The 214,518-nt window shown below is 39.0% G+C and overlaps 2 protein-coding genes across 2 annotated transcripts; both read left to right on the plus strand.

The window, feature by feature from the left end:
- Positions 1 to 2,407: 2,407 nt before the first annotated feature.
- LAMC1 (laminin subunit gamma 1) lies at positions 2,408 to 132,775 on the plus strand. Its single transcript, XM_070940950.1, has 28 exons — positions 2,408 to 2,783; positions 73,072 to 73,376; positions 79,352 to 79,482; positions 81,215 to 81,381; positions 87,089 to 87,277; positions 91,611 to 91,728; positions 91,898 to 91,996; positions 92,891 to 93,027; positions 98,414 to 98,536; positions 98,646 to 98,835; positions 100,723 to 100,835; positions 103,455 to 103,676; positions 104,099 to 104,287; positions 107,657 to 107,902; positions 108,911 to 109,064; positions 110,948 to 111,090; positions 113,946 to 114,124; positions 114,454 to 114,610; positions 115,981 to 116,186; positions 117,680 to 117,759; positions 119,060 to 119,197; positions 123,004 to 123,148; positions 124,509 to 124,658; positions 125,314 to 125,428; positions 127,317 to 127,516; positions 128,757 to 128,915; positions 129,316 to 129,415; positions 131,624 to 132,775. The coding sequence occupies exons 1-28, from the start codon at positions 2,408 to 2,410 to the stop codon at positions 131,878 to 131,880; spliced, it is 4,788 nt and encodes a 1,595-aa protein (XP_070797051.1). The 3' UTR covers positions 131,881 to 132,775.
- Positions 132,776 to 153,812: 21,037 nt separating this feature from the next.
- Positions 153,813 to 209,285, plus strand: LAMC2 (laminin subunit gamma 2). The gene is made up of 23 exons (XM_070939274.1): positions 153,813 to 153,894; positions 168,357 to 168,545; positions 171,237 to 171,372; positions 174,239 to 174,337; positions 181,255 to 181,391; positions 183,488 to 183,607; positions 185,886 to 186,075; positions 187,840 to 187,949; positions 188,603 to 188,824; positions 189,993 to 190,175; positions 192,222 to 192,425; positions 194,614 to 194,750; positions 195,474 to 195,630; positions 197,005 to 197,210; positions 198,051 to 198,133; positions 198,404 to 198,541; positions 201,247 to 201,391; positions 202,627 to 202,776; positions 203,159 to 203,273; positions 204,812 to 205,011; positions 206,569 to 206,727; positions 206,838 to 206,937; positions 209,035 to 209,285. The coding sequence occupies exons 1-23, from the start codon at positions 153,813 to 153,815 to the stop codon at positions 209,283 to 209,285; spliced, it is 3,513 nt and encodes a 1,170-aa protein (XP_070795375.1).
- The last annotated feature ends 5,233 nt before the right edge of the window (positions 209,286 to 214,518 follow it).

Genomic DNA, 214,518 nt, shown 5'->3' on the forward strand with positions numbered 1-214,518 from the left:
CAGAAGGAACTACAGTTCCATGATCACTTTGGTTCATTTAAAATAACTGATAGGCAGAGTTGCCTATCAGAGATATCAAAGTTGACTTACAGTTTGATTTGTTATATATGAAGTATGAATTGAATTTAATATTTTCCCTAACTAAATATAAGCCCAATTGCAGGTAATTTACATGTGTTCATTTTAACCCATGATTAGCCAAACTATTCTTTTCTTCATTTCCTTTTTCCTGTGTTGAAATAGAAATAGTTGGCCATTTGGGACAGGATCTTCACATTTGTCTTTAAATGTTGGAATGGTGGTACATAAGTGATATCCAAAATGTATGTATATCCAAAATGTATCTAGCAATATGTGTTATTTATTTATTAAATGTTTATGCTGCCTGACTCCAGTGACTTGGAGGTTCACAGTTAAAAAGAACAATTTAAAAAATAAAATGACAAAAAACAAAGGACAAACATGGCACAAACTTGACAGCAATGAATACATAGCTATATTATCCAGAAGGGGGCTTCAATCACCCACACCAAAAACCTATATTATATGCTATAATCAGTATCACAATAATTAACTGTGATCCCAGAACCTTCAAATCTCTTGAAAATTTATACCAAATCAGAGCTAGCTTGGTGTGGAGGTTAAGACATCAGGCTAGAAACCAGGAGACTGTGAGTTCTAATCCCACTTTAGGCATGAAACCTAATCTTTCTCTCTCAGCCCAGCCCACCTCACAGGGTTGTTGGGGGGAAAATAGAATTACTATTAGATATCTTCACTAATTTGAGTTACTTATAAGGTAATAATGGAGAGATAAAAATCTAATAGTGTATTTTTAATATGAATGTACAACGGCTTGAGGGTTTATATCTCAAAAGACTGAAATGTAAGGACATACCTTTTAAAAGATGTACTATTGTATGTTTGAATATTTGGCAGATCACTCCATAGGAACTTTTGTCAACTGTGTATTTCTCTAAATGATTGAATTATGAGTGATTTGAAACATTTTTAGAGTACTATCGATTTATCTTTTTTTCCCAATAGGATGACTTTAACATTTAAGAAAGCATGATTAGATTACTGTACTCGGCCAAGATACTTAGAGCAAGTGTGATTCAACTATTGGCTGTTTCACCTTCAAATCTGAATGCAAGCCTGAAAAGATTGGCGACTATGTAGTCATGCTTTATTTATTTGTACTAGGTAATCAGAGCCGGTTCCTATCTAACAGAGACCGACTAAATGTAGATTGATCTGAGGGACATGGGACTGAAGTCGAATTGACTCATATCCGAATAAACACTGAACATCTTGTTGTGACTACTTATCCTCAGACAGCAAATTTAATCAAAAGGGGTTTCTGCTTTAACTTCCGCCAAGTCTTAATTTGGGTATCTTTTAAATGAAAAAACAAAACAAAACGAAACGAAACTCAAGTTCACATCTTCCCAGAGAGCTGTAGTGTATCTTTTTTCTTCGCCCGCCGAGACATCCAACTATTTATTTATTTTTAGTAAAGCCGTTTATAAAACCAACGTAGTTTAGAAATCAGAGCCGGCGGGGTTTGCAAAAGGCGGCGGCGGCGGCTGAATCGGACCGTACTGTACTTCCAAGTTAGACCACAACTTCAACTGCTGCGCTTTTCCTTACTTGGAAATAAGTTCCCCCCGGGATTCTGCAGGACTTCCTTCCGCGTAAAAACGCGCAGCGAAGGCAGAAGCTACATTCCTGCAGCGAGGGGGCCGGGACTCAAGTCGCCGCGCTGCTCCTTTGCAGCGCTTCCGACAGCTTTGGATTAATTTAGAATCAATAAATTAAATAATAAAATAAATAATAAAAAGTAATAAAATAATCAAACAAATAAACCTGGCCTGGTGGTGGGGTAGAAAGTTGAAGGCTTTGCTGCTATCTCTTCCTTTCTTTCCCTTACGGGCTCTTTTTTTCTGTTTGGCAAAAAGTTCCCACGCGGGAATCCTTCCCCATTCAGGACATTCCAAGAGGGAGAGGCGGCGGCGGCGGGGGGGGGGGGGGAACGAGGCCGCGCCTGGAAGGACCCTGGTCAAGCCCTATTTCGCCCCCCCACCTCACCCCACGCCTCCACTCACCCTCACCCTCACCCTCCGCCTCTGCTGGAGGGCTGCGTATCCCAGCGTGCAACGCGGTGCCCCCACCCTTTAGCAAAGAGAGCCGAGAGAGGCTGCGTGCGTGCGTGTGTGTGTGTGTGTGTTTGCGCGCTACAACTTTCTATGCACACTCGGTGGATGTGAGAGCGGTGCTGCAGCGAGCCGGGGCCCTCTTTTCCTCGGGAGACAGCGGAGAGCAAGGGGCGGGCGGGCAGGCAGGCGAGCCGCTTTTGCGGGAAGTGGCGCTTCTGGGCTTCGGAGAGGGAAGGGAAGCCGCGGGGATGGACGTCCGCTTGAACCTTGGGCTGCTCTTGCTGCTGCTGATCGGGCCGTGCGGCGGCGCCATGGACGAGTGCGCGGATGAGCAGAGCGGGCGGCCCCAGCGCTGCATGCCCGAGTTCGTCAACGCTGCTTTTAACGCCACCGTGGTGGCCACGAACACGTGCGGCAGCCCGGCCGAGGAATACTGCGTGCAGACCGGCGTCACCGGGGTCACCAAGTCTTGCCACCTGTGCGACGCCTCCCAGCCTCACCTGCAGCACGGCGCTGCCTTCCTCACCGACTACAACAACCAGGCCGACACCACCTGGTGGCAGAGCCAGACCATGCTGGCCGGCGTCCAGTACCCCAGTACCATTAATCTTACTCTCCATCTCGGTGAGTGGTACCAGCTGGGCGGGGTCGGGGTGGACTAGAAGCTCTCGGAGGTGCCCTTGATCCAGCCAATGTAGCTGCTGCATTGCAGGCTACCAAGTTCGGCAAGGCATCGGTGTGCTTTTTTTCCCCTCTTTTTCTTTGATGTCTCGGCTCTCTGCCCACAACTTGGATTTTGTAGCATCTCCTGGGCAGGAATTTGGGAAGGGTTAGGCCTCTGAACAGCGATCATCCTCTATGAAACTCGGGGGATGCCGTTGAAGTTTTATTGAGGATTCTAGTAAGCAGATGTTGGGAGACAGTTTCCTCTTTGATCTGCGATGTGGTGGATTTCCTTTTTCACTGGAACAGGAAATGAAATGCCTTTCTGCTCCCACTCTCTTTAACTGACCTATAGTTAGGTCCCAGGAAGTTGTGTTCTAAGTGGTGGGATTTTAAGCATGGAGTGGAAAAAAGACTCCGAATAAATGCAGGATCTCTGTACTGCACTTAGTCCAGAGTAATACTGTGGGAAAGAGAGTCAAATAGCACAATTGGCAGTTTCTTCTAACCATGTACATTATTTCTTTTCAAGAGCCTGCCAAAATATCTTGAGGTTTTTTTTTTTCTCTTTACTTTTCCCACTACGGTTGTAAAAAATGAATTATCACAAAATAAAGGCTCTGGGTGCATTGTGTGTAGAAGTTGTTTGGCATACTTTTTGAATGAGTGGGTGTCTGCACAGCATCTTTCTTGATTTCTTTATGGTTTGGGGTTTTTTTAACCAAAAGGGTGATGGAAGAAACGTCTGTATTATTGGCTTTGGTTGCTGCTTACTAAAACAGGTGTGTAGAAGACAAAGAAACTTTATTTTACAAATTAGAGAAATCCAAATGTACTGAGATAGCAGCCACACCCAAGATTAAGAGAGGCATATAGTACTTTCACTTGTTTCGTCCAGTGGCAGCAATTAGTAGTGTAAATAGCCATTGTGTTCACTGTCAGATCTGGAAAACTACCAGGTATAAATAAGTCAGTGGCTGTAGTTTACATACTAATTATATAGTTTATAATTAATATAGTTTTAAATTGCTAGATTTCCATGCCTTGGGCAGTAGCTGGGGGAGCCTATGGAAAAGCACAACTTCTGGATGCCTTTCAGAACGGGAGCAATTATATAATTTGCAGGAGTACCACAAGTAATAGTTACTTATCAAAAGCCATTTGTAGGTGTTTTTTTAAGGCATGAAGATGAACATTCTTTACTTTAAAATTAGAGAGTAATTTCCATTCTTGCTGTTTGTTCAGTAAAGTCTTCTCCAGCCTTGTGGATTCCAGTGCATTACCCTAGCTAGGGAAAAGTAGTTGAGGTCCATAAGTGTGAGGGATACTAGGTTGAGAAAGTTTGCTTCGAACTATTGAAAATGAGCCTCACTGGCATATGAGATGGCATGTTGGGCACACTGTGATGCTTCCTTATTATTCATATTGATATCCCACTCTTTCTCCACTGAATTCATGGTCAAATGCATGAATGAGAACTTTCCTACCATATCCTTATAATCTGCAAAGAAGGATGAGCTTAGACAGAGCTTGGTTCACAATTTAGCTAAACTATGGCTTGCGAGATCCAGTCTGGGTTGGTCACCCGGACCAGAGATTTAGTCTTCTGAGCTTTCAGACTCATGTTGGAGCCCATCCTCAGGGAACTTCTGCCTACCAGAGTGTTTAACAAACTATGATCTGTTAAATCACAGTTTGGTGGAAAATGCTGAGCTGAAAATAAAGGTACACTATGCTAAGTATGATACATGAACCTGGTTACCGATTTGTCCTTAGCCAGTGAATTTCATGGACAGTCAGCATTGGTAATTCAACACCCATTGTTAGATCACTGTTCTGTGATTGCATTGGCACTCCACTCTGCTAATCCTAATGAACTTAATTTAATTCTGTGAACTCTCCCAACCTGGCGTCCTCTGGGTATATTGGGTTTAATTGATTTTTAATTAAAAGATTCTCAAAAGTAAATAACCTGACATCTGACATCTAGCTCGTCAGGTGTCCATATATTTTTGCCTGGGGACTCTTGCTGTGTATCATTATAGTCCTCCTGAACTCTAACCCTCTGTCATTTTATCAATTCCTTTCTGAAACTTGTGGTCCTTTCCCTTCTTACATTTAGGGAAGAAGGCATTAATGAGCCTAAATGGTCTTGCATCTTTTTTTGGCTAAAAGACAAACAATAGGCAAGATTTCTTTTGCTGTCTGTATACATATGTAGCTAGTTGGACCTTAGTTGCTAAACTTTGACATTGTGGATTCCCCTAGCTATGCAAACTATTTAGCTTTTGCCCTCTCATTTATTAATTCTTACAAGTTTCTTTCACATCAGTCCTGAGCACTTTTGCCTGAAAGCAGATTTATTTATTTTTTCTGTATCTTTTATAAAGTGGCAGTTTTCTCCTCTTTTCATTTCCTGTGCTGGTTGAACATGAATTCTTCATTTTCCTATACAATTTCCTTTTCTTAATTCTTCCACCATAATTCCTTGCCATTGTGGCAGGAATCTTAATTTTCCTGTCCCTTAACCTAATTCCTTTCTGCTTTCTTCAAAATACTGAAGGGTTACTTGTACAGAAACTTGTTCAGTTTTACAAATATGTCTTCCTTGGGAAGATAATTTGGGGTAAGGGAATACTTTCAGGTTAAAGATTGACTTGAGGCAGCAACATAAATGTAGAAAAGTTAAAACAATCACCACACAAAGACTTGTTGCTTTAGGGAAATTGGTGGAGGGGAACACTTCCATGTCACCTTTGTACATCTGAATAGACTAAATACTTCAAAGAAGTATTCTGTCTCAAAGGTTAAATTGTAGCTTTGTGCTACTAAAATGGAATTTAAAATGGGTAACAAAGCAGTTCCACAGTTTATCCCATCATAGGGAAAATACAAAGGTAATGAGTTGTCTGAAAGAAATAATAAATTGTTGAGGCAGTATCTTAGCAGTTTATTCCATTTGCTTTGAACAATGTGTGTGGTGGAGAGAGATTTTGAAGTCTTGAATATAGGGTTTAAAAAATGAACTTTTTTTTAACGACAAAAGTAATCATTTTAAAAGGATGCTTTTGACACTTCCTGACTGCAAACATTCAAATGTTTGCACACCTGTGATGCAGTAAGTGTTCTTGGATGGACTTTTATTCAAATATTATGATCAGTAGAAAGAAACAAGAGAGAACAATTGTTCATTTAGCAATTGCCTTGAATTTTGCCTGCATGCATTTCACATTTTGAAGAAGGATGTTTGAGTTTCTGTTATCTGGATGGTAAACAGGGAGGTGGGGAATGGAACAGTGACTTATTCATTTTGACTATATTAAAAATTATTTTCTACTTTGTTACCATTTCTCAGGGCAGGCTCAGTTCCCAATGCTCAACGACAGCATTGGGTTAATTGTAAAACTTGTTTCAAAAGTCAATATTACTAAAACTTTCTTAATATTAATGGAGAATTGGTTATTTCTAACTCACAAAATTTGCAGACACCAAAAGAATTGTACCCTGGAATACTACTTAACTTATTTCTTTTTATCAGTCAATATAAAATGAATTAATAAAATGAATGAGTTAAAAATGCTCTAATAAGCTTTAATGAAAAACTATAGTTTTTTTTCCCCTTGTACCTTTAAGTCGGTGTTGGTGGACTGCATAAGTTCCTGCAGTTTGCTTGGCAAGACTTCAAAACTTCATAAATTCCTGCAGTTTGCCATTGCCTACTTCCTGGGGTTGAGAGAAGGTGACTGGTCAAAGGTTACCCAGCTAGATTCGTACAGAAGGCAGGACTTGAACTCACAGTTTCTTGATTGCTAGCCTAATGCTTTAACTGCTACACCAAACTGGCTCTCAGTGAAGAGGGTACAGGTATTCCTTACTTATTGACTGTCTTTAACAACTGTTTCAAGTTACACAATGTAATGTTGCAGTTTTCTGCAGTCATATGATCACCACTTGTGGACTTTGTAACCAACTTGTGACAAGCAGAATTAAAAGAGAAGGTATAAGAAAATAAGAAATTGGGGGTCACATGGTTTGATGCTTAGCAGCTGTGCCACTTAACAACCAAGCTGCCATTCCCAGTTATTGTCACTGAGCAAGGACTAGCTATAAGGAATCTTTTCTTCCCCCAGAATATTCACATAAAAATTTTCTTGGAAACCATACAGAAGTGGTTTGCCACTGCTTTTTTGTGGATTGGAAAGTCTAGTTCACAACCTAGAGATCTTCATATATAGGTAGTCTACTCCTAGACTTAAAACTATTTGTTTAGTAACTGTTAAAAGTTATGGCAGTACTGAAAAAAGTGACTTGTAACCGATTCATTGCAACGTCCCCATGGTCACATGATTGCAATTCTAGTGCTTGGCGATTGGATGTATTTACCATGGTTGCAGCATCCCTGGATCATGAGATCTTCTTTTGCAACCTTCTCAACTGGCTTCTGTCAAGCAATGTCAGTGGGGGAAGCCGGATTTCCTAACTGGCTGCATGATTTGCATAATGGCCACAGCAAAAAAGGTTGTAAAATTAGATTCGGTCATGTGATAACTCATTTAATGGCTGCATTGCTTAGTAACAACTTCTGATCCCAATTGTGATCATAAATCAAGGACTACCTGTAATATCTTCAAGTGCTTTGCAGGTAATTAAAATGCATGCAGAAGAAGGGAGTAAAGAACTGGTTTGAAGTACATACAGTTCGTTTTTAAAATTTCAATTTAATGTAGTTGAGCCCATGAATAGTCATTGCAATTAGCTGCACAGCTTTTGTTAGTACAGATTATAATTACTGATGTGTTGCCTGGGAACTGTTAGAATTGTTGTTCCATCATATCTGGAAGGCATCAGCTTAAGGAGAGGCCATATTCCAAATTCCATCAGTTTCCATCATTTGTGACAGTAAAGATTGGGCTATCTATTCTTGAGATTTTTACTGATTAAAGGCAGTTTATGTTCTTACTACTTTAGATGGATTGATGTTGTTATCCTTATTTATTACTTTAATTTTTCCATGTGTATTTTCATTGTTATTTTTTTCTGGCCTATGTATTGCCTTTGATGTTGGGGGAAAAAAAAGAAAGTTAATATAAATATTCTGCAATTGTGTTTGGGGATCTTGGTAATTTCTATAAACTGTTAGTGAAACAAGACAAGCTGTCTTTATTGAAGATGGAAGGGTATATAAATGAGGACTGCTTTTAGCAATGAAATAGTACATCAGCACTGAGTATTTTTGTGTTTTGGTCATATTTGACATCTACGGTATTAGCAAATCTTATTCATTTTCTTTAAATGAACAATCAGAGTAAAAATAACACAGCTCTATGTATTTCAAATCTATCTTTTTGTGGTTAAAATGCACAAAGAAAGTAAATTTGTCTTAAATCAGCTTAGTGGTGTTTGGAAATAGCTTTCTATCAGTGTAATTATAAAGCCAGATTAGAAAGAAAGACAATTTAAATCACCCAACTACTTCAGGTAGCCCTCACTTAATAATGGTAATTGGGACCAGAATTTCCATTGTTAAACAACGTGGTACGATGCTACCTGACTGCTTCATGACAGAAATTCTGGCACCTCCAGTTGCTAAGCGAATCATTGTGGGTCATTAAGCAAGAAGGTCATGTGATCTCCATTTGCATACCTTTGCCTGCTTCCTCACTGACTTCCGCTTGTAGGAAGCCAGCAAAGAAGGTGGTAAATAGTGATCACAAGACTGCAGGGACGCTGCAACAGCTGGAATTTTGAGGACCAGTTTTAAATACCATTCATCCAGCACTGTTGTAAGTTTGAACAGTCTTGACCAAGTGATGGTTAAGTGAGGACCAACTGTAATTTCTTCCAATTGCTCATAAGAGGCCTATTCCATGACCTGTTTTTTCACATTCTTGCACCACTTCCATTTCTTCTTCTTTGTTGCCAAGGTTTTTGTAGACTCCAGTGGAGTGCATGTGTCTTATGTAGACAAATGACCCAGCTGATTATGCAGCTGTCTGTCAAAGTGGGTAGAAAAAACACACCAAGAGACCTGTTGACACTGACAGCATTAAAGCTTTTTCCTTAGTCCAACACATTATCTCTCTCTCTCTAGCCATTCTCCTTGGATTAATTTATTACAAGTCTGGAATGAGTGACGTGGCTGGGTCTGTATTTATTACAATTAGAGAAAATTTAAAAGGAAAAAAATCTATTTCACTAGGTTAGTTTGACAAGGGTGTGTTGGTTGCATATTGTCAGTTTGTTTCTTTTTAAAATTCAATAGATGCTATGACACGGTAAGTAAGAATTCTCCATTATAATTATCCTTACAAGTGATACCTTCTGACCCTTATTTGTTCTTCTTGAAGCGTGACCCACTCTTCCCCATTCCCACTAGCTTATTTCAAGAGAAACAGATTGTAGCCAATCTTTTGGGGAGAACAGTCCATGGTTTGAGAGCTGTGGTCAGTAGGAAGGGAAGCCAGTAATTGCGTTATCATAGCCTGCACCATTATAGTGCTCAAACTGCAGGTAGGGCAGACTTGGGAAATGTGGCATCTTGTTTGATTCTTTTTGTAGTATGGGAATAATATTGATGGGTGACATAACCACTACGATATGAACAGCACATTCTACCTTTACATGAAGGTTTCTTCTATGAACTCTCAGATATGGCGTGAGAGGTCAAAAGTTCACTTATGTCTTTTATTAGATTTATATCCCGCCTTTCTTCCAGAAACTCAAGGCAGCAGACATAGCACTCCCTACCTCTACTTTACCATCCCCTCAACAACTTTATGAAGCAGGTTGTGCTGAGGGAGTGCAACTAGTCAAAATCACTTAGTGAACGTTTTATAGTTGAGAATGAACCGGGTCTCCCTATTCCTAATCCATCACTTTAACCTCTATGCTACCCTGGCTGTCTTGTTGAAGGTGTTAATGTTTCTCAAAAGTTTCTGAATTTGTAACTCTCATTCAAATGTACTCCATTTCTAGTTCCTTCCCTAGAGAAAAGCTGTAATATAAAAGATTGTTCTGTTAGTCTGCAGGGAGGACTAACTATTACTATAGTTCAGGGCAGGGGTGGGTTCTATTTATCTTTACTACCGATTCGCAATGGGGCCATGTGCGCTCTTCTGCGCATGCGCAGAAGCGTTTAAATAATGTCAGGGTCAGTGGGTGGAGCCTCCCGCCGGTTTTATTACCGGTTCTATAGAACCGGTGCGAACCAGGGGCAACCCACCACTGGTTCAGGGTTGCCATGTTCTCCATTGGACTGCTCTAATTCTGCTTTGCTGTGTTGTATTGAGTGTCAGACATTGCTAGAGGGAGCAGTAAGGAACAGACAAAGACAGTGGTCTGTCTGGCTCCTCAGCTGGAAATCCTCATGCATTTTGGGAGTCATTTGGTAGAGAACATCCAAGCTGAACAACCTTCATGTCTTGTGCCCAGTAAGTAGATTCCTGATTTGATTCAGAGTTCTACTATTTAAATATAAATTTGGCTGAACTCTGTCTCTTCTGGTGAAGATAAATCAGATAAATTTACTGCTCTATCAGTAAATAGAGCAGTGATCCAGAATACTTGAAAGCAATTCAATTTTAAAGTTACTAATTGGTAATCTGGTGTTGACATTAGTATTTATGGAATTCAGAAACAGATTTAGTAATTTTGCCTTACAGCTTCTTTGCAAGTTGGTTTTTTTATTACGATAGTTCAGGGTAGTAGTATTGTAATTACATTTCTGGAGTAGAGCTGAGGGCAGCATACATAGTTTCTTTCTCATAATTTACCTCTCTTTTTAATGCTTACTCTAAAGAGGTGAATGTCTCTAAATTTCTAATTGACAAATTGAATGCTGATTTGTCCTGGTTAATCTAGATCAAATTCAGCACATTTGACCACATTGGGTGGCCTCAGTAATTCTCCAGTTCTCGTTTCTGTTATAGATGTGGCTGTTTCTTACTCCGTGGCTGTATCACATGGTCCCAATAATGGGTACCAGTGCCTAGTTCGGAGGTACTCCTGGAGTCATAATTGTCTTTAGAAGGCAAGTTGGCTTCTTCTGCTGGGAGCACTTCTTCCCAGCTTCAGTTTGTATACACATACCAACTGTGCATGGGATGATTTAGCAACATTTGTTCAGATATTGGTAGTCTCCCTTCTTGCTTAGTGTAAGAGAATCAAAACAAACTTAATGTAAGTTATATGGTTTGGCGAAAAGATTGGAAGAAGCAAACTCTTGGTTGGACAGCTAATCTCAGCCAAAAGATTCAGTCCATAAGCATCAATTTGCTAGCCCATTTTAAGTTGTTATTGTGAGGATTATATAGTTACGGTATGTTATTTTTAATCCCAAAATTATTTTATAAATGTGGGATATCATTGTGTTCCACTTACACAAATCTCCCCTCTTATTTAAATTTGAAGGGAAAGAAGTAAACCAGGACTCATAATTGTTGTGTATATATACAATCTCCTTTTAGAAGTTATCCTTTTTGAATTGCAGATCTAGCAGGGTTGTTTTTTTAAATTATACTTGTTTCCATCTTAAAGTAATAAACAAGCCCAGCCATGAAGAGTTAGGATACTTAGAATCATACTAGATTAGGAAATAACGGTTAATGCTTATGTAGATATAGATTTTTGTTTTGTTTTAAAGTAACATAGTGGTACAACAGTGAAAATAACTTTAAACTGGATTGCAATCTATTCACTGCTTTACTGTACACAGTATGTGTCTCTTTTGAACTGCATGGGAACTTATTTTTGTTTCCTGCATTGAAAATAAACCATAGGCTTGCAGCCAAAGATTTGGCTTGTTTTTTCCAATCTGTGAACTTTAGTTTTCTTTAGGTTCTGACTATCCACCCACATATTCTCTCCCTCTTTGCCTGTGTCCTCTCTTTAGCCCTCTTCTGGCTCGATCTTCCAATCATTAGATCTTCCACTGGAGACGACCTCCTCCTCCTCCTCCTCCTCCTCCTCCTCCTCTTCCTCTGCCACCATTAAATTGCTAGCACTAGTCTTTCAGCTATACATTTATTTCAATTGGGCTATAGCATAGTTGGGGGAAGAAAGAGGAACAGACAGACTAATTTAAGAGAAAATATTGGTGGAATTCCCAAGTGAGGAACACATTAACCACACTTGGTATCCCAACCTATACATTTATCCATGGCGATTATTTTGAAAGTTGCACCTACCTTTGCTATTTAAAAAACGATGAGTCCTCTTTAACTAAAATTGTTGTTCTGTATTGTAGTGATAGAAGATCCCAGTAAAGCAACAGGTTGTATATTAGATAAATGGAAGTGAGACTCCTAGGCTGTGATCAAATAGAAGATCCACTCTCATTGAAGAGAGTGGACTTGTTCCTGAATATGTGTCTGTTAGAGTGTCATCTTAGCTGAAATTTCAATTGTGTGCTTATTTAATCTTTCTTAGAATATGTACATAATTTGGAAGAAATCTGAGAAAGATCTCTAACTGTACATTTTGTCAGGAAATCCTTTGGAGACTTTGTTAAGATCTAGGAATAGCTTTAGTGATTTCACTGAGGTATTTGTGGAGCCCTAAGGGGACACTATTTTAGTTAGACTCACAAAGGCTTGATTTACACATTGCAGGTTTCAACTTGAGTGCTTAAGGGATCATTTTTTAAAAAGAAAAATGGCCAGCAGTTGTTCAGTTCAGTTATATAAAGTTGCTGTACAGCTCTTGATCTCTGCCCTGAACCTCCATTTTTCCCCCCTCCACACCTCTCTCCCTTCATCCTCACATCACTAGTGCCTCTGAGACACCAAGAGACACTTGATAATACTAAGCATGGCTGAGAATTTATTTTCAGGAATAGAATGAGTGGGAAATTATTTAAGGAGAAGGAGGTGACTGTGTGGCATTTTGCTATACAAAATAGCTGCTATTTGTGGTCTTGGACAGACTTGTGACAGAGGGATTTATCACTAGTGCAGGCACTTCTAGCTGTCCCCTGGCATTTTTAATGTTACCTTTTATCTGCTCTTAATACTTTTACACTTACGTTAAAGGGTTTGTGAAGAAGTACTTTAAATAGAATGAATGTCCATGCCTTGGCCATTATTTTGTGCTGTTGCTACCAGGGGTGGTTTGCAAATCTACTGAAAAGCAGGCAGTGACTAACTGAAAGCCATGATATATCAGTCCAAACATCAGACCACATGGGATATTTAGAGGAGCCACAGTGATGATTTCTTCATTATAATTAAGAGATTTATGCTGCTCTATGGCTGTAATAGCTTTGATTCGATAGTTAAAAGATTATATTTTCTTTGTCCAATCTCTCCTGTTGATTATATCAAGTATAGTTAACATTTATGTGAGGACAGTGTTTACTAGGGTCTTCAAAACACTTTCTTACTGGTTAGCATATAAATCCAGAACAGTTTCTAGGACATAAATATTTTTCTAGCCTGCTTATTTACACATTCCCATACCAGTCATTTGTATGTATTGGTATCCTAAATAGGAGTAGAATGAGGTCTTATAATTCTTTTCGGGTTTATGAAACATTCACTCACTGTTTGTAAGGGTTGTTATTTGTTAGAGATGAGTTGCTGTTGGTAGCATGAGAAGTAAGAAATTGAAAAATGCTTGTTTATGTAATTGGAACATAACACACTTAATACAAGATGCTGAGTTGAATAGATGGGCTGTTTATAGGGAATGGAGGAAGATGAAAAATATGCTTCCTTGGTATTCTGCTGAATTTTAAATAGTGATAAAATGTTACTTAGAAGCCTGCAGTGTAAGCAGTAAAAGGCTTGGTTTGTGTTACTATGGCTTTTGTTACACCACAGTTCTAAAAACTGAATTTTGCAATGCAGCCCAATTTCTCTTTTCAGTTTATCTTTACTGTGCATACTACAATACTATAAATAGAAGATGGAAATGTTTTAGCGAGGCCAGGATACATCACAGTATGTATTATTTCAGCAATCCTGAAATCACCATGTAAGTATTTAAAACAATTTTCTCTATGCCCCAGAAATAGGCAGTATTTTTTTGTGATGAATGAAAGGCAAATATAGGTGTCCCATGATAATGTTGCAAGATCCAAACTGGGTCAGTCACCAGGACCACAAGTTTAGTCTTCAAAAGCTTTGCTGGAGCCTATCTTCAGGGAACATCTCTCTACCAAATATGTGTTTTGGACTGTTCTATGCTTCGTATTTATATGGTGCCTTACTTTTGGTTCATTGATGTGTTGGTGGCTAGCGATTGGCTGTTGTTTCCTTGTGCTGCCAAGTCCTCGGATCCTAAGTACTTGATAAGCTGGTGGTAAATCAGCACTCCTGCTGATTGACAAGGGGCCCGTTTCTCAGGCTTCAATCATTTCCCTGGTTATCTTTGTACCTACATGACCAACAATCTTAGTAGGTACAAAATTGAATGTATGTCCTTGTTCATTGCAATGTGAGGCTACCAATAAGTTGGGTCTCCTTGTCTGACTGCTCACTTGTGTTCTTGCAGTCTGGTGGTTAGCTTCCACCCCGTCTGTCCTACATAGTCACAGGGGGCAATCCCTGCAGGGGATCTGATAGGTTACATTAGAAATATCTCCCACCTCCAAGAGATCTTTGCAATGCATGATTTGTCCTTGTACGGCATTCTCTGGTATGCGATCTTGCAGATCTTGCAGATCTTTTGTCTGGAAACATGGGCTTTAATACAACTCTTCCTTTCTACTTTCAAGGGCTTCAGGAAAGTATGATGCTGATTCTCTAAAGGGGTAGGATGATTTTTTTTTTTTACTTTTTTATTTTGGGGAGGTGGAATACATTCAGAAGAGGTACAGGAAGCTTATATGTGCCTCCATACAGGAAGCCTTCAACTTATAACTAAAATTGGGACTGGAATTTCAGGCACTAAGTGATGCAGTCATAAAGTAAGATGTCATATGACTGTATTGCTTAGTAATGGCAATCCTGGCAATCCCCATAGTTATTGTTAAGTGATTTTTTCCAGTCATTAGCTGAAGACCCTTCTGGGCTTGGTTCCTCCTAACCATAAGCCGCAATAAGATAAGGAACTTCTTCTAACTCCTCCTCCCCCCACGTGTTTCTCCCCCCCTTTTTTTTTGCATTGCAAAGCCAGCTATGTGGCCCAGTAACCAGGCCAGTCGTGCCTTGTTAGCAAGGAGATGGTGACAGATTTCAGCTGGGACAGTGGAGGTAGGGGTCCAAAAGGATATCGTTGGCTGGAGATAAGCGGGTTGGCTGGAGATAAGCGGGTGGGTGGAGTTGAGAGCATCCCTGCAATCTTAAGTGTGAGTGGGATGCCAATTTTGATCACATGACTTAAGGGGTGATACCACAGTGTAACTTCGGATATGGGTCGTAAGTCCATTCAGCACCATCCTACCTTTGAATGGTCACTGAATGAATGGTGATAAATCAAGGATTTCCTATAGTTTAGCAATTTATTTTACAGTTTCAGACAACTGTGTGTTGAAAATGGAAGATTTTATCACAGGTTATGATTCCATGGTGGAAAAAGTTGCTTAAGCTTTTGCTACCTTCACGGTAGAGCAAACCTTGGCAACTTAGGTTATGTGAACTTTGACTCCCAGAATTCCCCAGCCAGCATGGGAATTCTGGGAGTTGAAGTCCACACACATCTTAAGAGTTGCCAAAGTTGAGGAACACTTGCCCTGAAGAGCAATAAAGGTCACCAGGTTAGAGACCAGGAGATTGTGAATTGTAATCCTGCCTTTGACACAAAGCCACTTAGGTGGCTTTGGGCCAGTCATTCTCTTTCAGATGTAGGAGGAAGGCAGTAGTAAACCACATCCGAAAACTTTGCCAAGAAAACTGCAGGGACTCGTCCAGGCACAGTTGTCAGGAGATTCGACAGCAGCAAAAAAAGCACTTTAACTTAAAAAATCCCAATACAGTATTCTTCCTAGGAATGGCTGGGAATCGTTTTGAAGGCAGGCCTGCAGAGGCACATTTTTTTGTTCTTCTGTTTCAATTATGAAGTATCTACGGACCTCAGATGCACTGATTATTGTGTAGGGTTCCCTTCCACAATGTGTTTGTTGTGCTAATCAAACACAGTGAGAAGAACAAAGGGATTTAAGCCCTTGTACAGAACCCTGGCAGTAAATAAAGTCACTACTTATCAAGTCAATCAGGAATAATGGGGCAGGGCAGCTCTGGCATCCTGCATGTTGCATCTGTGGGGAGGAAGTATAATTGCAGCAGTTTGTGACTGACCAATTACTTGTCTTCAGTTGAATGTCACTTAGATAAGTTTGCAATATATATATGCATAATGACTTTTCTTTTTGCTGAAGTTGTAATCTGATTATGATTTATTTGAACAGATTTGCAAGCAAATAGGAAGTAAGAAGGTATTATTTCTTTGTGAGTTTTCTGAAATGTACACAGTCAACACAACATTTAGGTGAAACGGAAGGAATCATAATTCAAATGGGTATTTAAAACTGTATTGCATGCATTTTAATTCTAATTAAGTAATAGCTAATTGTTTTAATGAGTTAATTAAACATTCGTGTGTGTATATAACTGCATTTGAATCAAATAAAAGTGATAATATAATTAAGGCAAATAATAAAGTTGATCAATTTTGTTTCAACTGTTAAAGAAGTTATATATCTAAAAAAAATACAACTGATGCAAACTAAAAAAAAACAAAATGTGTACATAAATTGTAAGCTTTTTAAACTAATTAACTAAACATAGCTTAGTTCTTGCTTAGTCTGCATGTATCTGTTTCTGTTTGTTATCAGAAAGGATATAAAAATCCCAACAACAGGAAGGACATGAAAATCCTTACAACAGGAAATCTTGTGTACTGTTTGACTTCAAAGATTCATATGGCATTGCCAACACTACTCATAACTTTCTCTCTAATCACAAGACTAGAAATCTTTCTGTGCTCAGTATTTTATTTTTTGTTTGTTCTATGCTTTCAGAAATTGTGGAATAGGTGACTAGCCCTGCCTATTGATAGTCTCCCTTGAAAGTTAGGTGAAAATCCATTAAGGACATTGCCAAATGAGAAACCCTAACAAAAATATTAAATAATATTTAATGTTTTTTTTCTTTTTAATGTTTGTTTTTTCTTTTGTCAACTAGGTTGCTAGGTTGGAGCATAATTTAGAGTAAATCTTAATTTGGCTAATGACAAAATAGATAATCCTAAATAGTGAAATAGTACATCTTTAGCTAACATGTTATTTTAAATTATTTTTTGCAGTATAATTTGTTTTACAAATATTTTTTTGTAAATATAATACACATAGTCCTCGATTTACAACTATTTTTTTAATGGCCTCAGAAAAAGTGACTTATGACTATTCTCTCAAGGTTACAATTATCACACCATCTCCACAGTTCTGTGATTGCAATTCAGGTACTTGGTAACCGACATTTATTGTGGTTGCAGCATTTTGTCATGTGATCATGATTTGCCATCTTCCCAGCCAGCTACCTATGAGCAAAGTCAATTGGGGAAATCAGATTTTCTTAATGACTGTGTGATTTGCTTAACAACTATGATAAAAATGTTCATAAAGTGAATATCAGGTGACAAAACTTGATTTTGAGGGAAATTCCAGTCCCAATTGTGACTCTTAAGTCGAGGATTACCTGTAGTTTATTAAACACTAGCACTTTTATGCTCCATAGACAATTTTAAAATTATGTAAGATGTCTTGTTTACCACAATGATATAAAATACAGGTAGTCCTCAACTTACAATAATTCATTTAGTGGCCATTCAAAGTTAACAATGGCACTGAAAAAAGTGACTTATGACCATTTTTCACACAACCTTTGTAGCATCTCCAAGATCATATGTTCAAAATTCAGATGTTTGGCAACTGGTTCACACATATGACTGTTGCTGTTTCCCAAGGCCCTGTGATCACCTTTTGCGAGCTTCTGACATGCAAAAGTCAAGGGGGAATCCAGATTCACTTAACAATCATGTTACCAACTTATCAGCTGCACTTAACATCTGTGGCCAGGAAGGTTGAAAAATGGGGCAAAATTCTCTTAACAAATGTCTCACTTAACAACAGAAATTTTGGGTTTAAAATTGTGGTTGTAAGTCGAGGACTACCTGTAGTTAAAAATCACTTGAGTTTTGTTTAGCTCTTGGTGGAGCGATATACTTGATCAAATATTTCCTATTACCATAGCAGCAACAAATAATTATCTTTGTCCATCTCATCATATCATGCAATTAAAATGATGAAAATTTGATGACTCTCAAGTGGAATTGTATGTGAGGAGTTGAGCTTAGTTGTTATACAGCAAAACAGATTTCTGGCTTAAACTTGTTCTCAAAAATGTGTTTGCTCCATAAGTCCAGAAATTTATTTGCATCATTTGCAAGTTATCTTCAGTAATCATAGATATCCATGAATAGCCAAGGAATACACAATGGAAAATCTGTATTGGCCATGATTTGTTGGTTCCCATCCTGCCCAGCTGCTATGCTAGCAACCTTTGCAGTGTCTGGTATCTTGAACTTTGAAATGGAAAAAGCAGATCCACTGTGCTCTGTCAGATATCAGAGTCATTACATACCAAGGTAGGGAAGGGTAATCCTCTCTTCATTTCCTTTGCTCTGACAACCCTCCCCACATCACTAGTTTATGTAACAGTAAAAAGAAAGAGTAGGGGTACTCTTGAATTTTGCCTTGTTTTGCTGGAAGACGCTTCACCCTATTCACACATGGTTAGATCAGGTACGCCAAGAACAAAGAATGCTTTTGTTTAAGGGTGTGTAAATGTTCCAAGTGTGCAGTTGCTTCTACTTTATGTATCTTGGTGTTCTAATTAAAAGAACACAGTTGTATATATCTGGCCTAACCATCTTATTATATAGTACTAGGTACTGAATTTATACCAGATCAGAATATACTCGATTCTAGCCCTGTTTATTTACTTTGATAATCACTCAGCCTTATGCAGCTCCTAAAATCATATACAAGTTTAGTCTAATCTGGGACCAAAGACTTCCTGATTCATATTGATGTTGTTGATTCCACAATAGTCAGGTGTCCACTTATTATTTTAGTACAGCATGATCTTGGTATACTATTAAAAAGACAGACCCTTTGGCAGGAAAAGCAGAAATAAGACTTTTATGTCAGATCAAATCCCTGTAGGGGTTTTCAGGGTTGTCTGGAACAGCCTCCTGACATTTTTATTAATTTTTGAGAGATTAGATAGTTGGCATCTTTTGCAGACAGGGCAAATTCTCTGTTGTACCAAAATATGCTTCCATATTCACTATTCAGCATTAGGGAGAGCTCAAAAAAAAAAAAAAAGGTGGGTAGAATTTATATGGGAATCATTTGGTTAATTTCTGAGGGCTTTGCAGAATATCACTAAAGGTTCTAATTCCTCATTAACTAATGTCAACAGCATTTTCTCCCTGCTTGAAATGAAGAGAATGTAAGTAATCTCAGCAAAGGGATTAGAAATATTCTGTACTTTGATCTTAACTCTTGATTTAGGTTTCTTGGGTCTATTATTTTTATTCAGCTTAAGCAAATCTATGTAACCTGGTTGCATTATTAACATTGCCGCTTTTTATTAGAAGGAAAGTAAAGGAAGGAAGGAAGGAAATCAATGCTGTTTTTTTTAGAGATTATGGGGGATGACCATACGTAGGGCTGGGAATTTTAGAAAAGTTTCTTTTCTCCCACTCCCTCTTAATGTTCCCTCCAGGCAGGAGTTAACTGATTAAATTGCATTACACGACTCACTGCTCTTCTGCTTTTTAAGCAGCCTAGTTATACATACATCTGCACATACAGCTAGTTTCTCACACCCTGGATTTTTTTTTTTCTTTTCTATTCACGGTCTCAACCATCTCCTTTGCTTTTTCCTCTTGGAAGAAAACATTGATAGTTAGCATATAGGTTTTCTTCTGGTGGGTTCAATAATCTGGCATCTTCAAATTAACTATGTATACAGGAAGTAGATTCTTACTTTCTTCAAACTATGTACTATATTTAATCCACGAACCTCTTTCTAACTGTGTGAGACATCATGGCTTGTTTGTACTGCCTTAATATATGCTTATATGTTAAAGTTTAGCTAATGCAAAATAAAATCACTAGTAATCTACCCTCCTATTCCCCCCTCCTCCTTTTTCCCACCCCATCCACATGCACATGTACTTTCCTCAGCAGAATTCTTGGCAAATTGAATGCCTCTTCTCTCATACAGTCCCCCACAGACCTGAAATTTGCCTTTGAAATTTGAGGAACCCTCTGAAGCAGGTTTCAGGGGACAGGGCTTCAAAGGGAGGGAAGGGGATTTTTTTTTTTTTTTTTTTTTTGCAAAATCACTGGATTTCTTTCATGTGCTGATGCAGTGTTACAGAAGCATGGCATCATTTTAAATTTACCATGAACTTAATAGGTAACCTTAGCATGTGTAGGAATATTGATCAGAAGAATTGTTGAAAACTTTGTTGCTTTTCCAAAAGGCCCTGAAGATATGGTTTTGTCAGCAGGCCTGGGGACCATGAATGGAGTGATCAAATGGTTGGTTTGATTGTACAGCATTGCTGCTGTTTGAGTAATGATGGGTTGATGGCTTTTATGTTACCGATTTTTAAAGCTGCCCAGAGTCACCTGTGTTTGAGTTGGGCAATCATATCAATTTCTTCAATAAATAAACAAAAACAAATCTGGGCTCAGCATGTTTTATGTATAGTACACCATGATGGTTGTGTGGACTGTTTTGAGATATTCAGAAAGATTAAATGAAAATGAAAGAGTAAGTTAAAAATGGAGTTCAGTTTGAGAGATCAGTTCAGTTATGCCCGGGGAATTTATCTTAGAGTTTTCCATATGATGACTTATTTAATAATAAATTGAATATCCCAAAATAAATGGTGAGTTGTGAACGGGTGTGTGTGTTAAGTTCATTCTGTATCAAACTTAGCTCATCTTGCTAGGATGCAAGTGAAGGAGAAAGACCCAGTAACCTTGGTCCTTTGGACATTTGTGCTTGGTGCTGTGCACAGATTCATAGGGCAATTAACCATTGTCAGAAGAAGGACCACACAAATACTCCTTTACCAGCTGAAGCTTTTATTAGTAACATAGAGAGTTCAGGGCAGGTACTGGTGATGTATAGAGCCAGTGAACAATCACTTAGAAAAAGAGGATGGGATTCCAGGCTAGGCTAGGGTAGTCCATTCAGAGCAGAAAGGTTGGGCACAGTACGGGTAGTCCTCAACTTACAACCATAATTGAGCCCAAACTTTCTGTGCCTAAGTGAGTCATTTGTTAAGTGAGTTTTGCCCCATTTTATGACCTTTCTTGCCACAGTTGTTAAGTGAATCACTGCAGTTGGACTTTCTGACAGGATAGGGGTTATCAGAGCTGAAGAAGCTTCTTGGATGAGAAGCAAAATGTCTTCCAAAAAAAAAAAAAAAAAAACAAAGTCCAGTTGCCTCCTGAAAAAGCACCTTTAGGACAACCATGGTCTGGATGACTGAGAATCTACAGACAATTACTGCAGTTGTTAAGTTAATAACATGATTGTTAAGTGAATTTGGCTTTCCCATTGACTTTGCATGTCAGAAGGACTCAAAAGGTGACCCCATGACCCTGGGACACTGCAACCGTCATAAACATGAACCAATTGTCAAGTGTCTGAATTTTGATCACGTGACCATAAGGATGCCACAATGGTTGTGTGAAAAATAGTCATTGGTCACTATTTTCAATGCCGTTGTAACTTTGAATGTCACGAAACAAACTATAATAAGTCAAGGACTACCTGTATCTTCTTAAAAGTTGATAATTTGCAAGGAAATATTTTCCCTCTTAATTGAAAAGGTAAACTTGCCTGTTTAGTATTGCAAATAGAGGCTTATGTGATGGAGCCATCAAATCCTTCCACTTAGAAAACTGAATTGACTGAGAAAACTACATTATAATTCTTTTGCTTGCCATTGGAAAATTCTCTGGTGGTTTATGAATGGATTTGTACTCTATTCACAAACTCAAACTAAGAATTACCACACCCATTACAATGTGGAGAAAATGTGGAGAAAAGCTGATGAACGTGAGTGTTATTACTTCATAGAAAGTTATCTTGGCAGAGGCTGAAAAATAGAGGAGATTTGTAGTGGAACACATTGAATGCTAGCTGATCCTGTGTTTAAAAATCTTTTGTAATGGAACGTATTGAGTGCTACCTGATCCTGTGTTTCAAACAGAATAATTTCTGTGTTACAGTTTTGGAGACGCATAGAAGAAGAGGAAAAAATATGCATTGATTACGTCATTTACTCAGTTTATACCCCAGTGTTTTCTCCAGAAGGCACAGGGTGATGAGCATAGATTTTAGGATTTTGAGAATCTTTCTAACAGGTTTCCTTTAAAGTATAGGGAGTGAATTTCTAGGAATCACTTGATTTGAATGACAAGAAATAATAAATCCCATATAATGGACTTGAGTGTTTTTATATCTTTTTACTCCTTTGTATAGTTGATTATAAAATTGAACATTTTTATTTAAGCAGACATAAATCAGTTGTCAGAAATGTTTTGCAAATCATTTTCTGCATTTGGTGGGGATTTCAGTAAATGATTTTTGATATCACTTTCTAATATTTTTCTTTTTCTGATTTGATTCTGTTGAAAGGAATGGTGGAATTATCCATAATTTGCATGAGTTTCTTAGTGAACCAGTTGCAAAAGTGCCTCTTATTTATTTTTCCTGGTGAGTTGCTTCTTATGATAGAGAAATATATTAAGCCACAAAAATGATTTTGTGTAAAAGCAGTGGCAAAAGGCATTTTCTGCAGAGCTGTTTTCTTGCTGTTCTTTTAGCAACTATGCTATTTCAAGTTATAACAGTATGTCGGAAAAGAGCTGTTGGAATATTAACTTATTAGAGTTTTTCTTCCTGTTTGCACTGAGTAGAATAACACAACAGTTAGTGATTTTGCCACTGTATTCCAATAATTCACTGAATCATAAGGCTATCAACTGCTTTTTAATAGAGAGGGTTGTGAATGTGTTTAGTTCAAGATTCACTGTATTGTTTAAAACAAGAATATTAGACTAGATAAACTGTGGGTCTATTAACAAAGGGTAAAGGTATGCGCTCAGTTTATTTGTAATTTGTGCTTATGTTTACATGGTCATATCCCAGCATAGTAGCGAAGGAGCAGTTGATCACTAATGTCTGTACTTTCTTTTGATTGATTGATTTCTGTGCTAATCTTGCTGAAAAGGCTATCATATTCACCGGATGAACAGGAAGCAGGCTGGGACTTACCTACACTGAGCAATTTACAAGATCCTTTTTTTGTTTGGAGGAAATTTGTGTTCTTGTTTATAACACATAGGGATTAACAGAAGAATCTCAAAGATGTTTTGACCAGCTGTGCTGCAGCTGCAGTAGGATTTGTTTATGGCTTTGCAATTGCTGTTGGAAACTTAATGTTTGTTTACAAGTCTTTCAGAAGTATTGTGCAAGTTGTCGCTGGCTCATTGGTGCAGATCTGAAAGATTGCAAGAGGATATTGACAGAATGTATCTCTATTAAGCATTTTTATTCTGGTTGAATGCATTTGCCCTTAAATACCCCGATATGTTGCTTTCATGATGTCAGTCATATTGGGCAGCTGGAATGCCATTTCTATCATCAAACTTGTACTTAAGGTTTTTTTCCCCTTGATCCTTGTCCCTAATATGGGATACATGTATGTGACTGCGTATGCATTTAGAGATTTTTTATTAATTGTATACCTTCAATGCATTCATGATTTTTCTTAAAGTAATTAGGGAAATGTATGTTATTCAGTTGTGTACATCTGAAAATAGTTCCAAGCATTCTAATATACAATTCTACGTAATATTTTGGATTTTTTTGGGGGGCCAGGACAATCCCATAATATCTACTATTTAGAACTATACATCCTATTGAATGCCTTCCCAGTTTAATAACAGGTAAATAAATACAGATTGCAGCCTAAATTTATTTTTTATGGGGAGTATTTGAATTCAGCCATTAACTTTGGGGGTGACATACATACCATAATGGAATCTTCCCCACCAAGCTATGCAATCTTTTCAACAGTGTTTATGCTGACTAGGAAGTCTGAAGTGGAAGACCACACATGTAGGAGGTGCCAAAGTTGAAAAGGTTTGCTGTACAGCATGTGAAATTAACCCCCAAGTTAGTGGGGTTTGCAAGAAATGGCAAAGATGCCAAAATGCCATGCCTATGACTATGCAATCACATAAATGCCATAATTATGTCCTTGCATCAGAGATTCTGATATAAACACCTAAGTTGTGGTACTGTAGGAATTACCTTGTACCTTGCAAGCAGTATAAGGAAAACAATGCCCAGATACTGTAGATAGTATAATAAGAAATTACCAGTGAACTCTGAACTCTACAAACAAATTGCAGGGCAGGAAACAGCCATAATGACATTTGAACTCTTCCCAAAATGTCACTCTTAAGGACAAACATGGAGCATTACATACCTGGAGTAGAGATCAGGAGCAATAGGTGGTACAAGCACCCCTTTTCAAGACTTCCATAATATAGTGTTTAAAATGGCATACAGTATTTAGCAGTCACGTGTTGTACTGTAAAGTTTCTTGATTTAGGGCAGTGAAAGATCCCTACAGTAGTGCCTGCTTTAAAGCTATTCAAAGAATATATTCTGGGCTGCCATCCCAGCATGTGGATGCTGTGGCATGTTAAATATTGCAGAGCTCCAGAATCCTAGTGTCTTCATCATGGTCTGGTTGATTGGGTACTGGCAACACCTGGCACTCTGGTTGCTGTTCCTCTGCTACCTGCTGATAGACCATTTAGATTACGGGTGTCAAACTCAATCGTGTCTCGTGACGTATTACGACTTTTTTGCCTTTGCGGAGCTGGGATGGGCGTGGCCTGCACATGATGCATCCGACCCATGGGCCGCCAGTTTGACAGGCCTGATTTAGATGTTTTGGTCATTTAACATCCAGGTTCAAGAGGTTCCTGTGATTGAGACTCTGATTTAAGAGCCACAAATATGTTCCTTGGCTTGTTATCTTTGTTAGACTTTTTCATCAACTGGTATCAGAAAAACTGTAGTGGTTTAAGGAAAACATCTCAGGAAGTTTATCCAATGCTCCTGTTTTCTTGATAAGCTTCCACAAAGCTTTCTACAAACCATAGAAGCAAAACAATGACTCCAATGTGGTTTTATGTTGCAGGGTTGATTGGAAAGGCAGAAGGTCTCTTGAATCTGTTTCTAAATGTACATTACAGTGTTATGGATCTTAATCTCATTTGAAGCCTTCTAACTGCTGCTGAGTGGTAGACAAGAGGTAATAATTTAAATCTGTCACATTGGAATTCAAATACTGCCTGGCTTCTGTTGAGGATTATATAAACAATTGCTACTAAATTGCTCATAGAATGGCTTATAAAACTGCCTTTCCCAATCTGGACTTTTCCATGGTTGGGTGTTTCCTTTTTTTGCAATACAACTCATGTCAGTCCCAGCAACATGGTTGTAGTTGAGGAATGATGGGAGATCTCCAAAACATCTGGGCAATTTATGGCTTTAGTACAATCTAAGCCACTATAGCTAATTTAGCAAATTATAGTTAAAATAATCTTTAATACAAGACATCGCTTAGCATGATGTATAATATAGCACACCTGTATTGTGCTAGTCTTCTGTTTTTTAAAGAAGCTTGTTGAAATTGTTAATTGCACTCTTAAATAGCATGCATGTTATATGAAAGCGTAAGATTATAACACTTAAACTATATTAATCAAGCCATTTAAAATATTAAGATTTTTTTTCAAATTTGGATAAAAGGAAACTCAAGTTTGAAGACTACTGGTAGTAAAAAAAAGGGTTGTTTTTCAAAATGAGGTGCAGCAATGGAATCACAAGGCATTAAGCCTTTTTAAAGGATAATGGATAAGGATTGATTTGTGGTATCTTAACTGAGAAACTAACAATAAATAATAAGTAATAATCAATAAATGAAAAAGTGATTTTGTTAGGTGCCGTCTGATACATACAATTAAGTAGCTTCTAAATTAAAGTGGAAAGTACCTGAAACCCCAATGTAATATTTATATTTTTGTATAAAAACTAATAGGAAAGTCTTGAGAAATTTGGCCTCTTTGCAAAGCCTTTGTTGTCCTTTTATTGTGGTAGCTGTTGCTCTGTTTAGTAGGAAATAGAGGAATGTACTTTCTTATCTAATCTCTGTGTGATTCATTGCTCTGGCTTTGACTTCTTCCAGTCAACCTCTTTAGGGAATAGGTAAGCATGACATAGCTTTGTGACTCTTAATTCCACTGGACTTGATTTAATTAGGAGTGCCATGGAATCATTTGCCTTGCTTGTCCATTATCTTGGTCAATATGTCACTTGACTAGACTTGCTTCCTTTCCATAGGCAACATGCCCAAAATGATGATTCATTCAAAATCATAAATTACCTTTTAAAATATAACATTGAAATTGTCTCCACTTTGAGTTACCCACAGTCTATGCCTGCACTGAGCCAATTGAATGTATGTAGTCTGGGATGAAGCGGCTCAAAATCAACATATATTAGATGCAGGCAGATGCAGGACAACGTAGTCCCTGTTTCTGATGCCCAGCAGTCAGATTTACTTAGTTATTTTCTTCTGGGTGAGAATTTTGTTTGGGTTGTCCATTCGTAGCAGTTTGTAGCAATTCTAATGAAACATGTATTTTCTATTCTCTCTCTATTTTATTAGCTTTAGGAATAGTTTGAAGGAATTTGTGAATCATCTATTGGTTGCTCTTGAGAAATATGTTAACAGGTGAAATGTACAATGAAACGCTGCAGCACTTGCCTACAACCTGAGGAATGTGGTTATTAATCATTACAGTCAGCCTGGATCAGGAATCTTCTGTAATTGTTAAGCTCTTTACTGGGCAAGTGAGTAAGTTTCGAGAACCTATTTCAAAGAATTGAAGATTACATTTCAATGGATGGATACTGTATATTGCTATCCATACAGCTGCATACATGAAACTACATCTAGATTCTGCATCACTGCCAAGTCATACAAGTGGTTATGGGAGAGAAGAGGATGACATTCAGATTCACAGATTTCATACGGCATCTCTCTGAAACAAAGCAAAACTAGGCAAGTATAGTCGAACATATTCCATATGGAGTTCTCAAGGGATAAACATATTCAGAAACAGAATCAAAACAAACAATACACAGATGTAGGCAAAACTAAGATGCAGAGGACACCAACAGTATACTAAAGTTTCTGAGAAACAATCTCCCTTGTTGGCTGGAGTCACACATAATGCTTAATCTTAAACCATGGAACACTAGCCACATTATTTTTAGTGCAAATGTGTGAACAATCAATACATAGCTTAGTGTGGTTCATTTGCTTACAGCTTAGGATAATGCATGAACCTGTATCCTTTGTGTTAATTAGGCTTGTTAAACAAATCATGGTTTAAGCAAATCACAATACATATGTCAACCTAACCAGCAAACACTGGCACTAGGGAGACCCAGGTTCTAGTTTACCTTCAACCACGGAAGCTCTTTTTTTCTGTCACTCTCCCTTTCAGTCCAACCTATTTCATAGGCTTGTTTTTGTGGACAAAAACTGGATTATAACTGACACCTTGAGCTCCGGAACAAAAGGCAGGTGATACATTCATAAGAAAATAAGGGGTTAGTTCTCCATAGTGTAGAAATGGGAGGTGCCAGGCTGGGATATTCTATGCTTTAGCTCTATGTCCTGAGTTGAAAACTTCTGAAGATCCGCCTCCCTGGTGACGTCTCTTCAGTTTTTTTCAACTCAGCCTATGCTCATGGTTGCAACTTTTTCAGCTCCTGAGCTGTGAGTTGAGCTTAGTTATATTCCCCTGGACTTATTTTATTTTATTTTATTTTTTTCTCTGGAGTAATAGTTCTTTTTCTGTTTCTTCTTCTCTCTGCGTGTTTGTGATGAGTGGATTGCACGCTGGGGAGGGTTCTCTGTTTGCGGATTGATCTTGGGGGGGGGGATGCTGGGTCAGCTCCCTCCACCCTACCCTGTCCCTTTAGGGGGCTGTTTGGGGGGCTAGCCGGCTGGCTTTCGCCCTGGTCCCCTTGGAAAGTCAGGAAGTGACTGGGAGCCTCGTTTACAGCTGCCGGAGCCACGCCTGCTCTTCTTAGCTTTGGTGCGGTGTTCCTTTGATCCCTGCCTATCAGCTGTGAGGCGGAGTGGCTTTTTTTTTTTTTTACTATTTTTGCTGCCTTTTCAGACCGCTGCGGCCGCGCCAGCCTTGTGCAGCCTGGGCACCGGCCGTTTGCCTGCGGAGGTCGGGAGGCACCTTCTGAGGTGCAGAAGCGGTCAGTGCCAGCCGCCAGGGCCCGCTACTGGACTGTTTATACAGCGTGGGCCCATCGTTAATATTGTAAGTTGCGGCGGCCTTGTTTCCTGCACAATCTGTGGTGGCCATCAATCTGGGCGGCTTTGCTCCCCCGGCATTCCTGGTGGCACAGAGCTGGTGGGCTCTCCGCTGGAGCGGATGGGAGCCTAGGACTATTGACCAGCTTTGGATAGTCTGCGGGCTTGCTTGGCGGCCTGACCTGACTCTGATTGTGGCCATCAGCATCGATTCCAATTTGAACTGTGTTGGTTAAGAACGGCCATTTTGGATCACCAGCGGCCATTTTGTCTTCTGACTCAGGCCAGTATATTTGTTCCTTTCCCTTCAGGCCTTACCTTTGGGACTTTGCCTTCCATTCAGGGGACCTTTGTTTTGTATTATTGGCCTGGGGAGCTAATTCTAAGGCTTCTAGACAACCATCCTTTTCTGCTGAGGGTTCTTGGTCGCCTCAGCCTGACAGAGGCAGGGCACCATCCAGGCCACAAACTGCCAGCATTGCAGCAGCTACTAAGCTTAAGGCCAAGGCTAAGGCTCGCTCTGGCCTATCCAAGGCAGAGGGCCTTGGACAAAGAATTTGCAAAGGCCTCGGTCAATACATTGACTCAAGACCCTCCTCCTGCCCCTATGTCTGGCCAACAGCTTCCTGCTCCGTGTGCGGAGGTAGCAGCTCAACAGATCCTGCCCACTCCTACCATGGCAGGGCCTTCCAGACCGTGGTCCCCAGAGGTTCCTGCAGATTCTCAGCTGCCCCCGGGGCCTTCAGGAGTGCCAAGAGTGCCGGAGGCCACTTTCACCCCCACGGCAGCGGGGCTCTGCCAAGGGGAGATGGGGAAACAAGATGTCCCGAACTTTATGAAGTCCTGGATTGATCAGGCAATTAGACGGGGCATTGCGGAGGGTATGCAACTGCAGTCCCAGACTTACGCCCAAATGTATGCCTTCCGTCAGGAAGTGGAACCTCAAAGGTTCAGGGTGGCTCCTGTGGAGTACCAGGACCTAGAATCCCCTTCCCCGTCAGAATTGAGCTATTACGATGAGGACTATCAAGGGGAGGGAGAGTTCTCTGATTTGGACCAGGAAACACTCCCTAGGCCTTCCTTTAAGGGTTTGTTCAATCCGGCCCTCCTGAAGCTGTTACTAGCCAAGGCTAAGGCTATGGCACGTTTGGGTCCGAACCCATCGCTCTCAGGTGCCGATTTGGGTAGTGGAGAGCAGGATGATTTCCTGTTCACGGAACAGGCAGTGGAGGCAGATACCATTCCCATCCCGGGAATGTTCCTGGACATGATACGTAGACAGTGGGCGGCCCCAGCTGTAACTTCCACGGCCTCTGGTCTGGATAATCAACTGTTTACAGTAGATGCTTAGCTTGTTGGAGGTCCCCAAGGTGGACGCTCCGGTGGCGGCACTCACATCTTCTTCTGTTTTACCACCTGATGCAGAGGATACCTTGAAGGCAGAGGATAGGAGGGAGGAGACGGCACTTCGTCGGGCTCACCAGGCCGATGCTTGGGCTGTGAGAGCGTCATCAGCAGCATCCTTCCTCACCAGAGCGTCGGTTCGATGGCTTCGCCAGCTGCAGGGCCACTTAGCACCTGATGATGTTCGGGCCCATCAGGATCTCTCTAAAATTTTGGCAGCTGCGGAGTACACGGCAGATGTGACCTTGGCGGCCGCCAGGTTCTCAGCCAGGGCCATGGCCTCGTCCGTGACTGCTAGGCACATGCTTTGGCTGCGCCATTGGCGCATGGATGAGGAGAACAAATGGAAGTTGGCTTCAGCTCCATTTGAAGAGGGTTACCTGTTCGGTCAGGCCTTAGACCCTTTGCTTATAGAGAAAAGGGATAAGTGAAAGATACTCCCTTCCCAAGGCAGGCGGACAGATTTCCGTCCCTCGCCCTACTACAGACGGCCCTCCTTCCGCCAGGGGGGAGCTGGGGCAGGCTTTCCCCGTCAGCAGCGGCCCTTTCATTACTCTAGACTGAGCTTCCAGGCCGATAGATCGACCTTTGGCAGGAGTTGGCAACAGCCGTCCAACAAGCCCTTCAGAGGCAATGGAAGCAGAGGGGCTAGGAGATCTAAGTGACAGCCTGCCTCAGGCACCTATTGGGGGCAGGCTCGCCCTGTTTGCGGACCACTGGGACGACCTGACAACAGACCATTGGGTGAGGGAGACAGTAAGAGCAGGGCTCTCCCTCAAATTCCTTTCCACTCCTCCAAGGCGTTTCCTTCGTTGCCCCATTTCGGAGACTGACCAAGCGGGGACTTATGGAGGCGGCCATCCAGCATTTGCTGGATATTCGGACATTCAGCCGGTTCCATCGGGGCAACGGGGGCGCGGGTTCTATTCTGTCCTCTTTGTCATCCCAAAGGCCTTGAGGGTGTGTGTGTGGAGAGCAATCCTAAATTTAAAGGGACTCTGATTACATCCTTTACAGGAGGTTCAAAATGCACTCCCTGCATTCCATCTTAGCGGGGATCAGGGAGGCAGATTTCCTAGCTTCCATAGATCTAACCGAAGCTTACCTCCATGTCCCTATTTGGCCAGAGCATCGCCAGTACCTGAGGTTTTGTTACGCCAGCCACCACTACCAATATCTCGCCCTGCCGTTCGGGCTGGCCTCCGCCCTCCGAACTTTTACCAAGATCCTTTCTGTCCTGGCGGCATACCTCAGGTCTATCCCCATCAGGATCCAGTGCTGTTTGGATGATCTGCTCCTGCAGGTGTCATCACAGCGGCGAGCGGAACAGGACTTGGCTACAACAATAGGTGCGCTGAGGGACCATGGATTCTCTGTGAATCTGGACAAGTGCCAGCTTTTGCCTTCAACAAGGCTAGTCCACTTGGGGGCCCTGATAGATACTCTAACGGGGCAGGTATTCTTGTCCCACGACCGGCAGGACAGTATAAGGGCACTGATTCAGTTTCTACGAAAGTGCCAGACAGTGCAAATGGCCCAGTTGTCCCAATTGTTAGGGAAAATGATATCTTGTCTGAACATAGTTCCCTGGGCCAGGTATCATGCAAGACCACTACAGCGGTTCTTGCTCCCGTTTCAAAGGGCGGGCACAAGCTCATCCAAAATCAGGGTTCGGGTGCCGCCACAGGTGCTGCGCTCCCTGGATTGGTGGACTTCAGAGGCCATCCAGAGGGGTTGCTTCTTCAGGGAGCCCTGAAGGGTGGTAGTAACATCGGATGCCAGTTTGTTGGGCTGGGGAGGCCATTGCGGGTCTCAGGTGGCCCAGGGATGCTGGTCTCAGCCGGAACTTTCCCAGCAGATCAGTTTGTTGGAGCTGCGAGCTGCCTTTCTCTTCAGGCATTTCTTCCGCAGGTGAGAGGGCAGCATGTGCTCTTTCTCACAGACAACACGACTACGAAGGCCCATATAAACAGCAAGGGGGGACTCGTTCACGGTCTCTAATGTTAGAGGTGGACACCCTTGTCACTGGGCAGAGACTCACCTTTTGTCCCTGACAGCAGACCACATCGCCAGGACGGACAATGTCGAGGCCGACTGGCTGAGTCGGGCCACCATGGACCCATTGGAGTGGAGGCTCCATCTCAGCCTGTTTGCAGACATAGTCGACCAGTTCAGTCGCCTGGTGATGGACCTCTTTGCCACTTCAACCAACACCCACCTTCCCTGTTTCTTCTCCCGTTTCCCTGCCCCGGGGGTGGAGGGGGTGGACGCTCTGAGAACCCCGTGGCCCAGGGCAGGAGAACTTCTCTGCCAAGGTCATCCGGATGATGCAGGCGGCCAGGCGCCCTTCCCACCATGCGCATTTACGAGGCCACGTGGAACAAGTTCACTGGTTGGTGTGCCTCAAGACGATTGGACCCTACTTCAGCATTGGTGGTGGAGGTACTGATGTTTTTACAGGAGGGCTTGGAAATGGGGCTTTCCACTAATACTCTGCAATGACAGGTAGCTGTGCTGGGCTCTGTATTGACATTTGGGGACTGGGGCTCCCTCGCTAACCATCTGAGGGTAAGGACCTTTCTGCATGGAGCGGCTAATTTAAGACCACCTCCGCTTCATCGTTATCCCACTTGGGACCTGTCTAAGGTTTTACAGGCTTTGACCAAGGCACCTTTTGAACCATTGAAGGAAGCTAGTCTTTGTCTCCTCTCGTGTAAGGTTGCTTTCCTTGTGGCCGTCACGTCTGCCAGACAGATTTTGGAGTTGGCAGCATTATCAGTGCGGAAAGACCTGTGTATTTTTCACTCCAACAGGGTGGTCCTACGGCTGGACCCTACCTTCCTTCCTAAGGTCAACTCCTTGTTTCATCGAGGGCAGGAGTTGGTCCTGCCAGACTTCTGCCCAAGGCCTCGGCACACCTTGGAGCAGACCTGGCATACATTGGATGTTAGGAGGGCCCTCCGTATTTATATATCTCGGACCTCTTCTTTCCGGAAGACGGAGACACTCTTTGTGTCCTTCCAGCCGTCAACTTTTGGCCACAGGGTGACCTCTTCCACGGTGGGGCGTTGGCTTAGGACATGTATATCGTCTGCAGACGAGCTTCAAGCTCTCCCGGTGCCTCAGGGGATAACGGCTCACTCTACCCGCAGTGCGGCCAGAACGGCGGCCTGGGCTACTCAGGCTTCTGTCGAAGACATCTGTAGGGTGGCCACATGGACTTCTCCCTCTCCCTTCAACCGCCACTACAAACTTGACTCCTACGCTTTGGCAGAGGCAGCTATTGGGAGAAGAGTGTTGCAGAGGGTCCATGAAGATCCAGGGCCGTCGGCCCAGGACATCTCCCACCTGTAGTGCTGGCCGATCTTTGGTATATCCCAGCCTGGCACCTCCCATTTCTACACTATGGAGAAGGGACGTTGGTCTTACTGTGATACGTTCCTTCTCGTAGTAGAAAATGGGAGGTGCCAGCCCCACCCTGTCTGTGTCTGCCTGGGCCGGCTCCCATTGGTGGGGCGTGTCTCTTTATGTCTTTCAGACAATTTAACATTCGCTTCGGCTTCGTTGGCAAAACTGAAGAGACGTCACCAGGGAGGCGGATCTTCAGAAGTTTTCAACTCAGGACATAGCGCTAGAGCATAGAATATCCCAGCCTGGCACCTCCCATTTTACACTATGAGAAGGAACGTATCACAGTAAGACCAACGTCCCTTCTAGAACAGTTAAGTTTCACGCAAAGCCACTTAATGTTTATAGAGGTGAACACATGCAATATTTAATAATGTATATTCTGACAGAGAAAAAAGGCCCAGCAATCATTAAAAAAGTAAGTGCTTTTCCTAAGTAATTCCTTACTGTTAGATGGTTCATTTTAGCAATCACAAAATTTCCCATATTTATAGTCACGGAACTCTTGGCATTTTATTGAAAAAATTAATGCAATGGTTCCATACTTTGCAATATACACAGCAGCATGTAAAAGCTACATTTATACTTTTGCAGATTCCTCATAACAACTTTATTCATGATATATTAAACAAATTGCAGTTTAAACTCCTGCCAAAAAGATGGACATTAATTATGCCAGATTTCTTTGCTAATTTTTGCATTACGGTGGTAATTTCATGAAAGGAACAAATTTCTGTTTCAGTAAACAGCATTTTTTGTAATGTTGATCCCTGTGATCTCTTTAAGGAAAATGAATCCCATGGCAGCCTGATTCTCATGACTCAAACCAAGAATTCCCTATTCCCTTCAATTTATGTTCCATATTCCATCTACCCTTGAAAGGTTCCCTCTTCACAAAGCCAAGCAATATAAAACTATACAAGATACCTACCTTCCAGTGCTGGGATTCAAAAATTTTTACTACCAGTTCTGTGAGCGTGACATGACTTGGTAGGCGTGGCAGGGGAAGGGTACTGTGAAATCTCCATTCCCTCCCCACTCCAGGGGAAGGTTACTGCAAAATCCCCATTTTTTCCCAATCAACTGGAACTCAGGAGGCAGAGAATAGATGGCGGTGGGGCCAGTCAGAGGTGGCATTTACTAGTTCTCCAAACTACTCAAAATTTCTGCTACCGGTTCTCCAGAACTGATCAGAACCTGCTGAATACCACCTCTGCTGCCTTCCAAATATCTTGTGGCTTTAGTTATTTCTCACACATTGCTGTAACTAGCTTGGAATCAGCACCAAATATAGTGATAGAAAGACAGTTACATTCTTCCTTGCAAGCAACCTACAAAAGCAAAACAAGTATTTTAGGAGAGAGAGAAATTGAATGGATTTAAGGATAAAGAAATCCTTATCCTTATCCTGGCATTTTTCTTCTCACATCTTAAGATTGTAGAAAAACCAAATGAACTGATATCAAGTTATCAAAATATATACAATAAAAACTCTGGTGTTGATATCAACATTAGAATGCCACTATGGATGCATGCACGACTTATTCAGCTTGAGCAACAAAATCTTTAGAAAATGTGTGGGGGTTTTGTGTGTATTTACAATTGAATAGGGCAGGCATACAAAATTTAGTAATAAATAAAACACTAAGTTGCCTTCTGTCATACTCCTACAAACTAAAGTAAAGTAATTTTTCTTGGTGGGATGGGAGAAAGTAATTTCTTCTATCTCTAGCAGCTCTTTGCCAATCCTCAAGATTTCCTGTGAAACAGATTTTGAGATTGCTTAGGGCAGTGTTTCTCATACCTGGATAAATGTACCGAAAAGTGGTAAAAATGGTTTTTCTTTAGATAAGAACACATAAATGCATTATCCGATCACAATAAGAGACATTTAAATAAGGATTGATAATAAAGGAAAAAATTTGGGAAGCACTGGCTTGGGGGAATCGCACGAGAAGTTCCCATTATTTTGGCACCCCACCTCTTCCTCATGATATTGCTCAAAAAGGTTTTGAGAAAGTTAATTAGTAAGCTTTAAAATTAAATCAGTATGTGTATTCATACATATATCTGCTGCTTTTTGCCCATAACATAGGGTTTAGAGTAATTCACAACATATTTTCTTCAATTGGATGTAGAGCAAGACTGAACAAATCCTTTGAAAGAGATGCTTTGGAACATATGGAAGAAAAATGAAGTGGGGTGGATGTGCATGAGCACATTTTTGATGCAACTACGCAAATATGGGGGGGGAGGGGAAATGCTGCTTTAATGTTTGAAAAAAGCCATGCTTTGGATTCTGGCCAATTTAGCTTCTTTAAGAATATTCAAGTCATTCTGTATTATTTAAGAATGGAGGTAAAAGCTAGTATCCTTAAATGCTCTTCAAATAGTAAACTAGCCTAAGTCAGAAGAAATAATTCAATTTAAGTGAGTATGCATTTAAATAGATTAAGTGCTCCAAATCATGCTTGAATGGGAATCATTATCTTGCAAAATGATACTATTCTTTTTGTACCCAGTGAACCCAAACCTAAAACTAGGCCATATCAGTGGAAAAACACTGTGCAGTGCAGAACACCAGAGACCTGTTTGTAATGCCACCTTCTTAGGCAATGCAGTAGAGCAGTGATTGAGGAAGAATAATTTTTATGTGAATTAATAAATAAACAACAGGTGGGTTATATAGAATAGACCAGGGGTTCCCAACCCCCAGATTGTGGCCCACTACCTGGCTAGCCTGTTCAGAACCAGGCTGCGCAAGCGGTGGGTGAGTGCATGCGCTTGCGTGCAAAACTCCCATCACACGAGTAGTGGCCATCTTGTGCTTGCGTGCGAAGTTCCCCTCGTGCGAGCGGCAGCCATCTTGCACTTACCCCCCTCTTGCCACTCGCAAGGAACTATCCCTTCTCCCTCCCCACCAGGCTGCCAAACCCGAAAGATTAGGGACCCGCTGGAATAGACTTAAGAATCTTCATCCATTTTTTAAAAAATTTATGGATATTTTTCTGTATTAACTGGACTCTTTGTACTGTAGCACCAATGATTAAGGACTAGCATTGTTTGTGAACTTCCAGAGCTTGCAAACAGCGGGGTGAAGTCTGCTGCACCAAGAAGAACATTTCTTTGGGGAGTACACTTCCTTTGTAACTTAATGAGTGTTCAGATATGGTGATCAACGTGCGTTCCATTGGTCCCTGCTACTGGGTTTAGAATCATGGGTTATATATTTGGCAGTGTAATATTGCAACAAAAATGTTCATCTGAAGTAGCAGCTTGAAATACTTAAAGCATGTGTGAGGGCGGGTAACATTACAGGAGCGATGTCATTCACTTTAAGTAAATACAGTATTAGAAACAAAGAATTTCTAAAAATTGCTTGCTAATTTTGTCCTGTTCTGTAGGCCTTCTGTAGATCACAATGTCAGTTGGCCACATGCTAATACGCTCCAAGTACTACTCACAACATATTTGTTATATTAGCTTTTTATTGCTTAGATTTATGTAAAAATGAAATTTTAGCATTTTACTCATAGATATGGGCAATGGTGGGATTCAAATTTTTTAACAACCAGTTTTTTAACAACCAGTGGGCGTGGCTTGGGGGTGTGGCTTGGTGGTCATGTGATTGGGTGGGCATGGCCAGGTGGTCATGTGACTGGGTGGGTGTGGCCAACTCGACATCAATCATGTCAAGGGGCGCTTTGCCCAGCCACTCTTTGTCACCCCCGGCCTCAACATATCTATAGTTCTGTAAAATGATGTTCACTTTTTTCGACTTTATTATCTGCATCTACATACTATAGAGGTACTTTCATGGACCACTGAAAGGAGGAAATGGCTCATATGCTTTGCCCAAGAGTGTGATAGGCAACAGGCTTTTAAGGGGCTGCCACAAAGAAGGGGGGGGCAATGTATTTTCCAAAGCAGCAGAAGGCAAAACAAGAAGCAATGGATGGAAACTGAACAAAGAGAGAAGCAACCTAAAACTAAGAAGAAATTTCCTGACAGTGAAAACAATTAACCAATGGAATGCTTGTCTTCAGAAGTTCTGGGCGCTCCAATGCTGGAGGTTTTCAAGAAGAGACTGGACAGCCATTTCTCTGAAATGGTATAGGGTCCCCTCCAAGCCACATCTCTCTCCCTCTCTCTCTCTCTCTCTCTCTCTCTCTCTCTCTCTCTCTCACACACACACACACACACACACGGGTTGGATTGGATATCTCTCTCCCACCCTCCTTCGCTCTCTGCTTTAGGCTTAGAAAGTCTGCCAGTGCTGCTCCTCATTTGGCAATGCTTAAGGAGAATTAGGGGCTAGAGACAGTTGACATTCTCATCTCTGCTACAGGTGAGGCTCTCAAAGATTTTTTGGCAGGCACACAATGCTCTACTGCCCAGGGGAGGCAAAGCATCCCATTTTGTACAAACCATTTGCTGCCGGCGGATACGTGCTATGGGTGACATGGGCGGGTCCATCCAGGGCATGGAAGTTCTGCTGCTAGCCTGGCAGCCTGGCTCGAGCCATGGGGTTTTTTTAAAAAAATATTTTCCCTATGGGGGGCTACCGAAATGGGAAGCTTGCCTCTGCCTGCATAACTAGGGGGAGACTCTCCAAAGACTCTCCACTTCGCAAAAACCAATGCCTTGAAAGCGGCTCCTCTGCCACCCCCCATTCCCCCGCTGCCTTCCCCAAACACCTCTAGGATAAGGCTGGAAGGCAATAAAGCCCACCAATTCACTTCCTGCTGGCAGGCTGGCTAATGGGGTGAGAGGAGAGGCGGGAGAGCCGATCGGAGCCCTCCGAAAGAAGGGGGCTGAGGGAAAGTGCATGTGCTACAGCATGCTGCGGATGCCCTCGCTCGCCCTTTGCCTGCCTTCCCTCCTCCCAAGGTCTCCTCAGTGCTCGCTCGTGTTCCCCCTCCCTACTCTAGCTTGATTGCAGGTGGAGCCACATTGCCTTTTGCAAGCCTGCTGTCGGAGAAGCTGGGTGTCAGTGAGAGCTGGCTTTTTGCCTAGCTTTGTCCAGCTGTCGGGGGGGTATGGCTTCCTCCCCAGGCCCCCATCCGTCCCCCACGCAACAGCCAGACAAAGCTAAGCAAAAAACCAGCCCTCACCAGCACCCAGCTTCACTGACAGCAGGCTTGGAAAGGTCAATGTGATCTTCTCCCTGCGTCAACCTAGACTGGGGAGGGAGAGAGCGCGAGCGAGCCAGAGGCCCTTCGCTCCAGCCTTTGTCCAAAGCCCTGCGCCGCACCAGGAGGCTGAAGTTTGCATTTCTTCCCCACTCCATCCCACGCATACCTTGGCAATGGGGCTGTTTCTCTCTGCCCCCTTTTCCAGCTGCTGGATCAGAGGAACTAACCTAGCTTTGCTGCCCATTGCAGCTAGGAATCTCAAAGCCTAGCTTTGAGAATGAACATTTGTGCTACAACCACCCCCTAGATTGGCCTCCTGCAAATTCTGTCTCTCGAGGAGCCCGGCTGAACTTTTGCGCACCACTTGCTGAGGCAGAGGGTGGGGCTGGAGCTAATAGGTAGCCAAACTAAGTGCCCAAAGGACCCCATCCCGTCATCAGGAGTCCTGGTGCCTCACTGCCTCGGCCGGGCTCCTCGGAAGACCACGGAGTTTGCAGGCTACCTGCCTAGCTAGCGCCCAGATTGGCTACAATACAAGCATTCATTCTCGGCTTTATTTGAGATTCCTAGCTGCGATGGATAGAAAAGCTAGGACTGACCCCGGTCAGCTTTCTCATTTGGGAGCCTCTGCTGATTAGGAGGGCCACGCGGCAAGAGAAAAAGCATTACATATCAGCCTCATCTGAGGCGAGGAGGGGCAAGGGGCGTGGCCGGGTGTGGTTAGCTACCAGTTCGGGCGAACTGGCTGAATCCCACCACTGGATATGGGTGGCCATATAACGGTCCCAGGAGACAAAGGTTAGTGATTCCATTATTTTTCCAGATCTCCGTTTCTATCCACATTTACTTTTGGTTCTGTGTTCATTCAGTATTTGAAAATAATAAGTAATTCATAGCTCTTTCAAGGACATTCTTTGATCTCATCCACTCTTCTTATCCATTGTTTTCCACTTCCTTTAGTCTTGCTAAACATATACTGTAATCCTTTTCTCTGGTACATTATCTGGAACATTATCTGCTTGCATTAGGCCTCTAAAGTAGCAATTTTTGTTTACTAAGCAAACAAGAAGAAAAAATCAGCCTTGATTTGGCCCAGGACTCACAAATTGGCCCTTCTTGAAGCGCCTGGTGTTTATAGTTATTGTCTTCAAATCTGTAATTGGACAGCATCTGTCTTATTTCAAGGGTTTTTTATTTTTTAGTGGCCAGCTTTCCCAGCCATACATTACTGAGAAAATATTGAATTAAGCATTCAGATTTTTTACTGACATGGAAATAGCCTTACCCTTTATGATCCGAAGTACCGGTATGTCATTGCTTTCCTTCCAAGGCTTAATTTCTTGATTAAGTTCTCCATTGTTCTCTAATTTTAATTGTTGTTAAACCTAAGAAAACAAAACTATCTTCCATTTCCTTTTCTTCTCTATCAAGTAAGGAAAGATATTATTTTTGAGTTCTTAATATTGTGCTTAAAGTTTATTTTTCACTTTCCAGTTTGTCTTCATAACAAGCTCTTCGAAATCTTTACTCTTGGCTTGAAAAATGCTGTTGTCTGCATGTCTCACATGGTTAGAGCTTTCACCTCCACTTTTCTTTTGATGTCATCTCTTCCAGTCCTGCAATTCTTATGTTGTGTTCATTCCAGATGTAAACAGGTATCAGGACAACCCTATCTTCTTTCCCTACCCTGAACTTCAGTTTCTCTAAATTTGGTTCTGACAAATCATAAAGGTTTGTCCAGAGAAGATCAGTAGTGCAGACTAACAGATTTTGTTAAAAGGCACAGGTTTTCATGAACTACATAAAAAATTATGCCTTTTCAGAAAATACGTTGGTCTGAAAAATTGCTTCCAAACTCCTGGTTGCCACCACAGGTTAATAAGGTCCTCCTCCTATAATGTCCCCAAAGCAGCAGCAGTTATGAATAGTTTTGGCACTCAATTTTCCTATTATGGAGTTTGTATGAGAAAGAGATAGCAAAGAATTAAAAACTCTTGGCAGAATTAGGTCTGGCATGTTAAAAAAAAAACCCAGATGAAATAAATATTTATTCAAATAGTAACTGAGAAAATCAAACAAACTTCAATTACTTCCAGAATTCTATTCTCTCCTTTTCACAAAAAATTGGCACAGTGAGTAGCAGCTTGTAAGGAATGATTAGAGAAGAAGAAACAGAAGGTCTAAGCTGACTGAAGAGAGCCAGTTTGGTATAGTGATTAGAAATGGGGAGGCCATAAGCTCCAGTCCTGCCTTAAGAGACAAAGCCAGCTGGGTGACCTTGGGCCAGTCACTCTCTCACTCATCCCTAGGTAGAAGGAAAAGGCAAATCACTTCTGAAATGCGGCCGATAAAACTGCATTTGGCCATACAGTTGCCAGGAGTCAACCCTGATTCAGAGATACCCTACACACACACCCCAAACACAAAAAGCACTGCCTGAAAGTTGATGAAGTTTGACACTTGCCCGTATTTGTGTTTTGAACTCATGTAAAATTGGATCAAACTCCTGCTTCCATTATCCAATTCCACTAGGCATGCTTTGAGGTTGCATTTTCTTGTTTATGGATCATATAGGAAGAGGAAAATAAAAGACTCCATAGGTAGTTCTCACTTAATGATCACAATTGGGACCAGCAACTCTGTTGTGAAGTGACAGAGTTGTTAAACGAAACATCATGTGATTGTGTTGGACTCATGGCCTCACTTCTGCTTTGGTCATTGAGTAAATCACCCACAGCCATTAAAAATGATGTCACATGATTGCAACTTGCAGTTTTTCTGCTGACTTCTTCATAGACTCTACTTGTTTTGAAGCCTACTTCACTACTTGTGATCACATAACCATGGAGTGCTCTGACAGTCATAAATGCCCATGGTTGCAAACCCCACATGGCTGCGGGGACTGTGGCAGTCATGTGTGCGAGGACCGGTTGCAAAATTACTTTTACAGCGGCATCATAACTTTGAATGGTTTCTAAACAGGGAAGTAAATTATACCTGTATAGAACTGCATTCTCCAGTCCATCCAAGTGGTCAGCCTCAGAGAAACAGGACTGACCGCTAGATGGGCTGGAGAGCAAGTAGCTTCATCTCCTGCATTGCAGTTTAAAAGGTCAGCTGTTGCATCTCTAAAAATATTTTAAACTTCAACGGGTAGTTGATAAATTTGGCCCACACAGTCAGATAATCTGGGCTGTTGCTTAAGTGCTTTAGGAAAGAAAGACTAAAGCATTTAAATTTGTTTCATTAATTTGTTCAGTACATTTTCAGAAATCTGGGTTTTGTTACTTCCCACAACCCGAATGATGGAGTTGACCCTTCCACTTAAGTTTGCTCTGCTTCAGGCTTGGATAGATCCTGCCCAGATATCATCTTGCCACTTAAATGCAGTGGGTTTTTGTTTTTTGTTTTTGCTGGAGACATTATCCCATAACGTTCTGCTGAGTAGTGAGAAAGTGATCATGAGATAGTTTTGCATCTTATATACATCCTAATTTAAAGGTTAGGCTGTGAATGTGCCTGTTTATCTTTAAAATGAATCCAGAATGCTTTGTTTGGGAAATGTCTGCTAAAGACAGGATGCTTAAAAGATGTTGTTTGCATCAGTCTGAATGCCACAAATTGTTTAATAAAGTGACTTCATTCATTGCTCAAATATAATCATTATGTCTAATTAATAAAAAAAGAGAGCTCTGCTAGCATTTGTAATAATCTGTACTTACCAGCACACGATTATAGTATCTTCCACTATATCTACATCCAGAGGCAGATGCTCCTAAAATTACATTTCATAGTAAACTGTTTCAGTTGCTTCTGTTAAAATGGTAGTATTCATTATGTGGTACATGAAATGTGTTATGCAATCTGTTGAACATTGCCTTGTGGTTTGTGGCCTGCATAATGAATATATTCATGGTTTGGGAAGAAAGAGGAAGCTGAAATGAAGAGGTCCTAACTGGGAAGTAAAGCAGATGGTTAGAATGAAGATGCTTCCAGGTAAAAGTCCTTTGCCTGTCATGAAAGCGATCCTAAGTATTAGGATTGCAGAATGATCTGTCCTGGACATATGCAGAGCAAATATTGCTGATTTCTGTGTAATATCCCCAGGAAACAGAAAGCCTCTAAACATGGATCCCAAACATGGCTATGATGAAGAGAAAGACTGGGATCCTGTAAGAAAGCTGCCAGAATCAGGAATAGGAAACATATTACTATGGAAAATAAGTCTGCATTAGGAATCTCCATTGGAAGAGACCCTTATTATAATTTCTAGGTTCTACCATATCTCATGACCTAAAATGGACACCTAACATTAAAAACATTATCAAAAAAGCAAAAAGCAAAAAAGCAAAACAAAGAATGTTCTTTCTGCGCCAACTCAGAAAGCTCAAACTGCCCAAGGAGCTATTGAGTTTGTCATCTGCACCTCTATAACTGTCTGGTTTGGTTCTGCAACCCAACAATTCAGATCTTCAGAGGATAATTAGAATTGCAGAAAAAACAATTGCTACCAACCTGGCTTCCATTGAGGACCTGTATACTGCACGAGTCAAAAAAAGGGCTGTGAAAATATTTACAGACCCCTTGCATCCTGGACATAAACTGTTTCAACTCCTACCCTCAAAACGATGCTATAGAGCACTGCACCCCACAAATAGACACAAGAACAGTTTTTTCCTGAACGCCATCACTCTGCTAAACAATTCCCTCAACACTATCAAACTAGTTACTAAGTCTGCATTACTATTAATCTTCTCATCGTTCCTATCACCCATCTCCTCACACTTATGACTGTATGACTGTAACCTTGTTGCTGGTATCCTTAAGATTTATATTGATTGTATCCTAATATGATTTTATTGCTTATTTGTTCCCTATGACTATCATTAAGTGTTGTACCTTATGATTCTTAACAAATGTATCTTTTCTTTTATGTACACCGAGAGCGTATGCACTAAGACAAATTCTTTGTGTGTCCAATCACACTTGGCTAATAAAGAATTCTATTCTATTCTATTCTATTCTATTCTATTCTATTCTATTCTATTCTATTCTATTCTATTGAAGTGGATCAGTGACTCAACACTCTCTTCTTCAAAGAAATGGCTGGAGTAAAGTTTCATTAAATTTCATCTTAAAGTAAACATCTTTTAGGGCTGTTGAGGTAACAGACGTAATAGGATGAGCTGTTATGACATTGCTCATTCCAGAGGGAAAGATCATCCTAACTTTGAGGTTGGTTCTCAGAGACTGCTGGCACATAAGGTTTATATCTAGTCTGCCTTTTTTTGGTCCTTGTTTGGAACAAGACCCAGTTCTGTTTTATTTGTGGTTCTCTATGGTTTTCTGCTTGCAAAAATATTAGTCCTGGACAAACTATTCTGCAGCTGGACGTGTATTCACATCTTTAATTGTTTTGCATTATTCTTTAATTGCTGGTTACGTTTCTCAGTTCCTCCCCCTTAATATTTTGTTCTCGAGGGTAGCAGCAAAGACTACAGTGATGCTTTAACTGCAGTTTTAAATATGTTTAATCAGGTTCAATCATATAAATTAAATGGAGCTTCTTGATTTGGTTTGCATACATATGTGTAATTTAAGTATTTGTTTAGAAAGTTGGGCTGTTAAGAAGTACAACTGGGATAAAAACTAGACATTCTACCTCATTCCCTATTATGTCTAAACTGAATTTGCTTAAACTTTATAACACAAGGTAGCAATTTTTAAAATGTTTTTAAAACTGTTAGGTGTTTGTTTAAATGGACACATGTTTTTCTTGTCTGGTAAATGGCCTGCTGACTTTGGAATCTGAATTAATACTTCCATGCCAAGAGGTAGCTTCCTCTCTCCTTCCCTTCCCTGCAGTGTTCCTTGGGAGTTCAGATCTTCTTTGATTTAGGATATTTGAGTTCAGGAGTAGAGATCTGTACTGTTTTGCAATATGGACATGTGGCCATTTATTTGAGTTATGGAGGACAATGATCCATACTTTCCATGGTGTTCTGCAGCCCAGTTACCCATTGGGATTTCTACAGAGATTGTTTTTTAGCTGCAGCTGTGGTATTTTAAAAAACAGAGGAAAATAAACCACACCAAAGAAGCAAAGTAAAATAACAGGACAAAATGTGCTTTGTCAAATGTTTAGACACTGGGCCAGTGAACAGATGTAGCAGATCTACTAAAAGTATGAAGTTGGCAGTCCTCCTGGTGACCATTCCCACCTGCAAAGATGAAGGATGTATCGTTTTCAAGATCATTGTTCAATGATCTTGGCTGGAATTTCAGCCTTAACTTTGCAGACCCTTTTGCTATCTTGAATATTTTGAGTTAGTAAAGGTTTCCTTTTCAACCTTACTAAAATTTGTAGCTTTAATTCAGATGTAAAGGGTTGGTATAAACTGTCCATCTGAATGGGCTACTTCTTGAACTAGGTATAATTTTTGAGGAAAGTGGGAGCAAGCCAGGAGCTGCCTTTGAGATATGAATGTTCGCATACATTTTTTCCTCTTAAATTCAACTCCTGAAGCATCTGGGAAGCTCCACAAACCCAGTGTCTTCCATCCTTCTCCATTGATGATGTTCCTAGCTAGAATTCACCCTTGAGGATAAAAATCAAAGTTACGAACCAACCAAATGCTTATTACTTAATGCAATCCTGAGTTCTGCTTCTTGGTCATACTTGATGGACAAAACCTGGAGAGGGTTTGTTTGTTTGTTTGTTTTGCTTTCTTTGATTTTAATTATATGAAATGTTCCTCAGACTAATATCTGTTTGCAAGTAGAAAAATAGGGACCACCTTTGGTGGGAAGGTAACAGTGTTCTGTGCGCCTTTGGCGTTTAGTCATGGCGGCCATATGACCATGGAGACGTCTTCGGACAGTGCTGGCTCCTCGGCTTTGAAACGGAGATGAGCACCGCCCCCTAGAATCGGGAATGACTAGCACATATGTGCAAAGGGAACCTTTACCTTTTACCTTTACCTGCCTTATAAATGAGATAGACAGCCTAGTCTTGAAGGATTTGAATTAACAGGAGCTGCAGCATATTTTCAAAATATATTTAAACTCATTCAAATTGGTAGGATAATTTCTGTCATATATCATCATCATCATCATCCCACCACAATAAAAAAAAACCTATTCTAACCTAGCCATTGGCCAGGGTTCACAAACATTGCTTACTGCCCAGATTCTTTGTGTTTGTCAAGAAAATTTCTTCAACTCTCTTGACACATTTATGGACCTAGGAAAAGCCAGGTTTTCTAATTTGTACAATCTGTCCTGCTATTTTTAACCACCTCCAAAGTTAAGAACAAACAATGTGAGTTTCACTAAAGGCCAAGAGAGCATTTGCTCCTTGCAAGCTGGTGAATATTTGGATGCCTGCCAGCAAATCTGGTCTAGTGAATGACTAACAAAAGTGAAGAATAAGTAGAGACTTTCTTCTAAAAAGTCATCAGAACTAAGCATCAGTTATAAACTGAAATTGCTTGCCAAGAATATAATATAGGAGATTCTTGGATATTTTTGTCTTGGGAAAAGAATTATACATTTAAAAAATGGTCTTGGATGAAAATGGCTATAATTCATATTTTTGTATGGGAAAAAATATAGTATCACATCAGCTGCATGACATTACAAGCTATTATTTTGTTGGCAGCATTCTGATTGCCCAATTCCTTTAAGTCACTTAAATTGTTAAAATTGTTTATCAGTTGTGATTGACAAACAGTTGTCCAGATATTGAACCATTGATGTGATTAGAATCAGGTTTTTTGTTTCATAGTATCTCTTGTACTAGGAATTATCTGCTTTTGGCATATAGCTCAGATTGATAAATTGAATACTCTTTTTGAAGGCTATTTAACAGGTATATGTTAGCATCTAGGGAAATAATTTACTGAATATTTATACCTAATATATTGTTGATATCACTGTGTCTGTGATTACATTTGTGGCCAAGAACAATGCAAAAGAAAATTTTGTAGGCTTAGTAGAGAAGAAAAATATGTCAGACTGTATGTAATAATTCTTAATACTTGCATGCAGCATTGCATAAACCACTTGCATAAACCCACATTCTAAAATAATGTAGAAAAATACGCGAAGTTTAATAAGGCTAGAGAAAAATGATTCCCAAAACGTCCTAAGTGAAACAAATAAACCTTGAAAAATTCACTTAAGTATTGTGGAAGATTCAGTAGTTCAAACATTGAAGGGCAGTATTTCCAGTGAAAGAAAAGCAGAGGCTGGAAATAGATGGGAACCAGGTGAAAATGTAAGCAAAAAGAAATAAAGCCAAATAATAGAAAATAAGTCATCTTGTATTTAAATGAAAGAGATCTCATTTGAGGCTACAGAAGGCATACTATAAAGCATGGATGGCAAAAAGCTGATCTACAAACTGGCTATCAAACCAAAAAGCAATTTTGGCAGTTCTCTCAATTTTAATTAGTGATTGTAAAAACATCTGTAGATAATGTCTATAATACTTTGGCCCTTGGTTGAATATAGACACATGCATTTGTGGTAAGACACTATTCTACGTTGAATCCTATGTTCAGTTGATCAGAGATAATCAGTTTTTCTGGGCAATCCTGAGAAAAATTTATCAGTCTTGGGTAATCCATTCAATGTGAATGATTCAGGATATTTGTTTTTGGCAATTATTTAGTCAGTGTATGGAAAACATAATCTGTATACTCCAGATTTTAAACATCAAGATTTTTGAACTGCAAAGGACACTTATTTGTATAAATACCCTCTATTTCTGAAACTGCAGTACTGTTGTGACTCATAGTTGCCAAAATGGTGTAGCAATAACTTCTCTTTTAGCAGAAGTTATTCTAGAACAGTCATAGACTTTTCCCAGGTGACATATTAGGATGGGGTTATTTCAGTGCACTGTATTGTGGCTGCTGGCCAACGACTCTGTCAGGAGTTGGAAGAGTGTAAAGATGTGGCAGCTTGTGCAGCTTTGAGACATGCAAGCTCTCTCTAAATTCAGTCAAGATAGCATAGCCCTTTTACCTGCTTCCCCAGAGGCAAACTCTTAAACACAGCTGAGTTTAAAATAAAAAGAAGTACCTGTGGGTCGTTGGTCTTCAACTTTAACTCAGGATTGTAGCCAAGAGGGTTTTCTAACATTTGCTATTGATGACCTCATATCATTTCCAATAACGCTGTTTTTATTTCAGGTGTGGTCAGCAACCAAGTAGGGTGCCTTTCAACTAAATCTCATTGTGTTTGCATTAGAATAGCATAATTGTTTCCTTATCTTTCAGGAAAAGTTTACCTTGAATTGCAGCAGTCTCCAGCTGCATTAAACAAGGCTTAGATAATGTAAATGCCACCAGTACTGGGAAACCCATCAAAGGAAGGAATTGCAATATTTATTTCCCTGCTCACTGGAACATCAGTGGTGAACAGGCTGGCTGATTAAAGTTTGCATCTACTTTTCAAAACTTACAGGGCTCTCTCGCCATCTGCAATGTTTGGCTTTGCAGGAGCCTGATAACATGTCTTGTAATAGATAAAATTAGCAGTTTTAAGTTTTGTTGTCCCAGCTGAAATTATGATCCTTTCATTATTGAGGTGTTCATCTAATACCATGCACTCCGTGTTTCTCTCAGTTAATTGCCTTCAATATATGTGCACAGGTAGTCCTTGCCTTACAACGGTTCATTCAGTTTGAAGTTACAACAGCACTGAAAAAAGTGACTTATGACCATTTTTCACACTTATGAACATTGCAGCATCCCCATGGTCGCATGATTTATATCTGGATGCTTGAGAACTGACTCGCATTTATGATGGTTGCATTTCCTGGGGTCATGTGATCATCTTTTGCAACCTTCTGACCAGTAAAGTCAATGGGGAAACCAGATTCACTTTAACAACTGTGTGACTAATTTAACAGCTGCAGTTAACAAATGTGGCAAGAAAAGTCGTAAAATGGAGCAAAACTTAGTTAACAAATTTCTCACTTAGCAATATAAATTTTGGGCTCAAGAGCTATGTACAGTTAGGTCCCCAAAATGGTGCCAGTGATGTTGGCATGCCACAAAATCTTCCTGTTCTCATATTTTCTTCCCCACTTGCATTTCTATCGATTAAAAATGTCCTCAAAAACTCAATACAACAACAGAAGAGGAGAAGCTGGCATGTTCTGAAGCTAGGCAACAATCTTAAGCATCATCTTTGTTTTCTGAAATGTATTTATATTCCCAAATAAGTCCATAAGCTTTTTTTAGGAAATAAAGCTGAAGAGCTCAATACCTTGTTTGGAGGTCACCCACCTATATGGAAAAGTGGCAAGGATAAGTATAAAGAATGCAGCAGGGGATAGAGAAAATAAAAGTTGGTCTTTTGGTAAATTGGTACTTGGTAACTGCTCACTACAGCATCTACTTTGAATGAGCAGCCTGCCGTTAAAGAGCTAAACATATGCTCATTCTTCCAGGTTGTTGTTGTTGTTGTTAGTTGTGAAGTTGTGTCCGACCCATCGCGACTCCATGGAAACAGGCCTTCCTGCCCTCTAACATCTTCTGGAGTCCATTTAAGCTCACGCCTACTTTAGTGACTCCTTCCAGCCACCTCATTCTCTATTGTCCCCTTCTTCTTTTGCCCTCAATCTTTCCCATCTCTAAAAGAGCCAGCATTAGGCTCTTTTCCAGTGAGTCCTTCCTTCTCATCTATGAAGAGCCTTGGTGGCGCAGCAGACTAAACTGCTGTTAAGTAGCACCAGCTGCCTGCAATTACTGCAAGTTCAAATCTCATCAGGCTCAAGGCTCAGCCTTCCATCCTTTTGAGGTAGGTAAAATGAGGACCTGGATTGTGGGGGCAATAAGCTGACTTCGTATAAAAAAGAACACCGCCTAGGGGCCCCCGAAAGCCCTACTAAACAAGTATATACAAAAGTATGAAGGCTATTGCTTAAAGCATTGTAAGCCGCCCTGAGTCTCCGGAGAAGGGCGGCATATAAATCGAACCAATAAATAAATAAATTAGGTGGCCAAAGTATTTTGAGTTTCATCTTCAGGCTCTGACTTTCTAAAGAGCAGTCAGGGTTGATCTCCTCTAGGACTGACCGCTTTGATTGCCTTGCAGTCCAGGGGACTCGCAGGAGTCTTCTCCAGCACCATAGTTCAAAGACCTCAATTCTTTGGCACTCAGCCTTTCTTATGGTCCAGCTTTCGCAGCCATACATTGCAACTGGAACACCATAGCACACTTTTGTTGGCAGGGTGATATCTCTGCGCTTTAGAATACTGTCTATATTTCCTATATTTCCATAGTTTTCTGTCCCAGGAACAAGCATCTTTTAATTTCTTGGCTGCAGTCCCCATCTGCAGTGATCTTGGAGCCCAGGAAAATAAAATCTGTCACTACCTTCATTTCTTCGCCATCTATTTGACAGGAATTGAGTGGGCCAGATACCATGATCTTAATTTTCTTAATGTTGAGTTTCAACCCAAATTTTGCACTCTCCTTCTTCACCTGCATCAGGAGGCTCTTTAGTTCCTCTTCACTTTCTGCCGTTAGAGTGGTATCATCTGCATATCTGAGGTTGTTGATATTTCCTGGCAATCTTAACTCCAACTTTCGATTCATCTAAATGAATTTCATGATCTGCTCTGCATATAAGTTAAATAGGCAAGGTGACAATATTCTTCCAGGTAAAATCCCCCAATCCAAAAGAGGTTGGAGAACCTGATATAGAATTCTCAGTTAGGCTAGTGGACAGCCATGTGGCATGACAACAGTTTTTGTATTGTTAATTCATTTGGCAAATGGTTTAACTCTTCCAGGCTTCCAAAGATCAAAAATATGTTCTCTATCAGTCACATGAAGCCCCTAAAGCCAGAATGGTAAAACAAGTCTAAATCCTGATTCTAACCCTGATTTGGATGGCCTTGTGCAAATAACAAGTTTCCTCTTGGATTTATTTGATGTATATCATGTCTTTTCATTCAGGAGCTTAAAGCAGCATATGCAGCTTTCCCATCTATTTTTCCCCACAACAATCCTATGTGGGTTGGCTGAGGAGAAGGATCTGAGTGAATTTTCATGGTTGAGGGTAGCCTAAATCCTCAGTTTCTGGGCTTTTATCCCAGCACTTTAACTGTACCATCACACTGGCTTATAATGTTGGATGTAAAAATAAAACATCCTCAATAAAATCAGAAAGTAACCTTACTAAATAAACAGAACATCAAACGGGAAGTGATAAGGCATCCCCACACAGGCATTTGTTCTTTGTGTTCCAAGCAATTGTCGGGGGCTGATTTTATGCTGCATTTGATCTACGGAATTATTTTTCTATTTGACTTTCTTTTCTCTTGCAAGTAGCTTTACTGTTACTGAGTGGCATGTAACATTTATTTCTGGTCTGATTGTTTTAAGTGTAAGCAATAGGGCTGTGCAGCACTCCGGGTTCAAAGGCAAAAATGTGTTTCAGGGAGTTTCAAGGAGTTTCAAACAGGAATCCCTGTTTGAAACTCCTTGAACTAATTGTGCCTTTTTCTGGAATCACACAGTAGCAGTAGAGACCGGTTTTGTGATACCCAGGAAAAGACTAAGCTGCTTTAAAGACATGCAAACATGTGCTATATTCACACCACCATTTACCCCAACCACTCTTTTACTTCTGAATCATTTGCAAAGAAGTTTAGAATCTGGTGCTGGTTCTTCCCTTTGTATTCCTGCCTTCAAGACTACTTCAAAGGTACCAGGTATTTTTTTGGGGGGGGGAAGACAATCAACATATAAAAGCTTGTAAGCTGTAGTTAAAAGAATATACATCTATGGGCGGTCCTCGACTTACGACCACAATTGAGCCCAAAACTTCTGTTGCTAAGTGAGACACTTGTTAAGTGAATTTTGCCCCATTTTATGACCTTTCTTGCCACAGTTGTTAAGTGAATCACTGCAGTTGTTAAGTTAGTAACACAGTTGTTACGGGAATTTGGCTTCCCCATTGGCTTTGCTTGTCAGAAGGTTGCAAAAGGTGATCACTGGGATACTGCAACCATCATCAATATGAGTCATTTGCCAAGCATCTGAATTTTGATCGCATGACCATGGGGATGCTGCAACGGTCATAAGAGTGAAAAAAAATTAATGAGTCACTTTTTTCAGTGCTGTAGCTTCAAATGGTCACTAAATGAACTGTTGTAAGTTGAGGACTACCTGTATTGTTTTCCAGAGACACATGTTGCAAAGTAGATTTGATACTTGTCTGACTTTATTCTCATTAAATGTATAGCTTTGGAAATAAATTTCCATTATCCTCTCCTCTCTTTTCCCCCACCACACCCCATATTCCAGATTTCTGATTGATTTCCATCAAGTTATGGGCCCAATAACTTATGGATCCCTGTTTATTAAGAATATCCTGTGTTGCTTTCCTAAGCATGAGTAGCTTGTAGTTTCCTCTCCTCTGAATTGGATTTTAAGATTTTAGAAGCAAAATGCGTAAGAAAATTTTTTTTTGGAACTTTCTGTTTTTTAAATACCACTGTTGTGTCTGCGGATGTGAGAAAGAAAGTGTGCGTGTGTGAAAGAGAGGGAGAGAACACTTTTCTCTGAATGGACCAAGGCAAAAGGCAGCTGCTTCCTAGCGTAACAGAGCGAGCAACAATTATAAGAAAAATTGACTTGAATCAAGAGCTCAGTCTTACACCAGATTGTCACAGAATAATGTGTTAGACAGCTCTATGCTGTCTCAGGCCGCCTACATGCCAAACTCAATGGGCTCTTTGTTCCAGACCACATTAAAAGAATGCATGAGCTAATGGGGTGGTGGGAGTTTTAATGTAGCTTTAGTATCCTGAAGGTCTTGCTAAATTTCCCAGCGGGTCCCACTATTTCCTGTATCCCTTCCTGCTTAAAGATGGAACTTTGTAGATAGCACAGATTTGTTTCCAAATGGCAAGAATGGCCTTCTTTAAATGAATGGGATGGTCTCCCCCTCCCACCTTCTTTACTACATTACAACAGCCAGTTTTGGTCTTCAAAGCTGGGTGACAGTATTGTCATACACAGTGGGCTTTGTGCTGGAAATGCTTCAAATGGTACTAGCATCTAGAACGCTAAATTAACAATAATGACAATAGGTTTTTTCCTCTTCCCCCCCCCCAACTAAAAAGCTCTTAGGTCACCAGCGTTTAAGAAGTTTGTGGAAGAATGTAATAATGAATTTGCAACAACAGCTGGTGATTCCTGCCAGGAATTAAAGTCCCAAACACCCAGAGGGCCCACAGTTGTCTATCTATGGTGTACAGAAACAAAAGAAAAGTTTGTGTGGCATTGAAAAAACATCACTGTTGACATCAAGTAAACTGTCCTGGAGAGACAGAGCAGTGATCCCTCCTTTTAAGGGTGGGACAACACCATCAAAAGGTCTTAAAGCCAGACCCCTCCTGTGGCTTCTGAAAAAGAAGGGAGGGAGAGGGAGCCTCAAAGGGGGATTTAATCCTGGATGAGCATGGGCCTGACTCACAAGAGACCATGGTGAGAAGTCAATCTTGCTAAGCTTTGCCCATTCAGGTGCTCCACAAAATAACAGGGAAACTTGATGTGTGTGCTTGTGTGCGTGCATGTGCATGTGCAGACATGCACATAGACGTGCTGAGGGGTAGAATTACAGTGGTATACTTTGACACTGTGTTCCTAGCTAGGAACTACATTGTACATGGTCTGCCAGGTTTGAATATTGCATTTGAAGATAGGTATAAGGTTCTGGTTCATTGCCACAGTAGGATTCTTGGGGGACAGGACTTCATGCATAGGTACGTTATGTGTTCCACCAGCTTAATATTTGCCCATTTCATACCTTAGATTTAGCTTCTGCTGAAAAGGAGTTTTTTTAATTTCTTTGAAAAAATGTGCATGGTTTTTTTTTGTCTTCTTCTCTGAACAGAATTAATGTTCATTTAAAATAAGCCTTCAATACTGAGTCAATTAAGTTTGATTAACTTTTCAAGTTAAGTTTATTATCTTCTCAGTCAAATAAGTGCCTTTGATTCAGTAGCTGTTTAGTAGTTTATCCTTTTGAATCTTTGATATTATTTACAAATTCACAGGTGGCTAACATGGTCTCTTTTTTGATACTATATACATGCTATGACATATGCTTTCTTTTAAAAAGCTCGTCTTAATTTTTCTTCTTCACACCTTATATATAATTCTTTAATCATGTTACAGTATTTTGAAAATAACAAATCAGTTTTATGAAATATAGATGCCAGGCTAATCTCCAAGATAACATTAGACAAAATTTTTAAAAAATAAAATTTTAAATAATTTTTATTTTGAACCTGAGGGGGCTAATCCTAGTAGATGTGTGGATATTGTATATATTATAATATATCCAATCTTGAAATTGATAGTGCATAAACTGAGCCAGTTTATGAGAGTTCCAGTGGTATGGGACAGCTAAGGATGTGGTCACAAGTGAGGGCTGGGGGTGAGGAGAAATGTTGAGCTTAAACATATTACCCTGAGCCAAGAAAAACATCAACGAAAAAAGCAAATAATATAAAAATGTAGAAGTAAAATAAAGTGAAAATTTAAAGATAGGAAAGAATGAGAATAAAAGTAACCAGTTTAAGGAATAATATAAAACGAAATGCTGTGCAAGAGAAGTGAGATGGATGCTACAAATGAGGTAGAAAAAGATGGAGATCAGAAATTAGGAAGATCCAGAGAAACATTAGCGTGACCAGCTTGAAAAGTGCTATACTTATTAATGGGGTGTCTCCCTCCCTCCCTGCTTCTGCAATGTGTAATCATTGCTCCAATTCTGTAATTCTATAAAAAGGGAGATGTACCTAGGTTTATGGGACTAGTGGCTTACTCTGATTATTGTGTATGTTCATGGCAAATTCAGAGAAGAGCTATTAGCCACTAGGATACATTAGACCCGTGATGGCGAACCTATGGCACACGTGCCACAGGTGGCACGCAGAGCCATATCTGTGGGCACACGAGCGTTGCTCTAGCTGAGCTCCAGTGCACATGTGCGCGCTGACCAGCTGATTTTTTTGGGGCCTTCCGGTCCCACCGGAAGTTGGGAAACGAGCCATTTCAGGCTTCCCGGGGGAGGTAGGGAAAGCCGTTTTCGCCCTCCCCAGACTCCTAGACAGCCTCTGGAGCCTGGGGAGGGCGGAAAATGGGCCTACTGGGCCCACTGTGCCATTGCACGCCACAAGTGTGGGGAGCATGGGGTCATGTGTGCATGCGCGGGGTTGCAGAGTGGGGGAGCATTGAAATATGGGTGTGGGCACGCATGCGCGTGCCCCCCACGCTCCCCACACTTTTGGCACGCGACGGCAAAAAGGTTAGCCATCACTGCATTAGACTATGTAAACTTTAGAGAAGCTGTATTATTAATGATTAAAATGTGTTCACGCTTCATTCATTCTTGCTTTTGAAACCTGAAGGAAGATTTACAAGTTCTTGGTACTGGATGTAATTGTATAGCAGTGGTTGTGACTCGTAAGTGTACATAGTTGGGTATGGCTTAAAAAACCCAGTCTCCTTTCTGAACCATGTCTGTACTTTTGTGTTATTCTTCATTTCCCAAATGGCTCCAATTTCCAAAAAGATTCCTGCGTGCATGGGTGAATACTTTAGGGCTGTTAGCAGAAGACGAAAAGAAAAGAGGAAAAATACTTTCAGAAAATAAGGATAGAAAAAGTAAAATACTTTCTATAGCCATGGTCAAGTATAAAAATGTTCATGAGGACTGTTAGAAGTAGGGACAATTCTCTTGGGTGAAAAGGGTATGGCTGTGACTTTTGAATCCACTCATACTGGAGTGCAGCCCTATTAATAGTGTTATAGCCAAACATTATGGCAGCATTGCAAAACATTTCCAGAAAATAGTTACCACTTCTTCCTCTGCTCATCTGAGATTTATTTTTTTCTGCCCCCTTCCCTGTTCTGCTTCCTCTCTTCCAGTGCCTCCACAACATATGGAGAACTAGCACTAAAATCTTAGAAAGCTCTTGTTTTCAGGCTCAAACAAGGAGAATGGATAAAATGAAACCACATGCATCTTTGTGGCAAATGTATGTTTTCTCAGTAGAGTAAGTCAAAAGAATAAGGGGGTAAAGAGAAGTCTGATTTCATGTGAAAAAGTGAGAAAAGGTTTAAACCTTCTTCTTGCCTATGCTTGCTCCATGCCAAATTGCCTTCTCCACTATTGTTTTCCCCAATTTTGTTCTGAGATAAGAAAAAAAATATTGGAGTAAAAGAGTTTTAGGACTTCCGTTGTTTGCCTCTTGCCTTAATCATCCTCACTTACTTGACACGATCAACGCACTAACAGGTAAGTTGTGTTTTTATTTAGGCTTTCTAATCAAAATTGATGTTTTTTGTATAGATTTATCCAGAAATTACCCTCCCCAGGATGTTTTTAAATTGGTACACTAACTTCACTAGGATTTCTGTAAGAAGATTCAGCATGCCAGCACACTATGTTGGACTCGGCTGGGAGCCATTGCACCGATGGGTGTTAAAAGTGTTCCACACTTTGCACAGATAAAATGTTTCCATTGTGCTTAATCTGAAAGGACCAAATGGAACAGAACATCCCATGTGTGGTCATAGCCCTGTGTTCAAGCTGCATGCCAAACTTCTTATGTCTCACTCTGTACTTTGAAAGAAAATGAGGTTTTGGATGGCTGGTTGAGAAACCTTTATTTTCCTTTTATTCCACGGGGAAAATACAGCTTTCTGGCTGCTGTATTCTAAATTAGGATTGTATGTTCACTTGTTATCATGGACTTTTTTGACACAGAAATTTACTGACACTGTACTCCTTGTTGCAGATGAGTTTCAGTCTACAAGGGTAGGGAGGTAAATTTTTGGAGTATAGATTTGTGTGTCTGAATGGAAGTTGGGATAGATTATTTTAGGGATTAAGTGTGCTCAGGCCATCCAATAGTTACAAACAGAAATCAGACTGCAATTCAAGCTAGTTCTTAGTACTGCTGATAATCAGAACAAGAGATTGGAAGGGCAGTATAGGTAATGAAAATTATATGGTTGATTTTTTGGGTACCTGTTGACGAGAGAATTTGTGGCTGTTTTCAGAAGATTGTTATTGTTGGTTGTGGCAGTGCAGCTTGGCAGCAACAAGCTCTCCCGTGACTGTTTTCTTGCTCAAGTAGCATTTTCTCCCCACACACATATATGTTTTCCCAAATTTCCTTAGATGAGCTTTTGACCCCAGATTAGCAGTGGTATTAAGTAATTTGGGCTGGGTATTGGGAAATAGTGCCAAAAATTCAAGCAACAGAGAGAAGAACATAAAACTAGGAGAATTTCAATTCATGCTTATCTTATGAAGGCAATCCTCACAATCTGTCATTTGTAATAGGCATGCCAGCTGGCAGGAATAGTTTGTGATATAAATTATCCATCCGTTCTGAAGAGCAAGGGAACAAGAGAGCTTTGTGCTTTGAAGACACGAAAGGGGCTTTCTTCCTTTATTCACTTAAACATGGCATCTTTACTTACTTTTTCCTTTCTCTGTATTAATAATAGATTCCAAGGCTACAGCACTTCCTTTAATGTTTGTGTAAAGGCATGAATCTGCCTTGAAACCTCTCTCCCCTCTGGAAGTCATTTCCATCTGTCAGCCTTTGGTGGACTTTAATATTATTTTAGAAAATCAACCTAATGGCAAAACAGGTAAAAGGCAAACTGGATTCACAAGGTAGTTCTGCATTAAAGGTCTCTAGATTAGTACTGCTTTTTTCAGTCCAATACAATCGCCACAACAATTTGGAAATGATGAACTGTCTTTTTCCTAATTATTTTTACTGTATTACCATATAGATCTCTACCATAGTTAACTTATTCTGTCCTAAGTTATTTTTTTAGGAAACTAGAAAAGAACTAATGTTAAAGTGCTGATTTATGGACCAAGGAATGAGAAATCTATCCCTTGCTGCAGTTCCCAATACAGGTAGCCCTACTCTATAGGTAGTTCCTTTAGTGACAGTTCCAAGTTACAACAGCACAGGAAAAAAGTGACTTATGGCCATTTTTCACAGTTACGACCTTCGCAGAATCTCCATGATCATGTGATCAAAATTCAGATGCTTGGCAACTGACTCATACTTCTGACCATTGCTATTTCCCAAGGTCATGTGATCCCCTTTTGACAAGCAAAGTCAATGGGGAAGCCAGATTCACTTAACAACCGAGTTGCTAACTTATCAAGTGATTTGCTTAACAACCGAGGCAAGAAAGGGTCATAAAATGGGGCAAAACGCACTTAACATTTAAGAAATGTTTCACTTAAGAACAGAAATTTTGGGCTCAATTGTGATCATAAGTCATGGACTACCTGTAATGCCAGGAATGATTTTAAAAAAACCCTTGAAGTGTAGATTTCCCAGGACGTCCATAGACCATCTCTCTCCGTCTCTCTTTCTCCTTTCTGTTTCCCTCCCCCCCACTCTCTCCCCCCAATGGCTGTCCATTTCATAAACAAGTAGGTCTGGGTGTCTTACAACAAATAGCTCTTTTTATCAAGATCTTGACCTAACTTGTGAAGCATGATAAAAACAAATACCAGTCAGATTTACTTCTAAGCCAATTTTGGTATAGTGGCTACAAACCAGGAACTTGTGAGTTCCAATTCTATCTTGGACATAAAACCAGCTGGGTGACTTTGAGCTAGTTACTCTCTCTCTCTCTCAACCCTAGGAGGAAGGCAAAGGCAAACTTCTGAAATTTTGCCAAGAAAACTAAAGGGACATGTCCAGGCAGTTGTCAGGAGTTAACACTGACTCAAAGGCAGAGAGAACAGGGAGAGGGAGATGCTTCAAAAGTGTTTAATCCAAACTTAGTTTTTCATTGCATTTATATAGTACCGTATATTTTCTGCCCAATCAGTAGAATTCAGCTAAGCAGAGAAGTTACAGGCAAACATAGGTTTGGTAAGCAACTTTTTAAAAGGTTTCTTGAATTTGCTTCAGTTCTGGGCTTACATGTCCAAAGCATGTAAGGGCCTTGGGCCTGTAACTAATTTAGTCGGAGACGTACTCTGAAAATCTCAGAGCCTCAAGGCCTGTCCTCAAGTGGTATGATTATAGCTATTGTGTCTTCCACTTCTCTTTCTAAGTGGACCAGATTTCATCCAAGGGCTGCCTGTGGTCTGGTTGATTCATCACTTCCCATTGACCGTAAGGTGCAGCGGGGCAAGTATTACTGATTACCACAGAGCCTACAACTCTGTAGTTGTAGGAAGAAAGGTACATTTTCTCCTAATTTAGGGATAGCTGATATTCTCTCTACTAAGTGTTTGGTTGGGAAGACTTTGGAAAGATGCTCCGCCTTCATAAGGTGAATTATAGGAACTCCTCATTTATCAAATGAAATATCTTTATTACAGACTATGACCAGACTTAATCCTCATTTAGCGACTGTTCACAGAACAGTGATTAAAAAAAAGTAACTTTACAACCAACCCTCTCATTTGTGGTCTCTGCAAGTCTATAAAGGAAAGGGAAAGTTGAAGTAAACTCATAAGTAGTGGCTTCACTTAGTAATAGCTTCGTTTAACAACCAATTTGCTGCTGCCATTGTAGTTGCTAAATGAGGGCTACCTGTAGTGTTGAGACTGCGATAGCTGGACTGTTTTCATGTATTTTTTGCTATCTTTATAAGTGATGATGAATGTCCTTTGTGGAAAACATTTGAAGTGCTACTTCTACTGTTCAGTGCGTGCATATTTGTGAAATAAAATATTCAAGCTATTAACTAGGGAGGTTAAATACCTTTTGATTAAATGTAAACTACAGCACATAGGACTCTCGTGTTGGATGAAGCTAATCCTTTTTGCTTCGGAAAGCAGTATTTTCATTTTTAGCAGAAAGCCCATCCTTTGCCCAGCCTTAATATTTTTGGCATCTGAATAAAGGCAAAAATTGGGATTGGCCCAATAGTCAATTGGTGTAAGGGCTTTTCACAGGCTGGAGTGATTGAGGAATTGTTTGTTTTCTCTTTCAAATGCACCCAGTCAGATCCAGGTTTACTTCCCCATGAATTTTTAGTTAAAACCACCAGCATGGAAGCCAAAGAGAAGTGAGACGTTTCCCTAAGAAGAACATTAGCCAGTGGTTAAAGGGACTGAAACAAAATTATACAGCATGCCTAAAAAAAATCAAAAGAGGGATCATTGATCTCTCTGAGCTTGGTTGTTTTCTTGCAGACGTTTCATTCCCCAAACTAGGACTGGCACTGATGATGTTACCTAGTTTGGATAATGAAAAGTCTGCAAGAAAACACCCAAGCACAGAGAGCACCAAGGACCCCTGATTTCAGCCCTGAGCTACTAATATTCTCCTTATAAAAAAAATTCTGGAATGCACTGGAGAGCAATCTCTATTTGCACCCACTACACTGTTTGAATTGTGAAGCATAGAAAGCGAATAGCCAATTTCATTGAGGGTGGAATCCATGAGGAAGTATTGTTTGAGCGATCAAGCCCTGCCATTTGCCACAAAGAAGGGAAACAAAATAAGTTTTGAGTTAATAACACTGAACATTAGATTTATAGATAGCAGAAGTGATTTGAAATCAAATTAAGGGAAGATTATTTTTAGATCCTACAACTTTGGATTTCAGCCGCGCTTCTCATATAATTCCTTGAGATATTATAAATATTATATTTCCCACTTTATTTTTCAATGCACAGTAGTAAAGTTTAAAAGATACAGTCCAGTTATGGAAATGGGGTTCTATTAAAGCCAAATGTCTATTAAAACCAAATTTAATGATCTGTGTAATTTTACATTCGTTATGTAGTTACACATAATTTTTACATAAATGTAAGGGCACTGTCCACACTGATTTGCCAAGCAGTGGCTTTTTGTTTGGCAAAGAAGTCCAAACTCAGATTTTGCTCATTGTTTCTGTGGTCCATTGAATGTGGATCCATAAACTTAAGATTTCACTGTAATACAATGCAATACATTATAATATAGATGAGATGAGCCGCGGTGGCGCAGTGGTTAGAGTTCAGTACTGCCGGCTACTTCTGCTGATCACCAGCTGTCAGCAGTTTGGCAGATCTCACCAGGCTCAAGATTGACTCAGCCTTCCATCCTTCTGAGGTCGGTAAAATGAGGACCCAGATTGTTGGGGCCAATATGCTGACTCTAAACCGCTTAGAGAGTGCTGTAAAGCATTATGAAGTGGTATATAAGTCTAATTGCTATAAGTAAGACTCAATGCAAGCTGAAGCATTTAATCAAGGTACACTTGATATTCCCAGTTCTCTAATCTACAGTATCTATTGGCATTTGCACATTTTCAAACAACTAGGTAGGCAGGAGCTGGAGTAAGTAGTGGCAGCTCACCCTGTCACGTAGTGCTTAGGTCTCGAACTGCCAACCTTCCACTTAACAAGCCCAACATCTTGGAAATATTGGGAGGGGACTGGCTTGGATATCCTGTGCCTCAGGAGTAGAACCTAAGAGCAGGCAGGAAGGGAAGAAGATATTGGGAAGATTGGCGGGTGAGCCAGTGCATAACTAATACAGGAGCATGCAGAGGCGGAAAAGAGAACTGAATGAGGCATATAAGCCTGGCCAGCTTGCTCTGTCAGATCTTCCTATTTTGTTTTGTTTTGTTTACCTCAACCTGCAACTATCTAAACATTGAATTTCCGCTCCATTGAACCATCGTCACCCCTAAACAGTTCAGAAGAAACTGTGAAGCATTCTGTGTTTATTTTGAGCCCAAACCAAAACCCATTTCCCATTTCAGCCCCCCTGGTAACTCTCCGTGATAATGGAAAATATTGTAAGAAGGAAGAAGCTGAGGAGAATATCTCTTAATAAATTTTGTGTGGATAGTCCAAGAGATTCTTCAGCAAGAAAACCAACAGAAGATAACAGTACTACTTATTCAAGAGCCAAGCTGAATTTGCAACACACTGGAGTGAATTCTCATTCCAACAAGGTCTCTTCTCAGATATAAGAAATATACAATGCAGAAGGAAGGGACAAAATTTGGGTACAGCAACGAGGAGAATCCAGCATTCACTTAAGCAGACAAAACCAATGTCACTAATTCTACAAAAGTCCACTGATATAGCATGAAGATTTTTACAGCTTTAGGATCTATGCACAAAAGCATCCCTCCCTCTAAAAGGAAGTTTAAGAAAGTTAAGGAAAAAAACCACACACAGGCAAGACACACCCTTTTCTGAACTGTAAATAAAACAAGCATTCCTAAGCTTTGCTGTTCAAGAACACTGGCACGTCTGTTAAAGAAACACTTTCAGAAATTTTCAGCAATGCGGTGACAGCCTTCTATTGCATAGTAGCGAGAAAGGACAGTGCTTATTGTTTCCAAGCTTTGCCATGATGGAAGCTCGGCTGCCTGGATGGACAACTAGGAAACATTTTTAGTCAATCAAAGACAAAAGAAGTCTGAGCTATTCACAACATGGTAGACCATCCACTACAGCATAGGCTGAATCCTAGGGACATAAGGAAAAATGAACTTGTAAAGCAGTTAAGAACACCGGGAGAAGGGCCCCTGGGGAGTCAGAAATGTTTGACAAGAATTACAACAGTGGAAAGGGCTATAAAAATGCTTCAGAAAAACCACCTTCAATCTCAATCTTTCTTGGCTGTGAGAAAATTTCCCAGAACAAAGTATACAGTTGCACACCAGCTGTTACTATTTCACATCAGGCAGGGCAGAATGCATGCATGCATGTCTGCATACACACACTTATATCCAACCAAGGACTTCTGCAACCACGCAACAGAGAGAGGGGGGAAGGAGAGGGAGAGGGGGGGAAGGAGAGAGAGAGGGGAGGGAGGGAGGGAGAGAGAGAGCGCCCTGTGCCTTAAACCATAGTGGCATTATTTTGCTATATATGCTGTTGGAAACAGTATTACCAATCATACCTGATTTTAATAACACAAATGATCAAACTAGGATCAACCAATAAATCCAACTCCTTACCCCGAACAGGAATTCTAATTAATTAAAGAATCTATGAGAAATAGCTGTTTTAAGCCAACATTTTAATATAGCCAATGCAATGGAGCCATCACTTCCCTAACATAGATATTTGCATAGATTTATTTGTGCATTGTAATATTATTACACAAGCTTCATCTTTTTGTATTTACACAGTGATGCTGGCACACAAACATAACAATTAACATATATAATACACGTATCCCTTGACCACTTTTGGGCATCTGAGTTTCCTGATACTAACAAGATTTTTTTACTCTAAAAAGGGTTTTAGCAAAACACCAAGGATTCCTTAAAAAAGAACTATCACAGCAAGTGTTCATATGCAAAACCCCAATTCACATCAAGATGTGCTTTGCATGCAGTGTGATACAGCACACCCTAGCATGATGGGAGATCCATCGAAAGAAGGCCATCCATCTGGAAGCAGTTCCCAGAATTCCCTGCCAGCATTGCCCAGTTATTTAACTTGCAGATTTGCAATAGAGAAAGAGGGGAGATGCTACAGTTTTCCACCTGTAACTCTATCTACAGGTATTTCGGGTTCATGTGAGGATCTTGTAGCTGGATATAATAATTAGTGCAAACTTCACTAACCCGTTTGCAGTGTTCTGAACTTCCTGACAGTTTACCAGTAATACAATATGCAAAGGAAAGTCAATTTTACACATATCTTCCTTTCCCTTCCTTTACAGTGGCAGCAAAATAAGCTGACACTTCAAATACCATGACACAATAACCAGGGTATGCGTACAAATTATATTCATATTTTGGGATGGTTTTTTTTTTTTACATAAAGGTACAAATATTTGAGCCCATAGGCAATTGGATGAAAAACTCGAGTGGTTTCTTAGCAAAAGAGAAGCATAACTGCAATAGCAGTTCATGACTGCCTAATGGTTACTGAATGCAGTACTAGCTGCACTGTGATGATGGTAGTTGTAACAATAAAATTGTTGTAATTTAAATCCATTTGATATCAGTGGAAAGTACAGGGAGTCTTCATTTAATGACCACAATCGAGCCTGGAATTTCGGTTACGAGTCATTGTGGTCATTAAACAGGTCCTCACTCAATTTTACTATTGTTTTTACAACAGTCATTAAGTGAATGATATGGTTAAGTGAATCCATTCTCTCAAATGGGTGTCTTTTTCTGGAAACCAGCAAAAAAGTCACAAATCATAATGGCTTATGATTGGTTGCAGTGCCTGTGACCACAGGATACTGCAACCAATCATAAAAGTGAGCCAGTTGCCAAGGTGTCCATAATGTGATTGCGTAACCATAGTGTGTGTATGTGTGTGTATGCACATACATGGCAGTTGTGACTTTCAGAATGAGTCGTAAGTAACTTTTGGGGGGTTCATTCATAATTTCAAATGATTGTTAAGTGATCAGTTGTTATGTGTGGACTACCTGTGAGAGCAAATTACTCATTCTAGATTAACCTCTTTGTGTAATACATACCACAATGTGTAGGAGATACGAATTACATTCTCCTAATACTAAAGCTTGTGTCTGTAGGTGCATGTTGGGTGTGTGCATGTACACATGAATGCACTCCTTTGAGTCACTATTGACTCTGATGACTGCTGGAGCAAGTCCCTGCAGTTTTCTTGGCAAGATTTTGGAAATGGTTTGCCATTGCCTCCTTCCTAGAGCTGAAGGAGCATGACTGGTCCAAGGTCATTCAGTTAGCTTCATGCCTAATGCAGGACTAGAATTCAGGGTTGCCCAGTTTCTACCCCGATGCTTTAATCACCATACCAAACCAGCTCTCCGCTAAAGGAAGACAGAAAACTGTGGTTTAAGGCTTATAACAGGCACAGGATCATCAAATCAAACATTACATTATTTATTTTTGTTTACTTCATTTTTATGCTGCCAACTCCTGAAGGCCCTGGGCAGATAACAATTGTACCACAAAATTAAACAACATGCACAAACAAGAACTAGACAGAAAGAAATAACAAAAACATTAAAACCAGAAAATAAGAAAGGCTCGTGTTCACAAACTCCATCTTCAATCACAACATAATTTCCTCCTGGACTAGAGAGAACAGATACCTTTCTGACAGCCTAGAAGGGGCAAAGATGACAGAACCATCACAGGGAGGGAGCTCCAAATTTAAGAGCAGATATTGAAAAGGATTCATATTTAGAGTGTAAGACTTGGTGCAACTATAGGTTACTTAAGTGTACAAGCCAATATTTTCCAATCAGCCTTCCCCAAGCTCCTATCATCTCTAGCCAGCACTACTTACCTTTCAACACAAACTAAGGGAATAATAGTCTGGGTGTGAAAAAACCCATTCAACTACAGTGTAGGTCCAAAATAAGGACTTTGTACAGAATTATACATGGACTAGCTATAGGAAACAAAGTCTGAAAGCAAAAATACCTAAGTTTTGATATGAAAAATAAATAAAAATTATAAAACATTTTGAAAAGTTGTGCGATGCCAACTGAACTGAACATAAATCACAACAGGTTACTAAATTGAATTAAGAATCTAAGAATTCATAGATGATTTTTCTGCCTCTTTTTCCAATAGTAGCCTCAGGCTGCAGCTAAAAACCTATCCCCAAATATTGGCTGGCCTCCGGAGGAACAAAACTTCAGAATCCAAAAAACAAACAAACAAATAAGCAAACTATGAAACCCACTGGAAGTTGCAAGAGTAGAGAAAAGAAATCAGATTAATAATAAGAACCTCTTTATGACTTCTCCTTCCTCGATCAGGATAAAATTGATGCCCCTTAAGCAAAGAAAAGTAAGAGAATCCCCACCAATTCATCCTATTAAGCTTTTTTCTGTAGTAAAGACCTGCAGCCTGTAATGAGATTGACTCTAGTTTCCTGTCTTGCTTTAAAAATCTTCCCAAAAGGCCTATTAGAGACCTTCTGGATGAATCTTTTCTCCCACTGGTTGTATTAATTTAGTTAACCTTAGTTAACCTCAGATTTTGACAATGACCACCATGTGGTGGCTCAAATGAAATAGTTTTCTTTGGCACTTAAGCATGGAAGTAATTAATTTTAGAACACTGAATAGGAATTAATTTTACTGAAGGATCAGTTATTTGGATAAAACTTTCCCCAGTTTTAGGCTCCTAGTTACAGTACTGAGCAATGAAACTTGCAGAATTCCAAGCCAATCTGAAGTGATAACCAATTAATAATAGCCGATCAATTTGTAGATACATACTTTATATCCAGGATTATGTCTATTCTGTACCAAAAGAATAGAAATATTTAATGAATGCACATTATTTTCACAAGAAGATCTATAAGGAAGTATATTTTCTATATAACCCACTTGCCAGATGTCTTGGTCAAACTCTTACATTTTGCCTCCCTTGTATTTGCCTGTTCCTCTTCTGCCTTCCATATTTGAATTGTGTGAGATTTGGGTAGGAGTGCAAAGCAGGCTCTTCTCATCAGTGAAGGCTGAAGAACAGACTTCAAAGCATTCTAGCACCATTAATTTCGTTCACTTTTTCCCAAGGTCCTGTTGTGCATATAGGAAAAGAAAACCACTTTCTCAATGTCCTTCCCTGCAGTCCTTCAGCAACACAGCACAGTGGGAGCTTTCATGTTACCCAGCTTCCATGGTTGACATACAAAACAATAATGTGTCAGGGTAATTTTTAAGATACTTTGCAAATCTTTCTATGCTTTGCTTTTAACCATGGAAAACATCTATGCTTAGCAGGTCATTTAAATTTCATGTTAGGGTGAACAGTTTTGCAGAATGAAATAAACATGGTTGGTATTCAGATTGTTTTGGTAACATCAATCATAATTAGCATATTTCAAGAATAAGATGTTAGTATTTCAAGTAGTTTACAACGTAGAAATCATGATAGGAAATAAGAGAGAAAGTGAAGAAAGGGATAAAGCCAGGAATTCTATATATATATATATATACATACACACACACACACACACATATATATACATATATACATATATATATATATACATATATATATATACATATACATATATATATATATACATATATACATGTATATATATATATATATATGTATATATATATGTATATATATATATATATGTATATATATATGTATATATATGTATATGTATATATATATATGTATATATATGTATATATATGTATATGTATATATGTGGGTGTGTGTGTGTATGTATATATATATATATATATATATTTGTTTTCTCAGGTTTTCGCGGGTGTTTGTATGTAAGTCTTTGGTTATTCGGGTCTTCTCCCACGTAAAATTGGAAGTGTCTTGGCGACGTTTCGACGAAGTCTCATTCGTCATCTTCAGGCTGGTGTTCTCGGCTTCGTGCTTCCAGGAGCTGGAAGGTTTTTTTGTAGCTCCAGCTACAGATCTATTTAGGTCTCCCACCTAGCAGTTAGAGCTTGCTAGCTGTTAGAAAGGAAAAAAGCCCAGAACCGAGTAGATGTGATTCTACTGAGCTGGAGCTACAAAAAAACCTTGGTTACGTAGGGAAAACCCGTGAAAATCTACGAAAACAAATAACAGGGTATATATATACCCTGTTTTCCCCAAAATAAGACATCCCCTGATAATAAGCCCAATCGGGCTTTTGAGTGCATGGCAATAAGGCCAAACGCTTATTTCAGGGTTCAAAATATATATATATAAGACGGGGTCTTATTTTCAGGGAAACACGGTATATATTTTAGTTACACTTAGTCATACCAGTAAGAAATGGGTCCAAAATCACTTTTGTCAGGGCTTCATGGAAATGGTAACATTTGAAGAGGGATTGGAGAAAAGACTGAATTCTCTCCTTGTTCCTGATATCAAAATTCCCATTTTTCATGACAGCACAGATTTGCAGAATAAGAAGAGAAGATGAAACCACAATAACGTTATATACAAAAGGAAAAATTAGTACCAACCCTTTACTAAAAAAGTATTGATTTCACCTAAGATGCTTTGAAATAGACTTAATTTATAAACTATGATCAATCCATTACAAATAGCAAAGGGTTATACATTAGCAGTATTATGACATAGGACCAGATTACTTTTGGGACTGTCTACTGTTCTGCCCGGTTCGACAGGAGGAACCATCAGCTAAGAAGTGTTGCTGGTAGGGACCAAGAAAAGACCCTTTTCAGACTTAAGTGCCTGGAATTTCACTGCCTCTGAAATTATCTTAGTTCCTAGTCTACTGGCCTTTTACCTCGGGTCCTGGGTGTACGATAAAGCCCAACTCTTGGCTTGCTTTATGATGCTCGCCTGCTATGTATTTTTATTTCTATGTTACTGTATGTAATGTGTCTGTTTTATTGTAAATCTTATAGAGTCATGTATATGAGGTGGATTATAAAAATCAAATATAATTAATAAGTAACTTTTTTTCAGAAATTACCTCACAGATGGTGAAGCTGAAAGAAGGCAAGATTCACATAGAGATTTTTTAAAAATAATAATAATAAAGTCATTTTTCCCTCAATGATTTTGCCTAGAAACATTGTTTCTGCCTGGAAAGCCTAACTGGACATTTGTCATCCATGTTTCACCGTGCATGCTTGATAGTTAGTTATGCGGATGGAGAATGTCCTTGAAGAATGAAACTTTAAGGCCAGGCTAATTTCCTGCTTATGTACAGTATGTGCGAGTACAGAATGTTGCTGGCAGCAAGGGCCTGACTGAGATGTCCCACTTTTATACAATAAATAGGTGCTAAAACAATCAACACCTACCCTTTTTCACTATACAAATTTTCTACAAAGCAAGAAATTGGTTTCATAGAGTCAGCAAAACTGGAAGCATGGGGATGAGATCTGGAGAGATGTTGACATCTTATACTAATCGGCAAATTGATGATCGCTGGGCTTCCAGGCAAAGACGATGTCCTATATGAAAAATATTTTACTTGCTATAGGGAAAGATTCTTTCCAAGAAAGATCTCGGTAACTATTCATCAACATATACATTAGATAGCAAAATAGATGGAGAAACCAGGATGAATCAGTGATAAGGTATATTCTAGGCATGTGCAAAACTCCCTGATTTATGAAATATTCTAGAGAATGCCAGAATATGATGGTTTCAATTGTCCCAGACAGCAATCCAGATGGAAAACTCCTGTTTAGGCAGTGGTGGATTCCACATTTTTTTACTACAGCTTCTGTCAGCGTGGCTTGGTGGGCATAGTGTGGCTTGGTGGGCGTGGCTTGGTGGGCATGGCAGGGGCAGGATACTGCAAAATCTCCATTCCCACCCCACTCTGGGGACAGCCAGAAGTGGCATTTGCTGGTTCTCTCAACTACTCAAAATTTCTGTTACCAGTTCTCCGAACTACTCAAAATTTCCGTGTTTAGGTATTAGATTATCCCTGGAATACTTTGAACCATCTCTGGAATATATTGAAGCAGAACATTTTCTTTAGAAACTACGGAACAGTCCCTGGAAATGCAGGGCCTGGACAAGGAATAATAAGTTTCAATGGGGGAGAAGAATATTTTGGAGTCCTCAGGAACATTCCATTCCCCAACTAGTGAATATTGTACATTCTTGACATCCTGTGATAAAGTCAATTAAATTTGTGTATTAGAGAATGGGACAGAACTTGGAATATAAGGTACCTGGAAGACTACAATAGAGGAATATTCAAAGATACACTCTGTCTCTCATGGCAAGAAAGGAGGCATCTTCATGCAGGACTGAAGGACATGCAGGACTACAGTCTAGAAGTGGTCTGCACCCCATGATTACAGAGGGAAGGAGGTAGAACAGGTATTGTGGGTTAACTATGGTGTAGTATAGACTTATCAGTTATCCCAATGAACAGCAACTATACTTAAATAGATAACCATGATGCTTGAATGGAAGAGGATGAAAAAGAATATATGAAGCTAATGATCAAAACACATAATGGTCAGTATTATGCTTCATGTGCAATTTTGGGAGCATATGGGAATTATCCAGACCATGAAAAGACTGATGACAAGAGACTCAATATTCAAACCTTAGAAAAGATTTATGACTCATATGAGGGTGCAGAATGGAAGGAAACCAGAGAAAAGCATTCTCCAAAGGCAGAATGGTTGCTAGGGAGCTTGTTTTGGTCCAATAATCACAATCCTGAGCGCAGAGGGATAGTAAGGAGAACAATCTGTTATGTGTTCTTGTCTCTAAAACTGAGTCTCAAGTTTGAGGAGATTCAGATAAGAATATATAGCAGCAATGTTACTGGTAGAATCAAAGATGGGAGTAATTGCTATGATCAACAACTGCAATTGGAGTAATTGGATCAACAACTACAGATGTGGTTCAGAGGACAGCTGGTTCAGAGAAACATCCTTCTGTCTCTTTTTCTTCTGATTAAAACTGATTATGAGGGGTTTTTTAAAGATGATTTGGGTTGGGTAAGAGATTTCCTTGGTGCCAGGAGTTTAGAACCTGAAATGTGGTTGAAATAAGGCTCCTATCAACTTTTATGACACAGCAAAATATTTTGGGTGAAGATGAAGGTTGGAACTTCAGGTGAGGATAAATTTCAGACTCTGCAGCTCTAAAAGCTTACTTCATAGTGACCTGAAAAAGAGAAGAGCTATTGCATCAAATGTGTTTGATAAATGCCTGCCAATGCTTAAGACAGTCTATTGTGTGAGCTTCCTCAAACCACAAGAGACAATAGTTTTGTCCATTTGAGGAAAGAAATTTGTTACTATAGCACTAGCATTTACAGAATGGGACCTTCAAAGCCAGAAGGGTGCATGAATTGGACAAGGGTAATTTGCCCCCAGCTTCCCTCATACCCCGCACAGGCAGTAAGTCAAGTAATGAAATATTATGCACATGAAGTACATTAAAACTAAGTTAAATAGAACAAAATGGAGAAAAGAATAGTCTTTCAAAAGAATAATCACATTTCTGAGAACTATCATACTTCAATGTGATGGCCCAAAACAAACTGGATAGATTAAGCAAAAGATGTGCCTAGTCATGGATGTTATGCAGAAGGCAGGAGTACTATAAAAGTCTGCAAATACATAGATGTTTATGTGAACCTCCAAAGAACACAATGAAGGTCTTATAAGTAGAATTGTACAATATTTCAATAAGTATGTCAAGGGTGCACTTATGTAAGTGTATGAAAATGAGAGTAAAAGTACTGTATACTTGCACGTATGTTTAATTTTTTCCCCATTATCCAATTTTCCCCATTATCCAGTTATCCAAAGGTTTGAACCAGAGCTGAAATGCTACCGGTTCGCTCTGGTTCAGGCGAACCGGTAGTGATAAAAACTACCGGTTTGGGCGAACCGGTAGTTTAAAAAAAGCTACTGGTTCCTTGGAACCGGTATTTCCGACGATCAGCTGTGCTGTGCGGTTTAGGTTTGCTAAATCATCACAGCTGATCCCCCCCTCGCTGTTCCACTTACCTTCCCAAGCCTCCGTTTGGTGTGTGCTGCATGCGCGCATATGCGCAATATGCACCAAAAGGCGGCTTGGGAAGGTAAGTATAAACGAGGGGGGGATCAGATGTGCTGTGTGATTTAGCTTTGCTAGAAAGCAGTATTTCCTGCAATACTGTATTCCTGCAATACTTTAGATTTCTAGCAAATCTAAACCTCATGGCACAGCTGATCCCCCCCCTCACTGTTTTACTTATCTTCCCAAGCCTCCTTTTGGCATGCAGCGCGCATGCACAGCCAACAAACTGGTAGCAAACCGGTTCAGATTTCACCACTGGTTTGAACACTTAATATCTTTATACAATAGTGGCCAAAATTGTGAAAACCTTTTGGGAAAAGTGTATTTTTGAGGTTTGATGGCTAATAACACCACTTTTTTTTGGAGTAGTACCATAAAAATATATATTTATGGTATTTATGGAAATTTACTAGAAACATTAAACACAATGTTTTGGTATTTTAAAATATTTGTAAACAGAGACAAATATACTTTCTGGGAAAGATAAACTTTATGTTTTGTTTGTGATGGACCCCCCCAAAATATTTGACAGAACGACTGGTGCCCTTTAAGATATAAAAACTTGAGAACCTCCCTTTTACACACATTCTCAGTTCATGTGAGTGACCATTGTACATTAAGCCAGCATTTGTCCTAGAATAGGCTTTAAAAAGAGCTTTTCTTCTGATTTCTTAGATTAGATAAGAATTGTATACATTTGGTCAAGTAAGAATATTTTTTAAAAAATTACAAAACAGTAGGTGGAAATTTCAGACAACTTTTAAACTCTGTGGAGTAATAGTTGTAGTTTTGGGGGCTTGCAAGAATTTCCCAAAAACTTAGATTAAAATGGAAGAAGGGAATGCAGATACTTGGGAGTGCAATTCTTATTTGTACTAGTTGGTTTTGCTAATGATCAATGATTACAGGAGCTATAAATCTCAAACAGCTGAGGAATGCCAGGTTGCTTCTTGGATAATCTTCATAGTTCCGGAATTTGTTACACAATATACAGAAAAGTTTATCAGAAGGAGAACATTGAATAAACCATTTGATTAAAGAAAGTTTTGAAGTGACGCACATTCCCTGGAAAGAGACTCTCTCATAATAGTTTATGTGACATTTATTAGCTATATTTGGAGATATGCCAGCAACTGAAAGAATCCAGAGTGGTGGCAATGGAAATTTTTTACATCACTATGGGAAAGAAGTGGGGTGCATACTCATATTTTATGTCTTAATAAGGCTTGTAAACCCCATGCTATTATTTATTTCATTATCCACGAAGACATAATGTCAAAGGAGCTTCCTCTGCTTTTTCCTTCCTAGGATAGTTAGGTATTAGCTTGTTAAAATATTTCCTTGATCCCTTCAATACAATGACATGAAATGAGGAAGTGACTGAGATGCCAATTGGAACACTAGGAGGCTGATAGCACCATTTCTCTGGCTCAGCTTCAGCATTTTTCATATCATCCGTGGACTGTGGGGAAAGTGAAAGAGGGAGTACCATATATTACCTCCTATGGAGGATCTACATTAGAGGAGAGTAAATTTTATTCTTCTAATGTCAGCAGCATTGCGTTCACTTGTACAGGAGTTGAGTTTGTGAGAACCTTCTTCCCCCTCCCCCCCCTTAAAGTAAACTGGAAAGTAGCATTTAAATAATCAAAGTGTTCACAAATATTATCTTGACAGTTTTTTACAGTGCCTGCTTTAAATAAATAAATATAAAGCCCATGAGATATACAGATATAAAACTGATAGATTAGCAATAGCAATAGCACTTAGATTTATATATCACTTCATAGTGCTTTTACAGCCCTCTCTAAGCGGTTTACAGAGTCAGCATATTGCCCCCAACAATCTGGGTCCTCATTTTACCCACCTCGGAAGGATGGAAGGCGGAGTCAACCTTCAGCCTGGTGAGATTTGAACTGCTGAACTGCAGCTAGCAGTCAGCTGAAGTAGCCTGCAGTACTGCACTCTAACCACTGCGCCACCTCGGCTCGGATTAGTCAGATTTAGGACAACATACAATTTAAGATTGAAATGAAGCTTGAACAAGGATTTCCATCTGAGGTTCTCTCAGGCCGCATGCATATTGTGCCACACCAAAAGTTTAAAAAAAATGCAGTGCAAAAATACCCATTCTTATCTAGGTACTACAATATTTGTGCTTGCCTGCTTGTTTTATTTTCAAAATGTTCAAATTGCTTCTTTGCCTGTAAGGTTTCCAAGATAATAGCAATTAAAAAAAGGAGGGCAAATTAACAATAGCAAAATTTACAACAAAACCATATATTACAATCAAGCAAAAATATTAACAGCTTTGATTGCATTTGACTGCAATATCTTTTTTGTTTTCTTCTTTGTAGGAAAGGCCTTTGATATCACCTATGTACGCCTAAAGTTCCATACCAGCCGTCCAGAGAGCTTTGCCATTTACAAGCGCACTCGGGAAGATGGTCCATGGGTGCCCTACCAATATTACAGTGGCTCCTGTGAGAAAACATATCACAAACCCAATCGAGGTTTTGTCAAGAGTTGGGAAGATGAACAGCAGGCTGTTTGTACAGATGAGTTCAGTGACATCTCACCACTCACCGGTGGCAATGTGGCCTTCTCAACACTGGAGGGAAGGCCTAGCGCTTATAACTTTGATAACAGTCCTGTCTTGCAGGTAAGAAAACTTAGAATCGGATCAAAGATCAAGACTGACGTGTTTCATTTCTTAATTTCCATATCATCCCAAAATCTCGTCATTCTCTTTTTTCCTAGGGAACCTGACCCCTTTCATTCTTTTCAGAGTGGGCCCTATATAGACTATTGGCATGCTTATTTAATATGTGGTCAGCCAGGGGATAATATCAAGAGATCTTTAGTGGCACCCACAAACTCACTTTCTCTCCATTTTTGCCAACTGTCATGGCTTAGATTAGGAATGCAAGGAGAGGGATCATACTTCCTTGCCATCCCTCCCTATAAATCCTTTCCCAAAACCTACTTGACATGGTTGCCAAAGATAATATACTGTACATAGAGTGGAAATCAAGATGGAGGAGGAAGCATTAACTTCCTTCTCTCTATGTGCCTATTTATTCTAGGTTCTAGGTTCCTATTTATTCAGTCAGGTCCTCAATTTAAGAGAGACACCTCCGAAAAGGTACTTATGACATGAATTTGAAATTCCAGTGGCCTCCCCCCATCTTTCTGCAGTCACATGACCACATTTTGGACACTCAGGAACCAGCCCATATTTACGGCCATTTGCAGCACCTCACAGTCATGTGATCACAATTTACTGACATTTACTTCTGCTCTCCAACAAAAATTCCACAGAGCAAATAATGGGTTCATTTAATAACCACAGCATTCGGTGGTTATGACTTCAGCATTTGCTATATGACATACATTCATATAAGAGTATGTGTATGAAGAGTGGAAAGGTTATTTATATCAATGGGGAAGACTGTGCGCAGGTAGGCAAGAAAAGTATAAAGAATGCTGCCTTCAGAAGTTTCTGTAAAGCAACTTTTAAGATGTAACAAAAGATTTTGGATTACGAACATACCAGTCTGGGCTAGAGGTCACAATTCCTTACTTGTACTAGGCAGTGAGTGTGTATATTTACGTGTATACTGAATTCAGAACAAGACTAGTAAAACTAGGATAATGTTTTGATTGCTCTTCTGGTCCATAGTCCAGTTTCTAGCATTTTGGTGGGAGAAAACCAGTGCCAACTTCTAGCTAGTTAAATTTAATAATGATTCACACCTCTAATGAGAAAACCAGAGTTTCCCTTTTAAGGGAAAAAAGTTTTGCACTGAATTGTTATGATGTTTGTTTTCTCTCATGGGATCCATTAACTTCCTTTTCAAGTTATTGTTAACATAATTTTAAATCTATTCTACATGAAATGAACAGGAAGAGTGTGAGATACTGTGAGCACGAATGCTGTTATGCAGTGAATTGTTCAGTTTTACTAAAAGTATGTTACAATAGTTGATTTTCGTTCTGAGAAACAGCAGAAGTTCAAGCTGGACATCCATTTGGAACAACAATGTCTTAAGCTTGCATTGGCTAGCAAATGAACCATGGCAAAGATAACGAGACTGAGCAAGGAATAAAAATTATACATCAACGCAGCACACAATGTAACCTGTTGTATTTATAGTGTATTTTGGACATTCTATGTGTATATTTGTGGAAAAGCAAAACCCAGTACTTATCCATGTATTTACATTCTTTTATTTTCTCCCCCAATTTTTGGATTGAGAATCGGGAAGCATTCCAGATGGTTTGGAACAGAGGGCAGGGAAGGTGTGGCACAGAGCTAAATTCCACAGTATCCTCACATTCATAGGGATATAACTTGATTATAATGAAGGTAGTGAGATGGCTCCAGTGTAATTCTAGACAGTGACTGGTGGTTCTTTGCACCATGCTTCCATGCTGTCTGTTTTGCTCTCCCTTATATGTGGCAATCCTTGCTTCAAGCAAACATAACATTTTATTTTGCCCAAGATAAAGAGATATGGAGCTGAAAAAAATTAGAGAAACATGGAGCAAAAAAACCATATAAAGATCTGAAGTTGGAACTAAGCCACCCAGCTTGATTAAATGTCCACTAAATGACACACTGTATCAGCCTCCCCATTGCACCTTGCCAAAGAACCATAATCCCCATCCATGTGTGGAAGGCAGCCATTGGGGAGGTTGCTTTTGCATATGCGCTTACAAACAAATGGAACTGCAAAACATTTGTGACTGGGAATATAATGGTTGAGCTTTGTTAGCTGCAAAATGGTGCTAAAATAGTTTGCAAAAATAATGGCAGCCATCTTTACATTTGCTTAGTAGATGATTCTGTATTGATTCGGGTCTTTAAATATAGGCAAGATGCAGTCCAGGAAGATTGTGACTCACAAGATTGACAGAGTCACAGCCCTAGCCATTAGGATTTTCATTGACATATCTTTGCCAGCTCTTCCACTCTGTAGGACAATTAGCTTGTCCTGAACATCAAGAGCTTGATAATATAATGAACAAACTGAACAAGACTTCTATTGACTACAGATACTATCCCAGAGAGTGCCCATTTCTCAGTTAGAAGTTTGGTGGCCAATATGTCCACTAGGAGGAACTCTGGCTGAAGAATTAGAATGTGGACTTGAAATCAAAATTGGTAACATTAAGGTCATTCAAGGGAAACAAACTGAATTTCTTAATTGAGACTAAGGATAAAAGAAAGCCATAATTTAACCAAGAAAAGAAAAGAGCACATGATCAAGTTACTGTAAGTCCCACATTACATCAGTCTCGTGGGGTCCAAAGCCTAGCTCAATGGATTATGCCAGAGATTTCAACAGCCATATTAGTCCATGACATCTCCAAGATAAAAGTCAATCCTTCTTTCTGCCCTCATTCTAAAATCTAACTAGAAAAGAATTGGTCCAAACACAACATCATTCAAGCCATCAATATCTACTGAAAGACGAGGAGAGTTTTGAATCTAGACTGTCTCCTAGTTCCTTTTTATAGCATCATTTGGGCTGCAAAGCCTTTCCATTCGTGGTCACCAGGAGGAACAAGGCCTCTATTCCTTTAAGAGACAGAAAATAAGCATGCTCCATGGGGAATTTTGTCCTGTTCCATTAGAAACCCAACCATCTCTGTCTCCTTTAACAGACTCTGGGAAACATCTGCAAGGCTGTCACATGGTCCTCCATGTTCTCCCTTATTAAACTCTACCAGCTTAGTTCCTGCACCTCCACTGAAGCATCTTTCAACAAGAGGATGCTGCAGAAAATAGTTCCTAACAAGAATTAAAGTCTCTTCAAAGATAGATTTGGAATGTCCATATCACTGCTATAAAATATGTGCCTTCATGGGACTTCCAAGAAATCATTCATTCTGCACAGAATGAAAAAAAAAGTGAATATCAGAGTGGGCTCAAGCCTGGGATTTTCTCTCTCTATCTCCCAGTTAGTCTGAAGTCCACTTTATAGGATGTGAGATCCCATATTCAAATAATCCAGTATGTTCACAAGCTTCAGACTTGCATGAAAATAGTAGTAACATAATTTAAATTGGCAATCCACTTTTCACTTTTATATCAATGCAACATAGAGGAAAGTTTTGAAGCATGAGCCACCTAAATTTTAAGATTCTGCTTGTTGAGCTGGGCAATTACTTCTAAGTAATTGTTTGGAGCTCAGAGGATCTGTGCTATGCCTTCTGAAGTCCATCTTGTAAATTATTAAAATTAACACTGTATACAGGCTAATAATTTTCTCTTCCTTTTATTTCATAGAAACCATGCTCAGTGTCCCTTGTTTGATTTTTCCCAGAAAGTGAAAAGTGGACAAAATTGGGTTTTGAGCATAGAAAATACAGTATATATGTACTGTCATAATCATGTTTTCAAAATTGATAGCAAGTCAACCTTTCAAGATGTTCTAATATTCCAAATATGCAGAGGCTTTCCATTTTGTTATGTACAGAGTCCAATTGATCTTTCTGCTGCTAATCCTTTAAAGTCCAGATAATATCACAAATCTTCACTGAAAATAATTTTTCCAAAAATGTGTAGACATGTTTCCTCCCACACACATAGCATGCATTTCTGATGAATTAATTCATGTTACATGATATTTCAAAATAGCAGTTTTAGGCTGGGGTGTCTCTGTCTCTTTATGTCTGTGTGTATATAGAAACATTTCATATAGTAAACAGAGGGGTTGTTGGCTGACAGCACTAAGTATTTTAGAACCCTTGCAATAATAGTAGTACAGGGAAGCGGGTATCATATTCTTTACAAAATAATTATAAATAGTAATTAATAAACAATTATTAGAATGCACTGAACTAATATTCAAAAATGTAGGAATGCTTGGAGTATTGAATGTCAATGCAAGTTTGGATTCTGAGATCTATGTGCTGTACTTGTATGGATTTAAAATTACTAAAGAGTATTTACAGTGCATTGTATATTTATGCAACTTGTACTAATAAAGGAGAATATTTGTAGCTCGGGGTTGAACTTGTATTAAGGAATTGATGGTCTGGATAATTGTTGAAGATCTGATACATTGCAGCAAAAATTTGAATGATGTGGTCTCATGCTATAATGACTTTTCTTTTGAACAAAACCTTATTTCATAACACAATATTAGCTTTATTTTGGAAGATGCACTGATTATTGAAGATGCTCAATTATACACCAGAGATTTGGAAACCAGCAGGAAGACAATAAAAATGGCTATTGCTTGCTTTTATGATCTCACACAGACACAAAAAAGGGATATCTGTTTTTTGTTAGTTATATCATTGGTCAGAAGAGATGATACTTCTTTATTTAAGTAACTGTTTAACCCAAGAGCCCTATTAGAAAAACTGATGAGAACCATGGACTATGTATGTTAGATTACGGATTTAATTTTGCATTGTTTCCTAATTAAGTAAACTTAAACATGTTAAATTATGCAATACGGTACATCAAAAGCAAACATCTGCTCTGGGGACTGTAGAATAAAGAAGGTTGCATGCTATTTGCTTATTTCAGTTTCAACCTACCATATTTTTCAGAGTGCAAGATGCACTTTTCCCCCCCACTAAAAGAGGGTGGAAATGTTGGTGCATCTTATATACCGAATACAGCCATTTTGGGCCTCCTGAAGCCCTGCTCTGTTCGTCCCATTTTTTGCAAAAACAGGGTGCACAGAGGGTCTGGGAGGCCTGCAGAATGCTCTTGGGGGCTGAGGGAGGGCAAAAACACCCCTGTTTTTGTAAAAAAACGCCCATTTTCACCCGTTTTTTACAAAAACGGCTTTTTTGCCCTCCCTCAGCCCTCAGGATACCGTATTTTTCAGACTATAAGATGCACCGGTGTTTAAGATGCACCAAGATTTCAACGAAGTAAGTAAGAAAAAAAAATGTTTTTGCCCTCCCTGGTCCCCAGGAACACTCTGCAGACCTTCTGTGTGCCCCGTTTTTTGAAAAAATGACCCTGTTTTTGTGAAAAAAGGGGCGCACAGAGGGTTTGGGAGGTCTGCAGAGTGTTCCTGGGGACCAGGGAGGGCAAAAACATTTTTTTTTCTTACTTACTTCTTTGAAATCTTGGTGCATCTTAAACACCGGTGCATTTTATAGTCCGAAAAATATGGTATTTCATGGCAAATTTGGATTCTTTGGGGAAAAGATACCAGTACTTTTTGGCTGTAGGTGATGTCATATAAAGTTTGAGTCTCCAATAGTATCTTTTACTAAAAAGGAATTAATCTAGTACTTTTAAACTCTATTTAAAAAGATCTTTCTCTGTTTTGTCTTTAGTAAGTGTCCTTTTCTTCCTCATTCTAACCCAGATTTTAGTTCCTTTTCCATCTCTTCTCCACCTCCACTACCCCATATTTGTGGCTCTTAATTTTATTTCCTCCCACTTCCTTTAAATCAGTGTTACTTAACCTCAGCAACTCTAAGATGTATGAGTGTATACACAACTCAGAAGTTGCTAAGGTTGAGAAAGAATGATTTAAATGACCTTGGTTTCTTCATGTTTGGAAAGCAGTGGCTTTTGTGTGTATTAAGCTTTTCCTGTGGTTTTCTTGGTCATAACTGATTTAGATTATGTAGTTTAACTTCCCTTTTCTCTTGTAGGAGTGGGTCACAGCTACAGATATCAGAGTAAGCCTCAATCGCCTGAATACTTTTGGAGACGAAGTATTTAATGACCCCAAGGTTCTCAAATCCTATTATTATGCAATTTCTGATTTTGCTGTGGGTGGCCGGTAAGTAATAAATCCCAAATGATTCTCTTTCTAATAGTTTAAATAATTGCTTGCTTAGGGCAGTCTTTCTCAAACTCTCATGAAGGAGAGGGTTTTCTGGGAGTTAAAATCCACACATCTTAAAATTGCTGAGGTTTGAAAAACACTATTTTAGGGCTTTGGCGTGATTTCAGCCTCTCTCTGAGACAGGTTTTTTTTAAAAACCCATGTACATTTAAAAAATTGTGATATAATAAACATGTTACTATAGCTTTACATTAATATTTAACTGATCCAGAAATTACTTCTTTATCCATAAGGCATTTTTGAACTTTATTCACACTAAATTTCATCTCAGTTTGGATGCTTATGAAAATAAATATCTTGCTTTTAACTGTTACATGCTGACCATGGTAAAAGTACAGTCCCTGATTTAAGTACAGTATGTGTCCTAATGTGACTAATATAATCATCACATAGAAGAAATGTCTTTCGTTATTTCACTGTGGTATTTTCCATTAATTACAACTCCTTCTCTACCTTCTGTCTCAGTTTGTAAACGGAAAGTCTTCCTTAAAACTTATCTACTACTTTTCTAATAACATTATTCATAGCAACAATCCTTCTTAGCAATCTTGTAAGATAGGCCAATATCTATATCCTCAAATGGAAATGGGAGAGGGGGAGGCAGATGGGAGAAGGGGAGGTACATCCATTGGTGAGATAAAAGTTGAGCTTCACAGTCCATCATGCATTCCTGAATCTTAAGGATGTATATTGCTCCTGAAGGTAGTAATATGCATGTATCTCTTCACTTTGAAACTGCTTTGCTGTCTGATCATGTTCATACTTCCAAAAATGTTATTTCTTTGCCCTTCCCCAGTGTTTCAGGGTGAATGGGGGTGAATGGGCAAAGGCATAGTCATGATCTGGTATGCTTGATGAATCAGCATTTCATATTGGCTTTCAATGGAATTTATGGCCCTCATTGTGTCATTGTCCTTGCCTATAAAATGAAAATTGAATAATGTTCACTCCTAGAATCCTAGGCATAACAGATCAACTAAGTTTGTGAAGTACTTAGGCTGCTTCTCAAATTAAATAATTCAGAAGTCAATAAGCAAGAAATGGAGCTTAATATATTCAAGCAGAGACATCTGAGACTAGGTTTTAAACATTTAGTCAATGTATGTCTCTGAGTAACAGCCAACTTCAACAGCTAGCCCTTATTTTTGAGGATGAAATGCAAAAATCAGCGAATTTGGATTAAAATGTACATTGTATTTTGAAGCAGAATTGGTGAAATTGCTCTTTGTCTATCTCTTGGCTTGCTGGGAAGAAATCTTCTGCAGTTGCAAAAGGAGGACAAGTGTGGTAATTTGGATCCAGATAGGAACTTTGGGAGACCAGCTTTGGCCATGGGACACTGTCAAGACTGCTCAGTGGATACTCTTGCTTGGAAAATTAGAAAAGCACTATTCCTCAAGCTTAAGCAGAGCATCCATGATGACGACCGGGTAGGTGGGCGGAGCCACCCGTTGCCATCACTACTGGTTCTGAACCAGGGTGAACTGGTAGAAACCCACCACTGCTCTCAGTCCTTTTTATAAAAAGCTTGCACTGTAGCAAGATCTTCTATCTTCCGGTGGGAACATTCAAGTCTTGCAGTCTTTCTGATATGAGTCAGTCTTTGCTTATGTGGGAAGACCAGACTGCTAGAGGACAAACTGTAAAATCTGTTTCTGCCTTATAGATGCAAATGCAATGGCCATGCAAGTGAGTGTGTGAAGAATGAATATGGAAAGCTTGCTTGCAGTTGCAAACACAATACCTTTGGGGTTGACTGTGAGAAATGCCTTCCTTTCTACAATGACCGGCCTTGGCGAAGAGCTACAGCTGAGAGTGCCAATGAATGTTTACGTAAGTGTTATTGGGGTTGTTTTTAAATAATCTGGTTTAATCACAAGAAGTCAAATCTTTCTGCCAAATTATTTCATCACTTCCTACTATCAAGGGGGTGGTAGCCAATTTTAAGGGCCTTCAATAAGTTTTCTTCCTTTTTTCCTCTTGGCAAATTCTAGTATTTCCTGTCCTGGCTATTCTGTATCAATGCAGAAGCATAGCATATTTTTAACTTTACCCCAGATGTCTTTGTTCACGTTATCTCTTGGTGTCTGATAAAAATGTCTTGGGAATTGCAGAAAGTTAGGTAATTTTCCTGTTGGTATCTCAAAACTAGATCACATTAACCTACTGCTGGTTTGTTCTCTTTGTTTATTTTTAGCAAATCTAACTGTTGTGAAATAAGTTCAGTTCTTGTTGATATAGTGTTGATTTAGTATGGACTTCTGGGCTCAACTAGTTATAACTGAAGCCATTGTTCAGTGTGCCAAAATAAATAGATAAGATGACCCAGATTTTGTAATCTCAAGAATAGGGAAGTATTCAAATTAAGATGATAAACAGCTGGTCCTCAAATTTTAATTACATTCTGTTGATGCTAATAGTATTAAAAAGTATCAAGATGCCATGAAATATGGTTGAACTTTGTCTCCTGATTACTTGAAATTATATTTTGAAATCTCTGCAGCTTCTAAGGCTTCCATAGATACTATCTCCATCCAGGATGTCCACATCCTGGGGAGTCAAAAGAGTCAAGATGGGAAATACAACTGTGTGATCAAAGCTCCGATTCTTTGTCACACACAGCCTTTGATCACACAGTCAAACCCTCCATCTTAGCATTTATGATCCCTTCTTCACAGATGCCCTTGTTCACATCCATGAACTTTCAAGACATCATAAACTCTTTGGTTGAAAGGTGACAGTGGTAATGGTTTTCTCAAAGCTGGGGGGGAGGGGAACCTCCATTGGTTTTTGGAATTCCTGCAGAATTGGGCAAACACACAATTAAACCGTATCTTTTAAAAGAAAGTATTACAGAAAATAAAGTAATTGAGAAATTGATTCTAATTCACACCTCACAAAGTGTTGATAAAAAGGTAAAATGTAAGGATTCAGTGTAAGATGCTGAATTTCAAAAAAAAAAAGAGATTGAAAATTGACAGTTGATTGCTAGAAAGTCAGTTTACAGTCACAGGGTAGATTGAGTGATTTGTGCTTGTTAAAATTAACTCTGAAACCTACAATTTTCAAGACAACCAAAAAGGTTCAGGTGAAAGTATTACAGAAAATAAAGTAATTGAGAAATTGATTCTAATTCACACCTCACAAAGTGTTGATAAAAAGGTAAAATGTAAGGATTCAGTGTAAGATGCTGAATTTAAAAAAAAAAAAAGAGATTGTTTGAAAATTAACAGTTGATTGCTAGAAAGTCAGTTTACAGTCACAGGGTAGATTGAGTGATTTGTGCTTGTTAAAATTAACTCTGAAACCTACAATTTTCAACACAACCAAAAAGGTTCAGGTGACTGTTTTTTTATTAATCAGCAAAGCAACTAATGTTAATATTCTTAGAAATTTGGTGGAATCAAAAAGAATTTTAGAGCAGACTTACAATAGTTTGTTGTAAGTGTACAGCTGAGGAGTGACATAATGACACCTGAACATCTGTCATAAAGTGACAATATCAGCATATCCTCTGGCAAATATCCCTTTTTTCTTTCATAACTTCCTCAGGAATGAAATCTCTGATCTACTTATACGAAAAGGCTTTCAAGATAAGAAATAAAAGCAATTGACTTCTTTCACTTGGCTCCTGGCATGCAGTTCTGTCTTTCTGCTTTGGTTTTGATTTTGTTCTGCAAATATTTCTTTTGGTCTGTGGACATTGAAAATGTAAAATTTAGAATCATTTTTTGTTTTAGCATTTTGGTTGAAGTTCAGATGAAGAACATCCTATTTTTGGTGATAACTGTGTGTTATAAAAGCAGTTCTGTTTTAAGCTCTGCTTATTCTCCCATAGAATAGAGCACAACTTATGGGATCTGGCAATGACAGGTAGAGCTTTTTCTTGCTATGTAAATGGTTGGACAAAGCAGCAAAAATAATAATAAAAATATCAGTAGAATAGTGTAAGGACATGAGGCAAGGTAGGAAAGGAATACTTAGGAGAGGGCTGCTTTCCTGGACCACAGATCTGTATTTCTTATAACATGCAGTTCTGATCTTAAGGCACTGAAGCTTCCTTAGACCAAGGACTGTGATTTGGCATGTAGTAGTAGCATCAGTTTCTGAGATGTTGGGAACAGTCTACTACTCTTAGTTCCTAAAAACTACTCAGTGAGCTGAAAATAACGTAGTTCAACATCTGTTCTCTAGGTCAGCATCTTTAACAGCGATAGGGAGGGAAAAGAGAAAGAGTTTTGCTGCTAACCCAAATTGTAATACATTGTAGTCCTTGAATTATGATCACAAATGAATCCAAAACTTCTGCTGTTAAGCAAGGCGGTTGTTAAGTAAGTTTTGCCTTACTTTACAACCTTTGTTGCCATAGTTGTTAATCAAATAACTGCAGTTGTTAAGTGAATCTTGACTTCCCCATTGACTTTGCTTGTCAGAAACTGGCTGGGAAGGTTACAAATGATGATCACATGATCCCAAGACAGTACAACTGTCATAAGTATGTGACAGTTTACCAAGCACTTGAATTTTGATGTAAAAAAACTATCATAAATTACTTTTTTCAGTGCCCCTGTAATTTTGAATGGTCACTAAACAAATGGTTGCAATCCATTTTGCAGATTATCATTTGCAGTTGCAAGATGCCCACCATTGGAGCTTTTTGTCACTCATTTGCCAAACACAGGAGGGAGTGGGTCCAGGAAAGAATTAAGAAAACATTTGAAGCTCAAAAAAATTGCTGCTTCAGGATTCTGTCTTGCTTAAAAATTGATATAAATATAATGCACAAATAATTTCAATGAAAGACTTTTAAGATAAATTGCATTGTTAGGCTAAATCCTTTTAGTAACAAATCAAACTATTGGGACTTTTGATAACCTCTGATCTAGAGCAGGGGTGAAATGCTCCCGGTTCAGACAGGATCACCCAATCCGGTAGCGATGGAGGCGGGTGGTTCGGAGAACCGGTAGCAAAAATCCCTGCTCCCCCCCATGCCCAGCTGAGCCGCGCGATCATCAGAGGCTTTTTTTCTTTTAAATGGTTCTGACGATCCAAGCTGAATTGCCTGATCATCAGAGGGTTTTTAAAAAACCCTCTACCGATCAAGGCAACTCAGCTTGGATCATCAGAGCCATTTAAAAAAAAAAAATTTTTTTTTAAAAATGCCTCTGACAATCCAAGCTGTGATGATCCCAGCTGAGTTGCCTGATCAGCAATCAGGCAACTCAGCTTGGATCGTCAGAGCCATTTAAAAGAAAAAAAAGTTTTTTTCTTTTAAATGCCTCTGACGATCCAAGCTCTGATGATCCCAGTTCTGACGATCCCAGCTGAGTTGCCTGATCGGCAGAGGGTTTTTTAAAAACCCTCTGACGATCAGGCAACTCAGCTGGGATCGTCAGAGCCTTTTGAAAGCATTTTTTTTTACAATCTCTTCGCGGAAGAGGTTGTAGAAAAAATGGTTTTAACAGTTTTTAAAAAATTGGCCATGCCCACCCAGTCACATTACACCCCCCCACCAAGCCACGCCCACAGAACCGGTAGTAACAAATTTTAGATTTCACCACTGATCTAGAGTAATGAGTAATGGGCAGGTATCCTCCTGAGAATTATAGAATGATCCAGGTGATAGCTCAATATATAGCACTTTCTTTGCCCAACCAGGCATGGAATGAGTTAGTGCCATAGCTTAATCATAATCATAAGTTTATTTGTCAAGCATGTATAAGATAACAGGTAAAAGTATAAACATAATTTGAATACATGAAAAGAGTAAGAGTAAACAGGGATATTAGGACAGGGACGGTAGGCATGCTGGTGTACTTATGCATGCCCCTTACAGACCTCTTAGGAATGGGGTGAGGTCAACAGTAGACAGTTTAAGGTTAAAGTTTTGGGGGTTTGGGGAAGAAACCTAGAATGCCAGTGTTTATCTCTGGCATGCTTGGTTTGCTACAGTTGCACACCCATTGATCATGGGTTGAAATTACTCTCCACTCTGAAGTAGGTAAACTCCAGAATAGCTTAGTTTTTGAAAATACAGCATACTTTTTTCTTGTTATAAGAAGTGCTCTCTAACCCACAGGTTTGAAAATTCAATAGTAAAGCTTGGAGAAATTAAAAGAAGGATGCTTTGCTTCCCAGCTTTCATTCCAGTGGTCCATGTAAATCTGTGACTTCAGCTGAAAGCGTAATAAAGCCAATGGTTAATGGCTCTTGTTCTGCTTCACATTCTAGACATGAGCAGTTACATCTGTCTGTACTAAAGAAAGCAGAAGTATATATATATATTTTCTCACAGGATGCAGCTGGGGGGAGTCTGGTCTCATTGTTATCTTTCCCTGAAGTTTGCATGCCAGAGAGCAGAGTAACTGTGTGGGAGGGCTGTGGGAAGGGTAGAAACTGTAGCACAGCTGGGAAGACAGCTTGGTGGAAACTCCAGGGCAATCAGCAACAATTCCCAAGCCCAACATTCAGTCTGTGTGCTAGTCACTTTGTAGTGGGCAATCAAGTCAACCACACCAAGTGGAAACAGTGTAGTTGCACCAAAATGGCACTTATTACAGAATATATACCAGCCCCCCTTGTGTGATTTTATTCCTTGCCTACTTAGCTGGAAAGAAGAGACCATTTTTAGAATTAGTGAATTTTTAGTCTGTATTTCCAATTATACAGATGTACAATTCGATCACATGGGCCATTTTCTGGTTGTAAGCCAAGGTTTAGCAAAGAATTCATGAACGAAAGGAATTCAGAAGTTCCCCACTGAAGCATCTTCAGTACAGATTCCCATATCTTGATTTGTATTCAAGATTTGGGAGAAATTAACTTATGGAACAAAAAGCTCTACTAATTTTTTTGTTTTTCATACTGGGAGGGTGTAGCAGGGAATCCAGTCATCGTGGCCCTTCTGTGTTTGCTTAATTCAGAGTAGTGTAACCAAAGGCCATTCTGGCTGTGAATGAATGGGAAATAAATTATGAGAATTAAAGTCCAACACATCTGGATGTTGGGAACGTTTGGCATAGGTTTTTTTTTCTTACTCGTTCAAAACCAATTTAAGGTCCTCTGCTGTAGTCGGAGCTTCAGCTTTCTAATCCAGGAGTTTCACTGATACTCTCTGGCTGTGGTACTTGTGGTATTCCTGTGAAGTAGAAAAAGAGAAACCACAGTAATGTTTTTTTTATTTTTTTTTATTATTTTTTTTAAAAAAGCAGCCTAAATCTAAAGGGGAATAAAAGAAATGATTCATGTCTTCAACATGATAAAAATAGAATTTTCATTCAGGAAAAAAATTATTCTGTCAGCATAAATAGGTAGGAATAATTTGGTTGTCCAATCTCTGCCTGTCATTTTTCATTTCTGGGCCATTCTAATTACCTGAATTGAGCAATTTATTTTATAAGAGAACTTGAGTTCCCAGGTCATATTAATTGACAGTAGTATTGTAGTGGTAAGTTGACAAATTGGAAAAGTATTTTAAGCCCTTCCCCCCTACTTCACAGCCTTTTAAACTAAAACTGGGTTTGTGCTCTCCAACATACAGGCTGTAACTGCAATGGACGATCACAGGAGTGTTACTTTGATCCTGAACTGTACCGATCCACCGGCCATGGTGGCCACTGCACAGGCTGTTTTGGTAACACTGATGGACCAAACTGTGAAAGATGTCGGGAGAACTTCTACCGCCTGGGGAGTGAGGAGAGCTGCCTGCCATGTAGCTGCAGTCCTGTGGGTAAGTATTAAGGAGACTGCTTTTCTGCATTTTCACTTTTTCTCCAATAATGTTTACCGTAATATTGAAACGAGGGCATTTGTAGCATACTTCCAGGTTTACAAGTACTGGACTTGTATGAAAAAAAAATCGTATTAAATCATAACGTATGTGATTGGAGCTCTCGGTAATTTGCACTAAAGTGGAAAGCTATTGCCAGAACAGGAAGTATATCGAAACAGTATCTGTATGTTGTAAAACTACACTACACAGAGCTAAATTTAGGGCTTAGTTTAGGATCTTAATTAGGGATGGATAACTAGAGGTGGTTATAGGTCACTTATTTTTTTTCCTGCAGCCAAAGGCTACATTGAACTCAACATTAATGCAAATAGTCAAGGAAATATTAGGCCCTGTGGGGATAGAGATGTATTGTTATTTTAGAACCATTTTAAGTTTATTTGAGGGGTTTTGGTGGCGTTTTCTAATTCAAAATGTGAGAAAAACATATGGCCAAGTTTTGGTAGTTGAGACAGCTGAAAGCACTACAGATAGTCCTCGCTTTACAAATCTTAATTGGGGCCATCAGTTTTGTTGCTAAGGAAAGCAGTCACAAAGCAAAACATCATGCATCCATCCCAGTTAGTGGTGGCAGTTGCGTTGTTAAGCAAGAGTGTCATGTGACCATGACTTACAAATTCCTGCTGGCTTCCACATTGATTTTGCTTGCTAGAATCTGATTAGGAAGGTCACAAATGGCGATTACGTGACCATGGGACATTGAAACCATTATTAACGTGCAATGGTTGCCAAAAGTCCAAATCACAATCATGTAATCATGAAGATGCTGTGGAAGTCATAAGGGCAAGGATTCATTGTATGTTAATTTTTTCAGTGCCAATGTAACTTCAAAGAGTTGCTAAACAAAGGATCATTGTTTTGGAGGGCTTCAGCTGACCATGTGTGTCCTCAGTTTCTATCTTAATCGCACAATAAGCATGATGTGCAGAGCTTTGCATTTGGACATTAATACGGGATCTAGATATACGACTGAAAGCTTCAAATAACTTATGCATACTCTCAATCAAGACGTTATCCAATTTTCAGGTTTAAAAATCATTCACGATATCAAGCTGAGATCTCCAGATACCAGGCTGATGCAAATTGTTTTGGTTTTGTTTCAAGTATAAATAGTGCAGCATCAGGGTAGAGTGATACCGGTATATCATGTTTTATCATGCATTCAAGAATAATTTACAAACCTCAGTGAAACCCTTTAATAAATTTTATAGCACACAGGCAATCAGTATGTATTTAATCTGTATGTTGATTTAGGATAATATTTTGATTTTGATTTAAGATAATGTTTTTGTCTGAGTAATTATTTCTAAATAATTATAGACTAGAAAGAAAAATGTTGATTGTATATGCTAAAGGCTTCATATAAGCTGAATAATTCCCTCTTGTTTAAATTCTGAGGGTTGATTCTGTTTGAAAAAAAATTGCCTAAAGGTGAATTAAAGACATCTTTGAAAATCAGGAGTTAGTTTCTCTTTGTCCAATTTAACACTCTCTAGAAAAGTTGGGATAGCAATTCCCATAAGTTCAATACAGCAATAATTTCAGCTATATTGATTAGGAATCCTAGTGATCTAAGAATGTCAAAGATGAGGGCTGTAAAATATTGATATTTCCTATATTTAAAAAGCAAAATGCACAGTTGAATGTGTTCCACTTGGAGATATATTTGCATTGTAAATTAGCTTATAGAGTAAAAATAATTGACTTTGTAGCTTAAGTATTGAACAATAGGAAATAACAGAACTCATGCTATTTTAGATATGGGGAAGAGACCATAGCTCCTCTATTGCATTAAGTTGTCTAGAAATTCTATCTATGGTCTACTGAATCAATTTCAGAAATTGGCATCTTTTAGAGAGATTATCTCTCTTTGTAAAATATTTGAAGGACTGTAGGTCAGATGTAATGAAATGAAATAGAAGACTCACAGATGACATCACTCCTGGTCTTCAGAAGAAAAAAAAATGCAGGAGCATAAAGATTGTTTTAAATGTCATCAACCAATTCTGAATGAAAACTACAAGTAAAAATACAGAATAAAATCATTAGTGTTGAGTCACAAAGAAAAATATATCTTTGTGACTAATTAAACTATTGGAACATGGATTCTACAGAATTCTTGAACATAGTTATTCTACCCTTTGTCCTGAATGAAGTCACAAGGGAGACCTGAAAGGAATATAAAACCCTATTAGAGTGTTTAAAAATGTTTGTTCTCTTCCAAATCAGCGGAAGCCCTAACTGATTTCTTCAAATCAGATTTCCTCATGTATTTCTTTTTAAATCAGACTCTACTGAGAGCAACTTTTTTGCAACTTGATCTATGTACATCTGGACTTCACTTCCTTGTGACATTTCTTTTGTGCATTGGATTATATAATCCAGAAGTGGTATATGTTTTACAATTTGCAGCTGCTAGCAAAGTGAGAGAGGGGAGTATTTGTGTCTGCTGTTCAGCACAAGATTACTGCTGCTGGATCACAAATTATTGTAGCCCTGGAGGTCATCTTTTCTTTGGAACTTCAGGGCTGCCACATTTAGTGCCTGGGAAAACGGGATTTGCAAAGAGTTGGTGAAAATACATAGCCATAACAACATTCTTTTCTCTGAGAGTCAAGGACGTTCAGCCTGCACCTGGGTAGGAGTGACTGGGGACTGTCCCCAGGTCGGATGGTGGATTGATTGGATCACGTGACCGACATGTGGGTGCAGGGGATGGGTCTTTGACTTTCTTTTTGATGGGGAAAACCCCGGGAACTTTCAGATTTGGCAGGGGTGGGCAAATGTGGCCCTTTTACAACCTGTGGACTTCAATTCAGCAAAGCTGTCTCAGGAATTCTGGGAGTTGAAGTCCACAGGTTGTAAAAGGGCCACATTTGCCCACCCCTGGATTTGGGTTTTCCCAGATGTGCCAATATGACATCTCTAATAAAATGGATCTTTGAGGAATTGCTAGCTTCATAGTCTTCTTTAGTTGGGGGTGTTGCTTGGAACCCTGACATTTATCTTATAAAATTCCTCAGATACTTACTCAATGATTTGGCAGGTGATTGGGTGCAAAACCATGGAAGTTCAGTTCTTTCCACCTTGTGATGTAGTTGTCATCAAATGTAAAATGGAGATTAATCCCAAATTGTGGGCCATTGCAGGGGAATGCCATATGAAGAGTACAATATGGGAAATAAAGAGGTAGCACAAACTAAAGAAGAAGTGTAATAAAAATTGTCCCAACTGATTTCGTCACTCAGCATGTTTGCAATCCAGTTGTTACCAAATTCTGTGAATCAATTTAGAGCTCTTTGTACTCTAAAGTACAGAAGATGTATTTCTTCTGAATTTATATTTCAAATTATTTTCATAGTTTATAAATTATTGTTAAATGGTGCTGTTCTCTAAAATGCATTACATTAACCATTTTTTTTCTAGACTATACTGGAGATATTGTACTCAAACTACTACATATTACTAGTGGCAATGCCCACATTTTGTGGAAATTGAGGAAAGTACTCAACGACATTACTGTACTCTTACAAAATTATAAAAAGTACACTATGTGAAATTCATCTTTTCCTGTTTCTTGTCAGATTTACTAGTGTGAAATATTGAGAAACTAAATCCATATTTTTTAGATCAGTGTTTAGCATAAGAAATTGCATTGATTGAAGAATTAATGTAATACCAAAGACTTTTGATGATTTGTATGTAGTGCTTTCTTCAAATATATAGACTCCATTTTTTTTAGCTTCAAATGGAATATTGCCATCTACTTAGGGGAATAGACTGGGAATAGAACTTCTGAATATAGATGTTTAACATGTTTATTTTTCTATTTAAGGTTGCATATATAATGGGAATATTGGTGCTCCCATGTTTAATTTTTCCCTCCCTCATTTTTTTCCAGGTAAAAATATTTTTGAAATGAATTTATTATTTAAAAATAACTGTGACAGAAAAAGCTTCTCCTTTCTAAATTTAGCAAAAGGAATTTTTAAGAGAAAACTAGAAGTGGATTTTTGTGGGAAAGGACTTCTAAGCATACTTCTTGCACTCATTTAAAATACTTGGGCTAAACATATATTTAAGTATCTAAATTTTAAAAGTTTACCCATTTGCAATTATACTTTATATCTGACTTCAGCTTATGGTCCTTAGCATTTCAATAAGGAGCAATATAAAAGGGAAATCCAAAGTGTACAATGTTTCTCTAGAACTTTGCTTGAAGAGGAATAAATCACTATGAGGGAGTACTTTTAACCTTATTTTGTTTTTACAGGCTCCCTCAGCACACAGTGTGACAATTATGGACGCTGCAGTTGTAAACTTGGTGTGATGGGTGACAAGTGTGATAGGTGTCAGCCTGGCTTCCATTCTCTTACGGAGGCTGGATGCAGGTAAAAGTGACCTGGTCCTATAAGTAAAGGTGAAGATGGACAAACCTGTGTCTAGATGTGTGCAAAATATTCTATTAGAGGATGAAACAATCCATATTAGAACATTTGCATATCTCTGGTTCCTTCATTCTTCCCAGGGTTCCAACTAGGCTCTTTTCTTCTTGTTCAGGCGCTGCTCCTGCAATCCAGCTGGCAGCACAGATGAGTGCAATGTAGAAACAGGCCGCTGCACTTGTAAAGACAATGTGGAAGGGTTCAACTGTGAAAGGTAAAACAATTTCTAGTAGGTGGAATCAAGTGCTGAATTGATTGTGTTCTTGTATCCTCCATACAAGGAAATCAGAGCAACCTCCATGCAGATTACTCAGATGTTTTTGTTCGAAAATCCTGAGGTTGATCAAGCTAAGTGCTACCTGGATAGATCTACCTGGATACATCTAAGGTATCCAGGTAGATCTATCCTCATCAACTCTTGTTCCAGATTGTGGAGAAGGAAAATTTTGAATTGGGATTATTTTGGCTGTTTGGAAATTTCATATTATTGGGGAAGCCACTGTTGGCAGATGTGTCATCTTCCAGCCTGCCTGCCTAATTTTTTGCTGCCCAACTGGCAGAAGTGCAGCCCATCTAGAACTATTACACCACCTATTGTTTCTGAAAAAAATGACTTCTGTAGCAATAGCATTTACTATAGAAAATATTAGCATTACCATAATATGATAATATTGTTGTAGAAAACATGGAGTGGATTTAATTGACTGTGACAGATTCAGGTCATTAAACATCCCTGTACTTGAGCATATATGTAGAAACACTTTCCTTCAATTCGCAGATATAGTCAAAGTAATGATATTGCTTTGTTGTTGATGTTGATGTTCACCATAGTTAAATCTCTATAATCCAAGCTTCTTTTGCTTAGTGGTCAGAATGTCAGTGTAAATTCTGCCTTCTTTTATTTTCATCTCACAGCATTTTCTCAGGCTGCTGGCTGCGATTTTAAATGAAGGGAAATGCTATCACATTTTAGCATGAAGTTCTGTTATGGGTGTATATAATGTATTATAGATATGGCTTTTAGCCCAGTTTAAAGTCTTTCCTTAATATATGACTGCAGAAACATAAAAGTCAGATTATGAATTTCAGCGTTTTCTTTTACTTTTAGATGTAAACCTGGCTTTTTTAATCTGGATTCTGACAATCCTAGGGGATGTATTCCCTGTTTCTGTTTTGGACATTCCTCTGTTTGTACCAATGCCGTCGGATACAGTACCTCCAAAATTACATCCACCTTCCAAACAGGTAAATTTAAACTTCAGGTTTTCTTGGATTAGGTTACCATGCCATGTAAGACATAACGCTTTGAACACTTCCATCAGTTTATTTTCTTTTGAGCAGAAGCATTGGTGCATTCACAATATAACATGATATAACATACTTGTGTTCCAGTAATAAAAATCAAAACTTGAAATCAATAAAATAAAAGAGGGCAAATTAACTTGCCTATGCTAACTTTAAATAGTCAATTTGTTGAGCAATTAGGAGAATGAAACATGTAATTATACTATAACAAGCTATAATATTTTAAGTAGGTGTTATATAATCGATGGTATCGTACAATTTCTAACTTTCAGCTTCAGTTGCTTCATAGCTTGACTCAGGGTTGTCTGGTGTGCGGCCGAGAACAGCTTTTTAAAAAACTTTGCAATTCTAGAATTCTTCTTAATCAAAGCATAATAGCAAGTTTTGTCATTGTTTTTCAGTTATTCAGTTGCTTCCAACTCTTAATTGTCCAATGGGTATCAGTTCATCAGGACTGTTAGCAATTCTTCTTTGAATTCGCCAAAGCCTGTGTGTTTATGTAATACTCTTGCCATATTTTCTAATTGCCTTTCATTTTCCCAAGCATTGGGATCTTATCCAGGGTCTTTTGTTTTCAAATATTTCCAAACTATTTAAACATAGCTTTATTATTCATTTTTTTTTAGTGAGCAATCTAGTTTTGCTTCAGCTAATATTGAGTAATTTGTTCTTTTTGCAATCCAAGGTATTTTCAGAATTTTTCTCCAGACCAATGATCTAGCTCAGGAGCATCTGTTTTTCTTCATTCTGCCTTCCTGTTGGATCACTTTTCACAGCCATGGTTACAACTAGAGAAACCGTAGCCTTGACAATATTTACCTTTGTTGCCACTATGATGTCTTTGCACTTTAATCCTACAATGTCTAGTTTTGTCAAAGCCTTTTTCTGAAAGCCCTTGTCTTTCATAGTTACAGTCACCATTCCTATGAATTACTGAGCCTGTGGAGTTCAGGTCTGCTTATTACTTCAGCTTCTTTTCTGCCTATTTCCATTTGGTTAGCATTGCCATTAACATCATCTGAAGGGGTTTTTTTGTGTGTGTGTATTTTTGTTTTAAATTGAGCCGCAGACTAGCTTTGTGTTTTCTTCTTTCCCCTTCAGCAAGAGTTTACTCCTTATGAGGGTCTCCTCGTTTTCAGCTATTAAAAGGATATATTGATGTTTCTTCTAATCAAATATTTCTCATGATCTCTGTACAAGTTAAATAAATAAGATTGACAATCTGCAACCTTGGCACATTCTTTTGTCAATGTTGAACTATTTAATCATTCCATATTTCATTCTAATGATTCCTTTCTGGTCAGGCAACCAATTCTTCAATAGCAGATGAGGTGGCCTGCTATCTCCTGAATCAGTGGTGAAATCTAAAATTTGTTACTATCGGTTCTGGGGGCGTGGCTTGGTGTGGGAGGTAATGTGACTGGGTGGGCGTGGCCAATTTTTTTGTTTTTTACTTTTAAAACCATTTTTTCTACAACCTCTTCGACAAAGAGGTTGTAAAAAAATGCTATCAAAAGGCTCTGATGATCCCAGCTGAGTTGCCTGATCGACAGAGGCTTTTTAAAAAAGCCTCTGCCGATCAGGCAACTCAGCTGGGATCGTCAGAGGCATTAAAAAGAAAAAAAAAGGTTTTTTTATTTTAAAAGCCTTTGACGATCCCAGCTGAGCCGTGCGATCATCAGAGGCTTTTTTTTTACTTTTAAAAGCATTTCTTCGGCCGAAGTGGTTGTAGAAAAAATGCTTTTAAAAGTAAAAAAAAAAAAAGCCTCTGATGATTGTGCGGCTCAGTTGGGCATGGGGGGGGGCAGGGTTTTTTGCTACAGGTTCTCCGAACCACCCGCCTCCATCGCTACCGGATTGGGTGATCCGGTCCGAACCGGGAGCATTTCACCTCTGCCCTGAACCATCCCTAATTTGTTGTGATTTACATAGTCAACAGCCTTAATGTAATTAGTAAAGCATCGTAATACATATTTTTTTTAAACTCTTTTGTCCTTTTCATTATCCTTCACATGTCACAATATGATCTTGGCTGCCACTGCTTCCATTAAACCTATCTTATCCATGTGGCAGTTTTCATGTTATGAATGGTTGGAGTCTAGGCTGCAGCATTTTGAGCATGTGAGATCAAGTGCAATTGTTGGGTACATTCTTAAGTATTGCCCTTTTATTTTTAGAATATAAATTTTATCTTTTCCAGCCACACGGTCACTTGTAGAGTTTTCCATATCTGCTTATAATTTATATAAGTATAATTTTGTCAGATTTTAAACATACTACTGGTAATTCATCACCTCCTGACACTTTCTTGCTAGCAATATTTTCTCCTGTGATTTCACTTTCCAGAATGTCAGTGTTCAAACCTTTGTACATAGCATCAGTTGGGAGATCTTTTTACATAGTTCTTTACATAGCTCTTCCACTATCTCATATCGTTTTGTATCTTTCATGTAATAGCAAAGTTCTTTATGTTTTGTAGGCAGTGGTATCCATAGAAAGATCCAGTTTGATATAGTGGTTAAAGTATCAGCCTAGAAACTGGAAGACCATCTCTAGTCCTGCCTTAGACCTTGAGGAGATAAATATTTCTTCAAGTAGTAACAGGAGAAAATCAAATAACTTAAATTATTTTCAGAATTCCAATCTCTTCTTTTCAAAGAAAATTGATACACTGAATAGCAGCTTGTGAAGAATGATTAGAGAGGAAGAAATGGCAGGTTTATGCTGATTGAAGAGAGAGAGTTTCATGCAGTGGCTAAGACATCATGATAGAAACTAGGAGGTTGGGAGTTCTAGTCCCATCTTAGGTACAAAAGCCAGCTGAGTGACATTGGTCAGCTACTCTCTCATACCTAGACAAGGAGGTATTGGCAAACTATTTTTGAAATCCTGCCAAGGAATCTGCAGGGATAATTCTCCTCCGAGACTATATTGTGGCCTTGAGGTCACAGGCATTGACTCACCTTAGCTTTATAGTTGTTGCAACAGTTGTTGTAACAGTTGTTGCATATTTATCATGTGAAAATTTGTTCAGACATTGTGATAACCATCCATTATGACAGAGCTGGGGGGGGGGGGGTTGCCATAGAAGCTGTCAATTGAAAAATAGCCCTGGAACCCTTGATCAAGAAGCAAATACTAGTTACTGAAAATCATATTTATTTCTTTATTTAGCCCTAGGGTTCCATGAAACATAGTTTGAAAAATTCTATATTAAGCCATGTACCTCTCTCTCACAAACCATTCCAGGCTACACGAACTAGATAAAACAAATCCCAAATGGGATGTGTTTGCAATGTCAGGCTCTATTTTGAGTTATTGCTCCCAGATTAGGCTAGGATTTGTTATTGGCTTGTGAGTTTTGCTATCTGGTAAAACATTTGATTTCGGAGAGGTTTATCTGCTGTAGGTAAGAAGCAAAGTAAGAGAAGATAAATTGCATGAAATAATATGCTGAACATGTGTAACCAATAAGGATAAGCCAATAGTTTTGCTCATGATAACTTGCAAATGATGTGACTGGAAAAGAGTGGAAAAATAAAAATTGGAGCTACTTCATTGTACATATATAAAACTGACCCAATATACTTATCTTGGAATTGTTTTTTCCAGTGCAGGAGGTTGGACTCCGCACCATCAATACCTTTCTCAAAAGGTCAGAGCAGGAGCAAGCCTTGTATCCAAATTAAGTAAACGAATCCAACCAACCTCCATTTTACCTCTTCGTAAAGTCTTTCAGGCTAAACTTGTTCCAATCATGCTCTATGGTGCTGAAATTTGGGGTCTTACAGAGGCCCCCATATTAGAGAGAACTCAAAATAATTTGTTAAGGAGGATGCTTGGGGTAAACAATTCCACTTCAGCTGCAGCCGTCAGAGCTGAATTGGGACATTTCTCACTGTACACCTATACAATCACTAGGGCGGTAGCCTACTGGCTAAAAATGAGCCAGATGGATGCCAGCAGACTCCCTAAAATATGTCTAGAGGAGCAGCAGATTTCAAATCCTCAAAGGTATTCCTGGCTAACCCGGCTGTCAGAAATATTGAACCGATATGGCGTAGGGTTCCCGTTGTGTGACACACTGAACCAAGTTAAACAACGGATTAAAGATATACATGGGCAAATGGACATGGCAACCCTTTCAACTAATTCCCTTAAACTGCTGACAGCAGTTAAAACAACTTTCACTCTGGTAAAGTATTTACATTTAGAAATGCCATCAGTGGAGAGACAGTTATTTGTTAAGTTTAGATTCGAACTTCTAGATACCAACGTTAGATTTGGCCATTATCGGAAAATCCTGTATGACAAAAGAATATGCATATGTGGGGTAAACGTCGTGGAGGACACGGCGCATATAATATTCGAATGTAGTCTCTATCAAGAAGTAAGAAAACAATATCTGTCCCCAATTATAAATAAATTTCCCCACTGGAATATAAGCCAAAAATTAGCATTTCTGTTGAGGGCTGACTCTCCTCCCCTGGTAAGAGCGATCACTCGATACCTTAAAAGAATGACGGCAATACGAGCCAGTTATATCAAAAAAAAAAATTATCGATTGTAAGGAAGATGAGCTCAGTTAGAGAGGAGCTATCCTATTTGGGTTATCTAGTCTTGGCAACTTAGCTATTGAAATTTGATATTGTAAAATTTTAATGTCATCTATCATATATTTTTAGATTGCTATTTTTGTAACTGTTTTATCTTTTTCCCTTTTTCTTTTCTGTTTTGTTTGAAAAGGCCTTCGGGCTATTCAATAAACTATACTATACTATATATAAAACTGTTTGATCAAATAATCAATAAAAATCCATTGACTAGAAAGGTTGATATTTTTTTTTCACTGCTACTTTGTCAGCAGAGTTAATCTCAACATTTGTGAAGGAGGCCAAGTACCAGATGGCTGAATTAGGCCTATTCTGTTCCAGTTTACACTTAATAACACAAGCTTCTCAGCTTTTTATTTATTCATTCATTCATTTATCAGATTTAGAGACCACCCATCTCACTCACAGAGCAACTTTGGGCAAGTCTCTAAATCTGATAAACTCTTGTGGCTAAGATCAAGTCTACTATCCGTACCAGTTTAATAACACACGCAGTGGCAATTTCTATCATCCCTGAAGCAGGATTTTCTCCCTACATGGTTTGTGTAACAGGTTTCTTAAATCACAACAGTCTGTTTTCAATCAGTGTTGAAATCTGTTTCCTTTTCATGATAGAATTCACAGAGCAAGTGGATATTCAAGTTATTTCTTCATGTATTAAGTAGAGCGAATTCAACTTTTAACATAAGATGGTTTCTTCTTGTGACTTTCAGGAAAGGAAAACTGGCATGCGGAACAGAGAGATGGCTCTGAAATCTCCATTCGATGGATACCTGAGACTCAAGAAATATCTGTAATCTCAGATACACCTTTTCCCATCTATTTCAGCACACCAGGTACAAAGGAAGAATGATTATTTATACATAGATTATATAAGCATGTTTGCCAAAAAACTTTCTACCTTTTACCTTTACTTGAATGTGGATTTTGTTGCTTTTGTCTCAGGCAAATTCCTTGGAAATCAATTGCTAAGTTATGGGCAAAACCTGTCATTCTCTTTTCGGGTCAATAAGCGAGACACTCGCCTTTCTGCTGAGGACATAGTCCTTGAAGGTGCTGGACTAAGAGTATCTGTACCTTTGATTGCTCAAGGCAACTCCTATCCCAGTGAGAACACTCTGAAATATTCATTCAGGTAAAGGTATCTGTATGTTCTAATCTGGAAAATGTCAGAATTGCCTGGAGGTAAAGATTCTGGTTAAAGTTTTTTATTTGCACAGCTTAAAATATTAGAACAAATTACTATAAGTGGAATATTTCTTTGCCTTAGATTGTAAATGAATAGTGCGAAATGAATGATTTTGATACGACCTTGGGGAATTAGAAATTACTAAAATGTGTTATATCGGGGGGAGGAATATAAAATTGTAGTTTTTGAAAGAAAAAAAATACTAAATTGTAGTAAAAATACTAAACTGAAGTTTTAAGGGATACAACTCTGTTTGGAGGCATCAACTTTTGCTCTGTGATAGTAATAATGTGGCAGAGTACACTATACCGAAATATTTATTTTCTCCTATACTTGAGAGGTCAACTGCTTTTATGATGGATTTAATGGTTATGTAAGATTTTATTTTTAATAATACTTGGGGCAGAACACCCTCCCCCTCCCCATCAATTAATTATCTACAACAGGGAGTGGAGAGTGCTACAACCCAGCCAAAACTAAGCAGTTTGCAACCTCATTAACTTTAATAGAGGAGAAATAATACTTGTTATTCCTTTTCTGGTTTTAAAGCCATGTAGCTCTAAGCATTTAACTATCGCTGAGTTCCCAGCTGAACATTCCATTAAAATCTTAAGTTCAGTAATTCAGCATTTCTTTTTAAGTTGATTGAAGCTTCCAATCTGTAAGGTAAGATGTGTGGGGGAGTTCAATGAGCGATATGGTTGAAAGCAGCAGTTGCAAATTGATAGGTAAGAAGCAGCCTTTATCTTGATTTTGCTCATTCTTGCTCCCCTCACCACACATTTTATCAGCTTTTAGCTGATCTCCCATCTAGGCAGTTTAATATGAACAAACCAGCTTGGTTTCAAAGTAAATTCAAGCAGCTTTCTCTAGCTAGTCTCTTCCCTGTGCACAATTTTCTGTCCTATCCTGTCCTGGACATTGGAATGATTTTAGATGGGCTTGCTGGAAAGCATAGTCCCCAAGGCAGGTTTTGCAGACTGAAAGCAAGCCATTAAAACAGAAGTAGACAACTCCAGGCCCCAGAGCTATGTGAGTCCTCAAACTTCATGCTTGTTTTAGAGTTTCCTTCATACAGAATTGCTAAAAATTGAAATTCCTGTCCCTTTGAGTAAAAATAATGTGTGAGAAATATAGTTTTAATTCCCCCCAACCTGCAACAAGAAAAAAATTAGAAAATACTGGTGCTACTTATGTCTATGATGTGGCCTTACGTACTTTGCATCTCTGCCATCCCTGTTATGGTCCCCATTCTTAATTTCTTCTCCAAAAGGTTAAGCGTGGTTGATTAGGCTTGCATTAAAAATGTCTTAGGATCCTAGTCCTAGGGAACGGGTGAGGAGTAAGTGATACTCAGTACATGCAGAAGTCTTGTTCAGCCTTGAATGTACCTTCCCTCTGTTTCCTCACCAGCAGAGAAGGGAACTGTTTTTAGTTGATGGGTTAGGATGTGGAGCAAAGTACCTCTGCCCTTACCAAGAATATATCCATAGCTACAGTAGGGTGGTTTATGACCATGTTTCTGGGTAGGTGATGGATCCTCTGTTCAGGTGACTAACTACCAGTGGCTGTTTCCTAAGTTTTAATTTGGGTTAGTCTGAAGTGCAAGTGCAGGGAGTAATTGGGAAGTTGTGAATGTGCCTATTTACTTGCCCAAGGGCAGCGGAAGAAACAAGGCAAATGCATATGAACTTGTATTTTATTGAATGCTAGCAGAAGGGAGAGATGCTGCTACCCAATAATATCAAGACAAATCCTATTTAAAAGCAACATGTCTGCCAGTCAGGTTAATTCTTTGGCATTTAAAACTGTTTCAATGCTATTTCCCTTTAGGCTCCATGAAGCAACAGATTACCCCTGGAGGCCTTCTCTTACTCCCTTTGAATTCCAAAAGCTGCTCCATAACTTAACAGCTATCAAGATTCGTGGAACCTACAGTGAGAGGAGTAAGTTGGTGGCAATTGCTGATGATCAAACTGAGTGAATGTTAAGAAATACCTTTCTTTGCAGTTGCACCTACCTTGCAGAATTCTTGGAATGTTTGTAGTGTTTCTTCCAAAGTTTTGTTGTATGGAAAAACCATTTCGTTCAAACAAGTCTTTGCTTTAATCAGAAAGATGGATCTTGATTAGTCTGTTTTATGTTCCATGCCTGTTTCTTTTCTTTAAAAAAAAAAATTGTAGTGTTAACTATTTTACTGCATAAATGGTGGCCCCACTCATTTATGGTATGATTTTCAACACGCAAAGCCCAAAGGGGTTATTAGACTTGGAGAATGTGCATCCCTATCTTAGAGCATTCCTTGTTTCATTTTACGATCCTTCTACTTATTTCATAAAATTGGTCATAGTAATATCTCCCCATTGAAGATTTGGGATATTAGAAGTCTTCACTTTTTTCATTACGATGCTATCCTGCCTCATCCCTGAAAGTTTTCAATTTGAATGAAGTAGCTTGCCACCTAGGTTGCCAAAAATATAGCACATACTGTACACATATAGTTGCATTAAAAGGGTCCACATAGCTAAGGAGGAAATGACTTCACTCAAGGGAAAAAATACAGAGATCCTGATAGGATTTACATTCTTCTATTGTTAACGTGCAGGATCACCTAGGGTTGTGGCTGGAACTACCACCCCAAATATATAAACAACTTTACGTCAACAGCCAGCACCATAGAAGTTGTGGTGTACGTGAGGCAGAGCTGTTCTTAAAGCTGTTCTGAGGCAGCAGTTATAGGGCAAGCCCAGTTTTGAAGAGGAATCCCAGCACAAGGGGGAAGGAAATGCTCTTTTCTCTAGAATGCCTGGTTTGGCTGAACTCCCTCAAAGTGAAACATTAATTCAGCTCTGAAATACCAATCCATCTGTCAATCTGCAAAGGTGGGAGTTGTTCCAGGATTTTTTTCCCTGAGGATATATGCAGAAGGAATGGTGTGTGTAAATAAGTTTCTTGCATTCCTTACCCACCCATGCTTTTACAGGGAGAGTGTTTGGCTGGTTGCCACATCTGTGTGCTTCTCAGCCTTTACTGTACAAAGGCAAGATATCTGCCCACAGTGGTATCTTGACATCATGAGTAGGCCCTGGTCTTAAAGTAATACTGACTCCTTGAACACCTTGCTTAGAAATTAGGAATCAGATAAATAATTTGATTATGGTTTGGCAAAATGTTGTAATCCTTGTTTTTTATTGTATATCACCCAGAGTCACTTCAGGTGAGATGGGCAACTTCTTGCAGTAAAAGAAAATGTGCCCTATGGCCTTAACTATAATAACTCTCTTTTCTTTCTAATTATAATTAAAATTTTATTTTAAAAAAAATAAGAATAGAATCCTACAAAATCTTTGATTTAAAACTATTGATGCGCATTGATAAGTCTTGATTGATTATGTGGGGAGCCAGCGTCATAATTTCCTTTTGTTGCTATCTAAGGCAAAACCATGATTAAGGCAAAGGAAAGGCTAATCCAGTGAGTAAAAAGACAGCCAGGGCCATCTTCCTTAGCCTGGTTTCAGACCAAGAAGTAATTATAACACATGGTTCATTTGTTAGAAAATAACCTTTGCCTAGGTGTTACTGCTCAAACGTTAATGAGCTCACAAAATATCTTGGATGGAAGTATACCATTGTGTTGAATGGGAACTAAGGGAATCTCCTCAAATCCTTTTTCTAAATCAAGAGACTACTCCGGTTAACACGTTGAAGCAGCACATTAAAGTGGCACACTTGGCAGACCTGTAAGCATGACCTGTAAATCCAATGTTTTAACAATCAGAAATGATTGTTAATGATTTATCATTATCAAAATCATTCCCCAATGATTTTTTTTATATTGTGCCATACAACTTTTTGATCAGTGCAAAAGATACATTTTGATAGGCAACCCCAGTCATTTCCAATTCTGACACAAAGGACAAAGCAGCCAAATTATTAAGAACGCACAATATTTCCTCAGGGTCTTGGAAGCGAGTATTGCTTGATGCTGGATAAATTTACGTGATGCTTTAAATTATGATGACAGGGATATTGTTCTATAATTGTATTTTATTGTGTGTGTGCATGTGCATGTTTAAATGCTCTGTTTATGTTGTTAAGATGATAAATCACTGGGAATCCTGGATTCTTGAGCCATAGAAATGAGATATATCGTATATCTCATAGAAATGAGATATAACAATCAATTGGGGATTTATGTCAAGTCGAAACCCACAAGACAGACTTCCTGCTCCCTTCCCAAATATCAATTTAAAAATATGGGAGAAAATGCTGTGAATAGCAACAGAAGGCCAAGGTTATTGGTGACACTTGAGATGTTGGTTCATGGAACTCTTTTCTCTCCTTCCATATCAGCCAATCAGAAAACAATGCTGATGCGAAAGCTAGGAGAAAAAAATAACTTTTTATGACTGATGTGGCTATGGTTGGAAACTCTAAACAAATCCAGCTTTGTAAGTTTGTGTGACTTGCCTGGAAGCAGTGGAGCTCCTTTACTGTGCTATGGAGATTTGTTAACATCTCCTACACATCTTACTCATCTTGATGACTTTGTTTTTTTTCTTCAGGTGCTGGGTATTTGGATGATGTTACTCTTGTGAGCGCTCACCCTGGGCATGGAATACCAGCAACTTGGGTGGAGAATTGTATGTGTCCAGCAGGATACTTGGGGCAGTTCTGTGAAACCTGTGCCCAGGGCTACAGAAGGGAGACTCCAAATCTCGGACCTTATAGTCCTTGCGTGCCATGTTTCTGCAATGAGCACAGTGAAACCTGCAACCCTGAATCTGGTAAAGAGAATCATGGGGATATTGTTAGTGCTAGGTTTTGTTTGCACTTTGATGTCCTGAATGAGATGATTATCTAGACCAGTATTATTCAACTTTGATAATTTAAAGATGAATGGACTTCAACTGGTGGGGGAATTCTGGGAGTTGAAGTCCACACATATTCATGATGCTATGGTTCAGAAACATTGACCTAGATTATCTCCTTGAATGAATGCCCTACTAATCTAATATTCTTTATTTTAGTTTTTAAATGTCATATTCCATTCTTTTTATATATAAAAGCATATTGCTTTATCTACTCTTTTCCCTTGTCTATGTCTAAAACAGGATATTGTGCCATATCAGGAGAATCTCCTGTCAGAAAGCTGCTGCCCTAGTGTTTCAGCCTCTGGATGATAAGCTTTCCTCTCTTTACCCCCCAGGAGCATGTGACTGCAGAGATAACACTGCAGGTCCTCACTGTGAGAAGTGCAGTGATGGTTATTACGGTGATGCCACCACAGGCACCTCTTCAGATTGCCAGCCATGTCCATGTCCCGGGGGTTCAAGCTGTGCTGTAGTTCCCAAGACCAAGGAAGTGGTCTGTACCAGTTGTCCAGCTGGAACCACAGGTATGCTCTTGTCGGATTCTCATTATGAAGACACAGCTTTGACAAGCTCTGTTGCACTGCTGGGTAGAGGAGTAATGAATGGACTTGAATTTGTTCTGGGTTTTTTTCCAGCAAACATAGACTTTTTCAAATATAAATTCAGTTATATTGAATCTCATTTTTATGTAACAAACAAGCAAAGGAGAATTATTTGAATAAGGATGGAAATGCCAATTTCTGGATCAGTCATTCTGGAAATGCAATTTCTATGACAGCCCTGGAGCCTGGACCAAAAGTATAAAGTAGGAGCTTCATTTAGGCACTCCTATTACAAATTACTGGATGATAGCAATAGCACTTAGACTTATATACTGCTTCACAATGCTTTTCAGCCCTCTCTAAGCAGTTTACAGAGTCAGCATATTGCCCCCAACAATCTGGATCCTCAGTTTACCGATCTCAGAAGGATGGAAGGCTGAATCAACCTCGAGACAGTGAAAATCGAACTGCTGAACTGCTAGCAGCTAGCAGAATTATCCTGCACTACTGCATTCTAACCACTGCACCACCACGGCTCAATAATTACACATGATAGCAATTTATAACTCCTTCCTTCCTTCCTTCCTTCCTTCCTTCCTTCCTTCCTTCCTTCCTTCCTTCCTTCCTTCCTTCCTTCCTTCCTTCCTTCCTTCCTCAAAGGATTTATTTCCCCAGTAGAATTTCATATATTGATCCGGTTATCCATTCAGTGGAGAAATCAACCTTGCAGCCCATTAAAATGGAAAAGCTGTTTCAGAAACATGTGTGGCAAATTTCCAGGAAAGCATAAAAAAAAAAGCCTTTTAAAATGCTTGGACCCATCCACCATTAGAGCGGGTGGAAGAAATCACACTCTTTTTCTTTTTTATGACTGAACAATGTTAGAGTTGCCCCAAGGAATAAAGAAATTGGCCAATCTTGGCAAATTGTCACTCTTAGAGGAGGCAGCTTTCAGATGGTTGCACAGAGTGTCTGTCCATGACCCAACTTGTCTGAGTCGTAAAAGTAAACAAAATCAACTTTGCTGTTCATTTCTGAATGCTGGATTTATTGAGGGTGTGTTCAGTGTTCTTTATTTTTTTTTCCTTATCAGTCTGAACAGCCATGCTTCAGGCTGAGATCCTGATTTCTCCAGTCTTTTGCTTCTAACTCTTTATTTTCTCTCCTATCAATTGATTGCTAGATAACCATTACCATAACCTGCCTAGAGGCTATGGGTTTTACAGAAATGTGGCATCCAGAGCTTAGTGCATGCTTACACTTTTCAAAATTTTAAGTGGATCATCCCAGTCTATAAATGATCCCATGTTGTATAGGAGCCCTATGCACTTGTAGAAAACCTATTTAAAAAGTGGAAAAATTCATGTAACCTATTTCATATTTGGAAGCCATTAGGAGAAATATTCTATGATGTAGAGCAAAAAGCCTCCTAAATATATGATAAATAGGTTCTTCTTTTATCTACTTATTCCCCAAATATTTTTGCCTCCCTCTTAGATTATAAAATGAATTGTGCTTTTTTCCTCTTAAAGTTGCTGTTAAGTCTTGTTTCTTACATCCCAGATTTCCCCAAATTTGGCACCTTTCAGCTGTGTGAATTTCAACTAACAAAATTGTCAGTGGAAGTTCTGCTAGCTCAGAAATTCTAGAAGTTAAGCTCTGCACATTTGGAGAACACCCAGGTTGGGGAAAGGTTGTTTAAGGAAGTTCCTTTGAAACATTACTACACTGTGTTGTTAAACTCTGGTTTCCATTTATCCTTTGATCTTTCCATTCCTCTAATGTTACTTCTTGTCAGATGATGGTTTATGTACTATTTGCCTTTTCTTTGTTTTTGCTCTGCTTCTTAACTCTGGGATTTGTTACCAGCTGTAGCTTGGTAAAAGTAAGTACAGTCCCATTTTCAAAAAGCAATGAATTTATTGGTTGTTCTATGCAACTTCTGCATGTCACTTGAAGTCCATATTGCATGTCAGTCTGCCGTTATGTTCCCTTCTCTTTTATCAGTAAGAACAGTTTTTAAAAGAAACTTGTAGCTGTTTTATTACTCAGTGTTTCCTTCTATTTCTTTTTGCCACCATCATCACCATCTTCACGCCAATAAACACAGATACAAAACTTAAAATACAGGGAAATCAAACTTGAAACAACTAACAATGAAAGGAAAATGCCAACTAATTTTTGCAAGCCATAGCTATTGCTAGAAACTTGGCAACTTTTCTAGTGGCTGCCCAAGTTAAGTCTTGTTAAAAGAGGTTGCAACGTAGTCATTCTATGAAACTACAGAGGAGAGTTTTATGTCTGGACTGCCTCAAGGGTCATTTTCAGTGCTTTGCAGTGGGTGTTTTAATAATTGGAGCATTATTTCCAAAGGATCTGGTTAAAATACTGGATTTATGAATGGAAAATGCAATCCTTATTTCCTAAGTGCTTTCATTGGCTTTGGAAAAGCTTCTTTCTTTTCTTCCTTTTTTGTTGTTATAAGTGGTGTATTACGGGTAAGCCACATTGTGTTTCTGTCCCTGTAGAAAAAGATCTGAATAACAAATAAGCAGGTCTCTGGAAAGCTCCTTCAGAGTTCTAGTCATTCATAGAATATAGACTCATAGGCTGGAAGGATCTTTGAAGGTCTTCCAATCCAAATGACATTACATCGATGTCAGGGTCTTGTCATCTTCTGTTTCACTTTTTTGACACAGTATATATGCCTCTTAAGGATGCTGAGTCCTCATCTGATCTGTATTCTTAGTGGGCAAGCTGATTTATTGGGTTTTCAATTACAGGTAGTCCTTGGCTTACAACAGTTCATCCAGTGATTGTTTGAAGTTATAAGGGCACTGAAAATGACCATTTTTCACACTTACGAATATTGCAGCATCCCCATGGTCACATGATTTATATTTGGATGCTTAGCAACTGGCTCATATTTATGACGGTTGCAGTGTTCTGAGGTCATATGATCCCCTTTCGCGACCTTCTGACAAGCAAAATCAATGGGGTAGCCAAATGCACTTAACAATCGTGTTACTACCTTAACAGCTGCAGTGATTCAGTTAACAACTGTGGCAAGAAAGGTCATAAAATGGGGGCAAAACTCACAACTGTCTCGCTTAGCAAGACAGATTTGGGATTCAATTGTGGTCGTAAGTCAAGGACTACCTGTAATGTTTCTGTATGCCTCGGCATTCCTTGAAGTCTGTACTTTTCTGTATGCCCATATTGGCTACACCTCTGTTAGCATTTCACTGTCGAGACTGAAAAATGGAAGGTTTGGGGGTTTTTTGCATGGATTACAGTATTTATTTATTTATTTTTTTGTATGTTCTAATATACCTGTTTCCTGGCTTACAGGTAAAAGGTGTGAGCTGTGTGATGATGGTTATTTTGGAGATCCTCTTGGCCAAAATGGCCCCGCCAGGCCCTGCCGCCTCTGCCACTGCAGTGACAACATTGATCCCAATGCAGTTGGGAATTGCAACCGCTTGACAGGAGAATGTTTGAAGTGCATTTATAACACAGCTGGTTTCTACTGTGACCGATGCAAAGATGGCTTCTTTGGGAATCCCTTAGCTCAGAATCCAGAGGATAAGTGCAAAGGTAGGTGGTGTTTTTTTTTTTCTCAGTTAGTAATGCTTTTGTCACAGTCCAATTCTAGGACATCAGTCTGCCCCTTTCATCAGGAGGAAAGCTCTCCCCTACCCCGCAAAAAAAATTGACCAGGGGATCAGCTGGGAGATACTTCCCAGTACTTGTTTCTTCTGCCTCTGTAATAGAAGATTTGACATGTGCTTTCTTGCCTTAGAACCAGTATCTTATGAGCAAGCAAAGACCTTCCTTCAGAAGCTGCGCTCATAGAATTATGCTTACAGAAATTGTCTAGCACATCTGTGGAGTTTGCACACAAGCTTTGGTGGAATCTGAGTCTGCTGAATGAAAGATAGCTCCTTTCCCCTTCCTTATAGAACTTGGTTTCCTCACCATCTTGGTAGCTTTCCTCTAAACTAATTAGTATTAGAGTCTGATGTTAATGTAAAGGAGCAAATCTAGTAAAATAGAGTACAGTCCTCTTAACTTTTCTTTTGAGGCATCTTTCAATATTTGAAGTAGCCCCACACAAAAAATTGACTGCTAGAAAGATGTCTCAGTTACACCCTCAAAGTAGTCTAAAGTCCTCATCCGTCCATCGATCAATGGTTGCAGAAATTTGTGGAACCTGGAGAGAGTGGAGGATTCAGCTGTTCCATCCAAATGAGGGATTATGTTTTCCAACTTGTGTATTTATGGATTGTTTGTGATGTGGTCAAGAAGAAATGGTTCCCCCACCCCCATCCCTGGCAGAACACTTTGTTTATAAATTGTGCCAAGTATTCTTTCTAGCCTATCCCACTGAGATGCATTGCAATATGTAGGCACGTATTTGATGAGCAAAGAGACTAAATACTAAATTGGAGCCTCTACATTTCCTTTGCCTAATAGCCTTCTTGCACTATTTTCAAAGTGTGAAAATGGGAGTCACCATGCCCCCTAGGCTTCCTGCAAATGCCCTCTGAATTACTTCGGGTTGGAAAACCCATTCTGATGCCTTTTATGCTTTTATTCTTGTAGCTTGCAATTGTAATCCTTACGGCACGGCAAATTTACAGAGAAGCTGCAATCAAGTAACAGGCCAGTGTGAATGCCTTTCACATGTCACAGAGAGGGACTGCAGCTCCTGCGAACCAGGTTTCTACAACCTGCAAAGTGGGCGTGGCTGTGAAAGGTGAGCTCTTTTTTCCTGACGCAGGAATTGAATACCAGTGGCCTGGATGGATGGGACATCATCAGAGAGGTTTCCCAAGGGTAGAGGAGCTTTTGTTAAAAGCAGCTGTTAAAAATTTACAACTTGGCTTTTCAAGAAAGCCATCTGCAGCAGGTTGCCTCTCAGTCTCCCCTGTAACCATTTATGCTTCCTAAAAAACCCCGATATTGTCCTGCCTTTCCTGAAATGAAGCCTCAATGAAATTACACGTGTGCACTTTCTTCCCCAGTTACTTCTGCTTCTCCTGCCACTGGTGCGTTTTTAGCTGCTAACTCTATAAAGGAGAGATCTTCTCATTGTTACTCTGCGTAGCACTCTCAACTGAACAATGTACAAACATACGAGATAGTTGCTGTGGCTGTTGACTATTGATTTATTTTTGTTGTTGGATCTTCCCATTAGTCTGCAGCAGATGGCAGCACCTAGCCAACTTTGATGTTCTCTAAAAGCTAAGCAGGGTTCAGTGTGGTTAATACTTGAATGGGAAGCCAGAGAGAATAGCAAGGGGGTAGGATGGACCAGGAGGTGAAAAAACATCCCAGAACACAGTAGGAAACCTCTTTCCTGAGAAAACTGCATGGACATCTGCTGGTAGTCCCCAGAATTTGGATTCTGCTTGAAGAGTCTTCACCTTTACCTTACTTTACTTTTAGATAATGCAAATCATTTAAAAGGAAAAGAATAGAAAGCAAACTCTTCTCTAAGGACAAAGAAACTTTCAACAATAAAGCGGGGGCAGAGGAATTGATCTGAGAGTCTAGCTTCTTTGAAGCTACTTCTTTTCAATATTTAAATGCTGGCTTCAGAAAGGGAGGCCTGTGAGGATCTGGCAATCTGTCCTGACTCCCTGATGTTTTTCAAAGCCTGCATCTAATCTAACCATCCCTGGAGCCCATGTATCTGGCTTTGGAAATGGCAACAAACATCAGGCTTTCTCATTTATTCAGTGTGTAGTGTGGGTGCCTCATCTGCTTTAAATTCATTGCAACTACGGAGGTCAGGCTGTCCTGCTTGCAAAGGACCAGAGCCAAAAGGAGTCTCGGATTTTATTGTATAACTGGGAAGTTCCATTATCTGTGTCAATTTTCATGTTTAGAGGAAGATAATGTTTCTGAGGGGTTATATATGGAGCAAAAAACCTTGGACTAAAATGAAGGATAGGAAGATTCATCAAGTTTCCTGCCAAACAAGCTTTCAAAATTCTGCCAAGGCTTAGAAGATAACTAAGAGTTCAAATACAAGTAGTCTTCGACTTCATGACATCATAAATCAATGATGACAGGATCTGATTTTACAATCCATTTTTACACTGGTTATATTATTGGACATATCATTGTCAAGTGACCGCTGAATACTGCAACTGGCCATAAAGGTGAGGTTTTGCAGTGAGGCAAAAATGCAGTTAGTTGTTGACCATTGGGGTGTATGCAGCTGTTGGAACTTCGGAACCAGGTCATAAATAGCTTTTTTTGGGGGGGGGAATCCGTTGTAACTTCAAAAAGTCATTGAGCGAGGACTACCTATATATTGTTCTTATTTTATTTTATAATAGGCACTTTGTGTTAAAACCATTTGATTGAATATTAAATTTAAATGTCCTCAAATACTGCATTATTGAACTGGTTTAATTCACAGAAAGTGGGTATTTTCTAATTTACAGTGAGTGCTGCATTCCCTTTTGACCAATTGTATAGGCAAATGACACCTGTCTTTCATCCCATACTTACGTCCCTTTGGGCAACATGTTTTTTATTTAGTTAAATTCAGAACATGACAAGCATAATACACACACTCTTGTTTCCTTACCTGTGTTCATTGATGTTGAGATGCTCTTCCTCTCCTAGATGTAACTGCCATCCTCTGGGCTCCACTAATGGCCACTGTGACATTCAGACCGGGCAATGCGAGTGCCAGCCAGGCGTTACCGGCCAGCGTTGTGAGAGGTGTGAAGGCAACCATTTTGGATTTGGTCCTGAAGGCTGCAAACGTAAGGGGAGTGGGGAAGACGTATTTCCTGTCCCAACCCTTCCTCATCCATTTGTTTTCCATCTCTGTTGCTCTGTATGGAGACTCTGTTCATTGCTACTAATGTGTCCTTAGACTTGGATATCACAAGAGGTTTAATTCTCCTCTCCTCCCCCCCTTTGTCTGCCTCTTGCATGTTTTCTCGTTTCAAGTCCAGCAAGGATGTTTTTGCAGTTGTATGAGTTTTGCTTTCTGTCTCTAGGGCATTCAGATTGCATATACTGGTAGACCATCTGCTGCTCCTTGTCATAAACACTTGCCCTGAATTTTGTCCCAGAACTGACCTGGTTTTTGGCTCTTACACTCCTACGTGGTTGCTGTGGAATGTGGCCTTTAGCAACTAACTCAGATTGAGAACACGGAAAGTGTAAAATCTAGGACATACATTCCTATTTCTTTAATCCTCCCGTTTCCTTACTTTTTTAAAAAAAAAATAAAATTAGTCTTGGATGAATAGATTTGGATATGGTGATCCACTGCACTTATAACACTAGCTTCCTGCAAAGGAAGACGTGTAGAGTTGGCTTTGGGAATGCCAAGTGCATTCTCTTCTGTCACCTTCAAAATAATTAGCCAACTTCCTTCTTCTCCTTTTGAGGAATTGCCATTGTTCTGTAGCATAAAACATATTGATGCCAAGCTGTAATGGCAGTTTGAAATGTCATTGGGATACAGCTTGGTGTCATTTAATGCAAAACGGGAAGAGGAAAATTAATTGAAGCATATTCTTTTGTGTCTAGTTTCTAATTCACATACCCTGGTTTGCAAGTGGAGCTGGCATATGGACCACTAACACAAATTTCAGCAATAGCAAATACAACTTTGAACGTGAACTTACCTTAAACAATAGAAATGTTCAGCAAACATATACTTTTGTCACATTATACCGGTAGTCCTTGACTTACGACCACAATTGAGTCCAACATTTCCTTTGCTCAACAAAGAACAGTTGTTAAATGAGTTTTGCCCTATTTTATGACCTTTTTGGCATGGTTGTTCAACAGACCACTGCAGTTGTTAAATGAATCACACCACTGGCTTTGCTTGTCAGAATCTCGCTGGGAAGGCTACAAATGGCGGGTCACATGACCCCTTGACAGCGTAACTTTCATAAATACATGCCAGTTGGCAAGTGCCCAAAATCTGGTCACATGACCCTGAAATGCCACAATGGTCGCTAAGTGGGAAAACCAGTCATAAGTCACTTTTTGTAGTTTTGAATGGTCACTATAGATATATATATTTGGAAATCACTGAGAGGCACACCCTAACTGAGGCTAGGTGGGACAGGTATGACGCATTGAGTCAGAGTATTTACAGATACATTTGCTGCATCATTGTTTTTTTTTTTTTATGGTAACATAATACATGGTAAGTGTATATTCATGATAGAATAGTGAATCAGACAGGATAAAAAATGAGCCATAAGGGCTAGACAGGATCCCTCACTGCTGTTATTTTCTTGGCATGTCTTCTTCAACTGTACATCCACCAGATGTTTTGGGACAGCAACTGCTACAAAGTCCAAACTAGCAAACTAGTCTGGGTGGAAATTTTGGGAGTTCCTGTCCCAAAGCATATGAAAGATGCTGTTTTGGGCCACATGATATAATAAACCTCCCCTTCATGGGCTCAATTGTGGTCATAAGTCGAGGACTACTTATATAACCTTTTCACCAGCTTTTGCCTCCATGAAGATCTAGGATGAAGGCAGGTGTCTGGATCAATATAAAGTATTGATTTGCACACCAGCTTTTTTTACTAGTCTCTTTACAGAGATGGGTTTCCACACCAAGCAGGATCAATCCTTAGGCATGATTTCTTGCTTTCTTCCTTAGAAAGGTTTGTCCATTTGTAGTAAGTGTCCATCAGTGTCAAAACACACGTCAAAGCGTCATTAGTAAAGACTGCTTTCTATCATTGTTGCTTCAGAAAGCCGCACTGTCTTCAAAACAACAGCATTGGAGAATCTTTGTGTTTCAGAAGCGCTGGAACTTTCCATATACAGATAGTCCTAGACTTAGGACTACAATTGAGCCCCACATTTCTGTTGCTAAGTGACACATTTGTTAAGTGAATTTTGCCCCATTTTACGACTTTTCTGGCCACAGTTGTTAAGTGAATCACTACAGTTCTTAAATTACTTAGTTTGTTAAATGAATCTGGCTTCCCCCTTGACTTTGCTTGTCAGAAGTTCGCAAAAGGTAATCACATGACCCCAGGACACTGCAACCATCATAACTGTGAGTTAGTTGCCAAACATCTGAATTTTGATCATGTGACCATGGAGGAGCTGTAATGGTTGTACGTGTGAAAAATGGTCATAAGTCACTTTTTCAGTGCTGTTGTAACTTTGAATATTCGCTAAATGAACTGTGGTAAATTGAGGACTACCCAGCAGTGAAATCCCCCCGATTCTATCCGGTTCACTGAACCGGTAGTGCCGGCGGCGGAGGCTCTGCCCACCCACCGGGACGTCATTATGTCCCTTTTTTTACCATCTGCGCATGTGCAGAAGAGGCATGCGTGCGCGCTCCCTCGCACTCCCGTTCCCGAACTTGTAGCAAAGGTAAGTGGATTTCACCGCTGGAACTACCTGTATTGTATGTACAACTTCTGGCTTCATTTAACAAGTAAAAGTAAGAAATGTCTGATTTTCCTAGTAGCTAAAGGCTACTGTGTAGCCAATCCATTGACATTTGAAAGAGGTTTAATTCATCGGTCTTCTAGCTATTCCAAGATTAAAGATTTTTCAGATTGTTCTTTTCTCATTGGCCTCTTCCCTGTTCAATATTTAAATGCCTTGTGTTTCCTCAGCTTGTGACTGTAACCCTGAAGGTTCCCGCTCCCTTCAGTGCAAAGAAGATGGCCATTGTGAGTGCAAAGAAGGCTTTGTGGGAATCCGCTGTGACCAGTGTGAAGAAAACTACTTCTACAATCGATCCTGGCCTGGTTGTCAAGAATGTCCTGCATGTTACAGATTGGTGAAAGATAAGGTCATACCGATTACAAAATTTGCTACTTTATAGCTAATTTTGCTAATTTAGAGCTTACATATTTTAATAATGGGGAAAATTAATATGATACACATTTGTGCTTAGCCCAAAAATGTTACACTGGCAAAAAAATATAATGTTACATACTTAAAAGCAAAAACAGCAACAGGAATAATACAAAAACTACATCAGTCTTAATTCTAACAGTTCCAGGAATCTGCCTTTTGCATATTTTCAGCATCTTTTTCTTCATCCTTTTTATCCGGAGCCTTCAAAACATGTGTGGTGGTCTTACTGATTTGTTGTTCCTTGGTGTCTCATTTGTTCAGGTTGAGGAGCAACGGGGGAGGCTGCGCAATCTGGAAAATCTTATAGCTAACATAGGAACAGGTGATGACATCATAACTGACCAGGCTTTTGAAGATAGACTGAAAGAAGCTGAACGAGAAGTCATGGACTTACTTCGAGATGCCCAAAGTATCAAAGGTAGCTGGCTGTCATCAGTTAATTGAGTTAGACCATTTGGCAGTCTATAATTTATTTCAGAAGCAATCAGTTCATATACCAATATATGTATATGTGTTTATAAATAAAAGTTTTTCAAAAAATATAAACACTTAACGTGAACTAATAAAAATTAAAAGGAAGAAAGGAAGAAAGAAGAAAAGGGAAAATGCAGAGACCAAAAGCAATATATTTGCTCAGTTTTTTCTGTTGCCCAATATTTTCTGAGCCTCAAAACCACAAATCATGGTTGCTTTTGCTTGTTTTTTTCTGTTTCACGCAAAATATAAAGTGTTTCCTATCAGCCATAAATATAGATATTGTTTTTTTTACTCTAATGAAGATTTTAGCCATCTCTGTAGATTTCATCATCATCATCAGACATTCTTCCATTGTGGGAGAAGAGATATAGTTTTGATAGTAATATTGAAGAAAAAGCCTTCATGTTAGAGATAGTACTAATAGTTGCAACTGTATTTTACATTTTAATGATTATATTATAAAGTACTGTATCGGATTAAATTTAAACTAACCTACTATATGGTTAGTAGGTTATGGTTAAAGGCCATTTTTTAATTTTATGATCCAAAGATTCAGTCACAAAAGAGATTTATCTTGAGCATTTCGAAAGTCTCTGTCATCACAGAGAAAGTGGGAACTGATGAATCAAATGCATACATATATACTAATATCCACTGTACTTTGAAATAAAGGATTAAATGTGTACTTCAGTCCTAAACTCTGTGAGCAATAGGAACAAAGTTGAGTGGGTTTTCTTCTCAATTTTTTGTTTATGTACATCAGTGGTGCTTCTTGGAATATTATTAAAGCCCACAAAACTTAAAATTTCTCCTTCCAGTTATTTTAAAACTATACTACGTCATTCGGAAGAGAAAAAGATAGCAAAGATCATATATGTTAGCAGATACATTTAATACAATTTGTGTTAGAGATAAGTGAAAAACTTTACAGAAGAAATAATTTGAAAAACAACAGTAGAAGATTTCTTATTGAAATTATCTGTTGTGTTGTGTTTGATCCTAGTGGAGAATTCTTTCCTCTGAAGACGTACAAAACCCACATTGTTTTAGGGTGAAAGGTGACTTTGTGAAGTTCCTATGTAAAAATCTATGCTCAGCATTTCATATTTTCTATGGTCATGATTTTGGCAAATCCCAACAAAATCTTAAGGAAATTCATAATTTCCTTTCATTGTTGTATTTATTCTTTGGATTTATAAGCCACTTTTCTGTTTTCTCATTTCATAAAATCAATTAGTGATAAAAACATTTGATAATAAACTTCTATTTACTAGTTTCTTTCTGTGAGTCATTGTTACTTGCTCATTCCAGATGTCGACCAGGGGTTGATGGATCGTCTGCAGGAAATTAACAGAACCCTTTCAAGTCAACTTGGTCGGTTGAGGAACATCCAGAATACAGTTAGGCAGACAGAAAACCTGGCTGAGCAAGCCCAAGCCCAGGTAGAAAACACAGAGGGGCTGATTGACACCGCTTCAAATATGCTCCACAGGGCAAGGATGGCTATTGCCAATGTGGTGAGTGACATTTGCATTCTCTCTTTACATTTCACACCTCGCGATGGAATTAATCAGGGTTTTACGAGTGCTAGAATGATGCTTTTGAAAAACGAATATTGCTCAATCAAATCTTTATTACAGGCATTGACCTGCAATAATGAATGTGGCTTATTTTTTCCCCAAATGTCTAGCCCTTTTTTTTTTTGGGGGGGGGGGGTTGTGAAATCAGGCTGGGAAATGATGAAAGCTGAGCAATACCTAGTAAAATTGTAAGGTGGACTTATAATGAGATTCTCAAATGAACTAAAGGTGCAAAATAAAGATGCAGTATATTTTTGCTAAGTAAGAGACACTACACAAGATTGTCCAATGTAAAGAATTTGATGGTTCCCAGTGCAGATCAAAAAATGGCCGTACTGCAGAACATTTTCAAGCACTGCTGGGGTGGGCATGTGCAAAATCTTGAAGGGTCTCTTGGCCTTGATCAAGCCTTTGACCAAACATTCCTTCAGGGTGGCTTGACGAAACATGGGCCCCCTCATTTAGGTACCAGAGTGATGCTACCACATCATTTGGAAGCACCTGCTGGACTGGCTTTAATAGTCTTCTGTGGAAAAGATGCTTCAGTTAAACCAAAGCAGTTGAACAATGCAAGGAGACCATCTCAATACTTCATGTAGAAGCCCTGAGAGGAAGAACCTAATTTCTCCTTTCTGTATCTCTTCAGAGATTGGAATTAAATCATCGCCATCAAGCAATGCCCCCACCCCCACCCCCTCTGCATCGCCCTTTGGCTGAATATAAAACATTCTCTCTGCAAGATTGCAGATACCAAGATTGATATTCATATGGAAACCTTCGTGAAATCATTTGCACTCTCATACAAATAAACATGGCTGTACTTCATGAAGATGTGCTTTTCTTCCCCTGCACATTTTTTTCTATCAGTATATCATGTGAAACTGTTTAAGATCAAGCATGTTTTATTTATTTTTAACAAATACATTGAATAGCCAGAGAAACATTGCCTTCTCCTTGCTTTTCCAAATTTTTGCGTTTTTGAAACAGCTTCATGAATTACCAGTGACTGATTCAGTTTCTTTTACTGTTGCTTTGTAAATGGGGTTATGAAGAAAAATAATATGGAATCTTATATTTCATCATTAATTTACAAACTGATATCTAGAAGGGAAGGACGCAGACAAAGGATAACTTGATTTTCATCAGTCTGATTAATTTAAGAGTTATTGATTGCTGTGTTGATTTTTTCCATTTTAAACGTGTGGTCATTAATCTAGGATTAATGTCCTGCATGTGGTGGAAGGATGCAGGAAATAAGGGCACTGCAAACTTCAGCCCTGCAGGTTCCAGAGAAAATAAAGGAAGAATACAAGATTGCTAGATTTAGCAACACCTCTGTTTCTTATCTCTGATGCAAGCAACTGTTATCTGCTTATAGTATTGTAAAATGCAAGAGATGGCTTTTGAAAGTATTATGATTCCTCTTTCAGTCTATCACTCCACCAGAATCAACCAGTGACCCCAATAACATGACTATCCTGGCAGAAGAAGCTCGGCAGTTGGCTGCACGGTGAGAGATGCCCCCTTTATCTTTATTCCCCTGGATAATCTTAACCATGCCTCTATTTGGCAGATTGTTGAGGAACCCAAGGCTACCATCTCCCCTCTTTGTTTAATCTTTTCTCCAAGTCCATCATGCATTAAATGGTAACTTCTCTACATCATCTTCAGTTTAAGATCTCCTCCTCAATCCTGTGGAGGAAGTGTTGTCTGTTTCCACATTCTTTCTATCCCCAAATCTCATTCCTTTAAAAAAACATTCTCTTCTCTTTTCTGCTCTGAAAAGAACTGATTGAAAGAAACCCATAATGGGGCAGTTATACACTATTACTCTTTTTTGAATTGCTTATTTAAGTATACTTTAACCAAAGGTTACATCTTATCTACTGTATAAATACACATACATGCATTATATATACTGCATTATTTGGAAGAAAACATAAACTGTATGCAGCTTTTCTCTTTAAAGTTTATATGTGACAGGCATTAGCTTGGAAAGAATGGGCTGTCCAATTGTTTTTATTTAAAATGAAGGAAGCCCATGATTTCCCCATTCATGGAAAATGTGGGCCACACTCGTATTTTATATTTTAACATAATTCTAATTCTTAATAGATTCATTTTGATTTTGAATAGAAGACATTTTATAAGAAAGGACTCTGAGAGATTGAAAAATCCTCCTTCTAGTTTACACTATGTCTCTAGTGTGATTATGGTATTCTGCGACTCAATTGCTCAAACTGACTACAGCATCAGACAGGCCTTTTTCTCCATCTTCTGGTTTGAGGACACTGACATGTTCTAGCGAATTGAGTTCCAATCTATTGTCATGGCATGCCCCTCCTTCTCCCCCCCTCCACTACTATGCGTCACTCATTTCCTGTTTGAGCAATACTGTTGAACAATGGGGATGAAGTAATCTGCCACAAGATTTAGAACAGAATCTTTGTGGTAATCCTTTCCAGCAGATGGGAAGGCAGGCATCTGCAGAGATAGGTCAAAGGTGGAAATCAGAGGCGATGGAAGCATGGACCTGGGATAGCCTGGAATAAAGACTGCACCGCTGCTTGCTCTCCAGGACACGATGCTAGGCCAGAAATCAGCCCACTCTCAAAATTTCCATGATGGTGCATTTTCCACACAAACAGGTTCTTGTTCAACTTGGATTGAGTTAGTTATCAACAGAAGCACAATTCAAGCCATGCAGTTGAAGAATGATGAATTAGAAGCCATGCATGATGATGATGCGTGGAGAGCAAAATACAAATAGTAGCATATTTCAAATCATGTTTTCCATTTTTTTGGCCCAGGCATAAAGCAGAAGCAGATAATATTGAGAAAATAGCTAAGGAAGCAAATGATATGTCATCACAAGCATATAAGCTACTCTTGGACACACTAGCAGGAGAGAATGAAACAACTAATGACATCAGTGATCTAAATAGAAAGTAAGTCTAACAAGGAAACATCTAATGCTTATGGTTGTTTTGTTTTAAATATCCGAATTGCTTTTCAGAGTTAGAATACTCCTCGTGGTTTAAAGAATTGTGAAGAGAAGCTGTTTTTCTTTTTATTCTTAATCCCTGTCTCAGTCTGAAGAATTCAAAGAGGGATATCTATGAATATCCCTATTCAATACAGGAGTATTGAAATGCACTTTAATTGTATTTTACAGGACAAGAACTTTATTTTTCCCTCTTTATTATATGTTTGCTGCTGAGGTTCTCTTATTGAAATGAAACATTATAGCAAGATAACTATATCTTGACCAAATATACTAAATAGAAACAGGCACACCCTTTTTATCCATCATTTAATTTTGAATTGTAACTATACAGTAAAAGCATTTGTATGACAGAACATTTGGTCTGTAGATTTCCCAAGCTAGTGCTTAAAGAATCAGCCACCCTTTAAATATCTTTTTCAGTGTCCCATTTCAATGATGACCAACCAATATAATAAATTATCAAATAAACATAAGGTGGCAAGCAACAATAAAGAAGGGCGGGGGGGGGAGTAGATTATTAATGGACAGGAAAAGAAAGAAGAAAAAGAGTAGGCTGAAGTGGGGAGGATTCGGTTGGAGAAAAAGTTTCTGAAATCCTTTGTAAGCTGCTCCATGCAAACAGATCTCATATACTGACTATTTCTTGCTTATACTAGTAACAAGATGGAAGGCAACAACTACAATAACAACAGCAATCCCCAGTGGGACCATCTGATCACAAGCATTGCTCTCTATGACAGCAGTCTTGTGACTCTTAAAACATGGTTTCCCCTGTCTGAGCACGATGTTGTAGTCAAGAATGGTCAGGATAAATGATAAGCAGGTGAATTTTTGTAAAATAAATAATTGTTCAGATTTCCCACAAATTGTGACCAATCAGCATTACTCACAACCCATGATTTCCTTCTTAGATGGCTTTCAACCTGCAGAAAGATGACCACTAACAATGTATATCAAGCAAGAAATATGTTCGAGCTTGCTATTAAACAGCTGCACTGGATACATTCCATTAAATTGTTCAGAGTTGGCTGTCTTCTGACAGAGACAAAACTTTGAAGTATTTCCAGGATTCCAGTCACGGGAAACAATGAGACTCCTTGCTCTGAAACCAATATATGTAGAAATCCATATTTGAAACTATACCAAAGTCTTTTCTCTGAAAGGAAAATATTAATATTTACTAATATTAATATTATTAATATTTACTAATATTAGCAGGCTCAAGAGCATATACAGAGCAAATCTTCCCCAAAATTCAACAAACCAACCCAGACCTTCTATTTGGAATAACCTACTGAACCCCATCTTCTTTTATCTTCTTTTTTTTCAGACAACGCTATCTGCGTACAAATAAATAAATAAAAACAACACCCACCCCACCCACCCCATTTTATGCAAGGAACACACATGAATCCTAGCTTCCGATAGGAAATGCTTTTTAAAAAATAGCAGTAATTTACTAGGCAAGCTGACAAATCTATGGCTATAAGCAGTTTTCTTCTGACTGGCCTGACCTGCTGTTTTTCTCTCAACTTACCTGCCCCATATTATTCAATTCAGTGTAAACAAATAACAGTAGGGGTGTTACTGATCCTGCTGCTATACTGACTCAATCAGGAAAAAAAAAGGAATGAGGAGAAGAATCACCTCAGAACAATCAACCCACTTGAAACAATGCTGCTCAAACCATTGTGTATCTGAGATTAAAGCCAAGATTTAGAATACACGTGTTTAGCTTTAGGCTTTAGAATCCCACCAATGACATCATCCAAAGATGTTTTGCCCAGCCTGAACAGCTTCTTGGTAAATACCTTGTAATAGCAGCGCTACACACTGCATATGAAACTCATTCCAAGACAGCACAGGATCTGGCAGGATCTCCTTGCAAGCTGTATGGAGAAAATGAGCTATTTTTTTTTTAAATAATTTTTTTTTTGGACCAAATAAACAAGATCCAGGATGGATTCAAAGCATTTCTCATGGGTATTGAGTAGTTAAAGGCTGTGTATAGCTCTCAGTATCTTGAGATCAGGCTGCTGAAATTAAATTACGAAATTAAAATGGCCACATTTTAATATCTCCAAATTGTCCTCCCCCCCTTTTGGGGGGGGGCTGTTTTGGCTTGCGTTGGAAGTCTTAAGGGTAAGAATATGAATATCTTTCTAGGAAATGCATCGTTCTTATATGTTTCTAAGAAATATGTTGCTCAAATACAGGTTTCTAGGAAATAACATTGCTCTCATACTACTCTATAATATGTGGAATTGAAGTCCACATACCTAAAAGCTGCTAAGGTTGAGAAATATTAAGTTTAGATGTATTTCCCAGAGATGTAGGTCTGTGAAGCATAAACCTGAAGGCAAATGGTTTGTTATAGCTTTTGTAGAAAAGCTGGTAGCTGTCAGCTCCAATAAACTTGGGAATGCTGACTGAATTTGGAAGCTGGAAGATTAAGGACTAGATCAGGGGTGTCAAATTTGCATCATCACGTCGTCGTCACATGGCATATCACTACTGTTCCCCCCTTCGTTAAACGGGGTGGGCGTGGCCAGCACATGACACATTTGGGCCACGGGTTTAATGCCCCTGGACTAGATGATTCAAGCAAATTAATACTAACTTCCAGTTTTAACAATACAGAAAGCTACAAAATGAAATTTGGCTTGATTGTTGGGAATTGTCCTACAGGTACTTACTTACTTACTTATTATGTTTGAAGCCCACCTTTCTTCTCAGAATTCAAACCAACATACATAATACTACTTCCTCCTATTTCATTCAGAGCTCTCTGAAGTACATTAGGCTAAAAAGGATTGGCTTGATGTCAACCAATAAACTTCCAAAGCAGAAGGCAGATTTGAGTCTGTTCTTTGTTCATTTAAATCCAGCACATTAACAATTGTATTGCCTTGGGTTTTTTATAGTACAGGTAGTCCTCAGCTTATGACCACAGTTGAGCCCAGAATTCCCATTGTTTAGCAACGCAGTTGTTAAGTGATTTGTGCTCCATTTTACAATCTTTTTTTATTGCCACAATTGTTAAGTGAATCACTACAAATGTTAAGTGAATCATGTAGTTGTTAAGCGAGTCCAGCTTCCCTCATTGACTTTGCTTGTCAGAAGCTGGCTGTGAAGGTCACAAATGATGATTACATGACCCTGGAGCAGCCCAACTATCATAAATACACAGCTATTGCCATGCACCCGAATTTTGATCATGTGACCATGTAATGGTCGTAGGTGTAAAAAAAATGGTCATAAATCACTTTTTTTCAGTACCGTTGTAACAGTCACTAAACTAACGGTTGTACGTTGAGAACTACCTGTAAAGATATCACAGAACATGCCACGTTTTTGTTCTCATGGTTCAATTTGGTCTCATATTGCCTCCAGAGGTCAACTGAAATGAAGGAAAGTTTTTCTTTCTCTCTTCTAACAGATGATAGAAGGGCTTTAATGAAGGTTTTCTTGTGGCAAAACATTTGTGTCCTGCCATCGAATGCCTCTTTCCATTTGCATTACAGTTTCTCTTGACAAAAATTGAATACCAAGACAAAGAAAAAAATATTCTTAAATCAAAATTGAGGAGTCTTCATGCTTTCGTGTGACACATGGTCCTACTCGTGTTGCAAATCTCAACATCCCCCAAAATAGCCAAGAATGATCATTGGCTATAAAGACTTTTCTCATTCTAGCCTTAGACCAATAAACCACACAGAGCACTAACGGAATACTTTTGTTTCTTAGGTATAACCAAGCAAAGAATATTGCCCGAGACCTAGAAAAACAGGCAAATAAGGTCTCAGCAGAAGCAAAAGAAGCTGGGGAAAAAGCTCTACAGATCTACGCAAATCTCACCACTCTGCCATCCATAGACACTGCAGGGCTAGAGGTATTTTGAGATAAGCTCCTTGCTGAAGGCACTTAGACATTATGGTTAGCAAATCTTGAAAACTGTACTGGCGTATCGTAGATGACAATACTTGAAGTTTAACTTCGGCTGAGGAATTATTTATGAAATGCTTTTAAAAACAAATCATGTGAAAGACAGAATAACCCCAAGTTTAGATCAAAATATATAGAATATTTTAAAGCTATCTAACATGGATACAGTTTGGCAAGTAGGTAAAGTTGTTCTCAAATGTATCCAGCCTCGTAATGATTATGCAGACACATCCATGTCCTTTTCTTGAAAATGCATATGTCACTTTTCATTTTCTTCTGAATGTATCAGCATTCTTGGGTCTGGGAAAGGGAAAAGTGTTCAAAACAGAATAAATGAGGACCAGAAGGACTTTTTTTCAGATTTAACTCTTAAACAAGGCATCTGTCTATTAGGAACTCTGTGAAAAGAAGGATTAGATGGCTCAGAGTTACTCTGTCTTAATGTACTAACTAAAAGAGGGCTGTAGTATACTTACCTAGTTTCCAAGACAGTGTAAGCCAACCCCTTTTTCTTGGCATTAAATCTGATTTAAAATTCACTGTGTGAATCTAGCTTCCGTGGTCATCTGCTAAGGACTTGATAATAGAATGCTTTTTTACTTCCCAATCTAATTTACCACCCAGCATTTCCTAAAGATCTTCTTTCCAATTACTAATCAGGTTCATCCATGATTTGGCCTTTTTTTTTTTTTTTTTTTTTTTTTGAGGTCTCTATTCCTATGACCTCCTATGACCAACAAACAAATACATAGATTGGAAAGACACTGATGAAATATCTTGGCAACCCATGATTTTTCCTTGCAGAGAAAAAAGCCTCCTTATTTCTTTAGTTTTTTGGTTGTTCAGAAATAGTGGAAACCATCTGCTACGTTTTAGTTACTCATGCTTACACCAGCACCCAAGGCATATCTTGAGGCCTTATTAAAACATTACAAAACCCTCCCTTTCATTTTAATACATTAGGGAAATAAAGGATTTGAAGGAGAAGGCCTACACTGAGCATAGTGGCAAGTGGCCAGTCCATTTATTTTGTGCAACATTTCAAAAAACAATTGTGGAAAAAGATTATGATTCTTGAGTATTCCTGAAGACAACTTCTTCAGCATTCCATTAATCAAAGATGTTGCTACAGAGAGCCCAATGTGATCTGCATCAGATCTGAAAACTCTTTAAGGGGTATGTTTGATCCAGTTCATCAGCTGATAGTTTTATAAGAACAGTCTCTTAAATGTGCAGGATGATATACCAGTTTAGGTTTCTTAAATCCACTGAAGCAGTTTTTCTTCCTTCCTTTTTTCCATATGCAGAATGAGGCGAAGAACATCAAGGAAGAAGCCCAGGAGTTAGAACTGCTCATTAAAGACAAACTAAAGAATTATGAAGATCTGAGAGAAGATATGAGAGAGAAAGAATTGGAAGTTCAGAATCTTTTGGAGAAAGGCAAGACAGAGCAGCAGGTCAGTTATAACTAGCATAAATTCTTGTCCCTGATATGTCAAGAATACATGCTGTGTTATCTATGTATTTCTTCTCATAATTACCACATATTGCAGAACTGTAATGATTATTCATTATGCTCTTTGATCATTTTCTTTAAGATATAGAGTCTGTCAACATAAAGATTGCATTGTGTGGTACACATCACTTGTTTTTAAATACAGTTTTATTTTCATTTTATAACTACTGGAATGATACCATGTGATTCCACATATTTTTCATATGAGAATAATTGGCTAGAGCTCTGGCTGGTTTAGAGACCTTATCCTTTCTTGCACCTAGTTATACTTGCTTGACAAAAAAAAACCCTCCCTTTTTATCCAAGTCTAAGTCTTTTTTATATATATAAAGGATCATAACATTTTATTTTTTAGACTTACCTCTACAGGTAAAATTAAGTTAATGAAGAAAGTGGGATCTCAGTAAATTAGATTTGCAAATTTTTATCCTGCCTCATTTTGATAGTATGGGGTGCATATAGAATAGAAATAAATCTAGAAAATAACCTTGCATTTTTGAACAGACTACTTTCTCGTGCTTGCACTATTTGAGCATTAGAATTTGACCAGATATGTCAGAAGGGAGCATATGATAACTTGCTGTGTATTTGCTTAGACTGCTGATCAGCTTTTGGCTCGAGCAGATGCTGCCAAAGCTTTGGCTGAAGAAGCTGCCAAGAAGGGAAGCAATACACTCCGGGAGGCCAATGAGATCCTGAACAATTTGAAAGGTAAGCAGCCTGACTGCCAGAGGAGCCATGTGACAGAATGGCAGGATGTCCTGCCAGGAAGCAAGGTGTTGTCTTGCTAAGTCTATTATTTTGGTTCTTACCATCTCTACTTCTACGGTAGAAATGTGTTCTGTTGAAAGGATAGTTGTGTTTCATTTTGTGAGAAAGGCAGAATTCAATTTCCTGGGAATGGACAGGAGTCTTGGGAAGTAAGGCTAGGAACTAGTAATTGAAATCAGCAAACAGACAAGGGCAGAGGTTCCTACATCCTTTAAGACTTTTTACTTGGAGGATATTGCTAGCTTTGTGATACTCTTGCAAAACACATGCCATAGTGAGTGCAGCCAATTATAAAACATGGACTTTCCAGAAAAACAAACCAATGGGCTAAAAGGAAAATAATTTCTCTCCAAGCCAAATGTCAATCTCCAGATCCTAAGACTACTTTTTTAATTTAAAAAAAATCATTATTTGTTTGCTATGCTATTTTATAAAAGGAACAGTGAGACACAGAAACAAATTCTTAATCAAGGTCTTGAATACAAGGCAGAAGTAGGGCCTGAGTCCTAATGCCAAACCATATTTACTTCCATTTTTTTTAAAAAAAGTTAATTCTGAAAGATCTACATACCAGACACAAAAATCTATAATAGATAAAGTACTTCTATACACACAAAATAGCAAAATGCACAATAACAGACAAGAAAAAACTGGGCAAGACAAAAAAGTATCTTAGAATGTTTCAAAATAACCAAAAAATTTTTTATAAAAATGCCTTGGCAACTCATGTGCAGCCCATACTTGTTCTTGGAAATAAGGGCAATGCCTGCAACACTGAAAAATTCATTTCCTTGCTTCGCACTGTGTTCCTAGATTTTTTTTTAAAGGAGGAATAAGCAACCACGTTGTTTTCCAGGAATTGCATCTCAGTGGTGGAGCATGTATTTTGCATGGAGATATTCCCATGTTCAATTCCCACCATCTCCAAATAGTAATAAGAAAGACACCTTCTGTTTGAAACTGTGAATAGTCACTGTCAGTAAGAATAAAGCAGCCTTCCATGTCTTCATTCTTCCAAAATTTTGGGTCACAGTTCTCATCATCTCAGATCATTGGTTGGGCTGATGGGAATTGTGTTCTAAAGCATTTGTAGGGCATAACTATGTGCAAGGCAAGTACAGATAATATAATGTTGGATGTTACAGTTATTCGATGCAACTTTCCATCATGCATTTCAGATACAAGCTAGCTAATTCCTTCAGAATTTATAGCTATATATAAATTAAGATTTATATAGGTGGGGGGGTCCTTATAGAATATACTGCAGAGAGAGTATATCAGCCAATGATAGCTAAATAATATTTCAAGATGCTGAGCTTGTCAGCTGGAAAGCTGACAGACCGGGTTTGAAATCCAAGTACCGCATGATGGGATGAACTCCCATTACTTGCCCCAGCTCCTGCCCACCTAGCAGTTCAAAAGCATGAAAATGCAAGTAGATAAATAGGTACCACTTCAGTGGGAAGGTAACAGAATTCTGTGCACCTCGGCATAAAGTCATGATGGCCACATGACCATGGAAGTTTCTTCGGACAACATTGGCTCCCTTGGCTAAGAAACAGAGATAAGTACCACCCACTAGAGTTGGAAACAACGGAAAAAGGAAAAACATTACCTTTATTTCAGTATTGAAATAAAGTATTGAATAGTAACAAATAGGGATGATTATGACATTCTGGAACTAATCATAAAGAATACTGTGATTTTCATCTTTGCTTTTGCAAACTGCCATTGGGTTTAATTTGACTGCCATTGAACTGAAAAGTTGGACTGAACAGATTGTTGTATGATCTGCTGTAGCTGCATTTTGCTTTTCCCTTGGTTTCAGACTTTGATAAGCGTGTGAATGATAACAAGACCGCTGCTGAGGAAGCTCTTAGGAAAATTCCTGCCATTACCCAGACCATTATGGATGCAAACAGTAAGACCCGCCAAGCAGAACTGACACTAGGCAATGCGGCTGCTGATGCCAGAGAAGCGAAAAACAAAGCCGACGATGCCGAGAGAATTGCTACGTCTGTAAATAATGTAAGTCATGGGAATATCTCTCTCTCTCTCTCTCTCTCTCTCTCTCTCTCTCTCTCTCTCTCTCTCTCTCTCTCTCTCTCATCTATCTATCTATCTATCTATCTATCTATCTATCTATCTATCTATCTATCTATCTATCCACACACACACTATATTTTTTGCTCCATAAGACACCCCCCCCCCAAAAAAGTGGGTGGAAATGTCTGTGCGTCTTATGGAGCGAATATTGCAGCCGGGTTGTGGTGGCAGGGTCCTTTTACTGTGCTGAACCCCTCCGGAATGCAGGAGTCAATAGGCAGAGCTGGCACATCAGAGGAAACCTCTCTGTGGTCCTCTCAGGCTCCGCCTCCTGTCCTCACTACACTGCTGCTCCATATTTGGCGTTCCATATTCACAGTAAGAAGGCGTTCCATATTCATTTTTTTCCTTTGTTTTCCTCCTCTAAACCTAGGTGCGTCTTACAGTCAGGTGTGTCTTATAGTGTGAAAAATACTGTGTGTGTATGTATGTATGTATGTATGTATGTATGTATGTATGTGTATATATATATATATATATATATATATATATATATATATATATATACACACACACATACATACATACATACATATATAGACACACACACACACACACACACACATATATACATACACACACTGTATTTAGTAGCAGAGTTCTGAGTTATTCAAAAAGCAGTATCTTCCCCCAATCCTTGGCAGAATTGCATTGTCTATGAATCCAGGCCTCTATAGTTCTCTTGGAGAATGTAAAGCCTGTTAGCAAGACTGTTGCCTAGCTCTTCCTGGAGATGGGAAGAGAACATATGTAGCCCAGCCATATCAGTTGAGCAATTAAGAGAATTTCAGTAGCCCGTAGGTCAAGTCACTATGTGTAAGGCAAAGATTACTCCAAGATGCTCTGACATGATGATTTCCTCTTTGGTTAAAGAAAATTATGACAAGGACTACCAAGACAAATGGGACAAGAGGACTGTTGTGATCAAATGTCATAGCACTGACAATTTTGGATTGCCTGGACTAAAAAGCTTGAGGTCTTTAATAAATGTTCTTGTGGCATTGATGAGACTGTTAAATTAAGGAACCGTTAAGTGCAAATGCACATGGGTCTCTGTTGAAATAAGTAAACAGTCCTCTATGTTGCTTGGCTTTTGGTGTCTAATTTTCTAATCTTGGAATATGCTCAGTATCTTCAAGACTTTGATTTCTGCCAATCCTAGAATGCTAGTGCCACAAAGGAGATTGCTGACAACACCTTTAAGACTGTTACTGAGTTGGACAAAGAAGTTGATGACATGCTAAAGCAATTGACAGAAGCAGAGAAAGAGTTAAACAAGAAACAACAAACTGCTGATCAAGATATGATGATGGCAGGAATGGTAAGTAACTATGTTAAAAAACAACCATTTGGTTGTTTAAGATTCTCATCCATTATAGAGATCATAATGTGCTATTCTCGATCTTTTTAACTAGGTAAAAGTACATATGTTCCTTGTCATAAGATTGCAAAACTCTTCTTACCACTGAAATCCCATAATATTCCTCCTTTGACTACCTTGTTCCTGATGGCATTTGCCATCCTATGGAAATGACATGAGATCAAGCATCAATGAGAGAAAATTGATATTAGTGTGATCATTAGTTAGTGATTTTAACATGGCATTTGTAAACGTGGACATCCCGATTCAATCTCTTAAATTTGGGTGGTAGGACATGGCATCATTCTACGTAACTCATGAGTCATTGGATAAGATGAATACTTTACATTTAATTTTACAGGCTACACAAGCAGCTCAGGAAGCAGAAGATAATGCAAAGAAGGCAAAGAGCTCTGTGAACAATTTGCTGAACATGATTAACGACCTTCTTGAAAAATTAGGTATATTTCTATATATATATATATATTTCCTTTCAGCTGATGATTTACTAGAAAATTCTGCCCTAAATGAGTCAAGCTATTCTTCAAGGTGTTTTGATCATCAACCTAATGAATCTTAGCTAGCAAGGCTATTTGGCAATTGGTGTTTGAAATTATAGTCTAAACATTTGGAGGATATATTGTTTGTGAAAGATGGATAATAAGTACTTCTCCACATGACTGATTACCTCTACACTTTCAACCAATAACATTGGTATGTATCCATGGCTATGTTAATCATGAAAGCAGCTGGGAAAGTTGATCTAAACATCTTGTGGACTTATTCTAAATATTAAAATATACAAATCTAGAATGGGGTGTAAGTCAGTGGTGTATTAACCATTAAGCAGACTAAGCACATGCTTAGGGCACCAGGCCCAAAGGGGGCACCACAAAGTTGAGAAAGAAAAAAAAACCCTATGAAGATTGGTTCTTCATTGAAAGGAGGGGGGCACCAAGATTTGTCAGTGCTTAGGGCACCAGTGAGCCTTAATCTGCCACTGGGTGTAGTGATTTAAATGAAGATATAAAAGCAGGCAACTCCACAACTATCAAGTAGACAGTATGTCATTTGCAATACAAATTTCTGATTAATTAAAATATAAGTAACAGCCTTCATATATTCATATATCATTGCGGAAGGAGGCTATGTAGGCTAATGAAAAAAATAAAAAATGATGTGAGTAGTAGATCTATAGTAATGTCCATAAAATTGACGCTATACTTGATGCCAGCATATTAATTTCTTAGATGAAATACAGAAGCATTTTTGATGGCCATTGCTGAATCATTCATGTATTGAGCTTTTTTAAATATCTGTGTTTATTTTTTGTCTTTCTGCATTGGCATGTAAATTGAACATTACCTGTGGATGTCCTCTTACTCATATGTTGATACACCTCTTTTTTCCCCTTTCAATCTCATCATTTAGCAGAGATTTCCCTGGCCAGAATCCAGAAAACACAAAACTTATTTTATGAGCCGAGGAGAACTTTCATTTGTTTTTGTTTTTGTTTACACAGCATCTCTTCATACAACAATCTAGCAATCTAGTTTTGTGAAACTCAGGACCATATATTTGGTTTATCATATTCAATATTTTGATCTGCTTTTCTAGAGAGAAAAATAAGTTTTATTTGAGTATCACAAGCTTTCTAGAACTCTTTTAAGTTTTTAAAATCCTAAACATAACTGACTATTTCTCCAAAATTTCAAACATCCTACAATAGAATCTAAAAGGTCAGAGCAATAAAATGTAGGGTTGGGTAGACAAATTCCTCCCAAGTATCTCAAGGTAATACAGAGAAGGTAATGCAGTAGTATATTTTGCTGCATAGCTTCCGGTATCCTGCAAATGGCTGTGATCTTATGTGGTTCAGGTTGGACTGATGGCTGTTCTGCAAAATTAAAGTATAATATGAGAGAGAAACTTTAGGGAGTGGCATGGTGGCCTAGAGGTGGAGGTGTCTCCTCACAATCAGGAGGCTGAGTTCAATCCTAAGTAGCAATAGATATTTCTTTCTCTGGGCACAGTGAGCTATTATCTGCTGCGAACTCCGCATAGGTGTCAGGAAGGGCATCAGCCAGTAAACACTCAGTCAACCCAACTCCACCCCAATGCAAGGGATTACAGGATTGTTAAAAGAAAAAAAATGAGAGAGAAACCTTAATGGTGAAATGTTGGTAGTGAGCAAGAAACTGCATAAGTTCATGTAAGAAGAAAAAAGTACATACACATATAAGTAGAAAAAAGAGATACTATAGCACAAATTAAATAAATATCAGTTGATAATATAAATATTCACAGTATGAATTCTATAAAATTTGAATTTCTGAGGAGGCATTTAAAAAAGACTTTGAATTGGGTGAGTTTGTGGCCCAGTACAAATATCACTGTATTTTGATTCACAGATATTTTTTTCCCCAGCTGAGAATTTCACAATTGGAATGCAAAGTTAAAGAAAATGTTCCCTTCTAGTGTAGCTTAGCAAGATAGGGTGATCTTATTGTGATCTTATAAACACACAATAACAACAAGCTTAGCAAAAGGCCATTCAATGTTATACTGCTATTAGAGATTCAATCTTTCTCTCCAATCTGGTAATCAGAAATAACTTTTTGTAAGAGATTGAGGGGGCTTCCTAACTTTTTACTTTTCTATCTCTGTAGCACGAGTAGAACCTGTGGACCAGAGTCAGCTTAGCACCATTGAAGATACTTTAAATGCTGCAAAAAATCAGATGAAGGATAGCGATCTAGACCGGAAAGTATCTGAACTAGAGAAAGCAGCTGAAAAGCAAGCTAGTGCCATCAATGAATACAACAGGGACATCAACACCATTTTGAAAGACATTAACAATCTAGAGGACATCAAGAAGACCTTGCCAAGTGGCTGTTTCAATACTCCATCCATTGAAAAACCCTAAGGGTGTGCCAAGGGCAGGGGGGGCATTCCCTCAATGACTGGTGAAACAGTTTTGGCTGAGGAGTGCCTTAATTCCTAGATGATGTTCTTCAGGACCTTGACCTCATCTCCCACACAGTTCAGTCGTTCATTCTTTCCTAGTTCGGGGGTTGGGAGGGGGAATGCAAGTTTATATGAACTAAAAGCAATTTAATTACCAGCCTTGGGGCACCAGAAAGTTATCAAGACATACACTCTATACGCTACTTTGCTCAAACACTCTACATTCTTTTTCTGAGAAATTTTAATTTTAATTTACAGTATGATGGACTTTGTACTGAGAACTGAAGTAAGGGAGGGCACAAACACAGGCTCTTTTTTTTCATTCCCTTTTCCATTCCTGTATCTCCTGCCCTCCTGCAAATTGTTGTTGATCTATGAAGGAAACTGTTTGGCTACCAAAGTATTAAATAGTAATGGCCAGGATAACCACCTATTCTGAGAAATGCAGGTGGGTTTCAGAATCGGCATTCTCCCCAAAGAAGGAGAAAGGGCTTATTCTTAAACTAGTAGCCACTCGATGCTTTGGTAGCCAGCTGCCAGCTTTTAAGAACCTTTCTAGTGTGCAATATGTATATGTGTATCTTGTTTCTGAGGCAGTTCTCAGAAATGCTTTTAAGGAGTCATGAGGAAGGAGTGGTATATTAGTTTTCCATGGTGCTAAAGCTTGGCCTGTAAAGCAGGCATGCATTTGGGCCTGTAAGGATAAAGTCAGGTGCTTCAGTTTTAATTGGGAAAAAACTGCTTCTGGCCAAAATTGTTCCTGTCCCTGGATTAAAATGGACATATTTTTTTCTTCTCTCTTAAAAATGAAAAAGAGATTTTAACATTTCTGTTTGCATTGGGGAGGAAGCAATTTATTCAGAAAGAACTTTACTTGCTAGGTTTCCCTCCAAAATATGAAGCTGTTGTAACTTTATCTGGTCAAAACAAGCCCAAAGGATTTTGCAGTTCTCTTTATATCAAGTCAGAGGTGATTTTGCCATGAAGAGTATGTCTTTTGCCTGAAAGTACTGAATCCCAATAAAGTTTAGGCTCTTTTTTTCCCCCTGGCAAAACAAGAAAAATGGTCAGACCTCATTCTAGGGACAAATATTTAGAAGTTGCAGTATTGACCAGCTGAGTTGCTTGCAACTCAGTATGAATTGTCTGTCCTGTTTAGAAGTTTTGCCCCTTTTCTATTTGGGAAAGCTTTTTAGGTGGAAGGTGGTTTTCTTCATAATCTCTCATACATCATCTTGAACTAGAGGAAATCGTGTCAGCCTCCGTTGTTTCCTCATTAGTGTGGTCTGATGCTTCCACCAACCCCACCCCATCCCCACCTTTTGAGAACTGTGTGTACCAAGCCTTCAACACTATGCAACTTTGTACGTTTGCATAGAGGGGAAGAAATTTTATTATCTGACACACACTGGTGCTATTAATTATTTCAAAGTTATATTTTTGTGTGAATGTGGGGGTTTCGTGTCTTTGTTTCAAATCATGGCTATTTGTGTGAGGACATCTGTTTCTCTCTCCTCTTCCCCTGTGTAAATATAATTGGTCTTGTTTCTAGAGAGGAACAGTTCCCTTCACTTTTTCATAATTAAAACCCTGCTTACTCCCTTTCTTCCTTCCTCTTGATGTGCCTTGCGGGGGGGGGGGGGGGTGAGGGGTGGCAGGGATGAAACATTTCCTCTGTCCAGACCTGCCCCATTGCATTCCCATACTGGCCTTTAATATGTTCTGTGATACTAACTTCAAATGGTTTTTTTTTTTTTTTGCCCTACATATTCCCCAGAAGGCCAACTTCTTGCCCATCTCTTCTAAAATCAGCACTGATGCCCAAAGGATTTGGGGCCCTATCACTCATGAAGTGCTAACATATTTTGGGGGCCTTTTAGTTATATTTTGGCCGCTGAGATTCTACATGGTGCAAAATAGGAAGCAGATCTGGATTTGTCTCCCCTTTTTATAGCGGGAGCAAAATATCACTTGAATTCCAAAACTTCTCTGGATTGTCTTGTTGGTTTCTATTAACAATTTGAATTGATTCTGATGTTATGGCTATGAGCTGCTTTCTAGGCTTCTGTAGAAAAGGTAATATTGCTCTTCTTTTCACAGATAAATCTCCCCCAATGAAGACAATCATGTCAGGGAACAGGTTGAACTCTAGATCCCTTCCTCCCAGGCACACCATATTTCTACACAGAAGGAAATCAAGAATGGTTTATAAGCGCACGAGCTATTTTGTGTATTTCTTGAACTGGTATCAGGTATACACAGTCACACCACTATACTGAGGATGCTGTAGGCCCGCTAGCAAATCTTGAGTTCATTTTTGAACATGTACCTTTCGTGTAGAAAAATCAAAGTTCAGTTTCAGCTTTGGTTTATGTTTTCCTAGTGCCTTCAATTCTAACTATTCACCCAAACTGTACTTATATCCTCCTTACATTCATACATGAAGCAGTTAATCAAAAAGTCACAACAGTGGTTTCCATTTGACCAAGCCAATCATATGGCTGCATTCTAACAGTATCACCTGCCAAAAAGAAAAGAATTTTCATTGCCTTTCTAGCATTTTCCCTTTTTTCCCCTTAAAAAAATAAACAAACTGGGTTTAAGTAACAGATTTTGTTTTATTTTTTAAATAAATGAGACTTTATATGGAATCTCTTAATTACAAATACTGTGTTAATAATAGCCATTATCACATTTGTATAGGTCCAAGTTATTACTTTGCATAACAAAATAATGCAACAGCTGCTCACAGAAACATACAAATAGGTGCCACAGGAAACACCTCCTGAAGAATTCCCCTCATTTTAAACACACACACACACACACATACACATACACACACACTTCTGTGAGCACCTCTTGTATGTGCCTTCACTCCCCCCCCCCCTTTTTTTTTTTTTTTTGCTTTCAACCTCTGGTCTTGCTGCTTAGGAGCAGTGAACAAAAACAATAAAAATGCAACACTTGGCAGTTTTTGTATAAAACAGTATTTCTTATTTATAATAAAGTCTGAATATTTGTAACCCCTCATATTCTGGATTCTTGAGTGTTCATTTGGAAAGTCGATTCTAACACATCTAAATGCATTGCTGGTCTTCCAGGATGGGATAACTGCAGAAATGAAGCAATCACTGTTGGCAACAGATTCTGTATAGGAGGTGAATAGGGCTCTCCTAGCTGTTTCTTCTTAAGTCCCTGATTGTTTCTGCTCTCAGTAATCAGAGTCCTAGTTAGGGTCAGTTAGGGATTTGACTATATCACACTTGCTGTGGTTTGCCCTGATATTCCATCTCAACTGCTGGGGTATCTCTTCCTCCTGACCCAAATTGACCTCTCCATCTATGAGGGATATGTTTTCCCTCCACAGCCTACTTTTTTCCTTCCTTCCAGTATGGAAAATTTAATTCAATAACACCTCCAGGAAGAGGTAGATCAGATTATGTTGGCTTTGTGGGAGGTTTTCACAAGGGCTTCCTATGCATACATGTTTTGGGTCTGTCTTTTTCAAAATGAAACTGAGTGCTGGTTCTCTTTTTCAATAAAGACATACCCTGTGGCCATTTCTGCCTTTTTAACCTTTATTGGGAGGGCCTTTTTATTTTAAGCCTCTGATGAAGCATTCTGTAGAAGGCTTACCCAATGTTTCTATCATTTCTGTCTTATCTAAGGTAAAAGACCTGGCTCCATGCTTATTGTCCTCTTTTCTGCCCCCCCTCCAACCACACAAAGAGAGAGAGTAACCTTTTTGGCATCTGTGATGTCACGCTGAAAAGCTGGTATCTTCAAAAGAGAGACTCCTACCCTGTTTTTCCAAAAATAAGACATCCCCTGATAAGACCAATCCGGCTTTTGAGCGCATGCGCTAAAATAAGCCTCCCCCCCGAAAATAAGTCCTCCCTGAAAATATTTAAACACAGAGCTGGAAATCAGGTAAGATGCAAGAGGAGTCCCATCTTGCTCCACAAATAATAAGACCTCCCTGAAAACAAGGCCAATCGCTTATTTCAGGGTTCAAAAAAATATAAGACAGGGTCTTATTTTTGGGAAAACTGGTATGTTTTTCATAGGTAGTTATAGTAGTTATTTGCCCAGATACTTTCTTTCAGGTTTGATTTCAGCCTGCCACTTGAGTCAAGAAATATTACTTTCAACTTCTGAGTATCAGGATTTCAAATCTGGGTTGTCTGTCATGCTCTCACTTTTCTATTCAAACTGTTCAGCTCTATGTTGCTGGGACTAGTGTTTATTCCTGGCCATCAAGACCCATTGATGGGATGTCGTTTCCCCTGTATTGCTCCAAATGGATTGTGCCCATTGTTCAACTGTGATAGGAGCTAGCCAAAGAGCCTTGTCCCCTTCTGTTCTGCGCTCTCTTCACATGAGAGATGGCAACATCAGCAGCCCTTTCTTCCAGGTATTTTCCTATTGCAATTCTGAAGATCTGGCTGGCTGTCCTCTTCTGTCACTTTACATTGAACAGACTTGCTCAAGTAAAGAGCAATCTATTTATTCATTAATCACAATATATAAATGGTTACTATAACTGCAGTTCTTTGGCTATTTGTGAATTCATAGTCCACCCAACTATCTTGCTGGGTCTTGTGACCTCACTGATCCTTTGGATCCACTGTGTCAGTTTTAGGAACTGAAAGGGTTTGGAAGGAATCAGTCCTAGTAACATCATGTACAAGGGAGTTAGGCACCTGCCAAATAATTCTATAAGCTTTAGGAAGCTCTATTTGGGACACAATCCAACTAATAACTGAATTCACAGTTGATGACTCAAATGACTGGTTATACGCAACTAATTAAAAAAAACTGTCAGCACTGAATTGATAGAATTGACCGAGATCTCTGGGAATAGCTAGGAATGCTGTTAAAGATTTCCCCTAGTGGAATTTGGTTTCCACTGATAAAAAAATGCTGCAAAATTCAGTGTTTCAATTTAATATGTTTCCAATGAGCAGAAGACAATGGACACAGATTGATATTGGAAGGTATGGAGGCTTCATTGTTGTGTGGACTGTTCTTTGGTTTGGTTTGTTGACTAAACTAGGCAATTAAGTTTTTTAAAAATAACCACAACAACAGTCTGCAAAATTATGTTAGAGTAGAGAAATTTTTAATTTTAAATTTCAAATGGTAAAAGATAATAGTATTGATTTTGAGCATCTGTCTTTCAGACATCTTGCAGACTTAGGCAGATAGGGCCAGTAAGAGGAAATCCTTCAGGGGAATCAATAAATGGATACAATTCAGAATAACGTCTCTAAATATCCAGGACTAATTTCCCATGCAGAGGGGGAAGGCACACCCATAGACATTATGTGACATTATGCATCAACTCTTGAAGCCTTTTACCATTCTTGGGATGCCTGGTTTGTTTCTGCTGCAATAAAACTCATTTCAGCAAAGGCATCTGTACAGTTCCTTTATCAAATGCTATTTATTCCAGCTTCTCAGGATGAATCTGTTCAGTCCACATTTCCTAAAAAATATTCTTCAACTGCCTTCATGGGAGTGGGACATTCACCTTTCTGCTGGTTTCCCCATTGATGTTGCATTTGGGAAAGTGCAGGGAGCACAACAAACTATTCTTTTTCTTTCTCCCCCTTTCCTCTTCTTTCTTTCATTCCCCTCTCCCTTCCCCCACTCTTCTTTTCTCCCTTCCCATCCTCTTTCCTTCCTTGTTTCCTTAACTCCCTTATTATACCTTCAGTCCTTCCTCCCTTCTCTTTTTTCTCCTTTCCTTCTCAAACTTCCTGTTTCTCCCTCGCTCCCCTTCTCATTCTTTCCTTCCCTTCTTGTTCTTCCTTCCCTTCCTTACCCCAAAGGCAGTAAGCAGCTATTGCTGGATAGGGGAAGGACAAAAGGGATGTGCAAATGTCTAGTGCAGCATGAGTGCAAAGGGAGTGGAGGACACTATGGTGGTGGGAGAGACTCCCCCAAGCAACTTGTGATCTTCCCTGCTGGATTTTCCACTGATGTTTTCCCTACAAGCTTCCCACAAGCAAGGACTTTGCTAGTGGGAAGATAGCAAGAAGCATCCACAATCATATCAATTCCCCCATAGACTTATGGGAAGCATCAAGGAACATCAAAAATGAGGACCATGGGAGTGCAGCTGACCATGCTAGGAGGCAGTGATGCTGAACAACAGCAGTGCAGTAGCACTGAAGAGGGAACAACTTCCCCAAATTTCATTTCTATGGGAGTCATGGGTCTTGGCACTATGTTAAGTTAGTCCATTTGAGTTACCTTCATTCCATAGTTGTTGTCCTATCCCTTCCAATTTCACCCAATTGAAGATTACAAATCAGACATGAGAGTTTTAGTAGTATATAGATCATACAGACATGAGAGCCAGATTGTTCTAGGCCAGGGGTATCAAACTCACGTTATCATAGTGGTGTCACATGACGCGTTGGGATTTCCCCCACTTCTATAAACCAGGCGTGGGCGAGGCCAGCGCGTGATGCATCCAGCCTGCAGGCCAGACATTTATTTATTTATTTTTAAATTTGCATACCGCCCTTCTCCCTGAGGACTCAGGGCGGTGAACAGCCAAGTAAAAGCATAAACTACAAACATTAAAATACAATTAAAAAGATATATATAAATTTGGCCCCATGATTAAAAACAATAACAAACAATTAAAAACATTTTAAAAAGTGTTAGGCCAGCCCGGCTTGCTGGAAAAAGAAGGTTTTAAGGGCACGGCGGAAGGCACCGAGGTCTTGGATTCTCCTTATCTCTGGGGGCAGCTGATTCCAGAGGGTAGGTGCACCCACAGAGAAGGCCCTCTCCCTGGGAGTCACCAGCCTACATTATTTGGCTGATGGCACCCCGAGGAGGCCCTCTCTGTGGGAACGCACAGGTCGATGGGAGGCCGTCGGTAGCAGCAGGCGGTCTCAAAGGTAACTAGGTCCTATGCCATGGAGCGCTTTAAAGGTGATAAGCAACACCTTGAAGCGCACCGGAAGACCACTGGGAGCCAGTGCAGCTCACGCAGGAGAGGTGTTGTATGGGAGCGCCATGCGGCTCCCGTGACTACCCGCGCGGCCGCATTCTGGACCAGTTGGAGCCTCCGAGTGCTCTTCAAGGGGAGCCCCATGTAGAGAGCATTGCAGTAGTCCAGGCGAGAGGTGGCGAGGGCATAAGTGACTGTGCACAGGGAATCCCGATCAAGAAAGGGCCGCAACTGGCAGATCAGGCAAGCCTGATAAAAGGTCCCCCTGGCAACAGCCATCAGATGTTCCTCCAAGGACAGCTATGTATCCAGGAGGATTCCCAGATTGCGAGCCCTCTCCGAGGGGGCCAAAGACTCACCCCCAATAATCAGTGATGGAGTCAACTGACTATATCGGGATGCCGGGAACCACAGCCACTCAGTCTTGGAAGGGTTGAGCTTGAGCCTGTGTCTCCTCATCCAGATCCGCACAGCCTCCAGGCACCGAGACATCACTTCAAGGGCATCGTTGGGGTGGCCTGGGGTGGAGATGTACAGCTGGGTGTCATCAGCGTACTGATGGTACTTCACCTCAAAGCCATGGATGATCTCACCCAGCGGCTTCACATAAATGTTGAACAGAAGGGGCGAGAGGACCGACCCCTGAGACACTCCACATATAAGAGGCCTCGAGGTCGACCTCTGCCCCCCTGCCAACATGAACTGCAACCGGTCTAAGAGAAAGGAGGAGAACCACCGTAACACGGTGCCCCCCATCCCCAACTCTTCCAACCGGTGCAGCATGATACCATGGTCGATGATATCAAAAGCCGCTGAGAGGTCTAACAGGGCCAGAACAGAGGAGCAACCCCTGTCCCGAGTCCTCCAGAGATCATCTACCAACGCGACCAATGCCGTTTCCATGCTGTGCCCGGGCCTGAAACCCGACTGGAATGGATCTAGATAAGACGTTTCCTCCAGGTACTGTGGAAACTGTCGTGCGACCACATTCTCGACAACCTTCGCCACAAAGCGAAGGTTGGAGACAGGACGATAGTTGGCTAATAGTGCCGGGTCCAAGGAAGGCTTCTTGAGGAGAGGCCTCACCACCGCCTCTTTCAAGCCCCCCCCCCGGTTCTAGAGGTTAAGACACTGGGCTAGAACTGGGAGACTATGAATTCTAAATCCTGCCTTAAACATGAAAAACAGCGGAGTGACTTTGGGCCAATCATTCTCTCAGCCCACATTAGGCTCCGGTGACAATCCACTCAGTCAATTTCTATCACAACCAATGGATCAACACTTGATTGATCTGAAAAAAGCAGACCCTGCATTTGCAGGAAAAGCATTAGAAAGAAAAAGAATTATAGAAGCAGTTTACACAAGGACTTTTGACCCTCTCTGGGGAGATTACTTCTCCAGAGAGGAAGTAGACAGGGCAAGGCCAAATGAGACTCTACTTTCCTGCCTTGTTTGACAACTCAGCCTCAGTCTCGCCAAGGATGTTTCATACTGCTTGATCACTGGAATTGAGCAGCAGGGCGTGTCTTCTCTTTTATCTGCCACAGCCCTGCAGCAATGGAATTTGACTTCAACCTAAGCTTAAGAAGGGAGTCCTTGAGGCTAATTTATATGAGTGGAGAGGTAGTCATTGATGCCTAGATAATGTCATCGTGAAATGTATTTTAGCAATGCTTGCAAATAATATCACCTAGAGACAAAGAAACACATAGATATAAATCACATTTACACACCATTCAAAGCAAACAATTAAAAAGCTAAGAAGAAAACTAAAAGACCCAGAAGCACTCCCTCTCCACTAGGCAACACCCAGATAAGCAGGAATTCACACCAGACAAATAAGCAGGAAACAATACCTTAATCAAAATACTATCAAGAACACCTCACCCCCACCCACATTAATGAGGCAAGTTACTGTACATAAACAGGAAGCAAACCCAATACTCACTAGCCCTGATGATATTACCTGGTTGACTAATGAAAATCTGCAAGCAAACAATGGAGCTCAGAGAGCACCAAGGGCTCCACAGTTCAATTCCAAACTACAAATATTCTTTTTTATTGGGTTCACATCTTTGCCCAACCTTTTGTTTATAACCACTTGTCAGCCAGAATTGGCTGTGAAAATCACAGTACAGTATCTGAATTCATCTCACCATTATTAAAAGTAGTGGGCTATATGGATGACTGTTTGAAAGTTTCATCTAGCCAAACCACTGAGATACAATATATATAATGCCTAGACTGTCACTTGGATAAGCAACCGGTTTTAGATAATCTTTACCTAGGGAAATTGATCTTCATGTGGGGAGTCTGGGCATCCTATAAAATGAAATAGTTATAGATCAAATATGAAAACACAGAGAAGGATTTCAGAATGTTTTTTCTGCACTTAAAGACATTATCTTTCTCAATCAGCCTGCAGTCTTTGAAAAACAAACTTTTGCTAACCACAATATTTTTTTTTTGTCTCTTATCACTCCTTTAGGAAATGGATACTCCGAAGAGATGGCCAAGTAATAAGTTGTAAACTAAATTAAAGAATTTATGAACGTATAGTAAATATCTAGATAAATTAAGAGCCTTGATGGCGCAGCAGACTAAAAGCACTGTTAAGTAACACCAGCTGCCTGCAATTACTGCAAGTTCAAATCTCACCAGGCTCAAGGTTGACTCAGCCTTCCATCCTTTCGAGGTAAGTAAAATGAGGACCCGGTTTGTGGGGGCAATAAGCTGACTTTGTATAAAAAAGAACACCGCTTTGAGGGTGGGGGGCAAAAGCCCTACTAAGCAGGTATATACAAAAGTAGGAAGGCTATTGCTTAACGCATTGTGAGCCGCCCTGAGTCTCCGGAAAAGGGCGGTATATAAATTGAACCAATAAATAAAATAAATAAATTCTAAATGCTGAAGCCAAAGACAATATTTTGCCCACAAAGCCAATTAGCAGAAAATATCACAAGTTCTAACTAACCTGTTGCGATATTTTCAGGATCAGACTCAATAAATAATTTGAGAATTAAGAGTTCAAATATATCTCTCTTTATTTACATAAGGCATTCTATATTCACTGAATATTCACAGATAGAAGCAAAGAAGGGATGTATGCAGCTCCTTATATATACAATGGGTGGAGCTAGAAAAAGGAGTGGTGAAGTATGAATACATTAAGAAGTGAAGAATAAGTTAACCCCTGATACCCTGTTCATATACTATTTACATAATGGAGAATAAGGCATTTACTTGTGACAAATCCCCCTCTAAATGCCGATTCGATATATTACACCAATTACATTCAGATTCAGAACAATATAAAACATGTAACTTAGAAGTCAAATATTTATGTTGCTTGGACGGCAAAGGCTTTGTTAATATGTCAGCTATTTGCTCTGATGTTTCACAATGAACTGCTTTGATAAATCCATCCTGAGACAACTGTCTCACATGTTTAAATTTTATATCTATATGTCTGGACCTTTGTCCAATAGCATCAGATCTAGATATTTCGATAGCAGCTTTGTTATCTTCATGCATGATAAATGGTAAGGTGGGTTTTTTCCAAATGTCTGAAAGTAAGTCATTAAACCATACAAGGTTATTTGCTGCTTTAGATAGACAAACATATTCTGCTTCTGTTGTTGAAGTAGCTACTAAATCTTGTTTGCCAGTGTACCAGTAAACTGGACAACCGTTAAGGAGAAATATATAACCAGATGTGCTTTTTCTACATGAAGTATCGCCAGCCCAATCCGCATCGGCGTAACATGTGAGGATGGGCTCCTTGATATTATCAGGTTCCAATAACAAACAAAAGTCTAAACTATTCTTCAAATATCTTAATATCCTTTTGACAGCTTCCCAATGGTATAGTGTTGGTTTGCTGACATGTCTGGACAATAAGTTGAGAGGCAAGGCAATATCAGGTCTAGTCCAATTGGAAATGTAAAGAAGGGAACCTATGATTGATCTATAAAATGTATTATCTTTGAATTCAGGGGATGATTCGTCTGCATTCCTTAGAAAATCAGTTTGCATGGGAGTGTCACAGGGCTTAGCATTACTTAAATTACATTTATTCAAGAGCTCTATGATTTTATCTCTTTGAGAAAGTTTGAATCCCCTTCTGGTTTTACTGATTTGAACACCAAGATACTTATTTACTTTACCCAAAGATTTCAGTGAAAAATGTTCATTTAGTTTTGTTACAAATGTTTCTCTCCTCTCTTTATGTTTACCTATATACAAAATATCATCCACATAGATTAATACAAATTCTATGGAATCACCATCCTTTTTTACAAAGAAACAATTGTCAGCAGTAGTGGCACTGAAATCCATAGTTTTAAGTACTTTTACTAAACAATCATACCATCGTTTACCAGATTGTTTCAACCCGTATAAACTTTTGTTTAATAACCAAGTCTCATTTTTGTTTGTGTATTGACTGTGAGGTGCTCTTACATATATTTCTTTATCTAATTTTGCGTGTAAATACGCAGTCTGTATGTCATATTGGAACACGTTGAGATTGAGTGCTGATGCTATAACTAGAGCTGTTTTGACACTCTCTGTTCTTACTGTGGGAGAGTATGTGTCTGTATAATCCTCGGGATATTTCTGTGCATAACCTTGTGCAACTAATCTAGCTTTGTATAGTGTATTGCCTCCCTCTAAATTTTTAATTTTATATATCCACCTAGTGCCAATGATGGTTTTGTCCTTTGGTGCAATTGCAGGTGTAAATACATTTAGCCCTCGTAAACTATCCATCTCTTTGGTCATTGCTGATTCCCATTTTTCTTTTTCTTCAGGAGGAAGTTTTAACACTTCCTCATATGTATTAGGTGTTGTTGATTCTCCATCCATATACATTACATAATCTTTGTATTTGTTTGGCACTTGATTTCTACTACTTCTGATTGTTCTTTCAGGCTTACTATCATTGTCATGTAAATACCTTGCTTCTTTTTTTGTTAAAGAGTCTGTCTTTATTTTGTGTTGACTGTTTGTCCATGTTTTGGTTTTGTTTCTATGCATGTTGTTACTGTGTTCTTCTATAGTTCTTTTTCTTTGGAGTTTGGTATCTGGTTTGGTGTTTGGGAATATTTCATTAAGATGTATTTTAGACCAGTTGGCCTGTTCATGGAACACAGCCGTTCTGGAAACTATAAATTTATTATTATTATCGATGAATCTGTATCCTTTTGTGCCTGTCTCGTATCCCATAAATCTAAGTCTTCTGGATACGTTCTCTCCTTTGCGCCTTAATTGTTTAGGTATGTGTACGTCTGCAGTGACTCCAAATATGTGCATGTGTGCTAATTTTGGTTTCCTATTATACATTACTTCATATGGTGTCTTATTTACAATGCTGGACCAAGTTCTATTTTGTGTGTAATTAGAATATTGTAGGGCTTCTGACCAGAATTGTTTGCCTAAGCCAGCATCTTCTAATGTGCATCTAATCATGGTTTGTAATGTTGAGTTCTTTCTCTCTACCACTCCGTTCTGGAATGCGGAAAATGGGCTAGATGTGTAATGTAACATTCCTTTGTCCTTTAGCCATTGGGAGAATTCCTTAGACATGAATTCACATCCCCTATCTGTCATGATTTGCTTTATTTTAATATTGTGCTGTGTTTCTATACGTTTGTAGAACTCTTTAAATTTCTGAAAGGTTTCATCTTTATGTTTTAATGTGTAAACAAATCCATAACGACTATAATCATCTACAATGGTTAGAAAGTAACGTTTTTTGTAAGTAATTGATGGTGTTAGTGGACCAACTAGGTCCATGTGTACCAAATCAAAAATTTTGTTGGTTGACCTTGTTGATCTTCTAGGTCTGGGACTAGTTTTCAGCTTTGTAGACTTACATACTGAGCATTCCAAATAGTTTTCACAATTTTTTATTTTAACACCTTCTGCGTGTTCAGTCATCTTTTGTACTACAGGAAAACTGGCATGTCCTAACTTCCTATGTAAAACATGAGCACACTCATCGTGAATTGGCTTACCTATTTTAGGTTTTTTTTCATTGTGTGTATCTTTGTGATTATGAGTTACTTCACATTCATCATTGTCACTGTTACTATTGTTTCCATTATCTATCTCAATGCTATCTTCCGTATTTGAATCAATGTTGTGTAACCATTTCTCCCTTGTCATTAAATAAGGTAGGCCTCCTTTGATTATTACTGTACCTATATCTATTCCATTTTTCTCTAATGTTGCTTTTCCCTTTGAGAACACAATGTTAGTGTCAGAATCTCTGCTTAGTTTTATGGCACTAAGTATGTTATGAGGTATTTCAGGTATTAGTAATACCCCCTCTATTTTTCCTAGACCAGGTAAGGTTACATTCCCTCTACCTATTACTTGGACTTTTTCTTGATTAGCTACTTTGATTACAAATTTATCCTCTACAAATGAAGACAATATATTTCTATTATTTGTAGTGTGATTAGTTACTCCAGAATCAATAAGCCAATTATTGTTTTCTGTTTGTTGTATGTTAGTGTTGTCTTGTTTGTTTAGTCCATTCAGTGAACCAGATTTCCTATCCTTTGAATTATCTCTGCCCCCTCTATGTTCTTTATAATTAGGTGGACTTCTATACCTATGTCTATCAATGGAAGACTGTCTGTTGTTGTACTTACTTCTGTATTCTGATCTATTTCTTTCTCTTGTAATTTTAGTGCAATCCCTCCTACTATGTTCTTTGGACCCACAATTGTGACATCTAAATGTTTCATGATATCTTTCTTGAAATGCTACCTTTCTATATTGTTTGTGTTCTATATGGTTGTCAGAGCGACTCCTCCTTGAATTGTCTTCAGCTATTAACTTATTGGATAGACTTTCTATGGATAAGTATCCTAGATTGATTGTGTCTAAATGTGACATATAATTATCCCATGATGGGTCAAGTGAGTTGATGATAACACTTTTCATCGTTTGATCTGAAATCACCTCCCCCCTCAAATGCAGTTCTGCTCTAATTTTGTTTAAAGATATTAAATGTTCACTTATGGTAACCCCTGGCTTTATCCTAGAAGAGAAGAAATCTTTAGACATTCTTGTGGTAGTAGCTACACTATCACTGTGAAATAAATTGAACATGCATTGAATAATTTCTGAGACAGTCAGATTCTGCTTAATGCTGTGATACATGGCAGGAGACACACTGGAAATTAATAAGAAAAATGCTCTATGGTGTAGGCAATCTAACTTTAGAGTCCAAGGTCTTTTTGGGGGATTAGTGATAAAAAACAATAAGTTTTCTTTCATAAAGACAACCTGGAGCTGCTGATACCATTCTTGCAAATTAATGCCATCTATCCTCAGCTTTGGGAAGTCACTGGGTAAATTCCCAACATTGTTGGGTCCATTACTTACAACCGGGGGTAGTCCGTGGTCTCGTAAATGCTGGAAATTGCAAAACGGCGTGGGAATGCTCGCAACGAGTCTACATGATTCTCTCCGCATCTCATGTCTTCCTGGGTCGTCCTCGTAGTCTTGCGCATGCGCGTCGCTCATTTCGTTCCTGGAGTCGTCGTGAGAGGTTCTCGCTGCTGCAGCTCGTTCACTTTGTTCTTCTTCCGATGAATCAGTCTCCGGCTCGATCTTGGGAGTCCTGGTGATAGCGGGTGCTCGTTTCCTTCTGCTGAAGGCGCTGGTCCTTGGATCAGTCTGCGGCGTGGGGTGGTATCTGCAGGGCTCTCTGGGTTCAGGTGTCGGTGCTCTCGTTGTCTGGATAGGAGCGGGTAGATTTTGAGGCTCTGGCTTGCTTGCTTGTTTTTTGGTTGATTTTTTAGTAATCTTCAGTTTCGGTCCAAATGCAGCAAAAAGCGTTTTCATTGCTGACTTTATTTGTATGTCTGTTGAATCTTCTTCGTTCTCTGATTCTGATTCTTCTGAGGTATATATTTTTTCTTTTTTATTCTCTTTATCGAGTAAGGCCTTTCGCGCCAGAAATTTTGAATCTTGCTTTCTGATTGGCTCTGCTTCGCTCACCTTGGGTGTCTGTTGAAACCAAGATGGCTGCCATTCGAAATTTAGCGCGGGATCGCTGCCTTTCTTCTTCACTGCGTTTTTGTCTGTAAGCATTTCACTCACTATTTTTGAGTCTTTTGGCTTTTCAGTAGCGATGTGCTTTTCTCTCGCTGCTCCGTTGTTTTTTAGTATATCTTGGAGGTTCGCAATGAGACTTTCATCGCTCTTTTGGCTTTTTAAAAGTTTTAGTATCTCTGACCTGAGTTCGTTGTTTTCTATTTCGTTTTCCTCCTGGTCATCATCTTCATTTATTATTTCTTCGTCTTCTGTGGTGTATTCTTCAAATTCTCTTGAAATTGCATTCGTGGACTCATCGATTATTTCTTGGTCCGTTTCCATTTCTTTGCTGTATGCCCTGGTGTTGGGCCTATCTCTTTTAGACATATTTAAATTTTTATTGAGTCAATTCAACCATCCTCTGCTACCAGAATGTTGCGATATTTTCAGGATCAGACTCAATAAATAATTTGAGAATTAAGAGTTCAAATATATCTCTCTTTATTTACATAAGGCATTCTATATTCACTGAATATTCACAGATAGAAGCAAAGAAGGGATGTATGCAGCTCCTTATATATACAATGGGTGGAGCTAGAAAAAGGAGTGGTGAAGTATGAATACATTAAGAAGTGAAGAATAAGTTAACCCCTGATACCCTGTTCATATACTATTTACATAATGGAGAATAAGGCATTTACTTGTGACATAACCAACCAACTGTTGCTGGAATTCCTCTTCCCAATAGTTTTGAGGGTATTTGGTGATCTAAATATTCCTCAAGATACATCTGAAGTTCTTGCCCAAGACTAAAAAAAACAGTTATGAGAAATTTTAATCTGCCTTATTTATTTATTTATTTATTTATTTATTTGATTTGATTTCTATACCCCCCTACTCCCGAAGGACTCAGGGCAGTGCACAGCCAAACAATAAAACACATACATACAAAATTTAAAAGTAGAATAAAATCAAATTAAATACTTTTGGCCCCGACAAATTTAAAACCCCAAACTTTTAAAACCAATTTAAAATTGAATGTATAAAATACTAAAAGATATTTAAAAATTAAAAATCTTTTATAAAAGAGGGAGAAAATTAGGCCAGGCCTTAGCCGTCTCTTGGGGAGAAAGGCAGCCAGGATAAACCAAGGAAGTAGATAATCCTTGATTTACAAACCACAATTGAGCCCAAAATTTCTGTTTCTAAGTGAGCTATTTGTTAAGTGAGTTTTGCCCCATTTTACATCCTTTCTTGCCATAATTGTTAAACAAATCAATGCAATTCTTTAAATTAGTAAGATGTGAATCTGGCTTCCCCATTGATTTTGCTTGTCAGAATGTCACAAAAAGTGATCACATGTCTCAGGATAGTGCAATCGTCATAAAAATGAGTCAGTTGCTGAGCATCTGAATTTGAATCATGTGACCATGAGGATGCTGAAAAATAGTGTGAAAAATAGTCATAAGTTACTTTTTTCAGTGCCATTGTAAGTCACTAAACTGTTGTAAATCGAGGACTACCTGTATAATACAAATAAAAGTGATAATTTGTTGCAAGATTGTTTGATCATAGTGGTTTGACTATTTAATAAACAAACTTTGTTCCCACATTTTACGCTACCCTTTTCCTCAATGCATACATTATACACAGTTGATTAGAGCAGCCAGCAACTGAAGTTTCATGGCTTACTAATTTTCCAAAACAAATTATTTTTTTAAGAGGGAATCAACTGATTGACTTCAAGATTGAGACATGAATCCCCAAACTCAAATCAACTGCCAAGACAACTGAAGATCATGCTTGATAGGGACAAACCAGAATCTGTTGAGAAAAGGGAGGGAGAACTTACTATGATTTAAGTGGCACTTAGATTGTACCTAAATAAGTAGATAGTTGTTCACATTTATTATTTATTATTTATTCATTTGCACAAGATCCGATTTCCATATGTGGCATTTCTTCAGAATAACTCTCATCACTTAATTCCAAATTTCCATAATTGATAATTAATTATGAAAGCAAACTGGAACCACCACCATCCCCTTCACTCTATTAAAAAATTATTCTTTAGTAATTCAGGTTAATTTTATTAGCAATGTTTAAGCAGGTGGTCAGATTTTTCTGTGGTCCAAATTGAGAGGAACACTTTCTTTTTTCTCCAAATAGAAAACTTCATGTGCAGGCTCTTTAGGGTTCCTTGGGGACAACTCTCAAGAAGGCATTATCAAAGAGTGATCTGTTCAGCTCCAGTTGGCTTTGCCAGTCTATTGTGGAAAAGCTCCTTCCTCAACAAGTCACCGGGCACAATGTCTCCATGGCTATTTTGGCTTTGGATGCTAATATAGTTATAAATCATTTAGAATAGAATGGAATGATTTATTTGACCAAGCGTGGTTAGACACAAGCAATTTGTCTCTGATACAGAAGCACTCAGTGTACCTACCAAGAAAACCAATAACTTGGAGAAAGTCTACATGTTTTACAAGTCCAAAATTAGCAGGTTACAGCTTGAGCTGGTCTCTTGCAGCCAGAAAAGCCAAAAGCAAGAGCCACAATATAAGACCTACTTATGTAGTAAATTGATCAAAGACTGAGTAGTTGCACACAGTGGCAGAAGATCCCAAATGAAGAATGAATTGCTGAATGAATTGCTTTACAACTGATAAGGAAGCAAGTGGGATGGCTATCCTTCATGATGGGAAAGCAACAGGGGTGAAATGCTACCAATTTGGGCTGGTTTGCCCGAACCGGTAGTAAAAAATGCTACCGTTCGCCCAAACCGGTAGTAAAAAAAATGCTTTAAAAAGTGTGACAATCAGCTGTGCCAATCGTTGGAACTTTATTTTTACTTTTTTAAAACATTTTTTTTTACTACCTATTCGCTCAAAAAAAGTGCTTTAAAAAGTTTTTTAAAAAGTTTTTTAAAAAGTTCCAACAATCAGGTATGCAACAATCAGCTGTGCCTGATTGTCTGTGAGGTTCCTGCTTGTTGCAGGAGCCATTTTGTGTGAAGTCCAGCTGCTTTTGCATTGTGTGTGAGTCAGTTGTGCAGCCACACCCACCGGGTCACATGACCACCTAGCCATACCCACCAAGCCATGTCCACAGAACCGGTAGGGGAAATTTTTGAATTTCACCACTGGAAAGCAACATGCAGTAATAATGTTGATAAGACAATATAAACTGAGCCCTAATTGTTATTCTAAAAAGCTGGCCTTCATTCACATCAGGAAGAGATAAGGTATGGCAACATGTATCTTTAAATCATGCCTCCATTAAGGGCATGAACTCTGTGAACAGTTAGTCATTCACAACTACAGATGGCTACTATGAGAAAATTTCCTTTCTTAAGAATACAAATATACAAAGAAGGACGTATGTGAACTTAAACATATAGTAAACATACAAATAGATTTTATCTGTTTTTATTCCAACCCATTATATTAGCAAGATCAGATACCCGTTCTAATTGTCTTTATACTGGAACACCAAACTTGTGGGTATCCTGCTATTTCTTGCATAGTGTGTGTGTGTACATATTGGATGTGGATGGGGGCTTTAAGATTGTAAAGTAGAGAAGGTGTGTGAGATACATCCAGAGAAATTTGAAAAATGTGGCTGGATGGGAGAAGAAAGTGATTCTGCCTGACCAGAACTGATTTGAGGAGAAATCTGCTTCAGGAGGGAAAGAAAAGTCCAGAAGAACAACAACAGTGAGAGTCTCAGGTTCAGATCTCTTGATTTTGTATTTCAAATCAGCTTTTCATCATCACTCAGATAAGAGCTTTGGGTAAAAGGCAGACTATTTTGTCTTCTGGGAGAGTGCTAGTCCTATGAAATGATTTCATAGATGTATCATCTACATGTCATACAGATTGGAATTAGTTTCTGATTCTGAAACCTACAGGTCTCTCCTCTTGCTTCCTTGGTTTCTTGTTCAGATTTTGTCATCGGATTCAAAATCGTTGTCATCTCCCAATTTCTTTCTTTGTCCCTGGAATTGCTAATGACATTTTCACTTTTCAGTTCCTGTGGAGACACTTTGAAGCTCTTTGATACTTTCCATCCCTGCTGCCTTAGCGTTCTGCTGCCAGGCCTCATTTGCCAATCTGACAGTCCAAATCAAAAGGGGATGATCTTACGCACAGTCCTATAGCAGTGCCTTTCCTTATCCTCCCAGCCAGGAGCAACCACAAAACATCACCCTGTCTGAACCACCACCAGAAGCTTAAGGCTGAGGAAGCTGTCAGACAACTCAAAAGATTAAGAAAAACATCTAAGCATTAATTACATAAAATTAGAGTTAGGAATCAGCAGCACTGATCTTGGAGCTGTGGGATATTTTGTGTGATGTCACCATCAAGTTGGCTTTTGATGTAAAGAGGCTATGATATAGGGGTTGATATAGCTATGATGTAGCTATGTAGGATTTCCTCAAGTAAGTAAGCCTCAAGTAAGGACTTCTGCTTTTCATCAAAGCAGAAATGTGGGGAGGAACGTATTTATTATTACTGGTACAGCAAGAGCTGGGACTTAGGTGCCATATGTTTTAAGAAGGTATTGTGGAAAAAGTAAGACTAAAACAGGGTACATAACTTTTTTCAAAGGGTTAGCTTCAGCTCTAAAGCTATCCATCTGTTGTGCTTCAACAGATGGATAAAACCCGGCAAGGCAAGAACTAAAAAAGACAAAAATTAAATCAAAATTTCTTTCAAATTATATATTATTAAAAGGATAAGACATCTGGTTTTTTAAAATTAAGAATAGCTTAATTACTATTTATCCTTTATTAAATAGGACAATAAAGGGGCTTTGGAGAAATTTGTCTAATGGTGGTGGTAGAGGTAGTGATGGGTTACCCAAAGCTCTTAAACTCTAAATTGTATAATTCTGGGCTAAATGAATTATGTGCTTTCGTCTTTACTCTTGCATTGCTGGTAACTATGGAAATACAAATAATTGCTCTTGAGGATCAGTGAAACTCTGAAAGCTGAAATAAAAGAAGATGAAGTTGCTGGATTATTTTTAAATTTCATAAATCATAGTCTGGAAAATGGGCTGGCTGGGAAATTCTGGGAGTTGAAGTCCATACATCTTCAAGCTTCCAAGTTTAAAAAATACTTCCTTAACTGATCTGAAAAGCTAAACAAGATTAGACCTGATTAGCACTTGGATTGGAAGCCATCTGGAAATCCTGAGCCTACAGGCTAGGCTGGAAAGTTGAAAAATAATGCCTGAAGGAAGTTACGGCAAACCAATTCTAAATGCTTGCCAAGAGAACCACACACACACGTGGATTAAGTCATCAAGAATCCAGCTCTTGGATTAATAAAGAATTCAGCTTTACAAATATTGTTGTAAAGAAGCTGAAACTCTTTATTATTTGAGTTTTTCGTCAAGGAGAAAACAATTCCAGAAAGTAAATGATTCTGCTTCAGTTCCTGCATTTGATCCAGAGATGGGTTTCAGCAGGTTCTGACCAGTTCTGGAGAACCAGTAGCAGAAATTTTGAGTAGTTTGGAGAACCGGTAGTAAAAAATCTGACTGGCTCCATCCCCATCTAGTCTCTGCCTCCCAAGTCCCAGCTGATCGGGAGGGAATGGGGATTTTGCAGTATCCTTCCCCTGGAGTGGGGTAGGAATGGAGATTTTACAGTATCCTTCCCCTGGAGTGGGGAGGGAATGGAGATTTTACAGTATCCTTCCCATGCCATGCCCACCAAGCCACACCCACCAAGCCATGCCACGTCCACCAAGCCACAGAACTGGTAGTAAAAATTTTTGAAACCCACCATTGATTTGATCCATTGCTCTTTGTTCTTGTCATCTATGAAAGTAGCCAAATTCTGGTTATAAATATTCAGATGTAGTGCCTGCCTTATCTAAACATTGATATAAAGATATTGTGCACTTAATATCTTTTTATTCCCTCTCCCCACCCCCACCCACCCCAAAAAAGCATTGAATGTAAATGGATATAACTTTAATATCAGAATTGATAAGAAGGAGCCTGTAATAGTATTTCCCCCCCTAAATATGGCTTGTGTTGTTAGTTGTGAAAAGTAAAGCTGAGATCAAAACTTAAAAAAAAAAAAAGAATCCAGCTCAATTCAGTCATGTTAGTTATTTCCCTAAATGTATATACAGTACCAACTCTGCTTCCAAATATGTCCAAGTACTTTAATCTGAATGGAATCAAGCTATCTAATCTTCCTTTGCATTGTAAATTCAAAAGCTGGCAAACATGAAGTCTGCTGCAGCGTTCCCTATAATCATCAGGCTGAGATTCTTCAAAATTACTCTAATTGACTGGAGGTGAGTGAGAACATGCCCAGATCACTCCAACATCTGGAAAACAAAATGTAGAAAAATGGTGTGTTCCTTTTCTTTGGGAAGTGAAGTTGACCTTCACATAGCTATTCTAAGCAGCTCCTCTTAGAGGAGGGAAAGCTCCAGGCTTAAATCTTACTTCCCATCCTCCTGCTGCCATCCCACTCCCTTCTGGCTTGTGGCCAGGGGCGGTTGCTGCTGTACTCTGTAGAGAACCGCCCCTCTGAACAACTAAGAAGAAATAGTTAAGTATTATACCTCCTTGCACTGTACACGGGCTTCTCCCTCCTCCCCCCACTTCTTTTTTTAATTCACAAGGTGAGTCAGAGTGGAGGCAAGCTCCTTTCTTCCTGTTGAGAATGATTCAGGCAGGAGAGGCAATAAAAATTCCCTGAAAGAAGACAAGGAGGCACAGTGGAATAGGCTGCAGCTGAAAAGCCACCAGACAGAGACTACCTCTCCATTCAAGACCTCCACTTGGAAGAACGTTGGATTTGAGTCACCTCTGGAGACAAAGCTAGTCCTGGGTTGCCCGAAATGTCTCTACCTTGGCTGATAACTCTGAGTTGCCTTGCAGCTTCACTTTTCCCTGCAACTCTTGGCACCCAAAGAAGAGAAGGTGAGACTCAAAAAACTTAAATTAAAAGCATCCTGCTCTAGTTTTGGAAAGGGGTTCCATTTAGTTCCGTTTCTCTTTTTCCTGTTTTCCATGTGAAGGTTTCCCCTCAGGCAATTCTCCAAGTTGCAGCACATCTGGAGGTGCAAAAGAGGGTGCATAGTAAGCAGGTGGGGTTTATCAGGAACTAATAGCAGAGTGCTTTGATGTGGCCAGCTCTCAACAAGTGGATGATACAGAAGACAAGATTAGTTGTTCAACTATCTTTTCTTCCCCGGGTCTTGACCCCTTTCCTCTCCTTAAACCAGTTCATTTCATCCCTCATTGAAGCTTATGAGTAGTCACCTAGCAACTAAAAGAAGCTACCTCATATTCAGATGTTTTGTTTGAGTGTGGGATAAAAACACTGCAAGGCTGTTGTAATCATCGTTACTAGGCCAAAGCCTGGGACATATATCCTACTGTTTTAACAGGTCCTTTCATTGTAAAGGAAAATAATTGAATAATAGCTAGGACTGAGAGTGTTTCATTCATAAAGTAAATTGTTCATTCTAAATTCCATGAAAATTCTGTGCATTCTATTTTTCTCTAATTTTTCAGTTGGCTGATAAGTCTAAAACAGACAATTTAAAGGCCTTTCTATATTTTGTACATAATTTTGCAGGCAATGCAATCATCTCTGAAGGGAATGCTGTAATTATTTATTCTGGCTTTCAAGTTTGAATGTACAAGTGGTGGAGCATTTGTAACGTATGTTCATACAATTAATTTCATGACATAATTTTACTAGGAAGGTGTTTCTATCAGTATGCCTTTGGATAATATGTGCAGCTGACACACTTATCATCTTATAACTGATAATATATAACTCTAGCTATCAATATTACAAGCTGATGTGTATTTTATACCATTGTAAATATTTTTCCTTTTAAGCATTGTAGGAAATGTCATTTCACGGGGATGCTGGGAATTTTAATATAAAGCCTTATTCTACATATCATGTGGGGACATCAGTCCCTCTTCTCATTGCCCCCAATTCCCAAACTTTTTCTTTGCTTGTCTCTCCAAAAACAGAATTTGGGAAAGAGAGTATCTTCTCTGTATATAGAAGTTCAACTCACCAACTGTGAGCTATTATTATTAAGAAGTGTGAAAATAAACAAATAAATAAATCAGTACCAACCAAAACTAGAGATATGGCAGGAATTAAAAGACTGTATGGAGTATCCTGAAAGAAGGAGCAATTTAACACAACTATTTTCTTGACCTATTTCTAATTATTAAAGTTTTAAAAACCTTTAAGAGAAATAAAATCTGACTCCGATTTCTCTATTATCTCTTCATGGATATCAATCTTATCACAAGTTTTGAACAATGTGTCTGTGATGGTTGGAAATGCATTATATGCTCACTAAAGGCAATTAGTAAACTAGGAGTAAACTGCTCCAAGGGTAGGCAACTGAATTTTCCTTAGAGTGCCCAACCTTAGGGTTGGAAAATCCCTCCACGAATCCAAGAAAATGGAAGAGTAGACTTTAAAGACAACTCAAGAACAAACCAGGCATGCAATATTTGTTAAACACCAGCCCATTGAAGAATATGTGTTATCATTGAATGAATCTGTGGAATTGAACAAAACTTAATCTTCTCCTGCTTTACCAATGGAATTCTGTCCCCTCCACACTTCTTCAGCATATTACTATCATTCTCATTTGTTTTCTACCAACATTTACGCATCTTCAGATTTCTGAATGCATTTTCCCATTGTTAATAAACATTCAGCATATTACAAGTAGTCCTGGAACCAGAATTTCCATTGCTAAGTAAGGTGATTAAGTGAGTTGCACCCAAATTTTACAACCTTGTTTTGCCATGGATGTTAAGTGAATAATTTCAAGTTGATAAGTGAATCACACAGCCATTAAGAGAATCCGAATTCCCCCATTGACTTTGCTTGTCGGAAGCTGGCTGGGATGGTCTCGAATTTCAATCACATGACCTTGAGAGGCTGCAACCATCATATAGACATGCTGTTGCCAAGTGCCTGAATTTTGATTCACATGACCATGGGGATGCTGCATGGGGTTGTAAGTGTAAGTCATTTTTTTCAGTGTTCTTGTAACTTTGAATGGTCACTAAACGAATAGTTGCAAGTCGACGACTACCCGTAATCTATTTGCTCCATTTTTTTTGCCGTTTATGTGTAACTTGCCAACTTTTAGTCCTTTTTTTCCCCTGTCAAACCAATTGTCTTGGTCTTTGATAGAATGTTACTTATTGCATTGTGCACTTAATCCAAAATTTGCTGCAAAGTATTCAAGTTCTCAATATATGACATTTCTGCATATAATATACATTTATCTTCTCTTCCCCAATTAACACACCACTTATTTCACCCCAATTGGCACAATGGTTCATAAATACATGAAACAACTAAGAGCCCCCACATCATTTTTAATACCCTGTTAAATGCTGAACAATTTATTCATCCATACTTTAATTTCATCAGGATCATATTCCCACAAAACATCTAAACATATGTTCATAAACATTCAAGCCTATTCATTTGGCCATACATGTTCTCTAGATCTATAGTGAAACAATAAGTTTTCTTTTTCTCATTTATAGTCTCAGGGACTTGCTGAAGAACAAAAATTTGCTTGTTTTTTCTTTTCAAAGTGGAAGCTCACCAAACACTCCATCCATTCTTGAACTTTCTTGTTTGTTTGTTTTAAGTTTATTGGATGCCCAATGTAGTGGATTGTGGACAGGGTGCAAACTAAAAAGAGACAAAAAACACTAACCACAGGCAGCTTTGACTAAATTATTCTAATAACAAAATCCATAAAACAAAGTAGCGGCCATTAAACAAACAACAAACATCAATCCTAGGCCTGGGACCAAAGCTAGGTTTCCAAAGTTTTCTGGACCCCTATGAGAGAGGATGCTATTCTTATCTCTGGAGGAATATTGTTCCAGAGGGTGGGAGCCACAACAGAGAAGGTATGCTTCTCATTTGCACAAGATGGCAACATTTAATGGAGGGGACCTGGAGCAATCCGCTCTCCTGGAACGTATTGAGTGGGCAGAAACAATTGGAGTCATAGTCATTTTTTTGGTACTCACTCATCTCATTCCTATACACCTATTAATATCACCTAAAAATCTTGTACACCCATTGGTGTTGGAACAATCACCCCTGTGGATCACATCCATTCACAATGTTGCACATTCCAAATCATAATCTTTCATATGCTATGGTCATCATCAGATGGTCCCATGGCTTTTAACTTTTATTACCCACCATCTATGCACACGAGAGAGAGAGAGAGAGGGAGGGAGGGAGGGAGGGAGGGAGGGAGGGAGGGAGGGAAGAAAAGAGAGAGAGAGGCACGAAAGCTGGTTGGGTGACTTTGGGCCAGTCACTCTCTAATTATTAAGGAAAATGGTAAAGATGGGTTAAAAAAAAGAAAATGAAGACTATAGTTCAGTGATCTATAACCTCAGAATATGATTTAGCACAAAGTAAATGTGTATTTTTAATCCTGGCTAGGCTTTATTCTAACGGCATATTTGTAAAAGTTTCACTATATCCTGAGATTTGTTCATTTACAATTTATAATATAGCATTGAATATATATAATGGCTTCACAGTTTCAGAATGTTAACTAGAAATGAGGAAATCTAATGGATAGTCATCCCCAGATTACTGGAAGTCACTGTCCATTAGATTACCATACTAGGACATAGACTTAAAGAAGAGAAAGGTAAGACATGGGAGCTAACATGGAGAGAAGGATTTTATTTATGAGCTTACTTTATACATCAACGTTAGTTAGGGGCTATGAAGTTTGATTCCTGGTGACTGTATGAACAAAATGCTCAGCATTTTACCTCCAATAATGATTTGTAATTCTTCCCAAAATTATTTTTGTAATTTCTTTGATCCTGTCTATCTTATCTATTGTCTTCTTGTTCTTTTACTACCCTCTATTTTGTCAAGCATAAACATTTGTTCCTAGTCCATCATCTGCTTATGTCATATGCTCATATTATAGTAATTTCTACTTGCTGATCATCACCACAGACAATCCCATATTTTTACTTAGTCAAGGACTGATTCATCCTTCTTGAAGATCATGGTATTATTAAAATGTTCACATTCATAATTTGAAGACGCAAACCATTGCTTTTACTATTCTGATTTTTGTTATCATGAAAATATCGATATCCTTCAAGATGTTGTCTATCCTTGTCTTCCTTCCTAGGATTAAAATCCTCTTCAGTTTTCCAGCATATTGTTCACCTCTATCTAGTTTTCAGCCCAAGAAAATTAAAATAGTCACTTTTACTTTTCTAGTTAACAGTAAACATTTTGATTCCCATTGTCTCTGACATCTATTTAATGACTTCTTGCCATAATTTTCTTTCTGGAATGTAAGAGGAAGAGTTCCTCCATTACTTTGGTTCTGTGCTCAATAATGTCCTCAATATTTGAGGGGCTGCCACAAAGAAGAGGGGATCTACCTATTTTCCAAAGCACCAGAAGGCAAGACAAGAACCAATGGATGGAAAATTATCAAGGATAGAAGCAACCTAGAATCAAGGAGAAATTTCCTAATGGTGAATGGAACCAATGGAATGCCTTGCCTTCAGAAGTTGTGTGTGTCCCATCACTGGACATTTTCAAGAAGAGACTGGACAGCCACTTGTCTGAAATGGTATAGATTCTCTTGCTTGTGGAGGGAGTTGACCTCCCTTTCAACTATGTTATTCTATGTTCTAAACTGTGGAATAATCTATTGTCTTCTTCCAGATGTTTTAAAATCCCAGTTTAGACTATAGCCCTGGGATCTCCTAGTAGACTCCCCTCCAGATACCAATCATGAATGACCCTGCTTAGCATTTTGAGACCAGTTTAGATGGGCTACCTGGATTGCTGCCACCTGCTATACAGGTAGTCCTCGACTTATGACCACAATTGAGCCCCAAAATTCTGTTGCTAAGTGAGATAGTTGTCAAGTGAGTTTTGCCCCATTTTACAACCTTTCTTGCCATAGTTGTTAAGTGGATCACTGCAGTTGTTAAGTAAATAACATGGTTTTTAAGTGAATCTTGTTTCCCTATTGACCTTGGTTGTTAGAGGGCTGCAAGAGGTGATCACATGACCTTGGGACTCTGCAACCATCATAAATATGAGCCAGTTGCCAAGCATCCAAATTTTGAGCACATAATCATGGGGATGTTGCAATGGTTGTAAGTGTGAAAAACGATCATAAGTCATTTTTTTTTAGTGTTGTTGTGACTTCCAACAGTCATTAATGAATGGTTGTAAGTGAAGGACTACCTGTATATCAAATTCCAGCCAGTCAGCTTCTGTTACAAAATGACTGTGCTTAGTGTAGGAAGGCTTCACTACCATGTAGACAGATTCTTAAAACAACACCTGTTCTCTCTCCTTTCTCTTTACTCATCATAAATAAAAAGAGACATGAAAATGCAGAATGCTTAAGTTGGAATGTTAGAAGCACATTGAAGTAAACCTTGTACTACTACAATTAACAGCCCAATTGTGCCTAATAGTGTTGAGTGCTTCTAGTTACTGAGCAAATATCTTAATCCTTCTGCCTGAATGAACAAAATGAAAAGTACTGACCCCAAAATACTCCCTTTGTAAAGATTGGAAGGAGAAAAAATAAACATTCTTTTTTTGCCTGCCAAGATCCTCAGAACCATAAGTAGCAACTTGAATTACAGCCAAATCCTACTTTCCTAGAAGCAGGGAACTTTTGTCATCTCCAGCCAATCTAGCTAATAGTGAAGGATTGAAAGTGTGATAACCCTGAGTTCTGGAACACCCAAAATCAGCCACCGAGACTGCCGGCCAGTGTGAAGTCTTCAAAATGGACTTGTATTTTTTTTTAAAGAAAGAAATAGAGGCTTATTTCTTACCTATGCTTCATCATCAGTAGAAAAGGCTATCTGATTTAAATTGCTTCCAAAGTTGTGTGTGTGTGTGTGTGTGTGTCTTCAAGGTAAACCAAAGTGCCAGTTATGATACTACTTTTCTTATACAGTAAAAAAAAGTCTCAAGGTACTTCCCTCCAACCCCCCATAGATTTTGTTCATATGATTTTTGCCTTGGTTGCAAGGTTGTTCCTTAAAATTATACTTTCTGCCCATTACAACGTGTTTTAGTTCTGTGTTCCATCCAATTGTATCTTTTATATTGAAGGAAAAATGCAGAGATTCCTTTAAGGTTAATGGCAGGTGTAAAGAAACTTTTTTTGGGGGGTGTGGGGAGGATAAAGATCAAATATTTGGATGTTGTCTTACTTTTATAAAGTGAATGAATAACAATGCAATCACCAAAACATACTGAATTGTCCCTTAATAGTAAACAAAAAAAGTACAACATTACTAGAGAATGAGCACCATGCCCAAGCTATATTCAGAAAAACAACATAGACCTTCATGGGGTTAAGGGAAGTGAGCTACAGTACAATCCTATGCACGTCAACTTAGATATAAAACTCACTGAATTAAACAAAGCATTGTTCTTGATAAGATTTGTCTCTCAGGATCAACTGCTCTTGCAGTTGTATGATATTTTTTCAGCAAACATTAATATTGGCTACTGCCTTTCCTTCTGGAATCCCTCTCTGGAATTTTTGTGAGAGTATATAGTGTTATAGGAAAGTCTGGAAAGAACATTTCTTTTCTTCATTTGTTCTATGACTTCTTAGCTGAGATCTTGGATTCTACTTTGGCAAAATTATAATACAGCTTGGAACAGCAGCAGAAAACTATTCTGGGTCCATGAACCACATTAAAGATTTTTAGGTATTGTCTTCTTCAAATAACATCTATAGCATTTAAAACACCAGAAATCAAATATGTTTCATGAAATACATTTTAAGGTTGATCTGTTCATCATCTCCTTAACTTTTTCCACAAGCAGATGATATTATTTTTAAAGATAATTTGCTCATTTATTGAGATATTTTTCTGCTTATCTCAACCATAGGACTTTCCAATGGCAAAAAAAGTATCTAGAATCATATTGAAGATAGGAATGTAGTTTTAGGAGGTGAACCTATTTCAGAACTGAGAGTCTCATTCAAAGTGAATAAACAAAAATCATGAAACAACTTGATAGGCACAGCAAAATAGGCAAGAGATGTGGTTTAACTTTGTAAAAATTACAGACAGCCTTATCATGATGTCATTGTCTTCAAGGCTGGTATTTATTTTTTAAAAATATATATATATTTACAAGTTGCAGCAAAACCCAGACATGATAGATTGATGTCATCCATAAATGAATCAATCTGTTGGATAGGAAAATTGCTATAATTATATGTGGACAGTTAACTAACTGGACATCATTCCTATATTTGAAGTCTGTAGTTTTCCAAACAAATAAGCAAGAGGTATCACATCTTGTAAAATCCTGGATCTGAGTAATACCTGTTCAGAAGAACAATGAACAAGGCACTGGAGGAGAAGAGCAGAAAGAGTTGGGAGGGGGTGGAGTTAAATGCACCATCAGTTTAGAGATCTTGTGCTGCCACAAGAAATCCAAGTCCAGCCTCCCTTGAATTCTATTGACCCTTATCTAGTGCCAATTTAATGCTTACCATTAATTGACTGGATTCTTATATATAGGTTTAAATAAATCTTGTATGCTGCAGCTTTATGAATGATCCTGATTCTTTGCACCTGACAGGCACCAGCAAATGTTGCTTTGTGCATGTTAGCATCTCTCATTGAGCAAAATAAGCATAGAACCAAAATAATGGAGAGGTTCTTACATTCCAGGAAGTAGAATTTTATTCCTGAGTGTAAATTCTTGTCAAAATTTTATGGCAAGAAATGGGAAGACTTTTAAATGTAGTCAATCCAGCATAAAATTTACCAGGTCTACTTGTGGTCTACTCCTAGACTCTGCTCTCCAAACTATACTCCATGCTCAGGTTCTTTTTTCCATTTGTTGTACCAATATGTGAAAATTGTATAATCTTTGAGGAATCATTGTCTCCCTGTGTTAAGACTTTTAAAATTTGAAAGATATCACACCAAATTGTTCCTGATGTGTTAGGTTTTTGTGGGAACCTTTTTTCAGACGTATTTTCCATATTTCTTTGTGGTCATATAGTTATTGACTTGAATTTTGTAACTCTGATTTAATACTTTACTATACTGTAGTTGGTTGATGGGTTGGCTGATTTGGCAAATTAATTCCAATTATGATTTGGTGTGATTTCTAAATAGATCAACCTTTCTATTATTGTACCACAGAAGAAATAATTAAAACATAAAACTTCATAGTGTGGGATAGAAAAGAACAGAGAAAGTCTTCTCAATGAACATATGCCTCTTACATATTTGGAACTTTAGAGGGGATGTTTAAATGGAGTTGATATTCCCAGTTTTTATAGCTAACATTTACCCTAAATCACCATTCATTTAAAGAAACAGAAGGCAAAGAATAAAAGGCAAAGATCCTTTTATTCCTTCCAGTTTATGTTAGAAAGTAGTAGTTACAAAGCTGTTTTATGCTTAACCTTGCAAGCCATAGTTAACTAAATCTCCTATATCAGTTGTGGATCACCCAAAAACAAAACAAAACCACAGATGCCCAATAAAATTCAATATATATGAGTGTGTTTGGTTTTCACTCTCAATTCAACTAACTTTCCCGCTAAGTATCAGGATTACATTTGACCAGGTGTTTGGAATTTAGGCACTTCCAGATACAACATAAGTTTTTGAAAAACCCCTCCCCTTAATTCAAAATATTTTGCCAACTAATCCTTGGTCAAAAATGCCTCTTTGGGGGAAATCTGAAAGGATATGTGCTTTGTACCTGCAAATGTCTTGAAGACATTATCTCATCCCTTTTCTAATCTTGACTGAGGCCTGAATTATGAGATTAAATGAGATAAAAACCATAGTCTTCTTGAGGGATGAGTTCTTGCAGAAAGAAGCACAGAGTGAGCCTCTTAGTCGTACAGAAGCCTACAGTCTTCTGATTCTGCTGACTATGTTATCTCTCTGGACCATGTTTGTGAGTTGGAGACTGAGTAGTATGTTCCTTGCAGGAACAGTCTAGGAGAGAAATTTTACGTGGCACTGCCTCTCTTGTCCATGGTGCTGTTTAATATCTTTGTGAAATTGGTGGAAGCAGGTATCAGACTCTGGTGCTGAGTATCAGCAGTCTGAAGATGACAGTCTTTTTTCCATAGCATCTGAATCAGAAAAGGTTGTGTGTGTGTGTTCTGAATCAGTGCTTGGAGGCTGTAGAAGGGTGTGGATGAGGGTTAACAAATCAAGACAAAATCCCAATGCGGTGGAATTTCCAGGCAAGGGAATTTTGGACTTTACCTGTTCTAAATGGAGTTGTACTTTCTCAGAATGAAATATCCAGAGTTTGGAGATACTTCTAGAATCATCAATTGGTGATCAAGATAGTGAGATCTCCGCCTATGACTAGTCTCAGTCAGAATGTTAGGTATAGACTTCACAATCAGGAATAAACTACTTACAATGGTTTCACCATTTGGTAATTGGCAGAGACTAAAGAAAATGACCTTGACAAAGATACCACCTAAGCAAAAGGAGGTGAAGCATATTTTAAAGTCCAAAATAACCAGATGACATTCAGAAGTGACTCCAACAGAAGCCCCTCCCCTAATTCACTGAACTAAGGAGGAGAAAGTACAGTACAATCAGACCTGCATGATTCTGTTATAATAGTCGATCTCAATAAAAGTAATTTTAGTCTTCATATGGGGTTGTTTTGGTCTGGTTCACCTAGCAGGGCTGATTTCACCTCATGTTTATATTATGTAATGTGCTGTGTATAGTCTATCCTTGTACTCGGTCTGGAAGCCACAACAAACTATGCAAAACAACCCAGTGAGCTACCTGGCCACTGGCATGAAACTTGGGAGCCACAACAAACTATGCAAAACAACCCAGTGAGCTACCTGGCTTTCCTTCATGAAACTTGGGAGGTCAAAGCGTGTGTCTGGGGAGCAGAGAAATAGACATTGCAGCAGAAATTGGTCAGTGGGAGAAAGATCTTGCACTCCTTATTTGTTACTGTTTCAGCATTAATTTCATTCCTTCACAAAATTGCTTTTCTCTAATAAAATATACTGTTGTGGCAGCAGATTCGGCACAGTGAGGAGGTTGGGGAGGAACGTGGGCCAGTCCTGGAGTTTGGGAAAGGCTCAGACGATGGCTCTGAGTCGGAGGCAGAAAGGGGGCCAAGGCCATCTGGTAGTTCTTTGCTGCCTCCGGAGTCTCCCGAGTCTGACATCAGCGAGGCAGAAGAACAGCGTGAGCCTGTTCCCAATGTGCGCATGCGCAGAGCTGCCAGGAGACAGGAACAATTAAGGAAACAGGGTCGACTTGGGAGTAAGGCTTGGAGATGATTGGCCCCTCCCATAAGTCATAAAAGAGAAGCAAACGGGACATGAGCTTTTGCAGGAAGCAATTAGTTCATCTGGCCGATTCAAGATTTGAAATTTCTTCTTGTGACTCTGTGCCAAATTTGGCCTTGCCCTGTGTCTGGAAATTAGCTCTTTGGCAGTGTTTTCTCCTTGGACCCATACAGTCCAGCAGCAGATGCAAATAATATAAAATTGGATGCTCTTTGCTACTGCTCCATCAATAGGTGAGGTCAAATTATGGAATTAGAGGGTAACAAAGGCAGGAATACTCAGACTTTCACAAGCAAAAGTTTGTCCAAACTTTGAAAGCCTCTAGCAATCGAGTGCCCATGACTCAGGAGACAGGTTTTTTCACTGCTTAACAGCAATCATGGTCAGGAAATCCCCTATTTCAAGTTTGGATTTCCCTCTGCAAAGCTCTCTCATGTTGTTTCTTGAAGGAATACATCCTTCTCCTCTTTCCTGTGACAACCTTATTACCTGTCCTTATTAGCCTTTCCAGGCTGTTGCAGATATAGATCCTTTTTTTCAGCTGCCTTGGCGAGGTTGCCTCTGCCACTCCACTCTTTCCTGCTGAAGACCATGCTGTACCATCCTCTCTTTATCATACAAAAGAAATTAGCATTTGTGTGCATGTGTGTGCGTGCAGGGGTGAAATCCAGCAGGTTCTGACAGGTTCTGGAGAACTGGTAGCGGAAATTTTGAGTAGTTCAGAGAACTGGCAAATACCATCTCTGGCTGGCCCCAGAGTGGGGTGGAAATGGAGATTTTGCAATATCCTTCCCCCAGGAGTGGGGAGGGAATAGAGATTTTGCAGTATCCTTCCCCTGCCACGCCCACCAAGCCACACCACGCCCACCAAGCCATGCCCACAGAACCGGTAGTAAAAAAATTTGGATTTCACTACTATGTGTACGTGCAGCTTATTTCACACCGTGAAATCATTCACTTTACTTTTTATCTGCCAAGGGAAGGAAAATAGAAATTCATCACTTCTCCACTTTTCTGTATCGCTATCATATTCGATAGATGTTTTTCCACCATTTGGGGATGCTGACAAGGGGAGAGAAGAACCAAAGCTGGAGGAATCAACCAATGACTTTGATTATACAGATGCGTAATCAAATCTCGGTATTTGACAGGTAGGATAGGGATTGCTTATAGGGACTGCAAAATTCATGCTGGCAGATAGTTTTCTGTCAATTAAACAATGGGTAGAGAGTATATTTTTATAGCACCAGGGAATGATCTTAGATGTTAATTTCTCCATGTAATGTGTAGTGGACTTCAGTCCAGTTTTGTGCAATTGTTATATTAGGTCAATCGGAGCATATATTATAAATGCCGATAAAGCAATAGATAGTGACCAAAATGATTTCATTCTGAATTTCTGGAAAGGCCAATTTCTTTCGAAAAAGTCAAGTTCTAGCAAGACTTACTTTCAGCGGCACTGAAGAAAGTTTTTGGGGCTGCTGCCAGGCATGTGAGCTGCAGCCGTGCCTCTGGCAACCTAGGTAAATTCCAGGTGGTGCAGAGTGAGTGCTAAAGAGAATGAGATCAGCCTGGCAGCCATGGCAGAGCCTGGGCAGGTCTGAATTGTAGGATCCTCTCAGGAACTTGGAATGTAAGAGTCATGCCTGAACTTGATAGTATGCGTTGGCAGCCAAAGTGAAGATTAGCTAGAGCAGCTGTTGATGACTCTCTGGATTTCTGACAAATATGTGGTTATTGTCAGTGAGATGGATAACAGGTTGGCAGGTTGGTAGGTGACAGAGATGGAGACATGTTTGCGGTTCAGGGGGTTGTTTCTGCTCAGTACTAGTATCAGAATTTTCTCCCTTTTCATTAGGACTTGTTCTTATTTTGCATAGTGCTACATGTTTATATACATGCAGTAAAGCTGAAAGATAAAGAATTCCCTGCGGATTTTACTCCACTAGTCATAGCCGACTTTGGGGGGTGGAGCTCATCTTTGTTTCAAGATCATTGAACCAGTGCTGTCCGAAGACATTTCCACAGTCATGGGGGCAGCATCACATCACAGAGCACTGTTACCTTTCCACCGAAGGGGGTACCTGTTTATATACTTGCATTTGCATGCTTTTGAACTGCTAGGTTGGCAGGATGGGAGCTCACCTCGTTTTGTGGCACTTGGGTCTCAAACCTGGACAACCGGCTTTCCAGCCAACAAGACAGCATAGTAACCGCTGAGCTACCACACTGCCCATATATAGTACACGCCAGTGGTGGGTTGCCCCTGGTTCAGATTGGTTCTATAGAACCATTAGTTAAACCGGCAGGAGGCTCCGCCCACTGACCCCAACGCCATCAGGAAGCTTCTGCACATGTGCAGAAGTGTGCGTGTGCGTGCGTGGCCCCATTGCAAACTGGTAGTAAAGGTAAGTAGAACCCACTCCTGGTACATGCAGATGCTCAGTTTAAATCCTATTGCCAAAAAAATATATATCCTAAAATGAATTTACATTGCTAAGAAACTTCCTCTTTTTACAAATCTTTCTCAATCCATCTCAATATTTCAAAGCAGAACTACACTAGCAAAATGCCAATGGCTATAGGACTTCTAAGGATCTAAGAAAAAGATTTAGGCCCAACAAATCTTTATTATATAAATCTATGATTTTGTTATACAATATATTTATCTGATTGGAGGAAGCTTCAGTTATAACTGTACCCACAGTTTAAGGAATTTGAATCCAGTTCTGAATTATACTACATTTTCTGTTGGTTTACCTTATATACTCGTGCATAAACCCATTCACGGATTAATTGTGCCTTATATTTTTAGCCATAACATCATGAAAAATGTGCTCTCTGTAAATAAGATGATTTCCCAACTCTTCATATATTTTAATTTTCACATTTGGCTTATTTGAAGTTGGTGCATTTTTCATAATACTTGGTTAAAAATGTGAGGGGGTCTGCTGATCTGCAGATGGGCTTATGCACAAATTTACATAGGATATATGGATATTTTTAAAAAGCTGAGGAAAAAATCTACCACATATACTTGTGGATAAGCCCATCCTTATTAAACCAAACCCAGTTTTTGTGTGTATTTTGGCACCTAACATTCTTGACTTATCTGTGAATATATATGATTTATCTCTTTTAACAGTCACAGCTTTTCTGTGAGTATATATGATTTATCTCTTTAATAGTCACAGCCTTTGCTCTATAAAATCTCCAGATACTGAAGTGTAGACACTGAGAAATCTAGTAGAGATTCCTGTGGTCTCCACATTTTATGAACAATCTTGGGATTTCCAAAGACTGTAAATGGCTTAAACCATTTTGTATACTTGGCTGTGATGTTTCCTTTAATCCTGCTGAAAGTAAAAGCTAAGTCTATTTTAACACATTTGTACACAATTCTGAATAATTGCTTTCCTGTCCCTTGCTGTTCCTTAACCTTACTTCTCCTTTCTTATCATTTACCTATTGCCCTGCTACTGTTAAATTTTAGATTATAAGATTTCCTGAGGCAGGAAAATGACATAACACAACCTAAAGGTAATTAATACATTAACTAATTTTATGCTGCTGTGCAAATGTGAACTTTCCCTGATTTTGTTGGTCAGAGCTGCTGTATCTGCCGAAGCAAGGAAATTTAAAAGAGGAGCAAGGAGGTTAGGGATCAAAACTAACTTCCTTACTGTCCCAGTTGTAAGTTACTTCTGTGTTTCAACATGGGAATGTCTAGTTTTGCTTCCCTCAGAAACTTCTACATACTAAATTAGGATATTCTGTTTAGCTGTGGGGAAAGAGAAAAGGGTTTGAAACTTGGAAAACCAAAAAGAATGAGAAATGTAAATCATCTCTGCTCTTCTAAATTACATTGTTTCCAGGAAGGAAAAATCACATTATCATTAATAGTGTTGCAAATAAGGAGTTTCTAATATTTCAATAAATGTAAACTGCACAATAAATCTAATCACTACTGCCTCTTTTGCCTAATGGTAGTCTTTCTGTTGCTTTGTCTTCCAGCCTGCAACTGCAATGGGAAGTCCAGATACTGTATCTTCGACCCTGAATTGCTCAGGCAACAGGGAAATGGGTATCGGTGCCTCAACTGTATTGACAACACGGATGGAATAAATTGTGAACGATGCAAAGAGGGCTTCTATCGCCGGTCTCAACAAGATCATTGCATGTCCTGCAACTGCAACCTCAGAGGTAGGCAGGCACAGATTTAGGAAACGAGGAAGAAGAAAAAAAAAGCTTTGACTCATAGTTCATCTCCCCACTTGCACACAAATATGCAAGTAGCTCCAGGCAATATCTTTTCTGTGTCATGTTCTCATGGCTCTGCTTTCATCTTGGATTTAAAAAATGAGCTAGGGTGGTGCAGTGGTTAGACTGCAGTACTGCAGGCTACTTCTGCTGATTGCCGGCTGCCTGCAATATGGCGATTCAAATCTCACCAGGCTCAAGGTTGACTCAGCCTTCCATCCTTCCGAGTTCAGTAAAATGAGGACCCAAATTGCTGCAATATGCTGACTCTGTAAACTGCTTAGAGAGGGCTGTAAAGCACTGTGAAGCGGTATATAAGTCTAAGTCAGAGGTGGGTTTCAGCAGGTTCTGACCAGTTCTGGAGAACCGGTAGCGGAAATTTTGAGTAGTTCAGAGAACCGGTAATAAAAATTCTGACTGGCCCCACCCTCATCTATTCTCTGCCTCCCAAGTCCCAGCTGATCGGGAGGAAATGGGGATTTTGCAGTAACCTTCCTTAGCTCTAAACGATAAAATGACATGTGATATTAAAATTAGAAATGGTGACTATAAAGAAGATATTTTCTGGAAAATTTGGAAACCATTCGTGGACTATGCGCTGGGAAAATTGGATGCTTCGGTACCTGTACCCCGAGAACATGGATTTTGGTGATCATGAGGATATATCCGAAGAACCAAATCTTCCTTTCTTATGTATAGCACAGGGTGAAGTATTGTATATGTTGTTTGTAATGTTAGTAATTAAAAATAAATAAATAATAAATTAAAAAAAAAATCTCCATTCCCTCCCCACTCCTGGGGGAAGGATATTGCAAAATCTCCATTCCCATCCCACTCTGGGGCCAGCCAGAGGTGATATTTGCCAATTCTCCAAACTACTCAAAATTTCCACTACCGGTTCTCCAGAACCTGTCAGAACCTGCTGAATAGCACCCCTGGGTTAAGTGTGTAATACTATGCTGGGGAATAAGTGAAATACATGTTTGATTGCAATTTACTCATTCCTTTTCTGTACAAACACAATATGATCTAAGTCTAAAACATTTTTTGTTGTGCAAAAACAACAAAGATTAAATGAAATTTTTGGTATTGAAGTTAAATTATTTTCACATTGTTTAGTATTTAGTTTTTCATTCCATTCAATCTTTAAAATCTGCATCATGAATTAATTGATAACAGATATTTATAAAAGCTGATTGTGGATTTTTGGTCTCATAGGATTTAATGATGTTCTCTAATGACTCAGGCATCTCTGAAATTGAAACTGCTGTCTAATCTAATGGAGATGTCAGTAAACATAATTATAAATATTGCCAGGGGGCGGTAACTGACAAATGGTATTTATTTTATAACAGAACATAAACACTCATCATGATAATTTACTAGTTGATCTAACGTAAAGAGCCCAGCATCCATCCTTCTCTAACAATGCCATTACAGTTCTTTCTGAATATTATTTATTGTTGTAATTTAGTTCTGTATCACTCTTCCTCCTAGAGTAGAAACCACAGAGTATACTTGTAACTGACATTTCAGGAATAACTTCATCTTTATTCTACATTTTATGATATATTGCTTTCATTTTTCTAAAATGAATCTACTTGTGTTTGTGTCTATTGCCTTGCTGCTGACTCTTTTATTTAACATTTTTAAAAAAATAATCTTTATTTACATTTTCCATTAAAAACAAAAGAAGAACGACACATTATATAAATAACAAACAAAACATATAAGACAACACAACACAACACAACAACATTTTTGATGCCTTTTTTGTATACAACTCTTAAGTTTGCACTCTAGAAGGAACAATGATATAGAACTAAAATAACAGGAAGGATAATAATAAATATTATATTGCAATAATCCAAATGTGTGGTTATTAAGACATAAAACAATAAGTGAGTCTAGGCTAAACTTGGGATACATAGGGCTGGTATATTAGCTGAAGCCAAGTAGTCCTCAACTTACAACCACAATTGAGCCCAAAATTAATGTTGCTAAATGAGAAATTTGCTAAGCGAGTTTTGCCCCATTTTACAACCTTCCTTGACACAGTTGTTAAGTAAATCATTGCAGTTTGTAAGCTAGTAACATAGTTGTTAAGTGAATCTGGCTTTTCTATTGACTTTGCTTTTCAGAAAATCACAAAAGCTGTGCACATGACTCCAGGACACTGTCATATGTATAAATCAATTGTAAAGTGGCTGGATTTTGATCATGTAACTACGTGGGATGCTACAATGGTCGAAAATGTGGAAAACGGTCAAAAGTCACTTTTTTGAGTGCCGTTGTAACTTTGAACATTCATCAAAGGAACTGTTGTAAGTCGAGGACTACTTGTATAGATTGGAATCAAGGAGAGTCTCTAAGCTTGAACTTGGTTGCTTGGAAGGAACGGTTGCATTGACCAGAGCAGGCCATCTTTCTAATTCCAAGAGAAGCACATATCTGTGATACTTACCTTATGGAATTCAGCTTCAGAGTTTTTGTTCTCCTCTGTTGCCTTATTGCTTCCAAACATCAGAAGAACATTTCTTCTGAAATGTTTGAGATCTCATAGACAAGTTGAGAATAAATCATACTGTCAGAAATTAGTCTACAGTATTATATTTCCATATTTCTTCTTCGTAGGTTCTGTCAGTGCACAGTGTGATAACCATGGCCGGTGTCACTGCAAACCTGGTGTGACAGGTGATAAATGTGACCGATGCCAGCATAATTTCCATTCCTTCTCTGAGGCTGGATGCATAGATGTTGGGCAAATACAGTAAGTACCTTCAGGTTTATGGAACTGTCAATCACAGATAATTATGTCTTTGTGGAAATTCAGATTTCCTTCAATAAGGCAACAAAAACAAATTTGGTTGATTTTCTATGCTTTTACATAAAGAAGTTCTGAATCATAGATTTCCCAGTCTATTTGCTAAAAATGCTATATAGCAGTGATGGTAAACCTTTTTGGCACCAAGTGCCCAAACCGGAATGTGCGTGCATACACGCGAGTGTGCCAGATCCCCACAGACCCAAAGACCAGCTGGCCGGTGCACATGCACACTGGTCACCTGGTCTTCGTGTGCGCCAGAGCCCCAGAAACCCAAAGAAGAGCTGGCCAGTGCGCATGCCCACGCCAGCCAGCTGGTCTTTGGGGTTTTAGGGCTCCAGCATGCGCAAAGATTAGAAACCAGAAGAGCAGTTGGTGACCCGAATGTGCTCACATAGCGGGCTCTACGTGCCACCTCTGGCACACATGCCATAGGTTTGCCATCACGGCTATATAGACTGTATATCGGAAACTGTATTTTTCAATTTTGTTGGTCTTAGTGGGAATACATGTTTGAATTGCTCCATTTTTAAAAATCTCTTTAGGCCTACTGCATGTAGATAGCAAAAGTCCAAAAGACCACTAGATGGCAGGGAAGAAGTAGAGTCTTCACTATTTCTTTACCACCCTCTTGTGATCACTCAGATTTTGCAGCCCACATATAGTAGGCCTAAGCTTACTTATGCACTGGAAGATATGAAAGAATCAGAGGACACTGTCTTCTTTGTGCAGATATAATTTTTTCAGAAGGGACCCTGCAGTTGAGAAACAATTTGACAGTCTGTGTTTTATGGATGGTGTGATATTATTAGGAATGCTGAAAGAATTTGATCTTTCTGTGCTCCATGGTGAACTGAACTGAACTGACCTCCTTTGCTGATGGCAGGATCAGAACATCTGGTCTATACAATTTTTCAGCATGAATGTTGCAGTGAATATTTGGCTCAAAAACCATAGTGCATTAAATATGCATATTTTGAGGGAAACTGCATTTAAAAGCAAGCATTTAAATTCTATATATTCTTTGTATAGAATGAACTCAGCAATGAAAGAACATTTGAAAAAGTGATGCAAAACAAAAATAATTCCATTTGCTCCTGGGACTGGCCTGAAGACTATAAGTATACTATTTAGAAAGTGATATATTCTCATCTTTCCATTCATGTCACAACAAGAGCAGTTCGGTACAAACGTTTTTACCCAGCCCAGTGACATATATGTCACTTGCACTTTGCATGATACAGTTTGTAACCCAGTGTTTCTCAATCTTAGCAACTTTAAGATGTATGGACTTCAACCCCCCAAATTCCCCAGCCAATAAGTCTAGCTGGGGAATTTTGGGAATTGAAGCCCAGATGTCTAAAAATTGCTAAGATTGAAAAAACACTGCTCTATCAACTATGTTTCTTTTCCTCTGTCTGCTTATAGTTCATTGAGAAGATCAAAGCTTTTAACTACTGCCAAGTAAAATGGGTTTATCTTTGTTGCATTTAACATCTTGGTAGGGATAAATCAGTGGTAGGTTTCAAATTTTTTTACTACTGGTTCTGTGGGTGTGGCTTGGTGGCCGTGGCACTGCTTGGTGGCCGTGGCTTGGTGGGCATGGCAGGGGACGGTTACTGCAAAATCCCCATTCCCTCCCTATCAGCTGGGACTTGGGAGGCAGAGAATAGATCGGGGCGGGGCCAGTCAGCATTTTTACTACCGGTTCTCCGAACTACTCAAAATTTCTGCTACCAGTTCTCCAGAACTGGTCAGAACCTGCTGAAAACCAACTCTGGGATAGATTCTGTCAAATAAATATGTGGACAGTGGCTGGGAAGTATGATCTGCTTTGAATATTGAGGAAAATGGACACATTAAAAAGAAATCAAGGTACCCAGGGCAACCAAGGCCTACACTGGAATTAGCTTTCCAGGAACAACATGATTCATGATTTTAAAACTCATGTTTTTAATGGCGGCTCAAACAAGCAACAATGACATATTGCTAACTTTTTCAACTTTGTTATTGTCCATGACTTTAAGTAGGTTTTGGATTTAAAAAAACAACAACAATATATATATGATGATACCAGAATCCATAACTGCAGCTACAATCTTGAAAACTGCAACTACATATCTTGAAAAACATGGTGCACTTTAATTCTGATCATATAGATTGAGCAGCAATTATGTTTCAGAAAAATACCATCATCAATACAAAAGGAGCTTCAGTAAAGATTGTGTTCTATACTGTTCTATTCGTTTTTTGGATAATTCCACTGTTCTCTCTCATCAGCTGATAACAATGTGAATGTCCTGGTTTTTCTCTCTAAAAAAAAATTGGATATTAAGGATGAAAGAAAGTGATCAATAGCATGCTCACACAATACATCTGTAAAGCTAGTAGTCTTAGTCTGTAATGAACAGTCAACTGAAGAAAAGAAGTCCAATTGCCATGTCTCAATTTTTCAGACTGTTTTGTTATTATTATATTTTAAACTATGATGCAAATATATACATTCTCAGGAAAAAAATGCATAAAAGTGTTTTAAAACAGTGAAAAGATAAAATATATCACTATAACAGTTAACAATTACAATTCTATATATACGTATCTAATGTAAATATTCAACCTGTCTAATGGATGGACAATTCAGTACTGAAGTATTCAATAGTACAGTACTGAAGTATTTCCATCTACAGTATGTTCAATAGTTTGAGCTGATTAATTGGGCTCAGCCTTGTTGCATTCTGTTTGTTGTTTATAGAAATGCTTGCAAATTCCCTGAAACCGAAGTTAGATATAAGGGTGTGTTTTATTTTCCCAGGAACATTCAGTGTAATTGTGATCCATCTGGAAGCACAGGGCAGTGCATTTCTGGACGCTGTGTCTGCAAGACTGCAGTTGCAGGAGAGCGATGTGACAGGTGTGAGCATGTAGTTTCTATGTCTAAAAGGTTTTGCTTTGTTTTTTTATGGGCGGGGGCATTGCTATGATTTCTCCCAAAAACACATCAGAGAATCTATGCTTAGTGGTTCTAATTAACCTTTCAATCAGATTTTAGTGAATGAGACCACATAAATTATTCTGTATCTGATGCATTACTAATCAAGATTATTGAATAGAGTGAATCAAAGATAATTTCCTCAACAGCAATTCATAACACCTGGAGTCATCCAACCATCATTGGAGCAAAGGAACAGTAATGAGGGATGCTATATTGCACGGATATCAAACTTGCGCCATCACGTTGCTGTCACGTGATGTTTCATGATGTTTTTTCCCTTTGCGGAACTGGGGTGGGCATGGCCTGCTTGTGATGCATCCGGCCTGCAGGCCGCCAGTTTGACACCCCTGCTATAGTGCTTCAGTGAAGGCTGCTTGATGCTAAGATGACATTCCAATTTAGTGTTTCTCTAGCTTAGGAGTTAGTAACTTTATGATGCATGGACTTCAACTCCCAGCATGGTGGCTGGGGAATTCTGGGAGTTGAAGACCATACATCTTAAAGCTGCTAAGGTTGAGAAACACTGCTCTAATCACTACCATAGAACTAGCCAAAGTCAGTACATAAAGTAAGAAAGCTGGCATGTCAAATTATAATTTTAAATTCTGACAATTTCAGTTTCCTTGAGGAAAGATTTGTGGGTTTCAAGGTTTTTGAAAATGTGCTTCTCTATAATGTCCAATTTGATAGAAAAGAACTTTGGGGAGCCAAGATATATTTTTCTTCACTGCAAAACATACTATAAAACAACTGCGTCAAATAACTAGAGAATAAATGAAAAGCAAAGCCCTGCCATTGGTGAGGGGGCAGGAACTTGCATCAAACAACAATGCAGACAAAAGAATTGTAGAGAAATTCACATCTTTTCCCAGGTAATTTGGTATCATCTACTTGGCCCAGACCTCAGATGATTAAATGAACAAATTCCTTCCACCTTGACCTGTCCTTAATGACTACAGCTTTTTGAAAGACATTCCATTGATAATTCTCTTGCAATCAATCCACCTTGTCCATTATCTTACCCTTCTACTTTACTCAACTTTGCAAGCATAGTTGTTCATCTGCCTTCACCTCATATCTAAAATCATTGTCTCCAGCAGAATTGTCAGTCTTGATTTCATCTAGAACCAACTGATTATTTGCTCTTTTCCAAAATCACAATTCAGAACTCTCTTCTTTCTTTCACCCCTTTTCAGTGTTCATCTTTCACAGCCTTACATAGAAATATCATTATTCCTTCACTGTCCTGTCTAGGTTTGTCATTGCTGTCCCCTCTAGGATTAATCTCCTCTTGACTTCTCTACCCCATTGTCTATCTATTATCAAGCTCATGGAAACAGAACTGTCTACTTCCTTTATTTCTACATCAGATCTGAATTCAGCAATAATACTGGTTGGTCTCATTTTTGTCTTTTTGCTATTAAATGTAAATCCTGATTTTTTCTCTTTTCCCATTTTTATTTTTCCAACAAGCCTTCTAAGTCTTGTGTACTTTGACACCATAAGAAAATGGTGCCCTCCTTCTCAAATTGTTAGTGAGTCCATCACCAATTTTGAATCTAGCTGTCAGTTCCTCCATTCCTGTTAGTCGTATAATGGATTTACTGTGTAAGTTAAACAGATAACAGATATGTGTTTATCTCACTCCAAAACAATTTCTTACAATAGGTTTTTGTTCATTGCAAAGGTTTCAGAATTATCAAGTACTCTGGCAAACTCACTAGCCTTAATATATTCCATATTTTAGCACAAATTATTCAATCAAAGGCTTTTCTATAGTAAATAAAGCAAAAGTAAAAAACCTCCATAAATTTTCTTGGTGTTTTAGCCATCAACTATTTGATCTCTTGCCCTTCTTAAAAAGATACTTGGACATTTTGCATTTATCTTTCCATGTATAGCTCAACTGTTCTTTGTACGATTGTAAGCAAAAGTTTGCTCACACCAAGAAGGAACTGGTAATTTGCACATTCTCTTGCATTCTACTTTCTTAGTATTATTATACCAATATTTTCACATTTCTCGGCCACAAATAATATTGTTCCTTATTTGCTGACAAGGAGTATTTAACACTTGCTTCTTCTCCTACAGTTTTAAATAATACCATAGGTATTTCATTCCAGGTGCATTGATTTCTCCAATATCCATAGACCCCTGTGATGAGCCAGAGGTATTCAGAAGTCAAGATGCAACATAACTATATAGGTTCACACTTCAGCATGCTTAGTCTCTGAGTTTCCCTTTTTTTTAAGCAAAAAGAGGGTAATACTGTTTATGCCATGTCTCTGAGGGACTAGAAATACTGGGAAATGGTGGAATGGAATGCACTGGGAAGAAGATACTGGGAATTAGGAGGGGGGGGGAAAGAAACTTTACAGGGCAACTTTCTCAGAAGAAGCTCCACCATCAAGTCTACAGAGTAGGATAACTACATGCTCATAGAAATACAAAACTGCTACCAAAATAGCTGGTATCATTATGGCTAGGAGCAGTAAAGGAAAGCTCAGTTCAGTACAGAAGGTAGTTTGAAACTATGTATTATAAAACAGAAAGAGGGATCTCTATATAAGGTATCATGTTTAGGTCTTAGAGAGCTAGGATTGATTGCAGTACTATTGTAGAATTCATAATTAACAAGTCTAATCTAACTTTTTGCCAGAGATGCAATCTTAAAACATTGCCTCCTGCATCCAGCTTCAAAGACTTCTTCCCAATTTTTTTCTTTAAAAATCTGTAGGCAGGCAGCTGGTATACTGTATGTATAATTGAATTTTTTACAGAAGAAACCAAAAGTATTTGTCAGCCAAATATTTGTCTCTGTAATAAAGTTTGTCTTTAGTTAATTTGTCAGAAGGCAACCTGATTTCTTCCTCAGAAACATCCAAGCCAAACCTATATTAGATCTAAGTACATTCTGTCCTTTTGAAGCCAGTTATTACAACTTTCTCCAAAACACATACAAGTGAAGGCATCTCTTCTTGTTGCAAAGATTCACACGTCACAAAGATCTTAAAACAGAACAACACATATTCATTTCGTGTTATCTAAGATCATGAGTCTTTGAGTCTACATGCCTGTGAATGTTTTGCAAAGAATGAAGTATGAAAACAACCAAAGGGGTGTGATGTTTTGTTTGTTTTCCAGCAGCAACCAGCTAAATGTAAAATTCCACTTTGCTTTTGTGTCTAACAACTTTTGATTACTAATACCAGTAACTGCCCTATACTTTGGGCTTTTATATTTGTTGACATGAACATGAAGAACATTTATCGTGTTTACAGCCTAACGTATACTTATATTATGGTCTGCAAATATACAAAATCCACACACTGAACAAGGGGCAAAGTATCTGACTGTATCCTTAGATAAAATTTATTTGGCTATTTCAATTTCTGATGGATGATGAAAAAGGGTTGATATTTGCAACGTGGGGTGCCGCTATCTGGATGCATGAATACACTCATGTAATTGATCTTGATCCAATATCAAAAGTTATGTTATTAATACACAAATTAAGTATGGGTTGGAATTTGCTTGCTATTCCAGATGGCTCTATACCTGAATTTTCCTGCAAACAATATAGATAGTGGCTTTTTTTTTTATTAAAAAAGTTTTTATTTTCTGATCAAACAAGTATACAATATAAACAATCATTCAAACTATCATCAAGAAAGAAAAAAAATCAATCCATAATCCATCACTAAACTCAATCTTCAACCCCTCCTCACCACCCACCACCCCCGACTTCCCAGAACAAAAACAGGGCATAGATTTCACCAAACATTCGCTAAAGTAAACTAGCTAACTGCAAGATTTAATAGCTCCCAAGACCCCTTAACTCCCCTTTTACAATTTCATCAACCTGCCTTTTTATAGACTCAAAGTAGCGTATAATCCAATAACTCTAAGAGTTTTAAAACCATTAACAAATATTAAGCATTCAAACCTTAAAAATTCTCTTAATATATCAATAAAGTATTCAATTCATTTGCAAAAACATTTTTCCCCCTCCTACTTTTCTCAAAGTTCAGATATTTTGAAATCTTATGACAAAAAATAAACCTTGGATATTCAATAGTTAAATTTCTACATTTTCTAAGTTTCTAAATTTTCCCCCTTCATTATTCCTCCCTCCAACTTTTAAAATTTTAAAACATAATCATCAACATTTTAATTAACCATTAATACATAAACTAGAAAACCAAAAAAGATTAATCTTACATTCTTACTCTTAAAAAATCTTAAAACAAAAAATAAACCTTAATTAATCATAATCTGTACATTTACCCCCTCAATCTTTTTTCCTCCCTCCAACTTTTAGCTACTAAAACATAATCATTTTTAGCCATTATCATTATTTAAGTTTCTATCTTTTTTTAAAAAAAACATAATCATTTTCATTAACCATTACTTACTCTCAAATATTTTAAAAATCTTAAAACAAAAAATAAACCTTAATTAATCATAATCTGTACGTTTACCCCCTCAGTCTTTTTTCCTCCCTCCAACTTTTAACTTCTAAAACATAATCATTTTTAGCCATTATCATTATTTAAGTTTCTACAATTTTTTTTTAAAAAAAAACATAATCATTTTAATTAACCATTAATGCATCGTATTTAAAAATCAATATTTAAATTTATACTTTTCCCCCCTCAGTAGTTATAACACCTAAAACATAATCATTTTTAACCATGAATAGAACAACTGCAAAACCAAAAAGAAAGGTTAATCTTCCATTCTTGCTTTCTTTTTATATTTTTTCCAGTCTTTCTGCATCCCTCCTACTTCTATTTTGAGGAGGTTTTTCATTTTAATTTGAGGTTGATGTAACTGCAAAGATTGTCCCCTTTTTGAGAAAATTTCCTCTGATTTAGAGCCCCCATATCGCCTCTTCTTGCTTATATAAATCAGTTCATTCCTTCATCTGTAAGACCAAAGATTGTCAAGAGTTTGTGAAAAAAAGTTCAATTGTTTCTTTTCTATTAAATGTATAAATACCACTAGCAAATCTCCTTCATCTTCTGAAACTTCGGAAGTCTGGTCATTTACTACTTTCTTCCAAACCAAGTCGTAATTTTGAAAGATTCTATCAATTTTTTCAAAAAGAGCAGAGAATAAGCTCGAAAATTCTTGAGAAGATTCTTCCACCTTCTCTGCTTCAATCAAAATGTCTCCTGAATTGTCATCATGCTCCGTACTTGCTTTTGTCTCCTCAGTCATTTCTGTAGTTATCCCTTTAAGAATTGCTATTTGATTACTTATAGCTGCAGTATGATTATTCATGGCTTCTTTTATAAATTCTGTAAATTCTGCATCAAAATCCTTATAGTTCTGTAAATCAGACAACTATTTCATTTCTGACACCTCCAAATAGCTTCCAGCACTTTCAAAATCTCCTTTCTTGGAAGCCATTTTATTTTAAAAAGATTTTCTTTCTTCCCACAACCATAAAGTCATAAAGTCACAGCCATCCTCTTGAGCAACTTTCAGCAATTTCTTTATAAATCACCAAAAGAGATAATCTTTTCCCAAACAGCTCTTTAAAATCTATTCCAGCAACTTAAAGCCAGTCTCTGAGCACGAGTCTATTAGCAGACACTTTCCTTTCTAGCTTTCACTTTTAAAATCGCAACAAAAAAACGCCATCTTTACTTCCAGCTCAGAAAATCCAATTAGAAACATTGTATCCCCGGAGTTAAGTATTATACTTGCAAAAAGCTTGTCCTCCTGCTTCTGTTCCGCCTGCTTTTTTGAAATCATTTAATCTTCTGTTTGACAGCAGAAATTGGACGCGACGCCTAGCTCTGTAAAAAAAACAGAGTCCCCCCGGATCCAGAGCTTCAGTGGGCTGAACGGGGAGCTCTCGCCCTCCTAACCCCTGGAATTAATCCAGGGGTTTTCGGGGAGCTCTACCCTCACCCACCTGCTCTCCTCCCCTTCTTTTCCCGAAGGGGAGATTTTCAAGCCGTTTGACAGCTGATTAGCGCTGTCAGAACGGCTCAACGGGATCACGGGGGCGGCGGTCTAAAAAGACCGTCCATGGTGCCGCGGAGCCAACCCGGAAGCCTCATAGATAGTGGCTTTTATATGCTCTATGTGGGGTAAATGATAGCTGTTCTACCGTCAAAGGATCATTTGACTAGAAACACACTGCTTCTTCCCAGTGATAGCCTAGATCCGTGATGGCGAACCTATGGCACGCATGCCACAGGTGGCACGCAGAACCATATCTGTGGGCATGCGAGTGTTGCCCTAGCTCAGCTCCAGCGCACATACGCATGCAGGCCAGCTGATTTTCGGGCCTTCTGGGCCCACCGGAAGTCGGGAAATGGGGTGTTTCCGGCTCCGGAGTGCCTCCGGGGGGGGGGGTCGGGGAAGGCTGTTTTTGCCCTCCCCAGACTCCTAGAAAGGCTCTGGAGCCTGGGGAGGGTGAAAAACGGGCCTTCTGGTCCCACTGTGCCATCGCGTGCCAATAGCAGAGAGAGCGTGGGGTGTCGCACGCACATGCACGGTGGGGCGGGGTGCACTGAATTATGTGTGTGGGCACATGCACGCACGACACCCCTGCGCTCCCCCCGCTTTTGGCACGCGATGGCAAAAAGGTTAGCCATCACTGGCCTAGATAGAATATCTAATGATGGCTAATCTCAAAGTCCAGAAAGGGTTGGGTTTTTTCTTTTTCTTTTTCCTTTTTGCTGGTTAGAGGTTTCTTAAGGCTAGATACTGAAATATTTTCATATCACAACAGTTAAGCAGAGAAATCCAAAATAGAAATGTGTCAAAAATGTTTAAGAGATCCTGCAATTCGTTGTCTTGATTTTTCTCTCACACAGATGCAAGGAGGGCTATTATAACTTAAATGCAAGGAATCCAGAGGGCTGTTCTCCATGCTTTTGTTATGGACATTCAACTACATGCTCCAGTGGGGAAAATTATAGTGTCTATAAAATTACATCTACATTTCAACAAGGTAAAACACTTCACTAATTTGGTCTTTTCTTATTTGCACGATCTGCATTCTTTTCCTGATTATGCAACTTTTGTATAAGCTTTTGTTCCCCACATTTGCTTTGTTCTGTCTGAGAAGAGTTTAGATTGATCTATACTTAGGGACAGCCAGTATCTGAGTGCCCTCTCTCTCTCTCTCTCTCTCCTTCTCTCTCTCTCTCTCTCTCTCTCTCTCTCTCTCTCTCTCTCTCTCTCTCTCTCTCTCTCTCTCTCTCATCTGTGATTCATTCTTCTCTTTCAGTCTGGATGTAAATCAAGGTATCACAGAGATGTTGAATACAGACCACAATTCAGTATATGACTACATCAGATATTACTAGCATAGGGACTGGCTGGCAACAAATGACCTTGGGTGAATTTCATGCAGAGATCTGACTCGGTCCTTGCTGAGACATACAATCTCCAATCCTCACCCCTGCTAGTCAAGAAATTATCTTCCTATATTTTCATTCCCCTCGGCATATTTAGCATATCATTCCCTTCTGTTACTTATTTGCATTTTACTGAAGAGCTCTTTGAATTTTAAGTGAACTTTCAAGAGTCTCCATACTTTTTTTCAGACATGCCAATCCAGATGGTTAAACAGGGTGTGATTCGGATTTCTTTACAACAAAATAGTAAAACAGTATAAGGGCTTCTTACAGATGTCAGTGAAGCAGCTATGGCTGGACTTTGGACAAAAATCTAGGGATCTGCAGCCTTGGGTTCCCAAATGACTAGTAGATGTTGGGAACAAGACAGGGGTGAAATGTAAAATTTGTTACTACCGGTTCTGTGGGCCTGGCTTGTTGGGGGGGGGGTGTAATGTGACTGGATGGGCGTGGCCAACTTTTTTTTTTTTAACTTTTCAAAGCATTTTTTCTAATGCTTTGAAAAGCCTCTCTGACGATCAGGCAACTCAGCTGGGATCGTCAGAGACTTTTCAAAGCATTTTTTTTACCACCTCTTCGGCCAAGAGGTTGCAGAAAAAAATGCTTTGGAAAGCCTCTGACGATCCCAGCTGAGCTGCGCGATCATCAGAGGCTTTTTAAAAAAACTTTTAAAAGCATTTTTTCGTCGGAAGAGGTTGTAGAAAAAATGCTTTTAAAAGTAAAAAAATTAAAAGCCTCTGATGATCGTGCGGCTCAGCTGGGCATGGTGGGGGGGGGCATGCAAGGATTTTTGCTACCAGTTCTCCGAACCACTTGCCTCCACCGCTACCAGAACAAGAGTAAATGGGCCATCATCAATAACTGGAAATGCTCTGGTCACCCGGTCCTGATTTATAAAACTGTTCTCAAGGAGCAAGGCAGAAAGTGATAGCCTGCTTTGAGCATACTAGCTTCATATCTCTAAAATGTTCCTGTGTTCTCAAATAGTATGTTTACAAGCAAGAGATGCGCAGGAACATCTTTACTGTAGAAAGTAATTTTTTTCAGCAAGGAACCACTCTATGCAAAATCATCTTCTTAGCACAGAACCAGACAGTACTGGCTAGAAGTGCTCCTTCTTTGCCTCCTTCAGAAGGACACTGTATTCAGAAAGTAACTACAGGTAGTCCTTGACTTACAACAGTTCATTTAGTGACCATTTGATGTTACAATGGCGCTGAAAAAAGTGACTTATGACATTTTTCACATGACTACTGCAGTATCTCCATGCTCAAGTGATCAAAAATCTGATACTTGGCAACTAACTCATGTTTATGATGGTTGCAGTGTCCCGGGGTCATGGGATCATATTTTGCATCTTTCTGATAAGCAAAATCAACAGAGAAACCAGATTCACTTAACAACCATGTTATTATTTTAACAACTGCAGTGATTCACTTAACAACGGTGGCAAGAAAAGTTGTAAATGGGGCAAAACTCACTTAACAATTACCTCGGTTAGCAACAGAAATTTTGGGCTCTATTGTGCTCATAAATTGAGGACTACCTGTATAGTAGGAATGCATTGACCTCAGTTTGTTACACACTATAGATAAAGTTGTTTTTCTCCTATCACATTTCCTGAATCAGTGACTGTGGATTGGATTTCCAACTTAGTTCAGTAAGCTGTGCTTTTCCTGTATTTCAGGTGATGAAGGTTGGCAAGGTCAAGAAAATGGATCCCCATTACAGCTCCAATGGTCTCCACAGCACAACGAAATTTCTGTGACCTCTAGAAGGCTGGGTTCCAGCTATTTTGTAGCTCCAGGTGCATATTTCCATATCCCAGTGTGGAGAGGCACACCTCTAAAGGACCATTCAGCAAAATATACCTTTAAATTGTTCATTTGTAGTCATATATTCCAGCTTGGGTCCCATTTATAGTCACATATGTTTTTTTCTGATCTTGAGGTGATGTACTGTATTATTTTAGTGTAGTGAAAGTAACACAGAGCATGTGATAGTTTTCCCAAGGATGCTTCAATATGGTTTTCTTTCATCCTTTTGCCAACATTCCCCATAGTTAGTGTAGCTACATGAAAAAAGTGAAAATATTCCAACCATCTCCAAATATTTAATTTTTAGGAAAATTCAATTTGACCAGTTAGGCACTTCTAGTTTGAAAAGATGTCTGCTCTTTTAGCAAGGAGCTACATAGGATATAAAATGATCTAGCTTGTATATCAATATATACATTACCCAAAGACTTGAATACTGATAGTTATGGATCCTAAATACGTAGCAAACATGCAATGAATAATTATCCTGCTGAACAAGGAGGTTGTCTTAAACTTGTTGGTATAAACATACATTTACTTTTCTTGGTTAGTTAGCTTTATAGAGAACAGGGAGATGCTTAACACTAAGATCATTCATCCATCTAGTTCGGTATTGTTGACACTGATCAATGGCAGATTTTCCAGATTTGAGATTGGAATCTTTCCCAACGTTATCTAGAGATGCTGGAATAGATTTTGTATGCAAATGTGTTTTCAGCCACTACTGTGGCATTTTCCCAGCAATGAGGAAGACCAGATCTGAAATAAATCGGAGTAATTTAGTCACTTCTAGTCAAACTTGAAGTGTCTAAACAAATCAAATTAATTGTTTAAGAGCGCTTCTACAAAACTGTCATTCCTCAAATGCCCAGAAAGGTGATAATTATTTTTTAAACTTCTGCCTACTGGAAAGCCTAACATAAATATAGAATCCCTGCCATGCCTCCATAATCTTCTCACAGAGGAAGGAAGGAAGGAAGTTCAGTAGCTTAATATTTGGAACAGAAAGAAAAACATGACATATCTCTGCTCAATTTCATCTTGCTTCTTATTCTTTCCAACCCAGTGTTGGAAAGAAATTAGGAAACAGGCTTGTCAAGCTGTCAGCAAAATGACTCTCTGAAAACTGACTAAAACAGAGCAAAATTTGATTGGGTAGGAAAACTGACAAAACAAAAGTCAAGTTTGAAAATTAACTGGATTCAAATTCCAGAAAAAAAGAGCCCCTGAAGCATCCTTACAGGAAAGGCAGTTGGACATATCTTGCAATGTCTCTGCCTCTTCCATTCTAAATCCCCCCTCCCTCTTCCATCATTTGACCCAAATAGTTTCTGAGATTTTCTCAACACCTTTGCAAAATAATGACGGTGGAGACATCTGCAGTTTCTTCAGGGGAGCATATCTGTTTCTATCCTCTCCTTATGTTGCGTCTCTGTGTTTGTGTCACTATGGCCAAGTGACACAAGAGGCACAGGAAGCACAAGAGAAGCTGCAAATGCCTTTCCCATAAGGATGCCTTTTCCTGTAAACCTGGCTGGATTCAGCCCATTGTCAAACCTCAATCTTTCTCTTGTAGGTTACAAATTCGATCCCATTCTGATCTGTTTTTACAGAATTATTCTAACAATAGATAGAATAGACAGATGCAATCCTGAGTCCTTGTACATAATTTCTTTCCAAGGTATTCTTGGGCTGGGGAAAAAATGAAAAGCATAGCTTTGAAGCAGATTCAACTATATATCAGTTGAAGTTGAAGTAGACGTCCACAATACCGCTGACATCCAAAGGAACACATGTCCAGCCAGTTTAGAAAATCTATTTGGATGTACCCAAAGAGCTTTTTGGTAAACTTGACATGTTTTTGTCTGAAATAGATTCAAAATATACAACTAAGTAAAGAAGCAAGCCAGCCAACAAACAAACAGACAGATTGTCCCAAAGGTGCTTTTTAAAAGGCAACTGGGTCCCCCACCCCCCCCACCCCCCGAAAACGTTTCTCTTCTCATCCAAAAAGCTTCTCTAGTTCTGGCTGAATAGTGGGGAAATGATTGATTGGATGATTGAGAATCTCCATAGACGCCCAGATTTTTAACTATGCCATAACCATGCAATAAGCTATTAGATTTTGCCCTTTAATATTCATTGATTCCTTTGAAGTCCTCTCTATTGCTCTAGAATTAAGCTGATACTGTTAGATAAAACTTTGTCATCTGTGGAGACTTTAAATTCTTATTTGATTGCTCTTTTCGTTATGCAATTTTTTTGTAGCCAGGTTCCTTGGGAACCAGCAGCTAAGTTATGGACAGATGCTGTCTTTTGATTATCGAGTGAACCGACCTGGATTTCGCCCTTCACAGCATGATGTCATCCTGGAAGGAGCTGGCTTAAGAGCCATGACCCAGTTCCCATCTAATGGCAGGATGCTGCCTTGTGGAATCAGGAAGACGTACACATTCAGGTAAATTGCCTGGGGCTCTCTCAAATATTAAAGACAACAGTACAGCTCCCTCAATGACACCCTATTACTAACTCTGGGTTCACATGGTTCACTTATTCTGAGTCGGCTCTTGGTGACTTTAACCCAAAATGATGTAAATTTGAATGAACTATCACAGATTTATTAACTCAGACAGTACTTCCATATCATTCAGTATCACCTTAATGGTTTTCCAATATAGGCAGTTTACCCATCAGTAAGGAAATGTCAAATAATCAAAAGCTGTTTTGAAGAAACCAGGTAGTATATGTTACTATGTAAACAAGCTCTGTAAGGTTTTATTTTACAACAAATTGATTGTTTAGATATGTAGTTTTCTAACTACGTCATGTGAACCTCCCAATTTTATGGAAGTGTGTTAGGAATTCTGGAACAAGAAAAACTGATCCTCCCTTGTAGCATAGAGGAACCTGTGATGATATAGTCCAGTGATGGCTAACTTTTTCCGGACCAAAGCGCGCACGTGAGCACGCAAATGTGCATGTGCGTGCCCAAACCCCCAAAATGCAATGTGCACATGGCCCCCTGCAAGTGCCCTCCATGCATGCTTGTGTGTTCCCCACATGCGCCCTGCACATGTGCACATGCCCCCACACACGCCCCACCCCCACCCATGTGCACACGGACCCCGCATGCACCCTGCACATGCGTGGTAGAGACCTGAAGACCAGCTGGCTAGTGGGAGGCACAAGCGCATGAGCAGCAAAGCTGAACTGGGCAATGGCTTGCGTGCCCACAGAGAGGGTGCTGCGTGCCACCTCTGGCATGTGTGCCATAAGTTTGCCATCACGGATGTAGTCTATGCACTGACTCCTCCAAAGTGACACAGAACCATAGCACAGCACAGCTGGCTGGTACCTATTATGGTACTTCAACATTTTCCACCCCGGCACCTTCATATTCAAGTCTTGGAGTAGAACTCTTACACTTGCATGCCATCAGACATGCCAGCTGGAAATAATGGATTTGAAGGAAGCTTACTCCAGTCTTGTAAAAAAAAATTGTGTGTAGGGGGAATCACTTTTATTTTTGCTTTGGTTGCAATTTTGATTCCTTGATATTAAAGAAGGATACTTAGCTCTCCTAACTATTGAAAAAATATATTGATTTATTAGGGAGTTGATTTTTGTAACCATATTTATTTATTTATTTATTTATTTATTTATTTATTTATTTATTTATTTATTTATTTATTTATTTATTAGTTCTATTTATATGCCGCCCTTCTCCGAAGACTCAGGGCGGCTTACAATGCACTTATAGCAATAGCCTTCATTCTTTTTGTATATACCTGCTTATTAGGGCTTTTGGCCCCCCATAAGAGGTGTTTCTACAAAGCTAGTTTATTGCCCCCACAATCGGGGTCCTCAATTTACCTACCTCGAAAGGATGGAAGGCTGAGTCAACCTTGAGCCTGGTGAGATTTGAACTCACACTAATTGCAGGCGGCTGGCAGCTAAGTGCTACATAACAGCACTTAGTCCACTGCACCACCAAGGCTCTTTGACTTTCTGAGATTCACAGAAATACAGTATATGCCTTATTTATAGTTCCTCCTTGACCTCACAATGTTGTTTTCTCATTCTTTATGGTCATTTTGTTGATATAACAGTGTTCTGTTTCTTTCATTTCTAACTGTGTTTATGGAAATATATTTTATATGCAATGATGGCTAGGCATGATTTTTTTCAAATATAATTTTCTTTCTTTATCTCTGGTCTGCAGGTTAGATGAACACCCAAGTAGTAACTGGAGCCCTAGGCTTAGTAATATTGAGTATCATCAGTTAATTGGGAATTTGTCATCAATTCGGATCAGAGCCACTCATGGAGCTGGTGAGCTGGGATTAGCAACTGGGAATAAAAAAGGGGCCTTCATATAGCATTTGATTGCTTATTTGAACATTTCTGTCCTATTTTATTATCAGATAGAACACAAAGCAATAAAAACATTTTAAAGAACACAAAGCAATAAGCTAATTTAAAAGTAGATTAATGTCAGCCAAGTGAAGCTATGATTTAAGTCATTTTTACACTCAGAAAATTTCCCAGAGTTGCTTAGTGTTTTTAGCACAGAACTTCTGCATCACACAGAAGGTTGCAAAGAATTTCCCTTGGGGATAGGGTAGGCTTCTCTCATTTAATTGAAGAGCCAAAGACCATGCTGCCAAGAAGTTATGAGAAGTGAAGTCCAGCACATCTGGAAACATCAGTTTGGACAAGAACTGTCAGAGGATACTTGGGGAAGGTTAATCATTCATGTGTATCTAGTTTTCTCTCAAATGTTTAATTTTTGTTAGTAAAGATTAATGCAGAAATAGGAGAGAACAAATGTTGAAAGAAGACATGTAGAAGACATCTGGAAATAGATCTCTGACATCCCTAGACATAGTCTATTCTCAGTTAAGACACGATCCAGATGCCATTGCCTAATTTTGTCACGATTTCTTCTCTGGAATATTTTCTAGAATCACTTTCTGTTCTTTTAGTCCCAGGGTACCTCAGTAATGTCATTTTGGTTTCGGCGCTGCCAAGCACTGGCTCTCCGGCCCCCTGGGTGGAGCAATGCGTATGTCCAACTGGATACCAGGGGCAATTCTGTGAGAAGTGTGCTCCAGGGTACAAAAGAGAGAATTCACATAACTTTGGGGCCTTCAGGCAATGTGTTCTGTGCCAGTGCAAGGGAGGAGGAACTTGTGATACAGAAACAGGTAAGCAAATCCACAGTCTAAGGTTCTGTTATGGTGGATATTTATTTATTTATTGGTCCATTGGACTTTATTTGAAAGGGCAAGAATGTCAAAATCACTGTGGGGTCACTCTATATGATGACCAGGAAACCCTTTCTTTGTGAAGGAGGACCAGGCATGAAGACATATATTCCATATTATATGTTCACTATTTTAGATAAAATAGAGATAGAGTCACACTCATTAATGTGATCCCTGGCTGTGAAGAAACTCTGCAAAAGCTATGAGAGTTTTTGTGTCAAATGTTCAGTACATGGACACTCAAAAAGACCTGAAGGAAGATCTTTTGGAATGCACATGGTGTTTAGTTTTTACTTGTTTTTTCCCTTGGTTTTTGCCCACTTGGCTTGCCAAAAACCAGAAATACTGCAGCAATAATAATAGTAAGAAAGCTGCTATAAAGTTTTTAATCTTGCTGCCATATGAGCAGCTGACAGCTAAGATTCTTGTCATTGTCATGACTTGTCACTGTCATTCTTGCCCCCAAGTTCCAAACATGATTACTTAGTAGTGTTCTGTACCATTATATCATATTTAATAATGTTATTTTAAATTATATAAAAGTGCAATTCCTACACAAAATAAACTATCTAACGTGCAGTTCCTTGGATGTCAAAAGGTTCATTTTGACAGTTGTTCCTTTCCCCCCTCTTTTCTAAGAATTTCCTGATACTTTATCAATTGATGAAAAACAATTATTTTCGATAGAATCCTTGATCAGGAAGGGCAACATGCTCATTCCTGAGTTTTAGATCCCACATTTTTCCAGATTGAAAAGCTGTGATTCAAGTAATGAATAGATCTTCTGTATCACTTATTATGGGTGTGCCTGAACACCTACAATAAGCTACCATTTGTGAAATTAATGGTAGTATTCGAACCACAAAAAATGAAAGTTGCTCTTCAAAAGTCTATTTATATTTTTCAGAAAAAGCTGCTTTAATACTTGTTTGCATAGGCCAGCTTAGATATATCAAGATCTGTTCTACATTTAATGGTTTCTTCCTTCAATTTTTTTCTTTTTGTCTCATCTGTTACATCTCCATGAAAAGAAAGCAAGCCAATGGGTTCTGATACAAGGCTCCATTCAACCAAATCCTCTATCTTTTCTTTTTCCATCTTTGCCCAGGAGAGTGTTATGCTGGAGATGAAACTTTGGACCATATAAGTACTGCTTGCCCAAATGGGTTTTACAGCCTTCCTTGGGACTCAAAGAGCTGCCAACCATGCCCATGCCAAAGTGGCTATGGTTGCTCAGTCCTGCCGGGCACACAGGAAATTGTTTGTAACAGATGTCCTCCAGGAACCAGTGGTAAGATTCATATTTTGATGTCTGACAGTCCTCTTTTTTTTCCCCCAAGCCAGCTTGCTTTCTGCAAAGGAATAGCAGGAGTCTAGCCAAGGAGTGGGAGGTTGATATGTGGCAAGACCATAAGGCATCCAGAGACATGTCTGGGGATGTCACTCTCTGCCCATCTGCAGAGAGAATATGTGATAGCAAAGAGAGGAATATGCCATTCTCTTCAATAGTTAGGATTTCCAAATAATCCTTGCAGCAACTGGGAATTAAACATTGGATGGGGTTGGGAAGGGGTGAAGAACTCCTTTGTGTAACCTTCCTCTATCTCCACTGTCTCTCTTTCAAATGCATTCTCCCTGTGCTGCTTTTTAGAAACTCAGTAGAAGGTAGTGATCTGTATAGGGGAGGGACCTAACCAGTGGTGGGATTCTGCCGGTTCTAGGCGGTTCGGCCGAACCGTTTGTTAAATTGCTGGCTTGCCCCGCCCCTTGCCCCGCCCCTCCGCATCACTGGGCAAGGGATGGGCGAGCCAGCAATTTAACAAACGGTTCGGTGTTTTTTTATAATTTTATTGGCCTCGCAGCTGCCACGGGACTTCAAAGAGCCGCCCTACAGCTGATCAGTGTTAAAAGAAAAGAAATGAGTAGACCGACGCCTGCAAAAATAAATGGGTAGACCCAGTCACCTAACTAAGGGGAGTCAGATTGGTGCCGAAGCATTGTGTCATTGTGATGCAAGCTCCACCTCTTTTCTATGCACAAATTACTGTGGAATCATCATGGTTTCCAAATCTGTATTTTGCTGAATGACTAGACCTACAGTCAATGAAATGTTAGTCTCTGCTGGGGCTGAATCACTTCCAAGTAGAAGTTAGAATTTAGGATTAAATACAGCCTCCATTTAAATTATTTCTTGGACAATCAGTGTAGTATGATGGGAGAATCTAGGAAAGAGCTTTTCAGCCTGACATTTATTTATTTATTTATGGAAGCAATTATTTTGTATGGTTTATTTTATAAATCTCAACCTGTAGCCTGGAGTGACATACCAGGAACATAAAACAAATTTGAAAGAAGGGATTGTATGACTCAAAGAGAAACATGAGTATTGCTGGTCAGATGGAATACAAATATCTTGCAGATATCTTCCTACCTCAGAAAATCCAATTCTAGCCTGAATTAGCAAAGAAAGGTATTACACTAATGCTATACTACATCTGTAGTTTGCATATTAGTAGTTGAACACGTCATTCAAGTTCTACAAGTCCTTGTAGACATTTTTTGGTTGACCATTTAATGCACTGAAAACAATAATAAGTTAAAAGAGTCACCAAGAAAAATAAGAAGGCTTTTCTATGATGCGTGATTTTAGAAAAAGTGTATGCATGTGTTTAAATATTTTACTTTGCTGTGGTATTGATATTTTATTGTTGTGATGCATTATTTCAGGCTTTCTTCATGTAACTCTATTGTTTTGGTTTAATCAGGTTAAACCAAAACAGGCAAGAGTTTCCTGGACTTTTTGAAGTATTGAAGGCAAGAAGAATTGCTCTTGCAAGTGCATATAATAAAAACTAGTGGAGAAAGTGTAGCAGATAAACAGCAGATAATAAAGCTCTAAGCACCACTACTTTCTCCATTAATTTTGGCAGTACATAGCTTCTCTTTCTGAAATTATTCTTAAAACTTGAGCCTCCAGGTTTTTTTTTTCTTTAATATACTCTGTTCACATCCCATCACCCCAATAATTTGTTCTAAGCACTCATGTACATATTTTTGTAGCCAAAAGTGTGGAAACTGCAGATCTTTTTTGGTTTTTTTTGCCTGGATTATACCCCTGGATAACACATATTAAGAGAAAGAATTCAGGAATAATTCAAACATATTGTACAATCTGAATTGCAAGTCTGTGAGCCATTTGTGTGCATATGGAATCCCACTGATTAGAGAATGTGAATGCTTATTTAGATCTGTGTTCCAGGTAGAATTCAGGGGGAGTTCCTATGTGATTGGCTCAAGATTTCCTCTGCTTGTGTTTCACTGTTCTTTTTCTTTCTAGGTTCTCGCTGTGAGTTTTGTACCAATGGTTATTTTGGAGACCCCTTGGGTGAGAGTGGACCTGTACGACCCTGCCAACCATGTCAGTGTAATGCTGTTGACCCAAATGTTTCAGGGACTTGTGACCACTTGACAGGGGAATGCAAGTGCAAGGATGGATTCTTTGCACAACCTTTATCTGCAAACCCAGCAGAGAAATGCCAAGGTACACCATTATCTTGCACAAATGAAGGTTGGTTTCAAAGTCAATATAACCAGAGAGCTTTATCTGAATTATGAGGATAAACCAGTACAAGGGCAATCAAGGAACAGCTAAAAGGCTAAGTATAAATTGTTTTCAACACAAGATGCTTGCCATATATTATTGGTTTTAGCCAATAATGGTTGGGCTACTTGTGTAACTTTTACAGGAAAGTTATAAATTAGGTTACTGACCCTATAGACCGAAGTTTATGGGTTGGAGAGGCAGTTCTGTCTCTTAGAGTTAGTTATTCCCATGCACAGGTGGACATGGGAACTATTAACAATTGAGGTAATATATGCACTAACATAGCTTGCTGGTCTGACATACCATCATGTGGTGCTCCATACTGTGCATGTTTTATTTCTCTGGTTTGGCACGATCCTGAGAAGGTATCTAAAGACTGGAGAGCATTGGTTAATGTGTGACTTATCCCCGTTCAGTTGGCTTCCGGGTGTTCATAAATAATAGAACAATAATTCTCATTTAGTCTTGAGATTTTTGTCAGCAGTATTGATTTACCAAGCTAGAATAATATAGTTCATGTCAACATGCATTATAGAGATAGCTCCTTCTGTCATCCATTTTTCCCAGTTTAAGAAAAATCTAATTATTTTACCTGTACAGGATGGATTCTGCAAATCTGAATGCACCTTTCCCCTACCTGCCTTTATCATTTTTTTTTTAAAAAAAAAAACTTAGGGAGGGACAAGTTTATGACATTTTCTTAAATGTTCTTCCCCGTGCTTGTAATGCTTGTCATTACCTTCTGAGATGTTTTTGGTCTCCCTAGCATTTCTTGGTTAGCTTCCATCCAAGATCTAATTAGCTCATCCCTGCTTAATTTTTTGAGATAAGCTGAGGCAGGCTTGCTTCTGCCATCTGTTATAGATAAATAGCAAACCAAAACTAAAGTGAATTATCCAGCTATCGTTTACCCTTGTTTGTTTGTTTTTTGCCTTTCATAATTTGACATTTATTAATCTTGCCCATAGCAAAAAGTTGTAAATATGACCAAACCAATTTCTTCAATTCTGAAGATCTGCATTCAGCAAATGGAGAGGATTTTTTTTTTTAATTAAAAATTTAAATCTCACTGATGGATTAGAAAAGAATTTGGGGTGAGAGGGAATATTCTATCTACTTTACAACATCACATACCAGTTGGGAAGAGCATTATAGGGTATAAAAGTTATGCATTAGAATCCAGACCAGAGCAATTACAATAGAGCAGCATAGATCACAATCCACTTAAAATTATGCATTATGAAGTCCAATTGATTTTCAATTGTTTCACCTTCAGAACTTTCATTTAGCTTCTAAGACAGATACTATCATTACTGAGTAGATAGGTAAAGTGGTTGAAATGAAACCATTGGTATGAATAGCCATTACATTTCTGTTCATTTTTTTAATTTCAAGATATCAGAGGAAAAACTGAAATGCTTATGGTATATAAGAAAAAGACATCTCAAATAATATTGATCATATTATTCCTCAAAGATAAGGTGCTTGTGTTAGTACAGCTTTTCATAAACTGTTGTCCTCTAGATGAATTGGGTCTGAAGCTACCAAAATTCCCAGCTGCTGACTGTACTGAGTGCAAATCTCTCCCCATGATCAGGATCACGTCTTGGGTATTGTCAGCTAAGGAGTGTCAGCCAGCAGGGCCCAGAAGGAAAACATTTTCTGCCATGGCACCCACCCTCTAGTATAAGGGTCTCCAACCTTGGCAACTTTAAGCCTGGCGGACTTCAACTCCCAGAATTCCCCAGCCAGTTGGCTGGGGAATTCTGGGAGTTGAAGTCCGCCAGGCTTAAAGTTGCCAAGGTTGGAGACCCCTGCTCTAGAATATCATCATCTCAGAAATTAGATTGACCCAATCTTGTTGCCTTTTGTAAGGCCTTGAAAACTTGGCTTTGGAGCCCAGACTGGGGCCCTGGCCATTGGATACATACAGCCCATCTAGCTGAATAAAAGTGAGATGGGTGGCTATGTGGATGGAGGAAAGATGGATGAACTGAGCATTGTAATTACAAAACATTTAGCTTGAAGTAAGCTGCCTTAGAGGAAAAATAAATTGCTTTTCTAGTTTTACGTGTTCTGGTCAGGCCATCTCTAAATATTCTGCTTTTTTTCCAACCCTTTGTAGCTTGTAATTGCAATTCAGTAGGTTCTGATCCCCTACAGTGTCGTAGTGATGGCAGCTGCATTTGTAAGCCAGGATTTGAAGGGCCTAGCTGTGAACACACCCGTTGTCCAATCTGCTACCAGGAAGTGAAGACTCAGGTAGGCTTCTCTTCTTGGTACTTTGGTACCACCTTTATATCAGTTGATGGTGTGAAAATATTTTCCCCTCCCTTGCCCTTCATTCTTTGGAAATAGGACACCTGAAGTGGCTACTGTTAGTTAGAATCTGCAACGAAGTTAACCAAGGCCACTTTGCAATTATGAGCAAAACCAGTATTCTGTTCAGAAGGGAGAGGGAACCCCCCTTTCCTCCCTCCTTAAATAAGACACCCATGTTCAATAGGCATGATATTGGAAGAAGCACTTTATCCTGTGTAGGATAATTGGTGTAATGCTCTACTAATAAGGCATCTGCTGTTGGATTTTTAAAAATTAAAATATTTAAAAATACCTAGTGTTTTTCCAATCCAGATTTTTAATCAGATTAATCAGTAATAAATGAATGGCTCACAATAAGCCCATTTTTAGGCTAATTAACTACTTTTGGCTCCACAGAAATGAGAGACATCCCAATAATTGCATTTTAATTGTTCTGAGGGTTTCAGAATTGAGCACCAGGGCAATGAATAAGCAACCACAATGAGTAAATGAAATAAAAGTTACACATATGGGAGATTTGATTCCTTTGAGCCTCATTTCTGTGGTTCCTTAAAGGTCCCGGAGTTGCTAATCAAGTTCTGAATGTTATTTTCTGGATGACTTTTAGTCATGTTTTAAAATTCACTTTAGCCTGCTAACAGAGATGATATGCTTTGCTTCCAGGTAGATCAATACCTCCAGCAGCTGCAGGGACTTGAGATTCTTGCCTCTCGAGTTCAGACAAGTGGACAGCCAGCAGACTACATTGAGCTGGAAAGGAAAATGAGGGAGGCAGAGGAGCTGTTCCAGAGGATTTTGAGAGACGCAGAAATTTTACAAGGTAACTCATGTCTTCCCAAATTGCTTTGTGGTCTGCAGAGAAAACAGATGTTATAGAAAAAAGGTCACAGTTGATTCATCCAAATTATATACTGTATAAAAAATAACAATAATGCATTTAATTTTTCTTCTGAAATATACCAACTTAACATTCACACAAAGACAGATAAACGATCTTCGCCAACTACTAGAGAAGGATCTGCTTTCTTCCTTTGTCAGGCTTCAGCTTTCACAGAGCACGAACTGCCGATCTTCAACATAGAACCACATGGAATTTTATCCCCAGAAAAAAAAAATCCAGCCTTACTGAATCTCTATTAGTCCCTTGAGAAATGGGGCCCTTTCCACTGCTTTTCTACATTCCTCAACATGGAGTTTCATAACTCTTTAAATATGTACTGAGCCGTTAAAAAATTTAAGGAAACTCAGTAGTTCTCCAATTCATTGCAGAAAGTACAATCCAGCCAAAGTTAATCCCCATTTCATTCCTGTTTTTTTTAAAAAAATGGGAATGTTTTAAAGATGTTTCATATTCTATTGGAATCAGTATTTTTCGACAGTGTTTAATCCTGGCTTAGTCACGGCCACAGTAAGGGACAAATAAACAAAACAGTTTATTTTAAAAGCTGATGAAATGTGAGCATGTAGCTTTATTGAGGGGAAAAAAAAACACTTTATGGATCCTAATTTTCCAGCTTTTTCTAAAACTGGTTTGTTTTCAAAGCAATGATGACATTGAAGGAACATTCGAAAAATTGATAAGTTTATTATTTCTGTGGCTGTGTTTTTTTCAATCATGTATCATCAAGGAATTATTTAAATGAAAGCCAAAGTATGTAATGTAATGTATGTATGTATGTAATGTGCAACATTTAGCCATGGCTATTGTTTTAATACAAATGAATTAATACAAACTGCTTTTCAATGCAAATATTCTTATTAGTATCAGTTGATGAGATATGTTCAACTGGAACATGGATAAACAGGAAAGCATTATGCCATTTTTCTTATCTACTGTGATCCCAATAACAATCCTTATCTGACTAATTTAAACAAACAACGTGGGAACTACAGTCTCTTCACACAGGGTAATGTGAAGTTAGGGGGTAAAATATGTTAAACCGCATTTAAAATAGCCTGTCCACTTTATCTCTGATAATGATGAAGAGTAGGCAGCTATCTCTTCTCCTATCTGTCACCGTGAGACATTGTGGCAAAAATGGTCTTTCTAAGTGGGATTTTCCAGAAATCATATGAAATCTATCTGCTTGCTAAGTGGGCTTCACTCCAGCCATATACTTCATTTTTATGTCAGTATGATTTATGTTGATTCTTGTTCTCATCTGTGTCTTGTCCTTTTCTTATGATGCATTAGCTACTGGCAGGGCTTTGGGGAACCGATTTTCTAAGATGAAGTCACAAGAGTTCACTTATCAGAGTCATTTGGATGAGATCAATGAAATAGCCAGCAGTGTGAACTCTCTGCGCAGTCAGTACCAGAGTCAGGTACAAGATGTCCGGAGGCTGATTGAGAAAGCCTATTTGGATTTGGATCAGAGTAAAGCAAAGATAGAAGGCGTGGCAAGTATCTTCCCTTGTTCAATTTTTTTTGGCCAGTTGGAGTACATGAAATTTAGAAAGCGTGAGCATATTGTAAATCATGAATAGATAACTATGACCAACAGTTTCCATGAAGTCTCTGGCACTTTAAGAATGTGTTGCCACAATCCAGTGGCAAAATGGATGTATTTTGATGGAGCTCCCCCCCCACACACTTTAAGGGTAAGTATTTTTGTAAGAATTTTAGAGTGGCAACAAATACAGGAAGCTTCTAGGATAGTGGTTCCCATCCTTTTGGCCACCAGGGACCAATTCCATGGAAAGAGGTTTTTCCGTGGACCGGAGGAGGCATGGTTTCATGTGCTGCCTGGATCCTGCGGATGGGGCTTTGCTTGTTTGCGCAGCCAGGTTTCATGCCACGGACCATTGATTGGGAGTTGGGGACCCCTGTTCTATGAAGAACCTGCCCAAAATAATTTTGGATAGTGAAATGGGCAGCATATAAATGTAATAAATAAAATGAAAAACTTTCCCCATTCCCACTCTCATTACACCATAAAACCTCCTTTGTTTTGGACTTCCAAAGCAGAGTTTGACAGGCACATTGGAGCTTATGGGTACCACCGTGGAGAAATATATTTGTGCAAGTGCAAGAGATCTTTATAAAACCTGCAATTTTGAGGAATGTTTTAATCCTTGTGGAATTTATGCCTTTGAAGACTGTGCTACTCAGTATCAGGGACTGCAACTAAGGAAACATTTTTTTGTTTCTCTTGGAAAAATATTGCCAAGTATAGGTCTTCTGTTCCATGTTTGTGGTCATGATGAAATCACAACTTATTACTTTTTCCCCTTCCTCAGATTGTTCCATCTTCAGACGCCACTGGAAGTAGTTCGAACAGGTTCTTAATCCTAGCCAATGAAGCCATGAAGTTAGCAAACAGGTGAATCTGTCCCAGACTGACAAACATTGTTTCTGTTACCCGGGCTCATTTTAACCAAACAACTTTTTAAGAAGTTGTCCACTGTAAAATCCTGAAGCTGTAAGTTAGATCAAGAAGTTTTCTAAAATGTCCAGTGACAATGGTGAATTGCTTCATGTTTTTGCCAATATGGTTCTCCCATATTCTTTGGGCAAGAGAGAAGGATGGTAACTGCCTATGGATAAGCTTCACTCTCTCACCACCTTGTTTATTTCTTCTTTTTTTCTTCAGTCACCTGCAGATGGCAGATACCATTGAGGAAGCAGCCAAGGCAGCAGAAGATGCCTCCCAAGAAGCACTGGCATTGCTGCAGGCCTTTGCAAGTGGAGGAAGTATTGGGACAACATCTGTGCAAGGGCTCCAGAAAAAGTGAGTTGGTGGGCTTTGTTGGGGTTACTGTAGGAGATGACCAGGCTGAGCCTGAGGGAGGTGAAATGTGTCATCAGCCTCAAGTCCAGGGGTGAAATCCAGCTGGTTCTGGAGAACTGGTAGTGGAAATTTTGAGCAGTTCGGAGAACTGGCAAATACTGTACCATCCCTGGCTGGCCCCAGAATGGGATGGGAATGGAGATTTTGCAGTATCCTTCCCCCAGGAGTGGGGTGGGAATGGAATTTTGTAGTATCCTTCCCCTGCCATGCCACGCCCACAGAACTGGTAGTAAAAAAAAATTGGATTTCACCACTGCTCAAGTCCCTTCGTGCCCATAAGAGATCTAATTCCAGCCCACCTTGAATTCCATTAACTCTTATCCACCACCAATTTGCTTTGATCATTAGTAGTTCAGACTCTTGTAGAGAGCTTAAGCTTGCAATAAATCCTTATATTCATTTGAACTGCCTGGGTTCTACCCTTGACAGTCATCATCTACTTTTTCTCTAGATTTCATCATATCAGGTCAAAATCTTAATGTTATTGTTAAAAGCAAACCACATTTATGGGGACTATATATAGATTGGTAATGTTATTGTAAAGTGAGACAGAGATCCTCCTCCTCTCTGAGGGATTCCTCCCATAGGATGCCAAGATTAGTCCAATAACAGAAACTGGTATGTGTTTTCAAATGACTGCCCTCACTTATAGTACCTGAGGCCAGTTTCTCCTCCTCCTTTTTTCAGTAAGAAGGCAGTAACAAGAATGAAAACAAAAAGTAGTAACCTCTGCTTGCCTCTCCATTTGGAATTAGAGGGCCTAAATCAGTGGTAGCTAACTTTTTTGGCACCGAGTGCCGAAACTGGAGCGTGCGCCGGAGCACCGGAACCTGGAAGAGAGCAGCTGGCTGGTGCGCATGCATGTGGCAACCAGCTGCTCTTCCAGTTTCCGTTGCACATATGCGCTCCGGATAGCTGGTCTGAGGTACATGCACACTGTACAGTTGCTTTCTTCCGGGTTCCATCCAGGTTCCATCCATTACACTCTGGGTGTGCACAACGGAACCCGGAAGAGCAGCTGGCGATGCTGCACGTGCCCACAGAGAGGGCTCTGCATGCGTGCCATAGGTTCGCCATCACGGACCTAAATCTTAAAGGATGTCATTCTAAACAAAGAAAAAGTCTGACTGAAGACATGATTTTGAGAATGGTTTTAAACATGAACTAGGCTTGTTAAATTTTCCATTAAAAGCAAAACAAAACCTTATTGGTGTCTCTGATGCTGCACTGCAGAACTTCAGAAGACCCCTGCTCGTTTGGAGCCATGGTGGCTCAACCATTTCCACAAATGGTTGATCAGTTGCCATGGAAACCCACATGCATTGAATAGCATCCTTCCACTCCTGCTTCTCAAAAAGCAAACAATTTCTAATACTTCTATTTATACACATATATTTTAAAACTACCCAAAGTAACCTCCTCAGACTCCTCAGACTGTAAGCTCAAAAGTTTAACTATTGTAAACATTTTTTTCCTTTTTTCCTCTCTCTTTTTTCCTCTCTCTCTTTCCTCCCTCACATTAGATATTCCTGGCTTCTAATTTTTTAAGAGAGGCCTATCATTACTTTTATTTTATCTATTTCCTTCTATTAATCCTTGTTAACCTTCTGCTAAATTGAAGAATCCTTAAAGTGTAAATTTCCTAATAGGAGACTGCACTCCAACTCCTATAGAAAATGGTAATTTTGGTGCTCTTTTATGTACCTTGTCCAGAACTGGACTTTCCTTTCTTGAAATGTGATGACTTTTTACTATCTCAAGAGTAGTAAACTTAATTTTGGGGTGGTGGCTAATAGGACACTTTTAATGCAGTGTTGAAGACTATTTCTGTTCCTTTATAGATAGCACAAGAGTAGTAAACTTAATTTTGGGGTGGTGGCTAATAGGACACTTTTAATGCAGTGTTGAAGACTATTTCTGTTCCTTTATAGATAGCACCGTGTAGGGGTTCCATTTCTTGATTGCTGAGGGAATACGATAGAATGGTGGAACTTGACTTTTATTGAAAATGATGAAGATATGAATATGAATATGAATTCTCCATATGGTTCTTTACCAGTTATTTTGAATGATTAAAAGGCGAAGCTCAGAAATCCAATATTGAATTTATTATTATTTCTTTATATATGCTGGGCTGAATATAATGAATGGTTATGAAAAAGAGATTTAGTTACTCTTGGTTTCCCAACCTTTCCAAAGGGCTTTCCTCTATGCTATGCTATGTGAGAAAAAAAAGAGGAAAAGAGGAGCAACTCCAACACAAATAGATAGATCATCTTGGCGAAATGTATGTTGTCATAGGAGTAAAAAAAGCACATAATTAATCAAACACAGCAAAATCATATTGGCACATCTCTTCTTCTATTCCTGGGGCGGAGGTGTGTGGGACAATGATGGGGATGTCATCTCGTGAAATAACTTCAGAAGGATCATGGGATTCATCTCCCGACCTGGATTCTTAAGCAAAGAAAAATCAGTAGTGTGTAAGGTAACCAAACGTAGAGCAGGTTTCTCTACTCTGATTTTGCATTTTCCAAATTACATGTGAGTTAAGCCAAGATGGGATAAATCAGGATAAAGCATTAGGGGGTGGGAAAGAGAGACTTCTCCCTTTTTAGGCTCAAAAATTTTATTCTGATCTCCAGATATGATGAGCTGAAACTGCTGACGAAGGAAATGGAGGCTGATGCTAGCCAAGCTGCCTCTAACGCTGAAAGGGTCTATCAGGATAGTCAGCAGCAGCTTGGCTCCCTGACTCATTTAACAAAGACTGACACAAAAGTTTTTCAGGTAAGGCTTGTATTTGTGATTAATTGTAGTTCTTCCAAGAGATTCCTAGAAATGTCTTTGTTTTACTTCATGCATTCATTTCTTCAACAACGGATATTCTGGCAAGGGGAGAGAGAAGCTCTGGCTGCATCCACAAGGATGCTTTGCTGTGTTCTTCTGACAGGACCCCATGCTGCCCACAATGTGACTTTATTGCCCACCCAGAAATGGGTCTGTGCGGTGCTGCTTTCTAGGCAACTTAACCCATGACATCCCAAGGGCCGTGATTAGTTGTCTCCTTGGTTATAATATCTATGCTCTCTGTAATCAGTGGAACAACTTGCCTTCAGAAGTTGTGGGTGATCCAACACTGGAAGTTTTTAAGAAGAGATTGGACAACCATTTGTCTGAAATGATATAGGGTTTCCTGCCTAGAAGATCTCCAAAGTCTCTTCCATCTCTGTTCTGTAATGATATGTGGGAATGATCATGAGAGATCGGACGAAGAGATACAATGAAGGGAATAGTCAGATAAAAGGCAACTTAGCCCTCAGTAGGAATGTGGATAGGGCCAGTGGCTCAGAAGAGAGCCTCCCTAGTTTCTTGGGCTGTAAAGGGGACCAAGGAAGAAATGTATTTTCAGATTTCAAGATTCTGTCAATCTTTATTGTAACCATACAATAAAGTAGAATTGGTTCATCTGCCATTTATTCCTGTTTGGTCTACCTTGCACGGCTGACACTTCCCAACATAGTCCATCTGCCCAATACTATTCTTTCACCACTCTATCAGTTAGCACTTGGGTTACTCTAATTTTTCCCCCTATTTCTTTCCATTTGTACTGTCTACTGACTGAACTTTTTGACTGTATGATCTTTTGATCATTCACTGGCAGCAAAGAGTTAGGGGGATTTTTTGTATCCTTTGGCTGTCATCTAGTGTTCAACCAGATTTGTGCAAATGAGATACAATGTTTGGATAAGTGTTCCTGAAGAGCTGGAGTTTTAAAAAGGGGTTTACTGCCAAGGTCAGTGTGAGAACATTGAAGTATCCTAAGAACATGGTGTGTGAGAAGAACTGAGAAACCAGGATCTCTCTGGGAGCAGTGGACATTGGAAAGAGAATTACCCACCTTTCAAGTTTCAGAAGTACAAAAGCCAAACTCGTAATTACTCTTTGGGTTTTGTCCAATCAATTTCAGATCTTGCCCTCTTTAGGTTAACTGTTTTCCCTCACTTTCTCCTCTGGTGTTTTAGGAGGAGGCCGGACAGCTCCAGCAGAAAATGGACTCTTTATCAGGCTTCATAGAGACTTACATGGCAGAGTATAAGCAGCTGAAAAGCAACCTAGGGAAGTGGGAGGAAGAGATCAAAGTGTTATTGGAAAAAGGCCAAAATGATAGACAGGTAAGTAATCAACATAAATATAAATCGTACGTTTTGTGGTCCATAAAGTATTTACTCTTCAGCAGAGAACTTTGAACCAAAATTTTAATCACATATTTTATGACATTATGGCATGTTTATGGTTTGTTCTTTGTTTCTATATGAACATTAAAAATATTGACTAAGTTTATGTCACTCTTAGAAACCCCTACTAGAAGGCACAGAGACATCCCCTGAAGTATACGAAAAGTCTGAACGTGGTCTGTAAATAACTGTTGACCTTCTGAGTCTTAGGTGAAAGGTCCCTAGTAGGCAAATCCTTTATTTCTGTACACAGCACAGATGTAGAACTGAAGTTTCAGGCTGTGCATTTTCATGCTCTTGTCTTCCTTTCTGCTTACAGTCATCAGTTCAATTGTTGTCTCGTGTCAACCTTGCCAAGCAAAAAGCCCAGCAGGCAGTGACTGCTGGTGATTCTGCTTTCAATGATGTTGAGAATATCTTGAAGAAGCTGAGGGGTGAGTTGCACATGGATCTAAACAAGTTGCAAGTTTCTGATGGGGCTTGGGAGTAGTGGGTAAGATAGTGCAACCCTTTGGATTCAGTCACAAAAGGTATTTCATCTCTGCGTCTGCTAGATGATCTGGTAGGAAGACAAAACTGGTGTAAACTGCAGAGGTTATACACTGTATGTGGAGTTTCACATTCTCCCTTTTTGGAATCAATTTTACTGTGTGTAATAATGGGTGAGAACTTCATTGAAGGACAGGCTAGAAATAGCTATAATGATCATGTAAAAACTTTAACAAGAAACAGATTCACATCACATGAATATACATCAAGAAAAGAGGTGCTGAATTCTTTACATTCTTTAATGTGATGTTTATTTCAGTAAGCTCTTGGATTCTTTTAAAAAGTTTGTGTGTGTGTGTGTGTGTAAGTAAGTAAGTAAGTAAGGGAAAGATAACATAATTGTATAGATAGAGAAATTTGGTTAGAGCCATGAAGATCATCCCACAAGTGCTTGTTCAAAAGGCAACTGGACTTTTTATTTTTGCTTGAAAACCTTTCACTTCTCATCCAAGAAGCTTCTTCACTTCTTCAGTTGAATGAAGAAGCTTCTTGGATGATAAGCGAAATGTCTTCAATGAATAACAAAGAAAGTCCAGTTGCCTTATGAAAAAGCACTTTTGGGACAACCATGACCTGGGTGACTGAGAATCTCCATAGACATTGAGCCATTTTTTAAAGTTTGCTGGCACATTTTCAAAATCAAGGTTTTACATTTCTTTTCTAGGACAATGTAGCTTGAACATTGAACATTCTTTTAAACCATCTACATGATTATTAGTTTTGCATTTTTGTAATATTGTGTATCAATGATTATGTTGACATATTTCCTGAATTTCTTTATTCTTACAAGTGTAATTCTGAACATCTCAGTTTCCCCCATTTTTGCTTTGCTTTCAAAGGGTTGGGCAGGATTAGTATCTTCCTATACATTAAGACTTTCAAAAAAGATTGAAAATGGGAACAGTTTGGAGGTTAGTCTGATAATCAGGACAAAATCTAGGCTTTTTCAGTGATGTTAGTTTAACATTTGGAAATTCTCTCCCCAAGAAAACATGTTCCTCTTTTGTCCTCATCATTTAGTAACCAGTAAAAACATTTTTATCCCAGCAGTCATTTGAGGCAAAGTTTGTAGTTGAAAATTCCAGATTTAGGGGAGATTTTGTCTCATGAATGAAGGCAAATATACATGTCCCAGGATAATGTTGCAGGATCCAGTCTGGGTCGGTCACTGGGACCAGAGGTTTTGTCGCTCGATATTCAGATTCTAAAGTTGCAATATCACAACATCTGGCTCCAGTTCTCTGCACGAAGTCCATCTTATTCTATATCTTGTACCATTTTCCTCTTTAATCTACCCAAACTTTTAATCTCAAAGTATTAGAAAGTGATAATTCAACAAAGCTGAGGCACAAATAAGATAACTTACTCTGTTCATTTGATTTTTTAAACATTTATCTTTATTTTCTCCACCTTCTGTTTATAGATTTTAATTTTCAAGCAGGTGACAAGCAAAAAGAAGCCTTGGATGCTATGCAAAGATTACCATTCATCATCAATAAAGTTGCAAGCGCCCGTGAAAAACTGAGGCGTGTAGAAGCAACCCTGGGCAAGGCTGTTAATGAGGCAGAGTCAGCCAGGAGAATGTCTGGTGAAGCAAGGGAGATTGCTGAGAACATTGATCAGGTACAGAGGAGTGGAAAAGAGTGTTAGGGTTAGCAATCTGGATATGGAAGAACTAGTGAGCTTGAGGATGGATGACAAGTTGATTTCCTTTCATTTGACTTTATATTCTTGAAGGTTTAGATTGAATAGCATGCTGTCCTTCAAAATTTCAATAACTATAGGAAGTTCTTTACTTAGCATTTGGATATAACTTCAGATTATTCAGAATCTGTCACAGATACTTTCATGTATTCATTCTTACAAGAAATCTATTAGAGGTCAGAATAATTGAGAGCCAATTTGGTCTAGAAGTTAAGGCACCAGGCTAGAGACTAGAAGACCATGAATTCAGGTACCGCCTCAGCCATGAAAGCCAATTGGGTGACTTTGGGCCAGTCACTCTCTCTCAGCCCAACTCACCTCACAGATTTGCTGTGGGGAAAGTAGGAGAAAGATGTGTTGGATATGTTCACTATCTTCAGTTATTTGTAAAAATAATAAAGGTCGGATACAAATATATAAATAATCATCTCACATTGTGGATGGACAATTGAAACTGGGAAATATTAGTTTTCCTGAGACCACTGGACATATTCTGGCAAAGTGAGATTTACATCAAAGACTTCCCATCTCTCATTTGAGTTGCTTATCATTATTGCTATAGCAGCTTTCACCTTATCCATAGATGGGAAAGAAGTATTTGGCAGGAACTGGAGTGATCAACTGATCCTTTGTGCTTATGTACATCTGATATTGCTCAAAAATGAATATTGACTTGGGTTTGACTCCATAATTAAAGGTACCATTAATTATCAGCAATGGGGTAAGATAGAAAAAATACTGAGAGTAAGGAGGCTTCCTGTTCTAGTTCACAAAAAATTCATTGGGAGATATTAGCTCCATCACTTTCTCTCAGTCCAGGGGGTTCAAACTCAAGGACCATGGGCCAGATCCAGACCATGAGATGCTTAGATCTGGCCCACAGGGCCACCCTGGAAACAATGAAGGACTGCTCCCAAGTGTTCTGCCAGTGAAAACCAGCTCCCAAGCTCCATTTCCAGCTGCGACGGCCTTCTCTGGCAGAGGGTTAAAGGAGGCCGTTGCAGCCAGAAACGGAGCTCAGGGGCCGGTTTTCACCGGTAGAGCATTCAGGCTGCCGCAGGTGCCCCTGGCATGAGTGACATCAAGCAGGCCACACCCACTCTGGCCACACCCACCCCGGGCCCCCTGAGGTCAAACACAACCCTGATGCGGCCCTCAATGAAATTGAGTTTGACACCCCTGGTCTAATCTATCTCCCAGGGCTTTAATGAGAAAAAATGAGGAAGGAGCACTATGTATGGAGTCTTGAACTTCTCCATAAATGTGGGGTGAAAAATAAAAGAGGTATCTGATAGAACCATTGTTTTGGGGATTTTTTGGGGGGTTAATGTCTCAGGTTTGTGGGTTTGCTTGAAAATTGTTACAATTGCTTATTACTTCTGCACATCAAGCCATCAAACTTGTTTCTTCAAATATCCATCAGAATATCCTCTGTTGATTTTCTTATATTTTTTTCCCTTGTATTTGCATTTCCAGGAGATAGGAAGGCTGGCTTTGGAAGCAAATCAGACAGCAGATGGTGTGCTTATCTTGGAGAGTGGGATCATGTCTCTGAAGCATGAGGTCAAACTTGTGGGGGAAGAATTGCAAGAAAAGGCAAAGGCGATTGATATGGATGCCTCCATGGCTCAAGGGGTAAGTTTCCAACTTTGCCTTTTTTATAATGGGTGCTTTGAAGAAACTTCTGTTTCCTTTAGAAAGCCTACTGAGTAGGTTAACATAATCTAGTACTGATATTTCTCCAGATAACTGAGGCATCCCAGAGCGCCAGAACCAATGCGGTTAGTACTGCGAATGCTGTCCAAGACATACTCAGATTCCTAGAAGATGTTTCACGCATGATAGGTAAGAAGAAAGTGGTTTATGGCTAAAGTGTAATTTGGTTTCATTACCGGATGATTCAAGAAAAGTTAATTAATCAGGTTAAGTCAATTATAATAGACAAAAACAAACATGTGTTGATCATTGAACATGAGGGCAACAGGAGAGCAAATAATTTTATCATCATTTGAATTCTTATGATATTCTGTAAAAGTATGAAAGGGATATTCAATGTGTATTTTTCGTTTACTATATTTGGGCTATTTCACAAAGGTAACCCTCTTGAGGTGTCAATGATAGAGAATATATGACGATATTATGCCCTTAATAAAAAGTTGAAATCTTCACTTAAAATTTTCGATCTTCACTTAAAATCTTCATTTAAAATGTAAAAGCAGTTTATCAAATTTATCGCTCAGATAAACTTTATAGATGACAACCAGCAGCTTGAATTGTACCCAAAAGCCTACTGGAAGCCAGTGCACCTCCATGAGGGTGGAGAAGTATAGTTGAGCATCATCAGCATACTGATGATACTTCATCCTGTGCCTTCAGATGACCTCATCCAAGGAGTTTATGTAAATGTTAATCAGGAATGGGGCAGGGGTGGGTTTCACTTACCTTTGCTACTGGTTCACATGCTCATTACGTCTGTGCATGCGCAGAAACTTCTGCACATGAGCAGATCGTATTTGATGATGTCCGGGCAGGTGGGTGGAGCCTCCCGCTGCTGTTGCTACTGGTTTGCCCAAACCTGGGCGAACCGGTAGCAACCCACCACTGGAATGGGGTGAATGCCAAGCCCTGAGGTCCTCCACCCTCCATCAACACCAAAACTGATTCCAGAGGAAGGGAGTACAAGATAACAATACTCCAATCAACCCATTAAAAAAAAACCCATACCCAATCAGGCCCCACATAAATACACATAGAACAGCTCAAAGCACACATTCTGATAGAGAGAAGTTCCCTAAGGATGAGCTCCACATGAGTCCAAAAGCTTGGAAGACTAAACCTCTGGTCCTTGTGACTGACCCAGATTGGATCCTGCAACAAGATAAAGCTCCCAATTTTTAAATACGGTGTTGGTCCAAAACGATTCTATAATTAATAGTATCAAAAACTACTGAGAGATTAAGGAGGACAAGGATGGATAAACTATTTCTATCCTATTCATAAATCATGCATAAATACTGTGTTTCCCCGAAAATAAGACGCTGTCTTATATTTTTTTGCCACCAAAAAGGCACCAGGTCTTATTTTTTTGGCGGGGAGGGGAGATGTCACCCACTGACTCACCTCACTTGCATCACCCCCGGCATCTTTTTCAGAGGCTGTCAGAGGCCTTCAGGAACTTCATCATCCGGCAAGGCTGGCAAGGCTTTCCTGAAGGCCTCTGTAGCTGATAACAGAGCTCTGGATTGATCCCTAGCTTTGTTATCAGCTAGAGAGGCCTTCAGGAAAGCCTTGCCGGCTGCAGCAAAAGAAATGGGCTGAGGTGTGCGAGGCCTGGTTGTAACTATCCGAAGGTAAGTCGTAGGGCAGCTCCACCCCCCCATCCCCACCCTAGTTTAATTTTTACCTGTGCACCGTGGAGTGGGCGAGGTCTTAATTGGGGCTTATTTTGGGGGCTAGGGCTTATATTGGATGCACATGTAAAAAGCAAGCTAGGACTTACTTTCAGAGTAGGTCGTATTTTCGGAGAAACACAGTATGATCAATGCTGTCTTAGTCCCATAGCCAGATCTTAAATCATATTGAAAAGAGTTTAGGTTATCTGCTTCCTCCAGCTCTCCACTTCCTCTCTGAAGCTCCAACATGACCACTTTCTCAACAACCTTCCTTAAAAAGGGAACATAAATTATCCAAAATGGTCACGTCTAGCAATGGATCTTGAGCAAGGGGCAGACCACTCCCTCTTTATGTACCAGCTAGACCACTCCCTTTCTCAAAGATATGTTCATCATAACCATTGTCATTTTTCAGAGGAATCTGAGAAAAAAGTGTGCATTCGCTAACAACTTCAGTGGCTTTGATTCTTGGATTATGAGGCAGCTACTTATGTAGCAGTTTGGAATTATGGGTTTAGCAGAACATATTCTTCTGTTACTCTTTTGCTAGGACAACTAGAGGATGTGGATGATCAAAGTGTGATCAAGCTTGAAACTAATCTTGGCAACGCCAGAACAAGAAACAACCAGTTGAAAAAAATGATGCTGCAACTGGAGGAAACAGCCAGCTGGCAGAAGCTTCGACTCCAGACACTGGATAGTAGCATTACTGAGATCCTTGCAGATATCAAGAACTTGGAGGTGATCCAAGATACTCTTCCTCCAAAATGTTACAATGTACAGGCCATTGAGAGACCTTGAAGACCTTGCTGGGAAAGCAGACTTCCATCAACCCCATTTACCAAGCCATGGACAAATATCAGGGTTAGAGAAATGATTTTGGGGTGAAATGAAGAGATGCCAGCCTTACAAGAACGGCTGCTTGTGACTCCACCGAACAAGTCCCTTGGAAGGTCTGTTCATCAGGCTACTCTGCCTTGTGAGGCAACCACTACCTTTCAGCAGCAGCACAATTTGAAGGGAATGTAATTCAAGCTCCAACACTCTTGAAAAAACAAGGGGAAAAAAAAAATCTGTTGATATGACAGAGAAGCCAGCCTGTAAAGAACAGTGTGGAAGAGGCTGGATAAGTAGGATATGTATTTTCCAACATATAAAATCCTATGTATTTTTCTTGTTTCACCTGAAGGTGCTATCCCAGATTGTCATCTACTATTGACTCTCCACTTTATTTAGCCCTCGATCTTCCTTTCAACTGTGATTTAGTAGAAGAAAATAGATATTGCTGCACCCTGCTAAATTTATTCTGCTCTATTATCAAAATTCTAGGCAATGAATAATTTGTTCCAATGCAAAGATCCAATGCGAGATGGCTTCCAGGCCTGACATAATTAACTTTTCCAATAACATTCTAGAAATATTTTTTCTATCCAAAAACATTTTCCCCCCACTACCATTTCTGTGCAGCGGTGAAATGCACTTACCTTCGCTAGCGGTTTAGGGAATGTGAGCATGTGCGCCTCTTCTGCGCATGCGCAGAGGGTCAGAAATGGGAGCCTCCCACCACCGGCACTACCGGTTAGCGCAAGCCGGATAGATCCGGCTGGATTTTACCGCTGCTCTGGTGGTTGTTCAGATAATCATATAGGAGATGGAACATGTATCTATCCATAGACCTAAACCAGTTTTACAATAATTACCTCAGGCCAGGGATTCTGGTAACTCTCGTTCTGCAATGGGAAGATTTTAGTAGAATGTTCAGTAAACTGATGGAAAGACAATCCCCAAGCAGGAAAGTGTGGGCTTTTATACACAGGTTACATAAGCTTGTATAAATAGGCCTGCCTTCGATAGATGTGTTTTCTTCATTTTCCTTTATTTACTTTCTCTCCACTTACTAAATGACAAACTAGGAAGGGAAGAATTTAATAAGGGCAGTGGTCCAAAAGGTGGATTTTTTTGGAGGGTGGGTACCGATGTCACCTCAGCCTTGGTGTGGCATTCAGATCACTTCTTTGTCAATTTAGATGATTCAACCGTTGTCCCAAGATTTATTACACACTATGGTTCTATTCTTTCCTGCGGAGGTTCAGAATCAGTTCCTGAAATACAAAGTAGGGTCTGCTGAGTTAAATTAAGAAAAAAAGATAGGTTGAAATTGTGGCACATGAAAAATCTTAATGGTTTGCTGAATTAGGATTAATATGAACTAAGCTTATATTTTTGCTTGTTCATATTAATAAAGCCCTCTCTCCCACTAAAGCAGCAGTTAGGGTGTATCCCAGCAGGAAGTTCCTTCAAAAATATAGTGATCCATCTACTCTCTCAGGCAACCTTAGTTAGAACAAATGATTCAATAAAACCCAACAGGAAGAAACCTTACAGACTTTCATCTTTTTACTGGCAGCCTCATTCAGTTACTTTGGACAGTCTCTGGACAGTCCTTTGCAAACGATTGTATCTGGGTCCATACTGCAAAGTATGTGCTGAACTATGCAGCTACACCAGGGGTGCCACGTTGCCGTGATGTAGCATAACTTCCCCCCCTTTTGCTAAACCGGGGGTGGGCATGGCCAGAGTGTGACGCATCTAGCCCATGCCCCCTGAGTTTGACGCCCTTGAGCTACATCAATCAAATCCATCCCCTACCATTAATTTTTTGGGGTCAGTCACAGTCTCTCAGTCTAGTTGTACAGTACTCCAACAAATTTGTTGTTACAGGAAAAATTGAAATTGAAAGACCATAGTCCTGGAGTAAAAGCGGGATATCTCTTTGTTCAATAAAAATATAAATTATGCCATTATACAAAGGTTTAATTTGAGAGATTTTGGGGAAAAACAATACTTTTATGATGCGTTGCTTTCTCACAGGATTCTGCTTCTACACAAAATAGTGTGTTCAGCCTAGGATATTTGCACAGCTGATATTCTGTCTGGTTTGTATTTAGTTTGTTTTAATCTTTTTTTAAAGAGAGAAGAAACCTTTTGTCATACTGTAAACAGAAAATATGTCCCCAAATTCCCTAACATCAAAGCAACATTAAAAGCCAACAAAATTTAATTAGCATTTTATTTTTTATATCCTTTTAAACATTTTTTTCCAATTTCAACATTGTCTTTGTGATTATGACCATTTTAGCAATAATGATCGAACTCCAGCATATTACATCAGTGTAAAACTGACATTTTCAAATCTTTTTTTCCTTTTAACATTTTTTTAAACAAAGCGAAGTTTAGTTTAAAAGGGCAGGTTCAGTAACGACAAAGAATTTTCTTCCTTCCCCATGTAGCTAAAATCCATATTTTGTGTCAAGGTAAAATCAATCTGATAGTCAATCTCCAACTTTTACCAAAGCAATCCCACTTGCGTGCTCCGAATCACGGTTTCTCAACCTTAGCAACTTTAAGAGATTTGGGCTTCAGCTCCTGGAAGCCTGGCTGCTGGCTGGGGAATTCTGGGAGTTGAAGTCCACACCTCTAAAGTTGCTAAGGTTGGAAACGTTGCTCCAAATGGATACTACACCTGCTCCCCTCTCCCCCACAATCATAAGCATAACTGAGAATATGAAGGCAAAGAGTACTGTAGTAAGACTTTATATACATAATCTGTATCACAATGCTACGTTTCTAAGGCATGCTGTCCTAAACTGGATGAAATTGGAAAGTGGCCCCAATAATCCATCTTTTTTTTGTTCAGAGAAACGGAGATATCATCCTGTTATTTCCTTGTCATGTCCTACTTGTTTGTGTCCAACCAAAATTGTCCTTTACGCCTTTTGGGAAGTCTAGGTTTACAGTCACACACACATACAACCACACACACAGAATCACACATGCGCGCACACAGAGTTGACTATGTGGTTGATGGGCATTGAATCTTGCAGCTTGGCATTAAGACCAATAGTGGATTGCAGCAGGAAGTGAATGAGAAAGTGCTTTAGAAGTTGTAGCTGATATGTCTCACAGGACAGCGGGAGGGCGATTTATCTAGTAATGTAGGCTATCTAAGCCTTCTCTGAGTAGAAAAATTCTTATCAAAGACACTGTCTCTTGTACATCTGCCTATGCTAGCAGTGAGTACCCAGGAGTACTCAATGCTTTGGATGCTACAGTAAATGATGAGGATGAGCCTCATCAAGACATCTCTATCCTCAGCTATTCTGTCTGGTTTCTAAGTGCTTGTTTGGATGGCAGCTGGTTCTCATAAGCAACAGTTCACATCTGAGATTGTGCGCACAAGGAATTCAGCAGGACATTGTCATACCTTGTTTGCTCACATTTCACAGGGAAATCCACATGACGTTACCAACCATCTGGTATTTTTTTTCCCCAGTGCTACTTCTGCCGCCTTCTTACTTTATAAAAAACATCATTTGTGAGAATAAAAGAGTAGCATAATAGCCACAGATGTAAATGCTGATTGTGATAGTCCATCTTTTTTAGGATATGGTTTAGATGCAGGCACTGACATTAATTCTTGCAATGGGCGTTAATTTAGAAACCCATTTCCCCCCCTCATCAATCTTAGTACTAAAGTGCTTCCCTGGCTATAGTTTTTTTTTTTTAAAAAAAGAGAGAAACGACATAAATAGAAGAGTATTAAAACACGGTAACACTTCAACTTTGTTTTGTTTTTTTTTACAAAAATCCCCGTCTTTCTGGCTGGTTTTTTTTTTTTTTACCAGTTCTGTCCTTCCTAATTAAATACTTCTAACTTTGCAGTCTGAAATAGGCAAACTCATTTCAATGAATAAACATACAGCACAAAATAAACAGGTTATTATCATTACTTTTTTTTCATAAAAAGGATCATCACTAAGGTTTCTCCCCATAGCTGAACTGGATCCTCCTGCTCTATGTGCTACACTACCAGTCGTGTGGAAAACTCAAGCTGTTTTCCTAATTGTGAAGCTGCCTTTTCCCACCACTGATATTCTCTAATGATCCTAGTCCCTCTCAGTGTCCATAACACGCACACACTACTAAACAGCCGTATTGGTGGACCATTTAATCTACTCCAGCTATTAGGCAGCTTTTTTGTAATTGTTGTGTTTTGGAGGGGGTTTGCTTTTCGTATGGAGGATAAAGTGTCTATTTTACAGCATAAACTCGAGCAGCAGTTTCCTTCCGTCAAGGGAAAGACGACCCATGGAAAACAAACTGCCAGACTGTAGGACCATGTACAATTGTTGCCTACAAGAAATATACATGTACTTCCCTGACAGAAGAAAATAACAAACTAAAAGAGCCTACAATTATAGAACCAGCCACGGTACACCATGACAAGTAGTTAAACTCCAAATGGGTTTCTGAAGAACATGAAAATCCAGGAACAGACAATTGAGGGCCACATCACTAACTATCATTCAAGAGACCTGTGTTCTGTGGCTCTTTCCCCACTTTTAAGAAATGCTCCTTTTAAAAAAGATGTGAGAGTACAACAGCAACCCAAATAAAAACATGTCATCCTCTCCTTCGGAAACAGATTATCTATTTACAATGGGGGGAGGGGAGGGAGAGATGCTAAATACGAAGCAAACTTGCTTTCTGAGCTTTTTACCTTTAACCTTTAAAAAAGAAAAAAGGTTCCCGTTGCAGAAAAGCATTACAAATGAGCAGTTCTATTTTTCTGCTTTCTCTTGTTTTCTTTGTGTTCACTTCAAAATTCTTCTATCAATGACCTAAAATACCTGGTGGGCGTTTTAGTTTTTAATAACCTTGCCACCTCATTGTCATGGTAAAGGATGGCAATTATTAAAAAAGCCAATTTGGCGGTGGGGTGGTGGTGGTTGAGAAAGCCAATGAGAAACAGTAAGAATAAAGAGTCCCACCGAGATTTATTTAGCCAACAGTGGGAGAGAGGTAGGGAAACAGAAGAGCCATCATCCTGCTTCCCAAACCATGCTGGAAAGGCAGGTGATGTTGTTTCCTCTGTTGCATGCTGGGAAGGGCAATCCGAATCTTCTCCCTTTAAGCAATAGTGCCTGATATTCTTTACTCTTTTCCCTCCTAACTGCAAGGGGAGAAGGGTTGC

Source organism: Pituophis catenifer, unplaced genomic scaffold, assembly GCF_029215685.1.
Source record: "Pituophis catenifer annectens isolate HBS135680 unplaced genomic scaffold, rPitCat1.0.hap2 SCAF_3, whole genome shotgun sequence".
Taxonomy (NCBI): domain Eukaryota; kingdom Metazoa; phylum Chordata; class Lepidosauria; order Squamata; family Colubridae; genus Pituophis; species Pituophis catenifer.

What these genes read in the sequence shown, in the direction of transcription:
- LAMC2 (XM_070939274.1), top strand. Translation starts at nt 153,813, where the DNA reads ATGTCTCTACCTTGGCTGATAACTCTGAGTTGCCTTGCAGCTTCACTT. An exon ending in AGGAAGACGTACACATTCAG is followed by an intron (nt 186,076 to 187,839) that starts GTAAATTGCCTG and finishes TCTGGTCTGCAG; the next exon opens with GTTAGATGAACACCCAAGTA. An exon ending in TTGCTGAGAACATTGATCAG is followed by an intron (nt 205,012 to 206,568) that starts GTACAGAGGAGT and finishes TTGCATTTCCAG; the next exon opens with GAGATAGGAAGGCTGGCTTT.
- LAMC1 (XM_070940950.1), top strand. Translation starts at nt 2,408, where the DNA reads ATGGACGTCCGCTTGAACCTTGGGCTGCTCTTGCTGCTGCTGATCGGG. An exon ending in CTTACGGAGGCTGGATGCAG is followed by an intron (nt 91,729 to 91,897) that starts GTAAAAGTGACC and finishes CTTCTTGTTCAG; the next exon opens with GCGCTGCTCCTGCAATCCAG. An exon ending in ATCAGTGATCTAAATAGAAA is followed by an intron (nt 119,198 to 123,003) that starts GTAAGTCTAACA and finishes TTTGTTTCTTAG; the next exon opens with GTATAACCAAGCAAAGAATA.